The sequence below is a fragment of the Prionailurus bengalensis genome, chromosome B4, assembly GCF_016509475.1.
Source record: "Prionailurus bengalensis isolate Pbe53 chromosome B4, Fcat_Pben_1.1_paternal_pri, whole genome shotgun sequence".
NCBI classification, from domain to species: domain Eukaryota; kingdom Metazoa; phylum Chordata; class Mammalia; order Carnivora; family Felidae; genus Prionailurus; species Prionailurus bengalensis.
Window position 1 is genome coordinate 82,785,884 of NC_057358.1, and position 285,307 is coordinate 83,071,190.

General features: G+C 42.1%; 9 protein-coding genes, 3 non-coding genes and 1 pseudogene across 33 annotated transcripts in view; 5 read left to right on the plus strand and 8 right to left on the minus strand.

The window, feature by feature from the left end:
• The first annotated feature begins 9,794 nt into the window (after positions 1-9,794).
• On the plus strand, positions 9,795-12,673 carry SPRYD4 (SPRY domain containing 4). The gene is made up of 3 exons (XM_043564468.1): positions 9,795-10,006; positions 10,435-10,756; positions 11,070-12,673. Exons 2-3 carry the CDS (start codon positions 10,672-10,674, stop codon positions 11,606-11,608), a joined length of 624 nt encoding a protein of 207 aa, XP_043420403.1. The 5' UTR covers positions 9,795-10,006; positions 10,435-10,671; the 3' UTR covers positions 11,609-12,673.
• GLS2 (glutaminase 2) lies at positions 12,641-27,165 on the minus strand. Of its 4 annotated transcripts, XM_043564467.1 has the most exons (19): positions 26,676-26,792; positions 26,433-26,529; positions 21,388-21,487; positions 20,858-20,979; positions 20,112-20,241; positions 19,527-19,606; positions 19,277-19,440; positions 18,994-19,052; positions 17,672-17,704; positions 17,330-17,388; positions 16,544-16,610; positions 16,341-16,391; positions 15,943-16,119; positions 15,136-15,267; positions 14,930-15,022; positions 14,699-14,760; positions 13,922-13,998; positions 13,449-13,512; positions 12,641-13,315 (listed from the first exon to the last, which is right to left on the minus strand). In XM_043564467.1, the coding sequence occupies exons 3-19, from the start codon at positions 21,466-21,468 to the stop codon at positions 13,159-13,161; spliced, it is 1,608 nt and encodes a 535-aa protein (XP_043420402.1). In that variant the 5' UTR covers positions 21,469-21,487; positions 26,433-26,529; positions 26,676-26,792; the 3' UTR covers positions 12,641-13,158. The 4 variants fall into 4 exon arrangements, with proteins under 4 accessions (XP_043420402.1, XP_043420399.1, XP_043420400.1 ...); XM_043564464.1 differs by lacking the exon at positions 26,433-26,529 and having other exon boundaries at positions 26,676-27,165; XM_043564465.1 differs by lacking the exon at positions 26,676-26,792 and having other exon boundaries at positions 26,433-26,667.
• A 23,115-nt stretch (positions 27,166-50,280) lies between these two features.
• RBMS2 (RNA binding motif single stranded interacting protein 2) lies at positions 50,281-123,956 on the plus strand. Of its 2 annotated transcripts, XM_043564486.1 has the most exons (15): positions 50,281-50,638; positions 50,741-50,816; positions 91,087-91,253; positions 99,743-99,801; positions 100,647-100,738; positions 102,192-102,349; positions 108,697-108,776; positions 108,912-109,021; positions 109,357-109,403; positions 109,809-109,902; positions 116,626-116,703; positions 116,992-117,102; positions 117,690-117,770; positions 118,174-118,259; positions 118,787-123,956. In XM_043564486.1, the coding sequence occupies exons 3-14, from the start codon at positions 91,111-91,113 to the stop codon at positions 118,252-118,254; spliced, it is 1,134 nt and encodes a 377-aa protein (XP_043420421.1). In that variant the 5' UTR covers positions 50,281-50,638; positions 50,741-50,816; positions 91,087-91,110; the 3' UTR covers positions 118,255-118,259; positions 118,787-123,956. The 2 variants fall into 2 exon arrangements, with proteins under 2 accessions (XP_043420421.1, XP_043420420.1); XM_043564485.1 differs by lacking the exons at positions 50,281-50,638; positions 50,741-50,816 and adding an exon at positions 51,483-51,802.
• Positions 123,957-124,350: 394 nt separating this feature from the next.
• On the minus strand, positions 124,351-159,512 carry BAZ2A (bromodomain adjacent to zinc finger domain 2A). 8 transcript variants are annotated; one of them, XM_043564475.1, is made up of 30 exons: positions 159,322-159,512; positions 154,454-154,538; positions 143,805-143,942; positions 141,640-142,233; positions 140,568-140,753; positions 139,552-139,770; positions 138,620-139,120; positions 138,422-138,482; positions 136,792-136,900; positions 136,524-136,625; positions 136,154-136,364; positions 134,763-134,863; positions 134,366-134,431; positions 133,948-134,181; positions 133,543-133,797; positions 132,949-133,163; positions 132,087-132,161; positions 131,691-131,871; positions 131,527-131,586; positions 131,190-131,334; positions 129,990-130,648; positions 129,611-129,833; positions 129,367-129,522; positions 129,108-129,259; positions 128,653-128,942; positions 128,423-128,555; positions 128,185-128,331; positions 127,580-127,806; positions 127,315-127,458; positions 124,351-127,213 (listed from the first exon to the last, which is right to left on the minus strand). In XM_043564475.1, exons 3-30 carry the CDS (start codon positions 143,938-143,940, stop codon positions 127,048-127,050), a joined length of 5,748 nt encoding a protein of 1,915 aa, XP_043420410.1. In that variant the 5' UTR covers positions 143,941-143,942; positions 154,454-154,538; positions 159,322-159,512; the 3' UTR covers positions 124,351-127,047. The 8 variants fall into 8 exon arrangements, with proteins under 8 accessions (XP_043420410.1, XP_043420412.1, XP_043420414.1 ...); XM_043564477.1 differs by lacking the exon at positions 159,322-159,512 and adding an exon at positions 158,032-158,130; XM_043564479.1 differs by lacking the exon at positions 159,322-159,512 and adding an exon at positions 157,160-157,178.
• Positions 159,513-161,199: 1,687 nt separating this feature from the next.
• ATP5F1B (ATP synthase F1 subunit beta) lies at positions 161,200-167,909 on the minus strand. Its single transcript, XM_043564484.1, has 10 exons — positions 167,670-167,909; positions 167,013-167,195; positions 166,608-166,782; positions 165,380-165,501; positions 164,950-165,134; positions 164,052-164,210; positions 163,797-163,919; positions 162,670-162,882; positions 162,044-162,245; positions 161,200-161,465 (listed from the first exon to the last, which is right to left on the minus strand). The coding sequence occupies exons 1-10, from the start codon at positions 167,794-167,796 to the stop codon at positions 161,368-161,370; spliced, it is 1,587 nt and encodes a 528-aa protein (XP_043420419.1). The 5' UTR covers positions 167,797-167,909; the 3' UTR covers positions 161,200-161,367.
• On the minus strand, positions 165,225-165,294 carry LOC122474164. The gene has a single exon (XR_006294845.1). It is a non-coding gene; the product is annotated as a small nucleolar RNA SNORD59 (small nucleolar RNA).
• LOC122474163 lies at positions 166,873-166,947 on the minus strand. Its single transcript, XR_006294843.1, has one exon. It is a non-coding gene; the product is annotated as a small nucleolar RNA SNORD59 (small nucleolar RNA).
• An 8,844-nt stretch (positions 167,910-176,753) lies between the features above and the next one.
• Positions 176,754-198,359, minus strand: PTGES3 (prostaglandin E synthase 3). 2 transcript variants are annotated; one of them, XM_043564487.1, is made up of 8 exons: positions 197,960-198,359; positions 182,557-182,670; positions 182,340-182,409; positions 181,741-181,839; positions 181,094-181,183; positions 179,098-179,160; positions 178,214-178,238; positions 176,754-177,913 (listed from the first exon to the last, which is right to left on the minus strand). In XM_043564487.1, coding segments are annotated over exons 1-8 (483 nt in total). In that variant the 5' UTR covers positions 197,962-198,359; the 3' UTR covers positions 176,754-177,893. The 2 variants fall into 2 exon arrangements, with proteins under 2 accessions (XP_043420422.1, XP_043420424.1); XM_043564489.1 differs by lacking the exon at positions 179,098-179,160 and having other exon boundaries at positions 197,960-198,298.
• A 15,043-nt stretch (positions 198,360-213,402) lies between these two features.
• Positions 213,403-214,781, plus strand: LOC122473788 (annotated as a pseudogene).
• Positions 214,782-226,004: 11,223 nt separating this feature from the next.
• NACA (nascent polypeptide associated complex subunit alpha) lies at positions 226,005-238,296 on the minus strand. 4 transcript variants are annotated; one of them, XM_043564491.1, is made up of 10 exons: positions 238,164-238,296; positions 237,230-237,301; positions 231,777-234,554; positions 229,656-231,686; positions 228,378-228,463; positions 228,112-228,189; positions 227,676-227,822; positions 227,113-227,241; positions 226,332-226,454; positions 226,005-226,130 (listed from the first exon to the last, which is right to left on the minus strand). In XM_043564491.1, exons 2-10 carry the CDS (start codon positions 237,297-237,299, stop codon positions 226,116-226,118), a joined length of 5,457 nt encoding a protein of 1,818 aa, XP_043420426.1. In that variant the 5' UTR covers positions 237,300-237,301; positions 238,164-238,296; the 3' UTR covers positions 226,005-226,115. The 4 variants fall into 4 exon arrangements, with proteins under 4 accessions (XP_043420426.1, XP_043420425.1, XP_043420427.1 ...); XM_043564490.1 differs by having other exon boundaries at positions 229,656-234,554; XM_043564492.1 differs by lacking the exons at positions 229,656-231,686; positions 231,777-234,554 and having other exon boundaries at positions 238,164-238,286.
• A 2,021-nt stretch (positions 238,297-240,317) lies between these two features.
• PRIM1 (DNA primase subunit 1) overlaps positions 240,318-285,307 on the minus strand; it is a 50,014-nt gene continuing 5,024 nt past the window's right edge. The window contains exons 1-14 of one of the 6 annotated variants that reach the window (XR_006294713.1): positions 267,260-267,466; positions 266,450-266,607; positions 257,161-257,267; positions 257,016-257,089; positions 255,789-255,925; positions 255,350-255,408; positions 253,554-253,663; positions 252,749-252,837; positions 252,435-252,576; positions 250,865-250,934; positions 249,981-250,069; positions 243,319-243,417; positions 241,525-241,785; positions 240,318-240,581 (exon numbers count right to left, since the gene is read on the minus strand). Coding sequence is in view for 4 of the 6 variants with exons in the window: in XM_043564494.1 (XP_043420429.1) it covers positions 241,766-241,785; positions 243,319-243,417; positions 249,981-250,069; positions 250,865-250,934; positions 252,435-252,576; positions 252,749-252,837; positions 253,554-253,663; positions 255,350-255,408; positions 255,789-255,925; positions 257,016-257,089; positions 257,161-257,267; positions 266,450-266,607; positions 267,239-267,362 (1,278 nt within the window). In the remaining 2 variants the exon portion in view is untranslated. Of the gene's footprint in view, positions 241,786-243,318; positions 243,418-249,980; positions 250,070-250,864; positions 250,935-252,434; positions 252,577-252,748; positions 252,838-253,553; positions 253,664-255,349; positions 255,409-255,788; positions 255,926-257,015; positions 257,090-257,160; positions 257,268-266,449; positions 266,608-267,238; positions 267,467-285,307 lie in introns of those variants that run through there. The other 5 variants (XR_006294712.1, XM_043564495.1, XM_043564494.1 and 2 more) reach the window with 5 other exon arrangements.
• HSD17B6 (hydroxysteroid 17-beta dehydrogenase 6) overlaps positions 267,505-285,307 on the plus strand; it is a 45,725-nt gene continuing 27,922 nt past the window's right edge. Inside the window, exon 1 of one of the 2 annotated variants that reach the window (XM_043564499.1) lies at positions 267,505-267,611. The gene's annotated coding sequence lies outside the window, so the exon portion shown is untranslated. Of the gene's footprint in view, positions 267,612-278,499; positions 278,533-285,307 lie in introns of those variants that run through there. The other variant, XM_043564502.1, reaches the window with a different exon arrangement.
• Positions 277,636-277,741, plus strand: LOC122474100. The gene has a single exon (XR_006294793.1). It is a non-coding gene; the product is annotated as a U6 spliceosomal RNA (small nuclear RNA).

Below are 285,307 nucleotides of genomic sequence, written 5' to 3' on the forward strand. Positions count from 1 at the left end.
TCCAGCATCTCTATACGGTGGCAAGTCATATAGGCCACAGACTTTTCCCATGAAGCCCCAGAAGAGAGCAGAAATTTGAAGGAGAGGTCTGCAGTATTGGTCACTAGCATTGGTCCCATCCAGTACACTTGTGGGGAGAGAGGAAGAACACAGATAATGGCCTATTCTCGTCTCTTCTTCCAATATCTAGCTTGGGGATAAATAGGAACAGTTACAGCAAAGGCAGAGAGTGCACCTAACCCACCCATATGTAGGAAGAATTGCTGAGAACAGGTCAGAGGAGACTGAAGCTCCCAAATTCATGGAAGAAGAACAATCCATTAGAGATCTATGGAGTCTCTTGGGTTCTAGAAGCCCCACCAATCTCCTCACTTCAGGCCCTGTAACCCTTGTTGCACTTGACTCAGAGATGCTCCCAGTTCCCAGTCACCTCTGTTAGTGAATATGCAGTGTTCACACTGCTTGTGGGAAAGGACCCCTGGACAGGACAGAAGGTAGTCCTTTAACCATCATGGTGTTAAGAGCAGAGAATTTGACAACATACTTTGGTTCAGATGTGGATGGGAATACAAAGTGACAGAACTAGTTATGACTCCTGGTGGGGGTGTAAATTAGAATATCACTTGGGAACACAGTATAACACCATCTTATAAGGATGAACAAACAAGGGCGCCCGGGTGGCTCAGTCAATTAAGCATCCAACTTTGGCTGAGGTCATGATCTCACAGTTGGTGAGTTTGAGTCCCACATTGGGCTCTCTGCTGTCAGTGTGGAGCCTGCTTCAGATCCTCTGTCTCCCTCTCTCTGCCTCTCCCCTGTGCACATGCTCTCTCTCTCTCTCTCTCTCTCTCTCGAAAATAAATAAACATTAAAAAAAGATGAATAAACATACTTTCTGACCCAGGAATTTAGCTTCTCATGTATATACCCAAGAGGAACTTTTCTATACCTGCACCAGCAGACATGTACAAGAATACTGAGAGCAGCACTATTCACAATAGCAAAAAAAACTTGAAGGAACCCAAATACCCATCGATGGGAGAATGGATGTATAGACAGTGATCTCTCTCTCTCTCTCTCTCTCTCTCTCTTTCTCTCTCTCTCTCCCCCTTTAGGTATGTATATATACACACATATATTTCACACAATGGAAAATTATTCAGCAGTCAAAATGAGTGAACTATTGCAGTGATACTCAATAATAGGGATGTATTTTAGCAATACAATATCAAGTAAAAAAAAAAAAGTCCCTGATGATTATACATGGCATAACCTTTTTGTAAAGTTAAAAAAAATCAGGGCACCTGTCTGGCTCAGTTGGTAGAGCATGCAACCCTAGATCTTGGGGTTGTGCATTTGGGCCCCACATTGGATTGCAGAGATTACTTTAAAAAAACTTAGGAGGGGCACCTGGGTGGCTCAGTTGGTTGGGTGACCGACTTCAGCTCAGGTCATGATGTCACAGTTCGTGAATTCAAGCCCCATGTCGGGCTCTGTGCTAACAGCTAAGGGCCTGGAACCTGCTTCAGATTCTGTGTCTTCCTCTCTTTCTCTACCCCTTCCCTGCTCATGCTCTGTGTCTCTCTGTCTCTCAATAATAAATACACATTTAAAAAAATAAAGAAAAAAAAACAAAAAACAAAACAAAACAAAACAAAAACTTAGGATCTGGGGTGCCTGGGTGGCTTAGTCGGTTAAGCGTCCGACTTCGGCTCAAGTCACGATCTTGCAGTCTGTGAGTTCGAGCCCCGCATCGGGCTCTGTGCTGACTGCTCAGAGCCTGGAGCCTGTTTCAGATTCTTTGTCTCCCTCTCTCTCTGACCCTCCCCTGTTCATGCTCTGTCTCTCTCTGTCTCAAAAATAAATAAACGTTAAAAAAAAATTAAAAAAAAAAAACAACTTAGGGATGCCTGGGTGGCTCAGTCAGTTAAGTGTGTGACTCTTGATCTCAGCTCAGCTCAGGTCTTGATCTCAGGGTTGTAAGTTCAAGCCCTGCATTGGGCTCCACACTGGGTATGAAGCTTACTTAAAAAAAAAAAAAAAAAAAAAAAAAAAAAAAAATATATATATATATATATATATATATATATATATATATATAAAGTTAAGGGGTACCTGGGTGGCTCAGTCGGTTGAGTGTCTGACTCTTGATTTCAGTCAAGTCATGATCCCAGGATCATTGGATCAAGCCCTGCATTGGGCTCCATATTCAGTGTGGAGATATTCTCCTCTCTCTCTCTCCCCCTCCCTCCCTCTGCCCTGCTTCCCCATTCACGCTCTCTCTCTCTAAAATAAAATTAAATTAAAAATTAAATTAAAAAAAAGAATAACATTAAAAAAAATGGGGCGCCTGGGTGGCTCAGTCAGTTAAGTGTCCGACTTCAGCTCAGGTCATAATCTCATGGTTCGTGGGTTTGAGCCCCACGTTGGGCTCTGTGCTGACAGCTCAGAGCCTAGAGCCTGCTTCAGATTCTGTGTCCCCCTCTCTCTCTGCCCCTCACCTGCTCACACTCTGTTTCTCTCTCAGAAAGAGAGAAAGAAAGAAAGAAAGAAAGAAAGAAAGAAAGAAAAAGTAAAGTTAAAAAAATCTAAAATAAAAATATGCTTTCAGAACACATATAGATGAAATGAAACTACTACAAAAAAACCCACAAAGAATGATGAACACAGGCTTCAGGATGGTGTTTACTTCAAGTGTGTGGGAGGAGGGGATGAACTGGAATATTTACATACATACATGTAGATTTCTGTGATTTCAAAAAGGTTCCAGTTTTTCTGTTACATGGTTGGTTAGTAATGGTGCTTAATTGGAGTGCCTGGCTGGCTTAGTCAGTGGAACATGAGGTTCCTGATCTTGAGGTCATGAGTTCAAGCCCCACATTGGACATAGAAATTACTTAAAAAAATAATGGTGCTTAGTTTATTATTAAAAAAACAAACAAACAGGGGCGCCTGGGTGGCGCAGTCGGTTAAGCGTCCGACTTCAGCCAGGTCACGATCTCGCGGTCCGTGAGTTCGAGCCCTGCGTCGGGCTCTGGGCTGATGGCTCAGAGCCTGGAGCCTGTTTCCGATTCTGTGTCTCCCTCTCTCTCTGCCCCTCCCCCGTTCATGCTCTGTCTCTCTCTTTCCCCAAAATAAATAAACGTTGAAAAAAAAATTATAAAAAAAACAAACTGAGGTATTCACCTTCCAATGCCCCTTCTTGGTAAAAGGAGCTTTCCTACTACTCTTCCTTTCTTATACTCTAATAAACTTTGGCCTGTTGCTTAAAAAAAAAAAAAAAAATTATGGGGAGGCAAATATTAGCCATGAGGAGGGGATGTAATAAACAAAGGAATATTGCATGCACTTGAAATCCATAACAAACAACAGCAACAACAAACATCCTGGCTAAAGTTATCCCCATTAAATATAAATTCCAAGAGGGCAGGGATGCGTCTGATTTGTTCACCACTACAAACCCCATGCTTGACACACAGGAGACAGTAAATAAATCTTTGTTGAATAAATTAATGTAAGCTCTCCGAGCCTCAGTTTCCTCTGGATCAAATAAAGTAAAGTCTTAATATGCTGCCTGGTACAGAATAAAGCACTTAATAAATGGAGACATTTGATGAGGGTTTTATTAACAGCAAGAACTTATCCCTAACCACCAACCCTACAGCCTCTTATAAGAAAGAACAGAAGGGCAAAGTGCAGTTAATTTGGTGCCCTTATAGACAGCAAATACAATGGTTAGATTTCCTTTTTGAAGCTATCAACTTCTTTCTTTCTTTCCTTCTCCTTCTTTCCCTCTCTATCTCTGCCCAACGTGGAGCTCAAACTCATGACCCCAAGAACAAGAGTCACATGCTCCACTGACTGAGTCAGATAGGTGCCCCAACTTCTACTCTTTATTCCTCATCAGATATTGATAAGAATCTCATGGAGAACTGAACCCTGGTCCATTTCCTTTCATATTGGCCACTTAGCTGAATGCCAAGCTTTCAAATTCAATATGAGCTCTCAAAAACTCATCGGAGTTTTTGCATAGATTTACATATAACTAGAATACCTATTGTTTTCTATTAACCTATCTTTAAAAACAATACAAAACAAACAAAACAAAAACAAAAAACCCCAGCTGTGTCTCCCTTGAGGAGTGGAATCCAGCCTTCCCTACGCTCCTGCTTGGTATGGGTTGGGTTCTTACCAATACCAGTGCTCCAGCAGTCACTGAGAAACCCACTGCCAGACTGCCTGGCCCACCTGCTTCCAATCACTGCTGGTGAGCCACAGCACACATGGTGAGTACCTGCTGGATAGTGGAGAAAAACTCCAAGCTCAGACCCTGGCCTATGACCCTTCCCGCTCATAGATGAGACCAGAGATGCTAGGACCAGGGTGAGAGAACACAAACATCTCCCCATCTGCTCCCCACTAGGCCCTACCATCTATCCACCAAGGAAGCTTTAAGCAAAGGATCTGCAGCAAGTTACCGAAATTCTTGAGTTGCTTGAGCCTAACTCATTGACCTATTTGCATCATACTGAAGGTGGCTAAATGAGAGGATGCACAGAGCACGGGTGCCCCCTCTTTTGTTCATTCCTTAAAGTCTTATTAGCCATCCACCCTTATTACCTACCTAGTGTCACCCTATTCAGGAAGGTGGAGGCTGCTGCTTACCTGGATGGCTAGCTGGGCTATAGCCACCTGGGGCAGTGCTAGGTAGAAAAGGACAGATGTCAACATGGCTGCTGTGCTCTGGGACAGGACATAGGACACCCCCCTAGAGGGGGCAAGCCAATTGGTACAGAGCAGTACCAGAGTGAGGGCAGGATTTGAGCGTGGGCCCACATCAAAAATCTGCGCCATGCTCACCACCACCAGTTCTTCAGGCAAGGTTGAGGGACTGTGCCTAGCACAGAGCTACCACTGGGGCACGAGGCCCTAAGAACAGCCCCTACAAAGACCAGGATGCCCAGGCCTTCAGCCAGCACATCTCTCCCAAACCGTTGGCTCTATAGGTCTTGGGGGTACGTAGGGGAGGGAAGGCAAGATCAGGCTGGCTGTCTGCTCCACTTTTCTCCCCCTGGTCTCTCATATCTCTCCTTCTCCACCTCTCTCTGTCCCCCACCCCCTCAAAAAACTCTCCCAACCAGGCCTCCACCACTTCATCCTGCACTGCCCCTCCCCCAGCACCTGTTTAACAAGGAAGGAAGGACTAAAAGACAGAATAAGGGAGTGGTCAGAAAACAGACCCCACTGGCTTAGACTGGAATTTAACAACAGAGAACAGGAAAGTTCTGTTTCCTCAGAAGGTTCTCAGAAGGAAGGAGTCTATGGAAAAAGATGGTGGTTTCTCCTCTCTGCAAGAATCTTATCTCCTAGATCATAATTTTGCCAGTCAGGCTCAGAATCTCTGTTTGGTGTCCTGCTCCAGTTTGGAGACTGCTTTTCTAGGTCTAAGTGAGTGGAGTTGGGATGAGGAGCAAGTGTTTCAGATGCTTTTTCTGAAGGAAGAGGCAGCCAGAGAGGTGAGAGCTCTACTCTTGTGATTAAAGAACATCTCATGTCCTCCCTTCAGCCAATAGAGAGGAACCTCATCCCTCAACCTGCTACCCCTACCCAGTCAGTGGTCTCCATAAGGGAGCCTTAGACTTTTATACTCACACCTAAGCATCCACTATCCCCAGCCTTAGTCCTTCTCTCTCCTATACTAAGCTCTTTCTTCCTTTTTAGCCCTCTGACCCAAACTCACTAAGGGAGGAGCAAGAGCTTATAATGGCTTCTGTCCACCAGAGGTGCTTACAGTGAAGGTAGAGACTCATCCTTCCACTTCCTAATCATCTTTATAAACCTGGGTTTCGGGAGCCAGAGAGGTAAAGAGGAAAGCTAAACTGAGGATCTGGAAGACAATAAGAATTCCAGGGAAGGCAAGGTAAGAATATTTCCATTCCTCACCAGAAACAGAGCAAGCCAGCAAGAAAGTACCAAGGCTGAATTGGCAATCAGGCCATTGGAATCTGCAAAAGAAAGTTCCTTTGAGGAAAACTGCCTGGGAGTGGAGGGGATTCCTGGAGTCTAACACTCTTGGGATCACCCAGGACAGACCCTAATTTGTCTTCGTCTTCTTTTCTGGTTAGCTTGTTCGCTTTTTGTGTTATCACTCTACTTCATTCTTGTATTTGGGGCTCTTTTCAGGGGTTGCCAGAATTTTTAATTCTAGATTCTCTGACTTCTCTCTTCTGGCCTTAAATAAGCATACAAAATTTTTGACTTTTTTTCCTACTAAGAACTATGAAAGTGGAGAAATAGGATTTGTAAAATAACAAACTCGGAGTAATTACAAAGTTATTTTGTAACTTGTAGTAGTGATCATCCTAGAGTCTCAAATATCTCTACAGTAGACTGAATTATCTCTGGGTTACTAACAATCAGCCTTCCAACCTCTTTATATTCCTGGGGCTAGGGATCCTAAGTTCACTATACCCTCTTCCATAAAGAAGGCTCCATTTCTCAGTCTCCTAGAGGTGCTATACGAAGTATAATCCATAATATTAGGTAGTGAGTGCATCTATAAATCTCAGAGAATCTGCAGGCAGAGCTGTTTGTCTTGTTTCATTTCTCCACATGGGTTTCATGTAATTACCATACCCACCTCTGAGGTTATCCAGGACCAGTTTACTACCTCTCTGAAGTTGCTCCCTGGCCAGTCCATATCATCATGACCTAAAGAATAACCTAGGTCTGAGTTTCATAAAAATATCTAACCTGCTGGGGCACCTGGGTGGCTCAGTCAGTTAAGCATCTAACTCTGGGTTTCAGCTCAGGTCATGATCTGTTTGTGAATTTAAGCCCCACGCTGGGCTCCATGCTGACAGTGCAGAGCCTGCTTGGGATTCTCTCTCCGCCCCTCCCCCACTTGCTCAGTCTCTCTCTCAAAAATAAATAAATAAACTTAAAAAAATATATATCTAACCTGCTGACCTAACAGGATTGTATCAGGATCAAATGAGATATACCCTGGCAATATACACATTAAGTTAGCTGCCTTAAAATGTAAATGAACTGATTCATGAGTTAATCATATATATACATAATTTATGATTATCAAGTATTGAACATCCTCTCTGGCAATTACAATGTGGGTGAATCGAGATATGGTCCTGAGGGGTTGGGTGAACTTCCATCTCTCCATCTACCATGTGGAATCTCTATCCCAGCCCCATATTCAGAATGCCAGCTCAGCATGTAACCCAGCTCCATTGTGTGGGCAGTTTCATAGGACAAAGGCTCCAGCATAGCACAAGCCAGCCTAGCAGCCCCTTTGGCTAGCTCCTGAGGGCCCCCCTTCTCTCTCTTTCTCTGGTTATGCTTTGCTGACTGCTGACTCCTGGCAAAGTCCAGAACAATCACCAAGCTCTGTGCATCATCCCTCTCCCATCCATAGTTAAGGGCTCCAATTAGCACTTGGATCAGGTGAGAGCTCCCACATAATAGAAATGGGCTAATTCAAGAAACAGAATGAAAATAGACTGAAACATCCTGTACTTGGCTCCTTCTCCCCTTCTTTTCATAGGGAGTCAGATACAACTCTAAGCCAGGGAGACCAGTGCTCACTATGGTTAGGTTCTGTTCTAAGTACTTAATAGTATGTGTGTTATCTCACGTACTGGTTTTCCCTAGGACTGCACAGTTTATTCCCTACTTATTCTATTGACATCCTATCCTTGGATGACTTCACCTATGTCTGCTCTCCCTCAAAAATTATTTTTTTAATTAAAAAAATTTTTTTTCAAAGTTTATTTATTTTGAGAGAAAGAGAGAGAGAGAGAGAGAGAGAGAGAGAGAGAGAGAGAGAGAGAGAATGCCCACAAGCTGGAGAGGGGCAGAGAGAAGGAGAGAACAGAATCCCAAGCAGGCTCCGCATCATCCATGCAGAGCCTGATGCAGGGCTTGAACTCATGAACTGCGAGATCATGACCTAGCCGAAATCAAGAGCTGGATGCTTAACTAACTGTGCTACCCAGGCACCCCTCTCCCTCAAAATTTATATCTATATATTTACAGAAAATTTTCACCTGGGTGTCCTATGGACACCTCAAATACAGCCTGTCTGAAACAGAATGGATTATCTTCCCCCCATTCAAACATGCTTTTCTTCTGTATCCAATCATTAAATCAGAAACCTATGAATCAGCTTTGATTCCTTCCCCTATCCTCCCATTTTCACCTAACCAGTCACCACCAGAACTCTACCAATTCTGTCTTTTAGATGACTTAATGCACACCATGTCCCACCTGAGAACTCTATATCCTGTTTGACCCTGTTTCTGGTCTCATTCCCTCTCCAATTCATTCTCTATGTTGCTGTCAGCTTTATCTTTATAAAAACACCTGTAATTTGTCATTTCCCTGGGTCCCTTCAACAGCTCCTGAACATCTGAAAGACATTACTATGGGGTGCCTGGGTAGCTCAGTCAGTTAAGTATTTGAGGTTAAGTGCCTGACTCTTAATTCTGGCTCAGGTCATGATCTTACAGTTCCTGGGATCAAGCCCTGAGTCAGGCTCTGCACTGCCAGTGCAGTTGGAATTGCAGTTGGGATTCTTTCTCTCCCTTTCTCTCAAAATAAATAAATAAACATCAAATTAAAATACATTACTATAAATACAGGACTCCTCATAATTTACCCTCAACTTTTCCAACTGTTCTCCATATCTCTGCAGCATGAGGCCCTGGCAATTTTGTGCTTCTTGTGGCTTCTCAAATACTTCATTCTGTTTCATTACCCAGTGCTTTAGCAGAAGCTGTTCCCTACACCTTGAATGTCTTTTCCCCTTTCATATGTCAAGTGAAACCCTATCATTTCTTAATTATTATGCATGGAAACGTTAAGAATTAATTACTTGTACATTAGCAACGAGGTAGGTAAATCATCTCAATGACGAAGGTGAGTTTTTATCAGATAGATGGTCAGTCTGTGAAAGTAAAATAATACAACACATGACAGGCAAGAAGCTATTTCCTCAGCAGGGAATAAAGTAACAGAGGTGTATCTAAGTGACAGTGTGAGAAATCTGCAATGATTGCTTCAGCTCTCACACCTAGGATGGAAACAAAGGAGAAAAGCTACAGAAACAGAACTCAGGAACTTTCTTCTCATTACCCCCAAAATACAAAGTACTGAGAGAGCAGGACTTTTCAGAAGGAGAGGGAATGCTCTCGTCCATGCCTTCGCTCCTAGGCTTAGGAGGAACATAAACCACTCTTCTCAGACACGTTAGGCAGGTGTGAAGGCTGGACCAGGCTGACCCCTGGTGGAGAGAATGAACCAGTCATTGCACTCCAAGAATGTGATCGCAACACTTTCTCCCTTTATCCTCGTTGATTTACTAATTCAAAAACCAACAGTACTTACCCTGTGTTTAGGGTAAAACCGAGGCCTTAGGTCACAGAGAACAAAGGGCTTAATCGCCATTCCTAAGAATTCTTAAGAAACCTTTTTTTTTTTTTTAATTTTTTTTTTCAACATTTATTTATTTTGGGGACAGAGAGAGACAGAGCATGAACGGGGGAGGGTCAGAGAGTGAGGGAGACACAGAATCGGAAACAGGCTCCAGGCTCCGAGCCATCAGCCCAGAGCCTGACGCGGGGCTCAAACTCCCAGACCGCGAGATCATGACCTGGCTGAAGTCGGACGCTTAACCGACTGCGCCACCCAGGCGCCCCAAGAAACCATTCTTAATTCCCATTCTTAAGAATCTAATGGGTGAGATAAGTAGCTGCCCCTTTAAATGTTCCCTTCTCGGCAGCCCTAGGGAGAGTGGGAGTCGTTAGGCGGCTAATGCAGTAAGTAGTCTAGGGGAGAAATGTGATGGGGATTGAACGACCATCAGATATATGTGAGGGAGACAAATCCAAGGGCTTTCAGGTTTCTGGCTTGGGCAACTGGTTGGTTATGGGTTGCAGTTCACAGGGTCAGGGAACCTACGCGGAGGAGGAATGGTGTGTAAGAAGACGAAGTAAGTTTTAGACACGTTAAGTTTGAGGTCACGGGAGGGATGGGAGTGGGCTACATCCAGGTAGAAATCTCTAATAGGTTGTTGGATATACAAATGGGATATACAAATCAGGAAAGAAATATGGGGTAGGGGTTTAAAGTCCTTCTCCAGTAACTCTGAACATATAAAAACCAACGTTTACAGTATTTACACATTATTATAAAACAGCCTGCTACTTAACCTAGTGGTTATTTGTCAAGTTGTATTCTAGGTTATGCTCTCGTTTAATTTTTGTCAAGGTCTAAAGGGTTATTTTTTACAAATGAGAACACTTAAGGATCAGATTAAGTGATTTGCCCAAGGTCACACAGGAGCTAGGTTTGAATCCGATTACTGTTTAATTCTAAAATCTATACTTTTTGACGTCTTGCTACACCGTCTTTCTAAAGGTCCTACTTGGTAAAAACGTCAGCAGCACTGCCGGGAAAAAAACCGAAATAAACCGTACCAAGCGCATGCGGACCAACAACACATTTCACTAAGATGGCGGCTCCCCTGCTGGACGCAGGCTCCCTTACGTCATCACACTGCGCGGCCGCCTTTCGCGCACCACGTCGGAAAGTAGCAGGCGGGCAGATGGCCCTGTCCCAGGCCAGAGGGCGTGCCCTATTCATCCCTGGCGCAAGATGGCGCTGCCTTTTGCACGTTCGCTGTTCTTGTGCCGCTGGGGAGCTAAACGATTGGGGGTAGCCGTCGCGGAAGCCTGCAGAGGTAGGATTATCTCTTTTACTCTCTTTTATCTCCAAAATGGTTTCCGTTATTCCCGAGAGTCCCCTTGGGGCTCTCCCTGATCTGCTTTGGTCTTGAGAGTCCAAACCTGGGACACAATCTGGCTTTTTTTTTTTTTTTTATCCCGAGGCTTTTCCAGTCTGAAAGCCCATATTGAAGCGCCTCACTCTTGCCCGCGTGACATTTTTTCTGTTTCCTCGTGAGCGCATGACTGTTTCAGATCGTAATACGTATATATCACTAGATCTAGGGGTTTAGCCCTCGTCATCATCTAATCTCTTTGCTCTGCTCACAGGCATCAGTTTCAAACTGGAAGAAAAAACCGCCCACAGCAGCCTGGCGCTCTTCAAAGGTGACACAGGTGTCAAGTATGGCATAGTAGGATTGGAGCCCACCAAGTTGGCCCTGAATGTGGAGCGCTTCCGGGAATGGGCCGTAGTGCTGGCAGACACAGCAGTCACCAGTGGCAGGCACTACTGGGAAGTGACAGTGAAGCGCTCCCACCAATTCCGAATAGGAGTGGCAGATGTGGATATGTCCCGGGATAGCTGCATCGGTGTTGACGATCGTTCCTGGGTGTTCACGTATGCCCAGCGCAAGTGGCACACCATGTTGGCCAATGAAAAAGCCCCTATTGAGGGCATGGGGCAGCCAGAGAAGGTGGGGCTGTTGCTGGAGTATGAGGCCCAAAAGCTGAGCCTGGTGGATGTGAGCAGGGTCGCTGTGGTCCACACGCTACAGACAGATTTCCGAGGTCCAGTGGTACCTGCCTTTGCCCTATGGGATGGAGAGCTGCTGACCCACTCAGGGCTTGAAGTGCCTAAAGGCCTCTAGTATGTGTTTCATTGGAGTGCCCAATCATGCTCTTCCTTGGGTAGCCTCCTGGTGAAACTGTCTGAAGCCTTTTAATTTTGCCGCTAAGCAACCTCCAACTCCCGCAATTCAGTGTTAAGCCCTCTGTGCAATATCTTAGTCTTTTTCCTTTCCCCTACCCTGTGAAAACTAGGCACACAGCCACCCTCTCCCCTCCCCCAATCTACTGCCAGTTTCCTAGGCTACCCTGCGTGTACTTAATGTGACTGGCTTCCTTCAGTCCCTCTGCCTCCCTGTGCCCAGACCTCAGACTGCATTCAGTCCCGGGGTCTTAGCTTTCAACTTTGAATTGACTCATCACTGTGATACCTCTGCCTCCCTTTGCCCCCATGTGATTCCCCCCTCCCCCCACCTTGGGGCTCTACAGAACCTCTCCAGAGTAAATCCTTTCTACCTCTGGCTGGAGGAGTGGTACAATGACTTGGTCCTTTCCCTGTAGCACATAGAGAGTCGACTCTGGCTCCCCAGGAAGTTCTTTACTGTCTCTGAATGAAACAGAGCCCTTCTTTCCTAGTACCTCAGTGCCAGACTCTCAGCCCCACACTGCTGCAGCTATCACCACCCAGAGTCCATCTGCCTTAATCTGCACATCCCTGACATCTGGTCAATCCATTATAATCATTGGGCCAGTTACAACCATGATCAAAGGAGACAAGATACTTGTGCCACAGTTGGAACTTCCAAAGGGAGGTGGGAGGCCTGAGGTCTTGCACAATCCCTTTTTGAGCCTGCTCAGACCCATGCCCTCACTATTACCACCCACTCTCCCCTCCACCCCCTCCAGCAGTTGCTGTATCCAAGCAACTCTAGGATACAGTTAACCTAGAGTAGTATTTAGGGTTGACGAAAACGTGGTGGGATGAGTATGTACGTGAAATATGTATTGTTTGGGCTCTGTCTGACCTTGTGGTTCCCTCTTATTCTACCTTCATGATGGTGACGCAGCTGGATGCCCCTGTGGGAGAGAGAGAAGGACTGGGCTTAACAATTATAATTTGTGTAATTAAAGTTTATTTGAGCACAAAATACTTTCTCTGTCTAAAAAATTAGCAGTAGCAGCAGTACTTCCTGGCTAAGGAGGGCAGACCTCTCCAGACTATTAAAGTCTGGTGCATAGCTGTCCCACTTCCTTTGTGGATACATACCTGTACATGGTGGCTAGGGCCCCTTTACCAGAGCATCTCTGTCTCTCTCATGATGTTTTTTAAAGAAAGGGAGAGGGGACCTGGGTGAAGACCAGGGATGATTTTGAGTGGGCTAAACCATTAGGCTGTACCTCGAAGAAAGTCAGAGTCTCCATGGATTGCTCTACTGCATGGGTCCACCAAGGCACTTCTCTATACTCTGTCTGCCAAGGGAATGGGGTATTTTCACTCTCACAGAAAGCAGTAGCCTAAGTCTTGGTCCCCACTGAAGCAGTGCGGCTCTCCATAGCATGTTTGGTGGTTATGGGTTAAGTGTGTGGCCAGTCATGCTATTTCTTGAGCAGGTACTGTATGTGCACTCCATGCTCACACCATGCTCTCTAAGTTCTCCTTGGACAGGGCCTCGGCCGCTGCTTCGGCCTGAGTCTCAGATGGTGTATAGGAGTCCTGGTAATCCTGAAGCAGTTTCACCACCTCCAGGTGGTTGAACTGCACAGCATCATCCAGGGGAATGTTGCCCCACCTGAAAGGAACAAAGCCCATGATCAGGCAAAGAAGACATTGAGAACGCTATGGTTAAATAGTGACTGTGGTGGCTGGAGGGCAGTGGGAGAAAAGCTGCTGCTCAGCCCTCCTTTTACCTTAATCCTACTCACCTGTCCTTAACAAAAGGATTCACTTTGCAAGCCTCAATCAGGAATTTAACAACTTCGATGTGTCCTAGGAATATGGGCAGAAGGAAAATGAGATGGCACAGATCCTGAACCTTTTGGTGTTAACATTAGTATAGACTTTTGGCAGCTGGAGTCTGAACCAAAATGGGAAAGGCCTCTTCCCATTTTGCTCCCTGAAGCACCCAATAATAGGGGGCCTGCAAACTGCAGGGCATCTGGACAAAACCAGTTCCTTCCCTTGTAACCTTAAGGGCATATGCGATAGGGATTACTCTTGTTAGAAAAGAAAGGCTCTTCGGGGGTGCCTAGCTGGCTCAGTCAGTAGAGTATGCAACTCTTGATCTCAAGGTTGTGAGTTTGAGCCCCATGTTGGGAGTAGTTTACTTTAAAAAAAAAAAAAAGAATAAAATATAAAAAAAGAAAGGGTCTTCCCCTTTTATTTAACCTTTAGATACCTTCAGCTGCAGCAACATGCAGGGCTGTGCGGGAGTCATAATCTTTCTGTTCCATGTCCATGGCTGACAAGGCAAACCTGAGGGTGGTGGAAAATAGCTAGAGTTACCCATCAGTCTAGAATCACTAGTGTCTTTTCTGAAGTGGGGTCAGACTGGATGGATTCCAGAAAAAGTAAAACAGAGCTTATGGTAAGATCTGTAGACTCTGAGTAATCATGTTCTATACCCAGATGAGACTGTTACTCCTGAATCAGACGGGTGTGATGCTTCCAGAAACATCACTGCCTACATGTTTGCTGATGTTGGTGATCTACTTGAGGCAAGGTCCTTAATTACTTCCAAGGATTCTGCTCTTAACACCCAGGTTAATCCTAACAGTGACTACTGTTAATTAAATTCTTATCACATGGCAGTCACTGTACTTAAAATAATCTCCTTAAAAATTTTTTTTCTTTAGTGTTTTTATTTTTGAGAGAGACAGAGCATAAATGGGGGAGGGGCAGAGAGAGGGAGACACAATCTGAAGCAGGCTCCAGGCTCCAAGCTGTCAGCACAGGGCCTGATGCGGGGCTTGAATTCACAAACCGCAAGATCATGACCTGAATGGAAGTCGGATACTTAACCGACTAAGCCACCCAAGGGCCCCTAAAATAATCTCATTTAAATGCAATCTGTGCTATTTTATCTGGCTCTAAAGCTGAAGCACTTAACTGTTTTGCTGTGTTGACTCCTAATGAGATCTCTGACCAGGGGTATTTTAGTGTGTTTATTTAGTACCTTCGAAGAGCTGAGACATCTCCACTATAGGCAGCAAATAATAGGTTCACCACAGTCTTGTTCTGGAAAACATATTATACCCACCTTAGATTAACTGTGACTTTGAGCTCACCCATGCCCAGCTCTACCCTGTGACCCTTCTACAAAGATGCTTAGCCAAGGGTATTGCTAAAGCATTATGGAATGTTATATTCTGAAATATTCTTATAAGCCACCTTGGGTTTTCCTTACCCGAACTTCTCCCCCTTCACGCCGTGGGTCTAACTTCCGAGCACAGTGCCTCAGGTTGTCGTAGTTGTGGAAATTGAAGAGAGACACCAACTTCTAGAAGCATAAGCCAAAGAGATTGTTTACTTACTCCCTGCACTTCGTAGAAGCTCAAAATTGTTTCATTTACTCATTCAAAAACGTTAAGTCCTACATGCAAAGTAACTCACCTGGCAGAAGCTGATGCCCCTGTGGCTGTTCCCTAGCTTGTCCAGTGGAGGTGACAGACACATCATTCCCATGACATTAGGTACTACTAGGAGGATGGCTCCTGACACAGCTGACTTGGCTGGCAGGCCCACCTTGGGGACAAAGTTGAAACTGAGGATAAGCTAGAGGTGCCCCCAAGTCCAGATTAGTAAGTTAGTCTATCCCAAATGACTGCATAGGCAAAGCCATATCCATCTCAACCTTTTGGCTTGTTAATTAGCTTCTTTTCTTACTAATCTCCTGCCCTCTCTCCCTTAAATTAATGGCTTCAGTAAGGAAATATTTGTTGAGTGTCTATGCTGTGCCTGATGCTGCCCTAGAACTAGGACAGTATCATTTGACTTCATTCTGGTGGTAGGAGATACATCATCAACAGAGAAAAATAACCACAGCTTGTGGGAAAACACAGGAGAAATGAAGTAGGGTGCAGGGATAGAGAATGAAGTGGGAGGGGGGCCTACTGGAGACAGGATGGTCAGAAAAGCCTCTCTGAGGAAGTGGCATCTAAACTGAGACCTAGAGAAGTGCCAGGCACGTGAAGAGCAGCAGAAGAGTGGCTTAGAAGCTGCAGCATCATGTATTGATGTGTTTGAGGGATTTGGTGTGTTTGACAAACTCCCCTAAGGATTCTCAGCCTAACTGCCTGGCTGGAAGCTACTGAATGACAGGCAGGAACAAGCTTCCATCCTCAACTTTGAGAGACTCCGTGTCCTCATGTCTCGGCTCTGGACTGGTGGCAAATGGATGGCAGGGTCAGCAGCACTCACATGGAAGGCAAACTGGCCTGAGAAGTCGTACATGCCGCAGGAATGCATGAGGCTGAGGGTGTTGCGCACTGCTTCAGCGCTCAGCACGCTCTCTCCTGTGATGGGGCAGATCCCGCCATTGGCCAGGGTGGCTGCCATGACACTGCCTGACTCACAGGTCACCTCCACGGAGCACAGCTATGGAGACAAGGCAGAGGTGAGGGTGCAGTGTGGATGTGAACACTGTGCTCTTGGGTCTAGAGCAATGTTCTTGGCATCCTGATCTTTCAAAAAGTTCCCCTGGTGTTTCTGAAGGACACCAGAACCACTGAAAAGGAGCATCCCTCTTGTGGGTGAGAGCAAGGATGGCAGTCTGTCCTGTTCCTTTGGCCCGGAGCTAAACAGAAGTGTTTCCTCACCTGGAAATAGAGATCAAGGGCAGCCATCATGTCCACCCCCTTAGGAAAGCACTGTAAGAAAGAAGAAGGGAGAGCATTTCTTTTCAGGCCATCAGCAGATCCTGTCACATTGCCAGGATCTCAAGCAAAGTCCCCAGCCCCAGTTGCCCTTCCACCAGCTGCAGAATTCCCGGGGACTTGATATGCCAGCCTCTCCCAATTACCTTCTTTTCCTTTAGATAGTAGCCAATGGCATAATTCCGATCCCCTGTTTCCTTCTCTGACTGGAATCTGAAGCAAACACTGAATTTAGTACTTGATGTTTGAGGGTGGGTGTAAGGAGAGGGGAAAAATACCTTCCTTGAGAGAGATAGAACTAGATCACATATGTCAAACTAAATCAGCCCCTGTATAAATTCTCACAGTAATACTGGAGGAAACTTCTGACCCTGAGGAAACACTGGGCTAAACTTTATTGTAAAGCATAAAAAAACAAACCAAACCCAAAATGGGTCATCTAGTTTGGGAAAACTGATGAGCATTTTGGCCTTGAGGGACTTGTCAAGAAAGGGTTTAAGAATAAGCCCTCATACTGCCTCTCTTAAGTACTAAGTAGAAATGGAGGGATGCCTGGGTGGCTCAGTTGGTTAAGTGTCAGACTCTTGATTTTGGCTGAGGTCATGATCTCATGATTCATGGATTCAAGCCCCACGTCTGGCTCTGTGCTGACAGTGCAGAGCCTGCCTGGATTCTCTCTCTCTTCTCTGCCCCTCTCCTGTTCACGCTTGCGCACACACGCACCCTCTCAAAATAAAAACTTAAGAAATGGAACAAGTTTTTTTACAAAGTAAATATGTCAATGAAGGGACTCTGAGGAAGCTATGTGGCCAAAATTCCCCTGGATTTCTTGCTCTTAAGATTTATCACCACCCCCACCTTCTCTATCACACACATGCACACACAAACACACCCCACAATGTATTCATCCAATCCTATGAACAGAGCCTTACGTAGCATTGCTGAAACCCATGTATTCGTTCCCAGCCATTTTGTTCAGATACTGTAATACCTAAAAGAGAAAAAGGAGCATGGAAGGCACCACATGAGAGAGAACCTCTACTAAACACATACTAGCCTGCCTAACTTTTTTGAACTCCTCAGTCCTTATCATAGCAGGGACTCAAGAGGCTTTTTCCCTCTGAGGCCACAGATCCCCACACCTCTGGAAATAAAGCTTCTAGTATGGGCTGGTGCATTATCAAAGTGGGGTTAGAGCCACGCACTGGGACACCTGGAAAGGATAACATGCCATTGAGAAAAGCAGCCAGGAGCTGAGTAGCAAGGGAACTTACAAAATCAAACTTCTCTGCTTTGTTACAGTCCATCTGCAAAGAAAGAGAGAGAGAGAGAGAGAGAGATCAGCATTCCAAACCTAGGAGGATGACAGGAGTGCCAGGAGCACCTAGTGGAGTTAATGTCTTAGACTGGTTTTGCTAGTGACTTTTTTTTTTTTTTTTTTTTACAACTGAGTCTTTTTGTATACCTGCATATCATATCCAATGATCTTAAAAACCAAACCATTTAGATTTTAGTATCAAGTAATGAGTACAAATAACCTCACCCCATCTGTGAGTTTTACTCATCCCTGAGCCTCACTTCCATTTCCATTCTCAATCCCAGCCCTCATCTGACTCTCACTTTCCTTCTCCTGATTCCAGTCCTGTCCCCAAGCCCCATTCCTATTCCCGATCCCCATCCTCATCCCTTAGGCCCAAGCTAGAACCATACTCTATCCCTATCCCTGACTCCCATAGCTATCTCCAACTGGAGTGACAGGAATGGGATCAGGAGGCGTGTTGCATTTAATACTCAATTACATCAATTATATTGATAACTGAAATAAAGCTGAAGATTTTAGCCGAGTGTCGGGTCCAATAGGCCCACTTAGATGGGAATGGAATGAGGCAGGTGCCAGTTACAGGGCTGTAGACAGAGCTATCCCAGGGCAAGGGGAGAGCCTGAGCCTGGTCTGGTCTCCCATTCCACCCCCACCACACTCCATTGCTTCCTGTACATGTCAACTATAGTGTCAACACCATAGGGACTCTGACACCTCAGTCCCAGGGGGGAGGGTACCTAACACCACCTTCCCCAGGAGGGGCTGTGATTGGCTCTGGAGTGTTGCGGCCCACACTGTTCTCAGGTTCTTGCTCAAGCCCTGGGAGACCTACAGCTGACAGACCAGCCTGATACCCTTGCTCAAGGCCAACTCACAGTTTCAGGTGACGTGAATAGCTGCCCTGGCCTGGCCATTCACCCTTCTTTCTGTGTCCCTCACCCAGAAGTGGCCAATCAGTACCCAACGGTGCTGTCCTCCCCCTGTGTCTGGCATTTGGCCCTTGGTCCTAGGCAGGGGTCAAGACCTGAAGACCTGCTCACTTCTCTAAGGGCCAGGAAGCTCTGGGCTCCAGACTCAGGGTTGGGGGCAGAGGTACAGCTCCTTTTACTAACATCTTCGACATATGTGGGTCCTTGCTGTGCCCTCACTACTTCCTGGGGACCCTCATAGGAACCAAGGCCCAGCAGTCTCCTGGAGAACTGGGCAGATATGTGGGATATAGGAACAAGGGGGTTTAGAGAACAGTACCTTCCAGATGGCTAGGATGGCACTGACCTTGATCAGGGAGCTCACAACAATGGCACCAGCATTGACCATGGGGTTATGGGGGATTCCTGGAGAAATACAAACCACCCAGAGTTTTATTAGCTGCTGAGCAAAGCCTCCTTTACAGCTGGCCCACTCTGCAGGCTAGACAAGAAAAATTTCTTTGCTGGGGAGGATGAAATGACAGAGCTAATCAGCAAAGTCAGAGAAATAAACAAACAAGGCTGGAGGGATAGGTGGGAATAAGAAGAGGGACATCTATGAGTCTGCCCTGAGCCCTGGTAGTGCTCACCTTCCTCATTGAGAGAGAGCTTGTTGTAACGTAGGCCACTGGGCTCCTTGCCCACAAACTTGTGCACGTAGTCAGTGCCTAGGGTGCTTATGGAGATGGCATAGGTGAGGGGCTTCACACAAGACTGCAGGCAGAAGGGGATCTTTGTGTGGCCCACGGAGTGCCTGGGGGCAGATAGGTGCCATGAAAGGGATCAGCCTATGTTCTGCACCCGTGCTCTGCCTCCCCTTCCTCTCACCCAGCATCTTACCGCTGACCATCCACAGTGCACAGGGAGACACCCCACAGGTCTGGATTGGATTTGGCCAGCTGAGGGATGTAGGCCGCCACCTGGGCATGAGTGGGGAGACAAAACAGACAGAATGGAGATATGGATGTAGAGGGGGAACAGAGATAATCAGAGTCAGGATAAAGGTGAAAATTCTGTCTTCTGAAGGGCAATAGGGTTCCCTCCTGCCTGTTGTTCTCAGGGACACCCAAGCCTTAAGTCCAAGAAGGCCTTAGCTTTCTGTAGCTCTATTCCTATAGAGATGGCAGTAAAGCCTACGGAAAGTAAAAAGAGGAAAATTTTGGGTTTTGGTTTTCAGGCTCAATTACCCTATAGGTCTCTTTCAAAGTTTGATTGAATCCTTTATGCCACTTGTCCCCTAAGAAACTTCAGATTCTTTCACGTGCTCTAGAAATCACATGTATAGAAATACATAAAGCATCTGTCCCCATTTTTAGAGGTTCTGCTTATCTCTCATCCATGGATTCCCAGCCCCAAGAAATTTCCAAGAAGCAAGGTATATCTGGCCCAGAGCCCTTGCCCCTCCCTTAGTCCCCTGGCCCTCACTTTGCCTCCAGTGAGCTCTTTGGCATCCTCAAAGATGCGATCCACATGGCTCGTGAACTCCTCAAAATCAGGAATGACAAACTTCTTTCGGAATGCCTGGGTCAGGAGCACAATGTTGCTGCTCACACACCTGGATCCCAGACACGATTGGGTTAGGGGGCTGGAGAGATGCAGCTGTGACTCACTCTGGAGCCATGGAAGTTGGGAATAAAGAAGGCGTGAGTGGTCATGAGGTTTGGGACCAACAGCTCTATAACCTTTGGCATGTCACTTTATCTTTCTGGGTCTTAAGTTTCTTTTGCCCCTAAAATGAGGGGTTGTTGTAATGATGTGGAAAGATACCCCAAGACAGTGTCTTGGGATATAAGAAAAAAATACCCATATAATATGTATAGTGGGCCACCTTTATATTTTAAGAATCCTAAGTCATATAAGTATATTTATATATATTCCTGTATGTATGTAAATGCATAGGACGTTATCTAGAAGATACCCACTAATCTGTTAACAATGTTTACTTCTGGGAAAGGGGACTGGGATTGGGGAGAGAGGGAAAGGAGAACATGTATTTCTATATTGTTTGAACTTATTATATATAATGAGTATATGCATGTTCATATGTTACTTGTGTAATAAGTAATAAAACGAAGGGTCAAACTATCCAATCCCCAAGAGCCCTCCCTGCTATTATAGTCTATGTCCACATCAGTTTTGAGAGTGGGTGCCCTTGTTTCTGGGGCCCTCACTTTTGGAAGAGATCTCGGTCCAAGAGGCCACCACTGCTGGACTCTCGAACCATGCGGCGCATCTGGCTCATGCAGTCCCGAAGCCGGGGATCTGATGTCTGCAGTCCAGTGGCCTTCAGTGCCTTTAGGGGAAAGAAGAAGCCTAGTAAGGTCAACTACAAGGACAGCAATGCAATCCTAATATTCTTTCCCAATGGGTAACAACTAGCTCAATCCCAACTACTGTAATAGGTGGAACAAATGGGTTTGCAGACTAAGAAAGGAGAGAATTGTGCAGCTATGGAGACTGATAAAGGTTTCCTGCCCTTTTTTATCAAGGAAGCTGGTTCCTGAACCCTTGGGGTCAAAGTCTCAAACCAAGAAGAATGGCTGAATCAGAGGGTTTCATCTTCCTACCCTGGTCCAGAGACTGGATTGCCTTATGAATCTAGGCATCTACTACCATATTGCTACCATGGCCCATTAGCCATCCCCCCACTTCCCAGAGATCCTGAAGATTCAGTGTTCTGAGCAGGTAGAGAGGAACTTACAGTAGTGAACTTGTGGATAGGGATTCGTTCCTGTCCCTCAGCAATAGTGTAGAAGAGCAGATCACCCAGGCGCGACAGCATGCCACTCTCTGATGAATCACTGTTTGGGGCAGAGATAGGGGAGGAGGATAGGAACGTGAGAACTGCTCCCTGCTTCTCCTCCTAGAACATGGTCTTATAAGTAGATAGGTGTCCTCACTCTATGCCTCGTCCCTGAACCAGCTGATCTAGCCCTATAATTCCAACTTTCACATCTGTCCTGAGAAGTCAAATCTTACTGTCTAGCTTTCTTTTGTTCCTAACCTTCAGACCTTTATTTCTAGCTGCTTTCTAGACATTTCCATTTCTAGATGTCCCATAGGGCACTGCCAAACTCAAAATGTCCAAGTGTCCAAATGTCATTTCCCCTCCCTCCCTCTGCTCCTCTTCTGTGCTTCCCATTTGGGTTAATAGCCGTATCACTCACCCAGGTGCCAACCCAGAAATGTGGAATCATTTGGATAATTCCCATACCTTATATCCATGTTCAGTTGGTAACCCACACTATGTCTCTCAAATCCACCCTGTTTTCTTCCTTTGTGCCAGCACGGCACAGTATAAAGAACAAGAGTTTGCCCCTTAATAGCTGTGTGACCTTAATATAGATAGGAAATCAGGTTATTTAATAATGCTGAACATGCTTCCTCATCTGTAAAATAAGGGTAGTAATGTGTGCTTTACATGGATGAAGTAGGCTTAATTAACAAAACATTTAGTGGAAAATGGTCTTTTATAAAGTAAATGCTCAGTAAACCATGCTTCATCATCAGCTCCATATTGTCTGTTCCCTAACTGCTACCACCCTCCCTTGACTTCCAACCCATCTTCCACAATGTGCCAGTTAACTTTCTAAAAGTCAAATATCATTTCTCTACTCAAAAACCTTTGATAGCTCTCCAGTGCCTACACATAAGTTATTTCTTGGTATGGCATTCAAGGCTCTTAAAACCTACCAACATTCTTTTTCTATTCTCCACCATGTCCCAACACTTCAGTTATGCCAGATAACAGGTAGGTCCTTGTGGATCAGACATGGTTAGGCTTCCTGGCCTTTGCTTATGCTGCACCTTCTGCATGGAATTACCTTTTTCTCCCTTCACTTGGAGAAGTCCTGCTCATCCTTCAAGGTCCAGATCAAATGTTACTAATTCTATAAAGGCTTCCTCAAACCTCCCAATATTGTTTATGCTGCTGGTATGACACAACACACCATCTTACTGACAGAAGACTCCCTTGCTCCACTGTTAGGTGTGTGTGTGTGTGTGTGTGTGTGTGTGTGTGTGTGTGTGTGTTTAGCATCAACATTCTTTATTTTTATTAAATTAGAAGTACAGGAGTGCCTGGGTGGCTCAGTTGGTTAAGCATCCGACTCTTGATCTTAGCTCAGGTCTTTATCTCAGGGTTACGAGTTCAAGCCCCATGTTGGGCTCTACGCCCAGCATGGAGCCTATTAAAAAAAAAAAAAAAAGAAGTACATTGCAAAATCGTAAACAGGTATGATAATATTTTGGATTACAGATTAAATTCAAAATAAAAAGATGTAGGGGTACCTGGGTGGCTCACTGGTTAAGTGTCCAACTTTGGCTCAGGTCATGATCTCACAGTTCATGAGTTTAAGCCCCACGTGGGTCTCTCTGCTGTCAGTGAGGAGCCTGCTTCAGATCCTCTCTCCCCTTCTCTCTGCCTTTGCCCCACCCTCATGCACTCTCTTTCTCAAATAAATAAACAAATAAATAAATAAATAAATAAATAAAATAAAAATAAGATGACATAAAATTTTTTAAAAACATTTTAAGTAATCTCTACACCCAATGTGGGGCTCGAACTCACAACCTCAAGATCAAGAGGTGCATGCTCCACTGACTGAGCCAACCAGGTGCCCCAAGATGTAAAAATTTCTAATTCCAATTTTTCTGATTTGAAATTAGAAAACACCTTAAAAAAAAAATCTCCTACCCCCCCCTTACCCATTTTGCGCATCCTACCATCCCCTCCCTCCAGGTCTTTGTGTTTTGGATACCTATGTCTTCCTAACATTGAGCGAAGTCCCTAGCACACAGTGGGTCTTCAATAAAGAATTACCAAGTTACGTTTCTAGGAAGGTCCCTATTGCCCAAAATATCTCTCTTGCTGGCTTATAATGCTTAACATTCCAGGTATTAAAAACTTCTTGGTCTTCAAGAGTTCTATTAATATGTTAACAGATTTAGAGAAATTATTTTATCAGATCATTCCAAATATGACAGCTATTTGAGATTAAGACCCTTTAATATCTTTGATCCAACAATTTGACTTCCAGGTATTTATCTCGTAAGTGTACTTACATACCTACAAAATAACATATTCCCATTTATTGCATTGTTAGTAATAGTAGTACTAGAAACAATGTAAATGTGCATCAACAGGGAACTGCTTAAATTATGGTACATTCATGTAATGGAATATTATGCAGTATAAAAAAGAAGAGATGAGAGAATTCTTTAAGTACTGATATGGAATGATCCCTAACATGTCATATTAACTAAAATAAGCCATCTGTAAAACAGCGTTCATAGTATGGTACTATTTATGTTTAAAAGGAAAAAATATGTTTGCCTTTACAAGCACAAAATATTTCTGGAAGGATATATATGAAACCTGTTAAAAAATAAAAAGAAACCTGTAAGCCTGATTTACCTTCCTGTAGGGTGATGAAGCAAGTGCTGGGCAAAAGGAGTGGGAGGGATACTTCCCACTATATATCTTTTTGCATATTTTGAGCCATATGAATATGTATATATTATTTATTGAATATGGACATATTATCTATTGAAACAAGGCATTAAAAAATTAAAAGTCTCTCAAGAAGCTTGGCATAGACCAGGCATGTGTGTGTTTAGGGTCAGGGGTCAGAAAGAATACCAGGAGAGGGGTGTTTTCTTGTTTCTGAGGAAATCCAACTGTCACAATGAGGCTAGTGCCTATAAGGAGGACAGAGTCCATCTGGTGATAGAAGAAGGGAGGAGGAAAAAGCTATATGAGGAATAACGCAAGAAGGAAATTATGTAGGAACATTTAGAGGGCAAGTCTCTGTGCCTGGAAGCTGAGGGAAGACAGGAAATAATGCCATACCACTGAAGTATAACAAGCCTTAAGAAAATTGCAAACCCTTTGGCCCAGATAAGGATTGATCTGTGATATAATGTTGAGGGGCAAAAAAGCAAGGTGCAGAACAATGTGTATACCATGATACCATTTTCATAAAAAAGAAAGGAAAAAAATATCAACATGTATTTGCTGATATATGCATACAATATCTTTAGAAGGTTATACAAGATATCGATGACAGGTGTCCCTGGGGAGCAAAATTTCCTAGGAATTTACTCTAAGAAATAATTGAACCGGCCCACAAGAATATGTAGTAACCAGATTGAAGACTAGTTAAATTATGATACCTCACACAATGGAATCTTAAAATGGCTTAATAGCAGCCACTAAAATGACAATAATATCACACACACACATTCAATGGTATTAAAAGCTGTTTATAAATGAAAAAGGTTACCAAGGAATATGAAGACTGTAATCCTATTTTTGTTAAAATTTTATATATACATACATAGGGTATGTATGGATATACACCACAATATTAATGGTTACCTCTAATTTGGGATCTTTATTTTCTTCTTGATACTCTATCTTATTTTTCTTTTATAATCAGGAATAACAAAGCTAAATATTAAAAAAACAAACAAGAACCTGAATACCAGGGCATTTTCTCTTTTCTGCCTTCCTTCTCCCCCACCCCCCAAACACAAGAAACCCTCCCCATCATGGTGTCACCCTCCAGAGCCAATCCCCCTCCAGTGCTCTCAATTCCTTTTGCTCAAGGGAGAACCAGATCAAGGCTCCTACTAAGAATTCCCTGGGAGCAAAGGCAGCCATAGGCAGGAGGATCAAGGTTCCCCAAAACACTTCCATCACCAGACACCACTGGGTAAGGAAGTATGTGTAGAAGGAACCAGGGATACTACTTGCTTCCCAGGAGGTCTAAAGGTGAGGGAGATTAAGGCTTTGCTCTATCCCACCATTTCTCCCATGGTGATTATTTGGGGAAAGTTGGAATGGAGAGTAGAATGAGACAGAGAGAGGGCTTATTCTTTAAAATTTAAATGTTCCATGTTTCCTTGAGAAGCAGCTGATGGAAAAGGACAGCCTAATAATTAATGATAAATAAATCATACCTTACTGGTCTGTTACCTGTCAGGACAGGGGCTCCAGTGGTGGTGAGGCAGTGCTGTGTCTATCTGGCTACTTTAATTATGATATGCATGTCTTTCTGAATGTCATCAGTACATGTCAATGACAGGAGAGATGGTCCATTTTCTGTTCCTAATATGATAGTGCAGGGACTACTTGGACAGTGTCTATGTTGCCTGCTGGAAAGGACAAAATTCCCTGCTCAGCTCCGTCTGTGTCTCGGAGAAAAGAGGCTCAGCCACCAAGTTTTCCTGGGTGGAGGAGAGAGGTGCAGCCTCTGGGGCAGAATAATAAATAGCCCAAGGGATGAGAACCCTTCAAATCAGGGAGCCTGAGCAGCACAAATAACGGCTGACTGGTTCTGGTTTGGGAAATCTGAGCCTTATAATTTTTTACCCAATTATAACGATTTTCCTCATTTAACAACCAACTGGAAAACCACCCTCATTCTACAGATTAGGAGCCCCGATAACGCACACATCCAACACATACGGAAAGGACACACCACGTACCTGCGCACTAATACACGCGCATCACACATTACACGCCGAGGACATGCCAAAACACAGACACACCATACAGATGGACAGACACAAGTACACCAAGACTCGAGGAGGAGGCTGTTCCATACCCACTCATCCCCTAAAATACATCCGAGGACCTAGGAGAGGGAAGGTGAGGATGCGCGGTGCGCACACGGCCCTGCACTCAGACACGTGCACCAACCAACACGCCGCGCTTGTCTGCGTTCCCAGTTAAGTACGCACCTTGGACAGGCACCATCCCGAGGACCGACCTGCCCAAACGCCCTCCCGGGCGGACGGCATGTTACCGCCCGAGCGCGGCGGACCCAAAACCCCAGATCTAAAAGAAAAGGCATCGCAGGCTAGTGAGCGAGAAGAGAAGGGGAGATGAGGTGCGCTCTCGGGGTAAGGGTACTCCGAGCTGGCGACAACGACAGTGGGAGTGGGAGCGAGCCTGTTCCCCTGCCCCTGTCCCGCAAGCCTTACTGATCCCGGTGCTGCGGCTGGTGGCTGTGCGGCGTCTCTCTGCCCAGCGCCGCGGCCTCACTGAGGTGGTGCCGGACGCCCCCGCCAAGAAGAGGGCTCCGGCTCAGGTGACCCCAGCCTCCCAGCCAGCAGTGACTGCCGGCCCCACTCAGCGCATTCTGCAGAGCCCTCATAGAGCGCATCCCCCCAGCGCGCCGCCAGCTCTGCCCGAGCGACCTAGGAGTCTGAGCCGTGGCTGCAGGGAGGGGCGGAGGAATCGCGAACGCCGCGAGGTGGAAGGAGCTCTATGTTGGAGTGCGGCGCCCCGGCTGTGGAGGGGAGGAGGGGCCCAGTGGGTGGGGTTGGAGCAGGAGGAGGGGCCCTAATGTCTCCGGGTCTCTAAATGTCTCCGGCCCCTGCCAGGTGCACTCAATCCCCACCTAGAGAGGGGATGGGCGAGGAGTGCAAGGTATCTAAGGAGAGAAAGCTGCGGAGGATATTTAGCGGGTGGAACCAGAGAGCTGTGCCCGAAGTTGGGATGGACAATGCCCAGGTCCAATCATTGGGGAAGGAAAGACCTTGGGGGCGGAGAAAAGATGAAGTTACCCAATTGAGAGCAAGGCAGTGGGTCGTCCGCAAAAGCCTTGCGGATTCTTTAGTGCCTTGACACCCTGCGGCAGCCTTGCGTACAGACGTTGAGGGCGGGAAAGCCGAGGCTTGGCGATTTGCGAAGCTCCCGGAGGACGCGGCGGCTTCAGAACCATGGAATTCTCGGAGAGAGAGGAGAGCGGTACCTCTCTGCACTCAGATAAGAGTGAGCCCTTTTCAAGAGGCCACCTAGTGACCTTCAACATTCCAAGGCCGGAACCGGCCACGGTAACCCGCCGCGTAGACCGGCACGGAGGTCCAATGAACGCGTGGTCTCCGGCACGCGGTATTGGTGAGTGAGGAGTCAGATGGCCGGAAAATACCCTGACCAGAAACAGCCCCTGCGCACTTTAGGGAGTTCCTGAGGTGGTGAAAAGGTCACCCTGGTGGTTATTAGATTGCCTACGTTCACGTGCTATCTCTATCAATTATTTGGTGGCTATATAGGGCTTGCCTGTTCTCGATAGAGCCTTTATACGTTTTATAAGCCGTTAAGTGCTCCCAAAATTTTAGTTATTTGAACTACCACACCCTGTATTCCTCACGTAAAAGAAGTGATACAGAAAAGTAGTGGTTTTTTTTTCTAAAGATTTTATTTTTGAGTAATCCCTGCATTCAGCATGGAGCTCGAACTTAAAGCCCCAAGATCAAGATTCACACGCTCCACAGACTGCGCCGACCAGGCGCCCCTAGGAGACGAATTTTGAAAGCTAAACACATTCAGGAATTTTATAATTTGCAATTAGGAAAACACTCGTCTGTATCTTCACAGTGCCTAACATAGTATCTATATTGAGTAGAAACTCATGTAAATATTAGGTATCATCTAATGCTTGTGGTGTGCCAGCTATTTTATATAGTCCATCTCTCCCTCTTACCAGAGACCTACAAAGTAGTTATTATTAGTCCCATTTTGAAGATGAGGAAACTAAGACTCGGAAATAGGGCTTCTTTGAATAAGGTAACCCAGTTGTTATCTAATACCAGAGCTAAGAATCGGACTCAAATCTCTGACTACAAGGCTTTCTCCATCAATGCAGCTCTTCCCAAAATTAACTGTTGACTCAGATTATCCCAGGAAATGACACCATCCCTAAAGGAAGCATTTTATGTGGAAGCATTATGATACAGTACTGGGAGTTGTCTAAGGTTGGCTGTATCACAAACCAGCACCTTTTTTTTTTTTTTTAAGATTTTTAATTTTTTTGTTTGTTTTTTAAGTAATCTCTACTCCCAATATGGGGGTTTGATCTTACAACCCCGAGATCAAAAGTTGCACACTGTACCGTCACTTTACAGTTTTGGATTAGCGTGAACATCAGGGGTAACTGTGGGAGAAAAAATATCAAAACCATATTCTGGTGTGTTTTGTGGAAAGGCAGTTCTCCTTTGCGTTGGTTAGGGCTGGAGGATTTATTTGGTTTGAAACCAGATAGAGTGACTTTTGTTTTTGTTTTTCCCTCCTGCAGTCATTCCCTATCTGCCCTATCTCACCTATTCAGACTCTCTCTCTAATTGAGGAACCCAGGCTTCCCCTGGGCTGCCTCCTGCATGGCTTCGCCCATGACTTTAAGAAAGTTCTAGTAGTATAAACTACAGCTAACGTTAGTTTTTCCAAATGTAACAGGCTAATCTTATCCTTGTTTGACTCAGGAATGTTATTTCTTTGAAGCTTTTTAAGCCGTGGAGAGACAGGTACCATATGTTAGGGATTTCTAAACATTACCTAGAAGTCATTTGCTTCCTTTTATTTCCTACCCCTGCTTTTATGAATTAGCCTTAATTGTAATCAGTGAGTGATGAGTTCCACACTCTCTTTCTTTCCAGTTGTCTCTGATAATAGGAACTGGTTGGTCAGTGAATAAAATCTGCCTGTAGAAGGGGAGGTTCTTTGCTTGGAGAACTAGCCCCTAGCTGCCCTTTGACTTTTGTAGTGACTCTTCTTCCACTACAATATTGCTGCCTTTGTATGAGGAAGGAGCATGAACGAGTGACTTGGGAGGCTCACAGTTTTGTGTAAAGTATAAAATATTCAAGAAGAACAAGCTTGTCGTCCCAGGTAATTAAAGCTTGGCAGTGTCCGATCCTTTTTTTTTGTTTCAAATTTGAAAAGGACCCATCTAGTTAAATCTGTGCAAAAGTATTAGACAACTGTGACATGGCCAGCTAGAAATGAGTTTTTAATAAGTTAAAGAAATCTCTGTCATGTCTAATAGTAGGTTTTTAGGTCAGCCCTGGATGTGCCAGAGTTTTGTGGTATATGAGGGAGGATTGGTCTTAATGATTTTGAAACCTAAATCAGAAAAGCCAAATCCTCTGGGACAAAATTGGAAACTTGATGTTTAAGGAATGTTTATTATGATTTAGAGATTCTCATTTGTTCTCTTTAGATTGTAGCTAGAATGTTGATTAGTGCAAGTGACAGATTATTTCACCTTAAGTTTTTTTTTTCATTAATTTTTGTTCTGCTAATGTTACTATTGGTGCACATGCCTTCCTGCCTTAGTTTCTCCATTTGCAAAAGATAATCTTGTATAATTATATAAGTACTAGGAGCTCTGACATAGTCATCTTCCATTCATTCAGTGAGTATTTATTCATTGGCCTGTGGTGTGCCAGGCCTGGATCTAGGGAATCCAGAAATTAAGCAAAAACAACACCAGTTTCTGACTATTGGAAGAAATGAGAACGCAGTGTTTAAAATTAAGAAAAATGCCGAGACGAGAGATGTAGAAGGAAATATAAACAAGGGGCCCCTGGGTGGCTCAGTTGGTTAAGTGTCCAACTTTGGCTGAGGTCATGATCTCATGGTTTGTGAGTTCAAGCCCCGCATCGAATTTTCTGCTGTAAGTGTGGAGCTTGCTTGGGATCCTCTGCCCGCCCCCCTCTCTCTCCCTCCCTCCCTCCCTCTCTCTCAAAAATAAATAAACATTAAAAAAAGGGGTGAGGCACCTAACCAGGGTCAGGTAAAAGGTAGCTGAGATAAAGGGGAAGGAACCTCAAGAAATGTTGGGTGATGGGAGCCAACTCTTAAAGGATGAGAAGTGTTTCCCTGGATGGAGATGAGGAAAAAGGTATTCTAGACAGAGCTCTTCCATAACATAGCATGAGAGGAACATTTGAGGGACTCTAGGTCAGTTGGTTGGAGTGAAAGTTTGGTTGGGTGTGAGAATGTGTGGATCAGTGAAGCTGAGTATATAGGTGGGGTCTCATCATAAACAGTATGTATGTATGTACGTATCTGAGTAGGCTCCATGCCCAGCATGGGGCTTGAAGGATCTCCTTCTCTATTGACTGAGCCAGCCAGGCACCCCTGCATTATGAAGAGTTAAACACTATGATAAGAATATTTACATCCCAAAGGCAATTCCTTGTCAACCTTCTTCTTCTTTTTTAATTTAATTTAATTTTTAAATTTACATCCATGTTAGCATATAGTGCAACAATGATTTCAGGAGTAGATCCCATAATGCCCCATTCCCCCCTCCCACAACCCCTCCAGTAACCCTCTGTTTGTTCTCCATATTTAAGTCTCTTACGTTTTGTCCCCCTCCCTGTTTTTATATTATTTTTGCTTCCCTTCCTATGTGTTCATCTGTTCTGTGTCTTAAAGTCCTCATATGAGTGAAATCATATGATATTTGTCATTCTCTAATTTCGCTTGCACAATACCCTTCAGTTCCATCCACGTAGTTGCAAATGGCAAGATTTCATTCTTTTTGATTGCCGAGTAATACTCCATTGTGTATATATACCACATCTTCTTTATCAATTCACCCATCAATGGACATTTGGGCTCTTTCCATACTTTGGCTATTGTTGATAGTGCTGCTACAAACATTGGGGTGCATATGCCCCTTCAAAATAGCATACCTGTATCCCTTGGATAAATACCTAGTAGTGCAATTGCTGGGTCATAAGGTAGTTCTATTTTTAGTTTTTTGAGGAACCTCCATACTGTTTTCTGGAGCCACTGTTTTCTGGAGTGGCTGCACCAGTTTGCATTCCCACCAGCAGTGTAAAAGAGATCCTCTTTCTCTGCATCTTCGCCAACATCTGTTTTTGCCTCAGTTGTGAATGTTAGCCATTCTGACAAGTGTAAGGTGGTATCTCGTTGTGGTTTTGATTTGTATTTCCTGATGATGAGTGAAGTTGAGCATTTTTTCATGTGTTGGTTGGCCATCTGGATGTCATCTTTGGAGAAGTGCCTATTCATGTCTTTTGCCCATTTCTTCACTGGATTATTTGTTTTTTGGGTGTTGAGTTTGATTAGTTGTTTATAGATTTTGGATACTAACCCTTTATCTGATATGTCGTTCGCAAATATCTTCTCCCATTCCATTGCTTGCCTTTTAATTTTGCTGATTGTTTCCTTTGCCGTGCAGAAGCTTTTTATTTTGATGGGGTCACAATAACTCATTTTTGCTTTTGTTTCCTTTGCCTCTGGAGATGTGTTGAGTAAGAAGTTGCTGTGGCCAAGGTCAAAGAGGTTTTTGCCTGCTTTCTCCTCTAGGATTTTGATGGCTTCCTGTCTTACATTTAGGTCTTTCATCCATTTTGAGTTTATTTTGTGTATGGTGTAAGAAAGTGGCCTAGTTTCAATCTTCTGCATGTCACTGTCTAGTTTTCCTAGCACCACTTGCTGAAGAGACTGTCTTTATTCCATTGGATATTCTTTCCTGCTTTGTCAAAGATTAGTTGGCCATACGTTTGTGGGTCCATTTCTGGCTTCTCTCTTCGGTTCCATTGATCTGAGTGTCTATTTTTGTGCCAGTACCATACTGTCTCGATGATTACAGCTTTGTAATACAGCTTGAAGTCCATTGTCAACCTTCTTTCAACGTTTTTGGTTTTTTTTTGTTTTTGTTTTTGTTTTTTTGGGGGGACAGAGAGAGACAGAGCATGAACGGGGGAGGGGCAGAGAGAGAGGGAGACACAGAATCGGAAACAGGCTCCAGGCTCTGAGCTATCAGCCCAGAGCCTGACGTGGGGCTCGAACTCACGGACCGCGAGATCGTGACCTGGCTGAAGTCGGACGCCCAACCGACTGCGCCACCCAGGCGCCCCTCAACCTTCTTTCAAAGATTCTCTACTTCACTTGAACTCGCCACCCTACTGCTTCACAAAGAAATCCTCAATTTCCTGCCATTACACTTATATTCTGTGTTTATCCCTCCAGATACTATTGAAGAGGAATCCTTCCATCATTCTTGGTTAATCTCTCCACTTACTTTGCGGTATTTTTTGAATTATTTCTCTGTAATGAGTCTGTCTTTCACCATTTGAATATGCTCAAGTCTTTCCATCTGCAGAAACAGTCACTGAGTATGTTTTGACTCTGTGTTTAATTAAAATATATTTCAGTTAAGCAGCTTTATGCAATTCAGATTTTCCATCAGTATTACTCTTTTTTTAATTCTTTTTTTAAAAATTGAGGGGTACCTGGGTGGCTCAGTTGATTAAGCACTGACTTTGGCTCAGGTCATGATCTCACGGTCAGTGAGTTTAACCCCCGAGTTGGGCTTTGTGCTGACAGGGCAGAACCTGGAGCCTGCTTCGGATTTTGTATCTCCCACTCTCTCTGCCCCTCCCCTACTGGAGCTCTCTTTCTTACCTGTTTTCATTCCGCCAAGTTTTTTGAAGAGCCATTACACTTAACCACTTATCATCACTTCTCATTCTGTCTGTGATAGTGGTGAACTAAGCTGCTGCCGCTGTTGTGTTACTTTGAGTTCATGGGCTTAAGGGATTCATTGGCTTTGAAAGTTTAAATAATATTATTAATCAAGGCCACTAGATCAGTTAATGTATTTAAATATTGCTAAGTCTTCATTAGTAAGCACATGTATTTGAATAGGATTTAGATTCTGGCTAGAGTAGCACTATGGTACTGGTGCACATGTTTTAACTTGATTTTATCGACTAGACCTTCACAGAGTGAATGAAATTTTGTATAAATTCAGATGTATCTATGATCTATCCAAATGTGCTTTTCTAATTCCTATTTAGTTTTGCAGTTACAAAACTAAATTTTGTAGGACTGAAAAAGTACAGACATGAGCATGTAAAAAAAATCACAATATATCATCATACTGGTCATATTTATAATGCCCAATATACATTTTCTCTATTTTGCCAAATCTCTCCTGTAAATTGGTTTCTCTGGTGGCCACATGAATAGATTATAGCAAGTCTGAATCATTATAATGTGTTAAGAGAATGTAGATTTTGCCGGGGTACCTAAAAAAGATTTTAGTTCTAATTTGAAAGAATTTGAAACAGCAAAAAGAAAAAACCTTTTGTGTGTGGTTATTGTTGATAGCATTTTAATACTTTTTTTAAGCTAAAAAACATGAAAAGTGTTTTCAGAATCTTGTTATCATATAGTAAACAAAACCATTCTGTAAAAAACTAAAACTAATTTTAACCACATTCTTCTACTTGAACACTCTATAAACCTTAATTTCTCAAGATTTTACATAATTTGAACATTTTTATACATCACCCACTTTTGCCTGTCAATTTGCTAAAGGCTACTGTTCCAACCCTCTGATCTTTGGGAAATTTTTAGAGAAAACAATTTTATTTTTTACTTTTTTCAAGTTCTTATTTAAATTCCAGTTAGTTAGCATAGAGTGTAATATTAGTTTCAAGTATAGAATTTAGTGATTGACCACTTACATACAACACCCACTGCTCATCTCAACAGGTGCACTTCTTAATACCCATCACCCACTTAACCCATCTCCCTGCCTAAATCTCCTAGATAAAACAATTTTAGATTATCAGGTAATATGTACAGTAAGAAATTTTCAAGGTTAAGTATATTTACTTATATGCATTTACTATTCCAGTTTAACTTAGATGAAAAAAATCACAGTAAAAAGTACAGAAAGTGCCAAATAAATTTATGATGTATGAAAATGGTTAATATAATTGCTGTTTTATGAGAATTACTAAGTACAGAAATTGGAAAAAAGTAATGTGTACATATTTCTGTGATAGTTATTGACAGTACTGGCACTTGATTTGAAATTTTTCTTTTTTTTTTTTTTCATGTTTATTTTTGGGAAAGAGAGAACATGTGCACTCAAGTGGGGGACTTGCAGGAAGAGGGAAACAATCCCTATGCTGCCCCACCGGGTGGGGCTTGAACACACCCACTGTGAGCTCCTTTCCTGGGCTTAGTCAGTCGTGATCAAGAGTCAGACACTTAACCAACTGAGCCAGTCAGTGCCCCTAAATTTTTTATTAAGTATTAGTTTTGTGCAATTCTCATTCACATATTTATAGTAGAACTAAAATGATTTAAAACTAGGGAAGTGTGTAGGATCACAATGTTTAACAGAATTATTTTTATAATTTTAAAAGTTTATTTATTTTGAGAGAGAGAGTGGGGGGGAGGAGCAGAGAGAAGGGCTAAGAGAAAATTGGCTCAGGTCATGATCTCACAGTTGGTGAGTTCCATCCCCTAGTCAGGCTCTGCACTGCCAGCATGGAGCTGGACGTTTAAGTTTATTTACTTATTTTGAGAGAGAGAAAGCGTGAGTGGGGTTGGGGCAGAGAGAGGAGGAGAGAGAGGGAGGGGGGAGAGAGAGAGAGAGAGAGAGAGAGAGAGAGAGAGAGAGAGAGAGAGAATCCTAAGTAGGCTCCACACTGTCAGCACAGAGCCTGACACCTGACATAGGGCTTGAACTTACCAACTGTGAGATCATGACCTGAGCCGAAATCAAGAGTCAGATGCTTAATGAACTGAGCCACCGAGGCACCTCAGAATTTCTTTTATTGAGTGTAGAAACTCAAGCAGGGGAAAAACACAGGTCATAAAAGTGACCAATTAAAATTCATTGCTAGGACTATTTTCTTTTGCATATTTATTTATTCATCTGAATTTTGGTTCAAAATTCAGAAGGTACAGGGGCACCTGGCTGGCTCAGTGAAGCATGTGACTCTTGATCTCAGGGTTATGGGTTTGAGCTCCACATTGGGTGTAGAGATTACTTAAAAATAAAATCTTAAAAAAAAAAAACAAAAAACACCCACATGGGGCACCTGGGTGGCTCAGTCGGTTAAGCGTCTGACTTCAGCTCAGGTCATGATCTCACAGTTCATGGTTTGAGCCCTGCATCCGGCTGTGTACTGACAGCTCAGAGTCTGGAGCCTGCTCTGTGTGTGTGTGTGTGTGTGTGTGTGTGTGTCTTTGCCCCTCCCCCACTCATGCTCTGTCTTTCTGTCTCTCAAGAATGAATAAATGTCAAAAAAAATTTTTTGGGGGGTGCTTGGGTGGCTCAGTCGGTTAAGCGGCCGACTTTGGCTCAGGTCATGATCTCACGGTCCGTGAGTTCAAGCCCTGCGTCGGGCTCTGTGCTGACAGCTCAGAGCCTGGAGCCTGTTTTGGATTCTGTGTCTCCCTCTCTCTGACCCTCCCCCGTTCATGCTCTGTCTCTCTCTGTCTCAAAAATAAATGTTAAAAACAATTTTTTTTAATTAAAAAAAATTAAAAAAAATTTTTTTAACCCACAAAATTTAGAGGGTACAAAAGGGCATATAGTGTAGTCACCCTTTTGTCTGTTCCTAGCTACCTACTTTATCCAGAAGCAAACATTGTTATCAGTTGTCTGTATATCTTTCCTGTATATATTTTATCCAAATGTAAGCAATTATATGTTTTTCTCTTTTACACAAATGGTACCATACTATAAGCACTGTTTTGTATTTTCCTCTAAGAATTTTTTTTACTCTAGGGGCGCCTGGGTGGCTCAGTTGGTTGAGTGTCTGACTCTTGATCTCAGCTCAGGTCTTGATCTCAGGGTTGCAAGTTCAAGCCCTGCGTTGGGCTCTGCGCTGGGTGTGAAGCCTACTTAAAAAAAAAAAAAAAATTTTTTTAATTTTTTTACTATACATCTTGGAGAACCTTCCAAATCACTATTTAATGTTCTTCCTTTTATGGCTATGTAGTAGTCGATTGTCTGGTTTTATTGTTATTTTAAATGTCCCCTATTGGTGAGTATTTGTATTATTTTACATTTTTTTGTCATTATTAGAGTGACCATATTTCCTGGTTTGCTTGGTGCAGTCTCACCTGTGCCAGTTGTCCTAACTTAATAGTGCCCTCTTTCTTTTATAAAAGTGTCCCAATTTGGACAATATGTTTTATGGTTACCCTAGCTATTACATTGCTGCAGGGAATAATATTAAAAATCTTGTCATTTTGTAGGTTTACAAATATAACTGTAGGATAAATTCCTAGAATTAGAATTGCTGAGTCAAAAGGTATATACATTTGTAATTTTGATAGATGTTGCCAAATTGTTTCTTTATCATTCATACCATTTTAGTCTCCAGTAGCATAGGAGAGCAGTAGGAGAGCACTTGTTTTCTGCCATCATCTCAGGTGATTATCACTTTTTTAAATGTTTGCCATTACAATAAGTATAAAATAATTTCTTTTTTTAATTAATTAATTTCTTTATTTTGTAATTTATTTCCAAGTTAGTTAGCATATAGTGCAACAATGATTTCAGGAGTAGCTTCCTGAATGCCCCTTATCCATTTAGGCTATCCCCCCTCAACAACCCCTCCAGCAACTTTCTGTTTGTTCTCTATATGTAAGAGTCTCTTATGTTTTGTCCCCCTCCCTGTTTTTGTATTATTTTTGCTTCCCTTCCCTTATGTTCATCTGTCTTGTATCGTAAATTCCTCGAGTGAAGTTGTATGATATTTGTCTTTCTCTGACTAACCGTGCTTAACATAATACCCTTTCAGTGCCATCTATGTAGTTGCAAATGGCAAGATTTCATTCTTTTTGATTGCCAAGTAAATATAAAATAATTTCTAAGTGTTTGCTTTTATTTTACCTTTTTTTTAAAGGTTTTTTTTTTTTTTTTTAGTTTTGAGAGAGAGAGCTGGAAGAGGGGGAGAGAGAATCTTTTTTTTTTTTTTTTTTAGATTATTTTATGTTATTTTGTAGAGAGAAAAGAATCTTAAGTAGGCTCTACGCTCAGCACAGAGCCCAGTACAAGTCTTGATCCCATGACCCTGGGATCATGACCTGAACTGAAACCAAGAGTTGGACACTCAACTGACTGAGCCACCCAGGTGCCCCTATAGGAGCTCTTCATATATTTTGTAAATTAGCTTTCTATGAAATGAGTTACATACATTTCCTCCCCCCCTTCCTGGTTTATCATTTGACTTTTGGTTTTCCTTTTGTGGTTTTTGCCAGGTAGGAATTTTTTATCTTTATATAGTCAGATTTTTTAATTTGTATTTTTTTTTTTGAGAGAGACAGAGTATGGGCAGGGGAGAGGGACAGAGTGGGGGAAATGCGAGAGAGAGAAAGAGAGGAAGAAAGAATCTCAAGCAGGCTTCATGCTCAGTGTGGAGCCCAATGCCCGGCTTGATCCCATGACCCTGGGATCGTGATCTGAGCCAAAATCAGGAGTCTGACACTCAACCAACTGAGCCACCCAGTCGCCCCTAGATTACTTAATAAAATCTTAAAAAGAACCCAATCTAGACAGAGTTTACTGACATCTGGCTGCCTCATTTGGTGGAGCACGTGACTCTTGATCTCAGGGTTGAGTTCAAGCCCCACATTGGGTATACAGATTATTTAAAAATTTATAAAAGGGGGGGGCATCAAGGTGGCTCAGTCAGTTAAGTGTCCAGCTCTTGATTTCAGCTCAGGTCATGATACCAGGGATTGAGCTCTGTTTTGGGGCTCCATGCTGGGTATGGAGCCTGCTTGGGATTCTGTCTCTCAAAAAAAAAAAAAAAAGTTGTTCAATAAGATTGTTAGATAAAAGATCAGTATCCAAAATTTAGTACTGTTCCTATACTGAGGTAATAATTATGGCTATTTATTTACTTATTTTTTTTAATGTTTATTTTTGAGACAGAAAGGGTGTGTGTGGGAGGGGAAGAAGGAGAGGGGGACAGAGGATCTGAAGCGGGTTCTGTGCTGACAACAGGGAGCCCAACCTGGGGCTTGAACCCATGAACTGTGAGATCATGACCTGAGCCGAAGTCAGTCGCCTAACTGACTGAACCACCCAGGCGCCCCTATGCCTATTCTTCAGAAGCTACATTTATGATAGCATTACAAGCTGAAAAGTACATGTGAATAAATGTAGGATGTACAAGAATATTAGAGAATTTTTTTTTTTTCCTCAACGTTTATTTATTTTTGGGACAGAGAGAGACAGAGCATGAACGGGGGAGGGGCAGAGAGAGAGGGAGACATAGAATTGGAAACAGGCTCCAGGCTCTGAGCCATCAGCCCATAGCCCGACGCGGGGCTCGAACTCACGGACCACGAGATCGTGACCTGGCTGAAGTCGGACGCTTAACCGACTGCGCCACCCAGGCGCCCCATAGAGAATTTTTTTTAAGTTTATTTATGTAGAGAGAGAGTGAGCATTTGGGAGGGGCAGAGAGAGAGAGAATCCCAAGCAGGTTCTGCACTGTCAGTGTAGAGCCCTACATAGGGGTTAAATTCATGAACCATGAGATCATGACCTGAGCCGAAATCAAGAGGTGGTCACTTAACTGACTGAGGCACTCAGGCACCCTAAGAAATTATTAAATGGAAAGGCATGTCACATATTGCAAACTCTAGTCTGCCTCCCATGATCCTTGCCTCTGATATTCCTGCCTTTGTTTAAGTTCCTCCTCTTGAGTATAAATGGGACCTGTGACTTCCAGCTCACAAATAGAATATGGCAGAGATAAACTGCCTTACTGGCCTTCAAGAAGCAAGCAGTCATGTTATGAGCTGTCCTCAGGGGAAGGCCACATGGCAAGAAACTGAAGGCAGCTCCCAGCGAACACTCAGCAAGAAACTTAGGCCTTCAGTCCAACAGCCTGCAAGGAACTGAATGCTTCCAAAAATCAAGTCAGAGAAGTTGATCCTTCCAAACGTGTGCCTCATGTTAGAGCTGAGCCTTGGACAACACTTTGATTGCAGCCTAGCTAAGCCATGGCCAGACATCTGACCTATAGAAACTGTGAGATAATAAATATATGTTGTTTTGTACCCCTAATTGGCAGTAATACTATTATACAGCAATAGATAATTAATACACCATGTTCAGTGGAGGAAAACTCCAGAGTAATTGATAAATTCAATACAGTTCCAGTCAAAATCTCAACAGGATTTTGCATAGAATGTATAAGAAATCTAAAAATTATTTTTAAATCTAAAATTTTTATGAAAGATAAAACAGTTTTTATAAAACTGTATGGCAGGGGCACCTGGGTGGTTCAGTCCGGCTCAGGTCATGATATCATGGTTCGTGAGATCCAGTGCACACATTCTCTAGCTCGCATGTGCACGCTCTCTCTCTCTAAACAAACAAACAACTGTGTGGTAAAGATGTGATTTATTTATTTTTTTTTTTTATAAAATTTTTTTTTTTTAACGTTTATTTATTTTTGAGACAGAGAGAGACAGAGCGTGAATGGGGGAGGGGCAGAGAGAGAGGGAGACACAGAATCGGAAACAGGCTCCAGGCTCTGAGCCATCAGCCCAGAGCCCGACGCGGGGCTCGAACTCCCGGACCGGGAGATCGTGACCTGGCTGAAGTCGGACGCTCAACCGACTGCGCCACCCAGGCGCCCCAAGATGTGATTTATTTTTTAAGAAACCACCAATCCATTTTTCCAAGTGGCTGTACCATTTTACTTTTCCACCAGCAATGTATGAGGGTTCTAGTTTCTCTACATTCTCACCAATATTTGCGTGTGTGCACGCTCTCTCTCTGTCTCTCTATTATAACCATTCTAGTAGGTATCTCTTTCTGGTTTTAATTTGTATTTCCCTAATGCCTAATAATTCTCAGCACCTTTTCATGTGCTTATTAGTCATGGGTGTGAAGTGTCTCTTCAAGTGTTTTGCCCATTTTTTAATTAGGTTTTTGTCTTATTGTTGAGTTATAAGAACTCTTTTTTTTTTTTTTTTTTTCAACGTTTATTTATTTTTGGGACAGAGAGAGACAGAGCATGAACGGGGGAGGGGCAGAGAGAGAGGGAGACACAGCATCGGAAACAGGCTCCAGGCTCTGAGCCATCAGCCCAGAGCCTGACGCGGGGCTCAAACTCACGGACGGCGAGATCGTGACCTGGCTGAAGTCGGACGCTTAACCGACTGCGCCACCCAGGCGCCCCAAAACTCTTTATATGTTCTAGATACGGGTCTTTTATCAGGTATATCATTTGTAATGTTTTCTTATGGCCAGTGACCTGTTTTTTCATTTTCTTTTTTTTTTTTAATGTTTATTTATTTTTGAGACAGAGAGAGACAGAGCATGAATGGGGGAGGGTCAGAGAGAGAGGGAGACACAGAATCTGAAGCAGGCTCCAGGCTCTGAGCTGTCAGCACAGAGCCCGACATGGGGCTCAAAGTCACGGACCGTGAGATCATGACCTGGGCCAAAGTCGGACGCTTAACCGACTGAGCCACCCAGGTGCCCCTGTTTTTTCATTTTCTTGATGGTATCTTGTGAAAGTAAAAAGTTTTAAATTTTAATGAAATCCCTTTTATCATGTTTTTCTTTTATGGCTCATGCTTTTGGTGTTGTGTCTAAGAGCTCTGCTAGCCCAGAGTCATGAAGATTTTCTCCTATGTTTTCTTGTAGAAGACTATGATTTTAGTTTTTACACTTAATTCTGTGACCCATTTTGAGTTAGCCTTTGTGTATTGTATGAGCTTAAGGGTCTAAGTTTTTGTTATTTGGTGTTTTTTGCATGCAGATATCCAATTATCTCAGCACTGTTGATGGAAAAATTCTTTCCTCATTGAATTATTTTGATTCCTTTGTTGAAAATTAATTGACCATAAATATAAGGGTTTCTTTCTGGTCTCAGTTCTATTCTATTGACCCACATTCCTCTTTTTACAGCAATACCACGTTATCTTGTTTGCTTTAGCTTTTAGTAAGCTTTTAAATCAGTTAGTATAAATCTTTCAACTTTTTTCTTTTTTCCAACTTTTTTCTTTTTCAAAATTGTTTTGGTTCTCCTAGGTCCTTTGTATTTCCATCAGCTTGTGAACTTCTACAGAGAAACCTGCTAAGATTTTGATAGGAATTGTCCTGAAACTATATACATATCAATTTGGGGAAAATCACTATTTTAAGAGTTACTTCTTTAATATCTCTCTGTGATGTTTTATAATTTTCAGTGTATAAATCTTACATTTGCTGTGTTAAATTTATTTCTAAATATTTAATTCCTTTTGATGCTATTATGAATGGAATTATTTTCTTAATTTCATTTTGATCTGTTTATTGCTAGTGTATAGATATACAGTTGATTTTTGTATATTGATCTTGTAGCCTATGACCTTGCTGGATTAATTTATTCTAATAGTTTTATTGTGAGTTGCTTGGGATTTTCTGCATAGACAGTTATGTTGTTTATGAATAAAGATGATTTTATTTCTTCCTTTCTAATCTGGATGTCTGTAAGCTATTTGGTTTTGTTGCTTGATTTCTTTTTCTTAGCACATTGTCTAGAAGTTCTAGCATAATGTACAGAAATTATGAGTAGACACCCTTTTCTTGATCTTGTGGGGAATGCATTCAGTCTTTCAGCAGTAAGCATTATGTTAGCTGTAGGGTTTTTTTTTTTTTAATTTTTTTTTTTAACGTTTATTTATTTTTGGGACAGAGAGAGACGACAGAGCATGAATGGGGGAGGGGCAGAGAGAGAGGGAGACACAGAATTGGAAACAGGCTCCAGGCTCTGAGCCATCAGCCCAGAGCCTGACGTGGGGCTCGAACTCACTGACCGCAAGATCGTGACCTGGCTGAAGCTGGACGCTTAACCGACTGCGCCACCCAGGCGCCCCAGCTGTAGGGTTTTTGTAACTGTTCCTTATCTGTCAATTAAAGCAATTCCCTTCTATTGAGAGGTTTCGTCATGAGTAGATAGTAGCTTTTGTTAGTTGCTTGTTCTGCATCCACTGAGATGATCTGTGCTTTTTCTCCTATATTAATATGTTATATCATGTTACTTGATTTTTGGATGTTTAACCAGCCTTCATTCCTGGAATAAATAGCAGTTGGTCATGATATATAAACCCTTTTATAAATATGTTTGAGTTCAGTTTACTAATATTTTGTTAGGGCTTTTTACATCTTTATTCATAAAGGATATTTGATATTTGTATATAGTTTTTTTGTCTTAAAAAATTTTTTTTAATGTTTATTTTTGAGAGACAGCACGCAGGCAGGGAACGGGCAGAGAGAGAAGGAAACACAGAATCCAAAGTGGGCTCCAGGCTCTGAGCTGTAAGCACAGAGCCTGATGCAGGGCTTGAACCAATGAACTGTGAGATCATGACCTGAGCTGAAGCTGGACACTTAACCAAGTCACCTAGGTGCCCCAATTTTAGCATATTAAAAAAAAAATCTTTATTCAAAAAAAGTAAAAAATAAATAATCTTTATTCAACTTTTAACCACCACTAGTGGGCACTAACATTGATTTTTTTTTTTTAATTTACTCATGTTAAAAGTATACTTTAATGATTTCTAGTACATTTACAAAGTTATGCAACCATCACAACAATCTAATTTTTTTTAGGTTTATTTTGAAAGAGAGAGCAAGTGGAAGAAGGGCAGAGAGAATTCCTGTCAGCACAGAGCCCAATTTGGGGCTGGCTCCCATGAACCCTGAGATCATGACTTGAGCGGAAATCCTAGAGGCAGATGCTCAACCTACTGAGCCATCCAGATGCCCCACAACAATCCAATTTTTTTTTAAGTAATTTCAGTGCCAGATGGGCTCGAACTGATGACTCAGAGTTGCATGCATGCTCTGTTGACTGAGCTAGCCAGGCACCCCTAATTTTAGCATATTTTCATATTCAACATATTTTAGTAAGTTGATGATAGTGACTCTAACATATAAAGAAAGAAATTTGCCATTAGCCATCTAAAATTCAGTGAGTTGGCTCTGATTATCAGGCTGCAGGTTATTAGATTTGTAGTAAAGAATAAGATGGATTTGTTAAGACAACTACCATGTTAAAATATTCAATTTGAAAAAATTCAGTTTGAAGAAAAATGGTGGATTTGTGATATTCAACATAGTGTCATCTAAATATCATGTATGGGTGAAAAAATACATCTTGTACTTGTAAGATGCTTTATAATTGACAAAAGTACTTTTACAATCATTATCCGATTTGTCATAATAATCCCTGAGAGATACTGTGCCCATTTTGTAGAAGGGAAAACTGATGTTTTAAAAGACTAAGATTTCGAAGTGCTTAGCTGACTCAGAACATGCAACTTTTGATCTTGGGGTTGTAAGTTTGAGCCCCATGTTGGGTGTAGAGATTACTTAAAAATCTTTAAAATTTTTGAGCTTTTCCAGTTTAACACAAAGTAGTAGAGCTGGCTTTAAATTTCAAACTTCTGGTCTAAATGTGTACAAATTCCATGCTTTGTTTTCCTGGTATTTGCTAAAGGTTGCATGACCTATATCACCCAGGAGGCGGCAGTGTTATCTTAATATTCATTGAGAATGCATTTTCCCATTGGAAGTAACTTAAAAGGAAGTGAAAATTGTGTTCTTTCAGTTAATTCTTTCTTCTTTTTTAAGTTTATTTATTTATTTTGAGAGAGAGAGAAAGCATGAGTAGGGGAGGGGGGGGGAGAGAGAGAGAATCCCAAGCAGACTCCACATTGTCATCATGGGGCCCATGCAGGGATTGAACCTACAAACTGTGAGTTCATAACAGACACTTAACTGACTGAGCCATTTAGGCGCCCCTCTTTCAGCTAATTTTTGAGCATAAATTATGTTTGGGTGTTAAAAAAGTTACGTTGGTGCCTCTACTGAGGAGCTCACAATCTGGGTGCAAGAAATGGGAGAGTCAAGCAGAATTAAAAGCCTACTGAGGGGCACCTGGGTGGCTCAGTCAGTTGAGCATACGATTCTTAATTTCAGCCCAAGTCATTATCCCAGGGTCGTGGGATTAAGCCAGCCCTGTGTCTGTGTTCCCACAGGCTCCCTCTCTCCCTCTCTCTCTCTCTCTCTCTCTCTGTCTGTCTCTCTGTCTCTCTGTCTCTCTCTCTCTCTCTCAAAGAAAAAAAAAAGCCTACTGCAATTTTGTACATAATGCTATAGGAATACAAACTTATAGTGGACCTTTTGGTGTAGTGTCTTTTTTTGTTTGTTTGTTTTTAGTTTTTGAGAGACACGGGGGAGGGGCAGAGAGAGCCAGAGACCCAGAATCTGAAGCAGGCTCCAGGCTCTGTTAGTACAGAGCCTGACTCGGGGCTCAAACCTATGAACCTGTGAGATCATGACTGTAGCTGAAGTCAGACTACCCAGTAGTGCCATTAGTGAATTGTAGGGTGGTTCTATTTTTAACTTGAAATTTTTTTTGTTGTTTAATTTATTTTTTTAATGTTTATTATTAAAAAAATTTTTTTTAATGTTTATTTTTGAGCGATTCAAAGTGCTAGCAGGGGAGGGGCAGAGAGAGGGAGACAGAATCTCAAGCAGGCTTCAGGCTCTGAGCTGTCAGCACAGCTGAGCCCCATATGGGGCTCGAACTCACAAACTGTGAGATCATGACCTCAGCTGAAGTGGGATGCTTAACCGCAACTGAGCCAGGTGCCCTTATTTTTTTAAGGTTTATTTACTTTATTTTATTAAAAAAAATTTTTTTTAACGTTTATTTATTTTTGAGACAGAGACAGAGCATGAATGGGGGAGGGTCAGAGAGAGGGAGACACAGAATCTGAAACAGGCTCCAGGCTCTGAGCTGTCAGCACAGAGCCCGATGCGGGGCTCGAACTCATGGACCACGAGATCATGACCTGAGCTGAAGTCGGCCGCTTAACTGACTGAGACACCCAGGCGCCCCTTAAGGTTTATTTTTGAGAGAGAGAGAGAGAGAGAAAATGGGAGCAGGGCAGAGAGAGTGGGGAGACATAGAATCCCAAGCAGGCTCCAGGATCTGAGCTGTTGGCACAGAGCCCGATGTAGGGCTCAAACCCATGAACCCGTGAGATCATGGCCTGAGCCAAAGTGGGACACTTAACTGACTGAGCCACCCAGACACCCCTGTTTTTAACTTTTTGAGGAAGCTCCATTCTGTTCTCCACAGTGGCTACACCAGTTTGCATTTCCAGCAGTGCATGAGGGTTCTTATTTCTCCACATCCTCATCCTCATCCTTGTCATTTCTTGAGTCTTTTATTTTTTTAACAGATGTGATATCTCAGTGTGATTTTGATTGGCATTTCCCTGATAATGAGTGATGTGGAGCATCTTTTCATGTGTCTATATACAGTTGTAGTTTTATGTAAATCTTCTTGTTTCCATTATAAGTTTATTTCTAGAAATATTATTTAGTGTGCAATTTAATAGGCCAAAATATTGTTCATTACTGCTACGTGAGTAGTGGCTTTATCAGAGCTGGTTTGAGGAGAATAATTGAACTTTCACCTCTGGAATCCTAGGATTATTCCTTTATTACTTCTGACCTCAAAATACATATTTATCAGAATTTTCATTTTTATTTTTTTAATTAAAAAATTATTTTAAAGTAGCCTCCATGCCCACGTGGGGCCTGAACTCTCAATGCTGAGATCAAGAGTCTTACGCTCCACAGACTGAGCAAGCCAGGGTCCCCTATCAGAATTTTTAATTTTATAGGCAAATTAGATTGGTATGGAAAGAAGTTTGAATTGAGAGGCAGAAAGTCTGGATTCTGGTGTCAGTTATGCCATTATTTGACTGTCATGACCTTTGCAAGTGAGTTTACCTCTTTAGGTTTGTTTTCTCATCTGAAAATGAGAGGACAAAGGAAAGGAACTATCAAGTTAATTGGTATTCTCTTTATCATCTCCACAGTCTCACAGTTTTCGCAATGTTAGGTTTAACTGTATGAAATTGCCAGTGTTCAGCTATTTGAAGACATTCATATTTGACCTCAAGAGACAACCATTTTTTCAACCTAGTTGTTAAATTCAGTTGTGGTCCCTATTGGGATCATCTGAGTTATTTATTTTAGGAATAGTTGAGACCAAGTAAAATTAATGTGTCAGGTGTGAAGGAAATATACATTTAAAGAATATAATATTACCATATAATCTATATAGTCCATTTTGGGTATGTATAGAATCCAGTCTAGTCTGTTCTTTCTACATTGTGCTAATTTTCTGGCCTAGTGATTCTAGGTGATTTGATTCCTGCATTTCTTTCGTGTTTGGCAGGGGAAAAGTCTACTTGAAAATTTTGGTAGGGGGGCGCCTGGGTGGCGCAGTCGGTTAAGCGTCCGACTTCAGCCAGGTCACGATCTCGCGGTCCGTGAGTTCGAGCCCCGCGTCGGGCTCTGGGCTGATGGCTCGGAGCCTGGAGCCTGTTTCCGATTCTGTGTCTCCCTCTCTCTCTGCCCCTCCCCCGTTCATGCTTTGTCTCTCTCTGTCCCAAAAATAAATAAACGTTGAAAAAAAAAAGAAAATTTTGGTAGGATATTCCTTACAGTAATTTTTGGCCACAAGTATCTGTTGCTATAGGAGAGGAGCACATATTATAAGTGCTGCTATCCAGCATGTGAGTTAAATAATTCTTCAGCGTTGTCTTTTTCCCTGTTTTCCAATAAATTGAGTCAAGGAGTTAAGAAGCCAGCTTTCCCCAATTCCTGGTTTTAAGCCAATTTTGTCATTCCATCCTACATCAGAAGCAGGTGGGGCTAAAATTTCTTTGTTGTTTGATGCCAATCCTTAAGTTTTCCTGCTTAAGGAAGCTGATATGTTAAATAAACTCTTTTTCACTTCTTCCTAAGGCATTATCTCATCTTTTTACCACGAAATAACTTTTTGGTATATTTCCATTACCTATTCTTTGGGCACAAAAATTAATAAAAGGGAGGAAAGATAATCCACAAGAGAATATTAATAGCTGGGTGGAGGTGGGGGTGGGGAGCATCCTCAGCCCTAGTTTACTTTGTTTAGTTTTCCAAACCTAATTTAGAATTTCACTAGCAAACTGCCCTGTCTCCTGCTTTCATATGCATGTGCTACTTCAGCCTGGCTCCCTTTGAATGTCTATCTAGGGCTAGCGCATCTGCAGGTAATACATTCTTTTGAGTTCTCCACCCTAATGTGGAAGGGCTGATAGTTGCATGCAGACATCTTTCAACATAAAAATCAGAGTTGATCTAGCCCCAGCCCCTTTACTTGAGACACTTATTTAAAAATGTTGGTTTTTTGGAGAAATAAAAAAAAAAAAAACCAGTCTATCCTGAGTCAGAGGTGCAAATGCCTCTTTCCAAGAGGTTTCCAGTAACTCCTCTATTTTCCTTTTTCCCCTCAAAACAACTCTTGAGTGCTGGGCCCATAAGAACCAAGGATTTGAGAGGCATTGACTAGATCTGGAAAAATGTTGCCAATATAATAGGCAAAGCAGTTGGGGGTGGGCATCAAAATAGACACAATGGAAAAAATAGGATTCTTTCTCCTCTCATATGCCTCCTGAATCTCACCATTGAACTCTGTTATATTCTCTGTCACTTCTACAAAACTCCATAACCTCCTTTAAAAATACACTTACCAGAGGGGCGCTTGGGTGGCTCAGTCAGTTAAGCATCTGACTTTGGCTCAGGTCATGATCTCACGGTCCATGAGTCAAGCCCTGAATCGGGCTCTATGCTGACAGCTTGGAGCCTGGAGCCTGCTTCAGATTCTGTGTCTCCCTCTCTCTCTGCCCCTCCCCTGCTCGCCCTCTGTCTCTCTCTCAAAAATAAATAAAAGCAAACAAAATAAAAAAAAAATTTAAAAATGTACTTAGAATAAAGGATGTAGTTTGCAGTCTTATTGGTGCTCTTTGACATAATTAGCCTTTAGCGTCAGTTCACAAACCTAGGACATCTGACTTCTATGGCCTTGAACTTCGTAGACTACAAAAATCTAAAGTCTATTTTTTTAAATGTTTTTTAAAAAAGTTTATTTATTTTGAGAGAGAGTATGTGCACATGCAAGCGGGGGACAGACAAGGAGAGAGAGAGAATCTCAAGCATTCTCTGTGCTACCAGTGCAGAGCTGGACACAGGGCTCAAACCCACGAGCCATGAGATCATGACCTGAGCTGAAACTAGGATTTGGTTGGTTAACCAACTGAGCCACCCAGGCGCCCTTTAATTGTGGAGTTTGTTCTGCCAGTCTTCAAGTCAATTTCTGGGGTATTTAGGATGATAATGATAGTTATCTAGTTGTATTCATGACATAAGCCTAGGGTCCTCCTACTCTGCCTCTATCTTCCAACCTCCTCCTGATCCTGCTCCTTTTAGAGGAGAGAAATGGTATTAAATCTTAGGGTGCATGAAAATTCTATTTTTCCTTTTTTTTTTTTTTTCTTCTAGATCTGTTTCTATTTCTTGGAGTAGTAGGACTCTAGAGAAGTGGAGGCTGGGGTGTCTTAAATCTAATGAGCTTTCTGTATTATTTCCTTTTTTCTAGAGATAAGAAATGTTTCACTAATTTCCAGGAGATCAGAGTTAAGAAAATAATTTTTTAAATGTTTATTTATTTTGAGAGAGAGAGAGCATGAGCAGGGGAAGGACAGAGAGAGGGAGAGAGAGAATCCCAAGCAAGCTGCACAATGCCAGCACAGAGCCTGATGCAGGACTCGATGCCATGAACTGTGAGTTGATGACCTGAGCCAAAATTAAGAGTTGGACACTTAACCACCAGAGCCACCCAGGTGCTCAAGAAAAGAATTTCTGAATGATCAGATTATCCGCTTATAGAAGGTAGGGAAATAAATGAAATTGGATGGGTGATTCCTGAAATTTCATATCTAGTATTTCTAGTTATAGTTTAGCCTGCCTAGTCCTAGTATAATCTTTTGAATGTAATCAAGATACTGGTTTTTGGAAATACTCGCTTCAGATCGTTAAATCTGGGTTATACAATATCCAGAGGGATACATGCTGGAGATAATAGAGCAATTAATTATAACAGAGCTAATATCTATTGAGTGTTTACCAAGTGCCAGGGAACCTTCCTAAGGGGCTTATTATGTATTGCCTTATTTCATTTCATGACAATTTTAGGAAGTAGATACTATTTACCCTATTTTACAAATGAGAAAAATCCAGACGTGGGTTATTTTCAGTGTCATTCATTTTGTAAGTGACAGGACTGAGCTAAAATTTAGATTTGATTCCAGAGGCTAACGAAGTAGGTATTATTTCCATTTTGCAAATGAGTGAATTAGAGATGTTAAGTACCCTGGCATAAAGTCACATAAGTAGTAAGTACAAAAGTGTCAGCATTTGAACTCATGTCTGCCTCTCTCTAAAACTCATAGTTTTAACTATTTTAAATTCTAAAATACCATTGAGTGTTAAAGGATGCAGTAGGAAAACAAAACACATTGAGCATGTTAGAATTTTTTTTAATGTTTATTTATTTTGAGAGAAAGCTCACGTACATGTGTGTGAGCTGGGGAGGGGCAGAGAGAGAGGGAGAGAGAATCCCAAGCAGGCAGGAGGCTCTCAACATGGAGCCAGATGTAGGGCTTGTTGCAGGGCTCAAACCCACAAACTCTGACATCATGACCTAAGCTGAAATCAAGCCAGGCACTTAACTGAGCAACCCAGGACCCCCGAGAATGTTAGAATTAAAAAAAATAATAATAAATTAGGTTGACTGGCATTATAAATCAGGCCTTAGAGATTAAGGTTTTTGTGCCACATTGTTAGGGTAAGGGAGAAGAAATCAACTAAGGGCCTAAATGGCATGGATAACTTGGCATATAATGAATGAAAATCTATGTGGGCAGAAAAGGGACTTAAAAAAATATGGTAGCGCTGAGAGATACCTTTTAGTAATTTATTTATTGCATTTGACTGCTGTTCTTCCAATCTCAGTTGCAGTTCCCACATTGAGGCTGCTCCCACCCTTCCTGTGTCCCTTGAGCTGAGCAGGCACTTCCTGTCCTATTGGAAATGAAAGTTAGAGTTTGGGGGTGGTATGTGATATGTGTGTATTTTTTCTGCAGAATGTTAGTACTGTGGGTCCCATTATCACAGCAAAAAGGTGACAGGAAAACTGGAATAGAGACTACTGGGACTTCATTTAAGAAAGGGTTTGGGCTTAATGTTTGTCGTGGCAAAACCGACAAGGTTAATTTAAGAGAACATGTATGATGGCACAAGGTGACCTGAAGAAGAGATTTGAAGGCTTTGATTCTATATCCCTGTTCCATTTGGATTGGTAAGAATTACTGGGTGTCATTCTGGAATTTTTGGTTTCCTACAAGTTTCTTATTAAGGCTACTTCCACAGGACATTACTTTGAAACTGTTTGAGGTGAGTGTTGTCTCAACTGTGTTAGGTTCTTCCTCCCTGAGAACTTTGTATTTTTTTCTCTGTGAAGCTTATGTTTTTTTTACGGTTATTTTTTTCCTACAGCTCTACAGCTCAGAGACAACTTGAAGCAAACATCCCAACTCTGTGAACTTCAGTTTGGGCATAAATTCCAGATTTGGTGAGTAACTCTTAACTGTTTCAGCTTCATGGACCTTGAAGACTAGAAAATGGTGGGATAAAGAATCAAACAAGATAGCTTACAGTTGTTGAAGAAAGTGCTAGGTAGGCAATTTTATCTTAACAAAGCTGGGGGGAAAGCAAAGAAATCACTAGGCACCAAGTTTCATGGCATAGTTAAGTTTGATAATTCCTTCTTAAGTGTGAAATCATGCCTGGGGGATTCTGATGCCTGGGGAAATCTGAAAAGGGGTGAGAAGCATCAGCCCATCAGCATGAGTCAAGAGGAATAGAACTATCCACAGATCTGAAACTAGTTATTTCCCCGCAGTCTGTCTCTACTGTTTGGTGAGCTCTTCTGTTTGTTCTTTCTTCGTGTCTTAAGATCACTGTAAGTATAAAGTGTGGGAAAAGTCCTGAGCTCATCTCACATATTCTTTCTCAGTAGAGTTGTCTTCATGAGTTCTCTAAGGCAGTGTATCTCAGTGGCTCCTTTAAAATCAAACTTGAAAGCTTTTTCTAAATCTTGTAACTCTAAGGGAAAAAAAAAATCCTCAGTGTCTTTTCAGCAGAAACAGAACTTGTTCATATTGGAGAAGGGATGGAGTTGAAAGGGGTAGACCTAAGAACTTTTCTTTTGCTTTAACTACTAAGACTGTGGGAAAAAATAAATAAATAACATCTTGGGCATTAGGACCCAGTGGAAGTGCCTTATTCAGACTCTTGGTTAACTTCTCTCAGTGACGTAAACAAGCAGCCCCAGCTCTTTCTCTCCCGCCCCCCCCATCTCTCTCCCTCTTGCTCCTTTTCTCCCCCTTTTTCCTCCCCCTCCCTTTTCCCTCTCATTTTCTCTCCCCCCCTCTCTTCCCCCTCCTTTTCCCTCCCTCCTCTCTCTCTCAGCTCCCTTACATTAAAGAGAAAATGCTGCTATCAGTGACTTCCAGGCCTGGGATTTCGACTTTTGGCTATAACAAGAACAACAAGAAGGTAGGGAAAAGTGCTTTTTTGGAATCCAGCTACTTCCTTTCCTGGGGATCCGGGAGTGCCCTTGGCTTTAACATTCTTCTTAAGAGGGGAACGGAATTCCTCTCTCTGCTCAGCGCCTCTCCCTTTTCCACCACTTCTTTCGGCATCTTTTCTCACCTGGTTTTGAAGTTCCAGCAATTTACAGTCCCTGTGTGTGAGGCCTGAGAAGGCAGGGGAATTAAAAACAAATCAAAGTTGCAAGTTTGTATCTTTGTGAAATGAAGTTAGTTTGACTTCCTGCTGATATACCCAGTCTCCACTGGGATAATAATGTCATCTCAAACCCTGGTCCTGTGCTCACTCTCTCCGAAGTTATTTTCATCTTTTTGAATAACTGTTTTTCCCCCTCTCCGGCAACCTTCCTTTCTACTCACTCAACCAGGATTATCAGGTGGGGGAATTATAGTCAGGGAAATCACAACAGCTTCATCAAGAACAGGGTATACTCTAGACTGCCCCACCTAGCCATAGGGAAGGAGTGGTAAGAGAAGACATACTTTGGGATTAAGGCAGAAAGTTCTGTGATTCTTTGGTTTCTGCTGCTGAGCTGCTGCTTAGACCTCTGCTGATGGCCAGGCTCAGCAGGGATCCTTAGAGTTTTTGGGATTAACCCAGGGTTGCCAGAGAATTGTGTTGTGCTTGGGGACATGGGCAGTCTAATGAGAGGTGGACAGTTATGCCCACATTCACCAGGGAGTATCCTTGGCAGTTTCTTGGCATTTCAGGGCACACAGTGCTGATCAGGAGGAACTTCTTGCTGTAGGAGAAAGACCCTTTAGCCTCTTTCTTGGCATTGTAACTGTTCTTTGAAGAAAAAAGATGACCTAGATGTGTAGGGATCTTTTGCCCATCTGATGGAGTGTTAGAGGGTGTGGGAAAGATTCCTGCTGCTTTCTCATATACCTAAAGATGCTACTATAGGTAACTTAAAGTGTCTGATCAAAGCAGTTGGTAAATGTTTAGACCCAAAACACTTAGAATCAGTTTATAATGGCATTCATTCTGGTTTATATCCTTAAGAAATATGGGTACTTATATGTTTGTTGGTTATCAGTAATAGACATACACTTATGAATATGCGATTTTTAAAAAAAGTTTTGGGGCACTTGGGTGGCTCAATCAGTTAAGCGTCTGACTCTTGGTTTCCTCTCAGGTCATGATCTCATGGTTCATGAGTTCAAGCCCTGTGTGGGGCTCAGCACTGACAGCAAGGAGCCTGCTTGGGATTCTCTCTCTCCCTCTCTTTCTGCCCGTCCCCTGCTCATGCTCTCTCTCTCTCTCTCTCTCAAAATAAACAAATAAACTTAAAAAAAAAAAAAAAAAGGAAAAAGTTTTATTTATTTAAGTAACTCTATACCCAACATGGAGCTTGAACCCATGACCCCAAGATCAAGAGTTGCACACTTTTACAACTGAGCCAGCCGGGTACCCCATGAGTATATGATTTTGATAGAAGGATATTACATCTGTTTTTGTTCCTTTTAAAATTTATATAGTACTATATGAAACTTTCCTTCTTAATTTTTTTTCTCCAAGTCTCTCAGGTTACCCACACCCATTAAAATAAAGTAAAATGAATTCTGGAAGTTAGTTTTTTTCCCTCTTAGAGGTTTCATGTATTTGATGCTGTCTAAATTAGCTCTCTTCACTCCCTTTCTGCCTTGTACTATAGGAAATATTTAACCAGCTTCTAAATCTAGGGTAGCATAAGGGACAAAGAAGCATAATTATGGACTTGGATTCAAATCTCATGTCTCTTCTGATAACTTGTAAGGTTTGAGAAGCCATTGAGAAAACATGGTTAGGTACATACTTATTAATGTATTTGTCAAGAATTCTTTTGGCTCATGGGGCACCTGGGTGACTCAGTTGAGCATCCAACTCTTGATTTTGGCTCAGGTCATTATTCCAGGGTTGTGGGATTGAGCCCCATGTCGGGCTCCGTGCTGAACTTATTGCCTGCTTAGGATTCTGTCTCTCCCTCTGCCCCAGTATCCTGCTTACACATATGTGCGCGCTTTCTCTCATTTTCTCAAATTAAAAAAAAAAAAGAATTCTTTGGGTTTTTATAGGTCTGTGTTATGATGACATCACTTTGTAGCAATGTATATGACTCCTTGTGTAAATATGTAGGTTGGTGAATATTGGGTATATTTAAAACATTACTATGTTGTTCTTTGTCTTTGTGTTGACATGTGTTCATTTCTCTTTTAGGAAGAATGTTTGGATGGATTTGCTCATGTATTTTGTAAATTTTTATAACCAAGGTCACATTTTTAAAATAACTTTTGTTTTCAGTAATAAATTTAAGACCTGCCCATTAAAAAAAAAAATTAAGCATAAAGAGGCATATAAAATAAAAAGTTAAGTCTTCCCTTCATGTCTGGAAGTTCCTTACCCAAATCCCACCCCTCAAGGAAAATAATTGGTAGCAATTTGGTGTGTGTATCCTACCAGGCTTTTCTATAAAAAGATAAAGTTTTAATTTTGACTTTGGCTTATTTGCCATTTCTATTAAGAGCTGTTTCTCAAGTAGATCAAGCCTGTATAATAAAGTTCTTGGACTTGTCCAAAATGTTTAAAAAACTGAAATAACAATAAAAATTTAAACTTTTGAAAAATACAAACTATAAATATCTGCTTTTATTGTCCATCATTATGTTATACAAAAATCTAGTATAATAGATTTGTAGAGATCTGCTTTCTTTAAGGGAATTTTTACATCATAATTTACTGTAGTCATCACTTCTAGTTTGTAGAGTAAGAATAATTGCCAGTGAGCTCAGAAAAGCCATTTTTACCTAGTGTTGTGACTTGCTTGAAAGTGTATTAATTTTATTTACTTGACCTTAACAAGTGGGTTTGTTTTATTTTGAAACATATTCATGTACTTCATTTGTCAGGGACTTTGTTACCTGAGGAGTCTATGACAGTAGTTTTCTTACTCTTTTTTGGTTATGGTAAAAAAGGAATACAGTCAAGGAATGTATAACTCCTAATAAAGGCAGATTCTTTCTCAAGATGTAGTGTTGAATATTCATTCTTTTCTCTAGAATTAAAATAGTCACAGAAGGGGGGAATGTGGATTTCAAAGACTGATTCTACAAAACAATGTAGTACATGTTTTAAAAACAGCTGTTTTAATGGCCTTCACTTACTCTTTGGTTCATTAAAACTTTTTTTTTTTTTATTGTTTTAAGGTAAAAAGATCAGAGTTCTAGGATCTCAACTCTTTTCTTCAGTGTTAGAAAGAGTAGCTCAGTAGAGAGATTTTGAGTATAGGTGAGATTGAAAGAGGCAATGTTTGGAACTGAAGGAATCTCAGACTTGTAAAGGGCCTAACCACGCCTTCCCTGACATCATCTTCCTGGCATGTGTTATTATAATTTAACTCCTCAGAGCATCAACAACTATTTCCTGTGGAAAAAAAAAAGAAAGGAGATTGTGTTTAACTTGGGATAACTTGCCTTCCCCAGCCTATTTTGCATAAATTTCTATTTCCTCTTGATCTTAACTTATTGAAGATCAGTACGGGGGGCTGGAAGTAATGATGAGAGTAGAACTGACTGCTGGGCATTGTCAGATCTTCACTTTGAGAAGCATGAATTACTTGAAATTTTTGTTTACTCAGGAGAGAAGCAATACTATAATTGTTTATGTATTTACAACAGGGAACGATAATTGTGTGTTTACTACATATTCAGCTAGTTTCTATCAAATCAAACTTAGTAGAACTGAGGACTAAGAATGTTTAGGTCTAACATCTCTTGTCTGGGGGTGGCTATTCTGTTACTGGTAATAAAGTGGACTCGGTTAGAGTTTAGTGGTAATGTCTCTCTGTTGATTCCTCCTTTACGTTTTGAGCACTACTACACTGATTATCTTTTCTACTGTAATACGTATCCCACATGATCTCCTTGCCTCCTGTTTCTCCACCCTCTAAATAACTTTATACTTGCTGCTGATATAGTCTTCCAACATCCCAAGGGTCTAGTGCTGAGCATTTCTTGTATAAAAACCTTTAATGGCTACGTATTACCTGCCAAACAAAGTCCAAATCCGTAGCCCAATACTCACTATTTATCCAGCCTTTTCTTATCTTCCCCACCTACCCGCCTTGATTCCACTACCTTCACTCTGCCCCACCCAGTTGTTTTACTTGCAATTCTCTGGAATTACATTTTAATTCCATAAGAAAATATGCAGTAAGAAAATACAAGAAACAGGATGATAAAATATAGATGAGAATAAGAGGTCAGATGGAATTAAAATACATATGTGCAAACCATAGAGTTTTATCCAGGAAGATGAGGACTGAAGATGAGCCGTTGATTTTGTCACTACAGAGGTGGTTGATAATTTTGACGAGCAGTTTCAGAGTGGGGAGCAAAAGCAAGGTTGGAGTGGGTTGATGATTGTAAAAGGTAATGTAGTATAGATGGTGTGTATAGAGTAATCGTTGAAGAACTTTAAGATGGAGTCAGGGCGCTTGGGTGGCTCAGTCGGTTGAACTTCCGACTTTGGCTCAGGTCATGATCTCGCGGTCTGTGAGTTCAAACTCCACGTCGGGCTCTTTGCTGACAGCTCTGTGCTGACAGCTCAGAGCCTGGAGCCTGCTTTGGATTCTGTGTCTCCTTCTCTCTCTGCCCCTCCCCCACGCATACTCTGTCTCTCTCTCTCTCTCTCTCTGTCAAAAATAAACATTAAAAAAAAAAATTTAAGAACTTTAAGATGGAGAGCAGAACCCAATTAAGAAATGGGCAAGAGGGGCGCCTGGGTGGCGCAGTCGGTTAAGCGTCCGACTTCAGCCAGGTCACGATCTCGCGGTCCGTGAGTTCGAGCCCTGCGTCGGGCTCTGGGCTGATGGCTCAGAGCCTGGAGCCTGTTTCCGATTCTGTGTGTCCCTCTCTCTCTGCCCCTCCCCCGTTCATGCTCTTTCTCTCTCTGTCCCAAAAATAAACGTTGAAAAAAAATTAAAAAAAAAAAAAAGAAATGGGCAAGATATGAATAGGCATTTCTTCAAAGAAGATCTACAAATAACCATGAACAAGGTGTTCAGCATTATTAGCTATCAAGAAATGTAAATCAAGGGGCCCCTGGGTTCCGCAGTCGTTAAGCCTCCGACTTCAGCTCAGGTCACGATCTCGCGGTCCGTGAGTTCGAGCCCTGCGTCGGGCTCTGGGCTGATGGCTCAGAGCCTGGAGCCTGTTTCCGATTCTGTGTCTCCCTCTCTCTCTGCTCCTCCCCCGTTCATGCTCTGTCTCTCTCTGTCTCAAAAATAAATAAACGTTAAAAAAAAAAATTAAAGAAATATAAATCAAAACCACAATGAGATACCACTTTGCATCCACTAGGATGGTTGTAATCAAAATGACAGGTAATAACATGGAGTATTGGACTCTTCATACACTGCATGTGGGAATGTTAAATGGTGCAACTTTGGAAAAGAGTTTGGTGGTTCCTTAAAAGGTTAAGCACACTCCTAGGTATATACTCAAGAGAAATTAAAACATGTCCACATAAAAACTGTACACCAGTGTTCATAGCAACATTGAAGGTAGAAGCAAGCCAGATATCTACCAACTGATGAACAGATAAATAAATAAAATGTTGTATATATCCATACAGTGCAATTTTTGGAATTTTATTCATCAGTAACAAGGAATAGGGTACTGATACATTCTACAAAATGGGTGAACCTTGAAAAATATTTTGCTAGGTCAAAGATGCCACTCACGAAAGCCCACATATTTTATGCTTCCATTTATATGAAATGTCCTGAACAGGCAAATCTATGAAGACAGAAGGTGGATTAATGGTTGCCTAGGTCCAGGGGGGAGGGTGATGGTTGGGGGTAAATGGGGAGTGACGGGTATTGGGTTTCCTTTTGGGGTAATGAAAATATTCTAAAATTGATTGTGGTAATGGTTGTGAAAGTGTGATCTAAATACCATTGAATTTATACTTTAAGTGGGCTAATTACATGGTGTATAAATTATATGTCAATAAAATCATTATTTTAAAAAGATAAGGAATAGAGAAATGAGATAAAGGCAGAAACAGGATGGGGGTGATATTGAGAGAATTTTCTTAAAGATGGGAGATATGGGAGCCAAAATGTAAAAAGAATCATGGTGAGGTACTTGATTCTTATTTTCTAAATATGTATGTGCCTATTTGTGTTCCTTCTTTGTGATCCTTTTATTTTTGTTGTGCCTCATGTATTCAGCCTCTGATCCTTTGTTGTTGTCCCTTCCTTTTGGAATGGCCTTTCTGTTCATTTGTTCACTCCACCCACATTCATTAAACTGCTCCAGTGTGCTAGGCCCTGGGGCTACAGCATGACTGAGGCTGTTCAGTAGCTCAAATAAAACTGTCCTTTAAAACCCTATCTATCTCTTTAAGTTCAGTTGAAAAGTTACCTCTTCTATAAAGCATCTCCTAATCCCTCTACCTCCCACCCCCAAAGAGGACTTTTTTTTCCTGAGCCTCTATAAAATTTTGTATTTCACATATGGCAATTTATGTAATTTTGTGTTGTTTTGGAATCCTTTAGGTGATTGTCTTATTTTCATTGCTGGAGTGTAAACTCTGTAAAGGTAGATATGGTGTCATTCAGTTTATTATGCCCCATCATTCAGTTTATTATCCCCCAAAACACCTGATTTTAATTTTTTTTAATGCTTATTTATTTTTGAGAGAGATAGAGTGTAAGCAGGGGAGAGACAGAGAAAGAGAGAGGGAAACACAGAATCTGAAACAGGCTCCAGGCTCTGAGCTGTCAGCACAGAGCCCGATGTGGGTCTTGAACCCCAAACCGTGAGATCATGATCTGAGCCAAAGTTGGACGCTTAACCGACTAAGGCACCCAGGCACCTCCTGATAATAGCTTCTAAAGCCTACTCGTAGATCCTGAAAAAAATCTACCCTAATAAATGTAATTAAGCTAATGTTAGGCATTAAACTAAGGTTAAACAAAGGAAGGCAGCATTGTATTCTATACAAATTGTGTAATATGGAGTTAGAGCTGAATTTAATTGTGGCTTTGTCAGTTTGCTAGCTGGGTGCTAGTTCCAAGTTTCTTAGGCTCTCTAAGACCTTGAGTTTTTCATCTAAAGTACTGATATACTTCATTGGATTCTTTTGAGAATGCGTAATATTTATAATCACATGTTAGGATGTAAATGGCCTATTCTTTTCTTTTTTTTTTTTTTTTTAATTTTTTTTTTTCAACGTTTATTTATTTTTGGGACAGAGAGAGACAGAGCATGAACGGGGGAGGGGCAGAGAGAGAGGGAGACACAGAATCGGAAACAGGCTCCAGGCTCTGAGCCATCAGCCCAGAGCCCGACGCGGGGCTCGAACTCGCGGACCGCGAGATCGTGACCTGGCTGAAGTCAGACGCTTAACCGACTGCGCCACCCAGGCGCCCCTCTTTTTTTTTTTTTTTAAGTAAACTCTATGCCCAACATGAACCTTGAACTCATGACCCTAAGATTAAGAGTCACATGTTCTACCACTCACTGAGCCGGCCAGACACCCCAACTATTACTTCTTTTATCAAAAAAGCCCTGGGGCGCCTGGGTGGCACAGTCGGTTAAGCGTCCGACTTCAGCCAGGTCACGATCTTGCGGTCCGCGAGTTCGAGCCCCGCATGGGGCTCTGGGCTGATGGCTCAGAGCCTGGAGCCTGTTTCCGATTCTGTGTCTCCCCGTTCATGCTCTGTCTCTCTCTGTCCCAAAAATAAATAAACGTTGAAAAAAAAAAAAAAAAGCCCTTTTTAATGCTTTATTTATTTATTTATTTATTTATTATTTTATGTATGTATTTTGAGAGAGAGAGAGTGTGCTTGCAACCATAGAGGTGGGGGATGGTGGGGCAGAGAGGAACAGGGAGAGAGTATCCTAAGCGGGGGCTCGATGTCACAGTTTGTAAGATCTGAAATCAAGACCTGAGCTGAAATCAGGAGTTGGGTGCTTAACTGACTGAGCTACCCAGGAACTCCTATTAATTTATTTTTTATTTTTTTTAATTAAAACAATTTTTTTTGAGAGAGAGAAAGAATGTGAACAAGGGAAGGGCAGAGAGAGAGAGAGGATCCCAAGCAGGCTCTGTGCTGTCAGTGCAGAGCCTGATACGGGGCTCCATCTCAAAAACTGAGATCATGACCCAAGTTGAAATGAAGAGTCAGTGACTTATCAGACTGAGTCACTCAGGTGCTCCTTTTTTTTTTTTTTCTTTAAGTTATTTTGAGAGATAGAAAATGAGGTGGGGGGATGGGCAGAGAGACAGAGAGAGGGAGAGAGAGAGAATCCCAAGTGGGCTTCTCACTGATAGATGCTAGGCTCAAACTTGCAAACTGTGAGATTATGACCTGAGCCGAAACCCAAGAGCGTTGGTCGCTTAACTGACTGAGCCATCCCAGTGCCCCTCCTATTTTTTTTTAAAATTAAAGTTTTCATTTATTTATATTTTTTTACTGGGTGTAAACGCAGTGTGGGGCTTGAACTCACCACCCCAAGATCAAGAGTCGCATGCTCTTTCGACTGAGCCAGTCAGACACTCCTGTGTCTTTCTAAAACTTTTATGATTTTAGTGGGATTTGGGAAGCTATAGAGGTAATTACATATATTCAGTTCAAAATCTTCTATTCATTCTTCATCCCCCTCCAGTCTGGCTTCTGCCCCTACTAGCCCACTAAGAGAAATCATCATAGTCATCAGGTATTTCCCCCCCATCCCAACTTCCCCACCCCAGCTTTATTGAGACATAATTGGCATATAACATTCTGTAAGTTTAATGTGTAAAATGTGATGATTTAATATACATCTGTATTGCAAAAGGTTTACCACTTTAAGGTCAGATAACATATCCTTCACCTCAAATAGTTACCTCTTTGTTGTTGGTGAGCACATTAAACCTCTACTGTCGTAGCAGCTTTAAAGTATACGTTACTGTGGTATTAACCATAATTAATCACCATGCTGTACATTAGATCCCTGGAACTTACTCCTCTTATAATTGGAAGTTTGTACCCTTTGACCAACATCTCCCTATTTTCCTTACCCCTTAACCCTTGGCAACCACCATTCTATTCTCTGTTTCTATGAGTTTGATGTTTTTTGATCCCACATGTAAATGAGATCATACAGTATTTGTCTTTCTCTGACTTCTTTCACTTAGTGTAATGCCCTCCACGTCCATCCGTGTTGTCACCAATAGGAAAATTTCCTTCTTTTTATGACTGAATAATATTTGTTTGTATGTATATACAACATTTTCTTTATTCATCTGTCAGTAGACACTTAGATTGGTTCCATGTCTTGGCGCTTGTGAATAATGTGGCAGTGAACATGGGACTCAAGATACTCTTTGAGAAAGTGATTTTATCTCCCATGTATCTATACCCAGAAGTGGGATTGCTGGATCTAATGGAGTTCTATTTTTAGTTTTTGAGGAACCTCCATACTCCATACTCTTTTCCATAGTGGCTGCACCAATTTACATTCCTACTAATGGTACACTAGGATTCTCTTTTCTCCACACCCTTTCCAGCATTTGTTATCTCTTGTTTTTATGACAATAAAACAGATGTGAGGTGATATCTCATTATGGTTTTGATTTGTGTTTCCCTAAGGATTAGTGACATTGAGCACTTTTTCACTTAGCTATTGGCTATTTGTATGTATTCTTTGGGAAAATGTCTATTCAGGTTTTCTGCCCATTTAAAAAAAATGTTTATTTATTTTTGAGAGAGAGAGAGAGAACATGAGCGGGAGAGGGGCAGAGAGAAGGGGACAGAGGATCCGAAGCAGGCTCTGTGTTGACAACAGCGAGCCTGATGTGGGGCTCAAACTCACAAACTGCAATGGAAAATCATGACCTGAGCTGAAGTTGGATGCTCAACCTACTGAGCCACCCAGGCATCTGCTCATTTTTTAATTTAATTTTTTTTTTTTTTGCTATCCATTTATATTAGTTCCTTATATATTCTGTTTTTTTGACCCCTCATTAGCTATATGGTTTGCAAAATTTTCTTTAATTCTGTAGGTTTCCTTTTCATTTTGTTGATTGTTTCTTTTGCTGTGCAGAACTTTTTCGTTTGGTATAGCCCCAATATTGATTTTTTGCTTTTGTTGCTTGCACTTTTGGTGTCATATCCAAAAAAACAACATCAACTAGATCAATGTGAAGGGGCTTTTTCACTGTTTTCTTCTAGGAGTTTTATGGTTTCGGATCTTACATTTAAGTCTTTAATCCATTTCAAATTAATTTTTGTGAGTGGTTGTTAATATAGGGGTGCAATTTCATTCTTTTGTGTGTAGATATACAGTTTTACCGTTACCATTTATTGATGGGACTGTTCTTTCCTCATTGAATGTTCTTGGTTCCATTATCAAATTTGAGTTGCCAGTGTATATGTGGATTTATTTCTAGGTTCTTGATTCTGTTTCCATTGGTCTGTGTCTGCTTTTTAAATTTTTTAGTTAAAATTTTATTATTATTATTTAAGTAAGCTCTGTGCCCATCATGGTGCTTGAACTTACAACCCTGAGATCAAGGGTTGCATACTTTACTGACTGAGCCAACCAGGTACTCTTTTAAAATTTAATTAAAAAAATTTTTTTTTTTTAAATTTACATCAAAGTTAGCATATAGTGCAATAATGATTTCAGGAGTAGAATCAGGGGTGCCTGGATGGCTCAGTTGGTTAAGCGTCTGACTTTGGCTCAGGTCATGATCTCATGGTCTGTGAGTTGGAGCCCCAAGTTGGGTCCTGTGCTGACAGCTCAGAGCCTGGAGCCTGCTTTGGATTCTGTGTCTCTGTTTCTCTTTCTGTCCCTCCCTTGCTTGCTCTCTTTCTGTCTCTCTTAAAAATACATAAACATTTAAAAAAAAAAAAAAAAAGGAGTAGAATTCAGTGATTCATCCCCTGCAAATAACACCCGGTGCTCATCTTCCTTCCTAAGTGACTTCCTTAATGCCCCTTGCCTATTTAGACCATCCCCCCACCCACAACCTCTCCAGCAGCCATCAGTTTGTTCTCTATATTTAAGAGTCTCTTACGTTTTGTCCCCCTCCTTGTTTTTATATTATTTTTGCTTCCCTTCCTTATGTTCATCTGTCTTGTATCTCAAATTCCACATATGAGTGAAGTCATATATTTGTCTTTCTCTGACTAATTTCACTTAGCATAATACACTCTAGTTCTATTCACATTGTTGCAAATGGCAAGATTCATTCTTTTTTATTGCTGAGCACTATTCCTGGTATGTATATATATATATGTGTGTGTGTGTGTGTGTGTGTGTGTGTATATGTATATACATACATATATATATACGTATACATATACACACACACACACACACACACACACATACATACACACACACACCACATCTTCTTTATCCATTCATCTGTTGATGGACATTTGGGCTCTTTCCATACCTTGGCTATTGTTGATAGTGCTGCTATCAACATTGGGGTGCATGTGCCCCTTCGAGACAGCACACCAGTATCATTTGGGTAAATACCTACAAGTGCAATTGCTGGGTTGTAGGGTAGTTCTACTTTTAGTTTTTTGAGGAACCTCCATACGGTTTTCCAGAGCGACTGCACCAGTCTGCATTCCCACCAGCAGGGCAAAAGTGTTCCCCTTTCTCCACATCTTCACCAACGTCTATCATTGCCTGACTTGTTCATTTTAGCCATTCTGACAGGTGGGAGGTGGTGTCTCATTGTGGTTTTGATTTGTATTTCCCTGATGATGAGTGATGTTGAGCATTTTTTCGTGTGTTTGTTAGCCATTTGGATGTCTTCTTTGAAGAAGTGTCTATTCATGTCTTTTGCCCATTTCTTCACTGGATTATTTGGTTTTTGGGTGTTGAGTTTGATAAGTTGTTTATAGATTTTGGATACTAACCCTTTATCTGATATGTCATTTGCAAATATCTTCTCCCATTCTGTTGGTTGCCTTTTTTTTTTTTTTAATTTTTTTTTTAACGTTTATCTATTTTTGAGACAGAGAGAGACAGAACATGAACGGGGGAGGGTCAGAGAGAGAGGGAGACACAGAATCTGAAACAGGCTCCAGGCTCTGAGCGGTCAGCACAGAGTCCAACGCGGGGCTCAAACTCACGGACTGCGAGATCATGACCTGAGCTGAAGTCAGATGCTTAACCGACTGAGCCACCCAGACGCCCCTCTTGGTTGCCTTTTAGTTTTGCTGATTGTTTCCTTTGCTGTGCAGAAGCTTTTTTATTATTTATGTATTTTTATTTTTTTAATATTTATTTTTGAGAGAGACAGAGTGTGAGTGGGGGAGGGGCAGAGAGAGAGGGATACACAGAATCTGAAGCAGGCTCCAGGCTCTGAGCTGTCAGCACAGAGCTCAATGTGGAGCTCAAACCCACGAACCGCAAGATCATGACCTGAGCCGAAGTTGGACGCTTAACTGACTGAGCCACTTAGGCACCCCTGGAAACTTTTTATTTATTTATATTTTATTTTATTTTAATTTTTATTTTATTGTGTTTTTTTATTTATTTTATGTGTTTTGGGGGGTAGCTTTTTATTTCGATGAGGTTCCAATAGTTCATTTTTGCTTTTGTTTCCCTTGCCTCCGGAGATGTGTAGACTAAGAAGTTGCTGCAGCCAAGGTCAGAGAGGTTGTTGCCTGTTTTCTCCTCTCGGATTTTGATGGCTTCCTGTCTTACATTTAGGTCTTTCATCCATTTTGAGCTTATTTTTGTGTATGGTGTAAGAAAGTGGTCCAGGTTCATTTTTCTGCACGTCGCTGTCAAGTCTTCCCAGCACCATTTGCCGAAGAGACCGTCTTTATTCCATTGGATATTCTTTCCTGCTTTGTCTAAGATTAGTTGGCCATACGTTTGTGGGTCCATTTCTGGGTCCTCTCTTCTGTTCCATTGATCTGAGTGTCTGTTTTTGTGTCAGTACCATACTGTCTCGATGATTACAACTTTGTAATACAGATTGAAATCCGGGATTGTGATGCCTTCAGCTTCGGTTTTCTTTTTCAAGATTGCTTTGGCTATTCAGGGTCTTTTCTGGTTCCATACAAATTTTAGGATTGTTTGTTCTAGCTCTGTGAAGAATGCTGGTGTTATTTTGATAGGGATTGCATTGAATATGTAGATTGCTTTGGGTAGTATCAACATTTCAACAATATTTGTTCTTCCAATCCAGGAGCATGGATTTCTTTGTGTCTTCTTCAATTTCTTTCTTAAGCTTTCTATAGTTTTCAGTGTATAGATTTTTCACCTCTTTGGTTAGATTTATTCCTAGGTATTTTATGGGTTTTGGTGCAATAGTAAATGGAATCGATTCCTTGATTTCTCTTTCTGTTGCTTCATTATTGGTGTATAGGAATGCAACAGATTTCTGTACATTGATTTTATATCTTGCGACTTTGCTGAATTCATAGATCAGTTCTAGCAGTTTTTTGTGGACTCTTTTGGGTTTTCTGTATAGAGTATTATGTCATCTGCGAAGAGTGAAAGTTTTACTTCTTCCTTGCCAATTTGGATGTGTTTTATTCTTTTGTGTTCTCTGATTGCTGAGGCTAGGACTTCCAATACTATGTTGAATAACAGTGGTGAGAATGGACATCCCTGTCGTGTTTTTGACCTAAGGGAGAAAGCTCTCAGTTTTTCCCCATTGAGGAGGACATTAGTGGTGGGTCTTGCGTATATGGCTTTTATGATCATGAGGTATGATCCTTCTATCCCAGTTTCTTGAGGGTTTATTTATTTTTGAGAGAGACAGAGGGTTGTGGGCGTATGCAAGTGGGGGTGGGGCAGTGAGAGAGAGGGAGAGAGAGAATCTCAAGCTGATGGCCCAGAGACTGAACGTCGGACTCTAATTCAGGCACCGTGAGATCATGACCTGAGCCGAAATCAAGAGCGAGACCCTTAACCCACTGAGCCACCCAGGCACTCCACTTTCAATTTCTTCCACCAGTGTTTTGTAGTTTCCAGTATACAGATCTTTCACTTCCTTATTTTTAAGTATTTTATTGTTTTTGATGCTTTTGTTAATGGAATTGTTTTCTTTCTGATACTATATGGAGATGTAACTGATTTCATTGATAGTATATAGAAAAACAACTGATTTATTAATGTTGATTTTGTATCCTGAAGCTTTACTGAATTCGTTTATTAGGTCTCACACTTTCTTGGTAGAGGTTTATAATTTTTTGTATATAGGATATGTTATCAGCAATTATACTTCTTCCTTTCAGATTTGGATACCTTTATTTTCTTTTTTTGGGTGGCAAGTTGCTATTTATTTATGACAAATATTCCACATCTGTGATCCTCTTTTTTTTTAATTTTTTTTATTAAAGTAATTTCTTCACCCCACATGGGGCTTGAATCACGACCCTGAGATAAAGAGTCACATGCTCCTCTCACTGAGCCACTGAGGTGCCCCAGGCAGAAGTTCTTTGAAATGAGGCCATGGGCCTTGGCCAGTCAGAGGATGCTGTTATCTGGCTTGCCTGTCTTGCACATGGCCCCACAGATAGCGTAGGTTTTAAACTGACTGTTGAACCTTGTCAACCTTGGCCGCGTTCATCTCGTCCTTGAATGCGTGGTTCTTGGTGGATGATATGGTTGTTGGTGGAGCATTTCTGTGGTAATACAAGTCCAGAAACTCCCTGGTGTCATTCTGCATGTTAAGGGTGCACCTGCTACCACCCTGGATGCCTTTATTTCTTCTAGCCTACTTGCTACAGCTAGAACTTCTAGTACTGTGTTGAATAGGAGTGGTCAGAATGGGCATCCTTGTCTTGTTCCTGATTTTAGAGGAAAAGCTTTCAGCCTTTCACTGTTGAGTATGATATTAACTGTGGGCTTGTTGTGTATGGCCTTTGTATGTTGAATTATGTTCCTTCTGTACCAAATTTGTTGAGCAATTTTATAGTGAAAGGACGTTGAATCTTGTCAGTTGTTTTTTCTGCATCTGTTGAGATGTATGATTTTTATCTTTCATTCTGTTTTGGTGTATCACATTTATTGATTTCTGTATGTCAAAACATCCTTTCATCCCAGTGGTAAATCTGACTTCATTATGATATGTGATCCTTTTAATGTGCTGTTGAATTTATTTTGCTAGTATTTTTTTTTAATTTTTTAAAATGTTTATTTATTTTTGAGAGAGAGAAACAGTGTGAACAGAGGAGGGGCAGAGAGAGAGGGAGACACAGAATCTGAAGCAGGCTCGAGGCTCTGAGCTGTCAGCACAGAGCCTGACATAGGGCTCGAACTCATGAACCACTAGATCATGACCTGAGCCGAAGTCGGACGCTTAACCGACTGAGCCACCCAGGCGCCCTATTTTGCTAGTATTTTGTTGAGAATTTTTGTATCTATATTCATCAGAAATTTTGGTCTGTTGTTTTCTCTTAGTGTGCTCATCTGGCTTTGGTATCAAGATAATGGTGGCCTTACAAAATGAATTTGGGAATGTTTCCTCCTCTTTAGTTTTTAGAAGAGTTTGAGAAGAACTGGTGTTAATTCTTTAAATGTTTGGTAAATTCTCCCATGAAGCTGTCTGGTCCTGGGCTTTTCTTTCTTAGGAGGTGTTTGATTACTGATTCAAGCTCCTCACTTGTTACTCGTCTGTTCAGATTTTCTGTGTAGTTTGTTTAATGTTTTATTTATTTTTGAGAGAATAAGCGTGAGCAGGGGAAGGGCTGAAAGAGAGGGGGAGAGAGTATCCCAAGCAGGGTCCTCACTGTCAGTACATGCATGGCTCAACCTCATGAACCATGAGGTCATGACCTAAGTCAAAATCAAGAGTTGGACGCTTAACTGACTGAGCCACCCAGACGCCCCTGTTTGTTTTTATGATTAATACTTGGTAGGCATAAGTTTCTATGAATTTATCTATTTCTTCTAGGTTATCGAATTTGGTGGTGTATAATTATTCATGGCAATCTCTTATCCTTTATGTTTCTGTGGTATCAGTTGTAATGTCTCTTCTGTACAATTTTGAGTTCTCTTTTTCTTTGTAAGTCTAGCTAAAGTGTTGTCAATTGTTTATCTTTTCAAAAAACCAACGATTAGTTTCACTGAGCTTTTCTATTGTTTTTCTATTCTCTGTTTGATTTATTTCTTCTCTGACCTTTGTTCTCTCATTTTTTTCTATTAACTTTGGGCTTAATATGGTCTTCTTTTTCAAGGTCCTTGAGGTTGTTTGAAAAAATTTTTAAATATTTATTTTTGAGAGAGAGAGTACAAGCAGGAGGAAGGGTAGGGAGAGATAAAATCCCAAGCAGGCTCCATCCTGTCCGTGTGGATCCTGACACAGGACTCAGTCTCATGAACTGTGAGATAATGAGCTGAAATTAAGATTCCGACACCCAACTGTCTGAGCCACCCCGCTGCCCCAAGATTTTTTTTTCTTAAAAAAAATTTTTTTTAATGTTTATTTTTTATTAAAAAAATTTTTTTTTCAACGTTTATTTATTTTGGGGACAGAGAGAGACAGAGCATGAACGGGGGAGGGGCAGAGAGAGAGGGAGACACAGAATCGGAAACAGGCTCCAGGCTCTGAGCCATCAGCCCAGAGCCCGACGCGGGGCTCGAACTCCCGGACCGGGAGATCGTGACCTGGCTGAAGTCGGACGCTTAACCGACTGCGCCACCCAGGCGCCCCTTAGTGTTTATTTTTGAGAGAGAGACAGACAGACAGAGTGTGAGCAGGGGAGGGGCAGAGAGAGAGGGAGACACAGAATCTGAAGCAGGCTCCAGGCTCTGAGCTTCCAGCACAGAACCAGATGCAGGGCTCGAACTCACAAACTGTGAGATCATGACCGGAGCCAGTCGGATGCTTAACTGACTGAGCCACCCAGGTGCCCCGATTTTTTTCTTAATGTGAGTATTTATTGCTATAAACTTCCCTCTTTGCAATATTTTTGCTACATATCATGAATTTTGGTATGTTGTATTACCATTTTTTTTTGTTTCAGGATTTTAAAAATTTCTTCTTTGACCCATTGGTTGTTCAGGAGTGTATTGTTTGATTTCCACATTTTGTGAATTTTCTAATTTTCCTTCTGTTATTGATTCTAGTTTTTTACCATTTTGGCCAGAAAAGATACTTGATAGGCTTAGTAATTTTTCATTTACTAAGACTTGTTTTGTGATTTAATACATGCTCTAATCTGCAGAATGTTCATGTACACTTGCAAAAAGAATGTGTATTCTGTTGGTTGGAATGTCCTGTATGTGTCTCTTAGGGCCATTTGGTTTAAAGTATACTTTGAGTCCTGCATTTCTATATTAATTTTCTGCTGGGTGATCTATCCATTGTTGAAAGTGGGGTGTTGAAGTCCCCTACTATTAGGGGGACTGTTGTCTGTTTTTTTCTTCAGATCTGTTATTATTTGCTTAATATATTTCAGTACTTTCATGTTGGGTGCATATGTATTTACAATTTTTATATTCTCTGGATGAATTGACTGCTTTATCATTATATAATGATCTATATCTCTTGTTTTTTACTTAAAGTCTATTTCTTCTGATGTAAGTATAGTTATCTTGCACTCTTGGTTTCTATTTGCATGGAATATCTTTTTCCAACCGTTCACTTTGTTCTTATGAGTGTTTTGTAAGTAACATGTTAAGTTGGGTCTTGTATTTTTATCCATTCAGCCACTCTGCATTTTGGCTGGAGAATTTAATCCATTCACGTTTAAAGTGATCATTTCTAGGTAAGGACTTATTGGCATCTTGTTAATTGTTTCTGGCTTTTTTTTTTTTTTTTTCTTAAGTAAACTCTACCCTCCAATGGGACTTGAACTCGCAACCCTGGGATCAAGATCAAGGACCAGGCACCCCTATTTCTGGCTGTCTTGTAGTTCTTTTCTTCCTCTTTTGCTGACTTTTTTTTTTGTGAATTGATGATTTTCTGATAATTACTGATTATTGGTAACTTGTCTTTGTATACAAAATCTACGCTTTTAACCTCCCCCTGACATTTTATGTTTTCATATCACAGTTTACATATTTTTATGTTGTATATCCATTGACAAATTATTTTAAGTATAGCTATTGTAGGACATTTTTTTTTTTTTTTAAGTAGGCTCTACACCCAATGTGTGGCTTGAAGTCATGACCCCGAGATCAAGAGTTGCATGCTCTACCAACTGAGCCAGCCAGGTGCCTCAGTACTTCTGTTCTTTAACTTTTATATTAGATTTAAGTGGTTAATACCATTATGTTACAGTATTAGAATATTCTGAATCTGATTATATGTTTACCTTTACCAGTGTGTTGTGTATTTTCATATGTTTTCATGTTGCCAGTTAGTATTCTTTCATTTCAGCTTCACCAACTTCTTTCATCATTTCTTGTAAGTCAGGTCAAATGGTGATGAATTTTCTTAGTTTTTGTTTGTTAAGGAAAGTCTTCCTGACCTTCATTTCTGAACAACAATTTTTCTGGGTAAACTATTCTTGGTTGGCGTTTTTCTTTTTTCTTTCATCATTTTGACTATATTATCCCATTCTCTTCCAGCCTGCAAGGTTTCTGCTAAAACATCCACTGATAGCCTTATGGAGGTTTCCTTGTATGAGGGAATTTGTTTTCTTGTTGATTTTATTTATTTATTTATTTATTTATTTATTTATTTATTTATTTATTTATTTTTAAGGTTTTATTTACTTAAGTAATCTCTACCCCCAACGTGGGGCTTGAACTCAAGACCTTGAGATCAAGAGTTGCACACTCTTCCACCTGAGCCAGCCAGACATCCCTTCTTGTTGATTTTAAAATTCTGTCTTTGGGGCACCTCTCTTTTGGTTGGTTAAGCATCTGACTCTTGATTTCAGCTCAGGTCATGATCTCACAGTTCGTGAGTTCAAACTCCACATTGGGCTCTGCACTGACAGCTCTCCTATCTCTGCCCTTCCCCTGCTCGCTCTCTGTCTGTCTGTCTCTCTCTCTCTCTGTGTGTCTATCTCTAAATAAGTAAATAAATACTTACAAGCATAAATAAAATTCTGTCTTTGTCAGGCAACTGACTGGTTCAGTTTGAGCACGCAATTATTGATTTCAGGGTCATGAGTTCAAACCCCACATTGGGGTAGAGATTACTTTGAATAAGTTAAATTCTTTGTCTTTGATTTTAGACAGTTTATTATAATCTATCATGGAGAAGATTGTTTAGGATTGAAATTTTGGGGTAAGTTATTACTTTCATGAATTGGATGTCCAAATATCTCTCCAGGTTTGGGAAGTTCTTAGTCATTGTTTCTTTGAATAAGCTTTCTACCCCTTCTCTTCTCCTTCTGGGATTCTAGGGATGTATAAATTGTTTCTGTTAACATGTCCCTAAGTCCCATTAACTTTCTTCATTCCTTTTCCTTTTTTTCTTCTGACTGGATAATTTCAAAGGACCACTTTTCAGGCTCACTGATTCTTTTGTTTGGTCTAGCCTATAAGGTACTTGTAAGTTGCCAGATCCAACTAGCTTTTTTTTTAGTTTACATCTTACATAACTTCTTGGCAGCATTTGCTAGAGTTGACTATTCTCCATTTCTTGAAACGCTCTCTTTCCTTGCCTCTGGTTACGCAACCTTTTTGGGTCATGCCCTTTTGGCCCTTCTCTTTTGGTCTATTTGTCAGTTATTCTGTTCAATTCCTGATTATTTAGAATTCTTTAGGCCTTCCTACCTTACCTTCTCTTTAAATATACTTTTTTCCCTAGATTTTAGTTGTTAGTATGCTAACAGATTTACAGATTATAATTGCTAGACAGATCTCTCCACTGTGTATCCAGCTGCCTAATAGGTATTTTTTTCCTGGAAATTTTATAAGTTATTCAAGTTCTTTTTTATGTTAGAGAGTACGTGAGTTGGGGAGAGGGGCAGGAGGAGGGAGAGAGAGAATGAGATATTTATTTATTTATTGACTGATTAATTTATTAAAGGTAGCAAGACTTCTTTTTTTTCCCTTTAATCTTTGTTTATTTTTTTATTATTTTTTTTTTTTAATTTTTTTTTTCAACGTTTTTATTTTTATTTTTGGGACAGAGAGAGACAGAGCATGAACGGGGGAGGGGCAGAGAGAGAGGGAGACACAGAATTGGAAACAGGCTCCAGGCTCCGAGCCATCAGCCCAGAGCCCGACGCGGGGCTCGAACTCACGGACCGCGAGATCGTGACCTGGCTGAAGTCGGACGCTCAACCGACTGCGCCACCCAGGCGCCCCAATCTTTGTTTATTTTTAAGAGAGACAGAGCACGAGCAGGGGAGGGACAGAGAGACGGGGAGACAAAATCCAAAGCAGGCTCCAGGCTCTGAGCTGTCAGCACAGACCCCGACAAGGGGCTCGAACTCACATTGTGAGATCATGACCTGAGCCAAAGTGGGACGCTCAACTGACTAAGCCACCAGGCGCCCCGCCCCTCTACTTTTTTAAAGTAAGCTGTAGATCCAATGTGGGGCTCGAACCCATGACCCCGAGATCAAGAGTCAAATGTTCTACTGACTGAGCCAGCCAAGCACCCCTCAAATTTAACATATTTAAAATGTAACGCTTGCTTTGTAGTCCTCAAATTGCACTCCCCTGATCTCTATATGGTGTTATAAATGATACCACCATCTGTTTGGTTACTCAAGCTAGATACTGTCCTTTCTTACATCCAGTCTATAAAAGAAGTCCTGTTGATTCTGCCTTATAAATTAAATCTCAAATCTGTCCACTATTTTTTTCATCTTTACTGCTGTTTCTCCAGTTATAGGTTGCATTGTTTCTTGTTTGGATATTTCAACTCCTGCCTCACTTTAGTTTGTTCTTCCCAGACTAGCCACAGTAATATTTTCAAAACCTACATCAGATCTTGTAACTTCTTTCTTACTTAAAATTATTCACTGACTGTCTAATGTGTTGAGAATGAAAGCCAAATACTTCAGCACAGGCTGGAAGGATCTGCCTCCCTCTCCATCCTTTATTACACTCTAGCTTTACTGACCTTCTGTTCCTTTTAGGTTCATTTGAATGTCCCACTTTATATCTTTTGCCCAAGTTTCCTCTCTTTGAAATGATCCTCTCTTTCATTCTCTGTATGGCTAGTTTTTTCTCATCCTTGAAATTTCACTTTAAATGCCACCTTTTTGACTACACTAACTAAATTAGGTCACAGCTTTCTGTTCTTTTTTTTTCCTAGCCCATTTATCACAGTGGGTAATTACGCAATTACATTATGATTTTTTGATTAATGTCTCTATCCCTGCTAAACGCTGAATTTCATTAGTACCAAGACTATCTCTGATTTAGCTCAGCATTTCATCCTTAGTACTTGACATAGCCTGGTACTCTAAAGCAGGCATTCAGTGTATGTTGAATAAATGGATGTGAACTCTTTTAATTTTTCAGGCACTAGTATAAGAGCTTTACATGTATTTATTTTCATCTCCATAACAATTCTGTTGCATAGGTGCTGTTACTGTTCCCATTTTACAGGTAAGGCTAAGCAACACATCCAAAGTCACACAGCTAATACATGGCAACACTAGAAGAATTAAACCTAAGTCTTTGTGATTTTTGAGCCTGTGTTTTAACCACTTCCTGCTAGTTAATGGGACATATAAAGATACTTTTGAAAAGACATTTAGTAAACAATGATTCATTGCCTACTTAATTCTTAAATGAATAGTGAATAATTGAGTGCCTGTATAAAAACTGAATTTTTACATGTGTATAAAAATTTTTCCTTATGTATAAAATAAAAACTTTACATTAGGGAAGAAAATGGGGCGCCTGTGTGGCTCAGTCGGTTGAGCATCCAACTTCAGCTCAGGTCATGATCTCATAGTTTGTGGGTTCAAGCCCCACATCAGGCTCTGTGCTGACAGCTCAGAGCCTGGAGCCTACTTTGGATTCTGTCTCCCCCTCCTCTCTGCACCTCTCCTGCTCACATTCTTTGTCTCTCTGTCTCTCAATAATAAATAAATGTTAAAAGAAAAAAAAGGAAAGAAATTTTTTTTTTGTTAACCCAAGTTGAATTATTATTAAATCATTATTTTACATTAGTAGGGTTTACAAACTGGGAGAGCCAGGCATGCTAACACTTTACCCATCCCCTCTCTCATTTCAACTACCAAAGATGGTACTTGCCTTGCTCTCAGAGATTGTTGCAGTTTGAGGGATTTCACTTTGAAGCATTCCTCTTCCTCCATTCCATGTGAGAAATAAGAAAAAGTTTGAGAGATAATAATAAAGGTATTGCTTTTATTTCTAATAAAACTAATATTCAAGGAGGTAGCTTATATCTATGGGCCAGTGGATTTCTACTACTACCCCAGAATTAGACAGATTTATCTACCTGGATACAGCAGTGATTAAACAAAACAAAACAAAACAAAAATAGAAAGCTATAGACTTCCCCATCTGGTGACTTACCCCTTTAAAACTTAACCAGTGTGGAATAGCAAAGCTAAATGTGTATAGCCATACTTCATTTATGGTGCTTCACTTTATTGTGCTCTGCAGGTATTGTGTTTTTTTACATATTGAAGATTTGTGGCAATGCTGTGTTGAACAAGTTGATTGGCACCATTTTTCCAACAGCATTTGCACACTTCATGTCACATTTTGGTAATCCTTGTGCTATTTCAAACTTAAAAAAAATTTTTTTAATGCTTATTTAAAAAATTTTTAAAAATATTTATTTATTTTAAATGTTTATTTTTGAGAGAGAGAGAGAGACAGAGTGTGAGTGGGGGAGGGGAAGAGAGCGAGGGACACACAGAATCTGAAGCAGGCTCCAGGCTCTGAGCTGTCAGCACAGAGCCCACTGTGGGGCTCAAACTCCCGAGCCTCGAGATTGTGACCTGAGCTGAAGTTTGACACTCAACCGACTGAGCCACCCAAACGCCCCAGAATGTTTATTTTGTATTTTTTCTTAAAAAAATTTTTTTTAATGTCTTTATTTTTGAAGAAGAGAGAGAGAACACGAGCGGGGGAGGAACAGAGAGAGAGGGAGACACAGAATTCAAAGCAGGCTCCAGGCTCTAAGCTGTCAGCATAGAGCCCCGTGCGGGGCTCGAACCCACAAACTGTGAGATCATGACCTGAGCCGAAGCCGGACCCTCAACCGACTGAGCCACCCAGGCGCCCCAACCAGAATGTTTATTTTTGAGAGAGAGACAGACAGACAGAGTGTGAGCAGGGGAGGGGCGGAGAGAGAGGGAGACACAGAATCTGAAACAGTCTCCAGGCTCCAAGCTGTCAACACAGAGCCCAACACGGGGCTGGAACCCACGAACCATGAGATCATGACCTCAGCTGATGTCGGACGCTTAACCAACTGAGCCACCTAGGCGCCCCTCAGACTTTTTAATTGTTATTATATTTATGGTAATGTGTGATCAGTGATTTTTGATATTACTATTGTAATTGTTTTGGGGTGCTGTGAACTTATATAAGATGGTGAACTTAGGTGGTAAGTGTGTATGATTTTACCACTTCATTGGCTGTTTCCTCCATCTCTCTGCCTCTCCTCAGGCCTTCATATACCTTGAGGCACAATGTTGAATTAGGCCAGTTAGTAATCCTACAGTGGCCTCTAAGTGTTCAAGTGAAAGGAAGGTTCAGTGTCTTTCGCTTTACATCAAAACCTAGAAATAATTAAGCTTAGTGTGGAAGACCTATTAAAAGTTGAAATAAGCTAAAAGCTAGGCCTCTTGTACCAAGCAGCCAAGTTTTGAATGCAAAGGAAAAGTTTTTGAAGGAAAGTAAAAGCCCTACTCCAATGAACCCACAAATGATAAGAAAGTGAAACAGCCTTATTGCTGATATGGAGAAAGTTTGAATGGTCTGGACAGAAGATCAAACCAGCCACAACATTCCCTTAATCTAAAGCTTAATCCAGAGCAAGGGCCTAAATCTCTTTAATTCAGTGAAGGCTGAGAGAGGTGAGGAAGCTGAAGAAGAAAAGTCTGAAGCTAGCAGAGGTTGGCTCATAGGGTTTAAGGAAAGAAGCCACCTCCATAACATAAAAGTACAAGGTGAACCAGGAAGTGATGATATAGAAGCTGCAACCAGTTATCCAGATGTCACTAAGAGAGTTAAATGAAGGTGGCTACACTAAAGAACAGATTTTCTTTTTTTTTTTTTTAATTTTTTTTAACGTTTATTTATTTTTGAGACAGAGAGAAACAGAACATCAATGGGGGAGGGCCAGAGAGAGAGGGAGACACAGAATCTGAAACAGGCTCCAGGCTCTGAGCTGTCAGCACAGAGCCCGACGCAGGGCTCGAACTCACGGACCGTGAGATCATGACCTGAGCCAAAGTCGGCCGCTTAACTGACTGAGCCACCCAGGCGCCCCTAAACAACAGATTTTCAATGTAGATGAAACAGCCTTCTATGAGAAGAAGATGCTCTTTAGCACTTCTGTAGCTAGAGAGGAAAAGTCAGTGCCGAAGCTTCAAAAGACAGACTGTCTTGTTAGGGCTAATGCAATTAGTGACTTGAAGTTGAAGCCAATGCTCATTGACCATTCTGAAAATCTTAGGGTCCTTAAGAATTGTGCTGAGTCTACTCTGCCTGTGGTCTGTGAATGAAACAGCAGTACCTGGATGATAGCACATCTGTTTTACAATATGGTTTACCATATATTTTAAGCCCACTGTTGAGCCTATTGCTCAGAAAAAAGATTGCTTTCAAAGTATTGCTGCTCATTGACAATGTACTTGATCATCCAAGAGCTCTGATGGAGCTATCCAATGTGAATAATGTTTTTTTTCATGCCTACTAACACAACATCCATTCTGCAACCCATGGATCAAGGATGAATTTTGACTTCTAAGTCTTAATATTTAAGAACTACATTTTGGGGGCACCTGCGTGGCTCAGTTTGTTAAGCCTCTGACTCTTGATCTCAGCTGAGGTCATGATCTCACAGTTTGTGAGTTCAAGCCCCACGTTGGGCTCTGTACTGACAGTGCAGAGCCTACTTGGAGTTCTCTCTCCCTCTGTCTCTGCCCCTACCCCACTTGTGCTCTGTCTCTCTCTCTCTCTCAAAATAAGTAAACTTAAAAAAAATTAAGAAAAAAAAAGGGAACTACGTTTTGAAAGGTTATAGCTGCCATAGATAGTGATTCCTCTGATGGATCTGGACCAAGTAAATTGAAAGCCTTACTGGAATTCGCCATTCTAGATGTTATTAGGCACATTCATGATACGTGGGAAGAGGTCAAAATACCAACATGAATAGGAGTTTGGAAGAAGTTGATTCCAACCCTCAAGGATGACATTGAAGGGCTCAAGACCTCAGTGGAGAAAGTCACTGTAGATGTGGTGGAAATAGCAAGACAACTGGAATCAGAAGTGGAGTCTGAATATGTGACTGAATTGCTGCAATCTCATAATAAAACTTGAGTGCATGAGGAGTTGCTTCTTATTGGTGAGCTGAGAAAGTAGTTTTTTTTTTTTATAGTTTTTTTTAATGTTTGTTTATTTTTGAGAGAGAGAGAGACAGAGAGACAGAGCATGAGCAGGTGAGCAGCAGAGAGAGAGGGAGACACAGAATCCAAAGCAGACTCCAGGCTCCAAGCTGTCCGCACAGAGCCTAATGTGGGGCTCAAACCCATGAACTGGGAGATCATAACCTGAGCCAAAGTTGGACGCTCAACCTACTGAGCCACCTAGGCATCCCGAATTTTGTGTTATGTATATATGTATGTATGTATCTATGTATGTATTTATTTATTTATGAATAACAGAGAGAGAGAACAGGGGAGAGGGAGAGAGAATCTTAAGCAGACTCCATGCCTAGAGTGGAGCCCGAAGAGGGACTTGATGTCACAACCTTGAGATCATGACCTGAGCTGAAATCAAGAGTTGGAACTTAACTGACTGAGCCACAAGTGCCCCATTCTAAATAAATAATTAAGTTTTGAGAGAGAGAGAGAGAGCGAGAGAGCGCAAGGGGGAGAGAGAGAGTGTGGAGCCCAGAGCATTGGCTCAAGCTTACCTGAAGCAGGGCTTGAGCTCACTGTATGCAGTGCTCAAACTCGTGAATCGTGAGATCATTACCTGAGCCAAAGTTGGGTGCTTAACTGACTGAGCCACCCAGGTGCGCCCCCCCCCCCCACGCCTTTTCCTATATTCTTTATAGATGTAGTATATTGTAGCTGTTATGTAAATAGTACATATTTATGAGACTGTGGGTACTGGACCTTGTAGAAATTCTTACATCATCTTCCACATTACTATCCAAGAACTGGATAGAATTTTCTCTTCCTTTTTTGGAGAATTTATCCTTTTGCTTATACAGTTAACCCTTGAACAATGCAAGGGTTAGGGGCACTGAACCCCTGTGTAGTCGATAGATCCAGGTGTAGCTTTTGACTCCCCTGAAACTTAAGTACTAATAGCCTACTGTTGACCAGAAGCCTTACCAATAATGGTTAAGACATATTTCATATGTTTTACATATTACTGTATTCTCACAATAACCTAGGGAAGAGAAAAATCTTATTAAAATCACAAGGAAGAAAAAATACATTTACAGTAATATACTGTATTGAAAAAAATTCACGTATAAGTGGACCTGTACAGTTCAAATCCATGTTGTTAAGGATGAACTGTAATCCATTTTTGGTATTCAGTGCTCAGTTTGGCAGTCAGTCCTCACTTCCACCTCTTACCTGTAACCTCTGCCCCATTCCAATTGTAGATTTAGATCATGAGTTTGATAAAGTAGGTTAACACTTTTCCAAGGACTAATTTAGTTTAGTTTTGTTTTTGTTAGAAGGAGAGAGAATCTGAAGCAGGCTCCATGCTCAGTGCTGAGCCTGTCACAGGGCTTGATCCCACGACTCTGGGATCATGACCTGAGCCAAAATCAAGAGTTAGATGCTCAACCAACTGAGCCACCCAAGCGGCCCTCTATTCTAGTTAAAAAAAAAAAATAGTATGTCAGATTTTAAAAGACATTTATTTTATATTTTTAGAGAACACACAAGCTGGGGAGAGAGGCAGAGGGAGAGAGAGAATCCTAAGTAGGCTCCACACTCAGTCAGTGTGGAGCCCGACATGGGGCTGGATCCCGTCACCCTGGGATTGTGACCTGAGCCAAAATTAAGAGTCAGGTCACTCAACTGACTGAGCCACCCAGGTTCCCCTTATTTACTTATTTTAAAGTAATCTCTACACCCAGTGTGGGGCTCGAACTCAACCTGAGATCAAGAGTCAGATGCTCTACTGACTGAGCCAGCCACATCCTCTGATTTTTGTTTTTTAATAGATAATAGATGTATGGCCTTGGGATAAAACAAAATGTTCAAATGGGTATTAATGAAACACACATAGAAAAAGCCTGTGTTTTCACCCCATCCTACGTATACCTAGTCCCTTCTACCTAGTAGCCAGGATTATAAACTGTTTCTTTTGTATCTTTTTAGAGATAGTTGTATGCACATTATATCAAACTTTGTGAGTTCTTTGTGACTTGTAAAAGCAGACTAGAACAAGGATAGGACTTTATATACCTGATGTATTGCTGGGTGGTTGCACATACACATTTTATTTTGATCTGGAAATAGACTAGGCATACATACCTTTCATATCCTTGGATTAGGCCAGTTCCTTTAGGTGTGTAGTATTGCCAGTATTTATTGTCTTTTCTATAAGGAAAAAAAAATTCTATAATGACCAAAGGAGCAGAATCTTTCTGACTTTGAGTCTTAATAAGACCAGATCTTCAGTCTACCAATCTGTGTATTCTTTGAACAGGTAGAGTGAGGGTGGAAAAGAGGAGTGCTGGTGTTTCCTGACTTCTTGTGGGTTTTTTATCTATTTCTGGCCAAAATGAAATTGTGTCAAATGATGAACATATGGTAAATGATGGGGTAGGGTACAACAAACTATAGGCAGGCATTATCTTTCCTGGTTTTTTTCTCTCCCTTTTCTCTCTTGTGGAAGAGGCAGATAACATTTCTCTGTAAGCCATGAAGTTGTTTTTGAGAGAGAGAGAGAGGGGGAGAGAGAGAGAGAGAGAGAGAGAGAGAGCGCGCAAGTGGGCAAGGGACAGAGTGGGGGAGAGAGAGAGAGAGAGAAGTGGGGCTCCTGTTCACCTAAAGCAGGGCTCGAAGTCACGAACTGTGAGATCATGACCTGAGCCGAAGTCAGATGCTTAACCAACTGAACCACCTGGGTGCCCTGAAAGCCATGAAGTTCTAATGATGCTGCTATTTTTATTCACTTTGCAGTTCCTTCCTGGGCCATATATTCTCCTGAACACAGGTAATCCGTCAGCCAAGTTGAATAGTGGAGGGATTTGGCAATGCAGAATAACACTCAGTGGGGGCTCAGTTGTGTTCCACACATATTCTCCCCAAGCAGTCAGCTGTCCTGTTCCCACTTCAGCTGCTTAATCTTTAAAGGTCCTTCTTCTGTCCTAAGAAGTTATGAAACTTTTTGCTGTATGTTTCCTGGTACATATGAGTTATTGCCACACTGACACGTACCCACAAACTGGTGACATGGTTGGTTATTACGAGGATTGCAGGCATGGGCGTGTGCTCCCTAGAAAGGCTGTGCTTAAAAGGGCTCTGCCCACCATAAAATTGCCCATATACTTCAGTTGAGGGCTCTTGCTCTGGTTGGTTTATGTAAGCACCAGTATTACATAAGAGATATTCCTCTAGCTTGTTTAAGTCATAGTTCAGATACCTTTGTTCCTTACATGTTCTACTCTGACTGGACATTACCCATTGTCTAAGAACTTAGAACTGTTCTCTTTCCAGAAGAGAAAGAAACAAAAGATACAGGGTCCTGTAAAGGGCTGCTTTATGTGTTTACTCAGCTGTTAGCACTGGTTTGGATACTTTCAGTGTTCAGGTTTTTTGTTATTTGGTTCTGCTTAACAAAAAGCAAGGTGATAACAACAGAGGAAATGTTGAAATAAGACTGAGCCTCAGTTGCTAAGTTTTAAAAGAGAATAACACATTCCCTGTTACAGCTCACAGAGTTGTGAGGAAAATCAAATGAAATCATAAATGTGATAGGATTTAAGACACTGTTAAAGGTTAAACAAGTGGATATAGAACAGAATTCTGTGTTAAACTTGACCTTGAGGATTTTTGCACAGTGAGGTTTTTTTAATCCAATTTTGAAGAAGACTTTTTCTTAAGACCTTCTCCATCAAATCTTCCACCTGAGTCTTCAAAGTAGACTGGTTGGTTCATTATTCAGGGTCCTAAAAGGAAACAGATGGCATATCCAAATTGAGTAATTTGAGAAAGATTTAATAAAGAGACTGTTTACAAATGGGCTGAAGGAAACCAGTGAGAGAGCAGAGTACCCTATAGCCAGCAATTCCAGAGCCTACATTACTTCATCACCTCTAGGTCTAATAGGGCAAAGTATTGAGAGAGAATACCAGAATCTAAGAGTAGCTATATGGAGGGAACTGTGGGCTGCAGTAGTATGCAGCCAAATCATGGTGTTTTTGGCAGGAGCTAGGGAAATAAATACTCTGACCTCCTTCTCCTCCTGCCCTTTGATTTTCTGCTGGTATACATCTGGTTACCCAAACCCAGCTGGAAGCCAGAGGGCAAGGGAGCCTGTGCATGCACTCTACATGGTCAGCTTCCTGGTACACAAAGCAAGGTGAGCAAGAATGGTGAGTGGATCTGGAAAGGCAAATAGATTCCTGGGTAGCATTCTGTGGTTACATGCTTAACTGAGGATTCTATAGTCATTTTGGCTTAGGGCTTTTAAATGTCTATTGTATACTTGAGACCCAGTTTGAATACCACCTGGTATAAATGTAAGAAACTGGCTGGAGGCCATATGGTTGGTGTACCTTACTGTTCCCATCTTGGTATTCAAGAGATGCGGGGAAACAGATTGCTGTTCTAGTGGTAAGAGCCATGAAAGAGGAGGAGGAGATGAGGAGCTAGAGATGGTGTCAGGTTTACTTGAGTTCAGAGGAAGTAGTAGAAAGTGCCGAGTCAGCTTTTAAAATCAGCTATGGTGGGGCGCCTGGGTGGCTCAGCTGTTAAGTGTCTGACTTCGGCCGAGGTCGTGATCTCAAGGTTCATGAGTTCAAGCCCCGCGTCGGGCTCTGTGCTGACAGCTCAGAGCCTGGAGCCTGCCTCGGATCCTGTATCTCCTCCTCTCTCTGCCTCTCCCCCACTTGCACTCTGTCTCTCTCAAAAATAAATAAAAATTAAAAAAAAATCCTTAAAATCAATCAATCAACCAACTATGGTAGACAGATATGAGGTATGTATTCTCTGGCGCAGGCTCTGCATTTTCCAGAGATGCGTTTTTTGTTTTAGTTTTAATATTGTTAGTGTTTGTTTTTAGGAAAGGGGGACTGTAAGATAATATCCCCTTTTTTTTCCCCCATAAAGCTTAATTAATTAATTAATTTAGAGCACAAGTGTAGGAGGGTCAGAGGAAGAAGAAGAGAATCTTAAGCAGGCTCCATGCTCAGCACAGAGCTCAACTTGGGGCTCAGTTCCATGACCTTAGGATCGTGACCTGAGCCAAAATCAAGAGTTGGATGCTCAGCCAGTTGAGCCACCCAAGTGCCCCAAAGCTTTTTTTTTTGTTTTTTTTTTAATCTCTACACCAAACATGGGGCTCAAACTCATGACCCCAAGGTCAGGAATCACATGCTCTTCTGCCAGCCAGGCGCCCCAGAAATATCCCTTTCTTGTTCTGATATGTTTTAATTGTTAATCTATATTTCCACTTGAATTTCAATAAATACATTAATATCATGATTTTTTTTATCTGGAAATGAAGTGTGGTGATGCCAGCCTAGGTGAATTCTGTGCTAGTCCACACTACCTGTGGTTGCCTGACATCTCAAGATGTTTTTAGTGGTTGGAATGTGCTCCTCTTTCCACCCATCCCCATCAAATTTTTACAACAGCTTTGTTGATATGCCATTCACATACCATACAAATCACCCATTTAAAGTATACAGTTCAGTGGCTTTTAGTGTTTTCACAGAGTTTGCATCCATTACCATAATCAATTTTAGGACATTTTCATTACCCCCCAAAAGGAACCCCACTAACTTAACCACCAGCCCCTCCTACCCCCACCCCCTGCTGCCATTCTCTCATTACTCACCTCTCACAGTCATAGGTAATCTCTAATCTGCTAATCTAGAATAGATTTGCCAGTTCTAGACATTTCATATGAATGGAGTCATACAATATGGGGTTCTTTGTGACTGACTCTTCAGTTTGCATGTTTTCAAGGTTCATCCATATATCTGTACTTCATTCTTTCTTATAGCTGAATAATAGTTTCATGTATGGATATACTACATTTTATTTATCCATTCATCAGTTGATAGACATTTTTGTTGTTACCACTTTGGGCTACTATAAAAAATGCTATGAAATTTGTGTACAGGTTTTGTGTGGACATAATGTTTTTAATTCTCTTGGGTACATACCTAGGAGTGAAATTGCTGGGTCATATGATAACTCTGTGCTTAACTGTTTTAGGAATTGTCAAACTGTTTTTCAAAGCAGCTGTATCATTTTATGTTCCCATCAGCAGTGTAGAAGGGTTCCAAATTCTTTACATTCTCACCAACACTTGTTATTTTTTATTATAACATCAAACTTAGAACTTTTGATTAAAGTCATAATCCTTATATTCTAGCCATCCTAGTAGATATAAAGTGGTATCTCATTATGATAATGATTTGCATTGCCATAAAGCTCCTTATTAAGAATTTAATATCCTACACATCCTTCAAGATACAGCTGTCTTTTTGGGGGGTGCCCAGGTGGCTCAGTTTGTTGAGCATCTGGGTCTTGGTTTTGGCTGAGGTCATGATCTCATGGTTCATGGGTTGAAGCCCTGCAACAGGCTCTGTGCTGACCGCTTGGAGCCTGCTTGGGATTCTCTGTCTCCCTCTCTCTCTGTCCCTCCCCAGTTCATGCATGTAATGTCTTTCTCAAAGCTAAATAAACATTAAAAAGTAAAGATACAACCATCTTTTTTGAGAAACTTTTTCCTCAGGATTTAACTGTTTTTTCTTTCATACTCTTGTACAATTTTGCTTGGATCCCCGTTAGCACACGTATGTCATTCTGCTAGTTATCTAGATTGTAAGCTCTGGTTTGTGAATTCCTTAATGGCTCCTTGTGGGTGTGTGTTTAAATTTATTATGAAATATTTCACTCCTACTCTTACGCATTTGTGAGTCCCCACTGCATCACGTAGGGCTTGCACATAGTTGGTATTCAGATATTTATTGACTGACTCAAATAGTGCAAAGGGTCTCATGAATGATTATCGGGAGGTCTGTTATTTCTCAGGGAAAGTCAACTTTCTTTTATTAGGAGATACTATGATGGAATCAAGGAAATAATGTATTTTAGACAAAAATGTTCAGATATAAGGGCACTCAGTCAGTTAAGCATCTGACTTGATTTTGGCTTATGTCACAATCTCACAGTTCGTGGGTTCGAGCCCTGCATCAGGCGCCACCCTGGCAGTGCAGAGCCTGCTTGGGATTCTCTTCCTCTGCCTCTCCCCCACTCACACTTGCTCTGTCTCAAAATAGATAAATAAACTTAAAAAAATGTTTAGATATATCATATGTCCTAGAGATCATTGGCTCCAGGGACATGTCTTATCCATATTCAAGTTGCAATAGGAATTTTGATGTCAGGCTAGTGGATTGTATATCTTTGAGATTCTTTAGGGGTTTATTAAAATGATACACAATTAGAGGCACCTGGGTGGCTCAGTCGGTTAAGCAACTGACTTTGGCTTAGGTCATGATCTCTCATGGTTCGTGAGTTTGAGCCCCACATCGGGCTCTGTGCTGACAGCTCAGAGCCTGGAGCCTGCTTTGTGTTCTGTGTCTCCCTCTCTCTCCCTGCCCCTCCCCTGCTTGTGCTCGCTCTCTGTCTCAAAAATAAATAAGTAAACATTAAAAAACAAAAAAAGGTAACACAGTTAGCAAATCCCCTAAGTTTGTTTTACTCCTTTTAGTTAATGTCCATGCCTGTATACTGTGTGCTAGGAACTTAGCTAGCTGGGATGAGATTTTCTCCTGCTTTGATGATAATAATGTTAAGGGCCCAGGATGGGGATAACCTTGATGGCAAATGAATGGATATAGGATTTTCAAATTTTTTGAAATGCAAAATGAACGCTTGATCAGAATCTAATTTTCAGAATAAAGACAGTGTTTTACTTACGTTATAATTTAGTTAACAAGTATCTTATCTGACTGGATCATTCTCTTAAAGATCTGATGAAAACTTAGTGATTGGGGGATAGCTGGCTGGCTCAGTTGGTACAGCAGGCTGCTCTTGATCTCAGGTCATGAGTTCAAGCCCCATGTTGGGCATGGAGCCTACTTAAAAAAAAACAACAAAACTTCGTGATTGGTAAGTAGGCATCGTATCATCTCTATCATTATGATCTCTTGAAAGAGAGCCAAAGGAAGAACACTGTCTTGTCTCCCAGTTTCCTATAACTCAGCAAGACCGGAAACATAAAATTCATGCTACAGGAAGAGGGGAGTTTGATTTTTTGTTTTTTTTCCCCTGGTTGAAGTTGAAGGAGTTATACATTTCTGTTTCCCCATCCTAACAGCCCTTCCCCAGGTATTTATCCCTAGATATTCTTTTTTTTTTTTAATTTTTTTTAACGTTTATTTATTTTTGAGACAGAAAGAGACAGAGCATAAACAGGGGAGGGTCAGAGAGAGGGAGACACAGAATCTGAAACAGGGTCCAGGCTCTGAGCTGTCAGCACAGAGCCCGACACAGGGCTCAAACTCACGGACCGCAAAATCATGACCTGAGCCGAAGTCTGCTGCTTAACTGACTGAGCCACCCAGGCGCCCCTATCCTTAGATATTCTTAATGGGATATATCACAGCGTTCTCTGCACATCCTTTTAAATACCACCTTACCAATCATTTAATTAGGCTTTTTCCTCACCTTCCTTCATGTCTAATATTGTTTAAATACTCTCATCATCTCTGGTCTCCCACCTCTCTGAACCAGCTTTGATAATGCAATTGAGATATGTGATACCGTTTCTCTGCAGTAAACCCATAATCTTTCCTATTCACTTCCAGAATTAAATCTCCTTCTTAAGAAGACTGATACTGGTACTCTTTTACTGGGTAACTATATGTATTTCTTTGATACATAATATGCTAGCATCCTTTATTTCTGAAGGCTTTTTTTTGTTCTGTTTTGTTTTTTAGAGAGAATGAGTGGGGGAAAAGGAGAGAAATAATTTTTTTAAATTTATTTTTTGAGAGAGCGTGTGAGCGTTCATGGGCATACCAGCGGGGGAGTGGCAGAGGGAGAGAATCTCAAGCAAGCTGCACACTCAGTGCAGAGCCCACCAAGGGGACTTGATCCTGCAACCCTGGGATCATGACCTGAGCAGAGATCAAGAATTGGTCGCTCAACCAATGGAGCCACGCAGGCAATCCCTCTGAAGGCATATTTAATAATCTCATGTATCTAAGATTCTAGGCCAAATGTGAGGGACCTTGTTTAAAGAATTCACATTAACATTGGAATTAGAGGGCATAGTACAGTTCTGAATCATGTTCTACATGGCCACTAATCCAAATGACTTCAGGAGTTTCGCCTACATGAATACAAACCAAGGTTATAAGTAAAAACTTACCTATCTTTCTTTTTCTTCTGGGAGCAAAACAAAATTACATGTCATTCAAAAGGATGAAGTTAATTGATAGATACTATAGTAGATTTATATCCCTCCCTGAAGAGAACCTGGTATACTAACAAGTCAGCCATTTTAGCTTCTCTAATAACCCTGAATTTTATCCTCACATGAAAATGACATGTTTTAGGACATAACTATAAAAAGCAAATTAGCTTTAAGATTTATGGTCTGCTTTGAGTTATGAAATCTTCCATAGTTCAGCAGGATTAAGGAAAGAAATATCTTGCGCTTCACTTTGTAGGTTAGGCCTGACAGATGACCAGTGACCTCAGAGAACTATTTCAGTAGGAGTCAAGAGAGATAAAACTGCCCTATCCTTCCCTTACTGATAAGAATATCTCAGTTCTCTGGACCTTTCTAAATACTTCCTTTTTCTCTCTTACATAGGTAAACATGGATTTTTAGTTTACATTAGTTATTATGTCTCTCCAAATCATTTTGTTTTGGGAAGCCAGATAAGCTATTCTTAGGGGCTTTCTTAGCTGTTTGTTTGTTTGTTTGTTTTTCCTTCTCTTGGATTGTCTTACCTTTCAAAATGAATAAATAAATATATATACCATTTCTCTTTGGAGCCAAACCTATGTGGCAATTTCAGAAGCTGCATAAAAATATCAAGAGACAAAAGTCGTGTTTTTTTGTTTTTTTTTTTTTCATTTTTCGTTTTCTGGTTTTGGTTTTTGTTTGTTTGTTTGTTTGTTTTTTTCTTAGCCATATCTTTTTTTCCTAGGAATTTTTCTGGCCTACAGCAAGTTTATTATTGACTAAGCCATATTTTTAAATTATAGCTAAGACCTTAGTATTAAAACCAAGGTTTATAGCTATGTAGCAAATCAATAATTTAAGTTTATTTCTTTAGGGGCGCTTGGGTGGTGCAGTCGGTTAAGCGTCCGACTTCAGCCAGGTCACGATCTCGCAGTCCGGGAGTTCGAGCCCCGCGTCGGGCTCTGGGCTGATGGCTCAGAGCCTGGAGCCTGTTTCCGATTCTGTGTCTCCCTCTCTCTCTGCCCCTCCCCCGTTCATGCTCTGTCTCTCTCTGTCCCAAAAATAAATAAACGTTGAAAAAAAAATTTAAAAAAAAATAAGTTTATTTCTTTACTTAGTAACCCTTGTGTTCTTTTCTGGACAGTACTGGCATCCTTGATACTTTCTGTTAGACATATTCTCTCATATTGGGACAGGGGATAGATAAACTCAGGCAAATGGTCTCCTGTGCCAGTGCTTGGCACATGGTCTCATGACACTAGAGTTGCTTTTTCTGTTTTGTTGGTGTCATCATTATCATCATCATCATCACCCCAGGCATAGAATATCCTTTGGCTTTCTCAGCCTAAGGATAAACAATAGTAATTCCTTAGAGATGAGGAAAGACCTATATTATCGAATGATCTCCGGTAGTGATCTTGCTCTGAACTCTGGAACAGCCATGATTAGAATATAGGTCACAGTTTTCTTAACTGTACTTAATTTTTTTTAATGTTTATTTTTATTTTTATTTTTTTAAATTTTTTTTCAACGTTTATTTATTTTTGGGACAGAGAGACAGAGCATGAACGGGGGAGGGGCAGAGAGAGAGGGAGACACAGAATCGGAAACAGGCTCCAGGCTCTGAGCCATCAGCCCAGAGCCCGATGCGGGGCTCGAACTCCCGGACCGCGAGATCGTGACCTGGCTGAAGTCGGACGCTTAACCGACTGCGCCACCCAGGCGCCCCTTTAATGTTTATTTTTGAGAGAGACAGAGTATGAGCAGGGGAGGGGCAGAGAGAGAGGAAGACAATCTGAAGCAGGCTTCAGGCTCCAAGCTGTCAGCACAGAGCCCGACACAGGGCTCGAACTCGCAAACTGTGAGATCATGACCTGAGCCGAAGTCAGAGGCTTAACCTACTGTGCCACCCAGGTGTCCCTTGACTGTACTTTAAATCGGGTGGTGCGATTATGATAGTAATGATAATAGAGGGGGCCTAGACCCACTAGTATTTGATTATTATTGCAGATCTAGTAATTCAGTGGAGATTTCAATGTCATTCAGTTTTTTTTTTAATGTTTGTTTATTTACTTTTTTTTTTAATTTTTTTTTCAACGTTTATTTATTTTTGGGACAGAGAGAGACAGAGCATGAATGGGGGAGGGGCAGAGAGAGAGGGACACACAGAATCAGAAACAGGCTCCAGGCTCTGAGCCATCAGCCCAGAGCCTGATGCGGGGCTCGAACTCACAGACCGCGAGATCGTGACCTGGCTGAAGTCGGACGCTTAACCGACTGCGCCACCCAGGCGCCCCTAATGTTTGTTTATTTTTGAGAGAGAGAGAGCAAATGGGGGAGGGGCAGAGAGAGAGGGAGACACAGAATCTGAAGCAGGCTCCAGACTCTGAGCTGTCAGCACAGAGCCCGACGCAGGGCTCGAACTCACAAACTGCGAGATCATGACCTGGGCTGAAGTCAGATGTTCATCCGACTGAGCCACCCAGGCGCTGGCAAAAAAGTACTGCAATTTTTAGAGCTGAATGTATGACCTTTAGGGTTTTTTTTGCCCTATTTTTGTCTTGTCTGAAAGTTGCTAAAAAATACACCATGCCTCATGCACCCTCCTGCACTTATTGACAATATAATGTGATTGTCACCATCATCATATGGATGATCATCATTACCACTGTCACATGGATTGTTCTGTATGGGAGATCTTAGTGTAAGCGCTGGCAAAGAGAGGGGGACAGGGATAGGAAATATAAATGTTGTGTTGGTAGTAGGTCATGAGTCTCGTCCATCCCAGAATGTGATATTGGGTCTCTTCTTCTTTGCTGCAGGGATAAACTGTGTGTGTGCAAGCAGGTACGCATTTTTATTGTGTACAGTGATAAAGATAGGAAAATACCTGCTTCAACATATTTTAGCTCAAGCAAAGATTTTAATTTTGAGGTTTGCTAAAGGTCAGGGGCATAAATATAAGAGGCACATTTCATATTAAAGATTCTTTGGGGTGAAGATTTTCACTCTTTGATATTCATGTTTCTCTTTTTCTTCTGTTATTGCTCTACTTCCTCAACACCACCACCAAAAAGAGAACGGGGTGAAAAACCTGGAGATGAAACTAGCATTTGAGAGGGAAGTAATTCCAAATAGATTTATACTGTGAAGTGCTTTGAGCCTAGGGAGAACTGGAATATGAGTGTGAGGTAGCAAAATGCATGATATTATAGGTTACTATGCAAATTTAGAGTATTATGAACCAAATATAAATGTAAACACTAAAAGCCTGATTAGAACATAAAGAGTTAAAATATTCATGAAGGAATGGATCCATGCTCCAGCCAACCTGGTATTTTCCTCTAATAGAAGTACCGAAAAAAAATACTGTAGCCCAGTCTGGTTGCTTGTCCTGGTATCAGTAGTGAAAGATTTGGGTTTCCTTGACCATAATGTAGCTGTTGTTCATTCACTTAAACTTTAAAACATTTATAAGTAACTTAGGACTAAATTCTTATTACTAAGGTAACAAATTTCAGTTTTTACTGGTAATTAGTATTTTTACGTGGGCATTAGTATTTCATTTTATTTGTCTAAGTTTATAGTAATGTTCAAGTTCCAGGTATTTTGCAGTTCACATATTCTACAGTTTTTTGAATAATCTATGTTAAACTTACTTATACTTCCATGATTTGATAAATTTTTATTATTTCCTCTTCATCATTTTTTAAAATATTTATTATTTTTGAGAGAGAAACAGCAAGCAGGGAAGAGAGAGAGGAAGACACAGTGTCGGAAGCAGGCTCCAGGCTCTGAGCTGTCAGCACAGAGCCTGACGCGGGGCTCGAATTCACAGACTGTGAGATCATGACGTGAGCTGAAGCCGGCTGCTTAACCGACTGAGCCACCCAGGCACCCCTTCTCTTTATCATTTTTAAGTGGAATCTAGATTTCATTAGCCCTGTCTCATTACATAAGTTACTTAAGAGGCATATGTTGTGTTCTTCAGTATCGGTATGATAAAAACATTCCACTATAACAAAGTACCTTTTTTTTTTTTTTTTTTACATTTATTTATTTTTGAGAGACAGAGACAGAGCACAAGTGGGGGAGGGCAAAGAGAGAATGAGACACAGAATCCGAAGCAGGATCCAGGCTCTGAGCTGTCAGCACAGAGCCCGATGTGGGGCTTGAACTCACAAACTACGAGATCATGACCTGGGCTGAAGTCAGAATCTTAACTGACTGAGCCACCCAGGCGCTCCCAAAGTACCTTTTTTTAAAACCTTTAACAAGCTTATTTTGGCCTCTCATTATTCCTGAAACATAGGTAAGACAGTTATGTATTTTCTTATTCTATGGCAGAATGGCAGAGAGGAATTTCTTTAGTTTCTGTTTTGTTTTTGTTTTTTAATTCTCTATTGAGTTAATTGCTATTAAAGTTTGGAATCATTCTTTGCAAGGAGCCAGGATCTTCCTCACTCTCCAGTATTTAAATGTATAATCTTCTGATCTTCTGTTGCTCATGTCTCTCTGCAGCCATATGTGTCACTGTCTCAGCAAATGGCACCACCTAGTCCAAGCAGCAGTACCCCTAACAGCAACAGTGGGAGCAATGGAAATGACCAGCTGAGCAAAACCAACCTCTATATCCGGGGATTGCAACCAGGCACTACTGACCAAGACCTTGTCAAATTGTGCCAGTCGTAAGTTGGCAGACATGTGGGTAGGCTTCGAGGGACAGTACAGGTTTGGCGATACTGACTTCTTGCCAAATACTCTTGTCCTGAAGTGCAGTATTATTTGTCACAAGATTTCTTAGCAGCCCCTCTTAAATTCTACCTGTTATTAATACATGAAACCTTCTTGCGTTTCTCTGAGGAAAGCCAGCATAGGGCTGGCCTTTGAAGCCTAATAGGTGACTGTGTACTCAGAACTGATGGTCTTTGTGGAAAGATTCCCATCCTTACACCTCAAATTGAAATGCTCAGTATCTCTAAAGATACTGATTAGAAGACAGTGAGAGTTGGCAGTGCAGTAGGGATAGAAGAAAGTGGAAGTAACCAATTGAATTGTACATTTAGGAGAGTTTCTGCTGATAGAAGTAATCCCAATGAACCAGAGGAGCTCTCAAATTAGTGGATAAAGGAGACGGTGGAGAAAGAGGCTGACACTCTGCATATACCCCCCTAAAGACCTTTGGGGTTCTTCAGAGTGGATTTGAGTCATGAGGTAGATGTAACTACCATGGAATTAGCCCAGTTAAGAATGCTAGAAAAATTTGCAAGAGTCCAAAGATGCGAACTCTGTTCCATTTGGCAGAAAAATACGTGTTTCAAATGATACATTTGGGGGAATGGTTATAGGAAGAAGTCTGGGGGTAGGGAAGAGGAAAATTGATTTTAGGTAGGAAATGGTAGAAAGAAATAGAAATAGGAACCTTAGACTGTGTAATTACCATTACAAAAAAAACCTTTTATCGACATATAACACACATAAAGTACACAAATCATAAGTGTAGATACAGCAGTGACTTTTCATAAGGTAAACGTATCCTCGCAACAGTCCCTTGTAACCAGATCAAGAAGAAGAACATTACTGGGGTGCCTGGGTGACTCAGTCAGTAAAGCATCTGAATCATGATCTTGGGGTCATGAGTTCAAGCCCCACGTGGGGTATGGAGTGTACTTAGAAAAAAAATGAAAAGGAAAAGAACATTACCCACTCTTTGGAAGCCCACTTGTCAGTTTCTATCCCCCCACCTCCAAACAAAGATCTACTGTTTTTTTTTTAACTTATTTATTTTGAGAGAGAGAGAGAACGGGGAAGTGGGGGAGGGGTAGAGAGAGGGAGAGAGAGAATCCCAGGCAGTCTCCATGCTGTCAACACAGAGCCCAATGTGGAGCTCAATCCCACGAACCCGTGAGATCATGACCTGAGCCGAGTCAGACACTTAACCGACAGAGTCACCCAAGCGCCCCTCTACTGTCTGTATTCTAAATGATTGATTGGTGTGGTTTGTTTGAACTTCATATAAACAATGATACAGCATACATGCCCTTTTATGTCTGGCTTCTTTTGTTTAGTGTTATTTGTGAAATTCATTCATATGAATTATAACAAAACTTTGTTTATTCTTACTGCTTTATAGAATTCCATCATAGGAATACACCATAGTTTATTTGCCCATTCTACTGTTGCTGGACATTTGAATTGTTTCCAGTTTGTGACTATTATCTATATGAATAGTGCTGCCATGAACTTGTACATGTGTTTTGATGTACGTATGTGTTGGGTTTATAGCTAGGAGTAAAATTGCTGAGTCATAGGATATACATTTGTTCAGCTTTTGTAGATACTACTAAATAATTTTCTGAAGTGGTTAAACTAATTCAAAATCCCACAACAGTATGTGTAAAGTTCCAGCTGTTCCAAATCCTGGGAAGGCAGAACATTCTGCCCCCAAAATATAGGTGTGAGAGGCATCAGAGATGCTTTATAAATCCTTTACTCTTCTGAGGTTTGGTCCATGCAAATCATAGGGATTTTTGCTGGTACCAGGTTGCATAGATTCAGTCTCTAAAGGCTAGATGTATGTATGAAACTGTTTTTTTGTTTTGTTTTGTTTACCTCAGATTACCTTGGTTTAAAGGTATTCTATTTAGGGGCGCCTGGGTGGCGCAGTCGGTTAAGCGTCCGACTTCAGCCAGGTCACGATCTCGCGGTCCGGGAGTTCGAGCCCCGCGTCGGGCTCTGGGCTGATGGCTCAGAGCCTGGAGCCTGTTTCTGATTCTGTGTCTCTCTCTCTCTTTGCCCCTCCCCCGTTCATGCTCTGTCTCTCTCTGTCCCAAAAATAAATAAAAAGTTGAAAAAAAAAATTAAAAAAAAAAAAGGTATTCTATTTAAAAAACATTTTTTTTAACGTTTATTTTTTTGAGAGAGAGAGAAAGAGTGTGTGTGAGGTGAGAAGGGGCAGAGAGAGAGAGAGGGAGACAGAATCTGAAGCAGGCTCCAGGCTCTGAGCTGTCAGCACAGAGTCTGATGCGGGGTCGATCCCACGATCCGTGAGATCATGACCTGAGCCAAAGTCCAGCGCTTAACCGACTGAGCCACTCAGGAGCCCCAAAAGGTATTTTAAATGAGAGTGAGGGAACTTAGTCTAGGACTAGTAATTTTTGAGGGGAATGGGAATTGGCAGAAATGTTGGTTTGTGAAGGAAAAGGCTATCATACCAGTCTAGTTCCTTGATTTCTGCATGCTGGGTTTCTTGCACGAAACATAATATGCTACAAAAATCTTATCACTTCACAAGACAGACAAAACTCACTTCTACTTCACAATACTTTTAGATTTTCACTTTGCCCTTCACAACAGTTGCCTTATCTTTGGCCGTGTCTGAAGAAGGGATGAGAATAGTCAGGGTCATCATATAGGATGGAACCGAGGAGCTCAATAGGAGACTATAGAGACGTAGAAATGAGGCAGGGAAAGAATAGGTGCTAGATGAGTTATGACAAAAAGGAGGCTGAGAAGAACAGGTGGCTGGAGCCCTGCTGGATGCTGCAAGCTGGGAGTTAAACCTTTCTAGGAAGGGTGTTTCCCATGCATAGAAGGACTTCCTGTTTTCTTCCTAGTTATCTCTCTCTGGGTTGTAGGGGAAGTGAATATTCCTGGATCCTAAACCCTGGTGGGCAGGAAGAAAAGGCATGGAGTGTAGGACTGGAATCCTTGTTCTCTTGGAGGGGCTTCTTCTTCCAAGGAGGAAGCAAACCCAAACCGTCTGTTGCCAACTGCAGTGCAGACTCTGAGCTCTAGGTCTCAACCTGCTCAGACCCACAGCCAGCTCCACCTTGGGGCCTTGGTAGGGATAGCAACCTGTATGCCCTCTGGCCAGTCTCCTGCATCTCTTCCCTTGCCTAAGTTTGGGAAAGAGTCCAAATATGTAGTCCTGAAGGGCTAGGATCATCATATTCATCCCCACCCCCATTTTGATGTGTTCTTTTCCCAGCCTCCAAGGCATTACTTGGCTTTTTCTGTCTAATCCATTGGATGACAGAAGCCCCACCAAAAAAGTCAGTGAGAGCCTGCCCAGGAACAAAACAAATATATCAGTCATCATATGTTCTTTAGGGATGAGAGGGGAAGTGAAAAACAAAACACTTGTTTGGGGTATTGGTCTCAAATTCAGTCCCTGCCAGCTGTTTTCAGGTAAATCCTATACTTCTGATTCTATTAGTGATTTCTGTTCTGTATCTTTAATATTTTCACCCTCCTAGGGTGGGATGTAGAGATGTCTTTCTAGTGGAACACTTCTAATATGATCCTGACCTGGGATACTCCACTGCTGAGTTTGGGGGATTCCACATGATTGCTGCCAAAGTATAATTTTCAAAAAGTTGAAAAACATGATTCTCATACAAATATAGGTAAAGACATGCCCAAGATTTATTTCATTCATTAATAAGGGAACCAGCGGGATGGTAAAATGGATTCAAAGACATTTGAGGGACTGAGTATTTATAGATACTGAAGAAATAATGTTGGAATAAGATTCCTAGGTTATAGGGGTGCCTGGGTGGCTCAGTTGGTTAAGCATTCAACTCTTTATCTCAGTTCAGGTCTTGATCTCAGGGTTGTGAGTTCAAGCCCTGCATTGGGCTCATGCTTGGTATGAAGCCTACTTAAAAAAACAAACAAAAAAAAAGATTGGGGGCGCCTGCATGGCTCAGTCAGTTAAGTGCCGGACTTGGGCTCAGGTCATGATCTCATGGTTCGTGGGTTTGAGCCCCTTGTCGGGCTCTGTGCTGACAGCTCAGAGCCTGGAGCCTGCTTTGGATTCTGTGTCTGTGTCTCTGCCCCTTCTCGGTTTACACACACACACACACACACACACACACTCTCTCTCTCTCTCTCTCTCTCTCTCTCTCTCTCTCTCAAAAATAAATAAATGTTAAAAAAAAATATGGCTGGGTTATATACAAAACTGGTTCATATCCTATAGGACAGTATAAAACAGGAATTTTTGGGATCTCTTTTCTACTGGACAGAAATTATTTGCATTTACTGGACAAAATCTATAAGTTAATATGTATCTTCACAAGGCCTGGACCCTAAGCAGTAGTAAACAGTAAGTCAAAAAAAGAAACATCCCCTTAGATAATTAAATATATTTCAAGTAGGCCTTTTAGACAGTGTTTCAGAATGACATTGAAAGGATACACGATCTTCACTTTACCTTACCGTCAAGTTTTGGGTAATTTCTTAACACTGCTGTTGCACCTAGTTTTGTACCCACTCACCTCCCTAACATGCTCAAATCTTGACAGTGAGAAATAGAAGGCTTAGAATAAAGTAAAGCAGGACAGAGAACCATTTGCACTAAAGTTGAAGTTTCTTGACTGTAGTAACGATGATAATAGTAGTTAAGAACTTTCAAGCGTTTACCATATGGTAGACATTAGTGCTTTATATCCATGAACTCATTTCGTATTCCCAACAATCCTATCTCTGCTTTACAGATGATGAGACTGAGGCCCATAGGGGTTAAATGACTTGTCCGAAATGACATACAGCTATAGAGTGTCAGAACTAGGATTTGAAACGAGCAGTTTATACTAGCCAACTGGATCCGACAATACATTAAAAGAATTATTTACCATAATCCAGTGGGATTTGTCCCTGGGATGCAGGGCTGGTTCAATATCTGCAAATCAATCAGTGTGACACATCACATTAATAAAAGAATAAGAACCACATGATCCTCTCAGTAGATGCAGAGAAAGCTTTTTTTTTTTTTTTTTTCTCAACGTTTATTTTATTTTTGGGACAGAGAGAGACAGAGCATGAACGGGGGAGGGGCAGAGAGAGAGGGAAACACAGAATCAGAAACAGGCTCCAGGCTCCGAGCCATCAGCCCAGAGCCTGACGCGGGGCTCGAACTCACAGACCGCGAGATCGTGACCTGGCTGAAGTCGGACGCCTAACCGACTGCACCACCCAGGCGCCCCAGAAAGCTTCTGACAAAATACAGCATCTTTTCTTGATAAAAACCCTCAAGAAAGTAAGGATAAAAGGATCATACCTCAAGATCATAAAAGCCATATATACAAAAGATCCACCACCAATATCATCCTCAATGGGGAAAAACTGAGAGCTTCCCCCCCTAAGGTCAGGAACACGACAGGGATGTTCCCTCTCACCACTGTTGTTCAACATAGTGTTAGAAGTCCTAGCTTTAGCAGTCAGACAACACAGAGAAAAAGAAGGCATCCAAATTGGCAAGGCGGAAGCAAACTTTCATTCTTCGCAGATGACATGATAGTCTATGTGGAAAACCCAAAAGATTCCACAAAAAACTGCCAGAACTGATCCATGAATTCAGCAAAGTTGCAGGTATAAAATCAATGTACAGAAATCTGTTACATTTTTTTTTTAGTTTTTTTTTAACATTTATTTATTTTTGAGACAGAGACAGGGCATGAATGGGGGAGGGTCAGAGAGAGAGGGAGACACAGAATCCGAAACAGGCTCCAGGCTCTGAGCTGTCAGCACAGAGCCTGGCGCAGGGCTCGAACTCACAGACCGTGAGATCATGACCTGAGCCGAAGTCGGACGCTTAACCGACTGAGCCACCCAGGCGCCCCTACATTTCTATATACCAATAATGAAGCAGCAGAAAGAGAAATCAAGGAAGCGATCCCATTTACTATTGCACCAAAACCCGTAAAATACCTAGGAATAAACCTAACCAAAGAGGTGAAAAATCTATACACTGAAAACTATAGAAAATTTATGAAAGAAATTGAAGAAGATACAAAGAAATGGAAAAACATTCCGTGCTCATGGATTGGAAGAACAAATATTGTTAAAATGTTGATACTACCCAAAGCAATCTACATATTCATTGCAACCTCTGTCAAAATAACACCAGCATTCTTCACAGAGCTAGAGCAAACAATCCTAAAATTTGTATGGAACCAGAAAAGACCCTGAATAGCCAAAGCAATCCTGAAAAAGAAAACCAAAGCTGGAGGCATCACAATTCTAGACATCAAGATGTATTACAAAGCTGTAATCATCCAGATAGTATGGTACTGGCACAAAAACACTTAGATCAATGGAACAGCATAGAGAACCCAGAAATGGACCCACAAATGTATACCCAACTAATCTTTGACAAAGCAGGAAAGAATATCCAATGGAATAAAGACAGTCTCTTCAGCAAATGGTGTTGGGAAAACCGGACAACAACATGCAGAAGACTGCACCTGGACCACTTTCTTACGCTATATACAAAAATAAACTCAAAATGGATGAAAGACCTAAGTGTAAAACGGGAAGCCATCAGAATCCTAGAGGATGAAACAGGCAACAACCTCTTTGATCTTGGCCATAGCAACTTCTTACTTTACATGTCTCCAGAAGCAAGGGAAACAAAAGCAAAAATGAGCTACTGGGACCTCATCATAATAAAAAGCTTCTGCACAGTGAAGGAAACAGTCAACCAAACTAAAAGGCAACCGACGGACTAGGAGAGGATATTTGCAAATGACATATCAGATAAAGGGTTAGTATCCAAAATCTATAAAGAACTTCTCAAACTCAACACCCAAAAAACAAATAATCCAGTGAAGAAATGGGCAAAAGACATGAATAGACACTATTCCAAAGAAGGCTACTGGAATTATTCCCCTATTCCAGATGGCTAACAGACACATAAAAAAATGCTCAACATCACTCTTTATCAGGGAAATACAAATCAAAACCATAATGAGATACCATCTCACACCTGTCAGAATGGCTAAAATGAACAACTCAGACAACCACCAATGTTGGCAAGGATGTGGAGAAAAAGGAACCGTTTTGCACTGCTGGTAGGAATGCAAACTGATGCAGCCACTCTGGAAAGTAGTATGGAGGTTCCTCAAAAAATTAAAAATAGAATCACCCTACAGCCCAAAGGATATTTATCCAAAGGATACTGGTGTGCTGTTTCGAAGGGGCACATGCACCCCAATGTTTATAGCAGTGCTGTCAACGATAGCCGAATTATGGAAAGAGCCTAAATGTCCATCAACTGATGCATGGATAAAGATGTACACACACACACACACACACACATATATATATACACACACATACATATATGTATATATATACGTATATGTGTGTGTGTGTAAATATATACATATATATGTATCTATACATATATATATGTGATGGAGTAATACTCGGCAATCAAAAAGAATGAAATCTTGCCATTTGCAACAATGTGGATGGAACTAGAGTGTATTATGCTAATGGAAATTAGAGAAAGATATCATATGACTTCACTCCTGTGTGGAATTTGAGGTACAGGACAGATGAACATAAGGGAAGGGAAGCAAAAATAATAAAACAGGGAGGGGGACAACACATAAGAGACTCTTAAATATAGAGAACAAACTGTTGCTGGAGGGGTTTTGGGTGGGGGATGGTCTAATTGGGCAAGGGGCATTAAAGAATGAGCACTGGGTGTTACATGTAGGTGATGAATCACTGGATTCTCCTCCTGAAATCATTATCGCACTATATGCTAACTAACTTGGATGTAAATTAAAAAATAAATTATATAGAAGAAAATTATATATAGAAATTATATAGAAGAAAAAAATAAAGTTATATAGAAAAAATTATATAGAAGAAAAAAAATTATATAAAAAGAAAAAGTTTGGCTCAGGTTAACCTTCAATCAGAGGTGGGTAATGGGATGCAGAGAAGAGAAATGTCTATAGGTTTTTCATAGGAATGGTGTTTGTCCAGAAGAAGGTAATTGATTATTAAGGATTATATTTAGTCCCCAAGGAATTCCAGCCAGAGCTCTGCCCCTACACACACTATGTGGATATCACCAGGCTTCTTTTCCCAAGAAGATAATAGTCTCTTCCCACCTAGTATCTAAGTCTTAATTGGGGAAGAAGAGAGAAACATGTTGGTATTGTAGGGACTGCAGTTATGTTATTTCTTGTAGGCATCTTTGGAGAATAGGTTTATATGATGAGTTTGACATTTTAAATTTATTTCTTCTTGTTTTTATTAAGGTTTGAGTAGGAACAGTTTTTGAAGAAAGGGCATGGATTCATCCAGATGTCTTGATCTCTGTCCTGTTCCAAATCCCTGCCCCCACATTATCACTTTGCATTTTCTTTTCCCTTAGATATGGCAAGATTGTCTCCACTAAGGCCATACTGGACAAGAGTACAAACAAATGCAAAGGTGAGAGAACAGCTATCTTTGGTGATGGAGAGCACCTATGAGTGAAGCCATCCCTTGTCTCTTATCTTTACTGCTCAAAGCTCCTAGTTCTCAATGCTGGGGAGGCATCTCTAAGGTTTTCAGGCTTAAAAGACTAATAGATATTTAGATTGTTTGGTGACCAGATAGCTAGAGCTGAAAATGCTATTTTGGGGACCCAAGGCTAGAAGCGTGCAGAGTCCCTCAGCCTGTTTTGGACTTCTTGTTTCCCCAGATTGGATGGTGGATATGGGAGGTAAGATTGTTTCTATTTAGTAAAGCATTGTAAATGCCTTGCAGTAGTGGTAGTGGTGCAATGACTTGGTGGGTATTATTTTGTAAGGATGAATATGTTGAGGTTTCGAGCAGCGCTGGGTGTGGATGGAGGAATAGAAGGAGGTGAAGGACTATCTATTGGGTGGGGTGGGGCTTCTCACAGGTGGCTGGCTGTCTGCAACGGAGAGGCTATATTCCCTACATGCCTGGCATTCCTGGGATGTGGCTAGAAAACAGGAAAGCGTTCGTTAGGGGTGGGGGCTGTGGATTATTAGAAGAGCCTAGTTTCTGAAACCTCCTATTTCTTAAGGGGGAGGGAAAAAGGCAAGAACATCACAAGGACCCCATCGCCCTTGGCATGCATAGCTGTAAAATAGACTAAATCTCATGGGGTTTGAAGAGCACGTGGATAACCGCTTGAAACCTCTTAATTTCTTTCTCCCTCCTACTCTGTTACATGGATCATAACTCTTCCTCTGTCTTCTGACAAGCCTGGGCCTCCTGCATCCCTTACACCCCCACCTCCCAGTGATGCTATTTCCCTGTTCCAGGCTATGGCTTTGTGGACTTTGACAGTCCTTCGGCAGCACAGAAAGCTGTCACAGCACTGAAAGCCAGTGGTGTGCAGGCACAGATGGCAAAGGTAAGGGTTCTACCCCATGTCTACTCCTCCTAGCACCAGAGGTCCAGTTCTAAGGCTTCCAGAGGGTGTAAGACCATGAATTTGATGGGCAAGGGCCATGTGCAGTAGTTTTTGACTATATCTGACCAAAGAAAGGCTGGGCCAGCGTCCCATTGAGCATCCCTTGGCTGCCAGAGGAAGGTGTTCTTCAAAATCTGTGGTAGGTAGCTCTGTCGACTCTTCCTCTCATCAAGTATTATAAGCAGGTAAGAGGGTCAAGAAGCTTCCCTTCCTCCTGCTGTTTCTCCATTTACACCCTGGCCCCACTTCCCTACCAGACAGCTTGTGGTAGTTTAGCAACATTCTATGAAGAAGCCAGTTGTGCAACTCAGAAGTTAAGAAGTGCTCTTCACTTCCCAACACTGTTCCCTTTGCTTGTGCTGGGGGTGGGGTATCTGTAGGGGAATTGTTAGGGGTTGGGGAGAGGGAAGCCACAGCAAGGAAGGAAGCTGACCCTCTTTGTCATGTCTCTGGGGAGCTTTTGTTTTAATCCAGACTACTAGAAAACCTGAGGCTTTTCTCTCCCTTCTGTTTTGAGGCGGGATTGCCCCCTTGCCTTTCTGAAGTCATTGTGAATACTCTGTAGAGCTGATGAGGTGGGCCTGACCGTCACTCTTTTCTGTATGGTTAAAGAAAAACAAAGCCCTGAGGGGAAAGGCAGAAGAGGGATTGAAGTTGCTGGTGACCAGACCCTACTCTCTAGGGCAGTGACTGCTTAAGTTCTTAAAAATACAGCTGTGGGAAGTTATTGCCATTTTGCACATTCTGCCCCCTGGTGGGAGCTCTTCCACCTCTTTCCTCTTTTCTGAGAAAAGCCCTCTGACAATGGCGTTTAGGAGACTTCAGAGTTCCTACGAGATTAGAGCTCTGAGGGCTGAATGGTGACCCCGAGAGCTAAACATCTGCCCCTTAGCACAGCCCCCAGCACATTGCCTTTCCTTTCCCCTTCTCCCTCTTCCTGCTCTCCCTCAGTCGAGACTGAACAGGCATTCCTACTCAGAGGATTGAACAGGCATTCCTACTCAGAGGATTCTGCTGTGGCCGGAAGAGGAGGGAGGAGGATTGCTTAAAACAGGCCAGCCGGGAAGCAGTGCTGGCCAAGGGAATCCAGTGCTGGGGAGGGAGGAGTAGCTGCTCTGCCTAGTTCTTAAAGAGACAGCCAAAACATCACCGATGACTTCTATTATGGGTGTGTAAACTACTGGAAATATTGAGTCTGCTTTTTTTTTTTTCCCCTCGACTCAACATACAATCCATGGTAGTGAGACTAGGTGTTATGAATAGTTAAGATACTCTTTGTTTATGTGGGCCCCTTCCTACTGTCTCTTTTCTGAGATGTCGTATTGTGATGAGGGCTTAGGGTGGGAGAGGGATAAGAGATGTGAGCTTCATTTTCTCACTTTTTTCCCCATAGCAACAGGAGCAGGACCCCACAAATTTATACATATCAAACCTTCCATTATCAATGGATGAACAAGAACTGGAGGGGATGCTGAAGCCCTTTGGCCAGGTTATCTCTACTCGAATCCTTCGAGATACCAGTGGGACCAGCAGAGGGGTTGGCTTTGCAAGGTGAGGGATATCAAGAATGGGAAATGATGAAGTTAATAAAGAATGTCACTTAGAAGATCACCAAAAAAATCTGTACTCCCTCCCCCAAGGGACAAATTATTGGCCTAAAGTACTTGACAGTGAATCAGAAATTCATTTAATTAGAGGTCACAATACTCAAAAAACCATTTGCTCCCAAATCTTTATCCTTTCTCTACTATTTCTTGCTACTGTAGCATTTGTTCCTTTGATCCAGACCCAAGAAGAATACAATAATTCTATATCTTCTTACAGTTTACTGAATAGTTTCTCATTCTATTATCTCATTTAATCTTTACAACAACCCCACGAAATATAGTAAAACCTTGGTTTGCGAGCATAATTCATTCCAGAAACATGCTTGTAATCCAAAGTTATTGAATATCAATGTGAATTTCTGCATAAGAAATCATGGAAACTCAGATGATTCGTTCTACAACTCAAAAATATTCATATGAAAATTATTACTAAAAATGATTACTATGATAAAAAATATAAAGAAAAATAAATTAACCTGCACTTATCTTTGAAAACCTTCATGGCTGGTGTGAGGGAGACAAGAGAGAGTTGGGTTATTGTGTAGGGCGACTTTCACTAACAGAATCACTGCTATCTGTTGGCTCAGTGGAATCTTTTTCTACATGGCAGCCATAGTATATGCTCACACGGATGTTGACTCCAGTGCAATATTAATAAACTCTTATCATATACTGTATTTAATGTAACTGGCAATAAGGCAGCAGAGGGAAAGGCCTGTATACCTGCAGGCAGCCTGACCTAGAACGAAGCAAAGCATTCCTAAGTTTACTCTTGTGTGGACTGTCCATACAAAAGCAAAGGACTGTCCATAGGTGCTTTGAAGTGACAAAAAATGCACTAGTGCCTGTTGTGGGCATCTTCCAAGGTTCTGAAAAATCACTGATTTCTGCCAAACACCGCGGCCTAAGACTGAGCATTCAAGCATAGAGATGATCACCCACAGTCCCGCAGAAAGAGAGAGAGAGAGAAGAACCATTGGCTCAGTTGTGATCATGTGACATTTGGCGTCACATACAACTTGTATTGTAAGAGATTGCTCATTTATCAAGTTAAAATTTATTAGAAAATGTTTGTTCATCTTGCAGAACATTCACAGAACACGTTACTTGCAATCCAAGGTTTTACTATAAATATTCTCTGTTTTTTTTCAACGTTTTTTTTTTTTTTTTTTTTATTTTTGGGACAGAGAGAGACAGAGCATGAACGGGGGAGGGGCAGAGAGAGAGGGAGACACAGAATCGGAAACAGGCTCCAGGCTCTGAGCCATCAGCCCAGAGCCTGACGCGGGGCTCAAACTCCCGGACCGCGAGATCGTGACCTGGCTGAAGTCGGACGCTCAACCGACTGCGCCACCCAGGCGCCCCAAATATTCTCTGTTTTAAGGAAACCAGGACACCTGGGTGGCTCAGTCAGTTGAGCTTCTAACTCTTGTTGACTCAGGTTATGATCCCAGGATCATGGGATTGAACTCTGTGTTGCACTGTGCACTGGGTGTGGAGCCTGCTTGGGATTCTGTCTTTCCCTCTGTCCTTCATGTGCTTCTGTCCACTCATGTGCTTACTCTCTCTCTCAAAAAAATAAAAATAAAAGGATACTCTAAAAAAAAGCCATTTTATAGATAAGGAAACCGGAGTCCCCAATATAAAGTGATTTGTGCAATGTCCCACAGTGAGTGGTAATCCTTCTGGCTTTAAAATCAGTGGGATGAAGATTTGGTCTACCTTTTCAGTTCTGTTGAGAGACTTAGATCCTAGACCAACTCTGCCGCTAATTGCCCCTGTGATATCAGACCTTTATGTGACTTGGTTTACTCTGTGAAGTGGAGATTGATATAGATGAGTGGTTTTCTTAAGGTATACCCTACAGCTGCGGAGTTCTCCAGGTTGCCTACCTCTTCTGGGCTTAAGTGTCATTTGTAGGGCTTCATAATCTCCTAGCCCACTTAAGAAATGGTGCTGCCTTTATTTTAAGATTTTGTTTAAACGGAGATTCTGTCACTTTTTCTAAAAGTTTGAAAACTATTGGAATAAGTGATCTGAAGTTCCCATTTTGTGTTAAAATATCTTGTCTGATCCAGGAACACTACCTTACTCTGGAGTATTTCAGATCTTGGAAACTCAATCTTGGTAGCACCACCTGCTGGCAATCCCAAGTATAACTAAAAGAGAGTTCCTAGGCTTGAAGTCATCAGACTTTTTTTTTTTTTTTTTTTTTTTTTTTGCTCCCATACTCTTAAAGCAGAGGTTCTCAACCTTTTTCAGTTCATGGCACCTTATGTTGTCTCAGTACTTTGTTTTTTGCTCTAGACCAAAAGAAATACTTGAAGGGGCACCCAGCTGGTTCAGTCAGTAGAGCATGCGACTCTTGATTCTGGGGTTGTATGTTCGAGCCCCACATTGGGGTAGAGTTTATTTAAAAACAAAACAAAAAACAAAAAAACTGAGCAAAAGAAATGCGTAACAGTTCAGTTTATTGAGTAATTTAATGGTCTAAACAACTCAAAAAGTTTTTATGTTAAAAATTTTGTAGCTATTTTGGAGTGCCTGGGCGGGTCAGTCGGTTTTTGCTTGATTTTGGCTCAGGTCATGATCCTGGGATTGTGGGATTCTCTCCCCCACTTGTGCACTCTCTCTAAAATAAAAAAAAAATTTTTAATTAAAAAAATTGTAGCTATTTCAAAAATGCATTAAAAGAGAAAATATTTTTATTTCAATCTTTATACTTACTATACTTACAAATGGGATGTGCATCCGTTGAACACTGCACAACTTCTCAAGCCTTGGAATCAGATTAGACACTTACACCCTTATTTCCTGTTACACACTGGTTTTCTTATGGTATTTGCTTTTGTCGTAGCCACCATTGAAAAACTAGCTTTGTAATAATACAGTATCAAAGGATTGTAGGGTGATCTAATGTTGAAATAGTGACCTGTTTAGAGTTAGTAGTCTATCCAGTATCCAACAGATGTTGCTGTATTTTCTTCAGAAAGTTCAAAAATTCCCTATGTGTGCCTCTGTGAGCTCACTGCAGAGGCACAGGGTACCTCCGAGCCCAGTTTGCAAACTGTGGCTTTGAAGACTTGAAAAACTGAAATCTTTTGCATCTTTCTATGTTACTATCTACATATTTTCTTCATACATTTAGATCTTGCAAAGTATAATTTCCAGCAAATTACAAGTATTGACATTTTAAATAAAACTGTCATGTCATTTATAAATGTATGCAAATATATCTAAATGTCATAGCAATGTGATATACAAAATCATCCTTTTAAAAATATATAGGACATTTCTTTTTTAATAGTTATAACTTTTTTTTTTTAAGTTTATTAATTTTTTTTTTTAGAGAGAGGCGTGCAAATGGGGTAGGGGCAGAGAGATTGAGAGAGAATCCCAAGAAGGCCCCACACTGCCAGGGCAGAGCCCGATGTGGGTCTTGAACTTACGAGATCATGATCTAAGCTCAAGTCAAGAGCCAAACGCTTAACTGACTGAGCCACCCAGGCGCCCCAATAGTCATAACTCTTAGATCATTCTTATTATGATGTTCTTTCTCTTTTAAAAAAAATTTTTTTAGTGTTTTTTATTTATTTTTGAGAGAGAGAGAGAGCACAAGCAGGGGAGGGGCAAAGAGAGAAGGAGACACAGAATCTGAAGCAGGCTCTAGGCTCTGAGCTGTCAGCACAGAGCCCAAAACAGGGCTCGAATTCATGAACTGGGAGATCATGACCTGAGCCTGTCAGATGCTTAACTGACTGAGCCACCCAGGCGCCCCTTTTTTTTTTTTTTTTTTTTTTAATAGACTGATGTGTTTAGGGACTATTTAAATTTTATTTATTTATTTTGACAGGGGACGGGGCAGAGAGAGAGGGGGAGAATCCCAAGCAGGCTCCATGCCGTCAGCATAGAGCCAGATGTGGGGCTCGACTCCACAAACTATGAGGTCATGACCTAAGCCGAGATCAACACACACTTAACCAACTGAGCCACCTAGGCGCCCCCCCCCCCACTTTTCTTGATCTTGTATTTCCATTCCATTTCCTTACAAAATTGTATTCCAGTATAAAATATTTTTATAGTTGAAAGTCTTTTTATGGATCATTCTGTCGTACTTCTCTGTAACTGTTTTTTTGTTTTCATGCTGAGAAACCTGTTCACATAAATAAGTAAATGGGAATAGAAAGAGTTTTGTTAAAATAGGAATTCTTTGAATTCTTATTTATATGCCAATAACCAGTGTGATTGATTTGTCAAAATTGATTTTTTAATGTGTCCGTTAACAACCTACTGAGTTATCCAGCTTGTTGGAAAGAAGAATTAGAAACATCTGACTTACAAAATGATTTAAAAGTCAGGCATCATTGCCTCTTGTGGAGTTTGGGGATGGGTGCAAAATCTGTGGAAAGGGGTGGCTGTGAGAGGGCACTTGACCTTTGGTGGCCACAGGCTCTCCCCAGGCAGACCAGTTTTAGGAAAGAGCTTATGAGGAAGTGGAGGGTCTGAAAACAGTTCTCTTAAAATACCCCATGCCTGCGTAGCCTTCTGGAAGATTAAGGAGTAGAAGTAACCCAACTAAAGACTGCTGCTTTGGAATACCTAGGTTGTGGTTTTTCCCTAAAAGGTTCCATTTAAGACCGTTTTAAAATGACCACCTTCATAGGAATGGTTCATATTTTTAGTGGTTATTGGCATAGAAAATGCAATGAGATTTACTTTAAATATGGAAGGAGGGGAAGATACTGTACCTTGTGTCATATAGACCCTTAGAATTTTTAGAACACACTTAAAAGACATGATCTCATTTGATCTGCAATAGGGTAGGGTGGATATTATCCCTAAAGCAGAAATGAGGAATAGGTCCAGTGGGTTTTTGTGCAGGTCCTAACTCACAGAACTTTGGGTAGTAAACTGGTGCTGGAATCTAGATTTTCTAGTTTCTTACTTGTCGTCTTTCCCCAATAAGACACTTTAACTCAGTAGTTCCCAACATTGTTTCTGTCACTATAGACCATGAACTCTGTCTTCCCTTTCCTCTTACAGTTTTATAAAATCTTAATATTATTAGGAGCTAATTAGACTACAAAAGCAAAAAATAAACATTAGCAAGTTCTTAGCTTGTACAGTTTTATTGGAGTGAAGTTAGGAATTTTGTAATAAAAACTAATGGTGACATGGGGTACCTGGCTGGCTCAGTGGGTAGAGCATGTGATTCTTGATCTCAGGGTCATGAGTTCAAGCCCCACACTAGGCATAGAGCTTATTTTAAAAAAAAAAAAAAAAAAGCAGGGGAGCCTGGGTGGTTCAGTTGGTTAAGTGTTCTACTCTTGATTTTGGATAAGGTCATGATCTCACAGTTTGTGAGATTGAGCCCCACGTTGGGCTCTGTCTGAAAACGTGGAGCCTGCTTGGAATGCCCTCTCTCCCTCTCTCTTTGTCCCTCCTTCAGTTGTATTGTGTATACTCTGTCTCTCTCAAATTAATATTAAAAAATTTTTTAAATAAAAAAATCTGGGTGTCTGGGTGGGTCATTTGGTTAGGTGTCCAGACGTCGGCTCAGGTCATGATCTCATGGTTTATGAGTTTGAGCCTCACATTGGGCCCGCTTCCGTCAGCACAAAGACCGCTTGGGATCCTCTGTCCGCCCCCCTCTCTATGCTCCTCCCCTGCTCACACTTGTTCTCTGTCTCTCAAAAATATACATTAAAAAAAAAGGTTATTCCTAAGAAATAAATAAGTAATAAAATAAAATAAATAATGGTGACAGCCACTATTTATTCTATTCTTGTTTGTGAACCAGACCTAATAGTGGGCCTATCCATCAGTAACTTCTTTGGGATATTCATAGCATGAGGATCTTCATTTTTCCTTTTAGGAGCCCTATACGAGCCAGTTGAGGGAGCTTTTAGATGCTGGGGTTGCCACAGGGTGCCTGGGTGGCTCAGTTGGTTAAGCACCTGACTTCGGCTCACAGCTCTCACAGCTCTTGAGTTTGAGCCCTGCGTCAGGCTCTATGCAGAGCCTAGAGCCTGCTTTGAATTCTGTGTCTCCCTGTCTGTCTGCCTCTTCCCTGCTTGTGCTCTCTCTTTCTTTCTCTCAAAAAATAAACATTTAAAAAAAAGATGCGGTTGCCTCTTCAAGATACCTTGAATTTGTGTGGAGAAAACTGTGTTTCTAGAGTCATAATTTTTGGAGCATTTGTGGGGCTGGGAACTTAGAGCTTTCTCTTTGAATGTAGGGGGAGCACAGATCCTGGAGAAGCTAGAGCCTAACCCCTCTTGTGCTCCTTAGGATGGAGTCCACAGAGAAGTGTGAAGCCATCATCACCCACTTTAATGGAAAATATATTAAGACACCTGCTGGAGTACCAGGTGAGGCATCTGGGAATCAGGCTGAGAGAGCCACAGATTGTTACTTCCAGGGAAGATTCTGGAGGCATTTTGCATGAGTGTGAATGGACTAAGTGAGGTAGGACTCAGCTGCCTGTTTGCTTGCTTTCTTGGCAGCCCCTTCTGATCCCTTGCTTTGCAAATTTGCTGATGGTGGTCCAAAGAAACGACAGAACCAAGGAAAATATGTGCAAAATGGACGGGCCTGGCCAAGGAATGGAGATGTGGTAAGAGGACCTCTGAGGAGACAGGAGTACTAAGGTTATTAAAGTGGAATGGAAATTACCATGGCCTGATTTCTGTGAGTTTAGTGGCAAGCTTGAGAGCTATAGCATGTAACTGAGAGATGGCTGGCTGTTTAACATGATCTTCAGTGTGGGTCTTGAGCGGGATTTTGCAGCCTGCACAACCAGAAAAACTCCAGAACAGCAGTAATGGGACCAGTCCAGACTTTGCTCTAATCTGTTGCATCAAACACATCCTAGTCTTGACATTCTGGGCTTCCTCCTGTTACCACCCAAGGGCTCACAGTATGATTGATCACTGTGTTCTTCCTTTATAGGGTGGTATGGCTTTGACCTATGATCCCACCACAGCTCTTCAGAATGGGTAAGGGTGTTTGCTATCATTGGGCTACCTGAAAATGACAACAGCCTGTCCTGGTACTGGGATGTTTCATCTTGATTTTTATTTATTTATTTTTTTCAACGTTTATTTATTTTTTGGGGGACAGAGAGAGACAGAGCATGAACAGGGGAGGGGCAGAGAGAGAGGGAGACACAGAATCGGAAACAGGCTCCAGGCTCTGAGCCATCAACCCAGAGCCTGACGCGGGGCTCGAACTCACGGACCGCGAGATCGTGACCTGGCTGAAGTCGGACGCTTAACTGACTGCGCCACCCAGGCGCCCCTCATCTTGATTTTTAAACAGCAGTTAGTGGGAAGTGGCTGTGTCTGTTAGTGAGGCCCTTGTGGTTTCCTGTGACTCCTTACTGATGAGGTTCCTTCTTCCAGGTTTTACCCAGCTCCTTATAACATCACCCCCAGCAGGATGCTTGCTCAGTCTGCACTCTCCCCATATCTTCCATCTCCTGTGTCTTCATATCAGGTGTGTTCATGCCCAAAAAAGGGTGTGGTGGTTTTCCGTTATCACTGTGCTTTAGGTAAAGGAATATAAGGCTGGAAACTACTTATTTTTTGGTGTTTCCTTTATGTATATTGCTCACAAATCATTTTAGTTGAAAGCATAACATGTGATCACATTACATATATATAGACTGTTATGGTAGCATCCTCTTACTCTCTGTCTACCACCCCATGAGTAAACCCATATTAATTTCCTTTCCATATATTTCAAAAAATTCCATATTTTTCTTCATGTGATATACACATATGTGTACAGTTTTGGAAGTCATCGTTTAATGTGTATACAGTTTTGGAAGTCATCGTTTATTTTACAGAAATCTGGCCATATTAAATATATTTTTATACTTCTCTCCTCTCACTTAACAGTATCTTAAACCAGTGATTCTCAAAAGTGTGGTCCCTAGACCAGTATAATTACCTGAGAATTTTAAAAAACATAAATTCCTGGGTTCCACCCCATATCTGCTGAATTAGAAACTCTGGGGATGAGTCCCAGCAATCTGTCACCATACAAAGTTATTATAGTATTATCAACTGTATTCCCTATGCTGTACTTTTCATATCTGTGACTCACTTCTTACCTGGTAGTCTGTAGCTCATAATCCCTTCCACCTATTTCGTCCATCTTCACCCCACCCCTCCACCCCCCTGGAAAGCTAAATTTTTAACAAGCTCTACATGTGATTCTAATGTAGTTAATGTTGAGGTTCTTTATTTTAATTATTTCTTTTTTTAAATAGTTGCATTATATTTCATGCTGCAGATATACCAGATTTCTTCAACTCTATCTTGGTGAAGGGTATTCACTTGGATTTGAGTTTTTCTGGTACAAATAACACTCAATCCATGTATTATTCAACCTAGCAGGCACATTCCTTGGACTCTAGCTCCCAGAAATAAAACCACTCATAAGTAAAGACCCCTATGGCTACATCCTTAAGTTTGAGTACTTTTATTTCTGGGGACTAGAGTCCAAGGAGCATGATTGCTAGGTTGAATAATATATGGACTTTCAGGGTTCTTTTTGTTTTTAATACGTATTTTTAAAGTTTATTTATTTTGAGAGAGAGGAAGAGAGCGCATGTGCATGTGAGCAGAAGAGGGACAGAGAAAGGGAGAGACAGAGAATCCCAAGCAGGCTCTGCACTGTCAGCACAGGAGCCGAACACAGTTGGGGGGGTGGGGGGAGATACAGTCTTAGGAAAAGTGGGATCATGCATGCCTTGAACTGCAACCAAAGATCTGGTGCTTGACGGACTGAGCCACCCAGGCGCCCTTGGACTTTCAGTTTTATAGATGTTGCCAGATTGCTTTCCATAAAGGCTTTCCAAATTGCTTTCCATAATGTTTCAGTTCACATTATGGGAGTGAACTGAAACAATGTATGGGAGTGCCCATTTCCCTCCAGCCGTAAGTGACATTGCTCTTTTTAAGTTTTTCCTGTTTTGATAGGTGTGAAGTGCATTGTTGCTTTAAATTTTTTTTTTTATGTTTATTTTTGAGACAGAAATGGAGCATGAGCGGGGGAGGGGCAGAGAGAGAGGGAGACACAGAATCTGAACAGGCTCCAGGCACAGAGCCTGACATGGGGTTCGAACCCACCAACTGTTAGATCATGACCTGAGCTGAAGTCAGAAGGGATGCTTAACCAACTGAGCCACCCAGGCACCCCTGCATTATTATTTAATTTGCACTTCCCTGACTATAGCTGAGTTTAAGCGTTTTTTGTTCGTTTTTTTTTTTGCATTTATCATATTTTGATTTGCTCTTCATATGCTTGGCCCATTTTTTTTGTTTGGTTATTCCTTTCCCATCAACTTATAAAAAACTTATTTGTATATTATTTAAGTATTAATCCTCTGGTTATCTCTCTTACAAATATTTTTTTCCAAATTTATTTTTGTCCATTGACTTTGTGTTGTGGTCCTCAGTCTTGAACTGTAAATCTGAATCACTTTGAGAGCTTATCAAACTTAAATTACTGGGCACCACACAAAGAATTTCCAATTCAATACATCTAGGGTAGGAGGCAAGAATTTTTTTTTAATTATTATTTTTTTAAATGTTTATATTTGGGAGAAAGAGAGCATGAGTGGGGGAAGGGCAAAGAGAGAGGGAGACACAGAATCCAAAGCAGACTCCAGGCTCCGAGCTGTCAGCACAGAGCTCAACGCGGGGCTCAAACTCATGAACCATTATGACCTAAGCTGAAGTTGGACGCTTAACCAACTGAGCCACCCAGGTGCCCCTTCCAAGATTTATTTTGATTGTTTTACATTTAAATATGTAATCATCAGGAAGTTATTTTTTTAATATATATATTTTAAAGTTTATTTTGTGAGAGAGAGTGTGAGCAGGGGAAGGGCAGAGAGAGAGAGGGAGAGAGAGAATCCCAAGAAGGCTCTGTGCTGACAGTGCAGGGCTTGAATTCATAAACTGTGAGATCATGGCCTGAGCCGAAATCAAGAGACTTGGACGCTTAACCAACTGAGCCACCCAGGCGCCCCCAGGAATTTATTTTTGTATATGGTAGCAGATAGGGATTTTTTTTTTAATGTTTATTTTTGAGAGAGAGTGCGTGTATGCCCTCGTGAGCTGGGGAGGGGCAGAGAGCAAAGGAGAGAGAGAATCCTAAGCAGGCTCTGAGTTGTCAGTGCAGAGCTCAGACTCATGGGGCTTGATCTCATGAACCATGAGATCATGACCTGAGCCAAAATCAGGAGTTGTTGCTTAATTGACTGAGCCACCCAGGTACCCCTAAAGATTTTATAAGTAATCTCTGCATTCAACACAGGGGCTCAACCTCACAACCCTGAGATCAAGAGTCACACAGTCCACTGACTGGGCCAGCCACGTACCCCACCAGATAGGGATTTTATGGAATTCTTTCAGAATGTTAACGAGTTGTCCTAGCACCAGATTATTATATCATCATATTTGAATTAATGTATTATTAACATGGTGAATTAAATTAAAAATTAATGGTGGGGCCCCTGGGTGGCTCAGTCAGTTAAGCATCTGACTGCAGCTCAGGTCATGATCTCACAGTTTGCAAGCCCTGCATCAGACTTTGTGCTGACAGCTCGGAGCCTGGAGCCTGCTTCAGATTCTGTGTCTCCCTCTCTCTCAACCTCCCCCACTTGCACTCTGTCTCTCTTTCAAAAATAAAACATTAAAAAAAATTTTTTTAGGGGCGCCTGGGTGGTGCAGTCGGTTAAGCGTCCGACTTCAGCCAGGTCACGATCTCGCGGTCTGGGAGTTCGAGCCCCGCGTCAGGCTCTGGGCTGATGGCTCAGAGCCTGGAGCCTGTTTCCGATTCTGTGTCTCCCTCTCTCTCTGCCCCTCCCCCGTTCATGCTGTGTCTCTCTCTGTCCCAAAAATAAATAAACGTTGAAAAAAAAATTTTTTTTTTTAAATTTTTTTTATTAAAAATGGTGAATTAAATTGTCACCTTTGTCATATAATAAATATTGGGGTTTGTTTCTGTATCCTTTATCCTCTTTCAGTGCTCATTGTGTCTGTTCTTACTCCAGTGATGCGTTGACTTGATCACAGTGGCTTTCATAATATGGTCCAATATAAGACAAACCTGTTCCAAATTTTTCAGTCTTTTTGCTATTTTTGGCATTTACTCTTCTGTATAAAGTTTATGATTGATCATTTTACCTAATTTTTGGAAAACTGATAATTTTTTTTTTAATTTTTTTTTTAACGTTTATTTATTTTTGAGACAGAGACAGAGCATGAACAGGGGAGGGGCAGAGAGAGAGGGAGGCACAGAATCTGAAACAGGCTCCAGGCTCTGAGCGGTCAGCACAGAGCCCGACGCGGGGCTCGAACTCACGGACTGAACCGAAGTCGGACGCTTAACCGACCAAGCCACCCAGGCGCCCCGGAAAACTGATAATTTTAATTAGAATTACATTAAATTGATTAGTTTAAGAGAACTGACTTTTTTTTTTGAGAATTGACTTTTTAAAAAGTATTCCCTCCACCCAAGATTTGGTATTTCTTTTCATGTTTTTAAATCTCTTTTTATGTCCGTCAGCAAGGTTTTCGTGTTGTTTACATAGGTCTTATACTTTTCTTGTTGAATATATTCCTAAGTGTTCCATAGTTTTTATAAGCATTTCTAGATACTTCTGGATACACTGAAGAAAAGCTATTGGTTTATGTTCATCTATCTTGTATGCAGCTACCATGCTAAATACTACTACTAGCATTTTTTTTTTACTGAGTCTTTTAAGTTTTCTAGGTATATAGTTATATCATCAGTGCAAAATCATAGCTTTCTCTTTCTTTCCAATTTTATGCCATTGTGTTCTTATCTAATTGTAACCTGTTTGACCCTACTGTAAACTACTATTTTCATAAATGCAGGGGTTTTAATATTTCTTTGTTTAGGTTAATGTTAACAGCTAGGTTTTGGTAATAGCTTTCAATATATGTATGTAGTTTCTAGTCTCTATTTCACTTTTTGGTGTTTTTTTTTGGTTTGTTTTTTATAAATTGCTGCTGGATTTTATCAAATGCCTTTTCAGCATCTCATACTATGGGTTTCTCCTTCAATTTTGACTTTTGTTTAGAGTATCTGATGTTGAACAATCCTTATATTTATGGGGTAAACCTACTTGTTTATTGTGATGCATTTCTAGTTTCTCATTGCTAATTTTTTTTCCGTTTTAAAATTGAGATATACTTCATATGCCATAAAGTTCACCCACTAAAATCAAAACCACACTCAGATATCACCTTACGCCAGTCAGAGTGGCTAAAATGAACAAATCAGGAGACTATAGATGCTGGCCAGGATGTGGAGAAACGGGAACCCTCTTGCACTCTTGGTGGGAATGCAAACTGGTGCATTTTGTTCTGGAAAACAGTGTGGAGGTTCCTCAAAAAATTAAAAATAGACCTACCCTATGACCCAGCAATAGCACTGCTAGGAATTTACCCAAGGGATACAGGAGTACTGATGCATAGGAACACTTGTACCCCAATGTTTAGAGCAGCACTCTCAACAATAGCCAAATTATGGAAAGAGCCTAAATGTCCATCAACTGATGAATGGATAAAGAAATTGTGGTTTATATACACAATGGAATACTGCGTGGCAGTGAGAAAGAATGAAATGTGGCCTTTTGTAGCAACGTGGATGGAACTGGAGAGTGTTAAGTGAAATAAGTCATACAGAGAAAGACAGATACCATATGTTTTCACTCTTATGTGGATCCTGAGAAACTTAACAGAAGTCTATGGGGGAGGGGAAGAAAAAAAAAAGAGGTTAGAGAGGGAGAGAGCCAAAGCATAAGAGACTCTTAAAAACTGAGAACAAACTGAGGGTTGATGGGGGGTGGGAGGGAGGGGAGGGTGGGTGATGGGTATTGAGGAGGGCACCTTTTGGGATGAGCACTGGGTGTTGTATGGAAACCAATTTGACAATAAATTTCATATTTAAGAAAATTTTAAAAAATAAAAATAAATTCACCCACTTAAAGTAGACAAGTCTGTAATTTCTAGCATATTTTGCAAAGTTATGCAAGTATCACCACTGTCTAATTCCAGAATATTTTTATCACCTCAGAAAGAGACTCTGTACCCATTAGTAGTCACTGCCCATTCTCCCTCACCCTCACCCCCTGGCAACCACTAATATACTTTCTATGGGTATAGATTTGTTGACTGTGGATACTTCATATAATTGGAAGCATACAGGGCTCTTGGGTGGCTGGATCGGTTGAGCCTCCGACTTTGGCTTGGATCATGATCTCACAGTTCATGGGTCCGAGCCCCATGCCGGGTTCTGTGTTGACAGCTCAGAGCCTGGAGCCTGCTTCGGATTCTGTGTCTCCCTCTCTGCCCCTCTCCACTCGTGCTCTGTCTCTTTCTCTCAAAAATAAAACATTAAAAAAATTTAAAAAAATAAATGGAAGCATACAGTATATGTCTTTTGTGTCAAGCTTCTTTCACTTAGCATGCTCTCAAGGTTTAACGTGTTGTAGCATATAGTGGCACTTGGTTCTTTTTTATGACTGAATCAGTCACATTCCTTTGTGGGACTATACCACATTTTGCTATTCACTTATCAGTTGATGTCTCTTTGAGTTGTTTCTGCCTTTTGGGTATTGTGAATAATACTGCTTTGAACGTTTGTGTACAATTATTGTGTCAACACATGTTTTAGTTTCTCTTGGGTATATACCTCCAAGTGAACTTGCTGGGTTACATAGGAACTCTGTGTTTAATTTTTTGAGCAGTTGCCAAACTGTTTTCCAAAGCTGCTGTACCATTTTACATTCCTGCCCGCAGTATATGACACTTGTTATCCTCTCCCTTTAATTACAGCCATCCTAGTGCGTATGAAGTTGTGTCTCATCGTGGTTTTGATTTGCATTTCCCTAGTGACGAATGATGTTGAACCTCTTTCATGTGCTTATTGGCCATTTGTGAATCTTCTTAGAGAAGTATCTATTCCTATCCTTCGCCCATTTTTAAATTGGGTTATTTGTTGACATGTAAGAGTTGCTAATATATTTTATAAAGAGTTTGTTCTTAATGTTTCTATGTTGTGAGGGGGCATTCCAACTTTTTTGGGGTTTTGCTGAAACCAAACTATCAGATCACTGGGAGAAACAGTGGTTTATAGGCAGTTAATGTGTTTGTCTGTTTATTTTGTTTGCATTAGAGAGTAACTCAGACATCTCCTGTACAAGTACCTAACCCATCTTGGATGCACCACCAGTCATACCTCATGCAGCCTTCAGTGAGTGTTCAGAAGTGGGCAGAAGCCAAAGAGGCAATTTGATGTAAAGAAAAACAATGGGAAAAACAATGTAAAGAAAAACAATGTGGGTGTGAGTTCTGGCTTAGAACAAACTCAGAGTTTGTTATTCCGAGACAAGGACTCCTCCACGCCAATGAGCAGAGCTCCTGTTTCTGTTGTACAGCTGGGTTACTACTCACGTGTTGTTTCCCAGGAATTTTAAATGTCTGCCTTCAGTGGTCCTGATAGATGTGAATCACTAACCCTGTCCTTTGGTGCTGCCTCTAGGGTTCAGTTCTGACACCAGGGATGGATCACCCCATTTCTCTCCAGCCTGCCTCCATGATGGGACCTATTACCCAGCAGTTGGGCCACCTCTCCCTCAGCAGTACAGGCACGGTAAAGCAGGACATTTCTGATTTTCAACTCATACTGAGCAAGGGGTCCCTGTGTGATACTCTTCAGCATAAATACTTGTGAATGAGGGCGGCGGTTACTTCGGCATCAGTGAAGGCACACTCAGATGAGGAGAGAAACAGAATACGGCCGTTCTGTTCCCCAGTTCACTCCTTTTAACTGATTCCTACTCGGAAAACTAAACAAATAGTGCTTCTGTCTACATAGCAGTTTCTCCAGGAGCTCATACACATGTCCTTAGAAATCCTTACGAAAATCATAGAAAGAAGAATGCATGAAGCTCTTGAAGTTTCTCGTAGGTCGGCTGCATTCTGGCTTGCACAGGAGAGCTTCAAGGCTGTGTGATGAGCAAAAGCAGAAGGCAGGAAAGATCAGGAAAGGAAGGCATGGAGGTGGACGTCTCTCTAAGCCAGTGCACTTTAGAACCACCTGAAGTGCTCTTGAAAAAGACAATTAGATTAGACTCTCTGGGGATGGAACATAGGCATCAGTGGTTTTTAAAGCTTCCCAGGGACTTTAAATGTAGCCAAAGAGCCCATCTCTGAGCCTGTTGCTGGTTTTCACTCTAGTACATGCCGACGGCTGCTGCTATGCAAGGAGCGTACATCTCCCAGTACACGCCTGTGCCGCCGTCCAGTGTCTCAGCTGAGGTAAGAGCTTTCTCATCTCTTTGGATTGAGGATAGGACAACAAACAGGCAGACTTTCACCTGATCAAGATCTTCCTCTAACAGTGATGCTGGTTCTGTGTTCCCAGTCAGCTGGTAGGTATGTGAGTGAATGTAGGAAATAAAGACTTCGTCTGTGTCCTTGAATGAGGCCCTTCCTCACATTGAACAGACAGTGGTTAATGCTGCTCATACTGAGTAGTGTCTTGGGAAGAAGACAGAGTGCTCTAATCGTTGAGGAGGTGATGCTGTGTGCGCATGTGTGCGTGTGCTCTCACGGGTGTGCAGAAGGGGGGGGGGTCTGGGTGGGTTCTAGTTAGGCTACTTTAGTGGGAAGTCACCAAAGGAATGTGTAAGGTGACCCTCCTACCTTGGCTGTGGTGCAGGAGAGTGGCGGCCAGCAAAATCAGGTGACGGTGGATGCTCCCTCAGATCATGGGGTCTACTCTTTCCAGTTCAACAAGTAACAGCGGTAAGAACCATAGGTTCTCATGTCTGTCATCCTCCTCCCTCCCCTCTCTGGCTTCTGCCTCCTTTAGGATCCCCCTCCCCGTCTGTGGTGAGTACAGGCCTACCTCTTTTTTGTGTGTTTTACTTTATTGAGCTTTGCAGATATTACATCTTTTTTTTTTTTTTTTTACAAATTGAAGTTTTATGGCAACCTTGCTTTGAGCAAGTCTGTCAGCACCATTTTTCCAACAGCATTTACTCACTTCGTGTCTCTGTGTCACATTTTGGTAATTCCAAAATATTTCAAATTTTTTATACATTTGTTATGGTGATCTGTGATCAGTAATTATGACTTTCTGAAAGTTCAGGTGATGGTTAGCATTTTTAGCGATAAAGTACTTTGAAATTTAGGTATGCTTATTTTTTTTAGGCATAATGCTATTGCACACCTAATAGACTACAGTATAATGTAAACATAGTTTCTGTATGCGCTGGGAAACCAAAAATTTCATTTGAACTTGCTTTATTGCGATACTTGCTTTATTGCAGTGGTCTGGAACCGAACTGCAATCTCTCTAAGGCATGCCTGTGCAAACGAATTCTTGGCGATGCTGATGCTCCCAGACTCCAGAGGGCCAACCAGGAATACAGACCATCTGTGGGTCCTGCTAACGACTAACACGCGGTCATCGTTTTTCACTGGCGGGGCCCTGGAAAGAGAAATCTACGCACTCCCTAGCCTCTGCTTATTCCTCCATTCCTGATGGAGCCTGGGGGAGCCGTCACTTTTTGTGTGTGCTTCAGCCAAGGAGATCAAAAGAACTGTTTTTCTTTTTTTTGCAAAGAAAGTTTTCTATTTTGTTTTCAACTGCAATATACTCTTTCCATATCCCAAAGAGACAGAGTGCCTGGAGCTTCTTCTCATCTTTACGCAAAACAGTGTTTGATGTGTTGGGCTTCTCTGGGGAGGCTTTAAAAATTTTTGTCATTTCTTTTTTTAAAAAAAGGGAAAAAAAGGTGTGAAAGAAAGAAAGATGCAGAAGTCCTACTGTGGACCCTCACACAGATTTTAGTTATGGGCTTATTTTGGTGTGTGTAGAAGAATATACAGACTTCAGAAGTTTCATTTTGTAAAGTCTTAGTTCATACATCCCGTCTCTTCTTCACACATTTTATGCCTTCTTTCTCTCATCCAGACTGTTCTTTTTCTCTTTTCATACAGCAGAGACTGCCCACTTTGCCTTTTTACAGTTTTTAATTTTGTGAATTTCTTTTTTGAATGAAATTTTGCGTGGACTTTTTAGAGGCCTGGGCAAGGGACAAGGTAGAACACTAAGCAGGCCGTGGAAGCAGCTTGTCCTCCCTCTGCCTTGCTGCATCCTCACAACCTTGGAAGAAAGACCAGACTTTGCCTTCAGGAAAGAGAGATGTGATGCAGGCTTGTTAAACAGACAGTCCCACAGTCTTTGGAAGCCATCCTTGAGCCAAATTTGGATGAAGACTAGGTCTTTCCTGGAAAGTTCCAAAAGGGTGGACTTTCTGACTTCTGACTGATTCTTCAGATCACTGAGATCAACACCGTGTGAGGAAGTGTCTCTTCTCCAGCGACAGGTTTACAGGAATACCAGCTTTCCTGTTTTCCTGAAGGATCTTCTTTTTGGCCTGGGGTCTCTGTCCTGTCTTCCTATCACACATTGCTGTACTCAGATGAGCCTTTGCAACTGTGACCTTGTTGAATCGACTTGGGCTTTTTCCCCACTGTGGAAGATCATCTGCTTTATCTAGACCAGTAGTTCTGGTCTAGATGAAAAAACCAAGAAGGTGGTTTTGTCCCCTAGAGGCCACTTGGAAATCTCTGGAAATCTCTTGCCTGGGGCTGGGGGCTGTGTGCTCTTGGCATCCAGTGGCCAGAGACCAAGGGTGCTGCTAAAATATCTTACAGTGCACAGGACAGCCCCAGCTCCCCCAGCAAAGAATTATTTGGCTCCAAATGTTGGTAGTGCCAAGGTTGAGAAACCTCATTGTGGACAGTGTTGTTACTGCCTCCTGTAACAGAGGACTTGGTAAGTTCCCACCCTAACCCTGGCTACACAGTGTCCTTTGACACTCAGTGTAACTAGTTGAGAGGGACGGAACTAGGGTCCTTGAATTTTCCCCAGGCCTTGACCTCGGACACCTCTGCGTGCAGTGAGAGCTGCCCTCGAGAGGCACGTGCACACACACGTTCAGCGGGATCCAGGTATGGGGACCGCTCTGTGTTGTGCACTGTGCAGGGTGGGAAGGACAAAGCTCTCTGTAACTGCTCTACCCTCGTGTGTGTTTGGATCCCTTTTCCAGGGAACCGGAATATCAACAATAAATTTCCTTCTTGTGGAAGGACAACGGGGAGCTAGGACAGAAAAGGGCAATAAATCCCATCTCATTACTTACAAGGTTGGAATCCTTTAAAATCTATACTTTGCTCTTTAACTCCATCTCCTATGCGAGCCCGGACTCTGTGACATGGAGACAAAGAGGAGAAGGCCTTCGCGCATCCCCTCGAAGTAAGATCCTGTGACTGTCCTCTCCCAGCCACTACCTTGCGCACCGTGAGTTGTGCTCCCCTTCACTGCAAGGTCAGGTGCTTTTCACCAGTCCGTGAGACAGAAAGCCAAGCCGAATGATAGAGAATGGAGAGATGGATGGGTGTTTGGTAGGCTGGCCGTTGGGAGAGGAAGGGGATGATGCGGATGGAAAAGAAGCTGTGGTGTCAATTCTTGTACATAGAGTTTGGACCCAGCTTCCCCATCCCACCCCTCCCCCATCCCAGAAGTGAGTCTTTGTGCTCTCTGCCCCTCGACTGCCATTTTGTACAGCCCTGCAGGCAGGGGAGGTGGACGGCTTGGGTCATGTATAAAATGTAAAGGACATAATTGCCACTATTAATTTTCTCATAAGTAAGTCCCACCTCAGGAAGGGCTTATCCCTTGTAAAACAGCCCCAAACCCAGTAACTTTCTAGAAGGGTTTGGCCGACTGGGCAAGTAGCTCTTGTTTCTGAGTCTCCAAGTATGCCATAGATTTCTTATAAGTGGACTTGAAGAGGAGAAAAGAAATCCACAATCCTGTTCATTTGATTGATAATTTGGAGGCGCCTTGCTATACCCAGGAGCTTTAGTGCAGCAGGGGCCTTTCAGGTATAGAAACTGTTGTTCATGCAACTGTTGCCTCTCCTCCGCCCTCCCAGACTTTTTTTTTTTAACTTAAAAAAAATTTTTTCCCCAGAACTCTTGATAGTATTTTCTGTGTTGTTGTTGTTTTTTAATGTTTAAAAGGCGAGGGTTGTGCTTGTTTTAAATAATGAAGTTACCTTTTGTGTATTTGATTGATGTGAATCTACATAATGGGTTCTGTTGAGTGTTTCTGGTTTGGGCCGGTTGGAGCATGGGAAGTGGTGGGAGCCTGAAGTTATTTCTGTAGTAGTTAATGGCACTGTGGAATTTTAGTGTTTGGGTTATGCTCCTGTTTTCCCCCTAGTTGTTAGTTCATTTCTAACAGTCAGTTGCTAACATGGGTGAGTGATCGGAGAAAGGGGAGAATGAGGGATGCTTTTTCTCTCATGAAATAGCCTGTTAGTGGCAGCAGTGGCAGGGGACTTGTAGGAGGGCCTTCAAGCTCACAGCCTCAGGCCGGGCTAAAGTCTTTAAACACTGTGCCTAGTATTTTCCGAATTGTCTTCACAAGAGCCAAGATCATACTGTCTGCATGTCACATCTCACCCCCACTCATTACAGATGCTTGTAACATTCTGAAAATATTTTGTGCTTTTCTGTTTTTGGTCAAATAGAATACATCAGAGTCCCTTCTTCAGATGATATAATCCTTTTACTAGGCTCAGAGCCTGCCTGTCCTATCTCACATCAGTGTTCCTACTGTTCCTTTCACCCTCTGGGGTGATATTCAAACCCTAGGCTGATTAGACTTTTTGGAGGAGGGTGTGGGTAGAGGGTACGGAAGATGTGGGAATGATAGGGAGAGATGTTATTTTTTAAGACTGTTTTAAACCAAAGAGTTTGGAGAGCTGCCCAGCCTGGAAGCCTGGTGGCTCTGAAGAGGCAACAGCCATTGTCAGTAATAGATAGGCAGGGGTGGAGGACATTACGTTCGTCGAGGGTGAAGACTAGACGTGCTGCTCTACCAACCATTCCTGGGTTGGGCCACCTCAGCCTAGCTCCATTCCTCTTCCTTTCTTAACCTGGTCGGTGAGTTCATTCACCCCCTTGATGCCTGCAGTGCTCATTCCTTGCTGCTTCAGTGTCCTCCTAAGTATGGGTTGCCACTTTGCACCACATAGGTGCTTGAGAGGCCCAGCTGGGATGGGATGTTGCGGGCATCGTGGATGATTTAATCTTTTTTTTGGAAGGGTGGAGAGTGGAGGGTGGAATTTCCTCCCTGCTCTGTTGTGCACATGCTCCACCTTCTGGGAGAGCAGGAGAACTGCACTCATGAAGGGCGACTGAGTTTCTTAACCAGTAGTAAGAAACTTGGGTCAATGATCAGGTCTCAACTTGTCCCCAGGCCCTGTTAAACTAGCTTCAGAGAAGGGGGTTGTGAAGCTCGTATGTAAGGGCTAGGTGTTCAACTTGTGCCTGGCCACACCGATTCCTCTTTAAACCAATTACTCCGTTTTGGTGCTTAGCTACATTTTAGGTCCTTCCAGGCATTAGCAGAGCCTTATTTACTCAGCTTTTGTTAACCACTTTCTTTTGTAAGGAGGGTCTTCCTTCAGCCACTAAGGCCAGCCTGTGAGTTGTGTCACCCTTCTGATCTTTGCTGACCTTGCCAGGGGTGCTTCCCACAGGGCTGCAGTCATGACAGGTGCCCTCGTGCCCATTACCATTGCTCTTTCTCCCTGCCACATCCACTCCATGTACCAGAACTTCCTTGTCCTTGTTACACATCTACCTCACAATTTCAGTTAAACAAGGGCATAGGCACCTGGTTTGCCTCTGTACTCTGTCCTTCCCTTCATGAGCTGGAGGCTAGAAAGGGTTCATGATCAAATGCAATAATTTCTATTTCTGAAATGTCTCCTTTGGGATTTTTAGCTCATTAATCACCCTGGAATAGTGTGCACTCTTCAGTTAGATCTCATTGTGATAGGCTCGGGGAGCGGGGACAGGCCATGTAATGACTGCCTAGGATGTTAATTAATGCTTGGGAGCCACTCCCAGAACCACCACCATTGGTGCACATCTCAGAACTTGAGGATTGAGGGAGTTGACCAGTGTGGCTGCTGTATAGCCAAGAAGGGTTAACAAGTATCAAAAAGGGAATTTGATTTTTATGGTGCTGGAAGCTGGTGTTCCTGTACCTTGTATCTTTAGAGGGTTCACCAAAATAAAACTTCCAGACTGGAGGGTGGGAAGATTTCCCAGCCTGAGTAAAGGTCCTCACTCCTTTATGGTGTCCCTATCCCATTTTTTTGTGAGTGGTGCTTTCTTGCATGCACTCGTCATCTTGGACAGAAGTTTAATTTATACTCAAATACATTTTGTACATTTTTTCCTTTATCCGGAAGCTTCTAGTTTTATACTCTTTTCGTGTCTATGCCAGTACCACCTACCTTTTAGCTTATTTTTCCTTTTTGACCCTTGGTATTTTCATGTTCCTTCCCCACAATTTGGTAGAGCTTCATTTTGTCTTTCAACTTTTGTTATGAAATAAAACACAAAAGTCTACCTCCTGGTGTTTTATCCATGGGGGGAAGTTGGGAGGTTGGTGATGGGACCGTATCTGCTACTGTGGGAACACAAGTGGCAGCTTAGGAAGCCAAGGCGGCATCTCACAAGGTGGGCACTAGGCACTCTGAATCCCACTTTGCTCCAGCACCTTGGCCAGGAGCACTAAGAATCTGTTCCATCCACGTAAACAGAAATCCTGCTCTCGATGCCTCTTGAACAGCAAAGGCCAAGCTTGGAGGTTTGGGGCTACACCTTGGAAGTTTAGGGGCATATTGCTCCCCTGCCTGCTGTCTCCTGTACAAGTCATACTCACCCTAACACCCAGTCTTTCCCTTAGGCAAGTGTGAGAACCTATGCTGGAGGGAAGATAAATACACAAGAGTCTTTTGAATCTCTATCAAATGTGGTTTTTATTTCAACTGACAAGCACTTTTCTACAGCTGCACTTGTGGAACATCACATGGCAAAAACAGGAGTTTTTTCTCTAGACCTTTTTTTTTCTTTTTTAAACCTTATTAAAAATGAGATTGGTCCTAAAAATATAGAAAGAAATAAATTTAAATTCACAAAAAACTGTACATTATCAAAAAGTCACTAAAACACCACATTTGGTTATATAAAAAGTCAAGTCCCTTTTGTTGTAAAAGGAACATGGAAACTTGTTGGTGTCGATGGTGTGGTTTCTTCCTGTTACCAGACTGATAGAGGGGAGGGGAAACAAAGGGGCAGGGGGTGGGTTTTATTATTTTTTTTTTTACCTGCCTTCCCTACCGAATACTCTTATTTGACAAGAAGAGAAAAATCCACCTAGCTCAAGGGGCAGTGAAGATGAGGGAAAGAAACATGAGAAATGGCCCCTTTGATCATGCCCTACCCCACCCCCCTTAAAGCCCCCACTTCTTCAAACTGAGGCTAGGACTCCACCCCACCTTAAGAGTGCCTGGTCCCTAGGGAAAGAGATGGAGCTGGGAGAGGAATACAAAACAGGAACATGGAGATTTCACTCCCCCGTCCACCTCGCCTCCAACAATAGAAATTAATCTAATACATTTTATACCAGGGGAAAACTGCCATGGGGAGAAAGAAGAGCCCCCAACTATAACAGTTCCAAACGTTTGACTAACACAAACTTTGTTACAGCGCAGTTATTTAGATAAAATATAAATATTTATGCATAATATAAAGTCAATTCAAATATTCTTCAATCCACCTCTTAAAAGCAAAAAAAAAAAAAAAAAAAACCAACAAAAAAACATAAAATTAAAAGTTTTGAGGTTTATCTGACAGAAAAGGCGACTTTAGAAATAGGCCATGGGGGAGGTGGGGGGCATAAAGGAATAAGAAAGGGGCTGCCCCAGGACCTCCCCACACTGCCCCCCACCCCCTTCAGTGGCTGTCCAGTGCTGCCAGAAGGACAAGGAATGCTCCACCTTGCCTGGCACGCCCTCCCCCACCAATGGAACATTTCTTGGTCACCTGGGCTCTCTGCTTGGGCCGCCAGCAGCCGCCTCCCCAGTGCAAGTACCCGTAATCTCTGATGGGAGGGGCTCTGCTGAGCAGGAGAGCAGGGGGTGGGGGCCCATGGCTGTGGCTGGGAGTTAGCAGCTTTCCTCTCACAAGCTGGGGCTTAACCTGGGCATAGTCACATGTAGGGCAGCGGTGGGCCCAGAGCCCTCTTCCCTACTCTCTTGTGCTCTGGGGTCTCTGCTGCTGGGAAAGGGGCCCCGGGTATGAAGTAGGTAAGGGAAGAAAAGCACAACTAAACCCACAGAAGCTCATGGGATTAGGAAAAGATCCAGTTCTACCCCTCTCCCTACAGAAGCTTAAGACTCCAAGCTACTGAAAGGAGAGGGAGTTCCTGCTGAAAGATTGCACAGTTTGAAGAGGCTGGAACAGAAATGCCTGGGAGAGGAGACACAGCCTTATACCCAGAAAAACTGCTCCTGTGGTTTCCCAAGGACAAAAATGTGATGGTTTGAAACACTAGGGAAGGTGGAAATAAAAAGATACTTAGGGAACCTGGATGCCATCAAACAACACAGGGCACAATCACAGCATCCTCCCACCCTCCCCCCTTCTCCCACTCCCTCACACACACCACACATACCCACAGACAGACACACACACACACACCTCTCTCTGAGGCCAGCTGATTGCTACCTGGCCTCCATCTTGGGAGTGCGCCCAAACTCAGCAGTAGTTGTCCCTGAGGAGTTCCCAAGAGGGAGGTTTGGGTAAGAGGTGGGGAAGGAGGCTGGAAGGCCCAGGGTCCAGGGTGCCTCCCTGCCCTCTCCCCAGCTACTGAGTTTCAAAAAAGGCTAGAAACTCAGCACATGAGGAGTATCCAACATTATAAATGGGATAGCTATTGGCAGGAAGATGAGGACAGAGAGAAAGACAGGGACCTCTGAACTTCTTTTTCCTCTGAAGGGAAAAAAGATTTGGGGGAAGAGAGAGGGGGAGAGGAACCCGTACACGATAGTTTTACATTATTGAATGAGAGAAAATCTGAAAGTAGGAAAAAGGAAAAATTGAGAAAGTGAGAAGCAGGGGAGGGACTGAACATGGAAGCAGCATGTTCAGGGCCCGGTGTCCGGCTCGACACACTTGGGAGTTAAGTCCACTTTACTGGCCGTCACTGCGGGTCCACACACAGTACAGAGTGTTTCTCGGTTTCACACATTCACTAGAACTATTGCTATTGTTAAACAGCCCCAGAATGCTGGGGCACGTACAGGGAAGGAGAAGCTGGGAAGAGGAAGCAGGGACTTCTTTCCTCCTCCTCATTTTAAATTAGGAAATAAAACAGAAAGGAAAAATTATTTCTTTCTTTCTTTTTTTGGCTTTCAGTCCAGAAGGACCTCATCTCTGCCCCTCTTATTTGAGGAGCAAGAGGAGGAAAGGGAGAAAGGGGTGTAGGTAGGGATAAGAGGACGTAGGGCGCTGCCAAGGGTGGGGTCAAAAATCAGGATTAGATCTCTGACTTGAGTCTGGACCCAGGGCAGCATCAGCAGGTAAGAATGGCAGGGTATTTTTTGTTTGGAGGGCAGGGGGAGATGCCACCAGGTGACTCCCCACCTCCCGTGCCTCACAGATTGGCCTGTTTTCCCTGATAAAACTCCTCCCAGCGGCTCTCGAAGAAGCGGCGCATGATGTGCCCAGCCTTGCCCACTTCAGAGTCATCCTCATTGAAGGTCTGGCAGTTGTCAAAGACCAGGAGTGCGTCTGCCGCGAACTCCTCCGAGCTGGTGTACCTGGGCAGGATGGAGGCAGAGCTGTGAGTAGGGGCAGGGGGTGGGGGGGAGGAAGTTACAGTAGCGACACACAGCCAGGGGAGGTGCTGATGTCTACCTACCCTCCCCGGAGCAGTCGCTCCCGCATGGTGGAAAAATCCATAGGGTTTTTGATAATGCGCCGGTACCCGCTCACCAAACGTGGGTTCACGGGCTCCAGGAAAGGCCAAGCTGCGTCATGGGACTCCATCTCCATCAAGATAATCCTGTCATTTTCATTAAAGGGACAGAGAAGGCTGCATCACAGGAAGCACATACCCTGACCCCTCTTAGCCCTTTACTGAGGCAAAGGTAAAGCCAGAAGTCCCCAGAATTCATTCAACTCACTCGCAAAATGTGAGATCACTGTGGTGGTTCCGCATGGAGAGTCGCCGCCGCTTGGAGGGGGACAGCCCTTCTTCTGAGTAGCGGGGCGCCGCTGGGCTTTCTCGACCCCTTGACAGTACCCGGCGTCGGCGGCCATCCCCCTCTGGGAAGTTCAGCTCATAACTACTTTTCCGCTTCTGGCCTCGTTTTGGGAAACCAGGCTTCTGAGTGAATCCTCCCTCTACCTGCTGAGGATGGGAAAAGGTGAGATGAGTAACAGCTGGACGGGTACTCTGCTTACCCTCCAGTTCATTACAATCCCTGCTTGTCTAAGTGTGATTGAGGCTTCGAAATACTTCCACACATGTGCATCTATTCACGTAAGCCAATAAAGGAGGTAAAAGGAAAAGTATAATCATGAGGAAAGCAAGTGAGGCTACAGAATTTAAGTGACTTTTCCAAAGAAGGACCAGAAAGAACCCAGGTCTCCTAGCACCCAGCCTGGAGCTCTTTCCAAGGAGAGACTGTGGCATGGTAAGAAGTGGTTATCTGTAGGACTAGTAACAAATGGGGTGAGAAAGAAAACCTTTGACTTAGAAGCGGGAATGAGAAAGCAGAAGCCTTACCTGGGCCAAACATACTGCACAGAACCAATCTCCTTCTGGGACAGCCTCCATCTTGGGCCGATGGCAGTAAATGTGGCAGCCACGGTCACACCCATCACAAAGCAGAAGAAACTCATCATTGTCACCCTTCCGGCAGACGAGACAGGTCTAGACCCAGGATATGAAGAGGCGAGGTGAGCCCTCAAGCCTCTGCCTGCTAGTGACCCCACCCACCGGGCTGGCTGTCCCAGTTTCTTACCACTTTGTTGACGGACTTCTCCCAGGCAATCGACCTCTCCAGCTGGCCCAGGCACAAGCACACCTGGGCCGCACTCCTGCACCGCTCAAGGGTCTGTCGCCATGCTCGAATGCGAGGGGTGATCTCATATGATCTGGGGGGAGAAGGTGGCGATCTTTGGATGAGGAGCAGGACCCATTAAACTTACCCCTTCTCCCCAAGACTGAGAATGGGCAAGAGGGATCACTCACATCTCTGTAGTGGTGCACTGGGGGGCACTACTGGGCGTGCTGAGCAAGGCCTTCTCTAGCACCACCTCATGAGCTGGCCAGAGGGGCTCCCGTAGATACCGCCGCTCCACATTCTGCTCCAGGGCAGCCAGCCGCATCACAGCCAGGTCCAGAGGGTTGGTAGTTTTACGCTGGGGTGCCAGTCCTTCCCTACCTCGACCTCTCCAGGTGATATCCTCCTGAGAGTCAGGTAGATGCTCACAGTAGGACAAGTCTTCACGAGTAGAGTCTGGGCTGGGACAGGTCCAGCCCTGCAGGTGGGAGAGAGGAACAAAACTCATTGTAAATAAGCATAGAAAAAAAATTAGCATCATAAGAGGTCACTTGTGAAGTGAGCACCCAAGGTTTTTCCTAACAGAGTCCAAGAGATGAATACCTCCCCCTCAACTTCCTAGCCGGTGCCAGCCCCAGTGTACCCGAATCTGCAGATCAGACAGGATAACCCGCTGTTCCAGCTCTTCTACCCACTGAAGCACAGCCAGGTCTGTCTCATAGGTCTTCTCTTTGGGGCACCAGCTCATAATCCCTTCTTGAGAGGCAGGTAGCTGACTGGGCTCAAAGATGGGGTCTGAGAACACAGAAGACAGAGGGAAAGGCCCATCAATCAGGCTCTTGTCCACAGCAGCAGCTCAACATTTACTCTTGGCTCTTCAGCTTTGGGTCAAAGTATCTTACCAGTTGAAGGTCGTAGGCAGACTTCCTGTAAGAAGTCCCTGTGCTTGTTTAGGTGTTTGTGAAGTGCCTTTTCTCGGATGCCTCGGGGGTGCAGGGCCTTGAGCGTGGCATCCAGTGTCTCAGGATCTTGGATGTACCACCAGCCAGAGCACATCTCTGTGAAGAGTTTACGTGTGGGGGTGGGGAGTGGGAACTAGCTATGAATTCCATGGCTTCTATCTGATGCCACCCCAAGGGTACTCACCTGCGGGGACGGGCTGGGCAGTCAGCTGGGTTAGATAACGCTGCTCTATCTGTTTGAAGAACTTACTGGGGGGTCTCCCTCTCCGTTTTGGCTGTCCTAGCCCTGTGAGACTCTGTGGTGTTCCCCCAGGGTCTCCTGCTCGCCTCTTAGCGGCCATCCCAGGTAAAGGGGTAGAAGAGAGCTGCACTGGAGAACAGGGGTTGGCAGCACTGGGTCTACTCATCTGTGAGATGAAACGTAAGGAGATGAGGGTATTTTAGTGTTTAGAGGAACCTAATGGCCCTACCCCTTGCCCCAGCTTCAGCAACAGCCCGCACCCAAGCAGTGGAGCCTGTAGCAAGATGAAGTCAATTGCATACCACGAATTCTGGCTACTTACTGGCTTGGAGGAGGCAGGTTGCTGAGGGGAGAGTGTAGGCTGGTCCTCAGAAACTGCAGGGGGTGGTGTAGGGGCAGCATTGCAAGGCATCTGGGCTGAGAAGTTAAACCAGGGAGCTTGAGAATCGGGGATGGATTCTGCCTCATCAGGCTCTGGCTCCTCCAAGGGCTGTGTTGGGGTTGGGTCCAGTTTTCCAGGGCTGCTGTCAGGTGTGAGGACTGAGCTGCTCAGTAGGGAGCCATGGCTCTGAGTCTGGCTCAGCCAAGACAGGAAGGCTGACTGGCTGAGGTCATGCTGGCTCTGACCCAAGGACAAGGGGGAGCCTTCTGGCTCCAGGAACCCATTTTGGGATTGGGGATGGAGCTGAAGCTGGGGTTGGGGCTGAGCATGAGCCTGAAGCTGAGGATGGGGCTGAATTTCAGGCTGAAGCTGGGCATCAGGCTGTTCTGAACCCTGACTCCTAACAGGGGATTTAAGGTGCCTAGGTTGCATAGACCCAGGCTTAGTTTTCCGAGGTCGGCCTCGGGCCCGGGCAGGAGTACTGGCAGGGGTGCTGGAGCCAGCTAACTCCTTCTTCAGAGAGAAGGGAGCTGGGCTGGGGGCTGGATGGGCTGCCACTTTTAAGGAGTCAGTTTCCTGCTTTATCACATCCTCAGGAACTGTAAAGAGAAAGTGAAGAGCTTAAGACATACACTGATATATATAAGGAGAAGAAAGAGTGAATACTGGATATACATTTTATTTTTCTCTTGGACTTAATCCCCCTGCCCTGCCCCCTCCTTGGCTTGAGATTCAATTGGGAACAACTTGTTATGCCAATAAACAAAGTATCCGGGAAAGAAACACTATTCTCAAGTAATCATCAGAAGCAGCATAATCATAAGCTAACATTCATTAAGAACCAGATAGATGTAAAACCCTATCCTAAGAACTAACTCATTCTAATCCTCTCAATCACCCTATGAAGTACACATACTATTATTATCTCCCCTTTATAAATGAAGAAACTGAAGCATATAGCTAGCTGGTAAATGGCAGAGCAAGTAGGTAGGAAGTCTTACTCCAGAGTCTGTTCTTTTAACCACTGTACTACACTGATTCTCATAAAATGAAAAAAGCCCAAAAAGACTAGACAGAAGAAAAGGAACTGGTTAACTTTGGTTAGATAGGACTCAATTCAGGCTCCCATAAAACACCTACCTAAGCTCTCCTCTATTCCTTCCACAAAGATACCAGCCAAATAGGGCAAGACCCAATAGCGGCGTCTGTAGCGGTCCTGACCCAAGGAGACTGCCCGAAGCATCTGGGATGAATGAAGCAGCTTTTTTCGAAAGAAGAGCTGACGCTGGGTAGGCACCGGAAAAAGAAGATGAATAAAAAACACATTTCCAAAGAGTAACTCTGTCCGATACATGGGAAAAGGGCAATGGCTCTCAGCTTCCCTATAAAATTGATACCATCTGGGACCCCACTCATAAGGTGATCAAATCTCTCGCAGCCCACATCTCCAGCTCCTGGGAGGTTAGGAGCACAATACCTTGCTGAGTTTTTCTATTTGGCGCTCTAGCTCTGGGATGCTTGATGCTGTGGCATCAACCTGAAAAAGAAACAAATGGACAATGAGAGAAAGGGAATTATTAGAATCAAGAAAGAAAAAAATCGGTTTTCTAACTCCCACTGTCCTCAATGTGTGGCTAGTACCTCTCCATCTCTTCGACCCCTACGGCCATGGACAGTCGCCACAGTCTCTTCCTCTTCCTCTTCCTCCATGCCACTGGTCTCCTCCATGATTCGAGAACTGCGCCTCCGCCCCAGGCCCTCCTCTGGCCCTTGCATCTCTACCTCCGGTCGCCCAGTTCGCTTGGCCAGAGCAGTTTTCAGTCTTGAAACAGATTAAAGGAAGCTGTGGTGAGGAACTTGAGACTGCCACAAAAGGAACACCTGGAATCTAAGCCATCCTGAGCCCTGGGGTAAGATCCCGGCCCCAGGGGAGAGGCTATGCGCAGCATCGAGTTCCAGGCAAAAGGAAGTCTTGGCTATGCTCCACCCTTTTCCCCTTCTCTCCTCTCTGGGCTCCATCCTCTGTCCTGTGCCTACCTCCGGAGCCGGCCTTCGACAATCCACTTGTTTTTCCTGTAGCTGGACATACTCTCCAGAGTCTTGTCAATCTCACTGGAGGAGAACAGGGAATGAGATTTTGAGGTAGAAGTGGTAACAAACACAGAAAAGAAGGGAGACTCAAGGGTGAAGGGGCTGTAGCTGAACAGGAGTTTCATCCTAGAAGGGCACCTGGGTGGCTCAGTCAGTTAAGCTTCCACCTTTGGCTCAGGTCATGATCTCACGGTTTTTGAGTTTGGGCCCAACATGGAGCTTGCTGTCAGCGCAGAGCCTGCTTCTGATCCTCTGCCTCCCTCTCTTTCTGCCCCTCCCCTCCTCCCCATCGGAGGCTCTCTCAAAAATAAAAATAAACGTCGGGGTGCCTGGGTGGCTCAGTCAGTTAGTTAAGCATCCGACTTCGGCTCAGGTCATGATCTCACGGTCTGTGAGTTCGAGCCCCGCGTCGGGCTCTGTGCTGACAGCTCGGAGCCTGGAGCCTGCTTCCGATTCTGTGTCTCCCTCGCTCTCTCTGACCCTCCGCTGTTCATGCTCTGTCTCTCTCTGTCTCAAAAATAAATAAACATTAAAAAAAATAAAAAATTAAAATAAATAAATAAATAAATGTTAAAAAAAAAAAAAAAAGAAAATAAAAGAAAAAAGGAGTTTCATCCTACAGCCTAGGTTGGATAAAAGTCTTAGATTCTCCCTGGGAAGGTACGAAGATACAGTCCCAAGTTGCTCCAGCATCTCCAGAGCATGGCAGTGGATACACACCACCCAGGACGACTTCAGGATGGCTAAACTCCTCCCCTTCTCGTTTCCACCAAGGCATACAGTAACCTTCCCCACCCCAGCCCCTCACTTGATGATGAGCGTGGAACCGTTGAGCTCATGTACAAGGAAGGCCAGGACAGCAGCCTTCTGCTGGGGTGGCTGGGCCTGAAAAGGCTGGGTGCGCAGGCTGTCACAGAGGGCTGGCTCCACTCCATACGCCATGAGGAAGCAGCGCAGGATCTCAGACACATTGTCTCTTGTCAGTGGGATCTCAGACACCTTCTCTCCCAAGATCTTTAAGGACTGTTTGGAGGAGAACAGAATAGGAGTTACGAGAAAAAGTGGAACAACACAAGTTGAGAGAATCTGGAATAAGAAAATACACTAGGAGAGAACTATGAGGTGAGAAGAGGTAAAGAATGCAAGTTGCTAAGATGTGATGAGAAGACAAAGAAAAGGTACAAAAGGAGTAAAACTAAAGGAAAATAAAATAAGCCGAGGGAAGTCAGAAAGAAAAACAGAAGAGAAAATATAAGGAAAACAGAAATAAGAAGAAATCAGATCTCCCTTCACTTGCCCTCATTTAGGGAGGGGCTTTCATATGTTTAACTAAAAGAGAAAACAAAACTGAGACAAAGCCCTGGATCCCAGGCTCCCCAACCCATCTGGGAAAGGCCCTCACCTGACAGTAGGAAGGCAAGCCAGGATCATAGAGCGCAGCCTTCAGGAGCCGCACCAGCAGATCTTGCACCTCACCCAGGCTGTCGCCTTGACACAGGAGTCCCTCCTGTAGGACCCCCAGGCTGGGTACATCTTTGGCAGGGTCAAAGCCCAGCACCTTGCCGAAGCTGTGCAGGAATTCCACGATGGTCAAGCAGTCTGAGAAGGCCCCACTGGGCAGGATCAGACCAGGGATGCGTGAAAAGTCAGGTAGAGGCTGTAAGGATAAAAGTGGTAGGGTTGTCAAACATAACTGAAGGCAACAGTCCGGATATCTAGGAAGTTCTTCCTTGAATGGAAATGTCCACACAACTGGCCCTTCTAGAACCCAGAAACCCAGAACCTGTTACTACTGTCCCCTCACTACCTGATGGTCAGTCAGACACATATCCTCTGTGGGCTTCTTCATCTCCTCCAAGATCATCTGCTGCCTCTGCCGCTCCTCCAAGCGCCTCTGCATGGCCAGCGTTTTATCTGCTTTACAGGCTGACTTGCCTTTGGCCACTTCCTCCTTTTCCTTCAATTTTACCTTCTCTTTCTTCTCTTTCTTCACTTTCTCCTTCAGTTTTTCCTGCTTTGTCTTTACCTTCTCCTTCTCCACCTACTCACCCAAGGGAGAGAGGAACCAAGAGTTCCATAAAGATTCCAGTCACCACCCTTCCCTGGTCCCCATCCTCCCCACCTCAGAGCCCACAAACATGGCTATAAAACAAGACCAACTCACACATGTCTTGCAAAATCAGTTTGGTGACTTCAAAGTTATACTTGTGTGTACATGCACCTACCTTGGGTTTCTTCTTAGCTTCCTTCTGCTTTAAGCTCTTGGTCTCTTGTTTCCGCTTGTTTCTGGCCTGTAAACCATAAGGGAAGTCATTTCTCCTCAAACTCTGAAAGCATCTCTGCTTGGGCTAGGATTCAAAAACAGACAAGGGTGCTGGGGAGGAGAGGTGAGAGATGGGATGAGGGGTTGGCAATGGATCAATTCTCTCACCCGGGAGTAGTTACCCATGTGATTCTTGAACGAGCCCAATTTTCTAAATCAAGCCCCCCAAAATTCCAGGTAATGAAGGTATGCTGCTACATGAGGTGGGGAGGTGGCAAATGAGGGAGAAGGAAGAAGAGACAACAAAGCAGACTGTAGGAAAAGCTAACCCACTGTGTAATCTCTCTGATGTCCCTCACCTGCCCTTGGACAGTAGACTGACACTCTCCTCGTTGTACCTTCTGCTTCATCTTCTTCTTGATTTTAGTCATCTTTGCTTTATCCTCCTCATTCAGTGTTTCTGTGAGGGCAGAAAGAAAAATGAAGGGTATGGCAGATAGATCTCCAGCATTCAGAGTAGCACATGCCTGTCACAAAGCTGGCTTCCCAAGCAGCTCCCTGAAAAATCTAAAAGTTTGGTTTTTGGTACACATAAGAAAATGCTGGGGGGGGGGGGGGGAGGAAATGTAGAAGAGACACTGGCTGTGGGGTAGCACAAAAAACTCAAATAGTATCTCCTGTCCAGAAGTCCCAGCCCCTAAAACAGGTGGGACTACTTTAGAAGGGGTCCTAGAAGCCCCAACAGAGTAGCTTTGTAGCCGATCTCTCTCCCAGGCTACCCAACAAGGGCAGCTACCCACACACTGATTTTAGAGCAGAGAAAGAAAACTACCAGGGAAAGAGGGTCGTCTCCAAAGCTGGAGGCACCAATTAACAAAAAATGTGCCAGAAAGAAAGGGCTCAAATAATGGACATCGCAGTAGAACTGGATCAACAGTGACATAACTATTGCTTATGTTAGGCTCTTATGCCTTACTCTACTAAAAAATACAAATTTCTTTGCTTTTGCAAGACTGCATATTGAAGTGGAATGCTGCAAACAATAGAATATTTTAGAATTGATGTTCTTGATAGCATAATACATATTCTATTCTGGCATGGACACACTACCAGCACCACAGCTATACGGCAGCCCTCCAAATTAGACAGATACTATCTGCAGATAAACCAGTATATACTTCTAGTAAAATGTGTCTTGCTCCAGGTCATGTGGTCAGAATGTGGCAGAGCTGGAACTCTGAAGAGGAGTCAAAAGACTTTTTTTCAAATTTTTTCAAATTCTTCACTCTACAGCAGGGTACATGCAATATTTATTGAAAAATTACACATATTACCTGTCTATCCACTAAAACAGCATGAATAATCTTTAGATTCAGATGTGAATTCTGAACCTCCATGATGGTGGCAATGAGTAAGGTAAAAGTGTACAACCCAAACCAATAAGCCAAGGAGCTAAAAGATGGCAAGAAAGGACATGGAAGCCCTCTCCTCTCCTATCAACATCTGGGGACTGCCCAAGGCTCCACTAGGATAAGCAATTCAAGAAGAAACTGGTTGTTAAAAAAGTACCACAAAAGCGCTGGGACCCTGGTGCTGCTTTCCAGGGAGGAGAAGGTGATTCAGAAGGTTCATTCTGTCCAGACAATTAATATCAGTCATGCTCCTGAGAAACCCAGGCATCAGCAAGTCCTTAACATTTCTAATACTTCACATAGCAAGCAGAATCCTAAAGTAAGAAACACCACTGTACCTTGGGCCTCCAGTTTCTTTAGGAGGCGGTTATCTGTCTTATTCAACAGCTCGGTGATTTTGACCTTCGGTGGCCGACCTCGTCCCCGTTTCACCTTGGGGACTTCCTTAGTCTTGGCCTTCTCAGTGTTTCGAGGTCGGCCCCGTTTCCCCGTAATTGCCTGAATCCTGGAAGGGATCTCCTCTGCTGAGAGCTGCACCCACTGCAAGCCCTAAGGTAACGAAGAAACCTGTTATAATGTGAGGGTGCAAGTCACCAGATCCTTGAATCATTCAATGCCCAGAACTTCCAAACCCCACAAGAGGAAGCTACACCTTGTCCACCAACTCTTTCTCAGAGACAAAAGTGTATTTAACCCTGCAATGTGCACCTCTGGTGTGTCTCTCTCTTCAAAGAAATCTCCAACAGGCATACGGGGACTGAAACTGAAGTGCTCACGACGGACATTGTGTACCACGTTGCGGCTCAGGTACTAAAAGGAGAAGGAAAAGTGGCATTAATGAAGTGACAGCCCTATCATGCCTTGGTCCAGCAATAGCACAAGGATAAGCCAAAGAGCAGAAAATGCTAGCCTGTTGCCACTGGGCCCAAGAAAGGGGCCTGTGCTTCCCTTAAAAAGCCCGTGAAAGCTACATTACCTTGATCACTTCTGGGAACTGTTTCATCCTCTTCCCACAGGGGCCATAATACCATGTCTCCCCCTGCCATCGGTGGCTACCCTTCTTGATGCGCACCTCTCTCCGCCACCTGCCAGAGAAGCACACGTGCCCTGCCGCCAGGTCACACCCTACCCACACACAAGCCACCCCAGGAGCCAAGCCCACTGAGATGACCCTCCCTGCATCTGTCTCGCTAGAACTGCACATAGACGCAAACAGCATGAGACACAAACTTGGCTGGAAAGCAGATCCACAAATCCCTCAGGGCCTTGGAGAAAAGTAACCCAGCCAACTACATGTGCCCAGAAAGACCTCCACTCCTGCCTTTACATAAAGTCAGTATAATGAGCAGCCAGGAACCCCCTCCCTGATGCCATTCATGGCAATGTCTGGGTTTCCAGCAAAGAGGAAGAAGACTTGAGGGAATAAAGGCAGAAAAGATAGGTGGGAAGGCAAGCAGAAGAGTAAACTTGCTGCTGACTCCATGAAATGCCTTCATTGGCCAAGGTTTAGTGAGGAACTCTGTTCTGAGAAACAGATTATTCTAAGACTAAGCCCTATCTTTCTCTCAAAACATTAAGCAGAATTCTGGGACTCCTGGGTGGCTCAGTCAGTTGGGCTTCCAACTTCAGCTCAGGTCATAATCTCACAGTTTGAGTTCGAGCCCTGCATCTGGCTCTGTGCTGACAGCTAAAACCTAGAGTCTGCTTCAGATTCTGTCTCTCCCTCTCTCTCTGTCCCTTCCCTGCTCGCACTCTGTGTGCCTGTCTCTTTCAAAAATATATATTAAAAAACAAATCAACCCTTTAAGCAGAACTCAGACTTGGTGACCACAAGTAGCCTAGAGGGGTGAGAGTGGAGAAGATCAGGAAGGCAGTTATTTTTTTTTTTTTTTAATTTTTTTTTCAACATTTATTTATTTTTTGGGACAGAGAGAGACAGAGCATGAACGGGGGAGGGGCAGAGACAGAGGGAGACACAGAATCGGAAGCAGGTTCCAGGCTCTGAACCATCAGCCCAGAGCCCGATGCGGGGCTCGAACTCACGGACCGCGAGATCGTGACCTGGCTGAAGTCGGACGCTTAACCGACTGCGCCACCCAGGCGCCCCAGGAAGGCAGTTATTCTTATAAGTCCCTTGATGTCAACTGGCTTGCTCATTCTGGTCACATACTATTCCTGCCCTTACCTCTCCAAAGAGCATTTAAAAAATAACTAAATAAATAAATAAATAATCCCAATTTAGCAGAACTCAGCCATTCCTCATTCACTGTTATCCCTTCTCTAAGCATATAAAACAAGCCAGCTAATTTGGATATCTGAGCTCTAGGGTCACCTGCGGACTTTGGAAAAGATAACAGCTGCAGCCCCTGGAGCAAAAAAAAAAAAGTAGCCACTAGATGAGGGAAGAATAGGTGAGGGGAGGCAGATCCTGGGAGAAGAATAGCCTAAGAATGTCAGGCATTATCATTGCAGATAACTGTCCTTTAATCCATTCTTGTCTAGCCCATTCCTCTCCATCTCAGAAGAGATGACCTCTCTTTCCTTCTTCCTAGAGTCAGTCATTAAATTTGTCAAGGTCAACATATGGAACAAACTAGAGCATTTACCCATGCTGGAGGGGAAGACGAACTTCTTCTGGGGTAGCAATACGTCTCCTCAGGACATCACCTTGGGAGGAAGACAAGGAATATCGAGTTAAGAATTCAAGCAAAACAGGGAAGGCCAGCAGGGAAGGGCTAAATGTCACATAGGACAGAAACTTTTCTTGGAACTGGCTAGGAGTAAAACAGAATCTGGACACTCACCACTACCAGAAGTAGTGACTCCTTCTCCAGTGATTTCCTCCAGGTCAGCAGTGGTTTCAGGGAGGCTGCTGACATCTTTATCTGCCGGGGAGGCTGTTGGGAGGACAGCTGCTGGGGAAGCTGCAGGGGACACTTTTGGGGAGGTCACCGGGGAGGCCGTCAAGGAGACTTCTGAGGAGACTGGTGGAAGGGCTGCTGAGGAAGTTGGAGAGACAGCTGGGAATGCTGCTGGGGAGATGACTGGAGAAACCTCTGGGGAGACTGCTGGCGAAACTGCTGGGGAGACTTCTGGAGAGATTTCCAGGGAGGCTGCTGGCGAAACTGCCAGGGAGATTGCCGGGGAGGCTGTTGGTGGGGCTGCTGGTGAAGTTGCTGGATGGAGCTGAATAGTGGATGACTGGTCAGGGGCTGGCTGGGTCAGAGATGGTGGGAAGTCTGAAGACTGAGTCTCCATTTCTTCCTGTTCTGCATCACTACCATTGTTCAGGTCAAAGGTGTTATCTGGAATCGAAAGGGATAAGATGGATAAGGAAAAATAGTGTCCTACAAAGAAAGAGAATCTACTCCGTCAAACCTAGACTAAGCTAAACAGAATTACTTCCAGTGCTTTCCCCTGGGGTTGGAAAATGAGAAGTAGCCTCTGGCTATCCTCCCCAACCATTCATGAAGGTCAAAGAGCAAAGATGCTACTGTCACTGTGTGAAGAAGTACCTTCTACCTGGAGCCAGTAAGGCCCCTGGCCTTTTTCCTCCTTTCCCACAAGTTCTTCTGGGTGAGGGCAGAAGTCAGAGTGTAACACCCTATGCCTTTAGTCTATCCCATAGCCCCCTCAGTTCCCAGCAAGGCACCCACCCCTAAGATTATAACTATGGAACTGGTTCTCTCACCTTTTCCTGGGCCACAGACTCTCTGTCCTACCTCTCTTCACTTACCTTGCAGGACAGACTCCCCGAGGACAGGTGGAGAGGTGGGGCTGGCAAAGATAGAGGCTGAAGTTTGACTATCATCTGCCAGGAGACTGAAGGCAGTGGCGTTATTGAGGGAAGGGCAATCAAGGGCAGAAATCACAGGGCTGTCCTCAAGAGGCAGCTTGTCCTCTGTACCCATCAGCTCCGTGTCATCTATACCATAGAGTCCTCCACTCACTGGCTCTTCAGGATGTGGAAAAATCAGAAAACAAGATTTAAGAAATACTGGTATTATATCCCAATTCTAGTTCCCATCTTTCTAATATTAAATTAAGGACATATCACAGGTCTCTCCCTGAAACAGTAGTCACCAGACTTTAGGGATTGTAAAAGCTTGAAATAGAAATTAAGGGAAAAGCATTGACTCTGTATTAACCCACAGACCAACGGAAAATTCTAGCATCCATCACAAAATAGGCCTTTCTTGGGGCGCCTGGGTGGCGCGGTCCGTGAGTTCGAGCCCCGCGTCGGGCTCTGGGCTAATGGCTCAGAGCCTGGAGCCTGTTTCCGATTCTGTGTCTCCCTCTCTCTCTGCCCCTCCCCCGTTCATGCTGTCTCTCTCTGTCCCAAAAATAAAAAATAAACGTTGAAAAAAAAAATTAAAAAAAAAAAATAGGCCTTTCTTATATTTTAGTGGGGTAAAAGGTAATTGTTCACTGGCAACAGTTTCCTTTCTAGTTACTGAGAACTCAAATAGCCCAACTGTGTGGTAATAAGTCCTTATCCAGTGAATTATTACAGCTCAGGGCTCTTGGCCAAAAGGAACACTAGGAGAGAACCTGGGAAATGAACCAATTCAGCTCAGAGTGCAGTTGGCCCAGTCATACAGTGGCATGAACCTGTGGTTGGCCACAGGATTATCTGGAGGCCCCAATGCCCCAAATTCCTAAATACTTTCCCTGGTTTACTATCTCTTCTAGGTGACAGAGCTGGCTACCTTCTACATGGACATATTGAATGGAGCCAGCCTCCAAGCCTACCCGGTGCCAGAGGGTTGAAGGGCTCCAGAGAGACTTCACTGAGGATTGGAGTGTCTTCCAGTTGATCAGGAAGATGTGAAGGATCATCTAAGCAGCTCACTGTGGGGTCAGGGACCAAGACTGAGACCTCTTGGTGTAATGATTCCACAGAAGGGACAGAGCCATTGTAGCCACACATCTTCAGTTCTAGGAAATCCCAGAAGAGGGCAAAAGTCAAAATCAGGGCCTTAAACTGGTTCATTCAGCTACAGTAGACAGCCAGTCTTTGCTAGAGGGATGTTCATTCTTTCAGTAATTAGGGGTACCAGTTTTATGTTGGATTCCAATCATACCAAGATACTCTAGTGAGCAGTGCTAGTATAATCCTATTGCAGGTAAAGAGATGGGAGAAGAGAGTGGGGTCTGAGACAAGAACCCTGTCATGTTCTCAGCTATTTCCCCCATCTAGTGGGAACAGGTGGTAAACAGAGAAAATACCCTGTGATTTTACAGGGTGGTCACCCTTATATGTGGAATCAATAGCAAACTAAGCATTTATCTATTTTGAGGACAAAGATAAGAGGGATTGTCACATGTACCAGTGCTAACAACAACAACAACAACAAGCAACAGGAAACTGAGTAAACAAGCAATGGTATGCTCTGCCTGTTTCTTCCCTCCTTCAGGTGTCAATCACTACTAGGGCTCAGCCCACTTTAGCAGGCCAGTCTGGCCTTGCCACAGCCAAGTCAAAATTGGCCTCAATGCCCCCTGCTAAAGCCCCAACCCCTTCCTATATTTTGGAAGAAGCCCTTCTTGATGCAGGGTGTCTGTTGGGGCTGTTTCAGGCTCGCCCACCTGCCCTCTCCAGGCCAGCAGCTCTGCATGAGCTTGAAATAATTTGCACTCCCACTCTCGAGCTGGTGCTGCTGCCACAAAAACACCAGCCACTTGGCTCTGCTAATCACCAACATGCAAATCAGCCTCCACTGCAGAGAGCTGGAAAGACAAGTTTTCCTCACCTCAAAAAGCCACTGCCCCCCATAGACCCCTTTTTCCTCTCCCAACCCAACTCACAAAGCCATAGTTATACCTGGCTGCTCTTCTTCCAGCTCCAGGCTGCCTACCAAGCCAGTGCCATTCTCTGCCACAACCGAAGTCAGCTCCTTTTCTGCCGCCTCATTGGGATGGATACCACTGCCTACCTCCTGGGAGGGTGCAAAGGTCTGGATGCTGGATCCCAACATAGGAGAAGTCTGTGGGGAGGTGAAAAAACTAGGGGGTCCATTGGGCATCACCTCAAAATTCTGGTCAGGAAAGGAATCATACAGTTCCTGTGAGTCGAAGTTAAGCCCCATGGGACTCTGGGTACCGTTGGCCCAGAACTCTTGGCTCCCAGCCCGAAGGTTAGTGTTGTGACTTGGGGATGAAGGTTGCCGGCTGCCCCCAAGGATGCCGTTGAGTGGGTATTGTCCCCCCGAGAACTGGGAGAGAAGGGGTGGGTCCTTGAGGTTGCTGCCAGGATTGGCAGATGGGTACTGTGAGTAGTTCCAGAGACAGTCGTAGGCCACGCTGGGGTGATGGAGGTGTGAGGTGCTGGAGGAGTGGGGAGCAGAGTTCAAAATCCCTGAAGTAGTAGTGTGAGATACAGTAGATAAGCCATTAACATTCACATCCCCATTCAAACCTGGCAGAGAAAGAGGAAAAAGGGTCAGTTACAGATATGTATGCAAGTAACTCTACCACCTCTACCAAAAGAACAGCACTGACTAGAAAAAGGGAAGGTGAAGGGGAGGGGGATTCCCCCTCCACTATATTTATAGCTTTTCAGTCTCCAGGGAACACCAAACCCAGATGCTCCTGGATGTAAGCTTAGCAACTGCTTCTGAGGCTGCTGAGTAGGGGGCTGGGGAGCTCTCCTGGCCTACCACAGGAGCGACCAGCAGAGAGCTGGCTGCTGCTGCTGCTCAGGGTTTTTTATTTTTTTATATGAAGCTGCCTGCAGACTCCCTACAGTGACTTGCATTCTTCTCCACCCTCATTCCCTAGAGGAATTCTTCCCTTGGAAGTAGCATGACTGAATTCTCCAGGCCCCCCCCCTTACCCCAGAGCCTGTTTGGCCCCACAGTGGCACCAGAAGGGACGGCCTCCACCTCACTGGCACATGCAGATCCAGCACTTTGTGCTGGGCTAAGAATAGAATCTGCAGTCACCACAGCGGCAAGATCCCAACTCAGAAGGCTGGGCTCGGTCCCTCCCCATTGGAACTGGAGGGTAATATTGCAGGGGGAGAAAAAAATCACTGCGTGACTAGTACTACAGACTTCAGTTCTCAACACCAATGGCCACCTCTAGACTGGAGGACAATTCAAATAAAAGGAACCAGATACTAAAGAAGCTGAGGGGGAGGGTCCTCAGTGTAATAAAGGAGCCTCTATCTGCAACCCCCTTGTGGAGAACAGAAGGGAGAGGTGGTTAAGTATAAGCCTACAGCAGTATTTTTCTGCTGCAAGGAAGGAGGAAACCATTTGGGCTTCTCTCTGCTTCCAAGCATGAAGTACCTGAGACCCAGGCAAGATTAGAGAAGCACTTGGCACAGCTATGGTACAGAACAATTGATAAGCCAAATCCAGGAAAAGACCTGATCCTGGCAGCAACACTTCTGTCTGGAATTATAGACGTTTCTTTCTAGGGAACTAGGTAAGCATTTAAAACTTCCCTGTCCCTATCTTCAACTCTCAAGGACAGGGGTGGCACACACACTTCAAGCATCTGCCCTCTTCTTTGCCACACAAACTGAAAGGCAAATACATCCCAATCTGTACCCAATCCCTCCACCCCCAATCCTAGGGCTGGCTTCTCCAAGCTTTAAAAACAGCTTCTCAGAGGGCTGGACCTTTATCTCTCTCATGGGTCCACAAGTAGTTATCAGAAGCAGTAGCCACCTCACCATTCTGGCAGTAGCCAGGGAACAGGGCTGACAGAAGAGCAGGCTAAGATGAAAAAGCCAGGATGTTTTTCTAACCCCTTCCAACCTTAAGTCAAGACTAAGAGTATCACTTCCATAAACCCCTAGAACTTGTTCTTAGAAACTTGCTTTCTCTCCAGCAGCTGAAGTTCTGAAGATTTACTTCCTCCCTCCCCACCTGGCAAGAAAAAGAGCTGTTGTGAGGTAGGGGAGCCAAATCTTATCCCATCAACCTGCTCTAAAGGAATGATGCCCACTCCCTCCCCAGGCCATGTGGCCCTCACACTCACTTTTCCCTTGCTGGGGGAAGTTCATGGGAGACCCGTTAGTGTAGAGGCCCTCCCCTGAGGAGGGAGAGGGTTTCAGTCCTGAGGCAGCAGGTGCAGGGGGAAGGCCAGTAAAGTTAAAATGGTCGTTTGCCTCCATTTCTGTAGGAGGGGAGAGAGAGGGGAAAAAAAATACTGGCGGTTAAACAAGGTTATGTCACCTGGAATCTTCTAGAGGGAATGCCCCCTCCCCTCCATCTACTTACCCTTCTCCTACCTAAGTACTGGGGAGTGTGTAAGGGTACAGGTTGAAAGATGAGGTGGAGGAAATATACCCCTAACTGGACAATGACCGTACAGAAATAGTCTTTTAAAGTCAGACTCATAGAGATACAGAGTTAGTGAGAAAAACCAAGCTATAAGCCTGAAGGAATCTTCCCCTTGTGTGAATCATACTTCTTAAACTTCCAGTTTAGGTTATCCCTCTATGTTAGATATTAACCCTCTATTATAACATTTTAACCTTCTCCATCCTTTTTTTTTTTCTTTTCCCCTCAAGGTAAGGCCAGAGTCCCATTCCCAGGGACCACAGAAGGTTCTCAAAGCCATCTTTTTGATAGGAAGCCATGGAGATGGGGGTTGTTGGCAGAAAAAGCATTTGATACATTTGCTGCTTTATTATTATACTTGAGTTAAATAATTTCCATGTAACCCTATTCACAGCCCTAGACATCTGAAGAAGATAGTATAGTACCTTAGCAAAGGAATATAGAAAGAATATATTTTAGGAAAGGGGACCATAATAGCAAAACTCAAATCATCCAGCAACACTTCTACTCCTTTTTCATGGTTTTCTAAGAACACAGCTCAGAAAAATGTCAGAGGTGGAAAACTGATTAAAGAGGGTGTCCAAAGGAATATTGGTCTGTTATACCTATATGGTTACTTCCTAATGTTTTAGTTTTGTGGCTTAAATGTAAAGGGTCACAGAGAGAATAGCTGGACATCTTACATTTATAAAGGGTGGTGGCTCATTTGGGGGGCAGTATGGTTAAAAAGCTCTTCACCTTGTCCTGAATATGAGGTGATATACTACTAGGAATAAGAAGAAGTAAAGCCCTTGGTCAGAATATATTTAACTTTGACAGAGCAAAGATAAGAGGAAAGAAAAGATGCAGAAGCCAGAATTATTGTAAAAGTCTGATACATCAATCAGATACCTATGATGTAGTAGTGCATATTAATTTGATATGTAAGAAACATGATTGGGGCACCTGGGTGGCTCAGTCGGTTAAGCGTCCGACTTCAGCTCAGGTCATGATCTCACGGTTCGTGAGTTCAAGCCCCGCGTCGGGCTCTGTGCTGACAGCTCAGAACCTGGAGCCTGTTTCAGATTCTGTGTCTCCCTCTCTCTCTCTGACCCTCCACCGTTCATGCTCTGTCTCTCTCTGTCTCAAAAATAAATAAACGTTAAAAATAATAATAAAAGAAAATAAAAGAAAAGAAACATGATCTGTCTTAATACAGAAAAAGCAACTCCTTGGGTTACTATGTTTTTAAAAAGGGCAGAAGAGGGGCGCCTGGGTGGCGCAGTCGGTTAAGCGTCCGACTTCAGCCAGGTCACGATCTCGCGGTCCGTGAGTTCGAGCCCCGCGTCGGGCTCTGGGCTGATGGCTCAGAGCCTGGAGCCTGTTTCCGATTCTGTGTCTCCCTCTCTCTCTGCCCCTCCCCCGTTCATGCTCTGTCTCTCTCTGTCCCAAAAATAAATAAACGTTGAAAAAAAAAAAATTAAAAAAAAAAAAGGGCAGAAGAATTCAGGCAGAAAAATCTATTTATTTATTTATTTATATTTTTAATAATGTTTTTTAAAGTTTATTTATTTCCAGAGGGAGAGAGAACACAGGCGCACACGTGAATGGGGAAGGGGCAGAGAGAGAGGGAGACAGAGAATCCCAAGCAGGCTCCGAGCTGGAACCCATGAACCACCAGGTGCAAGGTAGAAAGATTTCTTTATCAAGCTCCCAAGATGAGGCAATAAACAAATCTAGATGACATTTTAAATAACCTCTTTTTAAAAAGAATCAGAAGTAAAACTTTTTAAAGAATTAAAAACATATATGACCATATGACCACTGCCCAAGGTTTGGAAAAATCATGTTTTTAAATATGCTAGATAACGCAAATTAGACACCATTAGGTGTTCTAAGCATGAACTGTATTTATGACATGATAGCTAGAAGATTTTCCAGGCTAAATACCCTAATTGTCCCTACCTTTATCAATTTTAACTGAAATTAAAAAAAATAAAATAAAAGCAATCTGTATTTTGTTGATATAAGAGGAAAAAGTTTTTAGGATTGATCTGCTTCCCATCTTCACTCTAAAATAAGCAGCAGACCTAAACCTGCTGTGTGTCAAAGAAACTGGTCTTACAGAGAAAAGACCTCAGGATCCCCCAGGATTTCCCTACATTTAAAAAGGGCCACTCCTCAATAATGAGGGATCTGAAAAATAAGCATCATGAGATTAGTGATCCTTCTGAAATGAAAGGAGGAAAGTTCATTCCCTAATCTTCTAGGTTAGGTTAGGTTCCTTCCAAAGCTTACATCACAGAGCAAAGAGGACATGCAGTAATTCATTTCGGAAGTCCTAGAAATGCTATTCCTGGAGAGCCAATCTCATTGGATCCCCACTTCTTTCCTCCCCCAGTTTTATGCATAGCCCCACCCCCCCATGATGTGTGTGTGACATATACACACCTTCTCTCCTATGTGCACCAAAGGATATCCTTCCACTCAATGATAGGCCACAGTTCATTTTTCCAATTTCTATTTGAATCTGTGAGGAAACTAGTGACCTTCTCCTCTCGGCTACTCTGGGAGAGCACAGCATTTCCGGTCTCATAAATTACATACTAATAAGAATAAATGGATGGCTCACAGAAATCAGATAAGTAAAAGGAATGGGAAGTTATCTAGTGCCTGAGGTCTGTTTCCCCACTAGCCTCCACTGAAGGGTCATCAGGACCACAATCGCTTCATTTACAGGAAGATTCCTAGAAATATAAAATACTCTTTGTGCTGTGCAGTGAAAACAGCACAACATAGTGGGCTCTACATTCAAATCCCAACTCTACTACTATTAGCTGTGTGACCCTGGGCAAGTTACTTAATGTTGCTGAGCCTTAGTTTCAGGATTACTAAAAATTTTAGTACTCACCTCCATGGCTTGTGAGGATAAAAAGATAACCAGCCCCAAAGATCAAAATATAAATATAATTTGAAACCATTACCAGTACTATAAAACTAGGGGTAATCCTTCCAGTCAGACTTCTTTACCCTTGACTCTTGATTTCAGATGTCACTTACCTATGGGATCGTACTATGGGAATGCAAAAATGTGGACAGCAATAAAGCCAGGGTTATTTCATTTCAACCTTCCTACCCAAGATGCTTTTCACAATAATGCCTGAAGGTAAATTATGCCCTCCCATCTATACTCTCCCTCCTACTAAGGAGAACAGGTAAAGCAAAGGAGAGTGTCTCCCTTTGAACTAATAGGATTTTGGCCAAATGAAAAAAGAAATCAGCACCCAACCCCCAGAATAGCAGACAGCTCTCATGACCAGGAAGTACAATCAGGCCAGCACCCAGCCCAGTCCCAGGAGTATGTAAATGGATCTCTTAAGAGACTCTATGCTTCATTTTTAAGAATTAAGGGACATTGCTCCTTATGCTTGAAGCAGTAAAGCCCTTGCCACACGGCCAAATAAGGCTCCTTTTCAACTGTTTTCCTCAGTCCCAATTGAAAAGCTACTTACCCTGTGGATCTGTGACATGATTTTAACACAAAAAGGCTGACAATGCACAAAGTGTTGAAATACAGATTATAGATTTCAACACTGTTGCAGGTGCCCTGACCAATTCTAACACCCAGACTTCTGAGGCTACCCCCAGAAAGACAACACACATTAACCATCCAGCCTGACACTTTGGCAGTAGCTGCAGCTTTTTGGTTCATTCTTCCTATATAGTATACCAAAGTTCCACAGAGAGGTTCCTAAATTGGGGGGGGGGGGGGGGGGGGGGGGAGGGGGCAGTCAGGGGAGTAGGGAGGGTAGGAGGGAAGAGGTAGGAAGAGATTTCAAATGTTTTCTTTTTATTAAACAGGAAATGCAAATTTTACTGTATAGTAAATAAATCATACCGCTATCTTTTGGCTCCATAATTGTGAATGCTACAAAGGATATTTGTCAACTCTACTCATCTTTGGATTCACCTACCATACCCTAATAAGTGGTTCCTAACCAGGGGTGATTTTGCCTCTGGAGACATTTAGAATTGTTGTTGAAAAGTATATACTACTGGCATCTAGTAAGCAGAAGCCAGAGATGTTTCTAATGATCCTGCAATACACAAGACAGCCCACCACACAACAAAGAATCTTCTGGTTCAAGAGATAATTTGTGCCAAGGGTGAAAAATCTTGCTCTAATACAAAAACTGCCCCATTCCCCAATTCCTGTCCCACACCCTGAGGGATTACTTTTATATCTAAAAATCCCTTCCCTGGCTAAATTGTTTTCCTCCACTAATTCAGAGTGCAAAGTGCCAACCCATGCCTTCTTCTCTAGTAAAGGACAGCCCATTCTGACAGCCCTGGTAACAATCTTCCCTTGGAACTCTGACTCAGACTACAGCATGTACAGACTGAGGCTCATTCTCTCAAAATGTGGTTTCTTTAACCCCTTTCATAGTCAGGGCAGTGAGGCAGGAGAATGATGAAAGAAGACTATATATACTAAGGGGGGCTACTCAAAGACAATTGCTATGTCTAGGCTGCTCAGGAGAACACAAAGATGACTGTTCTCTGTCCTTATTTCTTCCAAACTATGTAGGTTTTACGGCATCAATCGGATATTATGTTTTACCATTGTATGTCCAGCACCTAATTTAGAGCTAAGTACATAAAAGAACCAAAAGAAATATTTGTTGAATGCACAGATTACACAAATGAATGAATAAATCTATCTTTTCTGCCACTGCCAGCTTACTCATCTAATAAAGGCTGTAGTTTTTGTTCAGAGAACCCAAAAATTAATTCTTCACAGAGGTAACAATTTCTAGAAGAGAGGTCCCATACTTTGACATATTTTACACAGCTATCCCCTACAGAAAATAAGGCCTGGAAACAGGAAAGTATTGAGAATGTACAGAGGCAATAAATTTGAGCTCTAAATTAGTAAAATGTTTTGCTTGATTTAACTGAACACTCAAGTTACATAGTAGGTTTTAAAATATTTGTTGACTCAGGACACCTGGGTGGCTCAGTCAGTTAAGTGTCCGACTTTGGCTCAGGTCATGATCTCATGGTTCATGGGTTCGAGCCCCGTGTTGGGCTCTATGCTAACGGCACAGAGCCTTGAGCCTGCTTCATACTCTGTGTCTCCCTCTCTCTGCCCCTCCCCTGCTCACATTCTCTCTCAAAAATAAATAAACATTAAAATATTTGTTGACTGAATAAAGGAACAATATAATGATCTGGATAGGTTTTCTGCCACAGTTCTCTCTGGTCACTTCACTGTCAGAAGAATGGAAGTGTGTCTGAAATTGCAGGACAGTAAAAGTCACATTCCAGAGGTTGTAACAAGGTTATTTCCCTCTTTCAGCCCTAAGCGTTTCTCAGAATTTCAGCTCTAACAGTTAAGGACTTGGCCTTTTCCTTCAAGAAGACATCCCCTTCCCAAAAAAACCTGAGCTGAGCAGGCAGGTTAAGGATCCTGTTTAGTGGGATAGGTCATGAAGAATCTAATCTCAGGAGACCAAAAGTAGTGAGACCACCTTTCTCTTAAGTACCTTCATGTTTTAGTTTTTTGATGAATTTTTTGGTAAAGTTGGATTATCCTTTTAGTCCATAAAATGCCCTCTTAATTATTCTCGATAACTAGGAAATGGACAAAGCACTGAGTAACACAGTAACACAATGCTACTTTTACTGCCAGGACCCAATCTAAGAACCATCTGTGGAGTTCTTCAAAGACAGGTTTTCTGTTTTGCAGAATTTCATAATTTCAAAATTATTCAGACTGACAAGCTGGTAAAAAAAAATAAATAAAGTCCTTCTGGGGGCACCTGGCTAGCTCAGTCAATAGAGCATGCAACTCTTGATCTCCAAGTCCTGAATTTGAGCCCCATGTTGAGCACAGAGATTAAAGAGCGCCTTCTGAGCGCCTGGGTGGTTCAGTCAGTTAAGTGTCCGACTTCGGCTCAGGTCATGATCTCCAGATTCGTGGCTTCGAGCCCCATGTTGGGCTCTGTGCTGACAACCCAGGCCTGGAGGCTGCTTCAGATTCTGTGTCTCCCTCTCTCTCTGCCCCCTCCCATGCTCGTGTATGTGCGTTCTCTCTCTCGCTCTCAAAAATAAATAAATACATACATACAGAAGTAGTCCTTCTGACCCATGTGCAACAATGCTGATTAAGTATTATCTTGGCCTATGGGGTATATGAAGACATCCATATCCCAAGAAAAAATTAGGAAGATTATTTGCCCCAGGAAATACCTAAGTTTTATACTTCATTCTAAGACATAAAAACTTCAGCATTATTGCCTTACTGTACATATCAGATACAAGGTCAAACATCATACTAGTTATTGGACTAACTCCTATGCTATTTTAACAGTGAAGAGAATATTATAATATAGCAGGGGTGCCTGGGTGGCTTAGTCTGTTAAGCGTCCAACTTCAGCTCAGGTCATGATCTCATGGTCTGTGGGTTCCAGCACCCCATCGAACTCTCTTCTGTGAGCACACAGCCTGCTTCAGATCCTCTGTTCCCCCCCACCCCTCCCCCACTTGTTTTCTAAATAAATAAAGCTTAAAAAAAAAAAAAAAAGAATATAACATAGCAAACCTCTTCAAAGGTAATAAGAAAGGTCAACAGCAGCAAGACACAGTAACCGTAACAAGCTTTGCTTCTCTCTTGGCAACACCTGATTCCAGAACCACCAAGAGGGCAAGATGAGCCTTTCCACACATTCTAGATTTCTGACTGGCTTTGATGTCAGCGCACACAGTTCTCTCTATTCCTCAAATTTCCTTTAGGAAGGAAATACAGACAAGAAGCAGTCAATATTAAGAAATCCACCGCTCTGATAGAAAAATGCATCCATTTTACAAGAAGGACAGGGAGGGGCACCTGGGTGGCTCAGTCAGTTAAGCATCCGACTTCAGCTCAGGTCATGATCTCTCGGTCCGTGAGTTCGAGCCCCGTGTGGGGCTCTGTGCTGACAGCTCGGAGCCTGGAGCCTGTTTCAGATTCTGTGTCTCCCTCTCTCTCTGACCCTCCCCTGTTCATGCTCTGTCTCTCTCTGTATCAAAAATAAATAAATGTTTAAAAAAAATTTTTTAAGAAGGACATGGAAAGGTCTGCTTCAGTCAGCTGATTAATCATGTAGCAAATGAATTAAAATCTACTGTTTCCTTTAAAGAGTCCATTGAAAAAAAGGTGGTCTTTTCCCTTCCTTCACTTTTTTAACCCCCAACAGGGAAAATCAATTTACTACTATTCTGTCAGGTCCCAACTTGGGTAAAAAAAAAGGTTGAAGAAAGGGGAACTTAAAATCAGCATCAAATCCACCCTATCAAAACCAACTCAAAAGAACCAACGAGTCAAAGAGAGGGGCAAGAAAAAGGACAATGACACCGGACTTGTTATTATTTCCATAATATCAACCCCAAAATCTCCACTGAACACAGCAATGATACTATCTTAACAGTGATGCTGCTGCTGTCACATAACCATATATCCATTCCTATCCTGGACCGCTAACAGTTCAGGTGGGATGTTTGTGACTGGAAAATACTGAAAAGATTCTTTAAAAAAATTTTTTTTAATGCTTATTTATTTTTGAGAGAGAGAGACTGAATGTGAGTGGGGGAGGGGCAGAGAGAGAGAGGGAGACAGAATTGAAACAGGCAGGTTCTGAGCTGTGAGCACAGAGCCCAACGTGGGGCTTGAACTCAGGAACAGAAAGATCATGACCCAGGCCGAAGACTGACGCTCAACCGAGCCACCCAGGCACCCCTGAAAAAATTATTTAAATGCCAGTCTTAAACAGTTTTTAGGATAGTCCAAACGATCTTAAAATCTCACCTCTCAAAATGTAAAATCCTGTCACCAACTCCTCTCAAACCAAACCCAGCGTCTAACAAAGTGCCTCAGGACATAGTACACACAGTCCATCACTATATGCTATAGTTGAAATCTTCTGCAGTTATCTGGGGGGAGAAAGAGAAAACCTGGACACATGATTTTGTGCAGAACAAAGGAGAAGCTTACCACTCTCTAAGAAGTGAGAAGATAGAAGGTGTCTTTTATGTACTAAAGAGTAAGTCATATGACAGCTAACTCTCCTTATTAGTTGGTTCTGCTTATTAAAAGGTAAACCCTCCAGTACCCTACGTCAACTAACAGGCTTCCCATAGGGACTTAGGCTAGAATCACCCGTGAGAAACAAGTCCACCACCTGCACTCTGCAAATCAGTCCCTATCCCAACACATAATAAATTCCATGCTCAGAGTCTACCCTTTGTCACCTCACAAGCTCACTTGACAAGGTGCTCTGCAATACAGAAAGTTATACTTAAAAATATATTAAGCAGGACCCTAAAAAGCCACTCTCATGCCACAAAAGATTCCAAATCTTCCTGGCAGCTTTCCATGCTGAGAGAATTTGCATCACTTGTATTGAAAGTGCAGCAGGGCTGGTGGATGACTAAGTTTGCTTCTCGATGACCTCTAGCTCAAGGAAAAAAAAGAATCCAGACAGGGAGGGAGAGATGCTCTGGAGGGGGGTGTGGGGGTACGAATGGGGATTCTGTGAGTCAACTGCAGTGACTACACTTCCAGTTGACAAATTAAGTTTACAAAAAAAAAAAAAAAGAAAGAAAGAAAAAGTCGAACGAAAGGACTCTAAGACCACATTGTTGGCAGGATCCAAGCTTGCCCAGAAGGCCTCAGAAAATGAAACCAAATCTGATTAAAATGGACATTTCAAAACAACGAGACGCAGCAGCAAACGCACAGCTGCCATTTCCCGGCCACTTCCTGCGGGAGGCTTGGGGGAGGGGCTGTTTGTGTACAGATGGAGGTGGAAGCCACCCCCCTCATCTCCCCCCCGCACCCCCCCAAGGACGCACATCTCGCACTCCAATAAATCCTACAAAGGATGTCTGCTATAGGCATTGCCTTTCCTCTGAAAATTGGGAACATTAGGAAAGAAAGGGATGATACAGGGTCATCTTTTCTGTCACGGAAATGGGGATCCCCTTAGTGAGGGATCCCCTTCTAAGGGGGATCCCTCTTTATTCTTCCCTTCAGCCCCTAAAAGCCGAGCTCAAATGCAGACGTCTCAGCATCAGCCCTGTGAACCCCCATCCCCGGAGGGGGAGACTCCCGGGACTCGAGGGCCCCAACCCAAGCCAAGCACAGCACCACTCCAGCAAGGCCCTCTCCTGCTCGCCACGCTCAAGAGAACCTGCGCCGCTCAGTGAGGGAGACACCCTGAGACCACTCGAACCCCTTTCCACCCTCCACTTGCCGCTGCCAAAACGCCCCAATCCCCACAGAGTGTTTAACCCGCCCAGGGAACCCCCTCACCCACCCTTCGCACTCGTGCAGTCCCCACCCCCACCCAAGGAGGTGGAGCCCCTCCCGGGGATTCCATCCGAGTCCCCCACAGGAGTCATCTCCACCAGCCAGGCGGCTTCTCCGCCTCCTCGTCGTCGCCGCGGCCGTCGCCGGGAGCCTCCATAGCTCCTCCCGCCCCCGCCCGGGTCTTCAGCAGCCCCAGCAGCCCCCTTCTCCTCCAAGCCCCTTGGGCAGAGAGACTCCCGCCCGGGGCTGGGTCCTAACTGGAAATAAGCCCAAGTCAGCTTCTCGCCCAAGGCGAGGCTCTAGGCAGCACTAGAGCCTCTCTTCCCTGAGGGAAGCCTAGGATAAAAGCAGGGCTCCCTCCCCTCAGGCCCCCAGACGTAGCCCAACAGACCTGAGGCGGCGGCGTCCAGCCTGGCTCGGGGCTTGTCTCTCCCCGGGGTACGGGCGGTTCACATGGCCGCGCTCCGGGCGCCAGGAGGGGAGGGGACCGCGGGGGAGGGGGTCTGGGGTCCGGGAGGGGGGAGGGGGACGCGGCTCAACCGCGGGGCCCAAGCGGAGCCAACATGGCCGGCGGGGGAGGAGTGAGCCGAAGCCGGAGGGGGGCGGGGAAGCTACGACCGGGAGAGAGCCGCCCTCCTCGGCCTCCACCACCGGGTCCTAGTGCCGGTCATCCTAGCTCCCAGACCTGGATCTGGGTCCTAGCGCCGCGGTGTCTCCCCTAGCCTGCGAGCAGCTCCCTCTGCACCAAGTCTCCTTGTGGTCCTGTTTCACAATGAGCAAACAGAAAGGCGTGCCAAGGTCCCAAAGATTAACCTAAAAGACTAGATCAAAATTTTAGGACCAAGGCATATCCAGTCCCTTAACAGGGGTGGGGATGGAAGACATCATTTCAGTGGCAGTTATTTCCCAGGCTGTGTAGCGGAAAAGATGAAGTGTAGAAGCTGAAGTCAGGGAAGTTCAGTCCTGATAAAGGGGTGGAGAAAGGAAAGAGCCGGCAGCATCTGCTGACCACTCACCTCTGTCCCGTGGGGGCAGCCTGGTCCTGCCTGGATCACCACTTTCCCAGCGACATCTGCAGGGCTCTAGGGGTCAGGAAGATGCCTGTGCGTAGGAAAATGAAGCATTGGCTCTGGAACCAGACAAGGAAGACCTGAGTCTAGCCAAGACCTGAGTCTAGCCTAAACCTGGTCAGAGGGGCAGGGGGATTACCCGGAAAATTGACACAGCAATTAAGATGCCCCAAATGCCCACCTATTCTATAATCCCAGTACTTTTTTTTTTTTTTTTTTTTTTTTTTACAGGATTAGAGGACTGTATGAAACTCAAGAACAGGAAAGAAAAAAATAGAGGACTAGGGTTTGGTTCTCATCTACAATGTCTAATGCAGGGCCCCAGGATGGAGAACAGTGTCACATAAGGTTAGAATTTACAGATTTTCTAGCTCAATCTGCTCTTGTTTGGCAGATGAATTAAGGCCTGGAGAGGTTAACTGACTTGTTCAAGGTCAAAGAGTGGATAAATTGTGACCAGAAACCAGGTTTCCTTTCCTTGTAACTCAACAGACTTTGCAGGCTTCAAGATAATTCCTATTCAGTGCAATGCAATGCAGTTATACAAACAATTGCAAAACTCAGGCTGAATATTCTGGAAGAGGAACGGAGTGTGAATAATGAAACTCTGGCAGTTTTGAGAGGTCAACAAATACCTTTTCTTCTGTGGGTCTGCGAGGAAGAAAATCTGAAAACTGGGTGGGGGCAAGGCAGGGCCAAATACATCAGTCTAGACTGGATTTCCTTACTTCACAGAGGAGTGGACTCTTCCTCAGTTTTGGGAACAGACACTACTCTGCACTACAGACAGCTCAGAGGCTAATAAAAAAGCGAACTTCAGCAGAGTCTTAAAGTGTGTGGGCCAGAGTGAGGAGGTTTAAGAGGGTTAAAAGGGTTTCTCTCCCTCTCCAGAGAAAAGCAGATTACCAGGGGGAAGGAGCAGACAGGTAGAAATCAAAACCCTTCTCTCCTCCCTGACTAAATAATAGATTTATAGGTCACCGTTAAGAAAAAAATAAGGACCCCAATAGCCTGCTGACCTTAAGTATCTGAATTAAATAGGAGCCACACTCAGGGGACAGAGGTCCTTCCTTCTGGAGAAAGCAGGGATCCAGCAAACTTCTGCTAAGGAATGCCCCACCTTCCCCAAAATAAAAAAGTAAAAAAATAAAGGCAGATGAAAAAGAGAGCTAGGGCTTGTAAATGGTTTCCTAAAGGGCAGCTAGATACCTTTTTCTCTTCCCTTTTCCAGGACAGATGAGGGAGAATCTTCCTACCTCCCGCCCCCAATCATAGAGCTGGCCAGTCAGAGTCGGGAGGCAGGGGAGGAGACTGCTCCAGTCAGACGGGTGTAGCCACGCCTCTTCCCCCACCACCACACACCCACACACACCCACCCGCTGGCTCCACTATGCTCCGGAAGAGCCGGTTACTCCTGTGCCCCACTGACTGCCCCCACCCCTTCCGAGCCCCAGGCCTAGTCTCCAGGGCAACCCCTAGGACTATCCCAGCCAGGAGCGGTAGGAAAGAGGGGTGTTTGGATAGAAAGGCCACCTGGGATTAGAAAAGAAAGTGAGGCAGGATCCACTCTTCCCATCTGGTGCAGAAGGACTTCAATTACCTTCCTCCCTGAATGAAACCCCTCCTCATCCCATCTAAGCAGAGATCTTCCTTACTCTTTGAGGAAGGGTGAGGGTGGGGTGTCAATATGCCCAACAGCTGTGTATTTACTTCTAGTCAGAAGCCACCCCAGGCAGCAGCTGTGCTTCTCCCCACCATTCAGACAACAGAGGGCAGACTGACCCCATATGTCCCCAAACATTCCTCAGTCCCATCAGATGTGGCCAATCACCCACCCCATCTCCCTTTAGGAAGCTACTAGAAAGGGGAAGGGGCAAATGGTCATCTTTTCAGCAACCTGTGAGAAGGATATCTAGGGAATACTCTGAACCTCTCTCAAGCCACGCCAGTGGACGGGTAATGAAGAAAATGAGAAGGGAAAAATTAGCACCTGCTCCCCCTTTCTCACCCTCCCTGTGATCCTGCTGCACCACCCTGACTCTGGGGTCAGCTGCCACAGTGCCTGGCTCCACTCTGGAGCCAGATGGCTGGGGCTGGGAGGAGGAAGAAAAAGAAAGGAAGAAAGAAGGGAGTTTGTTTGCATCCCTCTACCCACCTCTCTTTCTCTCCCCCTCCAGATATCCCTGGAATTCAAGCCCAACAACACTGCTGACCATCCTTTCCTCCCCCCAGCTACCTCCCAGCCAATGGAACAGGACTCAAAGTCTGAAGCAAATCCAGACACCCTGTCCCCTCATCCTGGAGTGGGGAACAGTGGGGGAAGGGTGAAAGCACAAGAAGGGGCAGAGCTAGGGGCACTGCTGGACTTGGAGCGGGGGAATTCCCCAATAGAGGTGACGTAATTATTAAAGATTTCCCTTGCCCTCCCTGGTTGAATAGTTTATAGTGTTAATATGGTCTAGTAGAGAGAAAGCCCCCAACCCAATAACCATTCCAACTTGCTCCCCTCCCTCTTCAGGTTAGTGCAAAACAGTCTCCTCCCCCTCTATATTTTGGGGAGGCTAGATTCTCTTATAACCCATCAAAAGGACCATAAGCCCTCCTCCTCTTCTCTGCAAGTTGGTATGTACGCCCTCAGATTCACCCACATACCTGTTTGGAACTCCCCAATGAGCTTCTCCATGGTGGTCTTAGAAGAGGATGGAGAAAGTCTGAACTTCCTTAGGGTGGGGGACTTTTGCACCTGAGCAGAGAAAGCTAACCTTCCCACGCCTCTCCCAACACCTTTAGAGGCTCAGTTCCAGCCCCTCACCCACTATCTTCCAACAGCCCCTTAAGCCCATAATCAGAAGATTCTGGGTGTGCCCTCTCTGCCACCCCCTCTCCCCCCATTCCCTGACTCTGGAGGAGCGTTCCTAAGCTGGATCAGCCCACCCCAGGTTCAAGAAGGCCTTTCCCACCTAGACTGGTTGGCGGGTGCTGAGGTCGGACCCCCAAACTCCAGGAGGGGTGGGGTGGGGTGAGAGCTACAGAGAAGCTTTAGATGGGGCTTAGTTGAACTTGAAGGTCTAAGTGGAGCAGGGCCCGAAAGTGCCTATAGCCTAGGCTAACCCTCCAACCTTCACTTACTACGAGGAAGAGGAATTGGGGTGGCAGTTATTCCCCCTCCCATTGGAGGTTAGGATGGCGTGGGAAAGCTCTGGATCCAGAGGGGAGGAGGCGAAACCCAGACCGCGGGAGATTTTTCTGGCGAGGAAGGCGCGGGGGAGGGGGGAGATCCTGGGTGTAGAACAGGACGGGTACCCGGGAGAGGTTGGCCGAGAAGCGTGAGGCGGCTTCGGATTCCGGTCGCAGAGGACAGGGGAGAAATAGGCGAGTAGATAGTGCGGGGGAGAGAGGAAGGGCAGCTCCCGCAGGGGGAGGGTCAGATCCTGAGTCCCGGGCAGCGGGGATCCCCGGGGCAGGGGACCGCAGGAGCGGCCTGCCCGGGGACTCTGGTATCGGATGGGGTTGCCGGGCCTCACCTGGAGCAGGGCCGGGCCGCGGGCGGCGGCGGCGGCGCAGGTGGCCCGAGCCGGGTGGCGGCGGCGGCGCCTCCTCCCCCAGCCCTGGGCCGCCGGCGGTGTGTGGGGGTTGGGGGGGGTAGCACTTAAAGGGGCAGGAACTACTGGGGTAAGGACAAGCGCTTGGGTAAGGCAGTCGCGAAGAATCCGCTGGGGGAGGGGGAAGCGGGTGGCGTCTCCTAGGGGCCAGAACCAGGAAGGATCCCAGATGGAGGAAGAGAAGAGATCCCAGGAAGAACAGACAAACTTCTATGGTGAAGTGGGGGATGGTGGTGGGTCCAAACTGGAGGACTTGGGAGAGCTCCGCCCGCGCTCTCGGGACTCCGGCAAAGATCTCACAAAGGAGGGCCGGGAAGGCAGTGAGAGTCCCAAGGACGCCAAGGAGGAGTGGGGGTGCGGGAGAAGGAAGGCCGAGGCTGCTGGGGGTAACACACAGAGGCCCTGCTAGGTGAACAGGTTCTCTGTGTTTCAGCTCCACAGGGCCCGATTTCCTACAGCTGTGGAAAGGCATAGTCTCCTTCCCCCAGCACTGCCCACGTTTAAAAGCTTCTGGAATCAGGAAGCCACGAGGGCAAGGACCTCCTAGGCCTTTCAACCTCAATCCTGCCTTTCAACTCTCTCACTCAGTGTTAGTGACTGGAGCTTAGGGGGCCGCCACTAGCAGCCCTAGTGGGACTGCCGTGGGACCGTGAGAATCGGCTTTATTTCAGTTTTCCCCCAACCACCACCACCCTTGCAGCAACCTCTGGGGCAACAGGAAGCAGCTGCTCAGTGCAGCCCCCACCTGGTGGTGGGTCGCCGTGGGGGAGGAGAGAAGTCAGGGACTTAAAAGGCCTGGGAGAAAATAAGGGGAAGAGAGGCACCTTAAAAATTCTCCAACGCAACCAAAAGTGAGCTTTACTTTGCGGTGGGGGGGAGGCCAGCAGTGAATACTGTAAAATATTACTTGAATCTTCAGCAGCTTAAATGGGGAGGAGCAAGGGGCTGTGTGGGGGTGTGGGGGAGACAGTGAGGTGGGGAGAGCCCCGACCTGAGGTGCACAGTCTCAGGCTCTTCCTGGGAACCGAGCTTGCCAATGTTCATGATCCCTTGGTCGGCAGCCTCACTATCTGAGCCCTAGTGCCCCAATCGTCCCGTTTCCCCTCCTTCACCCCCCAAAAGAGCAAAGGTTAGGCCCCACCCCTGCTGAGTCAGCCAGGGAGGGAGGTAGGCATCCTTCAGGCCTTCCCCCAGGCTGGTCCTCATACTTACCCATGTCCAGCTGGCAGGGCTCCAAGGCTGGGACCACCCAGCTCCTCACTGTCCTTGGTTCCCCCTTCACGTGAAGGCTGGTGTTAGATCCTCCTAAACTGTGAGCTGGGAACTAGCACGAATCAAAAAGCCAATGTATGCTTCCTGCGAACCACAGCCTGAACTGCTGTAGGGTGATGTCCCTGTGTGACAGACTGGGGTGGGGAGGGAGGAGGGAAGGGCGGGGCTTTCTCTGGGTGGAGAGGGAGGAGGAGGCGAGGACAGGGCAGAACCAGGAGAAATATGGAGGAAGGTTAGATCTGTGTTGACACTCCAGAGGCGTGGTAGAAGAGAGTGGTAAAGGGGGAAGGAAATAAATAGTTGCAGCTAGTGAGAGGGAGAAGGTTCTCGATGAATGCTGAGGCACGTAAACGTGTGGGGGAGGGGATGGAGGGATACAAACGACCTTAAGGATCACATTTACCAGGTCTGCATCTGGGTAACATGGAAAAACAAAGCTGAAAGAGCTGACCCATATCCTGGGGCCTTTCTGCACCAGTTTCTTACCCATTGGAGTCAGAACCTGGAGAAAATGCCCCCACCCCTATAACTCAGCATTTCCCCAAATCCAGGCTTTTCTGGGAGCAAACGACCAGGCACAGTCGGCTCAGGGGCTCCACCTTCTGTCCAGATCATGACACAAGAGAGACTAGTGCCAAGGACGTCATAGGCAGATGGGAGGAAACTTACAGGCCTCTACTCCACCCCTGGCACCTTTCCCAAGGCCCCTCCTCAACCTTCAGCCCCCAGGGGCCTCTGAATTGGGATCTCAGTTTGTCCCCGCCCTGCTTCGACCCAACTTGAATGCCTCAGGGGTGGAGCCTATAGACGCAGGCTCCTCCTCAGGACAAAAGCCCCAGCTGGTTTGTAAACAGTCATTAGCAAAGAACCACATCCCAGCAAATGGCCTTTATGGATTTCAAAATGGTGAGATCAGAGTTCTTGCAGCCTCCAGTCCTACCACCAGAGGGCAGTAGGAGATGGGCCCTGGCTCAGAAAAGAACACTTAGGGGGCACCAACTCTGACCTTGCACTTGTTTCACTGTGAAACGATACTTTTGAGTACTCCTAACCCTCCACTTTTAGTGGCTAAAATGAAGGGTAGTTTATCTAATTCCATTATGTATTTCAGAAGCCCAACCCCACCCCCACAAACTCTGGAAATTGGCATTCCTTTTAAGATTCAATCTCCCTAACTTTCCTAAAGGATCTCAGCAGAGCTCAGGATTAGGCCTCATAGTTATTTTACACCATGCACTGCCTGAAACAATCATACAACTGTATGTTTGCCCAAAATATAAATCAGCAGGCAGTAGTCAGGAACTTTCTGAAAAAAGGAGGATGGGAGGAGGGGAAGGAGCAAAGCCAAAAAAAAAAAAAAAAAAAAAAGCCTAGGTAAAAGAAGGGGGCCCTTTTGACTCAATCTTTGCATATTTGTTATTAATCCTTCAGAACACTCATTTCCTAAAAACTGGATTCATTCATTAACCCCTGCTTTGTCTTAGAATAGTCCCCTCCAGACCCATTTTTCCACAATATACTCTTCTAAAAATAAAAAATACGTGCTTTTTAACCAGCAGGAATAAACTACATAGAATATTCAAGAAGCAAATAATTTGCTTTGACAAATAACAAAAAGGCCAAAGCTGAGGCCCTACTATTGAGATCACATCATCTACAGGGAACCCCTCAGAAGACCCACAGCTGTCCATCAAGACAATGGCTTTTCATTTTTGATGACCCCATTTCAAACATATGTGGTCTACTTTGTGCTGTTTCTTACAGCCACTCTAATGTTCAGTGTTGGTTATGTTGTCAGGACCAAGAAAAACAGACCAATTCTGACAGGTGTATATTTTATTGGAAACCTTAAATACTCTTCAGACAGAACACAATGTCTTCAATCAAGGCTCTGATTGTGGCCTAAGGAGCAAACAGATTTTTGGATTAGGGGCAAGGAAAAGTACAGCACAGAGGACAAGCGCTTAGTTTGCCAAAAGGATTTCCTCACGAATGCTCTTCAGCCAGCTTATCAGCTTTTGCCACAGCTTCCTCAATGGGTCCCACCATATAGAAGGCCTGTTCTGGGAGATGGTCATATTCACCTGTATGGGAAAAAAATTCAATGGTGAGAAGTGGAAAGATAAACTTTTTGTGGTATATAAATACTTCCACCACTTGGGGCGACCAGTCAGAATATGATAAATTTGTGTCATCCAAGAAATCTTTTAACAAACTTCTGTCTTAAATCCAATTTACAGGACGATATAGTAGGGATTAAGAATAAATGGTCCTGGCCGCATAATCTGGGTTCAAATTCTTGCTTTCTACCTTGGCTGGATGGTATCAGAACCTGTTATTTTAAACCTTTCTGTGCTTCAATTTTCCTAATTTGTAAAAACAAGGATCTTTAATTCACTCAGAAGAGTAGCTAGGACTGAAAGCACTCAGTAAGTGTTGAGTATTGGATGACAACAATCAAGTGATACAAGTTTCACTCTCAGAAGTAGACTATTTCCAAAGAACACTGACAGACAATAGTTTTTAACTAAAAAAATTCTTTAGGCACAACATGCTTATACATTGCTTGATGATGGCTGGCATGGGAACATAGCACAGTGAACATTAAAGAGATTTCAGCTTCTCTGCTATTTTATATTCAGCTTTATACTGGCAGTCTCACCTGCCAAAATCTGCTGGAAACCTTTGATGGTCTCCTTCAGAGGTACCAGCTTCCCCATATGACCTGTGAAAACCTCAGCAACCTGGAATGGCTGAGACAAGAAACGCTGTATTTTCCGTGCACGGGACACAGTCAACTTGTCTTCCTCAGAAAGTTCATCCATACCCAGGATAGCAATGATGTCCTGGAGAGATTTGTAGTCCTGTGAGAAAACAGGAGGCCTGAATAAATATTCAGGTTCTTTTAAATTTGGACAAAAACCTCAGGGTTAATACCACCTTGTATTCACACTGAGCTTAGTACAAAGCATTTTAGCACATTACCTCACTTTGCAAGTGAAATAGTTAGTGGTGAAATTACACGCTTGGAAGCATGAGGGCCCTCAGCTAAGATCAGTGTCTTATTCTCCCCACTTCTAGTCTACTGCCATTAGGAAAAAATGGATTCTAAATCTAAGTACCTGGAAACCCAAGAGACCCTCATTAATACTCTTTAATAGAAACTGCAGGTCTCCTCTTTGCTCCAAAGCAAATCACACAAGTCACCAGGAAGGCTTTGGTCTTAATATAGTACCCATATACCCACTATATGAATTTCTAGTCACTGATCTCACCTGCAGTACTCACCTGTAGGATCTTTTGTACCCCACGGGCAACATCATAATGCTCATTTCCAACAATGTTGGGATCCATAATTCGAGAGGTGGAATCCAGAGGATCCACAGCTGGATAGATGCCCAACTCAGCAATAGCACGGGACAGCACAGTGGTAGCATCCAAATGGGCAAAGGTAGTGGCAGGGGCAGGGTCCGTCAAGTCATCAGCAGGCACATAGATAGCCTGGAGTGAGTCAAGAACCCATGAAGAGCAGCAGGAAGCCAAATAATTCTGTTTAAAAGCCACGCCGCCTTTCTGACCTCTCCTCATTATTTCATTACAACTTCTTAGCATTTAAGAGTCCACCCCCAAAAAGACTTCTTACCATCCCTAATACCTGCTAAGTGAACTTATAGATGATCTGGTCCCTCCAAGCTGTGATGAAAAATTTTCATTGTCATTCCTTTTGTTCTTCATCCTACATTTTAACCCTATTATAGTGATACTCACACTTTTAGTTAAAAACAAAAAACCTTGTACGATTGCAATGCCTCACTGAAAGTTACTAGAATTTAGACCCTTTAGATAATTTTACTGTTTATACCATCTACATATATATGTCTGAAAATGCATAGCGTAGCACATAAGTACAGTGCATAAATATACTGCATAATCAATGTCCAGTTTCCATGCATCTCCAGACTCCTCAGGCTAGAAACCACTACACTCTGTAATCTACATTCACATACATGCCTTTAACTACCTTAAAGGAGCATTTCTTAACTTTTTAGTCTCTAACATGAATCCATAGAATATTACACATTATTTCAGGGAGCTCATTAACCTTGTTAAAAACCTTGAGGGACACCTGGGTGGCTCAGTTGGCTAAGCGTCTGACTCGGGCTTAGGTCATGATCTCACGATCTGTGAGTTTGAGCCCTGCCATCTGTGCTGACAGCTCAGAGCCTGGAGCCTGCTTCAGATTCTGTGTTTCCCTTTCTCTCTGCCCCTCCCCCACTCGTGCTGTCTCTCTCTCAAAAATAAATAAACATTAAAAAAAATAAAAAACAAACCTCGAGAGAGAAGTAACTAGGTTTTATATTTCTCTGTATCTAACTTTACATAAATTAGACCTTCATCCATTTCATTTTTCTTACTTGCACAGAGGTAATAGATCCCTTCTTGGTGGTGGTGATTCTTTCCTGCATGGTACCCATGTCAGTGGCCAGGGTAGGCTGATAGCCCACCGCAGAAGGGATTCTACCCAATAGAGCAGACACCTATAGGAAAAAAAAAAAGAAAAGAAGGGGGAATGAGAACACAGGTTTTAGGTGTCTACATCTTTAGCCTCATCTGCATCATTCCATAAAAAGGTCAAATGAAACAGATCCTCCCAAATCTTCTTCTCTTACCTCAGAGCCAGCCTGGGTGAAACGAAAGATGTTATCGATAAAGAGCAGTACATCTTGACCCTCTTGGTCTCTGAAGTATTCAGCAACCGTCAGTCCAGTCAGAGCTACCCGGGCGCGAGCACCAGGTGGTTCATTCATTTGACCATACACTAGCGCTACCTGAAGTAATCATACACAATCAGAAAACCTGGGAGAGGAATATGGAAGCCATATGCCCAAGGTCCCCAAACCAGAGAAACTACCAAAAAACCCTCCTTCTCAGCAAGTGTCATTACGATTTGCAAATTTCTTTTCCCTTTTAGAGACGTGGTTCAAACACCACAAAGATTTCTTATGTTATTGAAGCAAAATTCCTGAAATAGGAAATAAGACTAAGTGAAGGCCACAAAATAGGGCTATTTGAGATATCTGAATTACCTCCAGCTTCCCAAAATTAACTTTCAAATGATGGGACTACTAAAAACAAAGTCTGAAAATGTAATCTGATATCAAAGAGAAAAGAAAATGTGTGCTAATGTATTAGATTGTTGGGGGGGAAAACACTGTCAAGAATTTCCTTTGTGGGTCGCCTGGGTTGGCTCAGTCGGGTTAAGTTTCTGACCTCAGCTCAGGTTATGATCTCACGGTCTGTGAGTTCGAGCCCTGCATCGGGCTCTGCTGACAGCTCAGAGCCTGGAGCCTGCTTCAGATTCTGTGTCTCCCTTTCTCTCTGCCCCTCCCCTGCTCACACTGTCTCTCTCTCTCTCAAAAATAAACACTACAAAAAAGTTTAAAAAAAAAAAAGTGTCCTAGGACACTAAAATGAAACTCTAACACAGGGTTTCAGCTAGCATTGCAGTCAACTAAAATGGTTTCCTGGCACAACTACTATGTGAACATAAATCAGCATACTCCTTACCTTGGAGGTAGCATCTTTTAAGTTGATAACACCAGACTCAATCATTTCATGGTATAAGTCATTGCCTTCACGGGTCCTCTCACCAACACCAGCAAACACAGAGTAACCACCATGGGCTTTGGCCACATTGTTGATTAACTCCATGATCAGTACAGTCTTGCCAACTCCAGCACCACCAAACAGCCCTGGAAGAGGTTGAAAAGAAGCAATATTTGAGTGCTGTGTTCCCAATTAAGCAAACTTCAAAAAACAAAAAAACCCTTTTTTCTCTTTTCCCTTCTCAGGAATGCATCTGGCTTCAGCAAACTCAGAAGAACGAAAGTCAGAAGCTACTCATCAGTGAGGGATAGATCTCACTACCCACTCATTACATGATAGGATTTTTTCTTTCCACGTTAGGTTTGGAAAATATGTACCACCAGTAACATACCAATTTTGCCACCCTTGGCATAGGGAGCCAGCAGATCCACAACCTTGATACCAGTAACCAGAATTTCCTGCTCAACACTCATCTCCATGAACTCAGGAGCCTCAGCATGAATAGCTGCAAATCTGTAAAGGTTGGAAAAGAGGAGCAGGGTCTATTCATCCTGTTGAAAGTTTCCTCCCAATTCTAACCCTTTACTCATAGTCTCACCTTTTTTTTTTTTAATTTTTTTTTTTTTAACGTTTATTTATTTTTGAGACAGAGACAGACAGAGCATGAATAGGGGAGGGTCAGAGAGAAGGAGACACAGAATCTGAAACAGGCTCCAGGCTCCGAGCTGTCAGCACAGAGCCTGATGTGGGGCTCAAACTCACGGACTGCGATATCATGACCTAAGCGGAAGTCAGCCGCTCAACCGACTGAGCCACCCAGGTGCCCCTCTCACTTCTTATATGACACTCCAGACAAGTTGTCATGTGGCACCTAGCCTAATGTTCTGCAATAAAGGGAATTCCATTATCTCACAAAGCAATGATCCCATTTCCTAACATTTAAAAAAATTTTATGTTTATTTATTTTTGAGAGCGAGCGAGCGAGAGAGAGCCAGCATGGAAGGGGCAAAGAAAGAGGGAGAGAATCCCAAGCAGGCTCGACACAGTCCTTGCAGAGCCCGACACAGAGCTCATTCCCATGAACCGTGAGATCATGATTTGAGGCTAGATCAGACCCTTAACTGACTGAGCCACCCAGGTCCCTGTCCCCATTTCCTAACCGTCATAAAGATTTTCTTTTTAATAAGCCCTAACCTAACGGCACTTCTTCATATATCATTAGGAAATACAAAGACTTGCTATTTCTGGAAACTCCACAACCTAAGCCATTGGTATTAAAAGTCACTTAAATAATCAATTTGAGTCCTAAGAATCAAGTTTTCTAAAATTAGAACTTCTACATTCTCAATTTTTCTCAGAAAAAACTACATTTGTGGTTTTAATAACAGTATCAGCATTTTAAGTATTCTCTGCAGGAAAATTTTGCTACACTAGGTGTTGCCTTAATGTGCAAAACTCCAAGAGGGGTGTCTGACTGGCTCAGTCTACTTGAGCATGTGGCTCTGGAGTTCAAGCCCCAGGTATGATGTAGAGCTTACTTAAAACAAAACAAAAACCCCAAAGCGACCTACAGAAAAAGCATTTCCTTTGCATGTAGATACAGGAGGAGGCATACTTACTGTTTGGTTTTGATGGGACCTCTCTCATCAATAGGTTCTCCAATGACATTCATGATTCTGCCCAAGGTCTCAGGACCAACAGGAATTTTGATTGGTGCACCAGAATCCAGGACTTTCTGGCCCCTAACCAAGCCTTCTGTACCATCCATGGCAATAGTCCTTACCGTGCTCTCACCTGTTAAAGGCATTGCAGGTTATACAGAAGGACAAGTTGGCTTCATATGATGAAGTTCAGCTGGCTGAAAGGCCTAAATCAACCAAGACTCCTTCTCAGTACCTAAATGTGGCTTCAGCATACTCAGAAGAACGAAAGTCATTTTGATAAAATCATCATAGAAGGAAGACTGATGTGGGGGATATTTGGACTAAACAAGCTCTTTACTATTTCTAACAAATTCTACTTACCCAAATGCTGAGCCACCTCCAAAACCAGTCTGGTGTCCCTGCCTTGCACTTCTAGGGCATTTAGGATGGGTGGTAGTCCCTCATCAAACTGGACATCCACCACAGCACCGATGACTGCCACGATGCGCCCGGTGGCAGCGCCTGCCTTCGGCGAAGGAGATGTTTGGGCGGCATAGTCTCTAGCTAACAAACAAAAACGATTGGAAGAAATCGGGGTCAGGGCTGTTAGTGGTAATCGGAAGCCCCGTCTTAACCCCCAAGAACTGGTAAATTCGGCCCATGACCGGCCTCGTCTCGCTTGCTAGTAAGACGAGTCCGGAGGGAAGGCCGCGCAACAACCGAGAATGCGTCTGCACAATTTTCCCATGCACAAAACCCCATGATTCGAGAGCTCAGTGCCCCCATTCACAGGAAGGTCAGTGCACCTGCCCGCACTTTTCCGTCACAGAGAACTCCTTTTCCAAAATGAGACGAATTAGGTCTAAGAAAGCTACCGTGGGCGTCCTATTCTGGTTCTCCCGCCATTAGAGGGCAGGTCGCTGGCCCTGACGTCCTTCTAACACCAGAGACAGCTTTTAGGCCCAAGTGAAAATCTGCCCCCGGCTCAAGGTCATGGGGCGGCAGAAAAAACCCTAGCTCCTAGAGGAAGGCACTTACCAGGCTGGAGCACCGCCGGGGTGGCCCGCAGTAAGACCTGGGCTTGGGGTAGCGGCGCTGAAGAGCTGAGTCCCCGCAAGGCCCCGGAGGCCGAGGTAGCGGCCACACGGCCCACGAAACCCAACATGGCGGAGCTCGGGTGGGGACTGAGCGCTGCCGCGGTTCGGGTCGCCAACTCCCCCGCCGTTGGGGACAGGCCTACTCTTCAGTAAGCAAGTCCATTGGATGAGTTTGCTGAATATCACTCTCAGTGCTGCTCCTATAGGTTAATAATCTCTGATCTTTTCATCCATTGGCCAAAATTGGTGCCAATCTGAATTCCTTCTTTTTCATTGGATATTGTCTGGTAAGGGGCAACCCTCAGAGACTCGAAATGTAATTGGACAACAGCGATGTCAATTGGAGAGAGTACTTGGCGGAACTACGTTTAAGAAAGGGGCAGAGTTCCTGTTGTGAAGCACGTGGGCTGTTTTTGACTGTCCTTGGGCTCTCACCTTAGATAGGACTTTGAAGTAGGTTGACAGTCTCAGGGGCGGGGGTTGGGGAAGTAGTAGCCTGGGGAAACACCACTGACGGTGACCTTGGAAAAGTCCGGAGACTTCTCCAGACTCAGAACTCGGTTTTTCTTTTGCAGTAGTACTCTTGGAAGCTTCCAGGCCGTTCAGCATGTCACGAATCCGGACAATCTAAATCACTTTAAACCGTACAATGAAAGAAATTAATGGAACCCAGTCACTTAACAGATGTGTGCTAGGCACTGAGGAAACAAAAGATAAGACCTCCCTTTTAAAAACAGAAAACAATGCAGTAAAATGTGATGGGTCCTGATTAGTACAGGGTTAAGTGGGTGCACGAAAGAGGGGATAAATATGGGTCACCTAGAGATGTAGGGGAATTGCCTCTAACAGTAGGAGATGGATATACCTGTTGTGAAACCGAGTAGAAATTCCTAGGATAAAGTAGGAAGACTATTCCAAGCACACGTTTGCATGAAACCTTATGCTCCTTTTGTTTTAACTGCAGGTGAGGAAGGTTAGATAGAGGTGAAGGAAAAAAGAGAAGGGATAGTAAGGAGATTAACAGGAGCCAGCTCTCAGTACTTTGGATGGAATGGAGACTGGCAGAGGTAGGGGTGAGGAAGTGTTACTGGAGTATGGAAAAGCAGAAACAGGGCATCCTTTTCTGTGTTTGGGGGTGGGATTGGAGACCTTAATCTATTAGAACCTGGCTATATAGAGTTCATAATGGTGCTACCTCCCCAGACTTTTCCCCACCAACTCCCATTAGTTCTCATCTTTCTGAATGATAGTGAAAAATTTTCCTGTTTGGCAGGTAGAGCTATTAAAGAATTTGAAGGAGAAAACAGGAAGAGAATGTAAAATTTTGGTAATCTTGCCTAGTAAAAGGGAAAGAACCCAAGAAAACAGCAACATGTATGGAGCAGGTAGAGAAAAATAGCGAAGGAAGCAGCAGAGGACCAAAACCATGTTAATAATTAGGAAAGACAATGTTAAGGAGAAAGTGGTCAATAGCACCAATCACATAAACATCCTATAAAATAAGGGCTGAAAAGAACCAATTAGGTTTGAAAACTGGGGATTTATATCCTGGGTAAGTGGGGTCAAAGATTTCAATGGGCTGCATCATAAGACATAATCCACATTTTTGATTTGTGACCCATGTGTGCTTTCCATTAGGCTGGGCACAGTATCCCAGTTAATAAGATCCTATATATTTTACTAGCCTCCCTCAACTATTAGAGCTTAAGTTTGTATAGATAGGCTAGGATATTCCTTAGAGTATTGTCACTGAAGCCAGACTGTCAAGGTTAAAATCTTGTTTTTGCTACTTAATAGATGTCATTGGGCAAGTTAAATTCTCTGAGCATTAGTTTTCTAATCTATAAAAGCAATAATAAAATGGAAATAATCTCATAGGGTTTGTTCTGAGATTTAAGATTATTAATGAAAGCAGCATTTAAAACAATACCTGGCACATAATTAACACTGTATTTATGTCAGCTAGTATTACAACTTACTATTGACTTAGTGCTAAGATCCTTTGGTTTTGTATCACCAACTTTGGTCTTGGCCAAAATTTTATTAATCATCAAACACATTTATCCTGACACTTCACTAAACCCAGGTATTAGATTTTCATAAATTTCCAAATAACTGAAGCTCATTGCTTTTTCAAATGTGTCACATATTTCTTTGTTCCCTTAGCAGATAATCAAGTAATTTAACTTTTTCTTGGATATTTGACTTATCAGTAAACATCTTTGAATCACATTGCAATGCTAACTTTCAATGTTACTAAGGTAGATGTCTAAGAGATGTTTCTCCATTATGCTTAAGTTTGTGAACTTAAAAAAATTTTTTTTTTAATGTTTATATATTTTTGAGAGAGACAGAGAGAGAGAGAGAATGCAAGTGAGGGAGGGGCAGAGAGAGAGGGAGACACAAGATCTGAATGAAGCAGGCTCCAGGCTCTGAGCTGTCAGCACAGAGCCCATTGTGGGGCTGGAAGTCGTGAACCGTGAGATCCTGATCTGATTGGAAGTCAGACGCTTAACTGACTGAACCACCCAGCCCCAAGCTTGTGAACTTTTTAATGTTTACTTATTTTGAGAAAGAGCACTTACACACAAGCAGGGGAGGGGCAGAAAGAGAGGGTGGGGGAGAGAATCCCAAGCAGGCTCTGTGATGTCAGCGCATAGCCTGACTCGGGGCTCAATCTCACGAACCATGGGATCATGACCTGAGCCGAAACCCAAAAGTTGGACGCTTAACGGACTGAGCTACCCAGGGACCCCTGAAGTTTGTGAACTTATTTTTGCTGTCAGTGTTTGCCCTCAGCAACTTTAGGTCCTGTTCTGAAATCAGAAAAGCTGCTAAATTTGTAAATACTGTCTAAAATAAATGTAAACGTGGTTAGCTTGAATTGAGATGGACCTTTCTGAACAAATTGTGTCATTTAGTTTAGAGTTCTGGTATGTTTTGGTCCTTTATCATGTTTCTTGATTCCCAGATAGCCCAAGGTAATATTTTACTTGAAACAGAAGCTATTTATAATGAGACAATAGGAACCACGTAGACCCAATCTGGCTTTTTACCTGAATTCCAAATGACTGCACAATGTGTGACTGAAAAACTTACCAATTTTATTTGGTCATGCCACACATTCTTCTAGTACCCTGTAATGGCTAGGATGTTTTTGTCTCTACATTTTTTATTATCATTTTGGATGATTTCAAATTCATGAAAACAATCCATGCAATATTCTAGCTTCTAGAGTTCTTTAACCTCTGAATTCCAATTAATTTCACACTCACATTTCACTTAAGCATCTTAACTCCTCAGTCATTCCCAAATGTAATCCTTAAAAGTTCTACCTCAGAGGGTTGCCTGGGGGGCTCATTGGTTAAGCGACCAACTCTTGATTTCGGCTTAGTTCATGATCTCATGGTTTATTATTTCAAGCCCCGCATGGAGCTCTGCACAGACAGTGTGGAGCCTGCTCCCAAGCAGGCTCTTTCCCCCTCTCTCTGCCCCTCCCCCACTCAACCTGTCTCTGTCTCAAAATTAAAAAAAAAAAAAAAAAAAAAAAGTTTCTACCTCAGAAATTGAATGCTGTCTTGTAACACCAGTTTTGGTTTTTTTCTTTACACAAGGAATACATGAACATATTCTTGATACACAGGAAATAAATCCTTTCAACAGTACAATTACCCCCAAAATCACACTTCCCCTTTCTTACTAAAAGTTTTGCATATACCCCATTCACTTTCGATCCAATTCCTTACACATAGAACTTTATATACCACCCCCCACCCTTGCATCTTTTTAAACCTTAGTGGAAGCACACTGCAGAAAACTTTTATTTTTATTTAGTAATTTTTTTTTTAAAGATTTCATTTTTAAGTAATCTCCATACACAATGTGGGGCTTGAACTAACAACCCCAAGATCAATAGTCACAAGCTCTTCTGACTGAGACAGCCAGGAGCCACTTTTTCAGTAACCTCTACACCCAACGTGGGGCTCAAACTTACAACCCTGAGAGCAAGAGTCACATGCTCTACTGACTTAGCCCAGGTGCCCCCAGAAAAATTAAGTTTTATGACCTTTGTTTTGCAGAACCTTGTGTCAGTACATTTACTCTTTTCTTTAAATTTTAAAGATTTTAAGTAAATCTTTATGCCCAACTTGGGGCTCAAACTCACAACCCCAAGATCAAGAATCACTTGCTGTACCAACTGAGCCAGCCAGAAGCCCCAATACATCTATTTTATTATGACTGCACATAATGCCCTAAGAACATGTAATAATTTATTTTACCCCATTAATGGTCACTTGGATTGTTTCACATGGCTATTACATGCAATAATGAATGAAAAATAAATCTTGTACACAGTGTGCAGTAATACTTCTTCCATAAATTCCTAGAAATGTTGGCTTAAATTATGTTAAAAAATGTTTTTTAAACACTTATTCATTTTTGAGAGACCAAGACAGAGCACGAGTAGGGGAGGGGCACAAAGAGAAAGGGAGACACAGGATCCGAATGCGGGGCTAATGCAGCGCTCAAACTCACACAAGATCATGACCTGGGCAGAAGTTGGATGCTCAATTGACTGAGCCACCCAGGCACCCCTTAAATTTATGTTTTGTTAATGTTTATTTTTGAAGGAGAGAGGGAGACACAGAATCCGAAGCAGGCTCCAGGCTCTGAGCTGTCAGCAGAGCCTGACGCGGGGCTCGAACTCACAAACCGCGAGATCATGACCTGAGCCGAAGTCGCACGCTCTTCAAATATTTGTTAAAGGTCGTTAAGGGGCACTTGGGTGGCTCAGTCGGTTAAGCGTCCTACTTTGGCTCAGGTCATGATCTTGCGGTCCATGAGTTTGAGCCCCGCATTGGGCTCTGTGCTGACAGCTCAGAGCCCGGAGCCTGTTTTGGATTCTGTGTCTCCCTCTCTCTCTGACCCTCTCCCGTCCATGCTCTTTGTCTCATAAATAAATAAATGTTAAAAAAAATGTTAAATATTTTCTAGTACAGCACTTATCCTTTAACCTAATAGCTTTTGACCTGTTTTGTTTTTTTAAATATTTTATTTTTAAGTAATCTCTACACCCAATGTGGGGATCGAACTTACAAACCTGAGATCAAGAGTCACATGCTCTACCGACCGAGCCAGCCAGGTGCCCCAACCTATGTTATTTTATTTTTATTTTTTTTTAACGTTTCATTTATTTTTGAGATAGAGAGAGACAGAGCATGAGCAGGGGAGGGTCAGCGAGAGGGAGACACAGAATCTGAAACAGGCTCCGGGCTCTGAGCTGTCAGCACAGAGCCGCACGCAGGGCTCGAACTCGGGGCTCGAACTCACAGACGGCGAGATCGTGGCGAGATCATGACCTGAGCCGAAGTCGGACGCTTAACCGACTGAGCCACCCAGGCACCCCCCTATGTTAATTTTAATGTCAGATTTGTTAACTTTTCTTTTATAGCTTTTACATTTTACATCATGCTTGGAAGGATTTCCCCATAGCATTTGGTTAGAATTTGATTAATGAATTGTTTTAACAAGTGGGCCAGCTATCACCAGCATCAGAATCACCAAAACTACACTATCCACTATAACCATATGGGGTGAGGTTAAATTCACTAAAATTAAATAAAAAATCAGTTTGTCAGTCACACTAGCCACGTTTCAGATTATAACTATGTGGCTAATAGCTACTCTATCAGACAATAAACGTATAGAATATTTCCTTCGTCAGTAAGTCTCACTGAACAGAGCTGATATACCTGCAGCATAAACTGATTCAGAATCTGTATTTTATTTTTTAAATGTTTATTTTTGTGAGAGCACAAGCAGGGGAGGGGCAGAGAGAGGGGGACAGAGGATTCAAAGTGGGCTCTGTGCTGACAGCAGTAAGCCCGATGTGGGGCTCAAACTCATGAACCGCAAAATCATGACTTGAGCTGAACCACCGTCTCCCCAACAACCAGTTTTAGATCTAAAATGCAGATTCTGGGGGCACCTGGATCGCTCAGTTGGTTAAGCGCCAGATTTTGGCTCAGGTCATGATCTCACAGTTCTTAAGTTTGAGCCCCATGTTAGGCTCTGTGCTGACAGCTTGGAGCCTGGAGCCTGGAGCCTGCTTCAGATTCTGTATCTTCCTCTCTCTCTGTCCTCCCCTGCTCACACTCTCTTTAAAATATTTTAAAACTGAACAAACAAAAAACAGTGGTTGTCAAATTTTGGCACATATCACCTAGATGACTTAAAAAAGATCACTGGGGGCGCTTGGGTGGCTCAGTCGGTTAAGTGCCCGACTTCAGCTCAAGTCAGGATCTCACGGTTTGTGAGTTTGAGCCCTGCCATTGGGCCCTGTGCTGACAGCTCAGAGCCTGGAGCCTGATTCAGATTCTGTGTCCCCCTCTCTGCCCCTCCCCCACTCACACTCTGTCCCTGAAAAATGAATGTTAAAAAAATTTTAAATAAAAAAGATCACTGGCCTCTATCCTGTTTGACTCAGTAGACCTGTTTAGGGGCCCAGACTTTGTTTATATTTCTAACAATTTCTTAGGGAGACTCCTGCTAAGCCCAGGGATCACACCTCAAGAATCACTGACCTCAAGTATCAGTTAAAGTGCAAATTCCTGGCCCCCACATGGACCTACACACCTACATGCCTATCTAGCATTGGGACCTAGGAATCCACATTATCACAAAGCCCCATGATTTTGGTATGTTGAGAACCACTGGGTTTGAGATGACCACAGAGAAATAGAAGGATCCAACTCTATACAGTTGTGAGGCTTAGTGAGAACAAAGAACAGCGGTTAAGGGACAAAGCTGTTACACTTGTAGCGGAGGCAGCTTTATAGTACTCTCACTCCTGAACTTTGGTCATTACTACATATAGCCATGGAAATAGGTTGCTGGGAGGACAATGGAAGTGAAGGTCACTGGATTCAAGCTGAAATATTTGGGCTACACTTATGGATAGGTTCTTCACATTAACAAATTAGTCAGACAGGACAATAAAACTTATAAGTGACATGATTTTCCACTTTAGAAGACTGCTAGGAGAGCTTGGGTGGTGGCTCAGTTGGTAGAGTATTCAGCTTTCGCTCAGATTATGATCTCATACACTGTTCACGGGTGCAAGCCCCCTGTCGGGCTCTGTGCGATAGCTCGAAGCTGAGAGCCTGGAAGCTGGTTCAGATTGTCTCCCTTTCTCTGCCTCTCCCATTATCTGTACGATCAAGCCCTGCATTGTGCTTCAAGCTGAGTGTGGAGCCTGCTTAAGATTCTTTCTCTCCCTCTACCCCTCTCCCCAACTTGTGCTCTCTAAAAATATTTAAAAGGCGGGGGGGGGGGGGGGGGTCACCTGGATGGCTCAGGTCATGATCTCACGGTTCTTGGGTTCGAGGCCCACATCAGACTCTGTTGACAGCTTGGAGCCTGATTTCAGATTCTTTGTCTCCCTCTCTCTGTTCCTCCCCCACTCACACACTCTCAAAAATAAATAAAATTTTTTAATGAAAAGAAAAAAAAAATCCCCATCAAACAGAAGAAACTAAAACTAGCCCAAACTAAATTGGTAGATAAAACCTTCATGCAATTATAACAACTAATTGCCTTCCTTCCCTTCCTTGGAGGGAACTTCACAGTATAAAGTTGAGGTGGCTCAGTCAGTTAAGCATCCGGCTTTGGCTCAGGTCATGATCTCATGGCTCACAAATTGGAGCCCCACATCAGGCTCTGTGCTGACAGCTGAGAGCCCGGAGCCTGCTTCAGATTCTGGATTCTCAGTCTCCCTCTCTCTCTCTCCCCCTCCCCTGCTTGTGCTCTCTCAAAAATCAATGGATTATTCTTTTTTTTTTTTTTTTTAGAAAGTTGAATATAAGCACCTTTATCACATGTCAAAATGGACAAAAACTATGGGAACAGATGCCAAATTTAAAAACTCACTCAAGTGATCCTCTCCCCAATAATTTTCTTTAAAGCAATACTAACTACAATTCAGATGAGATAATAATATTTCTCATGTTTTGACCTATTGATTCACCTTTCAGCCAGAAATACTGGAGTTAGAGGGATCAGATGCCATCCATAAGGCTTGGTACCTGACTGAGCAAAAGGGATTAATGAAACACTTGAATAGGTTCAAGTGTTTGAACACAAAATAAATTTAATTAAATTTAGAAAATCTTACGAGACAGGACACAGTCAGAAACCCATCAAGCTATACTTTATTTCTATAGCTCAATGGCTGGCAATAAAACCACCAGAACCCTTAATGAATCTTTAACTTCTAGAACTGATACACAAAATGTTTTGCAAGAGAACTACACTAAAAATAGAAAGGTTTAACTTCAAAAAAATTTCCCCCTGAAGCTAAAAACTACACTCTACTTATCAATCACACTAATACCTTTGGCATACTCCAGACAAATGCGACCAAGTTTAAAACAATAATTTAAAAGGACTAGAGTTACCTACCTGGCTTAGTCCATTAAGCATCTGACTCAACTTCAGGGTTGCAAGTTCAAGCCCCATGTTGGGCTCCACACTGGGCATAGAGCCTACTTAAAGATAATAAAAACTGCATTCCCTTAACAGGACCAGAACCCATGTTATACTTCTATAATATAATAAAATAGAGTTGAATTTCAAGTGTTATGACCAGACCTCCTGGAAAGTAGATGATTTTTCTAGCTGTACCATTTCAAGAAAATGGTTGTGAATATCACTCTGAAGTCATATACTCAACAGGGGAAGGAAAAAATGTTTTCCCTTCTAAATCACCATAATGTCCCATGCAAACCTATTATGGCACACTTCCTATTTATCAAGATTTTGTTGTTTGTGCTCTTGTCTAGCCTGTGACTCCCTGAGCACAGCAAGTACCTGAAGGATTGTCTTTGTATCCCCAGCACTTAAAACTCTCTGTAACACAGGTCCTTAATGTAAGACAAAAAGTACTGATACAGGAAGCATTTCTATGCTATGACAAATACACAGAAGTTAGAGGGAATAAAAACTGCCAAATGCAGAAGCTCAAAGATTTACAGGAGGACAACACATTTAGTTTTATTTCAATCAAATCACAACACTTTCTTTTCCAATTGCTGCAAAGTGCATCTACAATTTGCTATTACAGATCCACTTTTAAAAGGTTTCCTGCGACATTACAGCAAGCCTCTTTTTTTCCAAACAGAGGAATATTCCCAATTCTTCCTCAAATAAAAATAAAAACTCCATTCCAGTAAATGGTAATACATGAAATTACAGTAAACCAGACACTTAAAAGGACAGCCAAAAAGTCTTCCAACAGTTTATTAGAAAGAATGTAGGTAGACATTAAAAAAAAAAAATCCCCACTGTCATGAACATAAATTGAGGTTTTCAGCCTGGGACAAGCTGAATCAAAAAAAGAAATAAAAAATCCAATAGTGTATTAACATTTTTTTCACTCATTTGCCATACTGACAGTGCAAATACAATTTGGTCTAAATGTACAGACTCTCAAGCAACAATGTACAGCCTTTCTTCGTCCTCCATGCTAAGAGATGTAAAAGTTTAAGGGTCAAACAATACCAAATGTACAGGCTTCAAAACCATCTAAGTTAGGGCATTCACTAGTTTTAGCTAAGATACATCTGGAACACTGACAAGTGATCACTTACAATAATGTGAAGTAAATTTTTTGAAAAATAAAACTTTAGTGGAATAATCCTGGAGGATATACCAGAAGAACAACAAGTTACCAGTTTAAGGTATCAACCAATTTGTTTCATCAGCCACTTTTGAGTCCATGTTCTAAAGTCTAAAATTTAGTTCTTTCTTCTAAGCCAAGAGTTTCCTATCATGTCAGTATCTATGTTATGAAGTAAAGGAGACTGAGGTGAAATGTTTTTATTTATCACAACTGCTGTATCAATTGTCTAGGACCTCAACAGCATCATGGAAGTCTGGGAAAAGTTCATGCATAAGGTTATTGCCTTAGCTGACTTAAAACTGCCCCATACAATGGTACATATCAACCCTTAGTGAAGCCTTAAAAAAACAAACAGGTTGAAAAATGGGTTAAAGGAGGCAAATACAGCATCTGCCTTTAGAGCTATCAACTCAGGAATTCTCTCAATTATGAAATCTTGCAGAGAAGTTATTTTTCTTTCTCAAAATCCGGTGATGACAACATTCCTTACTCCAGATCTGGCATTTCTGAAAGATTTTAAAAAGATTAGTATGAAGTACAAGGGAACAATCAACTTCAAAGTCTTATTAAAAAAAAAAAAAGCAGTCAACAGAGTTAATACTTTCCTAGGGAATTGACTTTTTATTATTTTTTGCCTTTTCTAAATGTAAATCTCAAAGCATTCAAATTTCTGCTTTGGCTATTATAGGCCATGAAAAAATAATTTTTCTCTCAAGAATTATAAAGAAGTTAATGTCTCTATTTTCAGAGTTTTGTCTTTGATGTGAAATATCACTGTAAAACATACTTTTTACAAAGATACTTACTTTCATCATCACTGTCTTGTGAATCCTGCAGAAGAAGAATTTTGAAAGTTACCAAGTTGATCAAACATTCCTCTGCTAAGTGAACAGTTTGCCTTAAAAAGCTGAAGCACTGTACTTTTACTAAAGTAGCAAAGATATGTGGTTATATCAAGCTTATGAATTTAATCACTGGACTTAAGAATAGGTTCACTGAAGATGAACAGATGTACAGCTGAGGATCTATCTTCCTGTAAGATGTGTGCCTTTTGGTGGGAATTGGTGCTCATCCTTTAAATCCCTTCCTGTCGGGTAGACTGAATTTTAGTATAAAATGAATTTCACTTCTCTCTTGGCATTCAGTGTAACAGGGAAATAGCTCACTGCGAAGACCACTGGACTGATAGAAGACAAAGAACTCCAAACCTAGCTGCTGAATTGTCTAAACATTTTTCAAACTATACTCAACAACTTTCTTGAAGATGTTAGCAGGATGCCAGAGCGGAATGTTGAGAAGAGTGATCCAGTTTATCCTTCTTATAGATTCACAATGTCCATCTATTTACTCTAGTTTCTGACCAATTCTGCTGCAAAACCTGTTTAACTCTGTCAAAATAATCCCTAAATTAATTCTTAATTGAATAAGGTATACGATGCAATGATTCTCTTGAAATCTGGTCCCTTAAGAATGGCCCATGGGACACCAGTTTCCTGGTAGGTACCTATCCTTCAAAAACTAGCACATTTTAAAATCTGCTTTTCCCTGTATTTCTGAGAGAGGGGGGGGGGGAAAAAAACCAACCCAACAAGAAGTGGCAAAAAAGCAATCCTAAATCTATATAAAACAACCTATAAATACATTGTTTCTTACTATGTAAGTAAACAGAGAAAAGAATTTATAGACTTACATCATCTGCTCCATCTACTTCTGGTAAATCTACATCCTCATCACCACCCATGTTGTTCATCATCTATTTGAAGTGTAAAAATTAGTTTTAAAAATGATGTTAAATTAAGCCCTAATTATTAGGTTGCAAGCTCCAGAATAAACCTTAAGTCTGTCATAGATTTCCACCAATAAAAAAAGCAAAACAAATGTTAAGTACCTTCCTTTCCGGAAAAAGTAAATTATAAAATCCTGACAACTTGTAGGGAAGTTAAGACTAAGTTCTCACTGAAGAAAAGTGAAATTATTAAAACTTATCCAGCAAGTTATTTATGTATGATATAGAAATTAAACACCGAAATCCTAAATAGTGCTTACCTCTGGTGCCTAAGGAAAAGAATGGGATTCATTTGTAGTTCTAAAGCTTTGTATCTTAAGCTAAGTGGCATGTGTATTATGGTATTCTCACTACAGTTTTAAATATTGTGAAGAACCAATAAATGATTTAAAATAAAGTCCTTCAGGATGATTAGGTTGTATAAAAGACCTGAATACTGAACCAAAGACTAAACAGCAATAAAAGTTAAAAACAGAAAAGAAACATGATTCTTGAAATAAAAGATACATACTATGGAGAAAATACACTTGCATATGTAAGTACTCTTGTAGACATACAAAACATTGGGACTAATAACAACATACTTACATGAAGTACTAATTTCCTATTTAGTTGTTTCTGATCATAAAGTAAGCAGTGTATTATTTAAAAAAGTACATATAACCCAAAACTAAACTATTAACAGATGGGGAGGGACTTATCTTCCCAAGCTACAACTTTTCTATAAATCTCCTAAAATTAAAAAATTCAATAACCATATACAACTTTATACACAAAATTTACAACTTTATACACAAAATTTAGAACTTCTAAAATCTACGCTTACCTGCACTTTACAGTTAAAAGGTGCCTTTAAAAGATCCCTAATCACCAAATTGCTCAGTGTAAAAGTTCTGGGCAATCTAGTCTTAAATAATATGAGTAACTATTAAAGAGTCTCCCTACGTCTGATAGCACTGTTGAACACTTTGGTTAAGTTTCTTTGAGCAAGAAAAATGCTCAAAATGTGCCAAATACAATATTAGGTGTTGAAGATACAATGGCAATAGAAATAGGATGAACTAATAAATACATTCAAGAGCTATTCAAGAGGTTAAAAAAAAAAAAAAAAAAAAAAAAAAAAGATGGCCGCTAATGTTATACTGGAAACAGGCAGTAAAAGAATAGTGTTAAGCTGTGACATGCACAGCTGGGCAAAATGGCGGCACCAATTACTACAGGTAAGAAATGGGAATAGCACAGCTGAAAAGAATTGCCCCATCTTCTTTTTCCTCTTTAATTTGAAATCAAGGTGCCAGAACCATGTAAGATGTTAAGTAGTTGCAAACATGACACTAGATATTTACTCCTATTTTAGCTCTTAGTTTTCAAAGAAACATAACAAAATCTAGTCAATTAAAACCTGACTTCACAAGGTTTATTCTATCCAAAGGGAAATCAATGATTTTGCCCCTTTAGCCTTCGGCAATATGTATTTAAATTCTTTCCTTGATTGTGCTAACTAAAACATCTTTACACACCACTTATCATGCACATCTCACTACCATTTTTGTGTTTAAAGGTTTATATTCATATTACATGGCTCCAAAATGCAAACCAATCCACGCTCCTAAAAAAATCAGTTTAGAATAGAAACTAGCTATATTGCATGGATTGTAGTTTATTTTTTGTCTTTATACATCAACTTTAGAACTTACCACTAATTTTTTAAAAAATTATACGATGTTAAACTTCAGGATTAAATGACCATTTTTAAGATCTTACTTGGTTTTGCTGCAGAATGACCTTGAAAGTAAAATAATGCAGGTCTTAAAATACCACTAGGGGCTTTAAAACCAAATTAAATTCACACAGAAATGTACAGAGAGGGAGGTGGAAAATGCCATTTACAAGAACTTACCTCAGAGAAACGATCAAAATTAGACATGTCTTCATCTGAATCATCCTCCCAGTCTTTCCAATTATTGAAGTCCACACTAAGCCAGTTAAGCTACAGATCAATACAAACATCACCCTATGATTAGCTTAACTTACACTTATTGGTATGTACCTTAAGACTTCATTGCTTGAACTGTGGGTTCGTATTAGTGAGGCATGGAACTAACACACACACACAAAAGAACAGACTAGCAAAATCAAAAGTCAAATGCAGTACTAGCAAAAATAGTTTCACGAAGCTTCTTTCACAATTGTTAAACAATCCTAACCGTTAGCAACAAAAACAAAACTCATTGGTAGGAACTATTCTCAGGCACAATGGACTTTTTTTTGTAGCACCAAGTATGCTCCTCTGTGATATGTAACTTTTAGATTCTAGGCAAAATCTGCCTCTTGAATTCAGCAAAAGTTCTGCATCTAGGGACTGACCTTCTTCTGACCATACTTGGTTTTAAGTTAAAACTAAAAAACACCAAGGAAAAAAACCTGTAAGAATACAAGACTTTAATAACACTTAACTATGAAATAAAAACATAATATTCCTCATAGAAAACAAATGTGTCTTTTATTACTTAAAAATGTTAAACTCCCCCAAGAAAAGAAACATACCTTTGCCCTTTCTTTTGTTAACCTTGGCCATGACTGGCCAGATTCGCCTTTTCGTAAACAACATAAAATTGATCTGTCCGTTCTTTTATGCTTGGAATCCTAAAAACAAAAACAGAAGCACTATCACACCACTTATCTCTCCAGTATCACTACAGAATAGAAAAGTAGCTTGTCATTCCTCAACTCTAATTTTTTTCTCTACATTTTCTCTAAAGGCAAAGAAACATCCCCTAGCTTACTCAACATTTCATTAGCTATCCAAATTGCAAAAAAATTTTCCCTCCCTGCACACGGTGAATAAAATAAAGCCTTAAAAAAAATCAAGTAAAAAAATTTTTTTGACTAAATATGGTACATTCACAGAATAGTTTAAAAATTCTAAAAGACTAGACTAAGACAAGCCTAAAGAACAGTGACAGCAAGAACAAAAGGGGGCTGCAGAAAAGTAGTTCAAAGGGGAAATATTGCGAAAATATAAATCTCTAGATAGCCTCTGAACTGTTAAGAAAAACAATTACTGGTTACTGCTAAAAAGAGTACTTGATGTATGTCCATTTCTTCATGATTGAAACTGGAATTAAAGCCTTAAGACTACTTACATTTGGATCAATACAGTGAAAAAGATCAATTTCATTTAAATGTTTAAAATTATCGCTTCCTCCAAGACAACTGTGTAAAAAAAAAAAAAAAAAAAAATGAACCTCTTCAAAGAGATAAAGATTAGTAATAACTTCAGTGAAAACAAAACAAGCAAGCCAAAGTTACTTGGTTGTCTGAAATAAGCTTCTTACCCAATGATGTAAAATGGTAATTTACCTGAATGTAAGTTTGGATTTTTCAAAATTTACATTAACATCTTTACTGTCTTCAACACAAAATTCAATGAAGACGTAGTCCCTTCGATCGTACCATTTTGCAGAAGCAGGCTGCCTACAAAGAGATAAAATTAGACAAAGTTAAGCTGGAATTCATTAACTATTTACATAACCTCCAAAATTTTGGTATATAAGTAACATTTCTCTTTCCCATTAGAAGACGGATTATTTGGAAACAGCTTATTATAATTTCAAACAGAAACTACATCCTTAGGGGCAAGTGAGTGGCTCAGTAGGTTAAACATCTGACTTCAGTTCAGGTCATGATCTCACGGTACCTAAGTCGGAGTCCCACATCAGGCTCTGCACTGACAGTGTGGAGCTGCCTGGGGATTCTTTCTCCCTCTCTGCCCCTCTCCCACTTTCACAGGGGATCATGCTCTTTCTCAAAATAAATAAATAAACTTAAAAAACACCTACATCTTTACTCTTAACAACTGCATTCCAAGTTAAAACACAACTATAACTGATTTCACAATATGAAGGAATTAAAAAATGAATCAATGCTCAACAGGGCTAACCATTAGGTAGCCCTGTCAAAATTTATGTGCTACTCCTTTAGAGCCTGGCTACTAAATGTCAATGTCACAGAATTAAAAAATCAGACAGAACTGATCCACCGTCAATTGAAATATTGACATACATATTCAACATTTTTACTTACAATGTTACAATGCCAGCAACTTGCATGGCAGTGGCTGGGTGGGTAAAACTGATAGTGTTTGTCTCCAGAAAGTTCTCATCTGTAGCTTATTTCTGACTATACCAAACAACCATTTTTTTGAGGAACAAATTTTCTTAAACAACTTTTATGATTCTAAATAATGATACTTAAGAATCAAGCTTCTTTACAGCCTCATCTTCTAATCTACAAATGTATTGGATATATACTATACTAGAAGAAGCCTGGAGCATTTGCTTCCTCATTATTCTTCTGCTGTCTCCTGCAATGTACCTGTCCTTTTCATGGTGTCAGCTGCTTAGAACTCTATCCATCCATTAAAATTATGTTTTAGAATAGGCTTAAAAAACTGCTAGAAGCAAATGCAGTCAAATATAGTTGATTAATAGGAGATAAAGACTGTATGTGGTAAATACTTTTCTTTCAAATTGTTCTTTGTATGGGGCACTTGGGTGGCTCAGTCGGTTAGGCGTCCCAACTCTTAGTTTTGGTTCAGGTCATGATCTCACAGTTCATGAATTTCAGCCCCATGTCAGCGTACTGCGCTGACAGTATGGAGCCCACCTGGAATTCTCTCTCTCTCTCTCTCTCTCTCTCTCCCCCGCCCCCCCTTCCCCACTCGTGTTCGCTGTCTCAAAATAAATAAAACTTAAAAAAAATAAAGTTGTTCTTTGTAATCTTTAGACAAATATCTTTATATGTGTAAAAATTCCTAGAATTCACACACAGATCCCAACTACATTTGCCTCTACAGAATGAACCAGAAAGACAATGAGGGCAAGGAAGCAGAACCACATAATTCTCCATGGTTTCACTTATTTTCTTAAAGCAAGCATGTTCTGCTTTGATAATCTAAAAACTGAAGTATTTGGCTATACCAGAATTCTTTGTATTTTTTTGAACTGTTCTATAAACCTAAGATACAAGTTAAAAACTATTAATCATGAAAAAAAAAATTATTAATCATGGTTATGTTCAGACACTACTCATAAATCAACTCAAATGAAAGGAACTGTTTTGTTTCCAAATGCTGAAATTCCCAACCCTAAGGAGTAGCAGTTTAAAGTCCCTCCAATAAATAAAAAGTTGCAACCAACTGCTCATCAACATTTTTACACAACTGTTAAATCTGACTAGTCACATTCCACTTTGGGATATTGGTATCAGATCTGAAGTAGGTTATAGTCATTACGGATGGAAGTTTTCAAAGTCCAAAAATACCAGCAAATCAGCAAGAGTAAAGCTATTTCTTTAGGCATCTATCAACAGATTAAAAACAAAAACCAGATTTTTACATGCCTTAGAAGAAAAGTCTAACCAAACTTCTGTTGGACTAAGGAATCACAACTTCTAGTATTATGTTAATATGGCTAACAAATTGAGAGTTTTATGAATAGGTGACAATACACCCCACACATTATTATTAGCTCATTTTCTTTCCAAAACAGTGTTCTGTGATTAACATTTAAAAAAAATATGTATTTGAGTGTGAGCAGGAAAGGGGCAGAGAGAGAGAGGGACAGAGTTCTGAAACAGGCTCTGCAAGGACAGCAGAGAGCCCGATGTGGGGCTCGAACTCATGAACCATGAGATCATGACATGAGCTGAAGTCAGACACTCAACCAACTGAGCCACCCAGGCACCCCAACATGCTGTCTTTAACTGAAAATATTTACTAACTTAATAGATAAATTTTTAAATGACTAGGTTCACAGATTTTATTAAATAATCTCTACATCCAACATGGGACTCAAACTTACAACCCAAGATCAAGAGTTGCACGCACACTCTACCAACTGAGCCAGCCAAGCATCTCTAAGTTCAGATTTTCAAACTGAAGTGACCATACAGTATGTTTAAAAAGCGCTAATGAAAATCATCCAGAGCAATGAACACCACAGTGCCAAAATACTATTTCCAACTAAAGGAAACAGATTTCCTATACAGAAATGACTGACCTCAGGCGTAAGATGGGATGAGGTTGGGACATCTTGGGCAAACGAAGCTATTAAAAACTATGAGGTCAGTTATGGGGCACCTGGGTGGTTCAGTTAGCGGAGCATCCAACTCTTGATTTTGGCTCAGGTCATGACCTCATAGTTCATGGGATTGAGCCCTGAATTGGGCTCCACGCTGACAGCAAGGAGCGTGTTTAGGTTTCTCTCTCTGCCCCTCCCCAACTCGCTTGCGGGCTCTTGGAGGGTGGGGGAGAGCAAAACAAAACTATGAGGTCAGAACCAGAGGCAATAATAAGGGTCTCCCTGCATTGGCCAATGAGAATTCTAGGTTACCAGAAGATGCTACAGATCCAACTCTCTACAAATTGGCTGTTAACAGAAAAAGAATTAGGCATTTTTCCTTCTTTCTCTTTATGAAACTTTATTCATGGTAACTGGATAGATATATCTGTTCAGAGAAGTAAACTTCTTTATAAAATTTCAGCTTTGGAATGGAATACAGTTGGGGGGGGGGCATGTGTCACCATTTTGCAACCTTTAAACTGATTTGGCAATGATCAACGGATGAAACCATTAAAATGATTAGATTAGGGGCACTTGGGTGGCTCAGATGGTTGAGCGTCTGACTTCAGTTCATAATCTCACGTTGAGTTCAAGCCCCACGTCAGGCTCTGTCCTGACAGCTCAGAGCCTGGAGCCTGCTTTAGATTCTGTGTCTCCCTCTCTCTGCCCCTCCCCCACACACACTCTGTCTCAAAAAGTAAAAACATTAAAAATTTTTTTTAAAGATTAGATTAATAGTTAATAAAGAATTTACAATTAATAGTTAATAAAGAATTCAGCATCACTAAAAGTGGGACAACCAGACCTACAACCTCCTAATCTGATGCAACATGATATACTCCATAGAAAACTTAATTCCAGTCTATAAGAAGAGAAAAAAAAATTTTTTTTAATGATACAATGAGGAAGGGAGAAATCCAGAATACTGTTAAATCAATGCTATAAAGAAGAGAAGGGACTGCTCTAGATTAAAAGAAACCAAAGAGTTATCAAACACGTAGAGGGACACCTGAGTAGTTGTTCAGTCAGTTAAGCATGACTCTTGATTTCAGCTCAGGTCATGCATGATCTCACAGTTCATGAGATGGAGCCCCAAATCAGGCTCTGCACGGACAGCGAGGGGCTTACTTGGGATTCTCTCTCTGCCCCTCCCCAAGTTGCACTCACTCTCTCAAAAATAAACAAACATTAAACAAAACATATCCAATTTATGCACCTGGTCTCCAACCCCCCCACCCCCAGCCCAACCTAAACATAAAAAGAGATTACTGAAACTGTGACCACCTAAATACAGACAGGGTATTAGATAGTAGAGAATATGAAAATCATTGTTAGTTTTTTTAGGCATGAAAGGCATTGTTTTTACGGGGGGGTGGGGGGGAGAGTCCATTCAAGATGAAAACTTAAGTATATGGGGTTTGCTTTAAAAGACTTCAGGAGGGACGCCTGCATGGCTCAGTTGATTAAGTATCGTGATCTCAGGTAATGATCTCACGCTGTCATGGGATCTGTGTCTGGCTCCATACTGGCAGTGTGGAGGCTGCCTGGGATTCTCAGTCTCCTCCTCTTTTTGCCCCTCCCCTGCTCACACTGTCTCTCGTGCTGTCTCAAAAATAAACTTGAAAAGAAGAAGAAAAAAAAAAAAAAGACTCCAGGAAAAGGAAAAGAGGATAAATAAAGCAATGTGGCAAAGGCCTACTAAGCACTTAATGGATGACAGGTAGATGGGGATTATATTCATTATGCCTTTTTTTTTTTAAAGGTTTATTCATTTTTTGAGACAGAGAGACAAAACATGATTGGGGGAGAGGCAGACAGAAGGACCCACAGAATCTGAAGCAGGTTCCAGGCTCTGAGCTGCCAGCACAGAGTCCAATGTGGGGCTCGAACTCACGAAACATGAGATCATGACCTGAGCCAAAGTCAGACACTTAACCAACTGAGCCACCCAGGCACCCCTCTTCATTATACTTAAAAAAAAAAAAAAAAAAAAAAAGTTAGACCTTCCCTATGACCCAGCAGTAGCACTGCTAGGAATTTACCCAAGGGATACAGGAGTACTGATGCATAGGGGCACTTGTACCCCAATGTTTATAGCAGCACTCTCAACAATAGCCAAATTATGGAAAGAGCCTAAATGTCCATCAACTGATGAATGGATAAAGAAATTGTGGTTTACATACACAATGGAATACTATGTGGCAATGAGAAAGAATGAAATATGGCCTTTTGTAGCAACATGGATGGAACTGGAAGTGAAATAAGTCATACAGAGAAAGACAGATACCATATGTTTTCACTCATATGTGGATCCTGAGAAACTTAACAGAAGTCCATGGGGGAGTGGAAGAAAAAAAAAAAAGGTTAGAGAGGGAGAGAGCCAAAGCCCAAGAGACTCTTAAAAAACTGAGAACAAACTGAGGGTTGATGGGGGGTGGGAGGGAGGAGAGGGTGGGTGATGGGTATTGAGGAGGGCACCTTTTGGGATGAGCATTGGGTGTTGTATGGAAACCAATGACAATAAATTTCATAGGAAAAAAAGTTATTAAATGATTCTAGCAGGGACTAGTTTCTTTTTTTTTTTTTGTAATTTTTTTTTCAACGTTTATTTATTTTTGGGACAGAGAGAGACAGAGCATGAACGGGGGAGGGGCAGAGAGAGGGGGAGACACAGAATCAGAAACAGGCTCCAGGCTCTGAGCCATCAGCCCAGAGCCTGACGCGGGGCTCGAACTCACGGACCGCGAGATCGTGACCTGGCTGAAGTCAGACGCTCAACCGACTGCGCCACTCAGGCGCCCCAAGGGACTAGTTTCTTTTTAAGTGTAACCCAGTCTAACTTTGAAATTGTGTTATACTTAGTTAATGGGAGGATTCTTTTCCCAAAACAGTTTACAAATAGTATTTCAATAAACTCTAGACAAGCACACTAATGGTGACATGGTTATTACAATGGCTGTATAAAAAACCAAGTAGTACACTACTCTTTAATTTGTTCATACTGAAGACACTGGAACCAGAGATCTTTTTCTTTTCCTCAAATTCACATTAAGAATTCAGAATGTGAGTAATATGTTTGGAAAGATAATCTTTAAAATGAAATCTTAAGGTGGGCCATAAATTTAACATGACTGGTGTCCTTACAAAAGATTAGGACACAGAAGAAAGAGCTTGTGAAGACGCAGGAGAAGAGGCCCAGTCATCCCATTTCTGGTACTTTGTTATGGCAGCTCTAGCAAGCTAATACAATCATTTTCCAAATAACAAAATTAAATGATCATTTAAACCAGGGGTTGGCACAGAAGCCAAAAATGGTTTTTATATTTTTAAAGAGTTATAAAAACAAGCATGTAGGACAGAGATATTTGTGGTCTGCAAAGCTTAGCATTTACTAGGTAATCCTGATTTCAACTATCAAAAATACAAGAGGGGACCCTACACGTAACCTAAAACCAGTAAAAAAACACATATATTCACTCAACTGGAAGAGAGCTTGATTTTGAAATCCTGCTCGTCTTCTGTGAAACTCACATCCCTTTTTTTCTAGTAACCAAAAGAGGAGCAGGTTTAGCTTGAACACTAGCTCATAAACTAATTATATTGGATTTATCTCTAGCCTTATACTAACATTGACAAAACTTGTAACCACTGTCCAAGTCTGTCAGTTCACCTTAATAGTAAATACCTATAGGGGCGCCTGGGTGGCGCAGTCGGTTAAGCGTCCGACTTCAGCCAGGTCACGATCACGCGGTCCATGAGTTCGAGCCCCGCGTCAGGCTCTGGGCTGATGGCTCAGAGCCTGGAGCCTGTTTCCGATTCTGTGTCTCCCTCTCTCTCTGCCCCTCCCCCGTTCATGCTCTGTTTCTCTCTGTCCCAAAAATAAATAAATGTTGAAAAAAAAAATTAAAAAAAAAAATAGTAAATACCTATGGATGTAAAAACTTTTTTCACTTCTGCATATGTTATGTAAATAATCCCCTACTTAAAACAAAACAAAACCAACCCCCTCCCCAACATATGGGACATTCCTCAAGGTTCCAGTTTCAGCCCCACATCTGGCTCTCTGCTGTCAGTGCGGAACCCACTTGGAATCCTCTTCCTCTCTCTGCCCCTACCCCACTTGCACTCTCTCAAAAATAAACATTAAAAAAAAAATTGGTTAAAACATATAGACAAATGTACTGAAGAAAATAGCAATAACGACAATTTTTTTTTAAAAAAGTTCTACTTCTGTAAAAGTATTTAAGGAACTGAAAAATGTGATACAAAGATGCTAATTAACAATAACCTTTATGATAAAATAGGCAATATATATTATTTTTTGGGAGAAAACGTGCACGGGCGTGTGCACAGGGGAGAGACACAAAGAGAAGGGGACAGAGAATCTGAAGTTGGCTCTGTGCTAAAAGCAGAGAGTCCAATGTGGGGCTCAAACTTACGAACTATGAGATCATGACTGGAGCCAAAGTTGTACCCTTTAACCAACTGAGCCACCCAGGAGCCCCAGTAGGCAAAAATATTTTTAATCTGTTTTATCTTTAATTAATGGTCTCATTAAGAAATCAATCAAACAGTGGGTGCCTGTCAGCCCAGAGCCTGCTTCGGATTCTCTCCCTGCCCCTCAAAATAAATAAACTTATTTTAAAAAACTGTTGGAGAGGAGGTAGGACAGAATCAGTTAAAGGGGAACCTAATGGCAATTACCTACAATTAAGAAAGATAGTGTATCCAAAACATAACCAATAAACGATTCCCAAAATAAATATTCCCAAAATAAAGGACTCACAAGTCAAATGTACTTGGAGAATATATACTGATTTAGTAGTACTTCTTTTCCAGGTTTCCCAAAATACAGCAAAGCCTCAATTAACAGAATATAAAATCAGATAGTTGATTTATAAGTAGCTCTCATCAGCTTTATCTTTCAACTACTGATCACTGATCTACTTTCTAATCTATAGCAGATACAGTTGAATTTGGTTCAAATGTGACAGAGCAGAACACAGGACTACTAGTAAAAGACTCCTTTTATGCTCAACTCTCACCATCAAGCACCTCATGTAGGGGGGTTACATGAAGAGTTTGATGGTGAAGGCTGGGTCTGAGAGAAAGAGGCTGCCTGGGATTCTCTCTCCTCTGCCCCTCCTCCACTTGTGCAGGAGATGAGCTGCTTCCTTGAAACTTAAAAAAATGGCCTCATGTAGACAAGTCTAACAGCTAAAATACATTTAGAGTTTGAATGTTATTCAATAAATAAATATGTATTAAGCATGGGGCTAGGAATTGTTCTGGAGACAGAGCAATGAGCAAAATAGACAAAGCTTACATTCGAGTTAGATGAAATTTAGTCCAAAAATCTCCTAAGAAATATGGGGGTAAAGGGATCGGATCCGTTACTAGTGGCCTTTATTAATGTGTAAACAGGCAATATATCATAAGACAAGGTTCTCAAAAACCAAGCAAACAAACAAAAAAAGATAACATTTTCTGGTTATCAGCACAGCTGAGCTTTAAAAAACAACACAGGAGTAGGGACCCTCTACACAGTTGAAAATCCAAGAACTTATGACCCCTAAAACTTAGCTACTGTTGATCAGACCCTCACAAGTAACATACTTTGCATGTTATATATATTATACACTGTATTCTTACAAAGAAGCTAGAGAAAAAACAATGTTAAGAAAAATCACAAGATCTCTATCTGCTCCTCCCCTGCTTGCTCTGTCTCTCAAAAATAATAAACATTAGGGCACCTGGGTGGCTCAGTTAAGTGTCCAACTTCGACTCAGGTCATGATCTCACAGTCGTGGGTTTGAGCCCTGTCAGGCTCTGTGCTGACAGCTCAGAGCCTGAAGCTTGCTTCAGATTCTCTGTCTCCCTCTCTTTCTGCCCCTCCCCCACTCATGCTCTTGTCTCTCTCTCTCTCTCTCTCTCTCAAAATAAATATTAAAAAAAATAATAAACATTAAAAAAACTTTAAAAAAAACGGGGCGCCTGGGTGGCTCAGTTGGTTAAGTGGCCAACTTCAGCTCAGTTCATGATCTCATGGACTGTGAGTTCGAGCCCCACGCCGGGCTCTGTGCTGACAGCTCAGAGCCTGGAGCCTGCTTCAGATTCTGTCTCCCTTTCTCTCTCTGCCCCTGCCCTGCTCACACTCTCTCTCAAAAATAAACATTAATATTTATGTGTGTGTCTGTGTATATGTGTGTGTGTGTGTGTGTGTGTGTGTGTATAATCTATATTTATGGGGTATCTGGGTGGCTCAATGGGTTAAGTGTCTGACTCTTGATTTCAGCTCAGGTCATGATCTCACAGTTCATGGGATCGAGCCCTGCACTGTCAGCATAGAGCCTGCTTAGGATTCTCTCTCTGCCCCTCCCTTGCATGTGCTCTCTCAAACTAAATAAACTTAAAAAAAAAAAAATACATTTACAGTACTGTACTTATTGTAAAAAAAAAAAATCTACCTAAGTGGACCCACAGAGTTCAAACCAGTGTTATTCAAGGATCAACTGTACTTAACTAATTAATGAGTTTCCTTACAAGTTTATTCTTTTTTTCCCTTTATAAATTTGTTAATGGAGCATGATTATTTGTCTGAATTAAAAGATCACTTTGAATTCTAAGATAAAACAACAGAAATCAAATAACTAGCTTTTTACTAGAGCTTAATAATCAAGTAAATATCTTCTAGGTTTAGGAGTAAACATATTTCTATTAATAGGAAGTTTCTTAAAGACTAGATTCACTCATTTTTTTAATACATCTCTAAGTATCTTTAAATATCAAGAAAGATTACAGATGAAAACATTAAAATCAAGAAAAAAGTCAGCAATAAAAAGACGTTATAAAATTCAGAATTACTGATTTTCTAAAACTAAGTTTTAAACTTAGCTTAAACTAGTCTATCATTTGCAAAAGGGAATCAAGACAGTGGTAAATCTTTTTCACTTTGTAGTAAGTGAGGAATGATATGGAAACATGAAATTCTGTTATACAAAGGGAAAAAAGTAGTTCCAGGTTCATAGACGGAGCAGTTTTTCCTCCCTCAAAAGCCCTGTCTACAAATGTCTAAAACCAGTCTCTTACACACATATTCTTTCCTCAAAGAAACCCCAAGATCTGCTTCTCATACTTTCAGATCATCTGTACATCAGTTGTACCACCACGTAAAACTTTCTGGAAAGGTGATCTGAATACACATGCTACTCCTGTGGCTTCCAAATTATGTGCCAAGGTGCATCAGGGCACCATGCGAAACTTAAGAGGGCTGCTGAAAGATCTTTTAAGTTTGAGAAAAATTTAGTGATACTCAATCTCATTCAAGACACCAAGTGGTTCAGTTTCAAGGTAGACTGCACTACATCCCTCTCCATTAACCTTCATCTTTGCACAGTTGTATTTCTGGTGGTTGCTATAATTTAATAAAGGGGGGGGGGGCCTACAAAAAAAAAGCAGTGGGAAACAGAAATTGAAATTGAAATGGAAGTATCCAATCTGACTTCAAGGTATAAGTTATGCAGTGCCGGGGCACATTGAGTGGCTCAATCAGTTGAGCATCTGACATCAGCTCAAGGCATAATCTCAAGGTCTGGAAGTTTGAGCCCCACATCAGGCTCGCTGCTGTCAATGCATGAAGCCTGCTTTGAATCCTCTGTCCCTCTCTCCTTCTGCCCCTGCCCCGCTCGCTCATGCTCTGTCTCAAAAATAGACATTGGGGGGGAAAAAAGGTACACATGCCCAAAACACATACATATTCCATTACTAAATGGTGATTATAAAAGAAGCTACTTATTTCAACTTTCCTGGATTAGTTTTTGAAAGACTACTAACTAGGCTGTTAGGCAAATTACTTAAGTTGTTTGGACCTAGCTACCTAATAAACAGAACTGTTATTCCTTTTGGCCAGCAACACCATAAACACACACACACACCCTACTAAGACAAAAAAGGGGCAAACCAAGAACACTTGTGAAACCTCTATACTAGTTCCTTTATTTGGTAATTCCTACTCTAAAACAAAAAAGTGAGGGGTGGCTCAGTGGGTTCAGTCCAACTATTGACATTGGCTCAGGTCATGATGTCACAGTTCTGGAGTTTGAACCCCATGTTGTGCTCTGTGCTAACAGTGTGGAGCCCGCTGGGCATTCTCTCTCTCAAAATAAAAAATAAACTTGGGGTACCTGGGTGGCTCAGTCAGTTAAGTGACTTCGGCTCAGATCATGATCTCATGGTTGAGTTCGAGCCCCACGTGGGCTCTGTGCTGACAGCTCAGAGCCTGGAGCCTGCTTCAGATTCATATTCTCTCTTTCTCTTTCTCTCTCTCTCTCTGGAGCCTGTTTCAGATTCTGTGTCTCCCTCCCTCCCTCTCTCTCTCTGCCCCTCCCAGGCTCATGCTCCGTCTCCCTCTCTCAAAAAATGAACATTAAAAAAAATTTTTTTAAGAAAAATAAATATATAACTTAAAAAATTAAAACAAAAAAATGAAAGAAAGCTGTTCTTAAAGACAGGATTTCCCCTGATAAACTTAGTGCCTTTCTTCCATCCAACTCCAACCTTCGTACATCCCTACTTCTGTGCACACATCACTTTAAACATCCTCAAAGCAAACACAACAATTTTTCTTCATACAAATAAAATTCAAACAAGGTCAATGTCTCACTGCCTCCGTCACAAATTTCAGAGCCTTGGGGCTCCACAACCATATGTCAAGAAGTGACACAGGTTTAACAAACAATTTAGACGATATTAACAAAACTACAGAGATATAGTTATTTCTTTGGAAATTAAAAGTTTCACCTGGAAAATTATTCTCCCTTTTTGTAAAGTGGAAAAAATAAGGCTTCTGTCAGAAATCCTGAGTTCCAATCCTATTTGGGACAGTTCCTCATACTAATTAGCACTGTGTGAATTAGTATTTGAAAAACTAGATCCTGGAACTTAATACATATTAAAAATTTTAAGAACACCTGTAAGTGACTTAGATCCTTTCAATACACAAAGATAATTAAAATGCTGAGTTAGAAAGGGCCCAAAGAAAACACTTTATAGCAATAAAGTATGACAACATGTGAAGATTAACTACTGCACAGAAAATCCCTAATAGCACATTTGACTTTGGACTACAATATGAAGGAGTTCATACTACTGCTCAAGGTAATATTTAAAGTAATTGGTGGGGCGCCTGGGTGGCTCAGTCGGTTAAGCGTCGGACTTGGGCTCAGGTCATGATCTTGCGGTCCCTGAGTTCGATCCCCGCATTGGGCTCTGTGCTGACCGCTCAGAGCCTGGAGCCTGTTTCAGATTCTGTGTCTCCCTCTCTCTCTGACCCTCCCCCGTTCATGCTCTGCCTCTCTGTCTCAAAAATAAACGTTAAAAAAAAAAATTAAAGTAACTGGCATTTTCCTGAAAAACCAGAAGTTCAAAGGTGTCCTGGTGAAGCAGAGAAGTCACCTCAATTTAAAATCTATCAGTGCCAATCTACAGAGTAAATACAAAGTTTACTACAACACACATTGCATTTCCGTAATAAAATACACTAGGTGCAACAATCTTCAATTTAAGAACTCTGATAAAGTATTGTAAAAATTTAAGGGCTAGAGACTAATTCTGAATAGTTCATATCACAAAAGTATTTTTTCCTGAAAAGTGACAATCACTACCACCTAAGACCTCAAAATGATAATAGCTTCAAGATTTTAAAACAGAAAATACAATTAAACATGGGAATCTTAATTAACAGTACATACTGGTCTGCACTGATTTATCCCTTCCAGTTTCTACTGCTTTCTAGTTAAAGTCTAACTAAGCACAGAAAAAAAAAAGAAAAGAAAAGAAAAAGAAAATCCAGTTGCTAGGTTACAGTGGTTAAGAAATCAACACTGAACAAAAACCATCATCAGTTACTCTTCCTTAACTACAGAAATTAACCATACAGCATATGCTCACTATTACCATTTATGTTGGAAGCTAAAGAAAGACTAATGATTTTGTTTTTAGGACTCAATTCTATAAAGTTGAATGATAGCAAAGTAGTCAAGATTTCAACCAATGTTAGAGACAGTCACAATATGTTTCTGGACAATTTATTAATTTAAGTATAAGACCACTGAAAGAACGACTTCAAATAGCTCAAAACTGAATAAAACAGGGACTCCTGGCTGGCTCTGTTGGAGGAGCATGGGACTCTTTGATATCCGAGTCCTGAGTTCGAGCCCCACGTTGGGTGTTAGAGATTACTAAAAAAGAAGAACAAAAAACTTAAATAAAAACAAAAACCTTTCCTTTAAAAAGCATTTTACTTTCTATCTATGGTTACTGAGTTCAAATTAGAATTAGAACTACAATAGCTTAAAAAAAAAAAAAAAAAAGCAGTAACAATTAACTAGCATACCTCCCTTCTCCCCCACCCTAGTTTGAAGGAGAGAGGTCTTAAAATCTCAGCCTTCTCGAAAATCAGGTTGAGTTTTTATGTAAACTATTAGACTAAACCTTAAAAACCTGATCGAAAAAAATGTACCTAGACAAACACTACTAAAGAGTATTCAAATGAGAAAAAAAACAAACAAACCAAAAACAGACCTTAAAACTCTTAAAATATCCAGAAGTAAAAGTCTCTCTCCACATCTAAAATAATGTTTATATCATGTTCAGAACATGCGAATGAATGACTCTTGATCTCGGGGTGTTGAGTTCAGGCCCCAAGCTGGGGGGTAGAAATTACTTCAACAAATACATAAACTTAAAAAAAAATTTTTTAAATGTTTATATCAAACATCAACAAATGGATCCTTATCAATAAGCCAGGTTCTTCCCAGGACTGGAAGACCCATTGAAGGGTTTTTCTAACTCATATAACAGATTCATAATACTCCTATTGAAAACAGTAAGTTTGTTGAATACAATTAGTTCAACAAGATCTCCTAAATTTGCAAGATGGCATTTATTTTAAAAAGGAGATTTATGTGGTCTCTTCAAAACACTCAGGTTGAAAGCATTCTTGTAACTTAGACTGCTTTTTGGAATACTGTTACACTTTCCATCTGAGGTTTCAATTTATTTACTTAACGTCTCTATTTAACTATTTCATGTGACCTCCCAAAAGTATATTTCAAATTATTTTAAACATATTTCTTAGTGAAAAGGTATTTTATTTGGCTACATTAGTCTATTAACAGTTGGCAGCTTACCTAAGCATTTATTTCCTCAGTGAGTTTCAAAATATAAAAGGCACCTTAAGACTAACAATCCTGCTACATTTTTTGGAATAAAGCCTTTCCAGAGAAAAGTGAAAGCTATTTTACATAGATTAAGATATTATATTGAATACCAATGGGGAGGGGCAACCCTTCCAAAATTCTACATGTCCCCTTTACACAGTAATACTGTGTTCCAGAGGCTTGCTCTCCATCATTAACCAACAGCAGTGTATCCTTTAACCCAATAGAATCATCATCAGTATCATTAAGTAACCCTTTGAAAGTGCGTTACTTTTCACAGGAATTAAACTTGTTACCTTTCAGTCACTCTCTGTACGTATCTTTCAAGGAGCAGTTAGTACCAAAAATAAAATAAAATAAAATAAAATAAAATAAAATAAAATCCTATAAAACCGATAGTTCTCACATCTGGAGAGACAGAGTTTTTCCTGAAAAGAATGTAAGCCCTGAAAATGGGAGTGCCAAAAATTTTATTAGGTTTAAAAAAAAAAATCACTAAGGTTTTTCTTTACCATCATCAAACTAAAATTCTTAAAAAAAAAAAAAAATCCTTGTCACCTCAACGTAAATAAATGTAAGCTCTTAAAGGCAACAAAAAGGCAACTACATGCCTATTTCAATCTTAATTAAAATAGGATAATGCAACCTTGCCTCAAGTTTAATGTAGAACACTGAAAACGTCCACAAGTATCTTTGCACTCGACACGTGCGGAACGACCTGCTCAATGCTAACTCCTCGCGCCATGGACAAGGGTGAGTTTTGGCAAGCTTCCCCCCTTTCAAGAGATTGGGAGTTAGGAGGCCTGGAAACGTCCATACCCAAGAAATCACGACCCCGGAAAGGAAAATAAGTTGTGGGGACGGTGTGACCTCCCCGCAGTTGCCTAGCAGTACTGTCGCTCACGGCGGAAGGCCGCGTGGTGCTCTGCGGGGAGCACCGCCAGCCTTCTGGTAGCACCCACCACAGGTGCACTTGGCCCAGGGCCTGGTCCCAACATCACCGAGGGGCAGAACCAGACTGCCCCAAAAGCGAAGTGGCTATCCAAGAGGCCCCGCGCCTTCAGAAAGCCCGCACGGCAGAAAACTCACAGAAGAGTAAGGCCTAAGGCTAAGTTACGGAGTTAGAGTAACCGGGACTGGCAAAGGAGGAAAAGTGGGATTTCCGGCGCGGGGAAGGCGAGGAACCGTTCCGAGGTGGGGAAAGCGGACATCTGGAGGAAAAATGTCCTCCACCCGCCAACGGTAACCGGAACAAGGATACTGGACCTCCCACCACAAGAAAGAACGACTGCCGCCACAGAAGGGAGAAAGCCGAGGGGGTCGAAAGCGGAGGGTTGGGGGGGGGGGGGCTTCCCGGCAGCCCCCTGCGCGGCCTCGGCCTCCCTCCGGGGCGACCTTCCTTCGGCGGGGTGTCGCACTCACATCGTGAACGGGGCAGGGGGGACGGGCGAACGGGTGGGCGGGCCTCTCCGGCGGCAGCTGCTGGGCAATCGACTCTACTCCGGTGGCGACTCCGGCGTTTTCTTCCCGGTCGCGGCCTCTTCTCGCTTCCCTCAGGCGACGGTGGCGGCGGGCTCGACCTGGGTCCCCAGAATGCACCGCGCCGAGAGAGCGGCTCCTCCGATCGGGGAGAAGAGGAAAGTGTAGGAAAAGGGGCGCGAGGACGGAAAATGAACGTGCGTGCGTGCGAGCGAGGGGTGGTGAGGCCGGGCGGCGGCTGGTGACGCAGCAAAATGCCCGGGCCCTGCCGCCGCGCGTGCGCACTCTTTGTTTTCGGGCTCCTGCGCGGTTTTCTAGAGATATCTACGGAAAGGGCGGGGCCTCCCAGCTCCTTCGCGATCCTTCCTAGCTCTGGCCCCGCCCTGCGTCTGCTCCCTTCGGTCCGGCGGGTTCCCGCCTCTCCTCCCGCGCTCCCCCCTCGCGTTAGAAAACCGTTGGCCGCCCTAACCGCCTGGCCACGCGCGTTGGGCGATCTCCGGGAGAAACGGCTGTGTTGACAGCAGGAGGAAGGCCGAAGCGGAGGGAGGCCAAGTCGGGAGACTTGAAAAGTGAAACAGATTGGTTACTCTTGAGGGAGTAAGCCAGTCCACTGAGGAAACATTCTCTCGCAAAAAAGATATGAAAAGCCTGTGCTCGTGATATTTGCGGGAAAAGGCTAACTTCAGAATCGAGAGCGGGGTGCACCTGGCCATTTTTCTCTGCTTCCCCAGGGGTTGGAGACTCTTATCCAGGGGCAGCGGAAATCTGAGGTCTTGGTTGAGGAGAAACGTTTGTCGTTTGGGGAGGGCATTTGCCCTTGTTTTGAGATAATTAGGCCTATAGGTGAGACAGGGGGGTTTTGTCAGTGGAGAGTCGAAGTTTGTGGAAATGGGGAGATGAGATGACACTCCTTGTCTTCAGGCACATCATTAGGGGGAGAAGGTTACCCATCTGTTTTCAACCATTATCTCTTGAACTGCCGCTTTGTCCCTTGAACGTGGTTGGGCTGTAATGAGGGATAGTAACCAAGAGAATGAAAACAGTACTTACTGCCTATTCTAGAAGGCCACTTAACAGTGGAGTAAGGGACAAATACATCAGTGCACTGCTAGTTGGAATACAAAGGAAGTTTAAGTGTCAAGACATTTTGGAAAATACCGGCTTAGTAGCATTAAGGACTTGGTGGTCTATGCTGTGCATGGCAGGGTTGGGGAACTATAGACATTGGACACTGCTCAAATCTCAAATCTCGTTTAAGAGGGTTGTTAAATCCCAGCTCTAAAGTACTGTGATTTTTAAGAAGTCTACTGCCTGTTGGGAAAGCAAAATACACAAGTCAAGATTATTGAGTGCTATAATGGAAGTACAAAAAGTAATGGGAGCATAGAAGGAGGAGAGGTCGATATTGACTGGAAGTATTAGGACAGGCCTTGTTAAGAAAAATTAATCCCAGGGGCGCCTGGGTGGCTCAGTCGGTTGAGCATCCGACTTCCGCTCAGGTCATGATCTCACAGTCTGTGAGTTCAAGCCGGGCATCAGGCTCTGTGCTGACAGCTCAGAGCCTGGAGCCTGTTTTGGATTCTGTGTCTCCCTCTCTCTCTCTCTCTCTCTGCCCCTCCCCCACTCGTGCTCTGTCTTTCTCTCTGTCAAAAATAAATAAACATTAAAAAAAAAAAATCAGAAGCAGGCTCCAGGCTCTGAGCTGTCAGCACAGAACCCATGGGGGACTTGAACTCATGAACAATGAGATCATAACCTGAGCCAAAGTCGAACACTTAACCAACTGAGCCACCCAGGCACCCCAAAGTTTCCCACTCCTCTATCCCTAGGACCCTTCCTTTTCTTTATGCACTAGGATAGCTGTTGGAGTTCCAGCCATCACATTCCTGTTCCGGTCAGCAGGATGGAGGATTGAAGGAAAAGAGAAAAAAACAAGACATTTTCTTAGCTTTTGCACTCTTAAATCAGTCTGCCAAAAGTGTTACAACATTTCTACTTTCACCTCATTGACAACTCATGTGACCATATCCATCTGCAAAGGAGACTTGGAGAATGGGAGTGTTTAATCCAGGTGATTAGTGCCAGGCTAAAATCAGAGATAGTGTGACTTAGGAAGATGAAGAAATGTTAAGATAGGTGGCTAACAGTCTCTACTTCAGACAGGTTCACATATTATACCATTTTTGAGAAGGTGGGGGAAAAGTGCAATTCTCAGAAACTTACCAAATTGGTTGCAAGGATGGTTGGAAAAGGGGTAAAAAGAGAATGAGAATAGCTGGTGAGGATGACAGTAGGGTTAATACTTCTTCGAGAATAACTTTTTATATAGAACCATAGTAGTGCTTCACATGCTTTACATTCACAAAAGATTCAAACCAATAAGAAAGCGGAGGGAACTCAAAATGGGCTGCATACAGTAGCACGTGAACCTAACTATATTAAGCACACTGAAATGGTGAAGATGAGAAGAACTACCCTAAGTAACTTTGGAAAGCAGCATCTTGTCTGGATACTGCAAGGTTAAAGACAAAAATAACTGTACATAAATACTATGATATAGTTAGGAAACATGTTTTTCATGGGACTGTGGGTTAGCAATTCTGATGCTATTTTTATTTTTTATTTTTTGATGTTTATTTTTGAGAGAGACAGAGACCGTGAGTAGGGAAGGAGCAGAGAGAGAGGGAGACACAGAATCTGAAGCAGGCTCTAAGCTCTGAGCTGTCAGCACAGAGCCCCACACAGGGCCTGAACTCATGAAGTGTGAGATCATGACCCGAGCTGAAGTCGGACACTGAAGAACTGAGCCACCTAGGTGCCCTTAGGTCTTTCCATCTTAAAAAACAAGACAACAGGGACGCGTGGGTGACTCAGCTGGTTAAGCGTCAGGTTCGTGAGATTGAGCCCCACCTCGGGCTCTAGGCTGACAGCACGAAGTCTGCTTGGGATTTTCTCTCTCCTCCTCCCTCTCTGCCCCTCCCCTGTTGACTCTTTCTCTCTCTTAATAAATAAACATTTAAAAAATACAGTGATAGGGGCGCCTGGGTGGCACAGTCGGTTAAGCGTCCGACTTCAGCCAGGTCACGATCTCGTGGTCTGTGAGTTCGAGCCCCGCGTCAGGCCCTGGGCTGATGGCTCAGAGCCTGGAGCCTGTTTCCGATTCTGTGTCTCCCTCTCTCTGACCCTCCCCCGTTCATGCTCTGTCTCTCTCTGTCCCAAAAATAAATAAACGTTGAAAAAAAAATTAAAATAAAATAAAATAAAAAATACAGTGATATTTTTAAAATGCAAAAAGTGTGTCACTACACCACAAAAACATGTTTATAGCATGAGAGTTGAAACAAGAAGATAAATGTTCAGTAACCGGGATGTGCACATCAGGCAACTCAGGTTTTTTGCTGCTCGCTGCAGGTCTGTGGATGATCACAAATTCACAGATGTGGAATCTATGCATAACAAGGATCAACTATATATGTATATGTATATTTACAAATTAAAAATTTACACTACCAGTTATTGTTATTAATGTACTTGTCTTATGTACCTTTCTCCAACAACAACAACAACAACAACAACAACAAACCCTTGAATTCTTTGAGGCAGGGATACAAACTTGTCTTTATATCTCTATGCCAGCAGCACACTATTGAGGTTTTGAGGGTGCTCTCACCCATGCCTGTTGTATATAATCCAAAGGTTCCTGAAAAGATGTAACAGCAGGGACCTACAAGTCAAATAAATGCACAATATTTTTGAAAGAATAAATCCTGATTTCCTTTCCTACCCCAATGAACTGGGTTGACTATATAGAAAACTTCAACTACCTTTACCTCATTTCTTAAATTCTAGAGAAAATCCTAAGGACTCAGGTCCCTAGTCCCTCTTCTCTGGGCCCTATCCAAGGTTCTCTGTAGTAGCCCAGAAGCCTCCAAGAAATGTGAAGATCCAAAGCTCCTGTGTTTTTCCTACTCTAGCAATCTTATCTCCCCGTAGTGTCTTTTAAGTTTTTACTTATTTTGAGAGACAGTGTGTGTGAGTGGGTGAGGAGCAGAGAGAGGGAGGGAGAGAGAATCTCAAGCAGGCTCCGGGCCGTCAGCACAGAGCCCCATGCAGAGCTCAATCTCACAAACCAGGAGATCATGATCTGAGAGGAAATCAAGAGTCTGATGCTCAACTTACTGAGCCACCCAGGTGCCCCTCCTCATAGTTTCTTAAAGGTAAAATTAATCTCTGTTTGCCTAGGTAAGAGAATATGGGTGTGTATGGGAGCGGCAGAGGACAGGAAGTATTGTTTTAAGCTGTTGAATGTAAATTCATTGTAAATTACATCCTATCAATAATTTCCTGCATTTCTGTGGTAGCTTTAATACAGACTATATTGTAATTCCTGGGTGGTATTCATGGCCCCTCCCAGAGGTGGAGGTTGGAAGAATTACTTTATAACTTCAACATTTGATTATATTTTTGTTTTCAAGAGAGAAGAGAAGGCATAGCAGAAAGAAGGGCTTTGGAGATAATTAGGGGCAGAGGCTTGCATGAATCCCAGCTACTTCATTTCTAGGTCCTACTTTTATGGCTTTCTAAAGGTCCCCTATCCTGCAGATACCTGTGACAGCATGGGTGTGCCTAGGTATTCAGTATTCGATATTCTTCTCACTCTTTGGGATGAGAGTGGGATCAAAGAAAGTTTTGTTGTTGTTTTTTTTTTAATGAAGGGTAAAAATGATTGCCCGGTCTGGCTAGGGTATCTCCTGGGTAGAGAAACAGGAATTGTACCCAATTATTTTTTTTCAACGTTTATTTATTTTTGGGACAGAGAGAGACAGCATGAATGCGGGAGGGGCAGAGAGAGAGGGAGACACAGAATCTGAAACAGGCTCCAGGCTCTGAGCCATCAGCCCAGAGCCTGACGCGGGGCTCGAACTCACGGACCGCGAGATCGTGACCTGGCTGAAGTCGGACACTTATGTACCCAATTAAAGTAAATCCCCATTTTAATGGATCATTTCCCAGCATTGTGGTTTCTCCTTGCAATTTTGGTGGAGGCTTTCCTGAACTACTTGAGCAATATAAAAATAACCAGAAATGCTCAGTGGGGAAGTCAAGAGTTTTTATTATTAGGTCCCAAGTGACTGTTATTGCTGGAGACACAAACTATTGTGAATTGCTAACCATTGTCCCTGTCTTTATTTAAAATAACAAAAGATGAAGTTTCTTTGTTCCCTGACACAACTATCCATCATACCGTTGGCCAAGCACAGCTAGCAACTTTCATCCTTAATTTGTGTCCCCTGGGAGCTTCCACTTTCACACTCAAGGCTGCCAACTGGATCTAGGCAGTGGCTTCCTCTTTAAACCAAAATTATACCAAAATGGAAAGGCGGAAAAAATCTGACATGTTGATTTCTAAGAACTGGATCAATTAATTGGTGGGACTGCACAGGCAGCTCTCAGGACAGAGGTCAGGAATCATTGTGCTCAATTCAGAAATCAAAAACCTGTGGATCAAAATTTTCATGTTTGGGGCACCTGAAATCATGCCTGAAACATGGATGAGTGTCAGACTCTTGATCTCGACTCAGGTCATGATCTCAGGTTCGTGAAAAAGAGCCCTGCATTAGCTTCTGTGCTGAGAGAGCAGAAACTGCTTGGGATTCTCTCTCTCCCTCTCTCTCTTTCTCAAAATAAATAAATAAACTTTTAAAAAATGACATGGCAGGGGGTTCCTGGGTAGTTCAGTCAGTTAAGCGCCCAACTCTTGATTTTGGCTCAGGTTATGATCTCAAGGTTCCTGAGATCAGAGCGCTGCGTAGGGTTCCACACTTACAGCACAGAGCCTGCTTGAGATTCTCTCTCCCCTGCTCTTTCTGCCCCTCCTCAGCTGTTTTTAGTATGTGATAGATTGTCTGCAAAGATGATGACCAATATAGTTCCTTTCATTCCTGTATATGCATGCTGGTCTTTCTATCAAGAGGTGGCATTTATTTCACCACCCCTTGAATCTGGACTGGCCTTGCTACTTGCTTTAACCATGAGAATGTAGTGCAAATAAAGCTGTGATAGTTTGAGAATCAGGATCAAGAGACTTGGTAGCTTTTACTTTTCACCTTCTTGGAGCCTTGTAGAGAAGTCCAGCTATTTTACTGTACAGCAGGCATCTACTGACCAATGTGTGAGGCTACCTTGGGACACTCAGACTTAGTGGAGCCTCTAGATGACTGTCCCATGAGTGAACCCAGATGGTATCACATGAAGCACAAAAACCACACAGCTGTGGCCAGCCAACACACAAAACAGTAAGAATAAATTGTTGTTTAAAGCTACTTTCTGGTGCTTTGTTATGCAACAAAGGCTACTTAACTGCAATATGATGGGCCAGAAACATTTAGATAGAATGGCCAGTCACATCCTTGGGAGATGTCTTCTGTTAAAGAGATGACTGTTTTTGTGATATCTACAAAAGAGCTTGAAACAGTAAAGTAATATATGTGTCTGATTTGGGTTTTTATTATCCAACTCTACATCCACAACTAGCATAGGTGTGCCTGGGTGATGAGCAGACTCTCGACTTCAGCCTAGGTCATGATACCAGGGTCATGGTGATGAGGTTTTGTGGTGATAGAGGGGTTTGTGGGGTTCAGAGCTGATGGCCAAGAAAGAATTCTTGAAGACGCCTTTGGTGCAAAAAGGTGATTTTATTAAAGTACAGGGACAGGACCCATGAGCAGAAAGAGCTGCACTATAAGTGTATGTGTGTGTGTGTGGGGGGGGGTTGACCATTTTATGGAGTAAGGGGAGATAACTTCAAGGAGTTCCTAAAGGGATTTTCACATGCTAAAGGCTCACAGATTACTGGAAGCCTAGCTATTGTCAAGCTAAGGTTATTTTTCCCTCTAGCAAAGCCTTAACATTAAGACAGTTGGAAGTTCCTGGACTTTAGACCATTGATGGGATTGCTTTTTTCTTGTAAACTGGTGGAGACTCTTACCAGTTTAACCTTTTTTTTTTTTTTTGTCCTTTCCTGTTTTTGCGTAGCCAGAAGTCTCCAGGTAATATCACACTTATCCCACCTGGGGTTGAGTGGGGAGGTTGTTAGCTCATACTTTTCCTTCAGGCTGCCTTATGCTCCCTCATCAATAAGATCAAGCCTGTCCTCTGGCTCTGTGCTGAGTGTGGAACCTGTTTGGGATTTTCTCTCCCTTTCTTTCTGCCCCTCACCTGCTCTTGCTTGCTCTCCCTCTCTCAACATAAATAGATAAACTTTAAAAAAAGTTAAAGCATTGAGTAGACAGTGCCAACTTGACAAAATCAAGGCACAAAATCCCTCTCTTCCTCCCCTCCCTACCCACAATTACTACAGGGAGAAAGAGAAATTGAGAGTTGCTTCTTATGAAATAGAGGAAAGGAGGCTGAAAGAAAAGCCTAAAGGTGATCTTTAAATACAAAGGAGAAACATCAGGGTGCTTGGGTGGCTCAATCAGTTGAGCATTGGACTTCAACTCAGGTAATGATCTCATGGTTGAAGGTTGAGCTCCTGCTGACAGTGCTTTTTTTGACTGCTTCTGATTCTTTGTCTCCCTCTCTCATAAACATTAAAAAATTTTTGAAAAATAATTTTTATTTATTTTAGTTTGTTTTAGAGGGAGCAAGCAAGCACGGGAGGGGCTGGGGGCAGGGGGTGCAGACAGAGGATCCAAAGCATGGCTCCGTGCTGACAGTAGATAGCCTGATATGGGGCTTGAACACAGGAGCTGTGACATCATGACCTGAGCCAAAGTTGGACACTTAATCGATGAGACACCCAGGTGCCACCCCCCCCCCCATTTTTTTAAATTAAAAAAATAGGAGTGCCAGGGTGGCTCAGTCGGTTAAATGTCTGACCAACTCCCAACTCTTAGTTTTGGTTCAGGTCATGATCTCATGGTTCATGGGTTCCAACCCTGCACTAGGCTCCACGCTGTCAGCGTGGGATTCTCTCTCTTTCCCTCTCTCTCTGCCTCTCCCCTCCTTATGCTCCCTCTCTCTTTCTCAAAATAAATAAACAAAACAAAACAGGAGGGCCATCAACTTTGTTTCCAAAGACAGAGGGTGAAGGGGAGAAATGGTGATTGAAGTAGGTAGATTTAAAAGATTCTTTTTGAGAAATGGATTCTCACTTCTGCGAGGGAGTTAAAGTAGGCATAGGAAAATGTGTGAGATTACTTTCTTGATTTTTTTCATGTGTAAGAATTGTTATATATTTATCCTTAATATGAAAATTTTCACACATAAGGTAGAAATATTAGTACAATGAATACCTATATTCCTTTCCAGAATCAACAATTAATATTTGGCCATATTTGTTTATTTGCTGAACAACTTTAATGAAAATTACAGATGTCATGTTGACAAGGTAGCATAACGAAGGCTGAGGACAAAGTACAAGCTAGCACATACTGCTGCCCCCTACCCCCACCACCCCCGACCCAAAGTGGGATGTATGTGATATTCCTCAGGCACTTCTAGCTGCTCAAAAACAAAGCAAAGAAAAGAAGACAAATGGTTAACCGATAGAGATCACAGTCATACAGGACATGAGTCTCCATCAGTTTACAAATATTTTAGTAAATTACAAGAAAAAGGCAACCTTATCAATAACCTAATCTCCGGAAACCTGTAGACTCAGTTTCCTGGGGCCCCAACATCACCCCTCCATAGTGATATGGGGAACAAAAGCAAGAAGGAAATGGCAGGTAAAATTAAATTTTCTTATAACCTGCAGTCCATTGACAGATACTTGAGGCAGGCAGAGTAAAATTTTTCTCTAGGAACTCCCTCCTGTCTTAATGTTAATGCTTTGCTAGAGGGAAAAACAACCTTAGCTTGACAAATAGCTAGGCCTCCAGTAGTCTGTGTCTTTAGCATATGAAAGTCTCCTTGGAAACTTCCCTTTGGACTTTACCTCCCCCAAGTCCATGGTGTATAACCAGTTGCCCCTCAAAACCCCAGTGCAACTTTTTCTGCCCATAGGTCCTGTCCCAGTGCTTCAATAAAATAACCTTTTTGGGGCTCCTGGGTGGCTCAGTCAGTTAAGCGTCCGACTTCGGATTAGGTCATGATTTCATGGTTTGTGGGTTCGAGCCCCGCGTCGGACTCTTGTGCTGACAGCTCAGAGCCTGGAACCTGCTTCGGATTCTGTCTCCCTCGCTCTCTCTGCACCTCCCCTTCTTCTGTTCTGTCTCTCAAAAATAAAGAAAAATTTTTAAAAAGAAAAGAAAAGAGTGCCTGGCTGGCTTAGTCGGTTGGGTGTCCAACTTCGGCTCGGGTCATGATCTCACCATTTGTGAGTTTGAGCCCCATGTCAGGCTCCGTGCTGACAGCTCAGAGCCTGAAGCCTGCTTTGGATTCTGCGTTCATGCTCTGTTGAATGTCTCTCTCTCTCAAGAATACATAAACATTAAACAAAACTTTTTTTAAAGAATAAAATCTTTAAGACAGATGTAAGTAATAATCATCTCCAAATTATTTAATGTATATTAAAGTTACACATCTTTGGAGCATCTGCCTGGCTCAGATATTAGAGCATGTGACTCTTGAATGCAGGGTCAGGAGTTTGAGCCCCATGTTGGATGTGCAGACTACTAAATTAATAAAATTACATATCTTAAAGTATGTGGCCAAAAAAGTTTGCAATAAAATGAAATTATGGACAAGTTGTATTTATTGGTGATGACAAGGACAAAAGTATGGCCTTTGAAATGAGTGGCTCAGATATGATGAAGAACAATATCATTGGAGGAGAAGAGGTCAAGGAACTTAAAATGAAGGTATTGAAATCACCAAAAATTTTGATAGTTGTCCCTGGAGAGATATTCAGGACCAAAAATCCTAAAGGAATGAGTAAAAGTAACCTCGGAGAGGGGTGCCTGGGTGGCTCAGTCAGTCTAGTGTCCAACTTCGGTTCATGTCATGATCTCATGGTTTGTGGGTTTGATCCCTGAATCGGGCTCTGTGTTGATAACTCCCAACCTGGAGCCTGCTTTGGATTCTGTGTTTCTGTCTCTTTCTGCCTGCCTTCCTTGCACTCTATTTGTCTCTCTCAAAAATAAACATTGAAGAGGAAAAATTTCTTTTAAAAATCACCTTTTGGGGCGCCTGGGTGGCGCAGTCGGTTAAGCGTCCGACTTCAGCCAGGTCACGATCTCGCAGTCCGTGAGTTCGAGCCCCGCGTCAGGCTCTGGGCTGATGGCTCAGAGCCTGGAGCCTGTTTCCGATTCTGTGTCTCCCTCTCTCTCTGCCCCTCCCCCGTTCATGCTCTGTCTCTCTCTGTCCCAAAAATAAATTAAAAACGTTGAAAAAAAAATTTTAAAAAAAATCACCTTTTTACACCAAAGACATCTTCAAGAACTCTTTCTTGGGGCGCCTGGGTGGCTCAGTCAGTTGGGCGTCCGACTTCAGCTCAGGTCATGATCTCACGGTCCGTAAGTTCGAGCCCTGCGTCGGGCTCTGTGCGGACAGCTCAGAACCTGGAGCCTGTTTCAGATTCTGTGTCTCCCTCTCTCTCTGACCTTCCCCCATTCATGCTCTGTCTCTCTCTGTCTCAAAAATGAATAAACGTTAAAAAAAAATAAAAAAGAATTCTTTCTTGGCCGCCAGCTCTGAACCCCATGAAGCCCCCCATCACCCCCAGATCTCATCAATGGCATTTCCACCTTCATTAGCATGCATCTCTAAAAAAAAAGTTTTCTTTTACAAAACTATACTACCACTATTGCACCTAACAAAATTAATAATTCAGTAATGATTGAATACAAAATCTATGTTCAGAATTCCCTAATGTTATTTTTTAAAGTTTATTTATTTATTTTGAGAGAGAGAGAGAGAGAGAGAGAGAGAGAGAAAGCGAGCACAGTTAATATTCTTGAATTTCCCCAGGAAAACTAGCTGAATGTATAAATGAATGAATATATGTTTGTTTTTAGTAAAAGAAGGCAACATCATGCATTTTGTTTGCCTCCTTGTTCTTAAGTCCAGGATGTCAGGGAAAATTTATATATATGGTCATACAAAACATCTAAATATAGATATAAAATTTACATATCAACTGTTGTATTTAGAATATAGGTTAAGAACAACTGCTTGCTTGGGTGGCTCAGTCTGTTAAGTTTGGTTCCTGAGTTTGAGCCCCATGTCAGGCTCTGTGCTGACAGCTCAGAGCCTGGAGCCTGCTTCGGATTCTGTGTCTCCCTCTCTCTCTGTCTTTCCCTGCTTGCACTCTTTCTGTCTCTCTCTCTCTCAAAAGTAAATAAACATTAAAAAAAAAAGAACAACAACAACAACAACAACTGCCTGAGCTCAAATCCTTGAATCACCACTTGGTCAGTTGCCTAATTTCTCTAAGCCTTAGTTTCTTCATTTGAAAAAATATTTATTTATTTATTTATTTATTTATTTATTTATTTATTTATTTTTTAACATTTATTCATTTTTGAGTGACAGAAAGAGACAGTGTGTGAGTGGCGGAGGGACAGAGAGAGAGGGAGATATGGGATCTGAGGCAGGTTCCAGGCTCTGAGCTGATAGCTTGATGTGGGCTTAAACGCACAAACCTCGAGATCATGACCTGAGCCTAAATGAGACACTTCACCGGCTGAGTCACCCAGGCACCCCCCCCAACTTTGTTTTTTTTTTTAAAGGATGCTCCACACCCGACATGGAGCTTGAACTTACGACCAAGAGTCACATGCTCTACCAACTGAGCTAGCCAGATGCTCCATTAGTTTCCTCATTTTCTTAATTTTTTTCTTTATTATTATTTTTTAAATTGATCTCTATACCCAACATGGGGCTCTAATTCAAGGACCCTGAAATCAAGAGTCACATGCTCTAGGGTGACTGGGTGGCTCAGTTGGTTAAGTGCATCTGACTCTTGATTTTGGTTCAGGTCGTGATCTCGGGGTTGGTGAGCCCTGAGTCTGGCTCCATGATGAACGTAGAGCCTGCTTAGGATTCTCTCTCTTTCCCTTTGTCCCTGCCCTGTTTGCACTCTCTCTCTGTCTCTCTCTCTGTCTCTCTCTCTGTCTCTCTCTCTCTCTCAAAATAAATTTAAAAACTTAAAAAAAAAGATAAGAGAAACACCTGGGTGGCTCAGTCAGTTAAGTGTCTGACTTGACTTTGGCTCAAGTCATGATCTTACGGTTCGTGGGTTTGAGCCCTTCATCGGGCTCCGTGCTAATAGTGTGGAGCCTGTTTGGGATTCTCTCTCTCTCTCTCTCTCTCTCTCTCCTCTCTCTCTCTCTCTCTCCCCAAAAGAAAGAGAGAAAGAAAAAGAGAAAGAAAGAAAGAAAGAAAGAGAGAAAGAGAGGAAGAAAGAAAGAAAGAAAGAAAGAAGAAAGAAAGAAAGAAAGAAAGAAAGAAGAAAAGAAGTCACATGCTCTTCTGATTGAGCCAGACTTAGTTTCTTCATTTTGAAGTTTATTTTTGAGTGAGGGAGCAGGGGGGGCAGAGAGAGAGAGAGAGAGAGATCATACTAGTAGGTCCTGCACCATCAGCACAGAGCCCAGTGTAGGGCCTGAACTCACAAACCTTGAGATCATGACCTGAGCTGAAAACCAAGAGTTGGATGCTTAACTGACTGAGCCACCCAGGCACCCCTCCTTATTTTATTAAAAAAAATTTTTTTTAACGTTTATTTATTTTTGAGAGAAAGAGACAGAGCATGAGTGGGAGAGGGGCAAAGAGAGAGGGAGACAGAACTGGAAGCAGGCTCAGGCTCTGAGCTTTCAGCACAGAGTCCGACACATGGCTCGAACTCATGAGCGGTGAGATCATGACCTGAGACGAAGTCAAGTGCTTAACCAACTGAGCCACCCAGGCGCCTCCACCCCTCCTTATTTTAAAACAATAACCACTTTATTGGTTATTATGGGGATTAAATAAGATAATATATTTAGCACATTGCCTAGAAGATAGTAAACACTGGATAAATATTAGTTGTTTTTTTTTTTTTAATTTTATAGAGAGAGAGTGTGTGAATGGGGGAGAGGGGCAGAGGGAGAGAGAGAATCTGAGTGTGGAGCCTGATGTGGGGCTTGATCCCATTAACTGTGAGATCATGACCTGAGCCAAAATCAAGAGTAGGATGCTTAACCTACTGAGCCACCCAAGCGCCCCAAATATTAGTTATTCTTATTAGATCTATTAAGTCTGCTCTCATATGAGAATCCTCCACTGTAATAGTATTAGTAAGGATTATGGCCCCAGGGCCAGTCTAGGGTAATTATTTTGATCTTCTGGTAAGGGACCTCATAATTACTTATTTTGCTTTTTTCCCTGTCTTTGTAGACAAAGAGTATCAAAACTGTAATATTTATAATAGGTGAACATTAGACCTCATCGAATCTTCCTTGTCATGAATAAATCCTCAAAGGACTTCAAAAGAACCTAACCTCTATTTGAGATATTATTATCCAATAATAATGCCTAAAATTTGTAGACTATTTTAGAGTTTATAATGCTTTTTCCTACCCATTATACAATTCTCACCATTCTGCTGGGTATTACCCTCAATTAGGAAACTGAGTCTCGAGGGATCAAATTATATTCATATGCAATATTACATAGGTATTAAGTGGCAGAATTGGTATATGAATCCAGTGTTACAACATCTATAATTTAGTTTAAAATATTTCAGTACAGGGATGCTTGGGTGGCTCAGTCGGTTAAGCATCCACTTTCGGCTCAGGTCATGATCTCACGGTTTGTGATTTGAGCCCTGCATCAGGCTCTGTGCTGACAGCTCAGAGCCTGGAGTCTGCTTCAGATTCTGTGTCTCCCTCTCTTTCTGCCCCTTCCCCCACTCGCACTCTGTTTCTCTCCTTCTCTCAAAAATAAATGTTAAAACAATTTAAAATATTTGAGTACAGAGAGTAAAATATTATGGATATATTAGGTTAAAATTATACTCTAGGTGCAGCTAGCATTCTAATTAGGAAATCATACTCCAAAGGGATTGCTAGAAGCACTTCAGTTGTCTTAACTCTAATCAACATTAGGTATGTTGCTTATTAAACCAATGAATGACAAGAATTAATTTCTATTGAAGACATTAATGGATTATTAATTCGAATAATGGATCTTAGGGATGGGCTCTCATTGTGAAAATAGTAGTACTGTGGATTAGCTAAAATAATTAAAATGCTTTTCATGCTTATATGACTTGGTAGTTGTACACAAAATGATAAAACACAAAAGCATTTCAGTTAAAATCAATGACCTACAGCCTACTCTGCTATAAGTGCAGCGCCTGCTTTGAATCCTCTGTCCCCCTCTCTGTACCTTCCCTGCTTGCTCTCTCTCTCAAAAATAAATAAACATTAAAAAAAGAAGAAGGTAGAAATTTACAATGACAATAATTTAAAAACAATTTTTTTTAATGTTTATTTATTTTTGAGAGAGACAGAGACAGAATGCAAGTGGGTTAGGGACAGAGAGAGAGGGAGACACAGAATCCGAAGCAGGCTCCAGGCTCTGAGCTGTCAGCACAGAGCCCGACGCGGGGCTCAAACTCACAGACTGCGAGATCATGACCTGAGCCGAATTTGGACACTTAACTGACTGAGCCACCCAGGCACCCCAACGATGACAATCATTAAAAAAAAAGACTAACAGCCTCTATCCTTACAGATGGAACCTGATGCTCGATACCTAAAAATTCATTGTCTTGCCATTGCAGTGGAAGATCAGTGGTTGCCTGATGCCACTCTAAGGGTAATAAAATCCTAATTTTGTTGTGTTACTGCATTTATCTTTATTTTATGCCAAAGTGTGGTAGAATCATAGAACATAGTGCTTAGATTTTGAAAATGGTCTTGTTTTGGTGTGCTAGTAAATATTTAATGCTAAATGTCATCTTCTGATTTATAAAGTTATGTTTTTTATTACATCACAACTGTTCCATCTTCTCCACTGTAGCCTGCTATAGGCTTTTTGTTTTTTTTAATTAAAAAAAATTTTTTTTGATGTTTATTTATTTTTGAGAAAGAGAGAAACAAAGCGTGAGCAGGGAGACACAGAATCCGAAGCAGGCTCCAGGCTCTGAGCTGTCAGCACAGAGTCCCATGCGGGGCTCAAACTCATGAACTGTGAGATCATGACCTGAGCTGAAGTTGGATGCTTAACCAACTGAGCCACCCAAGTGCCCATTTTTTTGTTTTTTGTTTTTTGTTTTTTGTTTGTTTTGTTTTTGTTTTTGTTTTTTTCTTAAGAGAAAACTAGTGACTGATCTTACTTATAGGTGCAAAACTCCCTATAGTCAGGGTGGTTGAGAGGCTAAGGAAGAGATTTCAGTGTGGAAGACTGGCACACAGAAGGAGGCGTTGGCTCCTGGGAGTTTGAGTGGGCTCACCCGAGGCTGCCGGCCTAAGTGGATCCTGGCCAGGCCCACAGACCCTCCTAGTCACTATGGAGGACAGCGCCTGGTGCCGGTGAGCCCTCAAGACCCAACTCTGGAGGAGCGGATGCAGCTGGAGAACTTCTAGTGGCAGAGGCCCGAGCTGTTGGTAGAGATCCAGCGCCCATAGGAGCTCAGTGAAGCCACTGGAAAGGTGGAGGGTCTGGAGGCCAAAGAAGGTAGCTAAAACCTTGCAACAGAACCAAAAGACAGCAGTGGTCAGGAGGAACTTCAGCATGGACTCCAGAAGGCGATCTAGTTCTTGGTGGAGAAGGAACTTCTCCGGAACACGCCGGTATCCTGTACAAGGGCAAGGGCCTAAATGAGATGGTCATGGGGTCTACCTCTGGCAGACAGAAGGGCTGAACTTGCCACTGCTCCATGCCTTTGTGGATCTGTATGAGTTCCCAGACCTTGATCTGGTGCAGGCCCTCAGGCAATTTCTATGGATTGACCAGATGATAGAAGCCTTCGCCCAGTGAATCTGCCTGTGCAATCCCAGTGTTTTTTAATCTACAGATACGTGTGAGGTGCCATTCTTCGCCTCATCATGCTGAACATCAGTCTTCACAATCCCAATGTCTAGAAGAAGTCCGGCCTCGAGCACTCTGGGGCAATGAACCAAGGCCCCAGAACCAAGGCCCAATGAACAAGAGTGGGACCTGTCTGAGTTGCTGCTCGGGAACCTCTATGACAGCATCTGAAATGAGCCCTTTAGTATTCCTGATGATGATGGGAATGGTCTAACCCATACCTTCTTCAACCTGGACCAGAAGGGCCAGCTCCTTAAGCTGGGAGGAGTCAGGTGAAGACGCAGAGTTGGTGCTGGTTTGTCACCACAACTGCCTCTACTATTTTGAGAATATGACAGACAAGGAGCTGGCAGGAATCATCCCTGTGGAGAATCTGAACATTCAAGAAGCGTACGAGCCTCGAAACCAAACTGCTTTGAGTTTTGCATCTCCAACAACATGGGGCAGCTCATTGAATTCTGCAAAATGGAGGCAGGTGGCAGGGGGGTATACCTGGTCTTGGCCCCCATGCAGGCAGAGAAGGACAAGTAGATCAAGTCCATCCAGGCAGCTGGGAGCACAGACCCCCTTCTGTGAGATGCTGGTGGCAAGGAAGAAGCTAATTTTGTTGAGAAGAAGGAGGAGCAGCCCTGACCCCTTGCCCCCAACTCCATTACTTACTACACAGCTGCCCCTCCCTGGCAGCTGAACTCCTGGGCCCAGATTCTGGTTTCCCATTTAGAAAAATTCACTACCTCTAGCACCTTTCTCTTCTTTGTAATCAACACTGTTGGTAATCATATTCGTTATTTAACCACTAAAAAGAGAGAGAAAGAATTCCTCCTCGGAGAGGGAGTTCTTCTAAATAACATATTAGCAAAGAGAATTCATCAATGTACAAAAGAATAATATTCTACAACTTAGCAAAGACTATTTTTGGAATGCAGGGGTAGCTTAATATTGAGAAAATAAATCACTATAATTTATTGTGATCATATTAGGATCGTGACATTGTTATTAGGTGCTGAAAAACCTTTGATAAGTCAGCATTTATACATCATAATATAAATGATAAAATGATAAATAATAACAATAAGTTTAAGTAAGAATTCCAGGAAACAACTTAAATAGTCAAGGCTATATATCTAAACAAATAGCCAGTATTATCCTAACTGGTAAAACACTACAGCATTTCAGATAAAATCAGAAACTAATAGGGATGCCCCATTACCATCTATTATTTTGTATTTAATTTTTATAAAAATTACACATGCACGTGTTTTAAAAGGTCTCTTAATTCTATAATACATGTTATGAAAAAATAATCATACCCAGCCCCCTTACTCCCCATTTCTCCTTTCTCAGAGTCAACCCTTCATAAAGGGAACCATATAGAAACCAATACCTTTTCTCTATTTTAGCAATAGGCATGTGGCAAACCGAATAGATTCTACTCCCAATAGTACCAAACACATAAAATACTTAGAAGTTAACAAGAAAGATTACAGAAACCAAATAAATACGTTTATCATAGCATTGTTCATGATGGCAAAAACCTGGAAACAATGTGAATGTCACCAGTAGTAATAGATGAATAAATTATGTGACATTCCCACAATTATTATGCACCTAATAAAAAGAGTTATACTGGTTGCTTTGAATAGATTTCTATGAAATAGAAAACATGAATTTCTATGAATAATAAAATATGCAGAAAAATGTTTAAGAGTATTTTTACAAGGCTGTTATTCAAGAAATCTGTGTGCACTGGAAAGCAGCAACCAAAGACTTGTATAATGATATTTTTCCAAGTACATAAAATTACATATATATATATAGAACATAAAGAACTATTTTAACATGACTAGGATAAAAAAAAAAAAAAAAGCTTGGCCAAGTTTATTGCTTTCTGTGACTAATTGCCCAGTGGAAAATTTTCCATCATAAGAGAGCAATGTTTAAAAAAACCCAACAAAACAGGGGCACCTGGGTGGCACAGTCGGTTAAGCATCATGGGATCGAGTCCCACCTTGGGCTTTGCACAGAGCCTGCTTGGGAGTCTCTCTCTCTCTCTCCCTCTGTTCCTCTCCCCTGCTAACGCTCTCTCTCTCAAAAAATAAAAATAAAAATTAAAAAATTCTTAAATACTTTATTGAGGTATAATTGATTAACAATAAAAGGCCCATATTTAAAGTGGACAATTTGAGGTTTTTGCATATTTATACACCCATACACCATCACCAAAATAAAAATAAATGTATCAATCACCCCAGAAAACTTCCTTAATGCACCTTTATAATCCCTCCTCTTTCCCCACCCCAAACTTTGGCACAGATAACCACTGATCATTTTGTCACTAGAGATATGTTTGCATTTTCCAGAATGTTTAAAAATTGGAACTGTAGGGGCGCCTGGGTGGCTCAGTCGGTTGAGTGGCCGACTTCGGCTCAGGTCATGATCTTGCGGTCCGTGAGTTCAAGTCCCGCGTCGGGCTCTGTGCTGACAGCTGAGCCCGGAGCCTGTTTCAGATTCTGTGTCTCCCTCTCTCTGACCCTCCCCCGTTCATGCTCTGTCTCTCTATCAAAAATAAACGTTAAAAAAAATTAAAAAAAAAATTGGAACTGTAATGATACAAGATATACTTTTTTTTTAATTAAAAAATTTTTTGGGCGCCTGGGTAGCTCAGTCGGTTAAGCGTCCGACTTCGGCTCAGGTCATGATCTCACAGTTCGTGGGTTCGAGCCCCGCGTCGGGCTCTGTGCTGACAGCTCAGAGCCTGAAGCCTGCTTCACATTCTGTGTCTCCCTCTCTCTCTGCCCCTTCCCTGCTCATGCTGTGTCTCTCTGTCTCAAAAATAAATAAACATTAAAAAAAATTAAAAAAAAATTTTTTTTAACATTTATTTTTTGAGAGGTGAACAGATCATGAGCAGGAGATTGGCAGAATGAGAGGAACACACAGAATCAAAGTAGGCTCCAGGCTCTGAGCTGTCAGCACAGAGCTCAACGCTCTCTCAAAAAAGAGAGTTCGGGGCTCAAACCCACGAACCATGAGATCATGACCTGAGTGGAAGTTGGACGCTTAACCAACTGAGCCACCCAGGTGCCCCACAAGATATACTTTTTTTTTTTACTGGCTCCTTTCACTGCTAGTAATTGAGATTCATTTGTGTTGCTATATAAATCAATAGCTTGTCTCTTTTAAATGCTGCGTAATTAGTAGGTTTAGAACAAATATTCCCAAAAGTACTGTTTTACTGAATTCCATAAGTTATGATATTTTCATTGAGTTCAAATATTTTTAAATTTCCCTTCAATTTCTTCTTTGACTTGTGGGTTATTTAGAATTGTTTTATTTCATGGGTTTGAGTCCAGTGTCAGGCTCTGACAGCTCAGAGCCTGGAGCCTGCTTCAGATTCTGTATCTCCCTCTCTCTCTGCCTCTCCCCTGCTTGCACTCTGTCTCTCTCTCAAAAATAAACATTAAAACAATTTTCTAAATAAAATACTGGGGGATTTTTAAGATATCTTTCTGCTATTGGTTTCTTTCTTTTTTTTTTTAAGTTTATTTATTTACTTTTGAGAGAGCAAGTGAGTGGGGAAGGGGTAGAGAGAGAGGGAGACAGAGAATCCCAGGCAGGCCCATGCTGTCAGTGAAGAGCTTGACACAGGGCTTGAACTCAGGAACCAAGAGATCATGATCTGATCTGAAATCAAGCGTCAGATACTTAACTGACTGAGCCACCCAGGTGCCCCTCTGCTATTGGTTTCTAATTTAATTCTATTGTGGCCCTAGGACACAGTTGTATGACTAGAATCTTTATGAATTTACTAAGACTTGTATTATAGTTCAGAATTGATCTATCTTGGTAAAATTTCTGTGTGTATCTAAAAAGAGTGTGTATTCTCTGGTGCAGTTATGTGGAGTGTTCTATAAATGTAAATTAGGTTAAGTTGGTTGGTAATGTTCAAGTTTTATTTATATGAGATTCTCTCTCTCCCTTTCTGTGGCCCTCCCCTGCTTGCACTCTCTCAAAATTGAAACAAACAAACAAAAAAGAAATAGCATTCTGAATACTAATTTCATCTGAAGACGTCTTACACTTATGAACCATTCCTTCCCTAGGTCTGAAAACAGATGCCATTCTTGGATGATTAAATCAAACAACCCTGATATCTACATGACCAGGACTATACTATGGACAATGCTCAGAAATCTGTGTCCTTTCAGTTTTATACCATTGTTGTCAATTGTTCTTGAATTAGTTTCACTAAAATATTTTGAAAAATGGTCTCCATCCATATGTAATATCATTGAGAACCTATAAAGCATTAATCTTTTAAGTTAAAGATTAAGAGACTAAACCCCTCCTTAATGATAAGCTACACCAGATACGGCAACTTGATTTATTACCATATCAATAGTTACAGTATTATTCATTATATTTCAACTAAAGTTCTCAAAACACACCTATCCATGAAATCCCAAAATGAAATCAACAAAAATGTTGAAATATCCTACCCCTTGAGAGAAAAAAATGAGTGGAAAGCTATTTGTCTCTTTCACTACCCCAACAATAATAAAACAATAATTACAGCCTATTCCAATGCTGAATAAATATTCCTTAAATGAATAGGTTCAGAGTTGTGTAGAGACATATATGGAGACTAAGCTAAGGAATTTAAAATGTCCTATTTGCCTTTCCCATTAGCCTGTAATTTCCACAAGGGCAGATATTGTATCTTATTCTGTTGGATTCTCACTGCTTAGCGAATAGTAGAAATTGAGGAATTTATTGAATGAATACTGATTCCCATTGTTTTCAAACTCTACTCTTTTTTTTTAAGTTTATTCATTTACTTGTAGAGATACAGAGAGCATGAGTGGGGGAGGGGCAGAGAGAGGGAGAGAGAGAGAGAGAGAGAGAGAGAGAGAGAGAGAGAATCCCAAGCAGTCTCCACACTGTCAGTGCAGAGCTCAGTGTGGGGCTCGAACTCATGAACCAGATCATGACCTGAACTGAAATCAAAAGTTGACTGCTTAAGTGACTGAGCCACCGAGGCACCCCTTTGAACTCTATTCTATAATAAGAGGGATACGTAAGGCTGAGTAGGCAAGTCTCCAGACCTAGATTCTTCAGTCAGAGTCTGTTAGAATTTTAATTAAGACTTATATTGAACAGGGATGCATGGATGGCTCATTAGGTTAAGTGTCTGACTCTGGATTTGGCTCAGGTCATGATCTCATGGTTTATGAGTTTGAGTCCCACATTGGGCTCTGCACTGACAGTGTGGAGCCTGCTTGGGATTCTCTCTCTCTCCTTCTTTCTCTCAAAGTAAATAAATAAACTTTTTAAAAAAGAGACTTATTAAAAAAATTTTTTTTATGTTTATTTTTTATTTTTGAGAGAGAGCAAGAGAGACAGAGCATGAGCATGGTAGGGGCAGAGAGAGAGGGGGACACACAGGATCTGAAGCAGGCTTCAGGCTCTGAGCTGTCAGCACAGTGGGCCTTGAACTCACGAACTGTGAGATCATGACCTGAGCTGAAGTCGGCACTTAACGAACTGAGCCACCCAGGTGCCCCAAAAGAGACTTATTTTGAACAAAGGATTTCATGACTAAAGTTTGAAAGTTGCTGCTTTATTCAACAGGGCTTTAAGTGGAAGAGGATTTAATTTTTTTTTTTTTAATGTTTATTTCTGAGGCAGAGAGAGACAGAGCATGAGTAGGGGAGGGGCCGAGAGAGGGAGGGAGACATAGAATCTGAAGCAGGCTCCAGGCTCTGAGCTGTCAGCGCGGACCCCGATGCAGGGCTCAGACTCACAAACCATGAGATCGTGACCTGAGCCGAAGTTGATCGCTCAACCGACTGAGTCACCCAGGCACCCCAAGTGGAAGAGGATTTTTGAAATCTACCCACCGTATGGAGGCAAGTGTAGAGGGATTCTTAGCCGAGGGTAGAACTATTAGGAAATGATAGCAATAGCCTGTTCAGGTGGTTCTCAGTTAAGGCAGTGGCATTAGGAATGAAGCAATGGGGGGATAAACAGAAAATATTTAGAAAGTAAATATAGTAGGGAATGGCTATGAAGAAGTCTGTGACAGGATTAGGTTGACACTGAGGTTTCTTTTCTTTCCTTAAAATAATTTTTAAAAATGTTTATTTTGACAGAGAGTGTGAGAGACAGATCAAGTGGGGGAGGTATAGTGAGAGAGGGAGAGAATCTCAAGCAGGTTCTGTGCTGTTAGTGATCATCTCATGAACTGTGAACTTCTCATGAACTGTGAGTTCATGATCTTTGCTGAAATCAAAAGTTGGAAGCTTAACTGACTGTGCCAGCAAGGCACCCCTCCTTAAAATAATTTTAAAAAATACACTTACATAACATGGCTGGCTCAGTCAGTAGAGTACGTGACTCTTGATCTCAGGGTTGTGAGTTCTAGCCCCATGTTGGGTGTAGAGATTACTTAAGAATAAAAGATCTTAAAAAAAAAAAACATAAATGGTTACCATCATAACCACTTTTGTAAGTGTATAGTTCAGTGGGATTAAGTATATTTGCATTGCTGTACAACCTCAACACCCATCACCAGGATTTTTTCATCTTCCCTAACTGAAATTCTGTACCCATTAAACAGTAATTCTTGGGGCGCCTGGGTGACTCAGTTGGTTGAGAATCTGACTTCAGCTCAGGTCATGATCTCACGGTTTGTGAGTTTGAGCCCTGTATGGGGCTCTGTGCTGAAGCTCAGAGCCTGGAGCCTGCTTCAGATTCTGTGTCTCCCTCTCTCTCTGCCCCTCCCCTGCTCGTGCTCTTTCTCTCTCTCAAAAATAAAATGTAAACAAACAAAATAATTCTTCCTCTCACCTTGCAAACACCCTTCTATTTTCTGTCTTTATGATTTGACTAATCTAGTTACCTTATATAAATGTAATCATACAAGTCTGCCTTTTTGTGACTGGCTCATTTCAGAGTTAATGCCTTCAAAGTTGTAGCATGTTGTAGCATGTGCCAGAATTTCCTCCCTTTTAAGGCTGAATACTGTTCTATTGTATGTATATACTGCATTTTGCTTATCTGTGAGGGTCACTTAGGTTGCTTCCACCTTTTGGCTATTGTGAATGCTGTATAGATAGATACACAAATATCTCTAAGGCCCTGATTTCAATTGGAGTATAGAGTATATACCCGGAAGTGGAATGGTGATTCTATCTTTAATCTTTTGAGAACTACCATACTGTCTTCCATAGCAGCTATACCATTTTACTTTCCCATTAAGAGTGCACAGGGGTTGATTTTGTCACATCCTTGTCAACACTAATGTGTGTGTGAGGTGCTGTCTCACTGTAGTTTTGACTTGCATTTCCCTAATGATTAGTGATGTTGAGTATCTGTTCATGCACTTATCGCCCATTTGTACCATCTTTCGGAAAATATCTGTTCAAGCCCTTTGCCCATTTTCTTAATCTTGTAGTTTTTTATATATTCTGGGTAGTAACCCCTTTTTAGATAGGTCATTTACAAATATCTTCTCATGATCTTGTGGTTTGCCTTTTCTATTGTTGATTTATGTCCTTTGTTGCAGAGAAATTTTAAATTTTGGTGAAATCCAATTTACTTGTTTTTTTAAAAGTAATCTCTATGCCCAACATGGGGCTTGAACTCACGACCCTGAGATGGAGTCATATGCTCTACTGACTGAGCCAGCCCAGGTGCCCCTACCTTTTCTCCTTATTGTTGCTTGTGCTTTTGGTATCCTATAAATCGTTGCCAAATCAATGGCGTGAAGCCTTTCCTCCTATGTTTTCTTTAGTTTTATGGTTTCGAGTCTTAACATTTCAGTCTTTGATCCATTTGTAGTTAGTTTTTGTATATGGTGTAAGACTCCAACTTCCTTCTTTTCCATGTGGGTATCTGACTTTCCCACCACCACTTGTTGCAAAAACCAAGTTTCTTTGGGAATACATATAGCAATATTTTGACAAGGTAGATAGGTAATGTAACAAATTTTGGGTATCTTGAAACTGAAGATAAACAGATTTAAGAGAAACTGAGACGTCAAGGAGACTAATTTGAGGAAAATACACATGTAGCCATGCATGAAGAGTGTCCATTAGAATTAGGAACTAGATGAACTTGAGAGCCATTCAGGTAAAGGTACAGATAAAAGCCAGACTACAGTGGACTAGAAAGGGAATGAATAGAACTACATCAATTACCACAGAGAAATCATGGAAACAAAGTTGAAGTGAAAAGAAATTTGCAAGATATGTGGGGCACCCAGGTGGCTCAGTCGGTTAAGCGACTGACTTTGGCTCACTCAGGTCATGATCTCTCAATTTGTGAGTTCAAGCCCTGCGTCGTGCTCTGTGCTGACAGCTAGGAGCCGGAGCCTGCTTCAGATTCTGTGTCTCCCTCTCTTCCTCGTGCTCTCTCGAAAATAAATAAACGTTAAAAAAAAAGAAATTTGCAAGATATGTAATGTACAATTTTGTTTAAAGTTTCAAAACTTGCAGAAGAAAAAATAAAACCTGCAGATCACTAACTTCTTTGGGTACATAAATATGGATTGAGAGAGTACCAACTCGCTTATAGGAATTAGTTCTAAAACACTAATTCATGATAGCTGGATCTCTGAGGGAGGGAAAATAGGAATGAGGAAGGGTATACAGGGGTCTCCATATGTATCTGTAGGATTTAATTTCTAAAAAACAAAACAGCTGGGTAACAAGTTCATACAGTCCTTTATCTGCATGTTTGAAGTATTTCCCAGATAAAAGGAAAATCTAATGGAGAAACATGGTGAGAGCATAGCTAACTAAACTGGCCTTTTTTTTTTTTTTTTTTTTTAAGAAATCAGAAGGGTCCTTCAGTAAATAACCCGTGAATTTCACAGATTCTTCAATCCTATACATGTTTTGGAGTATCAGGGTTTTTTTTCAATTTAAAATTTTTAATGTTTATTTTTGAGAGAGGAGAGAGTGTGTGTGTGAGCAAGAGCTAGTGGGGCAGGGGCAGGGAGCGAGGGAGAAAGAGGATCCAAAGTAGGCTCTGCACTGACAGCAAAGAGCCTGATGTGGGGCCAAACTCACAAACCTTAAGATCATGACCTTAAGTCACATGCTTAACTGAGCAATCCTGGCGCCTGGTTTTTTGTTTGTTTGATTTGAGACAGAGGGAGAGAGAAAAAGAGAGAGAGGGAAAGCATGGGAGAGGGGGGGAGAGGCAGACAGAGAATCTCATGTAGACTCCACGCTGAGCATGGAGCTTGTACGTAGGGCTCAATTCTAAGACCCTGGGATCATTACCTCACCTAAATCAAGAGTTGGATGCTAGGGCGCCTGGGTGGCGCAGTTGGTTAAGCGTCCGACTTCAGCCAGGTCACGATCTCGCGGTCCATGAGTTCCAGCCCCGTGTCAGGCTCTGGGCTGATGGCTCAGAGCCTGGAGCCTGTTTCTGATTCTGTGTCTCCCTCTCTCTCTGCCCCTCCCTCTTTCATGCTCTGTCTCTCTCTGTCCCAAAAATAAATAAACGTTTGAAAAAAAAAAAAAAATTAAAAAAAAAAAAAAGAGTTGAATGCTCAACAGACTGAGCCATCTAGGGGCTTCTTGTTTTTTAAAAGATGAAGTCAGAGGTTACTTAAAATATCATTGTTAAATGGTCTATTATTTGAATAGAGACTTAATCATTTTAAGAACCAGGAGAGTAATTCTTCAAAATTTTTGTTTTTGCTCCAATTATATACATTCCTTAATTTGAGAGCCAAAATTATGAGATCATTCTGTGACAGAGAAAGTTAGTTGTACATTTCAAGTGTGGTGAAAAGAAATGCTTTTGGGGGATTAATGGCTGAAGAAAAGAGTCCTTGAGGTGGGAAGAAATAGAACTATAGCATTGGTAGCAGTAATAGCCTTGAACAAGATACCTCCCCAAAAAAGTAACCAAGAGGGTGTCTGGGTGTCTCAATTGGTTAAACATCAACTCAATTTGGGCTCAGGTCATGACCTCACGGGTTCATTCCTAAGTTCTGAGTCCAGCATCAGGCTCTGTGCTGCCGGCATGCAGCCTGCTTGGGATTCTGTCTCCCTCACTCTCAAAAATAAATACCAAAAAAAAAAAAAAAAAAAAAAAAAAGTAACCAAGAATTGGCAGTTTAACTCTGCAGGAGTGAAGGGTAAGGTTAGTAGTCGTTAACATCCCTAAATTTCTTCCCTAAATAAGAATTACTGGGCTTATGGGGCTCCTGCATGGCTCAGTCAGTTAAGTGTCTGACTTCAGCTCATGTCATGATCTCATGGTTCGTGAGATCGAGCCCTCATAGGGTTCTGTGCTGAATGCTCAGAGCCTGGAGCCTGCTTCAGATTCTGCCTCCCTCTCTCTCGGCCCCTCCCCTGCTTGTGCGGTCTCTCAAAAATAAACATTAAAAAAATTAAAAAAGAATTAGGCTCAGATTTGGCAGCCAAGGCACCTATCATTTTCATGAGACTTTTGTTCAGCAAATGATTATACCCCAGTAAAATGGAAACGAGTCAGCATTCTCAGCCCAATGGCAATTTGTGCTTCTCCAGGAGTCTACCACTTTCTATCAATGGAGCCTACCACAATGAAAAGGCCCTGCTCTTCCGTAGCTGTTCTTGGGGAAGTCATTTCATCTCTTTGGTCCTCAGCTTCCACTCACGTGTTAAAATAATACCTACTCTCATAGGAATCAAGGAGACCAAATTCAAGGGATACCTGGCTAGCTCAGTTGAGAGGAGCATATTACACTCAATCTCAGGGTTGTGGGTTCAAGCCCCACATTGGGTACAGAGATTACTAAGACAAACTGAATTCAATAACATAAATGTCTAGGGGCATCTGGGTGGCTTAGTCAGTTAAGCATCGACTCCTGACTTAGGCTCAGGTCATGATCTAATGGTTTGGGAGTTTAAGCCCTGCATTGGACTCTGCACTGACAGTGCAGAGCCTGCCTGAGATTTTGTCATCCTCTTTCTCTACCTCCTCCACTGCCCTCCAAGTTCATCTGATATATTCCCATTCTAACATTCCTTCTAGGTGTATTACACTTCTTTGTTTTAGGATTCTTGCCTATTTACTTGTAGTCTTCCTATTTCCAAATTTTAGTTCTCTGCTTTTCCCCCAAACCATTTCCTAACAACCAAAACTCAGAAACTTTACTCTTCATAGGACTTATATGGAGTTATGTGTATGTATATATATTTTTTTAAATATTTATTTTTGAGAGAGAGCGAGAGAGCGAGTGAGAGCGCGCAGGAGAGGGCAGAGACAGGGAGACAGAATCCCAAGCAGGCTCCACATTGCAGAATCTGACATGGGCTCAAACTCACGACTGTGATGAGGTCATGACCCGAGTCAAAATCAAGAACTGGACACTTAACCAACTGAGCCACCCAGGTGCCCCTGGAGTTATATATATTTATCACACACTGGCTAATCATTATGTATCAATTTGCCTAGTTTTTACTTATTTTCCTAGCATAATTATGTCTACCCTAATCATAATTTATTTTGTACACTAAAATGTCTGTAGTGTTGTTTAGGAGCAGTGTTTGTGCTCTGTATAGAAGTCAAAAACTCCCTTCGTGAGTTACTTCTTCATTTTCTACAAAGCGCAATCTTTTCATCCACATCCATTATGTATGTACCCTCTCCAACCTTGTACTAAATCTTTTCAACTGAAGTTGAAGTCTTTTTTTTTTTTTTTAAATTTTTTTTTTTCAACGTTTATTTATTTTTGGGACAGAGAGAGACAGAGCATGAACGGGGGAGGGGCAGAGAGAGGGAGACACAGAATCGGAAACAGGCTCCAGGCCCTGAGCCATCAGCCCAGAGCCTGACGCGGGGCTCGAACTCCCGGACCGCGAGATCGTGACCTGGCTGAAGTCGGACGCTCAACCGACTGCGCCACCCAGGCGCCCCTGAAGTTGAAGTCTTAAGAGTAATTAATGTGTTTTCATTTCTAGAGCCTTCATTTTTGGGGGCGGGGGGGAAGGGAGGGGGAAGAGACTAAGCACCTACTGAGTTCATCCAACAAGAAGCCATAACTTTATTAATGATAGAAACAGTACAAATTTCAAACCAAGCTGCAGTTATTCTTTTGAAACACCAAAAAAGGGTCCTCGTTTTCAGACGGTTACATTGTTAATTCCTGTAAAAGAAAAAAATCATTAGAAGTAGTTATAGGCAGATTAAGAATTCAGGCCACTAAATTATGAGATAATACAGAATAGATTTTGTTCTGAAGCTTCTTAACTGGCTGATTGATATTAAGCCACAGAAAATAAAGTCATCCATAATTGGTCAGGGAAGAGAGAGTTAAAGAATAAAGGATAAAGGCTTGGACACTTACCATAATAGCATTTACAATATCATTACTGTTGTTCTTCAGGGCTCGAACTGCCTTTGCTCTTGATACATTTGCCTGCGACATGACCAGTTCTATGTCCTTAACCTCTACACCTGTTTCATCAACCTGAGAGAGAGAGAGAAAGAGACAGAGAGAGAAAACAAAAACAATAAACTAAAGGCAAGAACAACTCTAGCAGTTCTTTGCAAGTTAGGAGTCTCTTGAATCTATTTTTTATTTTTTTTAATGTTTATTTTGAGAGAGACAGAGAGAACACATGAGACATGGAGGGGCAGAAAGAGAGGGAAAGAGAGAATTGGTTATCAGCACAGAGCCTGACATGGGGCTCCATCCCATGAACCGTGAGATAATGACCTAAGCCAAAATCAAAAGTCAGACACTTAAGTGACTGAGCCACCCAAGTGTGCCGAATCTGTTTTTTTTTTTTTTAAAACGTTTATTTATTCTTTGAGAGAGATGGAGAGTGCACAAACAGGGGAGGGGTAGAGAGAGGGAGACATAGAATCCGAAGCAGGCTCTAGGCTCTAAGCTATCAGTACAGAGCCTGACGCAGGGCTCAAACTCACAAACCACGAGATCACAACCTGAGCCAAATTCGGATGCTAAGTGACTGAGCCACCCAGGAGCCCCGCACCGAATCTAGTTCTTAATATAACTCAGAAACTATTTAACTCAATGCAGTTCGAGAGCTTAAAGCAACACAGAATCCTTCCACCAATATAAACCGGAGAGAATTAAAAGTATAAAATATTTTCCTATGTACCTCTTCCTCTTCACTCTCTTCTTGTACAGTTGGAGTCTGTGTGTTTTCTTGAATGTTTGAGACAGCTTCACCTTGAACTTTGAATTTCTCAGCAGCTGCTAGTTGTGCCTGCTGAGATAAATCCTCGATCTAAAGGGCAGAAAATACAGACTTATGTGAATAGATCAGTCTGCAGTAAATGAAATAAATCATTTATATCTTTTCCAAATTCTCAATCTAAAACCACTTCAGGTTAACTTACTAGGTAGCTTTAAATTGCTTGCCCTCACTAAGATTATACATCAATGTGGAAAGAGTAGTAGCTTAGCTCTAGAACAGTGGTTCTCAACTGGGAGGGGATTTTGACCCAGGAATATCTGTCAAATGTCTGGAGATTTTTTTACTACACCTGGGTATGATGCTACTAAACATCCGTAACACACAGGAAAGTTCCTCTACAACAAAGAATTATCTGACCCAAAATTACAGCCACAAATTCCACACCAAAGAACTATCTAACTCTATTACTAGTGCTGAGGCTGAGAAACCCTGGTCTATAGTGCATCCAAGAAAACTTTCTTTACCTTGGCTTCCCCAAAAACTATGTAGGTATCTGAAGCTGGGCTCTTGTAGACATCTGGTTTTGTGATGACAAAGAGAATATTCTTAGATTTCCGGATAGTGACTCTTGTAACCCCTGTAACCTGTCGAAGACCTAGTTTGGACATAGCCTAAGAAATAGAAAACATCAGGTTTTTAATTTCTTTAGAAGCAGCTTCAGGAAGTAAAGAACACAGTAGTAACTACAACCACAACAAAGCCTTTTCCTAGGCTAAGTTTATATAATACAGAATTGGCTTCCCGGGCTCCTGGGTTTTCTACCATAGTAATTTCTGTCACTTTAAATATGATACTAACAAAAAAATAAATATATAAATATGATACTAACACTACAGTTTCCCCTCTCTAAAGCTGCTTCATCAGAAGCTTTAATTCTTGGTTTATGACTTAAAATCTCACCTTCCGTGCCTTCTTTTCACTCCGGCTCTGTTTTGCTTTACTGACTGGTTCTTCATCGATTTCAGCTGCTGCTGCCAGCTAAGAAGATAAAACAGCTATGAGTAAACTGGAATGTAAATAAAGCCTAGATACCAAAATCCCTAGGAGGTTTTCCCTTTATGAAGCTACACTTCTCCAAATACTTAAGTCAGCTCCTCTGATCAATTCTCGTTCTCCAATGCTTCCTTGGCACAAGTATTTTGACCAGCGAATAAGAGAATACCGACCTGGGCTTGTTGGGTGGTTGCCTGTGTGGAATCCTGTTCCTCAAGCTCTGGTACTGATTCATCACTGTCCGATTCTGTTCCAGACCCTGAGATGACAAATAACTTTTACTATTTTAAAGTACATTATGAGGAGGAGGCACCTCACCATAGCCTGCCTGGACTAGAGGTCACTGGCTTATGCTAGACCTCACAAAGTTAAGTGTAAACCAACTGACTTGTGTGAAGCCAGCTTGACAGCCTCCAACTTAGTCACAAACTAGTGTGTACACATCCATTAAAGACCCGGCCCCAGAAATGAGGTAATTACTAGTTACAGGCCAAGCATTTTATAAACTGTAACTGCTTCCTTTCTCTCAAGGTGTTTACTCACTGGCACCGGCAAATACCAATGACCTACCTAACTCCAAATTTTACCCAATTGCTCAACCATCCCAAAGAGGTTCTGGCAGACAAAGTATCTCCAGTTATATTTAGGTGAAAAGGCAGTAAGTTCACATTGTGGAGGCAGGCCAGAGAGGACGTTTTCCCCTTATCCTTTATATTGGGTTGGGGAAGGCCAGAAACAGTTGTGTACACACATTTAGCCTTATTTTCAAACCACTTACTCTAGCAATTTGGTCTAATGAACTTAGCTTGAAGATTCTCAATGATTAACCACCTGTAGTTCTAACACTCACCTCTGTTAGATTCTGTCCTGTGACCTCTCTCTCCCATCTTCCAAATATAATTCACACATTTTAAGTTTACCTCAATCAAAAGGCCAAGCATCAATAAAGACTACTGAGAGGAAAAAAAGCATACACCTGCACCATTCTCAGGCTAGGAAAAGGTCTTGGAAAGGGAGTCCCTTGGGCACTGGTCATTACTAAATCTAAGAAGTGAAAAGAAACTCAAATAGTTCCATATTTCCTAGCATTTTAGCAAATTCCAGGCCCAGGGACAAAGTTAGTCATGTGGCAGAGATTAGAGCAAATTAAAGAGTCTAATAGGTCTTGGTTTTCAATGTCAGATCATTCAGGTAAGAACAATGGCAGATCCAGGGTTAGCCTGGACCACATTACACAAGATAATACAAAACACACTATCTGAGGTGATGAAAACCAAGATTGTTTCATATACCTAGAGCTTTTACATTTAAAATGGTATAATTCTATGTTCTATGTCCAAACACAAGCAGATATACTGGAGAAAGCGGCGCATCCTAGGGTTAGTATCGGTGGGTAGCCCCAGGAGGGGTGTGGGCGACACACCATGCACACAGCAAACCAAGGCAAATACCCTTGTTGTTCTTCAGAACAGGCTGCTTGGCAGAGGGGGTTGGGGCAGGGATCCCAGCAGGTTTAGGGGTGGGCATGTTGACGAGGACCGACTGGAAAGGCACTCCCCCCGAGATTGGTTCCGGGGGAATCAGAGGCGGCAGCTCATCCTCATCAGCAGGGGCTGAGGGCTTACAGGGGGATTCCAGCACCAGCCCAGGTGAGGACGGCAGAAATTGCTGTTTAGGAAGCAGAGGGGGAACTGGGGAGGGAGGGAGAGGCAGAGAGACTGGTGGGGTGGGTGCTGGAGAGACAGATGCTGATCCAGCATTAGGAAGGACCTTCTCAGAGGAAGCTGTTGCTAGAGGGGTAGATGTCACAGACTCAGGAGCAAGAGCCAAGGGGCTCTTTGGGGAATGAAAAGAATCTTTGCCTTTTAACGGAGAAACAGGAAGGGTTTTGGGAGTCTTTGGAGAAGAGGCTTTCTGAGCAGAGACTGTCAGTAGAGGGGCTGGAGCCATTGTAGAAAGGGGTCCTTTAGTACCATTCTTGGCTGAGGGATCGGGGCACACAGGAGGTGGAGTAGCAGAACTCTTCTTGGCCAGTGGATCTTTCTCAGAGGGAACTATGACAACTGGTGCACTTTCTGGAGCTGGGGCAACAAGTACTGGTTTGAGAGCTGTGGGACCTTTCATTATTGGTAGGCCTTTAGGTGCCTGAGGGGCAGTGGACCCCAAGGGACAAGTAACTGAAACTGGAGATATAGGGGCCTCTTTGGGTGAGGGAGAAGTCTCAGATGAGGGAGTGGGGGCACCTGTGGAGGATGGGGTAGCTGGTGCTCTTTTGGGGGATGAAGCTGCTGAGGTTCCTTTGGAGGATGGAGTCCCTGGGGCTCTTTTGGGAGATGGAGTTGCTGAGGTCCCTCTGGAGGATGGGGTAGCTAGAGACTCTTTGGGGGAGGAGGGAGTCAGAGCTGGGGGAGTGGAGGCCCGCTTGGGAGGTGGGGTTGTTGGGGCCCCCTTGGGGGCTGGGGTTTCTGGAGACTCTTTGTGGGAGGAAGGAGTCACAGCTGAGGGAGTAAGGGTCCCTTTGAGAGATGAGGCAGCTGAGGCCCCTTTGGGGGAGGGAGGAGTCATTATTGGGGAAGTGGGGGTGTCTTTAGGGGATACAATTGCTGGTCCTCCTTTCGGGGAGGGAGGAGCCACAGTTGGGGGAGTGGGGGCTCCTTTGGGAGGTTGGGTAGCTGAGGACTCTTTGGGGGAGGGAAGAGCTACAGCTGGGGCATTAGGGGACCCTTTGGGAGACGAAGTTGCTGGGGCTTTTTTGGGGGCTGGAGTTGCTTGGGACTTTTTGGGGGAGGGAGGAGCCACAGCTGGGACAAAGGGGGTCCCTTTAGGAAGTGGGGAAGCTGGGGCTCTTTTGGGGGCTGGAGTTGCTTGGGACTCTTTGGGAGAGGCAGGAGCCACAGCTTGAGGGGTGGGGGCCTCTCTGGGAGGTTGGGCAGCTTTGGGGGAGGAAGGAGTTCTAGCTGGTGGAGTGGAGGTCTCTTTAGAGGATGGGGTTGCTGGGCCCCCTCTGGGGGAGGGAGGAGTCCTAGCTGGTGGAGTGGAGGTCTCTTTAGAGGATGGGGTTGCTGGGCCCCCTTTGGGGGCTGGAGTTGCTTGGGACTCTTTGGGAGAGGCAGGAGCCACAGCTGGGGTAGTGGGAGCTCCGTTGGGAGGTTGGGTAGCTGGGCATTCTCTGGGGGAGAAAGGAGTCATAGCTGGGGGAGTGGAGGTTTCTTTAGGGGATGGAATTGCTGGGCCCCCTTTGGGGGAGGCGGGAGCCACAGCTGGGGCGGTGGAGGCCCCTTTGGGAGATGGAGTAGCTGGGGTTCTTTTGGGGGCTGGAGTTGCTTGGGACTTTTTGGGGGCTGGAGGAGCCACAGCTGGGGCTCTTTTGGGGGCTGGAGTTGCTTGGGACTCTTTGGGAGAGGCAGGAGCCACAGCTTCTGGGGTAGGGGCCCCTCTGGGAAGTTGGGTAGCTGGGGACTCTTTGGGGGAGGAAGGAGTCATAGATGGAGGAGTGGAAGGCTCTTTAGGGGATGGGGTTGCTGGGCCCCCTTTGGGGGAGGGAGGAGCTATGGCCTGGGGGGTGGGAGCCCCTTTGGGGCAGGAAGGATTCACTGCTGGAGTGGATGTCTCTTTAGGGGATAGAGTTGTTGGGCCCCCTTTGGGGGCGGGGGGAGCCACAGCTGGGGCAGTGGAGGTTCCTTTGGGAGATGGAGTAGCTGGGGCTCTCTTGGGTGATGGAGCTGCTTGGGACTTTTTGGGGGAGGGAGGAGCCACAGCTGGGGGAGTGGAGGCCTCTTTGGGAGATGGGGTATCTGGGGCCTCTTTGGGGGATGGAGTAGGGGAATGCTTCTTGGCCAGTGACCCTTTAGGGACTTGAAAAGAAAGATTGGCCTCTGGAAGAAAGGAAGCTTCAACTGGAGAAATAGGGGATGAGTGATTTCCAGGAGGAGTATCAGGGATAGCAGGTATACTTTTAGAAAGAGTTAAGGTAGAAGTAGTTGAACCCTTCTTGGTTGGACGTCTTTTAGTTTGGGGAGACACACTAGTCCCTAAACGAGATGTGGAGTCAGCTAGGGAAGTTCCTTGAGAAGATGTATTAACAGAAGAATCAGAGTCCTTGGTTGGGTGCCCTTCAGGAGAGGAAGCCACAGGTTCCAATGCCGAGGTATGAGAAATACCATGAACTTTCTTTGCACCTTGAGGAGGAAGAGAGGGAAAGGGCTCAGACTTGGGAATTTCGGGGGCCAGTGCCATGGCAGCTGGAAAAGCAGAAACATTCTGGGGGGGTAAAGTCACAGTTGGAGCCACAGGGCAACTTTCGGAGGCTGGTGGAACCAAAGGTAAAATAGTAAGAGTGGAACTAACCTCCTTATCTGGGTGGCTTTTATGAGCCAAAGAGACAGCTCCTAGTAAAGGGCTGGCTATAGTGGTAGGAGCCACCCCAGCAGTGGCAGCAGAAAATGTAGCCATGGTTGGGGTAGGGAGAGAACTTCTGGGAAGCAGACTCGTGGGGTCTGGGCTTGCATCAGGATCTGTCTTGATTACAGAGGTTGGAGAGTTAACACCCAGAGAGGGAGTAGTATTGACTGGCATAACTAGAGGGAGAGGCTCTACAAGGCTTTTCTTTGTTAAGGTGGTTTCAGGGGAAAGAGGGATCTCCAATGATGATGTACTTTGGGAAGAGGGGGGATTTTTAGGGGCTGCCAGGGCCAATGGTATTAGAATAGGGTCTTTCTTGATAGGGAGTCCTGCCTGGACTGGTGAAACAGGGGCTCCAGCAACAGAGGCAGGTGACATCTGGAGATCTTTCTGTGTTGGTAACTTTACCAATACTGATGCAGGGAGACTTTTGGGGTTCTCAGGGGCTGGCAGAGGAGGAGAGACTGGTATTCCCAGAGGGGCTGTTACTTGAGGACCAGAAAGCTCTTTGGGAGCCACAGGAGTCATAACAAGGGCAGTATGGGAAGTGGAGTCCTTACTACTTATGGGACCTGATGAAACTGGAGGAGAGACACAAGTAGCTATCTCAAAGGTAGTAGGTGCTGCAGAAACTGTAGAGGGGTTAGCCATAACAAATGGGGTGGTTCCAACAGAACAAACAGGAGCTTCTTTCAAGCTTGGACTCTCTGGAGAAGCAGGAATTTGGGCCACCAAAGGCTGATGATGAGTGGCATCAGGAGAACCTTTGAGAATGAGAGAGGCTGTAGGAGATAATGGAGAAGAGGTAGCTACATTTAATGAACCAGAGGGGTTGTAGGAGGCTATGCCAGTGACAGCAGAGGGATCTTTGTCAACAGAAAGAGTCAAAGGGGAATCTCGAGTCCCTGCTGGAAAAGCAGCCACAGCAGCAGAAGTCACCTCATTTTTGGAAGGAGGGGGAGGAATTACAGATCTCTGAGAAGGGTAAGAGGTCCCTGTGGAAGAACGATCTGCAGAAGTGGCATCCCGTATAGCATCTGACAGAACATTATGGCCTGTTTGACCTAAGGGCTGAATAGGAGAACCAAGAGAACTCTGATGTAAAGGTACAGGGTGAGAGACTAGAGAAGGGAGAAAAACTGGAGAGATGTTGGGAGACACAGAAATAGACTGGGTTGAAACAGATAAGGCAGCAGGTGAACTATGGGGTCCCTTTAGGCTGAGGCTTTCCTTGTTTTGTTGAGAAGTCAGAGCTGAGGAAACAGGGATGTCTCTGAACTGAGGGGGAGTGATGGCTAGGGGAGTGGTGGGTGGCATCTGAGGACATGAGGCTACTCCAGACTGAACCGAGGCCAAGGGAGTTCCAACATGGGCAGGAACAGCACTGACTATACTTGGAGGGACGGGGGTAATTTTTCGAGGGTCTACTTGTAAGGGGTCTTGAATAGGAGAGGTCTTTGGTTCTGAGGAAGCAATGGGAGATGACAGGGAGGTCACTGACCCTGACTTAGTCACAGCAATCGAAGGAGGTGAACTAAGAGGGTTAAGTGGATGAGCAGAGTTCTTCTGAACTGAGTGGGGAGCCAAGGCCACCAGAGCCAAGGGAGCTGAAGAAGAATGGGCGCCTTTCAGAGTTGGAGTTATCATGGGAGAGGCCAGAGCTAAGGCAGCTGGGGAGATGGTAGGCCCTAGTAGGTTTGGCAGGAAAGCTGGGGTGTCAGTGGGGGAAGGGACAACTCCCAAAGGCAGGGCTGTCCCAGAGGATGACTGGGGAAAAGGAGCTTCAAAAGGGGTTGAAGCAACACTAGAGGGAGAAAGAAATGGGGAAGGCTGGTTAGGGGTTGCCAGAGGGCATTGTTGGGGAGCCAGGGAACAAGAAGGGGGAAGGGTAGATTCAGGCTGCCCTAAGGCAGCAGTGACATTCAAGGCTGAAGACACAGGAAGCATAGCTGGAGGAGAAAAGCAAAAAAGGGGAATAAAGAAGGAGAGGGAAGGAAAAAAACAAAGGTGAGTTATGCAGCCCAACTTGGTACAACATGCCTCACAGGAAACACAGAATTTTTAAATCTGAGAATGAAAGTCACCACACAGGATTAGACAAAGGTGACAGGCAACAGCAACCTTCCCCAAACATATTTCAGTGGTCCAGTAAGAACACATCCCTCTCCCCATCTCCCATGTCCTACCAAAACCAAACCAAACCAAACCAAACCAACAAAACCTACAAAAAACAATTTTAAGGTGAAAAGAACAGTCTAAGCAGCCTATTAGTCTCTAAATGGGGAGCACAGGCCTAAGAGTGGGGTTGGGAATAGCATGCTTTCCATCCTTTCCCAGATGTGCCCTCCTCCCTTCCTTCCTCAAACAAACCCTAAGTTTTTCTTATAGGCCATAGAATACCACTAGAAGAATAGCTGTTCTACTCTGTCCCCCAAGGATCAGCCTGTTTCAGTGAAACAGACACTGAGAATCAGAACAAGGAAGGCAGTGAGTGGTGATAACGACCAGGAGTTGGAGCTAAATGAGAAAAAAAACAAGTCTTTATATGCTCAGGCTTCCACTAAGGTAAGAAAAAAATCTGACTCTTAGTATGAAGTATTAAGAACTAAGTCACTCTGCCTCTCTATGCCTCCGTTTACCCACTCACCCAAAACAAACAAAAAACCAACCACAAATGGGTTGTACTTCATAGTTTCTACAGACCTTCCTAGGTAATGTTAGCCCTTCAGACATCAATCTAAGATGAACCAGACTGCCAGGGAGAGAGCTTAGTCACAAGGGTAGGGATTGTATTATGAAACTGTAGACCAACTTGTTAAACCAGACTGTGGTTCTATTTTGGAAGAAGGGAACTGGAGTGGGGAATACACTGGTTTTCTACCCCTTAATTTGGATAAGTATGTCATTCTGCCAAAATAGACCAATGTTCTAGCTTTACTAGAGTAAAGCTCAGCAAAAGATTTTCTGAATGATGAAAAACTACCATGCTTACTATTTGGAGCATAGGATTAGACCAACAAATGCTCAATACCTAGAAGGAAATTAAAAAATGAAAACAAAACAACCCACAGCATCCAAACTCACAATTTATTCAACCAGTATCCAACTACAGAAAAGACAGGTGGCTCAACCAGTTTTTCCTGGAGAGTTGGTAATTCAAAGTCTTATGATTACAGTGTAAATGCTTCCTAACACATTACTCAGAATTTGAAACTTAGAATGTTTTCCTCTGACTGGATTTCAAGATGGGGTAAGGCCCAAGTTACCTGCTTTAGACACTATAACCAATTCTTTGGGCTAGTTTTTTCATTATAGTAATCACTTAATTATAGTTACAGAAAAAAATTCAGAGTGTTTTATCACTGGCACTCTCTTATTATTAAACCAACTGTACAAGCTCAAACCATTCAGAAATAAGCTTACCAGCATTAAGGATTGCTTCAGAAGCAAATGGCATTAGTTTTGAGGCTTGAAACAGATTATTCGAAATTCATCTAAATTTCAGTCTCTACATTTGTAAAATCAAATTGTTGAATAAGGTTTTGGTTAGCATTGAATTACAGGATTGTTTGAGACCAGTCCTTTATTTTCTACCTCCATTAAATTCCTTGTACTTCAAGGATTTCATACAGCTTGTTCACTAGCTCAGAGGCCCCCTCCTTTTTCTTTTCTAGCAGCTGTATTAATCCCTTCAGCTGCTAAAATCAGACAGGTGGGGGGAGAGAACCTCAATGCTTTTAACTATAAACAACTCTATTTTAATTCCAGAAAGAGAAAGAAACTGTCCTTAAGTGACAGGTGAAGTTAAAAAAAAAAAAATAATAATTACAATAAAAGACAGTGAGAATGTAAGTTGCAGCCCGAAGATTCCCTTTCTTTATTTCAGCACAACTGACGCAGCAAGAATATCATTAAATATTTTTTCACTATCCCTTAAGTTTTCTAGAGATATATTTTAACCACTATTCAAAACTTGCCTTTACATCCATTAATTTCAAAGATGAAGAAGTAGTCAAAGAAACGTTTATTTCAATATTGGGTTCTGGCAAGCTACTGATGCAGGCATTATTTCAGCACACCAGAAATCTCAACACCAACTCATAAAATAAGTTAACCCACATATGAGTGCCCTGGGGCCCAGTAGGACACATTTACCAGTAGGACACATCTCATCCAGACATGTGATGAAGGCACAATGCCAAGCTCTGCCACCTAAAACCTTGGTGCAACTTGCTGGCTAGAACTTCACAAAAGCTCAGGTCTCCTTGGCCTGCAAGTGTGTCATCCAGTTCCAATAGGTAAGAATCACCGAGCCCCTTCCCAGCTCAGTTCTATGTGAGGTGAGGGTTCCACAGAATGCCCTTTGAGGCAGTTACCATAACCCACAAAGTGGGCCAGGGAGATTTTAATACTTATATATACTGTTTACATTCCATTCCCTAATGAAGTCCCTCCAGGACAGCAGTTAGTATCAGCGACTCTCCTCCCTGGTAAAGCTACAGCCCATCTTTAATGACTTAATTCTGAAAAACAGAAGTGTATTCCCTTTGTCATTTTACCCACCAAATGGTCTTAGGGTCATTCTTACAATTTGAATGAACAGCAAGGGGCTAGGGGAACCTACCTGTCTCAGCCTGGGGCTGTGGCAACTCCTGCTCTGTAGCAGGGACGGTTTCTGTGGCTTCACCAGGCATTTCTGAAGGGAATAAAAAGGAGGCCTGAATTGACTGGGATCCGTTCTGCTGCCCAACCCAGAGTCAAATATTCTTAAAAACTCTGCGAAGGGCTGTTAAGCAAAAAATCATGAAGGTGTCGGGACAACCCTCCCCAAAGCTGCTGGGAATACGTAAGAAATAAGACGTGACCCTCTGATCTCTGATCAAGCAAATCATCTACCTCTCTTTACTCCGCAGAGAACGGACTTCTAGTGCCCACGGGTTCCTTTTACTCCACACGCCGAAGCCCACAAGGGCAACAATCATCACTGCGTTCTCGACCCGAGGGAGAGCATCCTGGTCTGGCTCCCGACCACGGGAGACTTCAGACGCTACGCTGCACAACCTCCCCTCCTACACTCACTCTGCCTGGGCTGGGACCTCCAGGACTCCCGTTTGTCGACTTTCGGGAACCAGGAGGGGGAAAGAAAGCGCCTTAAGTCCCAACACTCGCTTGTCACAATTAAGAACGGCCTGTGTGTGTGTCGGGGGGGCGGGGGGGTTTCCAAGGCTGTGACCCCCTTAACCTCCTCCGGGTTCTTATGAAACCTTTCCTAACAGCAGACGCACTCCGCTTCGGCCCCCAACACCGCAACGGCTCTCATCTCCGCAGCACTGGCCTCCATGCCCGGCCCGCGGCCCTTCTGCCCTGCTTTTGCTAGGATATCAACCACAGACCCCATTTTGTCCGGAGGCCCCAAGGCCACACTTCCCAGAGGCGAGGAGGAACCCGGTGGTCCCACAAAGCCTCCAACTCTCCTTAGCTCTCAGTCCCCAGGGCGGCTCAGTCCGCAAAAAGGCGGATGGCTGCGGATACAGAGTAGCGACGAAGACAGGACTTACTGTGCGGGGAACGCGGAACCAAGATGGCGGCAGAAAGAGAGCGAGCGAGAGCGTGACCCACGCCTGTTGCAGAAGGAAGCCTGGTGGAGGGGGCGGGACCAGGATCCGATTCCGGGTCAGGAGCGGCCGCCAGTCACTTCCTTTAACGAGTGACCCCTCCGGTTGTTCCCTGACGGGGGTGGTGACGAGGTCTAAATAAGGGTAAGAATTCAGAACAGAACGCCCTGGCCTGGCAGGAACTTCAGCTCTGTGCAGTCCTTAGATAGCTGGGCAGTCCTTAGATAGCCGACCTCTTCCCATCCCCTAAGTCGAGGCATTTTGATACCCAAAGGGAAATTGTCATGAAACAGGCACCTTCTGCCCTCTGGTCAGTAACTTAGCCACAGCGGTATTGCAGTGACTTTTTAATTTCCCCTTTTCAACTAATGAGGGGACATAGGAGATACTAAATAATACTGAATGCCACGGATTGTATTCACATCATTGTAAGGTAGCAGTGACGTAGGTTAACCCTATTTTATTTTTGGAATACACAATTTTGACAGATGTTTAAACTATTATATATAATTACCCTCCTCAGAAAAAACGTAGGCACATAGGCGATTCTTTTTCCTGTATTTTGGGCAAATAGATATCCTGAAACTCATCCATTCTAGTAGTCCCAAGACCCCACGTTAAGAACTCATGCTTTATATGGTAAGATTTCTGGAAAGTCGATGGGGCACCTGGGTGGCTCAGTGGATTTCAGCTCATGTCATGATCGCACTGTTCCTGAGTTCAAGCCCCTCCCCTCAGAGCTCACAGCTTAGAGCCTGGAGTCTGCTTTGGATTATGTCCCCCCCCCCCCGCCCTTTTTCAAAAATAAACATTAAAAAAATGAAAACAAAATGACTCCTGAAGAGAATGTAATTCAGCGTTTTGATCACGAAAATGCCATGGGCCCTGACCCTTCATACCATCTCTCTCAGCCCTACAAATATATTACTTTAAAACCAGCTAACACTATTTGAGCTAATGGCTTTAAGACAATTGTGGCTGTCTTTTAAGGGAAGCAGTGACATTATGCTCTGAAAACTACTTGTGAAGTGAGCATTAATAAATTAGGATTAAATGATATAGTGGGGTTTACCAGAATTGAGAAATTCTGAGATTCTTTTCAGATAGGGGAAGCAATATTGTGGAGTGATTAATTAAGAACATGAACTCCGTAGGGGTGCCTGGATAGATCAGTTGGAAGAGCATGGGACTCTTATTCTCAGGTTCATGAGTTCAAGCCCCATGTTGGGTGTAGAGATTACTTATATAAAGAACATGGACTCTGTAGCCATACTGTCTGAATCACAGCTTGGACACCTTGTAGTAACCTTGGGTGATTTAATTAGTCTGCTTGTGCCTCAGTTTCCTCACCTATAAAATGGGGAAAATAGTAGCTACTTCATAGAATTATTAGGAAGATATGTACATTACTTAAAAAGTGCTGTTCCTTTTTCTAAATAAATATGTGACCTGGAAGATTTGTTAGCACAGTCCATTTACCTTCAGAAGAAAGGGTAATAGCCAATCATCTCCTTAGATGATAAGTAAAGCTATTTTGACCACTCCCCTTTCTTTCCCATCCAGCTCACTGACTTTTCTCTCTGTTGTTAATGACTAGCTAAGGAAAGATGTATTTTCTTTCTTTGGGTTTCTTTATGAATTGGGCAAGTATGGAGATGGAAACCAGTTCTGTGCCCTTTGTTTCTGCAATTCTTATGTATGGATGAGTTGGCAAAATCAGAGAATAGAGAAGTCAATAGTCTTTGAGCATGTTTCTGCTATCTTTAATGAACCAAACATTTATTTATTTATTTTGGGGGAAAAAAAAAGGACTTTATTATTTAAAAAAAATTTTTTTTAAGTTTTCATTTAAATTCCAGTTAGTTAGGGGCGGCTGGGTGGCTCAGTTGGTTAAGTGTCTGACTTCGGCTCAGGTCATGATCTCGCGATCCGTGACTTCGAGCCCCACGTCAGGCTCTGTGCTGACAGCTCAGAGCCTGGAGCCTGCTTCGGATTCTGTGTCTCCCTCTCTCTCTGCCCCTCTCCCACTCACGCTCTGTCTCTCAAAAATGAATAAATGTTTAAAAAAATTAAAAAATAAATTCCAGTTAATTCACATACAGTGTAAAAACATTTATTCTTTTTAATGAGTACAATATGTTCTGAAACTACTTTTATGGGCTAGTATAGCAGCTTTATCCAAGGGCTTTAATATTAAAGCATTAAAATAATGGTAGACATACTGGAAGCTTGAAATATCTCTTGTTGAAAGCATAACACCAGCCTTTACACTCCCATTCTGAGTTAAGATGGACTGATGAGTCTTTAGTAATTTTGTATTCAGGAATTTTTAACCGACCCACTGGTTTCCAAACCTAAAAACTGAACAATACATAGTAAATAGAAGCTCAAATAACAAGGAATTTTGCACAGTGGTATTTAATGTTTTTTCTTAAAAGATTAGAAAAGAGTAGGAAATGCAAGGCATTTCGGTGTACTGACTGCAAAGTCTGTTTTATACATATACACCAAAAGATAAAAAAAGAATGTGTGGCTACAGAGAAAACAATGTTAAAGGAAATATAAAGGAAGGAAATTTTTCATAAATCATAGAAAGCACCAGCCTGATAGCTTGACTTCTCAGTGTTTCTCAGAAGATGGACTGTAAACCAGAATGACTGTTTTGTTTAGCTTGGTTGTAAAACTGGGCAAAAGAAATCTGACTTTCAGAATCTATTGCAAAAATTCAAATATGGAAGAAACAAAACCTTTAAAATTAAGTATTTGGATATGTAGAAAGGGAAGTGTCTCGACAAGTAAAATAGGCTTTATGTTGGTGAAATTGGTTATTCTAAGCTGCTGCTCTATGGTGTTGACTAATCCAGTTATTTTCTGAGGAAAGAAGTTAGGAGCTACAAATGCAACAGTTGTAAAAAAAAAACAAAACACTCTACTATGCCCTAATATTGTAATCTAGTAACTCATATGTTTAGATGCCCAATTTAAAATGATTTTTAAAAGATGAGCAGTGGGGTGTGGCCTGGGTAATAAAAATACCAGTAAGCAAAATTAGAAGTGACCTAATACATACTCTAAGTATAATTAATTTAACTTAAGGTCTACGACTTAAGGACAAAGCTCTCATGTACCTAGAATATTCAGTCCAGAAATATGGAGGCTGTATCTGAGCTGAGATTAAAGTCTTCGGCATATTACTGCTCACTTGCCTCTACATACGGCAGCTGGTAGAAGTAGATCAAAATACATATGGCAACTGGTAAAAGGCATATCAAAAATCTTAGAATTATCTTTGTATGATACTAACTTTTACAAATATTTGCAATCCACTTGCTCCTCTCATTACTGCTTCTTTGAGAAACCTGGACACTCTCCTTTGGTGGTTTCAGGAATCTTTTCAACATAATTATTTTTCAAGAAAAGGACATTTTGCTTTGAGCATTGAAACACATATATGGTTCTACCATATTAATTAAATGCTGTTGAAGTATTTGGTTATTGGTTGAAGGTAGAAGATATCTACAATGGTTTGAGGAGAGTTGTTATCTTCAGAAGTCTTTCTGTAAATCTGAAATAGAATAGATTCTTATCAAAGGACAGTAAAGTAAAACAAAACAAATCCCATTTATTTTCACACTCTGATTTGGTTAATGCTTCCATTAAATTCACATCATGCATAAAGATTTGCTTTCACACTTGCTGAAGCCCACATTACAGGCTGAGCTAGTACAGAACAAGAGTACAAAGGACTTAATATGGCCAGTTGGAATGGCAGGTTCACTGAGGCTTTCCAAGTTCAGTGTCATCATTGTTCATTCAACAAGCACATATTTGAGTGGCTACTATGAGTTCAGCATTATCTTGGGCACTACTTTTTAACCATCATGAATTTTATTAAGAAATGAAGTGGAAAGGGAGTTTGTATTTCTGTAACATGGCCACAGTTTTCTATGGTATTCATCAATCTCCTGAATAATACTCACTGCTGATTTTTTTCATTTTGGCTTACACATATGCTTGGGTCTCTCCTATTCAAATAACTTTTCCTTTGACACTGCTGTCCTCTTGGTATCTCCTTTGGGTTCCAATATCCAACAGGATTTTATCACTTGTCTACTGCATTTGACACTTTATAATTTCCTTGAAACTTTCCCCTGGCTGCTTCTGTAACACTTAACTTTCCTCTTTCATCTCTCTGCTTCCAAATCATTACCACCTCTCAAGGATGGCTCTAGTATTTGTACCTTTTAGAGATCTCCAGTGCTATTCTCCTAAATGGTAATAGCCCAGTTGGCCTCTTGGGCTCTATTATATCCCCTATATCCCCCCAGATTTTTGTTGCTAGTTTTATCTGGCTAGATTAAACTATAAATCATGGCAAAACCTTCCTCAAAAACCTTTAATAGATTCCTTGTCTCTACTGAATTAAGTCCAAACTCTCAAGACTGGAATTCAAGGCCATCTATACCCTGGCTTCAGTCTGCTTCTCCAGTTTTCTATCCAATCACTTCCTGACACATCTTTTTTAAGATTAGCTGTACTAGATGGCCTCCAGAGTGACCTGATGCTTTTGTCTCTAATGTTTTTGCCCTTGCTGTTCCTTTAAGCATGAACAACCTGTCACCTTTTTCCACTCCTGTACCCTTATCCCAGCATATCTCTGCTTGTGGAAATCATACTCATACCTTAAGGCATGGTATATAGGCATTGGGGATTAGAATCTGTATAGCAACTCACTGAAGAGTTCAAATATCACTCTTTTCATATGAAATCTCAGGTTCTCAGAATCAGATGAGATCTCTTGGCATTTTATACTTCTTTGTTTTGTATCAGTTAGTACTTCCTAAGGGCAGGAGGCATGGTGTGGAATTCATCTTTGTATAACTAATTTTTGTTTCCCTCATGATACCTGATACATCGTACCTGATAGAATATCTATTGAATTAAGTGACCAATTTTTAAAACACTAAGGATAGTAAGCTAAATCTATAACTTGTTTTAGGAGGGCAAAGGCTAGAGCTCTAAAATTAATCACTTGCTGGATACTTTAAACTTCCTGTACTAAGATCTAAATAGCTAAAAGGGAAAAGTATAGTCTTACCACTCTTCTTGAGAAGTTCTCCTTTTCGGGATTTATCCAGGTTTTCAAGAAACTGTTCAAAAACTTTTATGTAAGGAGCTAGACTGGTCTTCTTATAATCTAAATTATGAAGGCCATGTATTATAATTAGCATTTTGGAAGTGAGAATTACACAAAAGTATAACTTTAAGTTTTTTTCAAGAGTTCTTTAAAATAGTGTTGTCCAATATAATAAGAAATGTGTAGTTTACATACTCTAGTAGTCACATTAAAAAGGTAAAATAATTTTAATATTTAATCCAGTATATCTAAAATATTATTATTTTAACGTAATAAAAATGGAAATATTTTACATTCTTTCATACTAAGTCTTTGAAATCTAGTGTTTTGTATTTAAAATGCATCTCAGGGGCGCCTGGGTGGCGCAGTCGGTTAAGCGTCCGACTTCAGCCAGGTCACGATCTCGCGGTCTGTAAGTTCGAGCCCCGCGTCGGGCTCTGGGCTGATGGCTCAGAGCCTGGAGCCTGTTTCCGACTCTGTGTCTCCCTCTCTCTCTGCCCCTCCCCCGTTCATGCTCTGTCTCTCTCTGTCCCAAAAATAAATAAACGTTGAAAAAAAAAAAAATTTAAAATGCATCTCAATGTAGATGATGTATTATCATGAGAAATACTTGATCTATATTTAGATTTAAATTATAAAATATACAGTTGAAAAGTAGGCTCATATACCCAAATTTCCCAAACATACTTAAAAGTTTTCCAATAATTGAATCAAATATCAGTTTTAAAACTTATTTAAAACACTTTTTTTTAAAGATTTTATTTTTAAGTAATTTCTACATCCAATGTGATGCTCAAACTCACAACCCTGAGATCAAGAGTCACATGTTCCACTAACTGAGCCAGCCAGGCATCCCTATCAGTTTTGAAATTTAAATTAATTAAAGTTAAATTTAAAAAATCAGTTCCTTGTTTATACTAGTCACATTTCTTTTTTTAAGTTTATTTGTTTTTAAATTAAAAAAAATTAATGTTTATTTATTTTTGAGAGATAGAGAGGCAGGGTGTGAGCAGGGAAGGGGCAGAGAGAGAGGTAGACACAGAATCTGAAGCAGGCTCCAGGCTCTGAGCTGTCAGCAGAGCCCAATGTGGGGCTCCAACTCTTAAACAGCGAGATCATGACCTGAGACAAAGTTGGATACTTAATCAACTGAGCCACCCAGGCACCCCTTTAGGTTTATTTATTTATTTTAAGAGACAGAACACAAGTGGGGGCAGAGAGGTGGAGAGATAGAATCTCAAGCAGACTCTGAGATGTCAGCATGTAGACTGACGAGGGGCTAGCCTCATGAACTGTGAGATCATGATAGGAGTCAATATCGAGTCTAGCTGAGCCACCCAGGCACCCCTATACTAGCCACATTTCAAGTGCTTAATAGCCGTACGTGGCTACTGTATTAAGACAGTGCTGCTCTAAAATATCCAAACCACCCATACACATCCACTTTTGTAGTCAGGCTTTCTAATATTAGACCAACATAATCTAGTGAGTCTGTGTTAAGTCCCATACAACATTCCTTTCTTTAGAAATTACGGCCTCACTGGGGCGCCTGGGTGGCTCAGTCAGTTAAGTCTCTGACTTTGGCTCAGGTCATGATCTCATGGTTCATGAGTTCAAGCCCTGCATCTACCTCTCTGCTATCAGCACAGAGCCCACCTTGGATCTTCTGTCCCCCTCTCTCTATCCTCCCCTGCTTACTCTCTCTCTCTCTCAAATATTAAAAAAAAAGAAAAAAAAAAAAGAAAAAAAAAGAAATTGTGGTTTCAGTAATAAATAGTTTTACTAACAGAGCAAACATTAAGAAGGTGAAGTCAGGGTCATTCTACCTGGAGACAATCAGAAGTTAATAGTCATATGCCTTAAGTACAGTATTTTTTGACTTATAAAAACCTTATTTTTTATGGGACACCTGGGTGGCTCAGTCGGTTAAGCACCAGACTTTGGCTCAGGTCATGATCTCATGGTTCGTGGGTTCGAGCCCCATGTTGGGCTCTGTGCTGACAGCTCAGAGCCTGGAGTCTGTTTCAGATTCTGTGTGTCCCTCTCTCTCTGCCCCTCCCCTGCTCATGCTCTGTCTCTCTCTCTCTCTCAAAAATAAATAAATAATAAAAAACAATTTTAAAATTTTATTTATTTTTTGATTTATAAAAATTAAAAAGAATTTACACAATAAAATTTTGAATATAGAATCTTAATCTATTTAATTATATAATCTATAATACCCAATAGGGGAGAAAATCTGATTGAGCACAAGATGAGATTTGGATTTTGGTAGCATGCCATGTCTGCATGGAATAGTCCTCATAATAGTTCACTGAAAAGAGTAAAAAAAAGAAACTATACTTAAAAAGTTTTTTAGCAAACCTGTCTGATGTACTTGGAACTAGACAAGGAAATCTTGACGAGGGTATTAAGGATGAATATCTAAACTGTGGCAATTATGAAAATATATTTTGTCCTACATGTTTATATATGAATTTTCTTATAGCAATAAATGTAAACCAAAGAAACAGTTTAGTTTGGGATCAACCACATAGCACTTTGAAAAAAAAAATTTAAAAAAAAAAAATTTTTTTTTTTCAACGTTTATTTATTTTTGGGACAGAGAGAGACAGAGCATGAACGGGGGAGGGGCAGAGAGAGAGGGAGACACAGAATCGGAATCAGGCTCCAGGCTCTGAGCCATCAGCCCAGAGCCTGACGCGGGGCTCGAACTCACGGACCGCGAGATCGTGACCTGGCTGAAGTCGGATGCTTAACCGACTGGGCCACCCAGGCGCCCCGGAAAAAAATTTTTTTACACTTATTTATTTTTGAGAGAGAGAGAGAGAGAGACAGAGTATGAGCAGGGGAGGGGCAGAGAGAGAGGGAGACACAGAATCAGAAGCAGGCTCCAGGCTCTAGGCTCCAAGCTGTCAGTACACAGCCCAACCCAGGGCTTGAACCCACGAACCGTGAGCATGACCTGAGCTGAAGTCAGATGCTTAACCAACTGAGCCACCCAGGCGCCCCAACCACATAGTACTTTGAACCTTTAATTCAGGATTCTAAGCTCCTTGGATATAGGTCTATATGCTTATCTCACCATAGTAGAATATATAACAGGCACTCAATAATTACTTAAATATTTACTGCCCATTATATATCAAGTACTATGCTAAATTCTAAAATAGTATAAGCCAAACTCTTTGGTTTCAAGAAGTTTTTAAATGAACAGGAAAAACAGGTCCTATATGTAGTAATAGAAAACAATATATAATTAAAGGCCAAACAGGCATATGGATAATTGTATAAGTCCAAAGAATTCACCAATCAAGATTGACTGAGGTGGCTATGAAGTGGGTCTTAGAAAAAAGACATAATTAGATAGAGAGGACAGTAGAGATCATTCCAGGATTTGGGAAGAAGGGCAGGAATAAATAGTACTAGTGTGAAAAAGGACTAAGGCTTAAAGTTGCAGAAACTAAAGAAATAATAAGGAACTTACATTTCACCTGTTCCAACCTCCCACCATCTCTGAAGCACCCCTGACTGATGGCTATTAGGCTATTTATGAATACTTGAAATGATAGGCAGTTTAGTTTACTTTTGAAAGTAAATATTGTATAAATTTTGAAGTTATAGTTATTAGAAAATTTCTCTTTAAAATCTCTGAACAAAAGAAAAAGATGTCATCAAGAGACAATATTAAGTTTAAAAAATTGTGCTAAAGTAATATATACATGTTGTTAAAAGGAGTAAAATACTACTAACATGTTAGAAAAAATAGCAGCTCTCTACCTTTATTCTGACCTTTCAATCCTCTTGAATGGCAACCACTTTTCTTTTCTAGAACTTATTTCTAACAAATGAACACTTCCATTGTTTAGAAATCCAAGGCTATTCTTCCTAGGTCTGTGGCTTTTTGGGAGAGAGGAATAGGAAGGGGTGAGAAAGCTCTTAAGATCTTTTAATTCTCAGTGTTTTGAAATTTCAAAATAATGTGCCTTGGTGTAGGTCTGTCTTATTATTCTGAGACTTTTCAATAAAGGGCTCATTTCTGGGATGGTTTCCTATACAGTTTTGATATTTTTTCCCTCCCTGGTTGTTTTTTTTCTGAAACTCCCATAGTCAGGTATTAGACTTCCTGAACCATTCTTATCTTTTTCCTCCTTAAAACAACAATAACAAAAACTTGTCTTTTTTGTAGTACTTTCTGGAAAATCTTAACTTTTTTTTTTTACCAGCCCTTCCATTGAATTTTTTATTCTAATGATTATGTTTTTGATTTCTAAGTCCTCTTTCTTGTTCTCTAAGTGTCTCTTTTCATAGCAATCTAATCTTGCTTCATGGTTCCACTATTTTCTTATTCTCTGAGGATATTAGTTTTTAAAAAAAAAGTTTTCAGGGCACCTGGATGGCTCAATTAGTAGAGCATGCGATTCTTGATCTCTGGGTTGTGAGTTTGAGCCCCATGTTGGGTGCAGAGATTACTTTAAAAAAGAAAGAAAGAAAGAAAGAAAGAAAGAAAGAAAGAAAGAAAGAAAGAAAGAAAGAAAGAGAAAAAAGGAAAGAAAGAAAGAAAGAAAGGTTTTCTTTGTTCTTTGCATTGTCTGTTTTCTCTGAGTTCCTTTTTCCGGTTTATTCTGATTTTTCATGTTGGAGATGTGTTTTATTTTTTATTTATTTAGTTTATTATTATTATTATTATTATTATTATTATTATTTTAATGTTTTTATTTATTTTTGAAGGAGAGAGAGAGACAGCATGAACAGGGGAGGAGCAGAGAGAGAAGGAGACACAGAATCCGAAGCAGGCTCCAGGCTCTGACCTGTTAGCACAGAGCCTGACGTGGGGCTCGAACTCACAAACTGTGAGATCATGATCTGAGATGAAGTCGGACATTTAACTGACTGAGCCACCCAGGCGCCCCAGAGACGTTTTTTAAATACTTGATTTATTTTTATTATTTTTTAAAAAGTTTATTTATTTTTGAGTGAGAGTGCACGGGAGGGACAGAAAGAGAGAATCCCAATCAGGCTCTACACTGCCAGTGTGGAGCCCAATGTGGGACTTGAATCCACGAACTGAGATCATGCACTGGGCTGAAATCAAGAGTGAGACGCTCAACCGACTGAGCCACCCAGGTGCCCCTCAAATACTTTAAATCAAATGTCTGTAATCATTCTACAAACATTAATAGTGGAATGTACAATGCTAGGTATTATGTTAGAGCTGGAATAGATGAAGGTTTTTTTTTTTTTTTTTTATGAATTGATATTTGAGCTTGTGGGTTTTTTTTTTGGCATTTTTTTTAATGTTTATTCATTTTTGAGAGAGAGAGAGAGAGAGAGAGAGACAGTGTGAGTGGGGGAGGGGCAGAGAGAGGGAGACACAGAATCCGAAGCAGGCTCCAGGCTCTGAGCTGTCAGCACAGAACCCAACATAGGGCTTGAACTCACGAACCACTAGATCATGACCTGAGCCGAAGTCAGAAACTTAACTGACTGAGCCACCCAGGCGCCCCTTGAGCTTGGGTTTTGAAAGTAGTGTAGCAACATTTGACCAAGAAAGGCCAATCAGAGATCACAGATCTGCCCTGTCCATTATAATAGTTACTAGACACATACGGCTATATAAATGAAAAATGGCTAATAAATGAATTTAAGGGGCATCTGGGTGGCTCAGTCAGTAAGCATCCAACTCTTTTTTTTTTTTTTAAATATTTATTTTTGAGAGAGAGAGAGAGCACGCAAGAGGGGCAAGGGCAGAGAAAGAGGGGGGACAGAGGATCTGAAGCTGGCTCTGTGCTGACAGCAGAGAGCCTGATGTGGGGCTTGAACTCACAAACTGTGAGATCATGAACCGAGCTTAAGTCGGACACTCAACCAACTGAGCCATCCAGGCGCCCTAAGCATTCAGCTTTTGATCTCAGCTCAGGTCTTGATCTCATGGTTGTGAGTTCAAACTCTCCACTGGGTGTGACGCTTACTTAAAAAACAAACAAGCAAACAAAGAAACTGAAAATCCAGTTTCTGATAATTCAAGTGGATTATGCCACATGTGGATAATGAGTACCACACTGGGAAGTGCATTACATTTCTATTATCACAGAAAGTTCTATTGGCTCTGTTGCTGTAGGATGTCTCTTGGGTGTTGGTATATAAAGATTTGACCTCTATGAGAAGGAAGATTTATAAATTCTCTAGTTCCTTCATATTCTTGAATATACAGTTCAACCACAGTTTAGATCTATATTTACCATAACACTCATCTGGATACATCAAAAATAAAGAGCAAAAGTACGGTATACATAGTGGTTGTTAAATCAATAGCTGTTGAAACTAAGACTGTGACAAACAATGATCCACACCAATTGAGAATTTAATCTTGTACATATAGATCCTGGCATTTAGATGATGCTTAGAAATATCTATGGACTCAAATTGGATTCAACATCACCATTTGAGCAACTGATTAAAAAAGGACAAAAACATTGTTATGACATTATTTGTTACTGAGCTGGTTTCAGGATAAACAATCCATTCTAGGCTGAATCCAAGGAGAAAGAATTACTGGACTGACAGAAGGATGTCTATATAAAAAACTTATGTTAAAGTGAGATTTTAGTATATTGACATACCTCTGGTTCTATGTTTGATATCAGATTCAGCTTCATTTCTCTCCTTTCCCTCATTAGTGGAAATGGTATCCAGTTCACGGCAGATGGAGCTACAAATAACAGAATAAAAGAAGTTTCCTCCTTTTTATTTAACTCTATGCTCAATATCAGGCTTGAACTCATAAGCCCAAGATCAAGAGTCATATGCTCTACTGACTGAGTCAGGCAGTTGCCCTAGAATAAGAGAATTTTAAAGTTGTTTCTTGGTCAACATTACCTAGTGTATGACAGCACGTGAATCCTACAAGATTTTTGGTGAAAAAATTGTGTGACCAACTAAATTTGGGATATTCTAAAAATCACAGTCTCTAATATGGATAGAAAATTTTCTAATATGCATGGAGTTTTCCATGTATGTTAGCATAATAAAAACTGGGAAATCTTACAGTGGAGAACTTTTTATTTAAAAGTGGTTATTTCACAAACTTATTTGAACTTATAATCTTTTTTTTTTTTAAATGTTTATTTTAAGAGAGAGAGTGTGTGAGCAGGGGAGAGGCAGAGAGAGAGAGGGAGGGAGAGAGAGTATTCCAAGCAGATTCTGCACTGCCAGAGCAGAGCCCAACACAGGGCTTCAACTCATGAACCACGAAATCATGACCTGAACTGAAACCAAGAGTTTGATGCCTAACCAACTGAGCCACCCAGGTGCCCCAGAACTTATAATCTTTTTATTAGAGAACAGCAACTTGTGTTTTGCATAACTCACTAGGAAATGTTGCTCTACTAGGGCATCATCATATAGCCTCAGAGCAGCTGCTTCTCTGGAAGGGATCTAGTCCAATCTACTTCAAATTCAGGAACCAATCAAACAAAAAAGGAATGATCAATGATCTGGAACATACCTTATGGTTGGAACAGTAAATGGATCAAACTGGTCCACTTTCTGTACATCAATAGGCACAGAAATGCGACCTGTAAGGACCAAAAGTTATAAACTGATGACTGTGAAATACAGATCATTATGGGCTGTCTCCTATGTGTTATTTTGGCTAAATTTTAATCTAAGGCTTAGAAAAAGGGTTAGACTTATCTGTTAAAATCAGTAGTTGGAAATTACTTCCACACTAGCTGCATCTTTTATTTCTCTTAAAAAAAAAAAAAACAAACAAAAAATAAGTATGAAAGACTGTTGAGCTATTACATAGTGCTCTTATCTCTACTTTTATTTCTATCTCCTTCTTCCTAATATCCTTTTATACAGAAGTACAGAATGATATCAAATTTAGTGAGTTCTGAAAATGAAACAACATAGATAAAAATAGTTCATTTCATTATCTTGATTTGCTGAGATCAGAACAGACACCTGTATGTTGGAAATCTTTAGAAAGCATTTTGGGAATAAAATAGCATTATACTACCTTTTTACAATATCTACACCTGGGATACCACATAAAATTCATCACATCTCAAAAATGAGATAATGAGTCTCAAGAATGCCAGGTAAATAACAAGTTAAGATAATCAAGAGAATTGGGAGTTGCTGATTGAAGACAGAAAAAACTGCAGCTACTTAATGGGGAAAAGATATAATCAAAATGTATACACCTATGAATATAATTATTTACTGAAACTGAATTTTAGAATAAGGGGATACCCACTAAAGTTTTAGAATTAAGTTAAAAAATATTAAGAAATATTAAGATTATTACCAAAAGAAGCTGAAAACACACAGTTGACAGGTTTGAAAAGGAGCTATCCAAATATATGGACTAGAGAATCATTATAGATTATTAAAGGAAACTAGGCAATTTGGGAGGATTGAATGTGTGACACTTTTCTAGGCACTTTACATTTTAGATTTTCACAATAACCCACTGAAGTAAGTACTATTATTATCTCCATTTCACAGATGAGAAAACCAAGGTACAGAGAGTAGTTTGCCTAACATCCCACAGCAAGTGGCAGAGTTGGATTATTAACTACTTATTGGATATTACTTGTCCTAAAAAGGACAACTGTATACAACTGCATATGTCTCCCGGTTGGATGAAGCAAAGTTTAGGTCAATATAGCCACCTTTATATCTATTTTAAAGTCAGTTTCATTCCTTCAAAACACCTAAGAAAAATGTGAAGAAGGAAAGCTAAAAGTATGGAAAAAGAACTGAGGGAGGAAGCATAGTGGGAACAGCACAGAACTCTGTGGTTTAAGAACTGAATTCTGTTTCTAGCTCTGTTGCAATTTGTTTTATGACTGTAGACAAGTCCCATTAACCTCTTGGACCACTGTTTTCTCATTTGTACAGTGAGAACTACCATCGTGTGAGTTCTAAGTACCTCTACGATTCTAACACTGAACCTCAAAAACCCAGATGAAAATTATTTATGTAGTGGAAACTCATCTGGTAGCTACTAATCAACAACTAAAACTTTCATTTTCCTTCTAGTTTTCTTTACTTTCTTTACATTGTACCTGTTTTAGGATGAACACTAAAAGGGCTCTTCAGTAAATGATTGATTCCTTTGCTAACATTGACATCCAGCCGTGGAAAACAGTACTGGAGCATGATCTCCCATTCAAGCCAGGGTCCACATTTGTCGTTTTTGGTATTATCCTAAAAACAGATGCAAGTCTAGCATGAGGATCAGTAGGAACTTTTGAGGATTTCTTTAAAAGTGGTTAAAAATGATTTTCAATAATCTTTAACTTACTAATAAGCAAAACAATCAGAATTTAATTAAGAATTACATTATTATATTTATAATAGAGATTTCGATGGGATATACCTGAGAGTTGATGGTTTTCTTCAAATACTCCCAACGCTGAAGTGAATTGTGATGCTTTTGGAAGTTTTGTTGAAGTTTCTCATGAATTGGTGATGAGTCATTAAGGAACACACTCATTTATGACACATTAATGAACAACTTATTTCCAGTATGTGTTACAACAAGGATAACTGAAAGTTTACTAGAAATTATTGTTTTCTAAAATGCAAATACATATATTTTTAAGTTTATTTACCTTGAGAGAGACAGAGACAGCATGAGCAGGGGAGAGGTAGAAAGAGAGAATCCCAAGCAGGCTCTGCACTGTGAGCACAGAGCCTGATGTCGGGCTTGAATGCACAAAACCATGAGATCATGACCTGAGCCAAAATTGATAGTCGGGCACTTAAATGATTGAGCCACCCAGGTGCTCCTCTAAAATGCAAATATTAATTGAACACATATCCTTAAAAAATCTCCTGTAAAAATATGATACTGATATGACAGAAAAAATGCCAAAATAAATATTTGGTTTAATGTAAAGCTTTCCCTGGTCTGTACAAATTTTGACTATATGATTCAGTATTCTTTAAGTATCCATTAATTCTATGAGGATCAAACTCCAAAATGAGGAAATTTCTTTCTGAAAAGGCTTCATTTCTTACTATATTCCAAACTAGAGATACTAAAATGCAGAAAAAGATGTTTTGTGTAAAAAGACTAAATTTGTAAGAGTACGTATATGAGAATATGCAGGCAGAACACATTTATAATATCATAGATAAATACATGTAGCTCACATAGAAATGGTCTTGGGAAAGGATATTTTCAGGAACAAGGGCTAAGATCTTATCCCAGCTTTCTTTATTTTCAAGAATATCTTGATCAACTAAGGCATAGTCTTCAAAGTATTTTTTTATTATGTTTATAGATTTTCTGTAGGAATAACAATAACAAAGTCCTAATACTATTTGTAATATATACACTGCATAACTTTTGTTGCTATTTGGGTGGCTAGTGTTAACTTCTACTGAATTTTTCTTAATGAGCATGTATTAGTCTACTAAGAAAAATACAAATAGAGTTTAGCTATGTAAAATGGGAATAATACCCCTTTGCAGGGTTATGAGAGTTAACTAAGACATTCTAAGGGGGAAGAACCTACTGTAGATAGTACCTGGCTTAGAACAGATATTCAAGAAATGTTTACTTTTTTTTTTTTTAAAGTAGGCTCCACAGGCTTAAATTTACGACCCTGAGATCGATATCTGAACTGAGATCAAGAATCGGATGCTTAACCAACTGAGCCACCCAAGTGCCCCAAGAAATGTTTACTTCTTAAGCTCTACAACTTAGAAGGTTAATAGCATCATAAATATGTAACAAGAAAGCAACCAAGCCAGGACAACATAATAATACATCAGTAGTAGAATGTGGGATAGAGTCTATAGTTTCTACTATGAATTACTTGCTTTACATCTCGACAATTATATAGTGCTTAGCATTTTGCAGACTTCACATCTACTGTTTCATTTAATCTTTGCCACAACTCTCAGATAGAAGGAGATATTTTTCCCGTCATAGAGTTAAGGAAATAGATGCTCTAATCTTTTATTAAGGTCTTAATAAGTTGCAGACTAGAGATTCTAACTCTTTATGTTTATTTATTTTTCAGAGAGAGAGAGAGAGAGAGAGAGAGAGAGAGAGAGAGAGAGAGAGAGCAAACCCAGGCGCCCCTAGCGATTCTAACTTTTAAAAAAAATTTTTTTTTTTTACACATTTATTTATTTTTGAGATAGAGAGAGACAGAGCATGAACGGGGGAGGGTCAGAGAGAGGGAGACACAGAATCTGAAACAGGCTCCAGGCTCCGCGCTGTCAGCACAGAGCACGACGCGGGGCTCGAACTCACGGACCGCGAGATCATGACCTGAGCCGAAGTCGGCCGCTTAACCGACTGAGCCACCCAGGTGCCCCAAGAGATTCTAACTCTTAATGCAAAGCTCTTTTCACCCAGAGAAGTAGTGAGTTCAGTGGGAAGAGTATGGGTTTTGAAATTAGGCAGACCAGGACATGAATGCTGAATTTAACAATTACTTGTATGGTGCCACGAAACTTATACAATCTTTTCAAATCTCACTTTCTTCATCTGTAAATGGAGATACCATCATGACCGTCATGAAGTTATTGTTAAAACCAATGAGGGGCACCTGGGTGGCGCAGTCGGTTAGCGTCCGACTTCGGCCAGGTCACGATCTCACGGTCCGTGGGTTCGGGCCCCACGTCGGGCTCTGGGCTGATGGCTCAGAGCCTGGAGCCTGTTTCTGATTCTGTGTCTCCCTCTCTCTCTGCCCCTCCCCTGTTCATGCTCTGTCTTGCTCTGTCCCAAAAATAAATAAAAAACGTTGAAAAAAAAAAAATTAAAAAAAAAAAAAAAAAAAAACAAACCAATGAGAACATTTGTAAAACATCTGTCATGAATACTGCAGCATGAAGTAGTCATTCAATGAACTCTAGTTATTATCATTGTAAAGTGCTATCCCAGTAGGGAAAACTGATAACAAGGCAATTCTAAAGGTAAATCAGACACAACTTAAACTGCATAGAGTCTTTTCCAACAGACCTGACAAAAGGGTGAATTTTTTCGCTTAGGTGGACTTTCTTTTTAACATCTTGACCACCCTGAAAAATAAACCATCAAAAAAGAACTTCATGTATATGAAATAAATGAAATAACTTAAAAATTTCTTTAATGTGTTCTAAAGATACTGATTAAAAGAAAACTGTCAACATATAGAAGTTTAGATGCTATTTTATAGTCTCAATGCTTGTAACTTTCTGGGTTACCTTTACTTCACATAATTGAACCAGAAAAGTAATTTTCCTTTTGTCACAAACAAAGATCTTAAAAAATGTAGCTACTATGATTATTTGATCTGCTGGTAAGATCATCTACTCTGGAATGTGGATGCTCTAAAAGTTTAATTTTGTCACTAAACATTTCAGGCTTGGTAACATCTAGCAAACAAAGAAATGTAAATTATCATTAAGATCTTACTTACCTTTACAAGACTCAAATACTCAACTATCCCAGAACGTACTGCAGAGGACAATTTTCTAACTGATTCATCACAGACCCAACAATGAACACCTCTCCTTCCAGAATATACCCAGAGACGATGCTTAAATCCAAAGTCCTCTGAGGAGGGGAGAAATAATAGGTTTTAAAATCTAGAAATAAATTTATAAACTCCTGGTCTTGCTTACTTCCTTAGCTTCATTTTTACCTCTTATCCACATGTACTCATGTTAACTCTACTGAATTATTTTTAGTTTTCTGTGTCCTCCATGCTTTTGCTTTATGTCAATACCTATTCTGGTCTCTCTGCCAAGAATTTCTTCATGCCCCGGTATTTCCATTTCTCTCCCTGACCAATTGCCATTTATCATTAAAGACCCAGTCTAGGGATATTAAAAAAAGTTAATAAATTTAAAGTGTTTAGAACAGTGCTTGGCACATAATAAGCACCCTAGATAAGAGTTAGCTATTTTTAGTACATGTGCTGCTGAAGTGATCACAAGAGTTAGCTATTTTTAATATCATTATCATTTTTATCATTATCTTTTCCAGAAAGCCTTTTCTAATCCAGTCTTTTCCCATTCCTGTATGCACTCCTGCTGTTCTAGATCTCCAGGGAATGCTGGGCATATTACTCAACATAAGTATAATCTTCAATTTTATTCGTCTTCTTCTTAGACTGCATAACATACTTGAGGTAATCATTATCTTTCATATTTCTTTCCCTCATCTAGGACAGTATGTAGCACAAAGAGCTGCTCGATAGATGACTGAACTGGGAAAAAACTCACTGGTTTGATCAACAGCTTTATTAGAATTTGAACTACAACTTTATTCTAATCTTTTATTTTCTGGCCATATGTTTCAAGGAAACATGTTCAAAATTTATGAGAGTTGACTATAAAATGGTACAGATAGGGGTGCCTGGGTGGCTCAGTCGGTTGAGCGTCCAACTTTGGCTCAGGTCATGATCTCACAGTTCGTGAGTTCGAGCCCCATGTTGGTCTCTGAGCTGATAGCTCAGAGCCTGGAGCCTGCTTTGAATTCTGTCTCCTTTTCTCTCTGCCCCTCTCCCACTCACATTCTGTCTCTCTCTCTGTCTCAAAAATAAATAAACATTAAAAAATTTTTTAAATGGTACAGACAGACAAATATTCAGAGGAAAATAGATTCTTGCATTTGACCCCCCTCAGACACTACCAATACTTGCCCTTCAGTGCTCGGTCGATTATGCGTATGGCCATCGTCATGAGGGTCCAGCACTTAGAACATATGTCTGCAGAACTGGAGCAGAGGCATCATTACTCACTGTTAGTGACATCACCCACCCTACCAGCAAGCCATTCAGCACTTACCTACAACATCTCCTCACATCGTCATAGTCTGTCATGTCAATGTCAAACACCAATTCTTTTTCCTGAGCCTGGAAAGCTCCCAGCTTCACTGTATTGTGTTGATTGGGCTACAGATAGGGGGAAAATATTTAAATATTTTAAATATACATATACATATATATATATATATATATATATACACACACACACACATATATATACACACACACACACATATATATAACCCAAAACAAACAAAAAACCCAAACAAAAAATTCAGTTTCTTTTTTTTTTATTTATTTAAAAAATTTTTTTAATGTTTATTTATTTTTGAGACAGAGAGAGACAGAGCACGAATGGGGGAGGGTCAGAGAGAGAGAGGGACACAGAATCTGAAACAGGCTCCAGACTCTGATCTGTCAGCACAGAGCCCGACGTGGGGCTCAAACTCACAGACCGTGAGTGAGATCATGACCTGAGCCGAAGTTGGATGCCTAACCGACTGAGCCACCCAGGTGCCCCTCAATCAGTTTCTATAAGAGCTGTCATGCTGCCAATTATGCTGTTTTCCACCCACACAAAAAAAGTGGCCAAAGAGAAATGAAGAAACCATAATACAATGCCAATTCTATTTCAGTTAAAGTTCATTAATTTGGATTCTGTGCATCCAGAATTGATGACAGTATACATTTACTTAAAACAGGTTTTGATAAATCTATATTGCCATAAATATTTTTTTCAGTTCTACTGAGATATAATTGATATGTAACATTGAATAATAAATATTTGTTATTTTTAGGTTTCTGATAAGGAAGAAAGTACATACAAATAATTAATGCCCTATTGTAAGCTGTTTTAAGGACCTTTAATTGTTACTGGACATATAAGTAACAAAAATGTATTTAAAATTTTTCAATAGGGGTGCCTGGCTGGTTCAGTCAGTAGAGCATGCGACTCTATCTCAGGGTTGTGAGTTCAAGTCCCTCACTGGGTGTAGAGATTACTTTAAAATAAAATCTTTAAAAAATAAATAAAATATTTCAATAATCTAAAATATCTCAATTAGTTCAAACTGAGCCTTTGGCTTAAGCTGTAAGTAGCCTCCTTTGAGGTTATGGATCACCAGGCATAGAAGGCAGACCGAATACAGATACTTATCTTGCTCTTCTAAACTTGCACAAAAATGATAGTAAAGAATTTTTTTTTTGGATAGTAAAGATTTTCTTTTTAAAAAAAAATTTTTTTTTCAACATTTATTTATTTTTGGGACAGAGAGAGACAGAGCATGAACGGGGGAGGGGCAGAGAGAGAGGGAGACAAAGAATCGGAAACAAGCTCCAGGCTCTGAGCCATCAGTCCAGAGCCTGACGCGGGGCTCGAACTCACAGACCGCGAGATCGTGACCTGGCTGAAGTCGGACGCTTAACCGACTGCGCCACCCAGGCGCCCAGTAAAGATTTTCTTAAGAAAGGCATGTCTTGGGGCATTCCTGAGCCTGGGTGGCTTAGTTAGTTGAACGTTCAACTTTGGCTCAGGTCATGATCCCACAGTTTGTGAGTTTGAGCCCCACATTGGGCTTGCTGCTGTCAGCACAGAGCCCACTTTGGATCCTCTATCCCCCGGCCCCTGCTCCTCTCCCACTTGTGCGCTCTCTCTCAAAAATAAACATTAAAAAAAAAAAAAAAAAAGCATGTCTTTTAAGAAAGAACCAAAGAGGAGAAGATACCACCACGATTTTTATAAGATACCCATAAGAGCTGAATCTTAAGCTCTCAGTAAGGAAAGATAAGAAGCAACCCAATTTACACCTCAGCATCCCTAAAGAACTCTGGTCACAATTGGTATCTCTGGAGTAAGAATGCGCACGTGCGTGCATGCGTGCGTGTGTGTGGTATTGGTAAAGCTAAGACTAAAAATAACAGTATTGGTTAAAAATCTTTTTATGAAGCAGTTCCCCAGATTCTTCCATTTACTCTGCAGAGCTAGGTGACAGTGCAAAGACACCTGAATTATTATCTGGAGAACCTCAAACAGTGGGTCTTTGGACTGGGATGAGGGGCAGGAACAACAGGTACAGCTGAAGAAAGATGTGTTGTACTGATATACAGGGGATTAAGTGGACATTTACATGTGGAAAGTTGAGACCCTGCCCTCTTCCCCTACATGTATACCCTATCGCTGCCACTCAGGGAGGAGACCAGAAGATTCCTGTCTGAAGAATCTGATCAGGAGTGTCAGGCACTGTTAAAGGCTCTAGGAATATAGATCAGTGATCAAAACAGATCTCTGTGCTAGTAGAGTTTTCATTCAAGCAAAGAGCTAGAGAAACTGACAACAGAGCTTCTTCCCAAAAAGATGACCAAGCCAGATCACCTTGTAATAAAGAAATCTCAGTCATGTATACAGAACTTCCAATCAGCTTTTTTAGTACTCTATTTTTATTTTTTTCAATATATGAAATTTATTGTCAAATTGGTTTCCATACAACACCCAGCGCCCATCCCAAAAGGTGCCCTCCTCAATACCCATCACCCATCCTCCCCTCCCTCCCACCCCCCATCAACCCTCAGTTTGTTCTCAGTTTTTAAGAGTCTCTTATGCTTTGGCTCTCTCCCACTCTAACCTCTTTTTTTTTTTTTTTTTTCCTTCCCCTCCCCCATGGGTTTCTGTTAAGTTTCTCAGGATCCACATAAGAGTACTCTATTTTTAAATATAAGCAACATGCAAGAAATTATCAGACTTATGAGGCAAGCCTCTAATATGAAAGAGGGGAAAAAACAGGAAAAAAAGCAACCTTGAGAAAACAAGACTGTACAACAGAAGAAAATTAAAAAAAAAACAACTATCATTGATATCCTCAGATAAGACATATCAATGAAAAAAAAAGTTCTTGGAAATTAAAATATAATAGCAGAAGTGGAAACCTCTGAGGAAATTCCCCAGAAAGTAGGGCCAAAGGACAAAAAAAAATAGAAAACAGGAGGAAAAAAAAATTAGTGAATCAGTTTAAGACACGTAATATCTGACTTTAGGATTTCTGGAGAGACCAGAGAAAAATTATAGATAGGACAAATTGTATTTAAAAAAAAAAAAAAAAAGGTAGGGGCGCCTGGCTGGCTCAGATCAAGATCAGACTCTTGACCTCTGGGTTGTAAGTTTGAGCTCCATGTTGGGTGCAGAGATTACTTAAAAATAAAATCATGGAGGAGCCTGGGTGGCTCAGTTGGTTGAGCATCTGATTTCAGCTCAGGTCATGATCTCACAGTTTGCAAGCCCTGCATCAGGCTTTGTGTTGACAGCTCAGAGCCTGGAGCCTACTTCGGATTCTGTGTCTCCCTCTCTCTCTGTCCCTCCCTGGCTCACAGTCGGTCTCTCTTGCTCTCAAAAATAAACAAACATAAAAAAATAAAATAAAATCTTTTTTTTAACTCAAAAATAAAATCTAAAAAAAAAAAAAAGTAAAAGGGAAATTTCCTAGAATTGAAGGACATGAGTTCATGATCATGAGTCCATCAATTATTTAGCACAATAGGTACAAAAAGATGCATGTCAAGCGAAATTTTAAAACATTAGGGACAGAGGGGAGCAGAAAATCCTTAGAGCTTTCAGATCCAACACAGTGGGACAAGAATCAGAATGGGGGTCTTAATAGCAACACTGGAAACAAGCAGGTAATGCAAAATTCTAAGGGAAAATGATTTAGAAACTGAACCATTAGTTAAGCATAAATGTAGAATGAAGGTATTTTCCAGATACAGAAGGTATCAAATGTTTTGTCTTCCATGCATCTTTTCTCAGGAAGCTCAGGGAGGATGTGCTCTACCAGAACAAGGAAGTAAACCAAAAAGAGAACAAAGGATTTGGGTAACACAGGATCCAAAATAGGAGAGAGGTGGAAGGACATTGGGGTGATTACAAGATCATATTTATCCAACAGGCTTAGAGGGCAATCAGTCCAGCTTGGGGGTCAGAAGTCTGCCAGGGAAATTTTTTCAGGGTGAAACTGACAAACTACCTGTTAGGTCTGAACACATTGGGATATTCAGACAATTGGCAAGGAGTTTGGGGTTGACTTAGTGATCGACCCTGATTTCTAATCTAACAAATATATTAGAAGCATGTGGAAATGGGAAGGTGAGGTGAGGGTAGGCAGTGAGGTAAAAGAAAGCTAAACTCTCATCTGCCAGATTGGAAAGTCAGTAGATAATGCTTAAAATAGAAAAATGGGAGAAATATAAAAATGTTACTTACAGACAAGGCGGTAAATACCTTAAGAATCAGCTAAAAGAAAGTGGTTGCCTCTGGGGAGCAGAAAATAATGGAAAGAGAAAGAGAGCCTTAAAAAAAAAAAAGCCTAATTAACCCATGCTCATGGATTGGAAGAAATATTATTAAAATGTCTATACTACCAAAAGCAATCTATACATTCAATGTAATCTCTATCAAAATAACACCAGCATTCTTCCCAGAGCTAGAACAAACAATTCTAAAATTTGTATGGAACCAGAAAAGACCCTAAATAGCCAAAGTAATGTTGAAAAAGAGAACCAGAGCTGGAGGCATCACAATTCCAGACTTCAAGCTGTATTACAAAGCTATAATCATCAAGACAGTATGATACTGGCACAAAAGCAGACACATGGATCAATGGAACAGAATAAAGAACCCAGAAATGTATGGCCAACTCATCTTTGACAAAGCAAGAAAGAATGTCCAATGGAAAAAAGGCAGCCTCTTTAGCAAATGGTGTTGGGAAGACTGGAGAGCAACATGTAGAAGAATGGACAAGGACCACTTTTTTACACCATATACAAAAATAAACCCAAAATGGATGAAAGACCTAAATGTAAGACAGGAAACCATCAAAATACTAGAGGAGAAAATAGGCAACAACCTCTTTGACCTTTGCCGCAGCAACTTCTTACTAGACATGTTTCCGGAAGCAAGGGAAACAAAAGCAAAAATGAACTATTGGGACCTCATCAAGATATAAAGCTTCTGCACAGCAAGGAAACAATCAACCAAACTAAAAGGTAAATATTTGCAAATGACATATCTGATAAAAGGCATCAAACTCAACACCCAAAAAACAACCAGTTAAGAAATGGGCAGAACACATGAACAGACTTTTCCAAAGAAGACATCCAGATGGCTAACAGACACATGAAAAGATGCTCAACATCACCCATCATCAGGGAAATACATTTCAAAATCACAATGAGATACCACCTCCCAGCTGTCAGAATGGCTAAAATTAACAACTCAGGAAACAACAGATGTTGGTAAGGATGTGGAGAAAGGGGAACCCTCTTGCACTGTTGGTGGGAATGCAAACTGGTGCAGCCACTCTGGAGAACAGTATGGAGGCTTCCTCAAAAAATTAAAAATAGAGCTACCCTACAACCCAGTAATTGCACTACTAGGTATTTATCCAAAGGATACAAAAATGCTGATTTGAAGGGGCACATGCACCCCAATGTTGATAGCACAATATATTAATAATAGCCAAATTATGGAAAGAGCCCAAATGTCCATCGACTGACGAATGGATGAAGATGTGGTATATATACATAATGGAATATTACTTGGGGATCAAAAAGAATGAAATCTTGCCATTCACAACGTGAATGGAACTAGAATGTATTATGTTAAGCGAAGTAAGTTAGAGAATGACAAATATCATATGATTTGACTCATATGTGGAATTTAAGAGACAAAACAGATGAACATAGGGGAAGGGAAGGAAAAATAAAAACAGAGAGGGAGGCAAACCATGAGACTCTTAAATACAGAGAACTGAGGGCTGCTGGAGGGGTGCTGGTTGGGCAGATGGGCTAAATGGATGATGGGCATTAAGGAGGGCACTTATTAGGATGAGCACTGAGTGTTATATTTAAGTGATGAATCACTAAATTCTATTCCTGAAATCATTATTACACTATGTTAACTAAGTTGGATTTAAATAAAATAAAAAAAAATGAGATTTATTCTCCTTCATTTATTCTCCTTAAAGAGAAGGAATAGAGCGACACTTTGGCCCTTCTATAGAGATTTCAGTTTTTTGTTTCAAAAAAAAAAATTCTTGGGGCGCCTGGGTGGCGCAGTCGGTTAAGCGTCCGACTTTAGCCAGGTCACGATCTTGCGGTCCGTGAGTTCGAGCCCCGCGTCAGGCTCTGGGCTGATGGCTCAGAGCCTGGAGCCTGTTTCTGATTCTGTGTCTCCCTCTCTCTCTGCCCCTCCCCCGTTCATGCTCTGTCTCTCTCTGTCCCCCCCCAAAAAAAAAAAAAAATTCTTTTTTACATTTACTTATTTTTGAGAGACAGAGTGAGACGGTGCACAAGTTGGGCAGGGGTAGAGAGAGGAAACAGAATCCGAAGCAGGCTCCAGGCTCTGAGCAAGCTGTCAGCACAGAGCCCCACGTGGGGCTCAAACACACGAACCGTGAGATCATGACCTGAGCCCAAGTTGGACGCTCAACTGACTGAGCCACTCAGGGACCCCTAGAGATTTCCGTTTTAATCTCTATCCCTAAAGAGAAGTAGGGATGCCTGGCTGGCTTAGTGGTAGAGCATGTGACTCATGAGTTCAAGCCCCATATTGGGCACAGAGATTACTAAAAAAAAAAAAAATTGGGGTGCCTGGGTGGCTCAGTTGGTTGAGTGTCCAACTCTTGATTTTGGCTCAGGTCATGATCCCAGGGTCGTGGCATGGAGTCCAGCATCAGGCCTCCGCACTGAGCATGGAGCCTGCTTGAGATTCTTTCTCTCTCTCTGCCCCCTCCCCTGCGTGCACTTTATCTCTCTCTAAAATTAGAAAAAAAAAAAGCTAAATAAAAAAAAATAAGTAAAAAATAAACTAGCTTAAAAAAAAAATAAAGAGAAGTAAACTGCTCCAAAGCATTTTTCTTGCCTGCCTTTTTAAATGTCTTCTCCCCTTCCCTTGGGATTTGAATCAGAAAACCTGGGTTCAGGTCTCAGGTCTACAATTTGGAAACTGTGTCTCCTGGGACAAATTATTTAAATTCTCTCAGCCTGTTTTCTCCTTGTAAAAATATAATGAGGATTGATATGAAAAATAAGTTATACGAGACATGGAAAAGCTCCATACAAAAGCTACTAACTATCACACGAATGTATTTCTCCCCCCATGTGTGTATTTTTTTTTCTTTAAACGTTTCAGTTACTTTTGAGAGAGAGCACAAGCAGTGGAGTGCAGAGAGAAAGAGGGGAACAGAGGATTTGAAACAGGCTCTTTGCTGACAGCAGACAGCCAGATGCAGGGCTCGAACTCACAAACTGTGAAATCACGACTTGGGCTGAAGTCAGATGCTTAATCAACTGAGCCACCCAGGCGCTTCCCCCCATGTGTGTACTTTTATTTTTATTTATTGTTTAAAAATATTTATTCTTTGAGAGAGAGAGAGAGAGAGAGAGAGCATGAGCAGGGAAGAGGCAGAGAGAGAGAGCCACACATAATCTAAAGCATGCTCCAGGCTCTGAGCTGTTAGCAGAGCCCGATGCAGGGCCTGAACCCACGAACTGTGAGACCATGACCTGAGCCAAAGTCGGGAGCTCAATCGACTGAGCCATCCAAGTGCCCCCCACCCCCATGTGTGTATTTTTAAGGAGAGAAAGAAGGGCAATTTTGGTATGTTCATTCATTCAACAAGTATTTACAGTGTACTCTCTCTGCCAGCCACTATTCTAGGCATTTAGACTGTATCAGTGACAATGGGTAGGAGGAGTGGGGCAAGTTGCAGTAGGCCTCACTGAATGAAGACATGAGGAGTTGAAGGAAGGAACCGAGAAGGTATCTGGTAAATGGGTTCTGGGCGGTGGAAACTGCTTGAGCAAAGGCCAGTGTGGCAGAGGTGGAGTGAGTAAGGCAGAGAGAGGGGCTTTTACTCTGAGTGAAATGAGAAGCTGTAAGAGAATGGTTTTGAGCAGAGGAATCACAGAATCTGACTTGTTTTTTTTTTTAATGTTTTTTTTTTTAACATTTATTTATTTTTGAGACAGAGAGAGAGCATAAACAGGGGAGGGTCAGAGAAAGAGGGAGACACGGAATCTGAAACAGGCTCTAGGCTCTGACTGTCAGCACAGAGCCCGACGCGGGGCTCGAACCCACGGACCGCGAGATCATGACCTGAGCCAAAGTCAGACACCTAACCGACTGAGCCACCCAGGCGCCCCGGAATCTGACTTGTTTTAAAAGGATCATTGGCTGCTGTGTTGAGAATAGACTCTAGAGTCTATAGGAGCAAATTGTTAGGAAGTTTTTACAGTAATTCAGATGAGAGATGATGACAGTGGTAGTGGCACTGGTACCAGTCGTTGGATTTCAGATATTATTTTGGTAGACCTAAAGAGATTTCCTAATGGAAACAGATATAGGAGTATGAGAGAAAGAGAGGAATCAAGAATAACTTCATGGGATGCTTGGCTGGCTCATTGGGTACAGCATGTGACTCCAGATCTCAGTGTCATGTTGCATATAGACATTATTTAAAAAAAAAACAAAAAACAAAAAACTCCAAAGCTGGAAGAGAATGTAATTCTTTTAAAATTCCTTCATTTAAACCACGCTCATTTAGTCTTTTTAAAAAATAAAGTTCAGGAGAGGCGCCTGGGTGGCTCAGTCAGTTAACTGTTCGACTTCAGCTCAGGTCATGATCTCACCATTCCCGAGTTGGAGCCCCGTGTCAGGCTCTGTGCTGACGGCTTAGACCCTGGAGCCTGCTTCAAACTGTGTCTCCCTCTCTGTCTCTGCCCGGCCCCTGGTTGTGCTCTCTCTCTCAAAAATAATAAACATTTAAAAAAATTGTTAAAAAAAATTTATTATTTTTTTTTTAACATTTATTTATTTTTGAGAGACAGAGACAGAGCACAAGCAGGAGAGGGGCAGAGAGAGGAGACATAGAATCCGAAGCAGGCTCCAGGCTCTGAGCTGTCAGGACAGCGGCTGACGCCGGCTCGAACCCACTAACCATGAGATTATGACCTGAACCGAAGTCGGATGCTTAACCTACTGAGCCACCCAGGCGCCCCTCATTTAGTTTTTTCGCCCGATACTCAATTTTTTTGTCCTAGTGAGAATACAACCAATTCATTTCCAAATGATTTCCAACCAGTAATGTAGAGTATCAAGAACACAACAAAAAAAATATTACAATCTACTTGCAAGAAGATAAATAAAGTGTGGCTCTTCAACTAGAATTAACTCTAAAAATGTAACCTCAAAACAATGGGGGGCTCCAACCCATTCTTGGTTTAAAAAATGAAACATAATACATAAAAAATTGATTTCTTACTCTGTGGGAGTATACTGCGCCTATATCAATCTTGTATGGATTCATTTTCTGCATCTCCTTTTCCAGATCACTCTGGTTGTTGAAGGATTGGTAGCGAATGTAAATATCATCTTTCAATGTGAATGAAAATTCACGGTGTTGAAAGTAATTCTTTGTCACTGCAAAATAAATATACAATTTTAAAGTTAATTTGGTATTTTATTTAGCACAGGGCATTATAACATCAACCAATGAGAAGATATTTTGAATAAGCCTGTGTGCTCAACACTGTGCTACATGCTAAAAAAAAGACTTCCTAATTTGAAGGGGCTTACTATCCTGCATCTAATAGGAAAAAGTAAAAATGAAGAAAAAGATGCATTAAGTGTTTTAAATATGTAATGCCATCTGTCTCTCTTCGGTGGGCACTAATAAATTCAGCTGCGAAGAGGTCAGTACCTCTCCTCTCCCGGCAGATGCTCCGCTTGTCCCTGATACAGAACAGGCCTCTGTAGTTAAAGCTATGACCCGGTAATCTCCCTGGTTCAGGCGCCGCGGCCGGTAAACGGGGCACCGAATGTCAGTCTGACCAGGTAGAGGAAGGAGCAGCGGCTCGGCCTTTCTCTGTGGCCGGAGGCTGGTTACCCTAACCTATCTTGGCCCATTTACACCTCAGAGGTGGTGGCGAGGTCTCGAGATAATGCGCGAAGGCGCCTGGCACAAAGCCTAGTGCATAGGAGGCACTTCGTATTGTCACTCTAAGGTACCCTCCCAGAACCGCCTCACCGTCCCTTCCGAGCCACTACCCACTCCGCTCCCGGCTTCCATCACCTCCACCATAGTTGAGCCAGCGATAGTATTGGGCGTAGGGAAAAAGCCTCCGGTAATAAAGTTTAAGAAGCTCCGGCAGCTCGGCGGGGTCAAACTTCTCCATGGAGCGCGGGGCTCACTGTCTGCAGGACTACGACAAGAATTGGCGGGAATCACACAGCCGGAGCTTCTGTCACTACGCAGGCGCGCTGTGGCCGTGGCCGGGCGTCTGCGCCGGCTGCTGGGAATTGTAGTTCTCTCTTGGGGGTTGGCCTGGGCGTGGCGCAGTCTCTGCCTATCAGCACCGACACTAGGTCCACCGCCCCTGTGGGTAGAAGGAAGCTGCCCCCTTTCCCGGAAGCTGTGCAGAAAGGTGAGCGCTTGAGCCTAGGTTCTTAAGATGAAGGAGAAAATGATGTTCTCCGCTAACTGTATGAATGTCTTAGAAATAACGCATTTGAACAATGTAAGCCAATATCTTTTTTAAGAGGGTTTGAAAATTAATTCTTCATAGAATTATTAGGTATGATATGTGGAAATAAACGAAGACCAACCTAATGAGAAAATCAAAGACTATTCGGAGCTTGCTATATAGCAAGGAGGTCAGCTGCAGACACCTGAGTTTTGGCAGAGTCAAAGGCAGGCAGAAGAGTGGAAAAGCTTTATAGTGGAGGGGGAGGGGAGAAGGTTTCAGGCTTGTTTGCATGGAAAAGCTGTAGTTGGACTAACTAGGAGCAGGGGCATTCTATGTGATTGATTCGGGGCTCATATTTGGCTTCCTCTGGTTGGTCCTAAATTGGAAGTGGCCACAAAATCTAGGGAGGCTGTCATTTATTAATCAAGTCCTGACCATTTCGGGCCAGTTGCTACAGGGCTTTTGGTTTGGCTTCCTAAACTATCACTAGAGACAGCAGTCTGACTTCTGTAAGTCTGACTTATAGCAGGCTGGCTTCCTGAGCTGTTTATTATAGATAAGGGGATTGGTTTCCTGGGTAGGCTTATTCAGGTTGTGGGTCAGAGTTCTGTTTTTTGGTTTTTAAGTAAACTCTGTGCCCAAAATTGGGCTAGAACTCATGACCCTGAGTTGCATGCTCTACTGACTGAGCCAGCCGGGTACCCTCAGAATTCTGTTGTTTTTATATATCATCTGGCTACTCTTTGTATATTCAGTCTCTCAAATAGAACACCCCAGGGATCTTGCAATATCATGGAGAGCTTTCCGAGTAGGAAAGGAGCCTGTTTGCTGCTAATGTGCAAATCTGCCAATCAGTTGTACCTAGTAAAGATATACCTCATTGCAAATGTGGACTGGGGTGGGCAGTCTATAATCACAAAAATATGTCATTTGAAAGCCATTATTTTCATGAATTTATGTTTCCAATACCGATAGAAGAGAAAGGAGAAAATAGAATCTCTAGTAAGTTATTATTAGCCTAATCTTGAAAATGATCACTGGTCTCTCAGCTCCTGTGGACAAAGTGGTCAAAAGCAGGCTCTGGGCAGACTATACTTATTTGAATATTCCTTAAAATCTGGTTTCCTGCACAAAGCTTAGTTGATTTTTACAATCCCTATGCATTTTGTTTTGGGTGAATTTTGTTATTGGGAAAGTCTTCACTCTTTTCCAGAGTGAAAAGTGCTCTTTTCCAGAACCACTTGTCTCTGGACTTTTTTTTTTAATTATTAATTTTTTTTTAGTGTGTATTTATTTTGAGAGACAGTGCAGGTGGGGAGGGGGCAGAGGAAGAGAGAGAATCTCAAGCAGGCTCAATGCTCAGCATGGAGCCTGACATGGGGCTCGATCTCACCACTGTAAGATCATGACCTGAGCCGAAATGGAGTCCAACACTTAAACACTTAACTTTTAGGAATTGACTTCTTTGGGATATTTGAGGGTCCCCTATTTGAATTTCAGGACCACTAAGGCATGCAACACCTGAAGGGGCCAAGATATAAGGGGAAAAAAAGCAAAGGAAGTTATATTTATTGAGTTCCTACTGTATGCTCAATTTATTTAAGGTTAGTTTTCTCATCAGGAACAAGGGAATGATAATAATAGCTAATATTTATATAACATTTGCTGTGCTGTGAAGTACCCTTTTGAGAATTTCCCCTCTACTTTACACCTGTCAGAATGGCTAAAATAGGGGCACCTGGGTGGCTCAGTCGGTTGGGCGTCTGACTCTTGGTTTTGGCTCAGGTCATGATCTCATGGGTCATAGGTCTGGGCCCCGCATTGGGCTCTGTGCTGATGGCACGGAGCCTGCTTGGGATTCTGTCTCCCTCTCTCTCTGCCCCTCCCCTGCGCTCTCTCTCTCTCTCTCAAAAATGGATAAATATTAAAAAAAAAGTATTAAAAAAAAAGAATGGCTAAAATAAAGAAGAGAAGAAAAAATAGGTGTTGGCAAGGATGTAGAGAAAAAAGAACCCTTGTGAATTGCTGGTGGAAATGTAAATTGATGCAGCTACTATGGAAAACAGTATGGAACTTCCTCAAAAAATTAAAAATAGAAATACCATGATCCGTTAATTCCACTACTTGGTATCTACCCAAAGAAAATGAAAGCACTAATTAGAAAAGATATATGCACCACTATATTTATTGCAGCATTATTTACAGTAGCAAAGTTATGGAGGCAACCCAAGTATCCACCAATAGATGAATGGGTAAAGATGTGATATATTTATAGACACATACAATGGAATAGTAATCAGCCATAAAAGAGAATGAGATCTTGCCATTTGCAACAACACGAATGGACCTAGAGAATATAATGCTAAGTGAAATAAGTGAGACAGAAAGACAAATACCTTATGATTTCACTCATGTGGAATCTAAGAAACAAAAAGACAAACAAAGAAACAGACTCTTAGACACAGAGAACAAACTGGTGGTTGCTAGAGAGGAGGTGGGTAGGGGATGGGTGGAATAGATAAAGGGGATTAAGAAGTATTAACTCTCAGTTATAAAATAAATAGTCACAGAAATAGTCACAGCATAGGGGATATAGTCCATAAGATTGTAATAACACTGTTGGTGACAGATGGTAACTACACTTATCGTGGTAAACACTGAGTAATGTATAGAATTGTTAAAAAACTTTTATCCTTTGTGGGGCGCCTGGGTGGCTCAGTCGGTTAAGCATCCGACTTCGGCTTAGGTCATGATCTCACAGTTTGTGGGTTTGAGCCCCGTGTCAGGCTCTGTGCTGACAGCTTAAAACCTGGAACCTGCTTTGGATTGTGTCTCCCTTTCTCTCTCTGCCCGCCGCCCCCTGCTTGTGCTCTCTCTCTCTCTCTCTCTCTCAAAAATAAACATTAAAAAAATTTAAAAAATGTTATCCCTCGTTAAGAACCCTATATGGTAGATACTAATATTATCCCTATTTTATAGATTGAGAAATACGCAGAGAATTTAAATACTTCGTCCAAGTTCACACTAGCTCGTAAGTGGGAAAGCCAGATAGCCTGGATCCACAGTCTGTGCTTTTAACCCTAAGCTACATGCTGTGTCTCTACAAGGGGTTGCCGTGAGAATGAAATGAGATAAAGTGAGAGGTCCCTGGCACACTTCATAGGCCAGAACCACTCAGTGTGAGAAAGCTATTCGGTGCAAGTGCTCTGGTATGGAGGTTTTTATCCTAGTTGCCACTGGGAGGCAGTATTGCCATTCAGTTGGTTTCCCCTTGTGCTTTCATCCACAGAGGTGCAAAACCCCTTTGTCCTTCAAGTCTTAACACTAGGTACCATCCTGTTTACTTTTACTACTTACATCTACTGTCATCCTCTTTGGGTAACCCATCAGTCCCAGGTCTCCCAAAGTTATTTGCAGACTTTGACACTTACCTCCTGGATTTTCCTTCCAGTTCAACTCCTATTGTTATTCTGGGTGTTTTTAGCATGTAAAAAAAGATGATTTATTTGGTAGATAGATGCACAGTTAATGAACATTTATACTGGGCACTTAGCTAGTTCTGGGGGGAAAATTAATGGCATGGTTTCTGTTTCTGAGAAAGTTACAGCCTAGTAGGGGCCAGAGACACAAATCAAAAAGTGTAATCAAGTGTTACAGATGCATTTGTAAACCAGCTGTCTATTGGCATCAGCATTTTCCTTAAGACTTGGGTAAGATTGGTACGGGGAGCACAGGCACAAAATTGTAAATGGAATGGCACTTTTAGGAAACTGCCGGTAGTTCCATATGGACAGAGCTCAGACTTGAAGGGAAGGCTTGGTGAGAGATGGGGCTGAGAGGCAAGCCATGGCCAAAGCATTGCATGCCAAGTGAGGGAGTGTGGAAATAAAAATTATTTATCTTCCATTTTTGTTCAGCTTTGTTTAAAATTAAAATAAAATATTGATCATATCAGTATTTGATGAGAAGTCTTGGGAGTAAATAATCTTGTTGAAATAAGTAAGTTGAAAATTTGAAGCGCTCCATACTAGTTATCTTCCTCTTTAATAAGGTAAGAAAGAGAATATTAGAGAATATGTTCTGATGATGCAAGAGCATAGTAAAGAGAGACTATCTAGTTGGGGCCAAGGTCATATTTAAGTTGAATTATGATAGGTTCAATCTCTTGTTATCATAAACTACTGAAAAGTAATAAAGAGCACCACTATATTTGTTTAATGGCAAAGTTTTAGTTTAATCATATAGAGGTGATTCTTTGAACCACAAAGCAAATGATGGCCGCAAAGCTGATAAAACATGTTATGGGACATTGCAATTGTTTTTTAATCTATATATTTGATATCATAGATAAAATTAAATTTTTTCCACCTAAACTGTAAGTGAACCCATTAGTTTTTTGATAAGTAACCTGCCCATATATGTATTATATGGGTTTTCTTATTAGTCATAAAACTACATATTCTTTGGGTCTAGCTTTCTCCTTGCAGACTGCTGAAAATAAAGAATAGCATATTCAAATGAAAACACATCAAGCCTTGTTCCCCCATAGGAATTTGGATTGGTCAGAAGACAGTGGGGAGCCATGGAAGGCTTTTAAGCCAGGGAGAAGCATAATCAAAGTTGTGTTTTTGTGGAGGGCAGATCAGAGGGAAGAGAGCAACCGCAGGCAGAGCAATCCCCAGAAACTGTTGCTAGAATCTAGGTGATGAATACCTATGGCCTGAACTAAGGCAGTAAAGTGGAGATGGAGGAATTTGGGTGGACATAACCGATTTAAGGAGGTAGAATTAATATTGAACGGATGTGGGGAATGAGGAAGTGGTCTAGGTTGATTTCTCAGGTTTCAGGCTTGGGCAACTGGAGAGAAGGGGATTGTCTGGCACCTAGTGGGCACTTACTACATTCTTTGAGTGCTTGTTGAATACATTTAGGATAGGAAATAACATGAAAACGAGGAGGATCAGATTGCAGTGAGGCATCATTATTTCAGTTTTGAAAAGTTGAATTTGAGTTACCGCTGTGATACCCCCTAAGCACCTTATGCTTTTCTTTCATAGTCCCCACTAGTATGTAATTATATATTTATTTGTGGGAATAGATATTTAATGTCTATTTTTCCTACTAAGACTGTAAGTCCTAAAACTTCAAATATCAAGTCTATTTTACTCACCTCTACTATCTCCGGTAATTTGGTAGGACCTAGCACATAGTAGGGATTCTGTTTATGAAATGAATGGGTGAACCCAGGTGGAAGATGTTCAGCAGGCACTTGGATATGAGGAGCTAGATCTCAGGAGTGATCTGGACTGAAGGCAGAGATTTGCAAGTCATTAGCACTCAGATCAGGGTTGAAGCTGATGACTGAGGATGTGTATGTATAGTGAGAAGAGAAGAAAGGCCAGGATAGAACTCTTAAAGACATTGACTTTAAAAACTGGGTAGAGGAGGGGGTGCTTGGCTGGTTCAGTCAGTAAAGCATGTGGCTCTTGATCCCGGGGTTGTGAATTTAAGCCCCACGTTGGGTGTACAGATTATTTAAAAATAAAATCTTAAAAAAAAAAAAAAAAGTGGGTAGAGGAAGAGAAGCCAGTAAAAGACAATGTGAATGAGTAGGAGAGCTGGGAGAGCATGATTTCTTAAGAACCAAGAGGGAAGAGTTATGACAGGGTGCTAATACCAATTCCAATGTGGGTGGGGGGTGTTCCCACATATCCAAACCAATTCTTCAGACACCAGCTGGATGTCCTACAATTCAGCTTGATTCTGACACTACTGACCTGGAGATAGCATCAGATTCCATGGGTTAAGGGTTCAATCCCATAAGACTGCCCCACTTCAGATGCCAACCGTAAGCCCAGGTAATCACCTGTGCTTCTGCCCATCTGGCTATAAATCAGAGGGTCCCCCAAACCCCTCCTTGGGTTTGATTAATTTTCTATAGCTGCTCATAGACCCCAGGAAACCCATTTACTCACTAGATTACCAATTTATTGCAAAGGATATGAATCAACAACCAGAAGAAGAGATACACAGGGCAAGGTATGTGGGAAGGGGCATGGAACTTCCATGCCATCTCCAGATCTTCCTGAATCTAGTTTACACGTGTTCACCAACCTGGAAGCTCTCTGAACCCTGCCCCTTTGGGTTTTATGGTGGCTTCATTATGTAGGCATAGTTGACTAAATCATTGGCTGTTGGTGATTATACTCTATCTCTAACCCCTTACTCCTCCCTGGAGGTCTGAAGGTGGGACTAAAAATTCCAACCTTTTTTTTTTTTTTAAATGTTTATTTTGAGAGAGAGAGAGAGAGAGAGAGAGAGAGAGAGAGAGAGAGAAATTGGGGGAGGGGCAGAGAGAGAGGGAGACAATCCAAAGCAAGCTCTAGGCTCTGAGCTGTCAGTACAGCCACCCAGGCGCCCCTAAAAATTCCAACCTTCTATTCCTGGTTGATTTCTGAGGCAACCAAGGAAGTGCTTTCCAAGTCATCTCATGAACATAAACCCAGTTGTGGTGGAAAGGGGCTTGTTAGGAATAATAAATCACCCCTTTTACTTTCAGGGTTCTGAAGTGATTTCAGAGACTGAGGACAAAAGGTCAAACATTATAAGGAAAGATGTACCCATTGTTCTTTATCCCTCAGGAAATCTCAAGGGCTTTGGGAGCTGTGTGCCAGAAACATGATGAAGACCAAACATATGTGAAAAATATTTCTTATAAATCACAGTATTGCATACTGATATATGTTACAATATGGATGAACCTTGAAAACATATGTTCAATGAAAGGAGCCAGTTACAAAAGGCCACATAGTGTGTTGATTCCATTTATGTGAAATATCCAGAATAGGCAAATCTATAGATCTGGAGATTAGATTAATGGTTGCCTGGGGCTAGGGAGGGGAAGAATGGTGAGTGACTACTAAAGAGTACAGGGCTTCTTTTTAGGGTGAAGAGTGTTCTGAAGCTAGATACCCTGTGAATATACCAAAACTCACTGAGCCATACACTTTGAAAGGGTGAATTGTATGGTATGTGAATTTTATCTCAATAAAGCTGTTATTAACAGGGGCATCTGGGTGGTTCAGTCGGTTGAGCGTCCCATTCTTGATTTCAGATCAGGTCATGATCCCAGGGTCCTGGGGTCGAGGCCTGCATCTGGCTCTGTGCTGAGCGTGGAGCTTGCTTGGGATTCTCTCTCTCTCTCTCTCTCTCTCTCTCTCTCTCTCTCTCTTCCCCTCCCTCTCTGCCGCCCTCACTTGCACACATACTCTGTCTTTAAAAAAAAGGAAAAAAGAAATCATTAAAAAAAAAAGGGGGGGTTATTAACACACACAGACACACACCCTGGCTGCAGGCCCCAAGACTAAGCAGTTGCAGCTCTTTGGCAGGGTGTGTGACTGTATGAAGGCCGAGACCCCAGGTTTCAAGCAGCTGATTTCAGATGGGCAATCTGAGTGGGCTCTGCCTAAATTAGTCAGGTTCCCCTCTTCCTTACTCCAGCAGACTTTTTTTTTTTTTAAATTTTTTAACCTTTATTTATTTTTGAGACAGAGGGAGACAGAGCATGAATGGGGAGGGTCAGAGAGAAGGAGACACAGAATCTGAAACAGGCTCCAGGCTCTGAGCTGTCAGCACAGAGCCCGATGCGGGGCTCGAACTCACGGACTGCGAGATCACGACCTGAGTGGAAGTCGGACGCTTAACCGACTGAGCCACCCAGGCACCCCTCCAGCAGACTTTTACATCTTAGTATTCCAACTTAGATCAGAGGGTGGGGGCTGAAGGGATCAGGAAACTCTCTGGCTGGCCAGGGAAGCTCTTTTCTTTCTGCTTTTCATTTTGGTTATAACAGATCTGATTCTCCAGCTGAGCAAGGATGACACTGGTGAGAACTGCCAGCTTGGCCCAAGGGAGTAGAGTGGCCCGGGCTCTTACCACAAGAGGGAGATGTTTTGAAAGCAGGGCAGAAGGTGGAGGGTGGGCAGCATGGGGGAGTGGAAGGGGCCACTGCCCAGTGGGATTCATGAAGTCCTTTCAGGTCTCCAGTACTAGACTCCCGAGTCAGTGATGTGTGTGTGTTGGGTTGGGGAGGGGGTCTGTGTGGGGAGAGGTCTTGGTAATGATTTTTTCAAAATTTTCTTTTAAAGACTTTTAAAAATTTTAAGTAATCCCTATACCCAATGTGGGGCTGGGACTCACAACCCCAAGATTAAGAGTCATACACTCTACCATCAGAGCCAGCCAGGTGTCCCAATTTTTTCTTTCCTTGTGGTAGGGTTCCCTCCCTAAGGAGAGAAAACAAAAGAGAAAAGAGGGGGAACCCCCCCCCCCAAAAACTTGAAGGTAACATGGACTATGCACCTATGTGACAACATCCCTCATGACCTTGTAAACTGAGACTACTTAATCAGACTACATGTTTGTGTGTGTTACCATATATGGGAGACAAAGAAACAGAAAATGTGTAAAAAAACTATGCCACGGGACTTTCGGGGCCCAGTTCTTCAGGTATGAACCCGACTGAGTGGTGCCGGCAGGAATAAATTTGCTTCCTGGAAAGAAAAGCCTCGGTGTCACAACTCTGTGCGACAATCCTGCTACATCCTTTTATTTATTTATTTTAATTTTTTTTTGATGTTTATTTATTTTTGAGAGAGAGAGAGAGAGAGAGAGAGAGAGAGAGAGAGACAGAGTGCAAGGAGGGAGGGGCAGAGAGAGAGGGAGACATAGAATCCAAAGCGGGCTTCAGATTCTGAGCTGTCAGCACAGAGCCCCATATGGGGCTTGAACTCATGAACTGCAGGACATGACTTGAGTCGTAGTTGGACGCCTAACTGACTGAGCCACCCAGGCACCCCTCCTTTTATTTAAAAAAAAAAAAAAGTTTATTTATTTATTTTTGAGAGAGGGAGAAAATGAGAGCTGGGGAGGAGCACAGAGAGAGGAAGAAAGAGAATTCTGACCTGGGGCTAGATTTTACAAACCATGACATCATGACCTGAACCCAAATCAAGAAGTAGGATGCTTAACTGCCTGAGCCACCCAAGTGCCCCCCAATTTTTCATTTTCTTAAAAGATCTTTCAGCTTTGATTCCTGAAGAAAATTTCATCACCTTTTTGTTTCTGCTTTTAAATCTTCATTTCTTTGTTGTTTGGAAAAATATTGTTTAAAAGTTGAGGATGGTTTTATACTTGCAAATAGGAACCTCTGGGTATGCTCCTAAACTGGGTTTCTTGACACTGGTGAAAATCAACTCTTTCATAGTTAACGTGGTAGCTGTGGGGTAAGTTTGTGAAACTGTGGGTAAGCAAAGGGGCCTTCTCTAATTAAATCGTGAGAATTGTGTCGCTAAAGTTTGGTAGTCTAGTTTGGGTCCTGCCCTAACCCCACCCCCAACAACCCCACCCCATTTCCCATTGCAAGCAAGCTCTTAGCAGTGGGGAGTGGTGAAATTTTCCCTTTCTTTCTTTCTTTCTTTCTTTCTTTCTTTCTTTCTTTCTTTCTTTCTTTCTTTCTTTCTTTTTCTCTTTCTCCCTCTGTCTCTCTCTTTCTCACCCTCTCTCTCTCTCCCTCCCTCCCTCACTTGGCCAGTAAACAGGGTTTAATAGTTACATTATTACTTCCCACTTGGTCTGTGGAGAACAGAGAAGAAGGAAAATTCCAAAGGCTGTTAAACAAGAAGTGTTTGAAATCTGACATATAGTCCCAAACAAGAATTCCTCAGGTAACATTTTTCCTTCTCTTTGTGGGATCTTATATAATGATATGAAATGAAGTGTGATATTAAAAAAAAAATGCCTTTTGCTGGAGTATTTGCTAATTTTTTCCCATTTGGCAGAACTTAAGTCACTTTTTGGAATGAGGCTGAGATTGGAGAATGTTAACATTTATTCTTGGACATATGGAACATCTTCAAAAAGAGTTAGAGGTAACCTAAAGTAAAAGACACATATACACTAAGGATATTAAAATGGAAATTGAGTGCTCGCTTGGTAGCACATATACTAAAATTGGAATGATACGGAGAGGATTAGCATGGCCCCTGCACAAGGATGAAACGCAAATTTGTGAAGGGTTCCGTATTTAAAAAAAAAAAAAAAATGCAAATAGGAGTACAAAAAGAAATAGAAAATCAAAGTGATAGAAGAGAGAAGAAAAAATGCTGTCTACAGAGGCTAAGAGAGGGGCTTCTGATCAGCTCAGTTGGTTGAGCATCTGACTCTTGATTTTGGCTCAGGTCATGATCCCAAGGTGGTGGGATTGAGCCCCCTGTTGGGCTCCGTGCTGGGTGTGGAGCCTGTTTGGAATTCTCTCTCTCTCTCTCTCTCTCTCTCTCCCTCCCTCCCTCCCTCCCTAACCTTCCCCCTCCTGCTTCCCCTGCCCCCGCTTGCACTCTTTGTCTGTCTCTAAAAAATTAATTAATTAAAAATTAATTTAAAAAAGACTAAGAGAATTAACTATGAACATTAAATTTGGCTTTGAACTTCTAAGATAATATCAAGAACTAGGTAATTTAAAAATAATCAGTAGCATGCTATTTACTTAGAAAAGACAAAGTCTCTCCTAGTACTAAATGCATGACAGGATTTATTATGTGGGGTTTTGCACACTGTACAGATGCACATTGCTCTTGTTAAGAATTTTGCAAGCAAATGCAGAAGTGATTTGCCTCAGACTTTTTTCTTTCTTTCTTTTTTTAATGTTTATTTATTTTTGAGAGAGAGAGAGAGAGAGAGAGCACAAGCAGGGAGAGGGAGACAGAGAATCCCAAGAAGGCTCCTCCCTGACAGCAGAGAGCCCTATGTGGAGCTTGAACTCATGAACTGTGAGATTATGACCTGAGATGAAGTCAGGTGTTCAACAGACTGAGCCACCCAGGCGCCCATCTTTTTTTTTTCTTTTCTTTTCTTTTGATTAAAGAAGTATTTTTCTTTTTCTTTGTTCTGTTTTTTTAGAAGTATTTTTATTTTTCTAATTTGAGTCAACATGCAGATCAAAAGTGGATGGTTCAGTGAATTTTCAGAAAATTAATACTTAAGTTACAGCTATACAGGTCAAGCAATAGAACATTAACCAGCACTGCAGACAACCCCCTAATACTTCCCTCAATCTCTGACCCCACTCTCTTCCCCAAGGGTAACCATGAATCTGATTGGTAGCAACATAGATTACTTTTGCCTATTTATAACTTTGGGTAGGTGGAATCTACATGAAGTTCTTTTGTGTCACAATATTATATATGTGAGATTCGTTCATCTAATTGTGTATAACTGTAGTTTGTTCATTTTTGTCATTGTATAGCATTCTGTTGTGTGAACATATTTCAACTTATTTATCCATTCTATTGTTGGTGCATATTTGGGTTGTTTTCAGCTTTTGGCTATTACGCATAATGCTGCTATGAACACATCTTATGATGCACATATGCACATAGTTTGTTGCCATCGTTATTATGTACCTAAAAGGGGAATCTTTTAGTATAAGAAGGTGGATCTTTATCTTGGGTAGATAAGGGCAAACCATTTTTTTTTCAAATTGATTGAATCAATTTACTCTTTCACTGGGAATGCTTGCTTGTCTATATTCTTGCCAACACTTGACATTGTCAACTTTTTTTCAGTTAAAACATTATGGTGGGTGCATAGTGGCATCTATAATGATAAACAGTTATTGGCTTGACTGACATCTAGTCTGTATGCCCAATAGGGGAAGAAAGAATGTTGTGGTGGATCAGTCCATGAATCCATGTACTGATTATAGACTTGTTCTTAGGATCAATGACTAGACTGATTGGAGTTTATAGACAAACCCAGGTCTGAAGATTTGAAAGGAGGGAATAAAGGCTGCCTCTTATTTTGCCGTGCACTATATTGCAGAGAGATAGATCCTCTGCTTGAGATTGAAGAAAGTCAGGGTGAACTAGCATGGTCCAGTATGGTGATAAAGAGCTGATAGAAATGATTAAGGACGTTGCAATACATGGAGTTTCACATACTATGAAAAAGTGGTGGCTGAATGCACCAGACAGTTTGAGTTCTCATGGTGAAATCTTCTTTTGAATTCTGGAGGAAGAGGTAGGGCTTATAGAGAAAGGCCTAGAATGGCACTGATAAAGCAGCAGCAACCAAAATAATACTAATAATATCTAACAATAATACAGTGTTTTTTTGTGTTAACTCATTTAACTCTTTCAACAAATCACTGAGCTGTCCTTTTCCCATTTTGAAGATGTGCAGCCAGGTACAGAGAGGTTAATCCACTTGCCCCAAGCCACACAACAAGTAAATAATAAAGTCTGGATTTGAACCGAGGTAATCTGGCCTCAGAATCCATTCTCATGATTTTATGGTGTCCACAAAATTAGGGTTGGGGGCAGAGGAGCTCATGCAGAGAGATTCTTGGAAAGGAAAAAAAGGAAAAGTAGGCAGGGAATTAGCCAGGTAGTCTCATTGATATCAACTAGTGTTCTGACAAATGAAATACATTCTGCACTGTTGCTAAAGAGGAAAATCACGGAAGTCTGAAACATCTCCAGATTTATATGTGAGAGTCTTTGGCACACAACAAGCACAATGGCTGGTTAGGGAAGCCCAGTTTAGCAGACAGCTTAACACTGAGGATTGCTAATCTTCCCTCCTTTTCACACCTGTATCAGGTTTTTATGGTTGCTCTACTGAGGGATAGATGACAGAGTATCATGGCTGGTTGCTTTTGGGTTTCTGGGTTGCAGAGAAACCAATCAGGGGCAGTAGTTGATATTTACATTTCTAATATCCATGCCAGTGGTTAGGGACCCTATATTTACCCAGATCCCCAGGCAACCAGAAAGGTCAATTCTTGGGCTCCAAACCCTCCTGCTTTCTCCTTGGGGCCCTGTCACTAAGACCTGGGCTGGGGAATGGAATCTGGAGACTGATAATTGGGAGGGAGGAACAAAGGAGGGACACCCTAGTGGGTGCTTAGGCAGAGATTAAATCATCTCTGCTTTCCTGGAGCCCCTGGACATGGCCTACTTCCCCACACCCTCCTTACACCTTTGTTTCCTCTTCCCCTAGCTTCTCCTTTTTCCTCATACTTACATTGCCCCATTCACAAATATAAATAACTTCCCTTGGAGAAGAGCTCACTCTAAATGGGGAGAGGAGGAAGGAAATCTCAGGCTGGGAAGTGGCCAGAGTGACCTCTGACCTCTATATAGTTCATGTAGATAGTCTCAGGACCAAGTGTCCAGGATAGAATGCGTCAATGACTGCACCGTTGGTAAAGAAAAGGCTCGGGAAACACTTATAGAGTCATGTTTGGACTCAGTCATCTCCAGCCCAAGGAGGTAGCTCAGTGAAAACACTTACTTAGCAGAACCCAGCCCTCAGTTTTGCTCATCTCCTTGAGACTTCTCCCAGAGAAGACTTTGCCTTTTCTCCTCTCAGCCTCATTCGGGTTGTTCCCCATCCTTGCCAACGCTTGTTATTTCTTGTCTTTTTGGCTCATATATATATATATATATATATATATATATATGTATATATATATATATATATATATATATACTGTATGTATGTGGCTTTGTTTCTGGGCCATTGATTCTGTTCCATTGATCTATTATGTCTGTTTTTATGCCAGTAACATACATCTTTGATTACCATAGCTTTGTAGGATAGTTTGAAATCAGGACGTGTGATGCCTCCAACTTTATTCTTCTTTCTCAGAATTACATTGGCTATTTAGGGGTCTCTTGTGCTTCCCTAAGAATTTTAGGATTCTTTTTCTACTTTTGTGAAAATGCCATTAGAATTTTGATAGGGATTGCATTTATTTATTTATTTATTTATTTATTTTTTTGTTTTTGTTTTTGTTTTTGATAGGGATTGCCTTTAATCTGTAGATGGCTTTGGGTAGTATGGGCATTCCAACAATATTCTTTTTTTTTTTAAATTTATTGCTTTAAGCAATCTCTACACCCAATGTGGAGCTCAGACTCATGACCCACAGACCAAGAGTTACATGCTCTTCTGACTGAGCCCTGTCACTAAGACAGGTGCCAGGTGCCCCAACAATATTAATTCTTCTGATCCATGAACATGGGATGTCTGTCCATTTATTTGTGTATTCTATTTCTTTCATCAAAGTCTTATGGTTTTCATTGTACAGATCTTTTACCTCTTTGCTTAAATTTATTCCTAAGTATTTTATTGTTTTTGATGATATTGTAAAGTGAGTTTGTTTTCTTTATTTCTTTTTCAGGTAGTTCATTATTAGTGCATAGAAATGCAACTGATTTTTATATGTTGATTTTTTTTATCCTGCAATTTTACTGAATTTGTTTATTAGTTCCAACAGTTTTTTGGTGGAGTCTAGGATCTGCTGTATATGTTGAACCGTCCTTGCATTCCAGGGATTTGAAACTGTAAGTCATCCTAGGACTCCCCCATCTAATCACTAGGTCCTAGGACATCTGCCTCTTGTATATTCTAAGTCCTCCCTTCCTCCTCAAACCCACTGCATGGCCAACTCTTTCATCTGCATGTCTTCGTTCAGATGTTGCTTTCTCCATGAGGCCTACTCTGACCACTGTATTTAATGCTACAAACTATCCTTCCTCCAGTACTCTTGATGCCCTTTATTCTGCTCTTCCTATTTTTTCCAAAGTGCATACACTCTTCTAACATGTTTATTATGTCTATCGTTTATTTTATTTATTTACTTACTCACTTACTTACTTACAGTGAGTGCACACACACGAGCAGGGGAGGGGCAGAGGAAGAGAGAGAATCCAAGCTGGCTCCATGCTTAGCGTGGAGCCCAATGTGGGGCCCCATCTCACCACCGTGAGATCATGACCTGAGCTAAAATCAACAGTCAGACACTTAACCAACTGAGCCACTGAGGCTCCCCTGTTTTACTTATTTAAAAGCTTTATTGATATATAATTCACATATATAGTTCATACATTTAAAGTATACAATTCAGTTGCTCTTAATATATTCACAGGGTTGTGTGATCATCACCAAAATCAATTTTAGAATATTTTTATCATCCTGAAAAGAATTCCCTTACTCTAGCATTCACCCTCCATTTCCTCCAAATTCCTTCAACCCATCCCTAGGCAGCTACTCACCTACTCTTTGTCTCTATAGGTTTGCCTCTTCTGGAAATTTCATGTAAATTGAATCATATTGTACAATATGTGGTCTTTTGCAGCTGATTTCTTTCACTGAGCATAATGTTTTCAAGGTTCCAAAGCAACTGCATCATTTTATGTTTTCACCAGCAGTGAATGAGGAGTGAGCACTTAATGCAGTGCCTGGCACATAGTGGGTGCTCAATAAATGTTTATTGAATGTATGGATAAGAAAATGTAGGACACAATCTACATTTTTTAGCATGCCATCCAACAGCTTTCCTGATCAGGTCTCTACCTATTTTTTTCCAGCATTGTCTCTTGCTATTCCATGGCCTCTAGCCTTATAAACCTCTTTGCCTTCTTATATCCTGTTCCTGCTGCCTGGGATATCCTTCTTGTCCTTCTGCTTTGTGTGCTGAGCTTCTGTTCACCTCTAGCAATATGTCTTCCCTTAATCCTTTGGCAAAAATAGGTGCTTTCTCTTGTTGTCTTCTCCACATTTTCTTAATAATTTGTTTCTATTTTGGGGTACCTGGGTGGCTCAATTGGTTGAGCATTCGACTTCGGCTCAGGTCATGATCTCATGGTTAGTGAATTCGAGCCCTACATCGTGCTTGCTGCTGTCAAAGCAGAGCCTGCTTCTGATTCTCTGTTCCCCTCTCTCTGCCCCTCCCCCACTCATGCTCTCTCTTTTGTTGTGTGTGCGCTCTCTCTCACAAAAATGAATGAACATTAAAAAAAAAGCATGTCATCTTGAAGACAATCTCATGTTTATTTAAAAAATAATAATTTGTTTCTATTTCTACATCCCCTACTAGTTCTGTGAGCTTCTTAAGGATTGGCACTCTGGCACTCTTCTACTCATCTGTGTATCCTCAGTGCTTACCCAGGGCATGGCACACATTTAATAAATGTCTGTTTCAATGAACAAGTAGAGGAAATAGCAAGAGCAATACCCCAGAGGCAGAAATACACTGGTAAGTTTGAGAAACAATAGTTTTCTAACTTGATTTGTTAAAAAACAAAATTCAACTGAGTAAATTTGAGGATCTAATTGATTTTATTAAATGATTCATGAATTGGGTAGTATCCCATTTAGCAAGTAGAGGGGAGCTGTACTGAGCTGTTTCCTTGGAAAAAGAAAGATTTCTAAAGGCAGTGAGAGTGCATTAAAAAAAAAAAAATTATTAGCAAGGAATGTATTATTTAGGCAGGATTGCCCTGCTAAGGGGAAAGGGTCTATGGGGGATTATCTCCTAATGTTGACCAGGAAATTCAATTTTGGCTGGTTAAAGTTACATTCCCGGGGAGGTTGAAACTGTAGTTAGCTTAAGTATTAAATCTTGGTATACAGACATGGGGCCTTAACATAAGTGACTCCATTTGGGGCCTGTGGTTTTCTTTTTAAAATTACCCCCTCTTGATCAGACTCTCAGTTTAAGTGAGACATGATAAAAAATTTTTTTTTTGAGATATAATAAAAATTTAAAGCATTAGCACCACTCTCAGCTACCATTCTGTAGTTTTCATAGCTATTAAAAAACAAAATTCAACCCAGGAAATTTGAAGATCTAATTGACTTTATTAAATGATTCATGAATCAGGCATCATCCCATTTAGCAAGTAGAGGGGAGCTCTGAGGAGTTATACAAAATGGGAGGTTCTTATAGGAAGGAGAGTGAAGCAAGAAAGTTATTAGTAAAAGAAAAGGATTGTTCTAGGCAAGGTTGCTTTCCCTTAGGGGGAAGAATAAGGGATCTTACCATGCAAATTACCCCATTTTCCTTTGGGGGATGGAAAAGGCCCAAGTGGCAGGCTCATAGGTGCTGATTGCAAAATTCCTGACTCACTGGTTGAGCCTGTATTTCTCGGGGAGGATGAAATTACAATTAAATTAAGTATTAAGCCCTGGTTTGGGGACTTGACCTACGTGACACCATTTTGGGCCTGTGGTTTTCTTTCTTTCTTTCTTTCTTTCTTTCTTTCTTTCTTTGTCTGTCTGTCTGTCTGTCTGTCTGTCTGTCTATTTATTAGGCTCCATGCTGGGCATGGTACTTGAACTCAGGAACAAAGTGGAGCTTGAACTCATGACCCTGTGATCAAGACCTGAGCTGAGATCAAGAGTCGGTCGTCCCCGGGGCGCCTGGGTGGCTCAGTCGGTTGGGCGTCCGACTTCAGCTCAGGTCACGATCTCACGGGTTCGTGAGTTTGAGCCCCGAGTCAGGCTCTGGGCTGATGGCTCAGAGCCTGGAGCCTGCTTCCGATTCTGTGTCTCCCTCTCTCTCTGCCCCTCCCCCATTCATGCTCTGTCTCTCTCTGTCTCAAAAATAAATAAACATTAAAAAAAAATTAAAAAAAAAAAAAAGAGTCGGTTGCCCCCCTGAGCCACCCCAGGTGTCCTTGTGGTTTTCTTTTCTTTTTCTTCTTCTTTTTTTTTTTTTTTTTTTTTTGTTAATGTTTATTTTGTTTTGAGAGAGAAAGAGAGCCATGTGCACATGCATGAGTAGGGGAGGGGCAGAGAGAAAGAGGAGA

Bases quoted from the DNA above. Each gene is read 5' to 3' on its own strand.
- NACA (XM_043564490.1), bottom strand. From the start codon at position 237,299: ATGCCTGGTGAAGCCACAGAAACCGTCCCTGCTACAGAGCAGGAGTTG. The intron at 228,464-229,655 runs GTATTTGCCTTG...TTGTCATCTCAG, and splicing joins TGTTCTGAAGAACAACAAGG to GGTCTGGAACAGAATCGGAC. The intron at 226,455-227,112 runs GTACATAGGAAA...TCTCTCTCTCAG, and splicing joins AAGAGAGTGAAGAGGAAGAG to GTTGATGAAACAGGTGTAGA.
- ATP5F1B (XM_043564484.1), bottom strand. From the start codon at position 167,796: ATGTTGGGTTTCGTGGGCCGTGTGGCCGCTACCTCGGCCTCCGGGGCC. The intron at 167,196-167,669 runs GTAAGTGCCTTC...TTTGTTTGTTAG, and splicing joins CCCGGCGGTGCTCCAGCCTG to CTAGAGACTATGCCGCCCAA. The intron at 166,783-167,012 runs GTAAGTAGAATT...TGCCTTTAACAG, and splicing joins GGAGGTGGCTCAGCATTTGG to GTGAGAGCACGGTAAGGACT.
- BAZ2A (XM_043564475.1), bottom strand. From the start codon at position 143,940: ATGGAGGCAAACGACCATTTTAACTTTACTGGCCTTCCCCCTGCACCT. The intron at 131,587-131,690 runs GTACTAGCCACA...TTTCTTTTTCAG, and splicing joins GGGGTCGAAGAGATGGAGAG to GTTGATGCCACAGCATCAAG. The intron at 128,943-129,107 runs GTACACTGGGGC...TCCCACCTGCAG, and splicing joins TGTCTGATCTGCAGATTCGG to GGCTGGACCTGTCCCAGCCC.
- RBMS2 (XM_043564485.1), top strand. From the start codon at position 51,737: ATGCTGCTATCAGTGACTTCCAGGCCTGGGATTTCGACTTTTGGCTAT. The intron at 116,704-116,991 runs GTGAGTGTTCAG...TGCTGCCTCTAG, and splicing joins CATACCTCATGCAGCCTTCA to GGTTCAGTTCTGACACCAGG. The intron at 117,771-118,173 runs GTAAGAGCTTTC...GCTGTGGTGCAG, and splicing joins CGTCCAGTGTCTCAGCTGAG to GAGAGTGGCGGCCAGCAAAA.
- PTGES3 (XM_043564487.1), bottom strand. The intron at 182,410-182,556 runs GTAAATTACCAT...TTTTTTACACAG, and splicing joins AAATCCAAACTTACATTCAG to TTGTCTTGGAGGAAGCGATA. The intron at 179,161-181,093 runs GTAAGTTCTTGT...CACTTCAAATAG, and splicing joins ATTTTGATCGTTTCTCTGAG to ATGATGAACAACATGGGTGG.
- SPRYD4 (XM_043564468.1), top strand. From the start codon at position 10,672: ATGGCGCTGCCTTTTGCACGTTCGCTGTTCTTGTGCCGCTGGGGAGCT. The intron at 10,757-11,069 runs GTAGGATTATCT...CTCTGCTCACAG, and splicing joins CGTCGCGGAAGCCTGCAGAG to GCATCAGTTTCAAACTGGAA.
- GLS2 (XM_043564464.1), bottom strand. From the start codon at position 26,857: ATGCGCTCTATGAGGGCTCTGCAGAATGCGCTGAGTGGGGCCGGCAGT. The intron at 20,980-21,387 runs GTAAGTTCCTCT...TTTCCCCTAAAG, and splicing joins CTATCCACAAGTTCACTACT to GCACTGAAGGCCACTGGACT. The intron at 14,761-14,929 runs GTAAGGAAAACC...TATGTTTTCCAG, and splicing joins GTGAAGGGGGAGAAGTTCGG to AACAAGACTGTGGTGAACCT.